The sequence below is a fragment of the Myxocyprinus asiaticus genome, chromosome 44 (assembly GCF_019703515.2).
Source record: "Myxocyprinus asiaticus isolate MX2 ecotype Aquarium Trade chromosome 44, UBuf_Myxa_2, whole genome shotgun sequence".
In the NCBI taxonomy this organism is placed as follows: domain Eukaryota; kingdom Metazoa; phylum Chordata; class Actinopteri; order Cypriniformes; family Catostomidae; genus Myxocyprinus; species Myxocyprinus asiaticus.
In genome coordinates, this window is record NC_059387.1 from 21209793 (window position 1) to 21475224 (window position 265432).

General features: G+C 42.9%; 3 protein-coding genes across 5 annotated transcripts; 1 reads left to right on the forward strand and 2 right to left on the reverse strand.

Moving 5' to 3' along the window:
- Positions 1-694: 694 nt before the first annotated feature.
- nktr (natural killer cell triggering receptor) lies at positions 695-21227 on the reverse strand. 2 transcript variants are annotated; one of them, XM_051687764.1, is made up of 17 exons: positions 21089-21227; positions 17166-17242; positions 16189-16263; positions 13885-13992; positions 13738-13782; positions 12608-12695; positions 11298-11327; positions 10623-10768; positions 9658-9883; positions 8893-9051; positions 5617-5704; positions 5092-5240; positions 2111-4849; positions 1932-2015; positions 1735-1791; positions 1523-1615; positions 695-1423 (listed from the first exon to the last, which is right to left on the reverse strand). In XM_051687764.1, the coding sequence occupies exons 2-17, from the start codon at positions 17221-17223 to the stop codon at positions 1363-1365; spliced, it is 4206 nt and encodes a 1401-aa protein (XP_051543724.1). In that variant the 5' UTR covers positions 17224-17242; positions 21089-21227; the 3' UTR covers positions 695-1362. The 2 variants fall into 2 exon arrangements, with proteins under 2 accessions (XP_051543724.1, XP_051543725.1); XM_051687765.1 differs by lacking the exons at positions 16189-16263; positions 17166-17242; positions 21089-21227 and adding an exon at positions 13392-13416 and having other exon boundaries at positions 13885-13963.
- Positions 21228-21573: 346 nt separating this feature from the next.
- Positions 21574-25776, forward strand: LOC127434796 (vesicle-trafficking protein SEC22c-like). Of its 2 annotated transcripts, XM_051687779.1 has the most exons (7): positions 21574-21753; positions 22289-22500; positions 23956-24119; positions 24320-24499; positions 24647-24765; positions 24868-24933; positions 25135-25776. In XM_051687779.1, the coding sequence occupies exons 2-7, from the start codon at positions 22319-22321 to the stop codon at positions 25333-25335; spliced, it is 912 nt and encodes a 303-aa protein (XP_051543739.1). In that variant the 5' UTR covers positions 21574-21753; positions 22289-22318; the 3' UTR covers positions 25336-25776. The 2 variants fall into 2 exon arrangements, with proteins under 2 accessions (XP_051543739.1, XP_051543740.1); XM_051687780.1 differs by lacking the exon at positions 24868-24933.
- A 55538-nt stretch (positions 25777-81314) lies between these two features.
- vipr1b (vasoactive intestinal peptide receptor 1b) lies at positions 81315-221335 on the reverse strand. The gene is made up of 13 exons (XM_051687777.1): positions 221084-221335; positions 172989-173079; positions 158873-158983; positions 138614-138714; positions 130427-130524; positions 110575-110710; positions 94909-95062; positions 94349-94409; positions 94138-94210; positions 90220-90311; positions 86822-86951; positions 84864-84905; positions 81315-83759 (listed from the first exon to the last, which is right to left on the reverse strand). Exons 1-13 carry the CDS (start codon positions 221138-221140, stop codon positions 83565-83567), a joined length of 1341 nt encoding a protein of 446 aa, XP_051543737.1. The 5' UTR covers positions 221141-221335; the 3' UTR covers positions 81315-83564.
- Between the last annotated feature and the right edge of the window lie 44097 nt (positions 221336-265432).

The window sequence follows — 265432 nt, forward strand, 5'->3', positions numbered from 1 at the left end:
ACTTCATCTCGCGGCTATATTTTATTGCCAAAAATGCCGACATCAGTTCATTTCACATACAAAAGTACGACACATCCCGGGACAAAGTATTGCAAGTTGCAACGGCCTAGCTAAGTCGTTAAAAAAATTGTGGAGATATTATATGGACATAAAATAATCGACATGTCGTTGTCTACTGTACCATTTGGTTCCGACGTATCGAAGGAGTCGGCAAAGAACACCGTTTGCGCAGGACTTCCGCTCGCCATATAAAAAGTACGTTGGATTTTTACATTTCTTCAGTTTTTCTTCCCCTCTATTTTTTCACCGTGCTAGCACCAGCATTCAGACAGACAAAAATGCAGAGGCTGCTTTTGCAGTAGGAACTGGTGATTGGAGCTCGGTGATCAGATGGGCTTTTTGTCATAAGTTTTAAAGGGCCACTGCACAGGATAAAATGTTATGCTCTGCCTGCTCTATTCTTCATCTACAGCTGAAAAAGAGTGAGTAATCAATATGAACTGCCCTTATGGAATGATGAAGCATTTGTCATGACCTTGTAGGTTTGACTGTGCTTTACTCTCAATTTCCTGTAGTCATTAAAACATGAAAATACAGGTCATGCTACAAGAACATTGCAATTACCAGAATACATATCTAAATACAGCAGTAGCAGGATTTCACAAAAAGATGTAGTGAAACTTACAAAAAACAATGGAATTGGCAGGCTTAGTTTATTATATTTCAATTCTGTAGATACATTCATCAATCATACCTTTTTGTGTATGGTGTTTTATATACAACTTAAAAAAAAGAAAAAAAAAGAAGCTTTTAGAGCAACCGTTCAAACACAAAACATTAATTTGGCCTACAACTAAAACTTTCCTCTCATGTCCTCCATTTTCATGCATTTCTTCTGAATTTAAAGAAAAAATCTTTAAAAACTGCTTAGACTTTGAAGGATGCCTGTGTCTTCTTTTAGAACTGTATTGTTAAAACCCTTCCAAACATGATTTACTGACATTTCACAAGTGCATGTACAAGGGAGTGAGGTAAGTGGCTGTTTGTATATAAACTTGGAGTTAGAGTTGGAAGGAGTTTATGCTCCTCACAAACTTTGTTAGGTATACTATACATATATATATATATAGACCAGAAAAAGTAGGTTTACTTATTTTGTTACAAAAGTACATTCAATCATAGACTTCAAGAAAAATGCAGCAGGAAAAAAAGGTGGGTGGATTACACAGTACTTAATAAATTGTACAACGACGTATATACTATACATAACTTAAACTAGGCCAACCCTTCAGAAAACTATATCAAGGACGATTAGGATGCTTAACAGGCTATAATGTCCTCTGAAACATGAACTCCACTGTATCAACTACTTCGACTCCGACTTCGCCGCCTGGAGGAACTGCGACTGTATGAGTGAAATGACCTGAATGTGAAGACATACATTAATGAACAAGCTTTAGTGATGCTTAAGGCATTTTTGATCATTATCTTGGGGTGAAACAAAGCTTCATTTATTTTGTACCTGGACCTGCGGTCAGAGCTCTCACTTCTCCTATGCCCTCGTCTCCTGCTACAACTGCGACTGCGGCTAGTGTAGCTATCATAAGAGTCAGACCTTGATTTCCAGGAACACAAAATGAAAACAAATCATATCCAAATAAAGCAAAGGAAAATAATAATAATAATAGACTCATTACAAGCAAACTGCATTAATGACATTGGCTCCATTCTCACCTTGATCTGTGATGACCTCTGTACCGACTTCTAGAGCGACTCCTACTGTATGTGCGGCTGAAACAAGATTGATCATGTCATCTTAAAATTTGTTAATTAAGAACGATTTACTCCTATTAATGAACCAAAAGGTTCTTTAAGAAGCATATTAGATTGAAGCATATCAGAGATAAAAAAAAAAACTTTCAAAAACATACCTACGATAACTTCTGTAGGTGCTACTTCTAGAACGAGAGTGGCCTTTACTGTATCTACTTCTGCTTCGACTCCTACTGTAGCTCCTGTGTGCAAAATATATTATATATATATATAAATAAAATTTCTTCATCAAGTTAGGACATATGTAACTTAATAAACAATGCCCATTATATCAGACCTGGAAGAGTAGGTGTAGCTTCTGGACCTGCTCCTGGAGCGGCTATATGAATTGGACCTGTTTCTGTGGTGGGACCCATGACTGGACACAGACCGTGACTTGTCCCGAGAATGATTATGGGACCCAACCCTTTCTCCTGTTGCTGGAAGAGAGTCCTCTTCACTTGAACTGTCCTGATTTCTGGTTCTCTGATTTAACCGAGCCGTCTTTCGTACCTCGTCAAAGAGGGATCCTGGTCGGACTCTATTCTTGCTCTTGATCTCAATCTTGAGGCCTTGGCTCTTTCCTTCAAACTGATCTTGCTGTTTGTTTATCTTAATAATCAAAGGTTTTTTAATAACAGCCTGCACCGCAGTTATGCCTGTCAAAGGTTTCCATTTATTTTCAGCTGCTAGGAGAGAAGCATCACTAGGTACAGTTTCCTCTGGCTGATTGCCATGAGTTAAAGCAGATTCAGTCATAACAGAGTTTCCTTTCTCTATTTGAGGTGGAACAAGTGCACTACCATTATTCAAAATATTTTTCAGTGGAGAAAAGCCAATTACTTTGATCCCTGGTTGCTCAGTCACTGGGACGTCCTCTAGAGTACACATCTCCACTTTATCTTGTGGTCCATTTTGGTTATTTGTCAAGTTAGTGTCTGAATGATTTGCATGGACCTCTGTATGGCTTTGAGTTTGAATTCTTTCTGTGTTGCTATTTAGGTTTGATTTTTGGTTTTCAGTCTTCTCATTTTCATCAATACCTTTTTGAGTCTCTGTTGAACATTTATCATGAGTTGACTCTCGAGTCCCTTGATCCTGATTCTCTGTGCCATGGGGCTTGTCCGATCCAGTTTTTACCCGTCTTTTTGCACCACTGTTGGCAGCATCAGGATTTGCAAAGTCTACATATTGTGCCTGAGCAACTGAATCATCCTCTTCACCTTCATCACCAAACTCTAATGGAGGCTGCCAGTGGAATGTCTCTTTTGGCTTTTGGTGCTTCTTGGATTTCTTGCTCTTGGATCTGCGAGATCCTGACCTGGAAGAGTTCCTCCTCTTGTGCTTGTGTTTTCGCTTGGCTTTCTTGTTCTTGTGCTTCATGGTTTTTGTGTCAGGGTGTTTCTCATTAATTTTTAATTCCTCAGACATTTCTGCACCTCTGTTTGATTTGTTAGAAGGCCAAAGAAGGTCTTCACACTCAGATTCTGAACTAGCCTCTCCTTCCTCTTTTTCAGACACATATTTGGCATCACCAACTGTCTTTTTATCTGGCATTTCAGAGTCACTTTCAGACTCCCAGCAGCGAGACAAAATCTGCATCTTTTTCATTTCACTAAGGCTCCCTTTATCCTTCACAAAGAGTTGGTTATGCTTGGCAGCAGTATTAATCTTACTTGAGTTCTCTCCTTCACTTTCCCATCCAGAATTACTGTTCTTGTCCACTAACAGTTCATTCCTTTGACTAGGGTTCTTGCCTTTCATTGCCACTGTCTGTACATCTGACAGAGAATCAAGCATATTTATTTGTACCAAGGAATCACTGTGTCTGTGGATAGGACTGTTTGGACTATCTGGTCCATCCTCAGAGAAGGGAGATGTATCTTTGTGGCCACTGCTATGACTTGCATTCTTTTGGCTATTTCTATGAGAACGACGTTGTTTTCTCTTCTTTTCAGTGGATCTTCTTTTGTATGAACCTGATTCTGACCTACTAAGGGAAGATCTGCTTTCATAATGGCTTAGTGATTTACTGCTGCTTCTTGACCAACTGGGTGACCTGCTCCTGGACAAACTCTTTTGCAGAAGTCTATCAGGAACAACATTGTTCCTGCTGCTGGGGACCCTTTGACTAATGGCATTGTCTGGCTTAAGAGAGGACAATGTCTCCAGAGGTGCAATTGTTAATGGGCTGATAAGTGCTTTTGAACCTGGGATTGACTTTTTATTGATCTCTTGAATGCGGAAATAGGACGGTTTCCAAGGTTTCTGGCCTGGTTTCCATCGAGAGGGTGGTGGACTGTCACTCATAGGTAATACAGAGACACTTTCGGAGGACACAGCTGGTGGGGCTTTAGGTTCTACACCTTGAACTGCTGTAGGCACTGGCTTGGCCAGTTTGTTAACAACACCCTCTGAAGGCTTTGAATTTCGAGGGGATATTACATTTCTTTTCTTGGAATGTGGTGGGGTATTTGACCTATACCTAGAATTTGATCTGGTTCTTGACCTTGTCCTGTATCTGGATCGAGAATGCGACAGTGACCTAGAATGTGTAATAGACCGCCCTGAACGACTATGACTTGACCTCAAGGAAGATCTAAACCGCCTCGCAGACCTTGTGCGACTTCTGGAATAAGATCTGCTCCTGGATCTCGAATAAGATTGTGAATCTCTAGAAGAGTGCGATGAGTATCGTCTCCTGTCTGACTCTGATCGATACGATATGTGGGAGTGACTTGAAGTAGATTGGGAGTGAGAATGAGAGCGCGACCGAGAATGTCTCTTTCCCGTATGGCTTGAGTGTTTTGACCTCTTGCCTGAGGAGCTTGACATCTCTCCCTCAGACAAGGAGGTCTCCTTGGGCTTGCTCTTTTTATGTTTCTTTGAGTGTTTTCGTTTTTTGGTTTTCTTCTTGCTTTTGGTTTTCTTCTTTTCTTTTCTTGATCGATGCCGGCTGGAGTATACTGAGGCCTCGCTTAACGAACGCTCTCCTGATCTTGATCTAGACCTTGGGGTGTCACTTCTGTTATCCCATCTGTTTAAACAACAGTCAGATCACTGTAAGTCAAAATCTTTGTTCCAACCATGTTTGTTCACCTTATAAAAATGCAGTTCTGAAAGATGTTTTTAAAAGAGTCTTAACTATGAGGAAAACCAGAAATAAACTCCCATTGTTAGCTTGTTACATGTAATCATTCTGACAAAAACCTCCAATAGTTTATTCACATAAGATTCACACTTTTATACATAACCATATTCAATTGGTGAAAAACATGCCTTTCTCCTTTACTCCATTTCTCCACACTGGGGGGCTGGTAAGCCTTTGTCCTCTGCATTTCCTCTTTCCAGTGTGGGGGAGTTTCACTGCTCCCTCTTTCACCCTCTGACTCTGATCGGGATTTTGACCGAGGGGGCGTATGATACCTCTGCATGAGAAAAAAAAAACTTCAACAGAGCCATGGTCTGTGAAACAGACTTAGATATCCATTAAGCACTTTCAGTGAACAAAAACAACAGCTTGCTTACAAGGAGACAATGTCAATTTGTCAATTAACTCTGTTTCATTACAATAAAACCTAGGCTATATTGAAGTTCAAAACAGGGCTAGTTCCACATGCATCACATATATGAGGCTGATCAAGAGGCAATGGCAATAAGAAAAAGAATTAAAACAGCTGATAAAGTTTTAAGGTTTTGAAAAACATTTATCTTGTCTGCTGTCCATGGTTTGAGGTCAATTTGACTGCTCTGTGTATTTTCTGTATATGGTATAAATGTAATTCATAGAGTCAAGAGTCATACCATAGTTCCACGACCTTTAATCTTACGTCCAGATTTTGTGACAGCTGGTTTGGGGTCATTTGGTGCCACAACTGTCTCCTGTACAGCCCTATAAGAAAAACAATAAAAAATAAAAGAATAATTTCTAGTCAACTTTTTTTTTTTTTTTTACGAAGGTTTTCAAGGAATGTTCCAGATTCAATACAAGTTAAGCTCAATCGTCAGCATTATAATGTTGATTACCACAAAAAAAAAAAAAAAAAAAAAAAAAAAAAAAAAAATTGACAACTCCCTTTTCCTAAAAAAAACAAAAAGCACAAATCGAGGTTCCAGTGAGGCGCTTACAATAAAAATGAATGGGGGGCAATTTTTTAACATTAAAATACTCACTTTTTTAAAAGATATAAACAATATGCATCGAAACAGGATTTTAGTGTGATAAAATCGCTTACTAACCTTTTCTGTTTAAAGTTATAGCCAATTTTACAACTTTGTTACATGACAATATAAAGTCAACAAACTCTAAAACCCTTAGACAAATGTAAAAATGACAATTTAAACAACTTTACAGTTCAAATAATACACAAGTTTTAATGCAAGTGGGTCAGTCCCTCTCTAGTGGTCCAATAATTGTAAAGTTGGTTGCTTGACCATTTTTAATTTTCCACATTTTTTTTTTTTGTGATTACCTCTATATACTGGTATTGCAAAACCACCAGTTTTTTATTTTACTTGGTTTAACCACGATGGCCACATTTGTGTTATGGCACATGACAAATTTTGGTTATACAGCTGTTTACGGAAACCTCAATATCTCGGCTCAGAATGGTCCTAGCTCCTTGGAACAAAAACCGATCTCTAGAGCACATTACAAGGTACATGAACATATATAAACATTTTGCACATTATTGTTCCTTAGACTTAGAAATTAAGTCCTAATGCTCAAGATTTCTCAAAGTTCCACTTTTAGGGTCAATTTATAATGGGAAGGGTTCGAGTCTCAGTCTTAATTTTTTTTTAGGGGGTACCTAGGTAAGTATAGTGTGCATGCACAACATTTCAGGTTTGAGACTTCTCTCTCTCTCTCTCTCTCTCTCTTTTTTATGGGGGCGAGAAAGTGCAATTTGGTAAAATTCCCATCAATTTTGGGTTGAATATCTCTGGTGGGGGACCAGATTGGAACCTGAAATTGTCACAGAAATAAGTTTGAGATTCCACTGGTTACAGAGCTAGGGCTAGTAGAAATCTGGGGAAAAGCCTAATTATTCATGCATTTTGAGAAATGAACAGATGTAATATAAGCATAACAAATAATAAAAATGAACAGTATTTTACAGTAATTATGTTTATGATTGACATACAATAGCTTATGCTTGACAATGAGGTCTAAAATTTTACTACTTTTGATATTGGCAACAGTGAAGCATGATCTATCACTGGGTTATACAAAAAGCATTTAGTTTTAAGTAACCTTAATGAACTGTATGTGGAGTTTAAAAATCAGCACCCAAGGTTAAAGATAGGGAGATCAAAATTTTTATGAAAACTGAGGCCAAAATGGTGTGTGCTGGCAGGAGCATCTGGAACTCACATTGTTTGTGTCTGCACACAACATCAGAACATCAAGCTGATGATTGAGTCAGCAAAGCTAAAAGTGGACTACAATAACCTGCTCGAACTTCTAGTCTGTGACATAAACGGTTATGACTTCATGCTCAACAATTGTGACCAGTGTCCAGGTATAGAGGCCTTACTGCAGATGCTTGAAGTGTCAGACAAAGACGACACACTTCCTGATAACATTACCTTTAAGCAGTGGGTTATGACTGACAGGGCAGATATGATCACTGTTGTTCTCCCTAGGGATGAATTCTCTGTTTCTCTGGCTGAGAAGATCAATGCGCTAAAGACACACCATTGGTTGAGGACATCAGCATGGAAAACTGTGATGTTTTTGTAAAATTCTTCCACCCACCTGGACCAAGAACATCATTCAAGATATCTACTGAGGACAAAGTGTGGGTTCCCATGAACAATATTCTCAGAAAATTGACACCTACCGAACTGACTACTGTCAACCGATGCTCCCACAACATTTCAGAGAGACTGAGGAAACCACATCTTCTAATAAAATATGTACATGTAAACATGTAAAATACTGTTCATTTTTGTTATTTGTTATGCTTATATTACATCTGTTCATTTCTCAAAATGCATGAATTAATAACTATTAATAACTACTATAAAGGACTTATTTCTGTGAAATTTCAGGTTCCTATCTGGTCCCCCACCAGACATATTCAACCCAAAAGTGAGAGGAATTTTTTTAAAATTGCACTCTCGTCCCCATAAAAAAAAAGAAAAAAAGAAAAAAAAGAGAAGTCTCAAACCTGAAATGTCCTGCATGCACACTATACTTAACTAGGTACCCCCTAAAAAAATTAAGACTGAGAATGGAACCCTTCCCATTATAAACTGACCCAAAAAGTGGAACTTTGAGCAATCCTGATCATTACATTAGGACATAAGTTAAGTTTAAGGAACAAGAATGTGCAAAATGTTTATTCATGTACAAGTACCATGTAATGTGCTCTAGAGATCAGCTTTTGTTCCAAGGAGCTAGGACCATCCTGAGCTGAGATATTGAGGTTTCCATTAACAGCTGTCTAACCAAAATTTGTTGTGTGCCATGACACAAAGATGGCCGTCGTGGTTAAACCAAGTAAAATAAAAATACAAAACTGGTGGTTTTGCAATACCAATACATAGAGGTAATCACTCAAAAAAATAATAATAATAAAAAATAGGAAAATTAAAAATGGTCAAGCAACCTGTATTGGACCACTTGAGATGGACTGACCCAAGTGCTTTTATAAAATTATAAGCTTCACATTTCTGTGTTTAAACCCTCCAAATATTGGCCACATTCACTTTGATTGTCCCCATTCACTTCCATTGTAAGTGCCACACTGTAACCTTGATTTTTGCTTTTTTTTAAAGAAAAGGAGGGACGAGTCTAAATTAATTTTTGTGGTAATAAACATTATGCCACAAATGCTGTCGATTGAGCTTAACTTGTATTGAACCTGGAACATTCCTTTAATTGCACTGGAAAACTGAGCCATGAATTTCAGGGATTATTCAACAAGAAAAGTTGCCAAAATATTAATTACGGTGGTTCTCCATTAACACTTTAAAATGTACCTTTCAACCAGATACTGATAATTAGAGGTAATAAAGTGTGTTTGAGTGAGATGAGGACCATCTGTTAATTAAACTATACTAAAATAGACTAACATTTGTATTGTCTCCTCCTGGGTAGGCATGTCTCTGCGAAGCAGAAAACGGTTCTCTGGCACGGGTGGGATCTCTTCTGGTCGAACCACAGGCTTCTCCCTTTTCACATTCTGCTCAATATCACCATCATCGTCCTCTGCCATCTCTCCCTCAGCATGACTGCAAATCAAGAAAAAGATTAAACAGAAAGAATATTTCTGTTTGCCAAGACAAAGACAACCCAAGAGCACTGATTCAAAATCAGCTCAGCTTTCAGAATTATTGTGTGGATAATAATAATAAATAAATAAAATACATTTTCATGGAAGATTTCAAATTGTGAAATTGTAAAATAAAAAAGTGTCAACTATAGACAGAAAATGTGTTATTGTTGAATGCTTTAGTGTGCAATTTTTGGACCTCTAGCATCACTAAACAGAATTGCAAAAATTTTAGTTTTCTAATAGATTCCCAAACACTGCCATAATCTGGTATTGGTCAGACAAACAGGTAGTTCTGCCCCAAACTCACACCATTGTTTGAGACAATGTTGCTGTGTTCAACTGTTCAGGATGCTCAAACAAAGCAAGCAATGTGCTGATAAAGCCACAATGTTGAACAGACTACAAAAGGTTTCTGCATATTAAGCTTGTATAGGAGAAAACAGTTTACCATAAAAACGTACACACTTCAGCTTTACTACTCTTCACCTGAAAATGACATAAAAATGTGGATAGATGCTTTCACTATGCCTAACAGGAAATCAAACTGGGCACACTCATTTACCTTCCATGTCCTGCTGTTTTAACAGTGTTTCTCACTTTCTTCCCTGCCTCTTTTCTTTTTCTATTTGAATGCTTGCTCTTTGAGCTTCTTTTCCTCTTTCGAGATGCATACTTTTCATCAGACTCCCCCCCAGAATCTGCTGAGGAGGAATCTCGGGATGTAGAATCTGAAGAACTCTGAGAGTCATCCTCAGAGTAGAACACTTTCCTCCTCTTGCTTCGAAGTACTAAAAGATAAAACAGGCTTAGTCAGAAAATATACTGAGGTCAAATTAAATTTTTTTATTTATGTATTATTTATCAAACAAAGTATGTAATTTATTAATTCTCACCATTTCTGATTACACTACTTATGACATGATCAGGGCAGAGTTTATGAATTTATTTTGAATTTTTGTATCAAAACCATTTTGGCTTGATACAAATTTGGAGCATGAAAAGTAGAAATACAATACTGCACAATGTGACAAATCACAGCCAATCAGAACTCTTTTCATGTTAAATATACAGCAATGTGGAGATTTTGTATCAATGAGATTCCTCAGTGGGTAGGCAAACCAGCGCGCTGCGATGAAAATAGAAACCAACAAAACATACTGTTGCACATTGCACTCGTGGCTGGTAACATGGAAAGTAGTTTTTGATGATTTATAGTGACTTATTGCTAGACACTTTGTTGTGTCATGAGTGGTTAGGACATGGATTAAGTGTGCGTATTAAGATGGGAGTCTGTAATGTTTCCGTTGTTGCCCAGAGCACAAAGCACCTGTCAAAGAGACAATTTTATGATCCTTCAAAGTTCTATTTTTAAACACCATATTTCACCACTACAATGCAGTTGATGGAAATTTAAAAACAATTTTTTTTCCCTCATTAGGTTAAAACAAGTTTATAAAGCATAGTTACACGATATGTTTGCAGTCCTAAAATTGTTAGTTTGTCTTTCATACATAGGAACAAGCTCACCATCGTTAGCAGACTTTGTAATCAGCTGTCCACAGTCAATCACTCGGACGTCAGCATAAGGTCTGCTGGCTGAGTCGGTCTTCAGCCCCTCGATTTTCTTTATCACCTCAAAGCCAGAGATGACCAGCCCAAAGACCACATGCACTCTAAATTAGACAAATAAACGTTACAGGAATTTATGGAAAGTTCTACATCCAGACATCCTACATTTTTGGTTCAACTATAAAACAAACCTGAAGCATAAACTTTAAGCAATACTGACAGTCAGAGTTCTCACCCTTTTTGACCTATGAAATCCCCTGACACTTCCAGTCATTTGTGAATACTGAATGGATACCGATTTGCAAATGATTCATTATTAATAAAATATCATTGTGAACAGTTTTGACCGATTAATTGGTCAAAAGCACTATTCGCTAAACACTAAACAAGACATCACTATAGTTTGCAAGCAAGTTTTAGTCTAAACAAGACCAATTTCTAGCTGATAAGATATTTTTAGTGCAGAGGAAAACTAGAAAAATGTATATTCACTATGATCACTTCCATGAATTTTCCAAGCCAATTTTTAAATTCCTTGATATTTCCAGGTTTTCCATTCCTGTGGGAACAATGTACTATCTTTTAATAATATGTTGCTACATTTTAAACTCCAATGGATCTTTCTGCACATACCCATCTAGATGAGGTGCTGTCTTTGTAGTTCTATTATTGGACAAATGACAAAATGGAGGCCAGGTCAGATCGTCCAACAGAGACATGTGGGGGGAAAAAAGAAAAGGGAGGAAAATTTAGGCCTGGGGTCATAAATGAAAAAAACAAGAGAAACTTAAGACTCAGTTGCAGTTTGTCATAAGGTAGAAATTCGGAACACACAACAGAAATCATTCAACATCAACATGTCCAACATCTGCCAACATCAATTAAAACCTGTTTAAACATTTTAGGGAGATATTTTAGAAATCACAGTGTGTCCATGGCAGACAATCAACAATATGGAAAATACACCCTGTACTGCTAAACTATAAATACACCAATAATTGAAAGACCTTCTCAGTTTCTCTGTGCTGGGAGAGTACCGTAAGTTGTTAATCAGGTAAAACCATTTTTAAAGATAATCATGAAGCCAGTGCTAGCTAAAAGTAACCAGAAATACACAGTCAGGAGAGAGAAGCACAGCCTTGGAGAGACACTTTACCTTGGTAGAGCAGGATGTTAGAGTTTCTGCAAATTTTACACAAAAATGGCAAGAGAAAAATTGTAATACATTTGTAGGCAAAAAAGGAAGGTTTCTTTATTAAATATTTCTAAATGCACATTGACAAGGGAAAAGGAGATGAAAATGTAGAGGGCACCTGCGTCCCATGTGAACATACAGACAATGTAAAGTATCCAAAATCAAAGAATATAAATAAACATATATGGTAAAGAAATTGACATGGTCTGGGAAAGTTAGAGAGGGTGTGAACAGCAAAAAGGCAAGCTAAGATGATCTTTTTACTCTTCTAAACAAATAAAAACAAATTAATATTCCTTTTTTGTTGGGTGAACAAACTCAAAGAATTGTGCTTTACTATTCAGAGGTGGTCTTTAAATTGTGTTGAAAGTTGATATGACAACTCAAGATATGCATGTGTCAATAAATTTGCACCTACAGCAAATGTAAGGAGTTACATTTTAAATATGAGAATATGACACCTGGGTCAAAGTTAGAAACCCAGATGCTCCTATTGATTGTCTCTCAAAACAGATGCACTATAATGCATTGCACCACAGTGCAAAGTCTATGACTGAGCCAAACCAACTCACTTCAGGAGAAATGATCTTGAATACTAGGGGAATTCGTAATCTAAACAGAGATATTTCATGTGTCATTTAATAGTGACCAATCAGTCATATTAAATGGTAAGAAGTTCTAGTGATGAATGGTTGTTTCTACATACAAACACGCTTGCTCTCTCTTGTACCAGAGTAAACATACTCACATGAAGAACTGGGACCCATTTGTGTCTTTGCCACGGTTGGCCATCGACAAGAGGAAGGCTCGGTCATGTTTGAGAGTAAAGTTCTCATCTGTAGGAGAGAGATACGGACAAAGGGAGACACTTGAGTTCTTGTCGACTGTTTCAGAAAGCTGTTGAGGAGGAGGACTGGAGCAGGCAAAGAGACATTCATTAAAGGACTAGTTCTCCCTAATATGAAAACTGTGTTATCATTTTCTCACCCTCATGTGAGAACCCCAAATTAATTTATTTGTTCCTTGGATGTTAGGCAGAATGTTAGCCTGACTTTAATAGCACCTTTTTCCACACTATGAAAGTGAATGGAAGCCGTCAGTCCCTAACATTCTGCCTATTTCACTGAAGAAAATGAGGGCGAGCAAATGACAGAATTTTCCTTTTTGGGTGAACTATCCCTATAAGACCTAACATCAGTGATGCTTCTACACTGCTGCAGACCTCAATAAATATGAGTGTTGTTCATCTTTGTTGTAAAAACAGACTTATTTATAGTTTGTCAAGTTGGGCCAAATTTCCTAAGAATAAATTATGTTCAAGAGTATTGCATGACAACCCATCCTGGAAAAATAAGAGGAAGGAAAAAAAAAAGGAGATGAAATTTGTTAACCACATCAATTTCATGGTCCACATATCCATGAGCACACTGTGCAGTGTGGACGTTTTTTGCCATGATTCACATAAGGAATTGGGAAGGGGGTATGTTTAGTCTACATTGTGTACATTGTACTGGACTGTGTACATCTCTTACCTTATTTTGCAAAAGACCACACTCTCTATAAATAAAAGAATGTTGAAAATTTTAGGCAAGAAGATTGGTTCTTTAAATAAATAAATATGCCTGTTCTCCATGCTGACTCAGAAAGAAGTCCATTATAAGGTCACAGACATAAAACAAAATCAAGATAGCATAGCGACGGCAAGATAAAACAATGGCTGACAAATTGACAATTCATGCACGAAACTGTAATGCCTATTGAACAGTCATGCACATGTTGTTACAACAGAGCAGAAAAGACAACAGAGTGAAGTTGAGGGATTTCGTTAGGGTTATTTAGTGTTTGATGATGTACTTGACATATTCGGAGATGGCTTACCTTCAAAGAAACCACCATATATAGATTCTCCTCCTCTTCCATTGCCTAGGCAAAGAAAAAAAACACATCATTCGATTTTGTGTTATGGCACTACAGATATTTTTAGCTCCATATATCCCGGTGAATTGTGAGCATAATTGTGCATACCCTCTGTGAAATCACCCCCCTGGATCATGAAGTTCTTTACCACTCTATGGAAAGTTGAGCCTTTATAGCATAATTTTTTTCCTGTAGTTTTGCCACTGCCTTTCTCACCTGAAAGCAAACCAGAGCAAGAGATCACTGATCACTGCAGATTGCTAGTTTACTGTATATCACACCTTGTATGTGCAGTTCAAGTATGTTTCTAGACTTTAAAATATCCTTATGAGTGCTCTGTGGGAAATGCCTGATGCTAGACGAGGCGCGTATGTAATGTCATTCATAGTGTGCAAGTGTCTGGAGCAGTGTCCAAATACACTAATTTTCATTCACTTTCACTGTGAATGATTCACTCCAGTGGTTAAATCCATTTCTTCTGAAGGGATAAGATGTGGGTGAGAAACAGAACAAGTCCATTTTTTACTCTAAATCTTCACTTTAACTTTCAGGTATGAAAGTGAAACTAAACAGGCACCACATGTGACTTTCAAATGTAAAAGAAAAAGTGTAGATTTAGAGTAAAAAAGGACTTAAATATTGATCTGTTTTCACCCACAACTATCATATCGCTTCTGAAGATTTAACCACTGGATTCTTATGGACTGGATTACTTTTATGTTTCCTATATGTGATTTTTGGAGCTTCAAAGGTCTGATCACCATTCACTTGCATTATATGGACCAACAGAGCAGAGAAATTCTTCTAAAAATCTTTGTTTGTGTTCAGCAGAAGAAAGTCATACACATCTGGGATGGCATGGGGGTGAGTAAAAGATGAGATAATTTTCATTTTTGTGTGAACTATCCCTTTAAACATGTAATAATTAGTATTTTTTATAATGGATTTTCATAGTTTAATATTGAAAGTCTGGGTTTGGGACAAAGTTAAAAGAGTAAAATATATACATAAAAAGTCATTTGAAAACTACCAAAAAATAAATGGCATGATACAATCTGTCAGTTTTCTTAAAAATGAACCCCTTGGACATGAAATTGCCTGAAGTTGAAAAAAATCACCCATATTATATCTGTCTGTGCTAACATCCTTTGGCTGGTGAGAAAAATTATCCCTGTTTTGACACAAACCTTTCCAGGGTTAATATATGGCCAGAAATTCTCTATGTGCTTTCTAAGACTATTGTGGCTTCTATCTTCTACGATACGGTTTACGGTTGTAAATACAGCTTTTGTTCATTTGTTAGCATTGTCAGCAATAAACTTGCAGCTGTTGTTACACATTTACGAATATCACAACTGCGGGACAGGTACAGGATGGCAACAACATCTGCCCGAGTTACACCAGGAACGCACAATCCCTCCATCAGTGCTCTGACTGTCCGCAATAGGCTGAGAGAGACTGGACTGAGGGCTTGTAGGCCTGTTATAAGGCAGGTCCTTACCAGACATCACCGGCAACAACGTCGACCTATGGGCACAAACCCACCTACGCTGGACCAGACAGGACTGCCAAAAAGTGATCTTCAGTGACGAATCACGGTTTTGTCTCACCACTGGTGATGGTCGGACTCGCGTTTATCGTCGAAGGAATGAGCGTTACACCGAGGCCTGTACTCTGGAGCGGGATCGATTTGGAGGTGGAGGGTCCATCATGTTCTGGGGCAGTGTGTCACAGCATCATCGGACTGAGCTTGTTGTCATTGCAGGCAATCTCAACGCTGTGTGTTACAAGGAAGACATCCTCCTCCCTCATGTGGTACCCATCCTGCAGGCTCATCCTGACCTGACCCTCCAGCATGACAATGCCACCAGCCATACTGCTCATTCTGTGCATGATTTCTTGCAAGACAGGAATGTCAGTGTTCTGCCATGGCCAGCGAAGACCCCGGATCTCAATTCCATTGAGCACGTCTGGGACCTGTTGGATCGGAGGGTGAGGGCTAGGGCCATTCCCCCCAGAAATGTCCGGGAACTTGCATGTGCCTTGGTGGAAGTGTGGGGTAACATCTCACAGCAAGAACTGGCAAATCTGGTGCAGTCCATGAGGAGGAAATGCACTGCAGTACTTAATGCAGCTGGTGGCCACAACAGATACTGACTGTTACTTTTGATTTTGACCCCCACCTCCTTTGTTCAGGGACACATTATTCCATTTCTGTTAGTCACATGTCTGTGAAACTTGTTCAGTTTATGTCTTAGTTGAATCTTTTTATGTTCATACAAATATTTACACATGTTAAGTTTGCTGAAAATAAAAGCAGTTGAAAATGAGAGGACATTTCTTTTTTTTGCTGAGTTTATATACAAGTAAATAAAAACAGAAATCAGGCTGATGCAAGCGGTGTATACGTACCAGTGCACAGGCAAAGAAAATTTCTGCTTGTCTTGGGACAAATATCGGAGAACAGTTGAAAGACAATTCGTCCAACTAGAAGAAAGCAAAAGGTATCATTAAACTCATAAATCAGAAGTCTTGTATCATCCATTTTTGCATGTTTTGTGTTTAGGGATTAGACTTGCTGATAAAAAGCCATTATTAAATTCTTAATTTAATTTTTGTTAATTTCCATAAATGGGCAGCATGATTTCAGGTTGACTTCAGTGTGCCAAACAGGAACACTTTCACATTCAAGTCCAAGAGTATTCAAATTGAAGTAGTTTTTGGCATTGTACTAAGTCAATAGCAAGGACTATACATTAAATTTAAATTATAAGTGATAAAATAAATATAAACAGGGTGTTTAAGCATTTTCTTTGGAAAATAATGGGTGTAAAATTACAAAATTAGACATCTAGGCTTTATGACACAGGCATTTGTTTTAAAACACATAATTAGCAGTAGACTGAGGTGAAGCCAGACGGTAGTTCATACACACAACGTCTGTGGTTAATTAAAAAAGTCCTTCAGGTCAGGGCGTGGACTGCCGAGCAGCTCCTCACACACTGGGACAGGTATTTTCACTGCCATCACCCTTGTACTTTCCAAGACATTCACACCAAATGCTTGAGTTTCAGTATTAGAAGTTTATGATTAGCTGGTTTAACCTATTTCTCCCTTAAACACACAATACATTGTCATTTCAGATCATCCAAAAATGTTAGGTTATAAATGGCATAACTCTGAACTTGAATCTTTTTACAACATTTTACCAAAAACAGACATTGGCTGCTACAAATTATTTCAGTGGCAAAAGTGTTGCATTGAAAAGCTTAGAATAACGAGGTGTGCAAAATACATTTAAATCTATTTCAGAAAAAAATTAAAGCATTTACCAATTTTTACAGAGGTCTTTTCAGAAAAGCCAAACAGCAATCATTGTCATTTCTTACCTGGTTCTCTGTTGATTTCCACATCAAAATAGCACTGAGGGCGATCTTTCACCCCCATTTTGTAAACAGTGGGCTGCCTGTAGTGAAAAATCACAGCACAATACGGTTCAAGTTTTTATTCTCAATGTCCTCTAACCAGAAAGAAATAAAATCCACTGCAGATATTTTCCAAGATACAGTTTCTCTCCAGTTTCTAATGACTTAATCAGAAGCCACACTGTAAGGGAACAGAAAAGACAGATACTGAGATTGGGGAAGTGTTTCGTTTAACCAATGAGATGCAAATCTTCATGCATGCCTCTCCACACTTTCCTTCCGCCCCCTTTTTGAGCACTGCCCTGTCTGGCTCTAGACATCAATGTCACCAGTTCTGCTGCTAGTTACCACCCTTGATGAATGACATACTGTGTGTGAATATGATATACTCTCAACCTAAACTAAGAATGTTGGTAAACCAGATGTGTGCTATCTTCGGGTTATGTTTGGAGATGGAGTTGGGCTTATGGATGGGGAGGGGGTTCTACAGTTTGTTAAAAGGACAAACCAAAGTATGCAAAAAGTCTGCAAAAATGTAAACATTTCTAAGCTTTCACACTTCATTGACTCAGTTTCCCTTGAATGTGCCAACTGACTACCACCCAAAAATATTGTATGTTGAATGGAAATAGGCCTACTAGCCATATTGAAATTCAACATCGTTCACCCAAAAAATAACTCTCTCATCATGCATTTCTTTCTTCTGTAGAACACAAACAAAAAATGTTTTCTCAGCTCTGTGGGTTCATACAATGCAAGTGAATTGTGACCAAAACTTTGAAGCTCTAAAAACCACATAAAGGTGGAAAAAAGTAATCCATATGACTCCAGTGGTTTAACCATGTCTTCTTTAGCGATCTAATTGGTTTTGGGTGAGAACACATAAAAATATAACTCCTTTGTCACTGTACACCTTCCCATTGCAATCTCCAGGCACAATCATGATTTCAAGCTTGATTACACTTACTAATGCTTGACGCATGCACTAGATGGCACTATAGTGTAATCAAGCTTGAATTCATTTTCACCTAGGCAACTGTTGATGTCAGGATTTATAGTGAAAAAGGAGTTATATTTTTTCAGTCTATTCTTCTCACAAATCGATTGGATTGCTTCAGAATGCATGGATTAAACCACTGCCGTTATGTGACTTTTGGAGCGTCATGGTTTTGGTCACCATTATCTTGCATTGTATGGGCCTACAGAGCTGAGATATTCTTCTAAAAATATTTATTTATGTTCAGCAGAAGATAGGAAGTCATACACATCTGGGATGACATGAGTAAATGATGAGAGATTTTTTTGGGAGTGAACTATTCCTTTAAAACAAAGTCATCAAATTCTGATGCAGAACTTTGATTCCTCTAAACTCAAAAGTAAGGTTAAATCACACCACATTGATTAAAATAAACATATGGTTGCTGTTTTATTCTTAAAATGAGATGGATTAACACAAATGTTAAACTGACAAGCAAGTTATTCCGGCCTCTTATCAGAGCCAAACATCAGAGACATTCCTGGACAGAGTTATATTACAAGGCCTATGTATGTAGGTTCAAAATCATACCTGACAAATATAGATGTATACATACACCGATCAGCCACAACATCAAAACCACCTGCCTAATATTGTGTAGGTCCCCCTCGTGCCGCCAAAACATCGTCAACCTGTTCTTCTCACCACAGTTGTACAGAGCGGTTATCTGAGTTACCGTAGACTTTGTCAATTCGTACCAGTCTGGCCATTCTCTGTTGACCTCTCTCATCAACAAGGCATTTCCGTCGGCAGAACTGCCATTCGCTGGATGTTTCTGGCAAAATCTGGAGTTAATTCTAGAGACTGTTGTGTGTGAAAATCTCAGAAGATCAGAAGTTACAGAAATACTCAAACCAGCCCATCTGGCACCAACAAACATCCATGAGATTATTTAATCAGCCAATCGTGTGGCAGCAGTGCATACAATCATGCAGCAGTGCATACAATCATGCAGATATGGGTCAGGAGCTTCATGTTCACATCAACCATCAGACTGGGGAAAAAATGTGATCTCAGTGATTTGGACCGTGGCATGATTGTTGGTGCCAGATGGGCTGGTCCGAGTATTTCTGTAACTGCTGATCTCCTGGGATTTTCAACAGTCTCTAGAATTTACTCCGAATTTTGCCAAAAACAAAAAACATCCGGTGAGCGGCAGTTCTGAGGATGGAAATGCCTTGTTGATGAGAGAGGTCAACGGAGAATGGCCAGACTGGTTTGAACTGACAAAGTCTACGGTAACTCAGATAACCACTCTGTACAACTGTGGTGAAAAGAATATAATCTTAGAATGCTATTCTGAGATGCGGGTTGGCACTGTTTTGGCAGCACGAGGGGGACCTACAATATTAGGCAGGTGGTTTTAACGTTGTGGCTGATCGGTGTGAATATATACGTTTTTTTCCAGGATAACCTTGTACGTGGCTTGATTCATGCGTCCTTCACAATCTGAGGGTGCTTCAGCAAGGCTGGAATCGGGCAGATTCGTCTTTGTGAGGATGCATGAATCAAGCCACGTACAAGGTTATCCTGGAAGAAAACTTGCTTCCTTCTGCTCTGACAATGTTCCCCAACTCTGAGGATTGGTTTTTCTAGCAGGACAATGCTCCATGCCACACAGCTAGGTCAATCAAGGTGTGCATGGATGACCACCGCATCAAGACCCTGTCATGGCCAGCCCAATCTCCAGAACTGAACCCCATTAAAAACCTCTGAAATGTGATCAAGACATATGAAAGCTGTGATTGAAAATCTGGGTTATTCCACCAAATATTGATTTCTGAACTCTTCCTAAGTTAAAACATTAGTATTGTGTCATTTAAAAATGAATATGAACTTGTTTTCTTTGCATTATTCGAGGTCTGAAGACACTGCATTTTTTTGTTATTTTGACCAGTTGTCATTTTCTGCAAATAAATGCTCTATATTACAATATTTTATTTGGAATTTGAGAAAAATGTTTTCAGTACTTTATAGAATAAATTTTTTTTTTATTTTACTCAATCACATAACTATAAATAGTAAATCCAGAGAAACTGATAATTTTGCAGTGGTCTCTTATTTTTTTTTTCCATTTGTTTGTAAAAACCACAGCTTTATTTAATGGAACACAAAACAGTGACAGAGAACTGACTGGCAGTTATAATACATTCTCTGTAGTTTCAGACTAAATATATATATATATATATATATATACATATATATATATATATAGGTCAACCCAAATAACAACCTCTGATGACATCACGTTTGTAGAATTATACATTTATGAACAGTCTGACTGACAACTAATTAAACATAAAAAAAATTACATTAACAATCTAATAAATCACTCAATAGTTTTCCAACTATTTTCAGTAGTTTGCCGATCAGGAGCACATGCGTCAATAAAAACGTGAGACTAACGAAACGAAAGACTACAATAATTATGATTATAAGGGCCCAAACTGGAGCACAGTCTTTCTTAAGTGTTAGGTGAAAGTGAAAGGCAACGTTAACTGAAACTGCTAGCCCAAACGACACGAGCCTGATAATGATTAGCATGGTAGGCTAACACAACGCATAATGACCAAAGTCAAACTAAAACCTAAACTCTCTGCTTAAAAACAATTTAATCAGACGGTTATGAATACTGCGACAAAATGATTTTGGCTTTGGCCAGAGTCGTTTAGTAGCTGGCAGGTTAATATTGGTTACCTTTTCAAGCTAACTGGCAATGTGTGATAGCCTCGGGAACACACTGAGGGGCATCTTTATGGTTTATTTAAACTAATACCAAAACCCACGTGACTCAGGCATACTCTTAATATGGTCCTCAGATATACTCCTCGTTTTACTGCATCACACTCACCTGTATTGGTGGTTAAAATGACAAAGTTACTGAAACAATTCAACCTCTCTCTGTCGCCTGGGCGCTGTATGCAGCTCCGAATACGTTCTACGTCGAGAACCTGCTCTGACTGCACAGCCGCCGACTATCGGAAACTCACAGCAATGACAAAAATAGGGTTTACTCTTTCTGCCCTAATAATATCGACTATTATTTGTGTTAAGTTAATATTTCTTTAAAATTTTAAGTGGTAATGCTCTGTAATATTATTTTGTAATATTCTGCGGCTGTGTGAAGTACAGCACAGGGTTAAGCTCAAGTGGTTTTATTTATAACGAGTTTATATTTTTAATTATGTATATTTTTTATGTATATTTTTTTATATGTCTATACTATATACAAATAAAACATGAACGTGCATTTTTGAGAGGGACAAAAAAAAAAAAAAAAAAAAAACTGAAAGGACTTTTATTTTGAAATAGTGAAACTCCATTGACGTTCCTGAGAAACCAACAGAAAGCTCTAGTGGCGTTATAATAATATTAAGTCATAAGTAACTCATAAAAATATCAGTTTGAGACGTTTTTACAACCCACCGTATTAATGAAAGTTGTAAGACTCCTGTGCATTTTTATTTTCTCTATAGCTTCACATTATTTGTGTTAGATGTATTGAGCTGTTGTAAGGTAAGGCATGATAAAGCGCATTTGCACCTGCTAGTAGTAAAATGATTGTATCTATGCTGCTGAAAGAACATGCACTGAATCGAGGAGATGAAATCCAGTTCACATATGATTGAGCACCATTAAAACTGATTTTCAAACTTTATATCAAATGAATGTGATTGCAAGCAATAATTAGGCTATTGGACAATTACAAGGTACAACAAAGCCTGTGGTGATTTGATTTTCACTACTAAAACACAGTTTAATGTAATAATGCAACGTGTTTGCCTTTAAAATGCTATGCAAATGTGGACATTGGGAACCATGTTTTGAAATTAGCTCTCAAATTTTATTTCAAACTAACTTGAATGCGGTTGTAATGTACTGTAGCATGTGTTGTGATGGCATGGGTCTATAGATTGCATAGGCATACATTCATTGCTACGACAATGCATTTGAAAGGAACAACATCCTTTCCTCAGACACACTTTAAAACAAGTGCTGGAATTGTTGCTTTACCAAGATCTTCTGTGTTGTCCCTCTGCTTTGTGTTCAGGATGTGTTCCCATAGAGACCCACGAGGAGCATGTCACTGATCCTGTTTGCCTTTGTGGTCCGGGTCAGGGATGCTCTCCCTCTCTCCGCCTCCACTGATTTCCTACATGACAAGGAGCTTCAGGAGAGAAAGCAACAGCTGAAAGTGATCTCTAAAGCCTTGAGCTTATTACCAGAGAGAGGGGCCGTCAAGGGCCATGAGCTCAACATTTAGTAAGTGCCCTATTGAGGACCAGTCAGTATTCCTTTGAGATGTGGGTGATGGAGCTTAGTGCAGTGGTTTTCAACCTTTTTTACTTCATCCATCAGAAGCTGATCCAATTACGATTAACTGAACTCTCTGTATCGGCCGATCCCAGTCCAATACCAGTGTTGATTTTTTCTTAATTAGTTTAATTAGTTTAGAACATCTTTGCCTCACTGTGTGGAACTGACTGGTGTACTCTTTTATATGAAAAGAACATAATCCTCAAACTACACATTATTTCAGTATAAATGTGTAGCCTATAATGCAGCTGCAAAATTATCAGTCCATTGACATGAACAGCCATGACTAACACACAATATCAGATTTGGAACGGGCACGTCAGACCGATATCTAGGTATCGGATCGGTTCATCCCTAAACATCAATGTAATTCTAATAAAGCATAATTTGATATCCATGTATTTACACTTAGGCACAAACCTACACACACACACACACACACATCTTGGAGCTATTGGTGGACATCACACATCGACTGGCTAAAATACTTTGAAATTAGTTGTATTCACTCCTTGTCTGTTGTCGCATTTCTGACAGCGATGATATTTAATATTTTAGCAATATGCTCTTCTGTAGAATTAATTTTTTCAAGCTAATTTACTATGGACATTGGATATCTTTATCATAAATGTTAAAAACTGTTCTATTCTTTTTCCTTTTTCTTTTCAAAAACGACTTATTGTGATTTATGGAGTGCGTCACTTGCATAGATCTTGAGTTTTTAGTATTTTAATTAAGTTTGATTATTTTAATATAACTTGTTTTTAATAATTCAAAGTAATCTCTTGGCTTCCTTGGGAGTTTGCTGAGGCCCCCTAGTGGTCCCCGGCTATCAGGTTGAGAATAACTGGCCTAGTGGTTAAAGTGGTAAAATTATTTTTGATACTGCTTACTCTCCAACAAGTCTTAGCGCAGATTGTCTAAATTAATTAGCTATATAAATAGATACATAAATATAAATATATAAGTAGAAAAAAAAAGACCAACATCACCAAATTAGCAAATAGTCCATGACAATGTATTTTTTGCATCATTACTAATTCATTCCTTCATTTTAGAAAGTAAATGTGAAAAACTGATTTACAAAAAACAAACAAACAAAAAAACATCAATTAGATTGTGTAATGCAAAACTCAAACAATTGCTGTCACGTAATGCCAGACTCTCCCTATACTTTGTTGCTTTGGATAAAAATCAAATAGTTAAGATGCAAGGGAATGTAGAAAGGAAACAAGTACCAATGGTGAGTTCAGATTTTGGGATATCAGATAGAGGAAACAACAAGCAATGTGCCTGCAGTCTTTTTTACCTGCATTACAGAGTCCAAACTACAGTAAGCCAGGAAATTGGTGGCCGCCCTGTGAAATCATGTTAACTAAGTGGCCTCTCTGTGTGTTGTAGCTTCCTCTCATCTGAGGGTGTGTCATACATGACCGTATGTGCGTGCAGTCTCCCTGCTGCCGTGGCCTTCTGCTTCTTGGAAGACTTGCGCTGGGAATTCACAGCATGCTTTGAGAACACTTCAGTGGCACTGGCAAACAGGCCATACCCATTTCTGGAGTTTGGTAAGATGAAAATGTGGTTGGACTAGGCATTTGATAAGTCATGGATAATGTCATTAATAGTGTATTTCATCAATTAATACACAATAGAGCTCTAAATTATGACAAGCCACAATACGACCTGCAGTGATGAGCTGATAATGTTTCTCTAACTTGCATGTGTTATGTACATCACTTTACTAATTTGCCTTTGATCATTTCAGATAGTGTCATTCAAAAATTGCAGCACCATTACAATCAGAATGGTGGTCCATCTCTTGAAGTTACCCTGGGCGAGGTACAGGAGGAGCTCAGGACCAGCCCCCCTCAGGTTCTCACCATGGAGGACGTGGCACTCACCAACGGAACAGCCAATGGGCATGTTGAACTAACATCTGCACCAGGTCTACGCTCAGAGCACTGCATTGTTTAGTGATGAATATAGTTTGCGCTTTGTATTATATAAATTAAAATGTTGGGCGTGTGTTTTTTTTTTTTTTTTTTTTTTTTTTGTTAGATGTGGCTAACATTGATATCTATTGGTTTTAAAGGTCAAGGTCAGAGGCTGGAACCAGTCTCAGCTCCAGGAATCCTTTCCCTGGTTCTTAACATCATGTGTGCTGCCCTCAACCTTATACGTGGTGTCCACCTTATTGAATACACCTTCCAGGTAACACTATGGTTCAAATGATATCAAACAGCTATATGTGTAATTGCAAAGAAGTCATGTTTGAAGTTTTAGATTTTATGGTATGATACAATTATTTTACAGGATGATTATGATGGTTTGTGGAATGTGGTGGCATTTCTTTTGGCGTTTTTCTGCTGTGTTTGCCAGGTAAATGGTCTTACAGCTATACTGTATATTATATAAATATGCTGTACTGTATATTATACACTGTCTGTGATTTTTCCAGTCTCTATTTTTTCATAAAAGGAGGTAAAGAAGTCATTTTTTTAAAACTGTTAGCACCAACAAGCATACAGTATGTCCATTTAATGAAGCACTGTAACCCAGGTCTCTGTCTTCTTCCCACAGTGTCATCTGTATTTGTTCTACACCTGCCAGAAGAAGCTGAAATCATTCACTCTTCTTATTGTCATCATCTTATGCAATGCTTTTCTCTTCGGCCTGAGGAACATCTGGCAGCTGGTCTTCCACATGTCCGTGGCCTGCCTCTCCTCCCTGCTCACCCTCCACCGCAAACTGCTGGACAGGAATTCGGACTGTGGAGTATGAGGACTCCAGTTCACTTCGAGAGATTGGACAATGGTAGGGTGAGATTACACTGGGAAGACTTATGAAAGAACAAATAAACTTGACACGGTGGCTCACATTAACTGATATTTTTGTTTTAGCTTTTGGTTTGATCTGATATTGGGATCAAGTGTTAATTTTGTATCAAATGGATAGTGAGTGCAATAGCGTTTTTATGGGGGTCTTCAATTTAATGAATGCATAACAAAATGTTTTCAATTACGTATTATGATATGAATGAAACAAGGAAAATTGATACGAAACCAGACATTAAGCAAGCATTCAGTTGCCATTGTTAATTTTATTTATTTGCTGCAACATAAGAACTTCTGGTTAATCATGCTTTGTTCTTTTTCTTTGTTTACCTTTTCAGAACGGGTTAATTTTTGGTCTGTTTAAGGGGATTGTTCACCCAAAAATAAAAATTCTCTCACCATTTACTCCCCTTCATGCCACCCCAGATGTATAAGATTTTCTTTCCTCTGCAGAACACAAACAAAGATTTTTAAAAGCATACCTCAGCTCTGTTGGTCCATACAATGCATGCCAGAATTTGAAGCTCCAAAAAGGAAATAAAGGCAGCATAAAAGTAATCCATATGACTCCAGTGGTTCAATCCATGTTTTCAGAAGTGATATGATAGGTGTGGGTTTGAAACATATCAATATTTAAGTCCTTTTTTTTAACTATAAATTCTCCTCCCAAGTAGGTGGTGATATGCACAAAGAATGCAAATCTAGAATCAAGAATGTGAAAGTGGAGATTTATATTATAGTAGACTTAAAGATTGATCTGTTTCTCACCCACACCTATCATATTGTTTCTGAAGACATGGATTTAACCACTGGAGTTGTATGGATTACTTTTATGCTGCCTTTACGTGCTTTTTGGACCTTCAAAATGTTGGTACCATTCACTTGATTATATGGATCTGCAGAGCTGAGATATTTTTCAATAAATCTTTGCTTGTGTTCTGGTGAAGAAGGAAAGTCATACACATCTGGGATGGCATGAGGGTGAGTAAATGATGAGAGAATTTTCACTTTTGGTTGAACTATCCCTTCAATTGTTATGAAAATATAAATACATATTATCATTATTACATTATGTATTTGACTGACAGTGAGCATGGCAATTGATTCTGAAAGGACATTTTATGCTCAAATATTATCCCAAGATGTTCTTTTCATTTTGGACAGTATCTTTTAGGTAGTTATAGGCTGCACCATTTTGTATTAAGAGCTACAATTTTTAAACATGGAACATTCAGGTCTTTCAGCTAGACTTATACCATTTTTACACACAGGATAAATTTGTTTAGACTACCTTTCTTTGATACTCATCCCAAAGACTATAAACCTGAAGTCATTTCAACAAGTTATTATAATACATCATTCCTTTTATCATGACAAATTTGGCAAGGATTAAGTAAAAATGAATGACAAGTGCTAAAGAATACAGCAACTTGTATGTATTGCAGTTGTCTGAAATTCACATCTATTTTCTTAACATAAAAGCTGTTTATTTACAAATGTTTATTGTTGGTCAGTATTTATCATCATTGACAGAGCTTGGTTTACAGTGCATCCGGAAAGTATTCACAGCGCTTCACTTTTTCCACATTTTGTTATGTTACAGCCTTATTCCAAAATGGATTAAATTCATTATTTTCCTCAAAATTCTACAAACAGTACCCCATAATGACAACGTGAAAGAAGTTTGTTTGAAATCTTTGCAAATTTATAAAAAAACAAAAACAAAACACATGTACATAAGTATTCACAGCCTTTGCTCAATACTTTGTTGAAGCACCAATTACAGCCTCAAGTCTTTTGGAGTATGATGCTACAAGCTTGGCACACCTATTTTTGGGCAGTTTCTCCCATTCTTCTTTGCAGGACCTCTCAAGCTCCATCAGGTTGGATGGGGAGTGTCGGTGCACAGCCATTTTCAGATCTCTCCAGAGATGTTCAATCGGGTTCAAGTCTGGGCTCTGGCTGGGCCACTCAAGGACATTCACAGAGTTGTCCCGTAGCCACTCCTTTGTTATCTTGGCTGTGTGCTTGGGGTCGTTGTCCTGCTGGAAGATGAACCTTCGCCCCTGTCTGAGGTCCAGAGTGCTCTGGAGCAGGTTTTCATCAAGGATGTCTCTGTACATTGCTGCATTCATCTTTCCCTCGATCCTGACTAGTCTCCCAGTTCCTGCCGCTGAAAAACATCCCCACAGCATGATGCTGCCACCACCATGCTTCACTGTAGGGATGGTATTGGCCAGGTGATGAGCGGTGCCTGGTTTCCTCCAGACATGACGCTTGCCATTCAGGCCAAAGAGTTCAAGCTTTGTTTCACCAGACCAGAGAATTTTGTTTCTCATGAGGAGTGGCTTCCGTCTGGCCACTCTACCATACAGGCCTGATTGGTGGAGTGCTGCAGAGATGGTTGTTCTTCTGGAAGGTTCTCCTCTCTCCACAGAGAAACGCTGGAGCTCTGTCAGAGTGACCATCGGGTTCTTGGTCACCTCCCTGACTAAGGCCCTTCTCCCCTGATCGCTCAGTTTGGCGAGGCGGCCAGCTCTAGGAAGAGTCCTGGTGGTTCCAAACTTACTCCATTTACGGATGATGGAGGCCATTGTGCTCATTGGGACCTTCAATGCTGCAGAAATTTTTCTGTACCCTTCCCCAGATCTGTGCCTCGATACAATCCTGTCTCGGAGGTCTACAGACAATTCCTTGGACTTCATGGCTTGGTTTGTGCTCTGACATGCACTGTTAACTGTGGGACCTTATATAGACAGGTGTGTGCCTTTCCAAATCATGTCCAATCAGCTGAATTTACCACAGGTGGACTCCAATAAAGTTGTAGAAACATCTTAAGGATGATCAGTGGAAATAGGATGCACCTGAGCTCAATTTTGAGTTTCATGGCAAAGGCTGTGAATACTTATGTACATGTGATTGTTTTTATTTATTTATTTTTTATAAATTTGCAAAAATTTCAAACAAACTTCTTTCACATTGTCATTATGGGGTATTGTTTGTAGAATTTTGAGGAAAATAATGAATTTAATCAATTTTGGAATAAGGCTGTAACATAACAAAATGTGGAAAAAGTGAAGTGCTGTGAATACTTTCCGGATGCACTATACATATATGTAATTATTTTATTTGCACTGAATTGTTCTTTATGAAGTAGACAAAACCACTTGTCATTTTATTGTTATTGTTGCAGCAGAAAGTATTATGATTTGACTGAGGAAACAAGTTTATCCTGAATAAATTTAAGATTAAGTTGACTATATTTATGTTAATCTTTAATCTTTCATCAATTCAGTATTTTAAATATAAAGCATGTGTCCTATGTTGTAAACTTATTTAGAATATTAAGCCATTGTAGCTTTTACACTGAGTTTCTATAAATTGCAAATGTTTTACTCTTATTCTTCAAGAAATCAACATTGACAATGCATTTGTTTTCAGATAAATAAGCATAGATATCTTTTTATGAACAATCATGTTCTTGAATTCTGAATTTTAAGAGCGAGCTGTGCTTTTTTTGGTTGGTGTAGAAATTGGATTACATGTCATTATGCTGTGTTGTAGCAACACCTTGCATGTAAAGCTTTGTTCTAATGTGTTTAGGTTAACAGTTAATGTGTGTTCCTGTCAATGCCTTATTGCACAATATGATTACAGCAATCCAAACAGTGGAGTGAGAATATATGATAATTTTAAAGTTTGTGAAATCTATACCAATGCACAGTATAGTTAATACTGTAATTCTGTATCAATAACAATAATGTACAATGTAAAAATAAGGGCTCTTTCTATTGACTGACATTTCAACATGGTACATCATATTACATAAACCATGATTTGTAAGTAATATTTCCTAATACTGTATGCAATCCTTAATTCTGGATTTTTAACTTTTTTAATTGGTGTTTGAATGAGGGTTACATAAACTTTAAGTGGATACATATTTGCTCACTCATTTAATACAAGGCATAGTGTGTTTGTTGAAACAATGGAATATATATTTTTTTATAATATTTTTTGATGTTTGTAGATACAGTATATGGAATTAATGAGTGTATTTACTCATTAGTTGCACATTAGTTGCACAAATGAAAGAATCTGTGTGTAGATTATTTGATTCTCATGCATATTTGACCCATTTTTAAATCCTCTGTGTCAGTGAACTGTAATGTTGGTGCTGGAGGTTATACTTACATAATGCACTTCACACAGTTTAATACCACTGTTGTCTTAATCTACTTGCATTTTATTTAGATGATTAATTCCAAAATGTTTTATTTCCATTTATGTTTCAATACTGAAGGACTGTGAAAGACAATTTTCCCTAAGGTCTTAAAGGGTTAGTTCACCCAAAATGTATAGATTATGTCTTCATTTACATACCCGTATGTTGATCCAACCTCATTCTTCCATGCAACACAAAAGGAGATGTTAAACAGAATGTAAGCCTCAGTCACCATTCACTTTCATTGCACATTTTTTTTTTTTCTCCATTCCATGTAAGTGAATGGTGACTGAGGTTACCATTCTGCCTAACATCTCCTTTTGTGTTCCACAGATGAAAGATGGTCACACGGGTTTGGATTGACATGAGGGTGAGAACTATTATACCTTTTAATAAATAAAATCAACATGCTTAGGACAGACAACCTTAGTTAAACAATTAAGGTTTGTTTCACTAGAGTTTAACTGCTACCAACATGAACCTCCAGCAACCAAATTAGTCTCCAAAATGGTGTTTTAAATTGACACTATTCCCATGTTAAAACTTGTTTTTCACTAAAACAGACTTATTATTATAAAAACAACAGCTGAGCATATTATAAGAACTATGTGATTTTGTTTGAATACACAATCTTGTTAGAGTATGGTTTGCTTGTGCATTTTTACATGATAGTTGTATGGAGGTTATACATGTTTATATATATTTTTTTACTAATAGAAAAGTAAGAATAAGACTTGCATTACCTTGGCTGGCTGAAATGTTTGTGATAACTAAATGTCTTGATTACATGCCGTTGAGATGATGTTCAAAAGCAGTCATGTTCATGCTGTTTTATAATGCTTTATGAATGAAGGTTAAAAGTGCCACAACCTATTAGAATGTCTTAAGTGCACATTAAAATATTTAGTACCTCATAGCCCAACTGAGCTGATTTAACTTTCTTTTAAAACTAAGGTTAGTCAGCACAAAATTATGAATTTTGCCATCCTGTTTTTCACTTTTACTGTTGAGTTTTGTAGCTATTTCATCTAGTTTTTAATTTAAATACATTTGTTTTTTGCATATATTATATTTTTTTAATTGTGGTAATAGCCTTAGTTAATCTGTTATCTGCAACGTTTTGGATACATTTTGTCCTGAAACAGTTATGCAAACAGACTAATAGGTTTTGGGATGTCACAACTTAAACATTTAGGCTTTCTTAGCATCACAAAGATTTTTTTTTACTGTATTTTCTTGCTCATTTATTTTTGTGGTCATATTACAATCGTTCCCATCTCTACAAGCTATGATTCCATCTGTTGTTTGTGGGCTTGTAGTATATGGATCAGAACATTGGGTGGCAGTCTAAAACTACAGTTTGGAAGCTGGAATTGAAAGGTTAGAGGTGACTTGCCTTCAGCTAGTATTGCAATATTGACTAAGGGAAACCCTTGAATTTTCATGTAGATGTCTTCACTATTATACCACTGCATCCAATGATGTGCAACATCTTGCAAAAGAAACTGAACATAGAGACTGATGTGGTTAAATAAGGGTTATTATTGACTTGACATGCAACACCAGATGTCTCATGTGCAGTCTTTAGCTCTTTTTGTTGTGCTGAGATTTGGGACATGTAGGAGTCTAATATCTACTTTATGACTCATCACATCTGTTGGTCCACCCTAGGGGTATAGCTTAAAAATTCTTTATGTACTGTACACAGCTTAGGAAAGTTTGTCAGTAATGCAACTTGGCAGCACGGCATAAGCGAAAAATGACACTGGCGTAGGTCACAGCATTAAAAAAAAAAAAAAAAAAAAAAACAAGCCTGGTGCTGGCACTATCCTGAGCTGTTTCCTCTTGCCTGGCAATACTTCCCTAAAACTTTGGCAGTATTTAATCACCTTCAGTCCAACAGATTATAGTAGAGGATTGACCAGGAATCAGATCACTCTACTGCACTGATCCATGTAATTTCTCTGTTAAACAAGCATGCGAGGATCAGTCACTGAGCTCTGCTCCTAGTTTTGGCACTCACAGGTCTGAATTGCAGGTATAGAGCAACATACTGTATATCTCTTTTACTTTTAAAGATTCAAAAATATATATAAACCAAAAAGTAGTAAGTGGTCAGGAACAATACATTTCTGGTTAATCTCCAGAATGAAAGACCTATGCAAGTGAAAAAGGCTACTACCACATGGGTTTTGAATCTGTCGGGAGCGAGATTACTGTTTTAAAGTAGTCTTTTGAATCAGTTCACCAAATAGATTCATTCAAAGATCCTTTCTGAAGATCTTTAGGCTCATTTGTGGTGGCAAATTAGCATTTGTGTTATGAGTGAGTCACTGAATCAGTAATTAAACTGTTTCAGAGTCATTCACGACCGAAACAATGGAAATGAATGAGAACAATTAGTTCAAATACACCGGTTTGTTCACGAATAAAATGCTACACTCAAGTGAAGCATAAAAGACAACAGAAATATAATGAACAGTAGGCTTAAATAAAATCCAGATTCATGTGCATTTTGCTAAATATGAACCATGTCCACAGTGTGTTGTATGTTCCGAGTTGCTTGTATATGACATTGAATACACACTGAATACACAATGCTTGGGTTTGAAACGTCACTTCTGACAGCTGTTAAATGGTGAACGCTTCTGTGTAGGAAAAAAAAAATGTTAAGTGTTCCATTTGGGACAATACTACACTTTGAAAATTCATACACTACATGGCTGAGTGCATAGTGTATAGTGTGTTGTTTGGGACACAGCTTTTGTCTGCACAGAATAACTACAGTATCAAAATGTGGCATGATTTTTTTTTTTTTTTAATTTTACTCAAAATATATTTAAAAATAGGCCAAAAAGATAACTGGATGCAGCTCACTTGCAACATGATGAGGTCTTGTGACAACAAAGAAGCATACTATTGTTTGAAATGTTAATTATGGTGTAATGCCTTTACTGTTTCACTTAGAATTTCTAAAGAAAAGTAGGCAGTATACAGTGTACTATTAAATATTACTATTAACATCCTTGCAGAATGATAAACGATGGTGTCCAAAGTAAAAGAGTCATATCTGTATTATTGGACATGAATCATTAATCAGAGAATTAATGAGAAGTTTGCTTAGATGGTGGGTTTCATGCAGGGAGAGATAGCAGAGCGCTTTTTCTCTTAGATATTGTTGACTTTGCTTTACAGGCTCACATAAATTGCTTTGCACTTCACCCATATAAGACACATTTCACTGACTGTGGGAAAATAATTTAGTGTGATCTTTGACTATATGTGCTGGTGTCCACTCAGACAAGTAGGTATTATCAAACTTTTGCTAAATCAAATTCAAAAAAGGCTAAATGATATTTGTGACCTCTTTTTCTCTCTCCTTCACTTACACATAAACATTGCAATCAGACTTGTGATTGTACATTAATTCACAGACATATGGACCAATCATAAAAAGGAAATGGATTTTTCATAGGTTAACTTGTGAATCCGACTCTCTGTCAAAAGAGTTTCGTCACCTGACTCATCCATGTATAATGCATTTGTTCTGGAAGCACACTTGACACTGCTCTCATCTGGACTCGGTGTTGAATTGCATAGGATCTCCACAGAATAAGCTTCTGATAATCGCCTTTTCACAATTCTCAGTGGCTGACTGTCAATTGTTATTATTCACATTGTGATTGGATCAGAGGAAGTGAGCCTGCACAGCAAACAATGATCTACTGACTATTGAACCATATACTGTATTGTATGAAGTCCCTCCTTTTCACAATAATTTTTGTCCTGATATATCATTTTGTTTTCTGTGAAAATGAAACACTATAGGGACCTTTTGTTCTGTTTTAAAAATGGGGCTGAACCAACATTCATTGAGGCAGTTCTTAGGTAGCATTATCTGAATATCTGATAAAACACACCGCTTTAATCAGATTACTGGTAACCAGTGAAGTAGTGGGGGCCATATGCACATATAGGCCGTGTGCTTACTTTTTCCCAGGGCTGTTTGTGTATAATGACTTCTAAGGATCAATATATGTGTATACCCACTTGTTTTGCTGCTTCAGAAGTCCATAATCTACTGTCATGTTAGTTTCCCTTGAACTGTATTGGATGCTGTTTTGTGAAACTGGAGATTCTTTGTTGTAACTGGTGCATTATCACTTGAATTCTACCATTCCCCACCCCTGACAACCGTTGTCGCCCCATCATCGACTGAGGGAATTTATGACAGTGAGTGGAGTGAGAGAGAGTCACCCACACGCTGAAGCAGTATCAGGTCAAATTAATTAACAAAATATGCCAAATGTTCTATAAAATAAGAAATCGTCTCGTAATTAAGGGAAAAAATTGTATTCCGTATGAAATCCATACACGATGCTATTTGTCCAGTATTTTAGCGTCACACACCCAAACTGCTGAGAATGTTTCACAAATCGAGAGAAATGGACCTGAAACACATACCTTTCATGTGAGTTGTGTGAGACATCAGATGTTGCTTTACACGGACGCTAAACTTGACAGAAATGGCTTTGGGAAATATCAGTGACAATCAGCGCATGTCTTCTGTAGTGTTTTCTTTCAGAAGCAAGAGAATTTTGTCAAAAATATATCATTTGTGTGCATGTTAATTGTTTCCCACCACTGGGAGTTTAAAACACCAGTAAACGCACACTGTAAAAAATGTCTGTAATTTTAACAGTAAAAGACTGTAAAAATGCTACAGAAATAAAACGTTAACTATTTAATGAGTATTAACTGTAAAATATACAGTAAAACATTTTAATATATTTTAAAAGACAATACAGTAGTTTTTACAAAAAAATGTTGTAAAAATAAACATTTTTAGATTGAAAAAGTATGATTTCCTGTATAATTAATGATACAAATTTTCTACATTATGTTTAACAAGAGAGTACATGTACTTTTTACAGTAAATTATTGTTAAAATTACAGTAAAAAACAGCAATCGGGCGTTCCCACAATTCCCTGCGTGACCCATTACATTTCATTATATTTTATGGGAATAGTTATGTTTCTTCTTATTTTTAATATCAGTTACGTACATTGGGGTGTTCTGTTTTATATTTGACGTAGTTTAGTAAATGTTTACTGCATTATTTAAATTTCACATGTGTTACCTTGACGGTGTTTAGTTTTTGTGTGAGTGATATTGAGCACTGTCTCTGCATGTTTATTGGTCATTGCTCCTGGAAGAGCCACTATTGGTGAACTTCATGTCATCATGTGCTCTTCTATAGTTACTACGGTGATTAACAAATACCATATAAAGTAAAAAGCAGATTTTTACAGTTTCAGAAGGCTAATATCAAGTTTATGATGTTTTTTTTTTACTGTAAATTTAACAGATTGTTTTTTTGTTTTTTGTTTTTTACAGTGCCATCGTGGTCATGTAAATGACAACAGTTTTAAACTGTAAATTGTTTTACATTTTTACTGTATTTTTTACATAATTATTCTGGCAACCACAGCTGCTAGTTTTTTTTTTGTTGTTGTAAAAACAACAGGATTTTTTTTTTTTACAGTGCACCTATTCATGACATGCCATTACATTTTATTGCATATGTCAGAGCTCGTTCTGGAAGAAAGAAAGAGGTAAGAAAAATTGCATTACTGCATGAATTCAAAATAAAAGTACAGTAGTACAGGTGTAGTTAAAACACTTAATGTAATTTTTTTATGTTTCCCTCATGATAAACACTATTTACTGCCAAAACAATGATACTAATCCAATGAGAAATACACTATTTTCATGTTAAGCCTTTTCTCTCCCTTTCTCTCTTCTTCCTGGTCATTGTATTAAAGTGTTTTTCATTTTAAATTAGGGGACGTTCACACTGAACACATTTTTGCATCCGTCCGTGCTGTTTTTCAACGCAAAGCAGCGTCTCACACAGGAACGCCTGTAAATATGGGTCATTCCTACAATTCTGTGCCATTTAAGTCCCCATTACAAGTGTGTGTGGTATTTATATTGTTTAATTTCACCCGATTACAATTTTGATAGGCTTGTTAAAAAGAATAAAGACTTTTTATAATGTTACACACTTCTGTGGGCTTAAAAGTAAAATGTTAAATAATTGAAACCCTTTTCTATTGCACTGTGTCACTTCCTCATGTCCCACGACTGCACGACAAACATCTTTGACAAAAATAAATGCTAAATCATTAGATTTTACTTTTTTCCCCACATACAGTGAGTTTAGTGTTACATTCTCTCACTAACATGTATTCATTTGTGGTAAATGTGTAATTTTAACACTGATAGTGGAGATTTTTTGTGTGTCCCTTTATTTATTACACACCCTGTTATGTCATGATACCATGACCTTTCATTGAAGATGTTAGGAAATGATATCACACACACTGGAGGTGGACATCAGCCATTCTGCAAAATTACTTTGAGTTATTTGAAGTTTATAACTCTATTGTTTTATTTGTGTTTTCCTTTATTTTGTGGTGTTAGTCATATGTGGTCAAGCATAAAATGTCCACTCTATTATGGGACTATATATGGGAAATTAATATAATTAAAAAATTTAAATATACAGTATTTATGTTAACAGAAATAAAATTATAAATATTAGTTTACAAATATGTGTCCTAGATATCAATCACAGACCATGTAGACTCCACCCTGATGCTGCCCATTTAACTGGATGGCCATCTGAATTTTTTAGTAATTTAGCTTGACCAGTATGACTAATACAATCTTTAATATGTCCCTGTAATGATAAAACATGATGAAACTTGTATGAACGGTGAGCTCTGTGCACTTAGTTTTAATACTTTTTGTGTCATAAACCGGTGAGATTCGATACACCCTGATTCTTACCTGTTCTAGGAAACAATATGTCAAAGAATTCAAAATCCTCGGGCTCTGGAGACATTAAAAGGCACTTACGTGCTCAAGCTGAAGCCCCCAAGCAGCAGGCCACAAGCCTGAGAGACGATTTGGCCGGTGAGGTGCTGACTTGGAGGAGCTTGCTGTAATACCTCGATAAATCACTGCCATGGAGATGAAATTCACTGAGATGGTTACAAACGGATCAATTATCTGGAGTCATCGGAGAGGGAATTAGCTGCTAATCAGCTAGCGACCAAGGCGGATTTGGAGCACGTCTGGAAAAGTTGGAAGATATGGAGAATCGCAACCGGCGGAATAACGTCCGATTTGTTGGAATTCCTAAGGGAGCAGAGAGACAGAATATGGTGGAATTCCTGGATGAGCTCTTTCCGAGTCTGCTCGACATAACAGGCCATAAGCTGGAAATCGAGCAAGTTCACAGATTTCTGGCTCGGCAATCCGCTGAGGGAGACAGGCCCCAATCAATTCTGGCCACATTTCTGAGATCATCCGATAAAGATCTTGTGTTATATGAGGCGAGGAGCAAAGAAAGGCTTCTTGGAAGAACCACAACATTTTCTTGTCCCCAGACTTTGCGAATTCGACAAGAGAGAAATGTGATCGATTCAAGGAATGCAAGAAACTCTTATATCAACGAAAAGTCGCTTTTGCACTGATGTTCCCGGCCAAATTGAGAATAGATGCTAAGGATGGCCGCAAAGTATTTACATGTCCCCAGCAAGCATTGTCCTTCATAAAGTCAATGGAGTAAGTTATTTTGTGGTACTCACGTTGCAGCCGAGTGGGCCTGACTCACTGAACTTTCACATGACCGTCCGAGGAAACTGGGCGCCTTTTTGTTTCTTTTTGTGCTGGTTCCGCTAGCGGCTGGAGCTTGTTTTGTGGAGGAACACACCTTCGGGACAGTTATGTGGATGAATCTACATGTTCTTTGTGTTTATCCTGCCTATTGGCTGGAGTTTGTTTTATAGATTATCTTCTTTTATGTAATTCTGTCTCACAAAATTTGTATAGAAACACCAGACTTTAGCAATCCTACGGCAAAGTTGTTGTGGGGGCTCTTGTAGACGTACACACGGACTGTTTGAGTTTAGAGGGATGGACGCCAGTTTCCACTGTCGTGTGTGGGGTTAATGCATTCGTTTTTCTTTTTTCTGTTTGTTTGGTTGGGGTTTGATTGTTGCACTAATGTTGGAATGTGATCTTTATAATTAAATTTTTGACACACAATCTATTTTTTCTAATATGTCAAAATGTTAATATGAGTGGACTGTCTCTTTCCACGTGGAATGTGAATGGGTTGGGGCACCCCATAAAAAGAAGGAAGGTTATTTCTTTTTTAAACGTAAGAAATATGATATAGTGTTTCTTCAAGAAAAGCATCTTTCCCCACAGGAAGCTGAAATATTTGGGAAGATATGGGATGGACATATTTTCTTTAGTGCTGGCTCAAGTAAGAGCAGGGGAGTCATTACATTGATAAGTAAGCATCTACAATTCAAATGTCTCAAACAGAGTAAAGATAAATTAGGAAGAGTCATTATTGTTTTAGCAGAAATTCAGGGGCAAAGGTTGATTTTGGCTAATATTTACGCACCTAAAGCTGATGATCAGAGCTTTTTTTATAGTTCTTGAAGGGAAGCTGCAAGCCACTGGCAACCCTCATGATATAATATTGGGAGGAGACTTTAATCTGTTGATGGACTCAATCCTTGATCATAGTGAAGCCCCCTAGAGCAACACTGATGCTTCACAGGTAGAAATCTTGGTCTTACAGACATTTGGAGACTTTTGAACCCACCTGGTAGGGACTATACATTCTTTTCATCAATCCATAAGATTTATTCTAGAATAGTTTTTATTTTTTATATTTTTTTTTTATCTACTGTAAGTCCCTCATTTAATCTGTTGTTGATTGCTCAATTGGAATCATCTTATTCTCAGATCACACCCTGGTGAGTTTAGAGATGTTGCCACATACGGAGAAAAATAAATCATATACAGGTGCATCTCAATAAATTAGAATGTCGTGGAAAAGTTCATTTATTTCAGTAATTCAACTCAAATTGTGAAACTCGTGTATTAAATAAATTCAATGCACACAGACTGAAATAGTTTAAGTCTTTGGTTCTTTTAATTGTGATGACTTTGGCTCACATTTAACAAAAACCCACCAATTCACTATCTCAAAAAATTAGAATACATCATAAGACCAATAAAAACTAACATTTTTAGTGAATTGTTGGCCTTCTGGAAAGTATGTTCATTTACTGTTTATGTACTCAATACTTGGTAGGGGCTCCTTTTGCTTTAATTACTGCCTCAATTCAGCGTGGCATGGAGGTGATCAGTTTGTGGCACTGCTGAGGTGGTATGGAAGCCCAGGTTTCTTTGACAGTGGCCTTCAGCTCGTCTGCATTTTTTGGTCTCTTGTTTCTCATTTTCCTCTTGACAATACCCCATAGATTCTCTATGGGGTTCAGGTCTGGTGAGTTTGCTGGCCAGTCAAGCACACCAACACCATGGTCATTTAACCAACTTTTGGTGCTTTTGGCAGTGTGGGCAGGTGCCAAATCCTGCTGGAAAATGAAATCAGCATCTTTAAAAAGCTGGTCAGCAGAAGGAAGCATGAAGTGCTCCAAAATGTCTTGGTAAACGGGTGCAGTGACTTTGGTTTTCAAAAAACACAATGGACCAACACCAGCAGATGACATTGCACCCCAAATCATCACAGACTGTAGAAACGTAACACTGGACTTCAAGCAACTTGGGCTATGAGCTTCTCCACCCTTCCTCCAGACTCTAGGACCTTGGTTTCCAAATGAAATACAAAACTTGCTCTGATCTGAAAAGAGGACTTTGGACCACTGGGCAACAGTCCAGTTCTTCTTCTCCTTAGCCCAGGTAAGACACCTCTGACGTTGTCTGTGGTTCAGGAGTGGCTTAACAAGAGGAATATGACAACTGTAGCCAAATTCCTTGACACGTCTGTGTGTGGTGGCTCTTGATGCCTTGACCCCAGCCTCAGTCCATTCCTTGTGAAGTTCACCCAAATTCTTGAATCGATTTTGCTTGACAATCCTCATAAGGCTGTGGTTGTCTCGGTTGTGCATCTTTTTCTTCCACACTTTTTCCTTCCACTCAACTTTCTGTTAACATGCTTGGATACAGCACTCTGTGAACAGCCAGCTTCTTTGGCAATGAATGTTTGTGGCTTACCCTCCTTGTGAAGGGTGTCAATGATTGTCTTCTGGACAACTGTCAGATCAGCAGTCTTCCCCATGATCGTGTAGCCTAGTAAACCAAACTGAGAGACCATTTTGAAGGCTCAGGAAACCTTTGCAGGTGTTTTGAGTTGATTAGCTGATTGGCATGTCACCATATTCTAATTTTTTGAGATAGTGAATTGGTGGGTTTTTGTTAAATGTGAGCCAAAATCATCACAATTAAAAGAACCAAAGACTTAAACTACTTCAGTCTGTGTGCATTGAATTTATTTAATACACGAGTTTCACAATTTGAGTTGAATTACTGAAATAAATGAACTTTTCCACGACATTCTAATTTATTGAGATGCACCTGTAGTTGCCGCTTTAATGTATCCCTTTTGCAAAATCCTGAATTCTAACAAATGTTAAAGGCTGAAATCAATGTTTATGTTGAGACCAACTGGTCCTCAGTATCCTCTGTGGGCGTGGCTTGGGAGGCACTTAAGGCAGTTCTTAGGGGTCAGATCATACAGTATGCCTCATTCATCAAAAAATCCAAAGCACGAGAACTCGTGGAGTTGGAAGGGAATATTAAAAGTGCAGAGGCAGAGCTGAAGCGCTAAATGTCTTCTGATGGCCTCAGAGAATCGACCCAAATGAAATACAGATATAATACTATTTTGTCACAGAAGGTGCAGTTTTGGCTATTCAGGGCAAGACAGTCATACTTTGAGTCAAGCAGGGAAGATTTTGGCTAGATATATAATGCAGAAAGAGTCTTTTTCTACCATTCCCTCAGTGAAATCTGCTGGTAGTGAAATTTTTACCTCGGCCATTAATATTAATAATGCTTTTAAAGAATTCTATCTTGATCTCTATAGCTCCACGTCTTCGTCTACTGATGAAGATATTAGAAACTTTGTGGAGCCATTAGAACACCCTAAACTGACGACTGAGCAAAAACAATTATCTTGATTCTGAGATAACCTTGGAGGAGCTTCGCAATGTAATTAAGGCCTTGCCTACAAGCAAGTTTCTGGGGCCAGATGGCTTTGCTGCTGAATTTTTTAGATCTTATGCTACAGAACTGGCTCCAATTTTGGTAGAAGTTTATACGGAATCATTAAAGAATGGAAAGCTTCCGCCAACCATGACACAAGGCCAGATCAGTCTGAAACTTAAAAAGGACAAAGATCAAAGTGAGTGTAAGAGTTACCATTCAATTTCCCTTATCCAGCTAGACATAAAAATATTGTCAAAAATTCTGGCTTACCTATTAAGTAAAGTTATGACAACTCTTATACATATAGATCAGGTGGGGTTTATTCAGGGCCGCAGCTCTTCTGATAACATTAGGCGTTTCATCAATATCATGTGGTCAGTGGCGAATGATCAGACTCCGGTTGCTGCCATCTCACTTGACACCAAAAAGGTGTTTGATATGGTAGAATGGGATTATCTTTTTAAGATTTTGGAAATATACGGGTTCAGGAATACTTTTATTGGATGGATTAATTTACTTTATAGACACCCGGTAGTGGCGATACAAACAAATAGATTCATTTCAGATTATTTTACTCTGGATAGGGGCACCCGGCAGGGTTGCCCTCTTTCCCCATTATTGTTCTGTCTTGCCCTAGAACCATTAGCAGCCGCGATAAGACAGGAAGATGATTTTCCAGGGGTGGTGGCAGGAGGTATGGTGCATAAGCTTTTGCTTTGCGCAGATGATATTTTATTATTCGTCTCCGACCCCATTAGATCTATGCCTTGCCTCCACAGAATTATTAATTATTTTCTATATTCTCAGGATGCAGAGTCAATTGGTCTAAATCCGAAGCTTTGGCTCTGACAGCGTACTGCCCAGTAACGGCTTTTCAGCTGGGCGCCTTCCAGTGGCCCAAACAGGGCATTAAGTATTTGGGCATTTTATTCCCAGCAAATTTGTCTGACTGAACAAACCGAACAAATTACTGAATTTTGACCCCTTAATAAAAAGGTTTTCAAGCAATGTGGGCAGGTGGGCTTCATTACATTTATCTTTGATTGGGAAGGTTAATGTTATTAAAATGAATTGTATTTAACTACCTGCTACAATCTCTCCCTGTAGATGTTCCCCTCTCTTATTTCAAGCAATTTGATTTGGAATGGTAAGCATCATAGATTACATTTTAATGTTACATAGGCCGACTGACAAATGTGGGCTAGGCTTACCCAAGATTTTGTTTTATTATTATGCATTCGGTCTCAGACATTTGGCTCACTGGTCGCTTCCACCTGAGAGAGCCCCTCCCTGGTTTTGTATTGAACAATAAGTTCTTGTCCCTATTTCACCATTGCAAAGCCTTTATATCAAACTAATTGGAGAAGTTACACCCCGTTATCTTGCATTTGCACTCGGTATGGACAAAAGTGTCCAGAGTGTTTAATTCAGACATTTATGTAAATGTTGCCTCAATCATATGGCTGAAACTAAATTATGTATTAATAAGTCCCCTTTCTGCTAGTCAGAGTGGATTGTGAGAGGGTTACTGCACTCGGTGACCTATATGAGAGTGAAGTGTTGAGATCTTTTGAAAATATGGTTCAACATTTTGGGATTCCCAGATCTCAGTTCTATAGGTATTTACAGCTGCGCCACCTGCACTGTACTGTTTTTGGGAGTAGCAACCCCCCCCCCACCCAAAGTAGCAGATACTCTGGGAGAGGTCATGAGGTATCAATATATTACTCCCTGCTAATTTAGAGTCTGGGGGTTGGAGTTTTAACTTCTATCAAGAGATTATGGGAGAAAGATTTAAACTTGGTATTGGAGGAGGGAGTGTGGGTTAGGATTCTAAAAACCATCAAGTCTGCATCTAGAGATGCAAGGGTGCGCCTTATGCAATTCAAGATTTTACATAGATTCTATTGGACCCCCTCTAGATTGTATAGGCTTGGTCTTAAAGACACACCCACCTGCTGGTGATGCCAATCAGAAGATGGAGACATAACCCATGTTTTTTGGTGGTGTGTTAAGATCCAAGAATTTTGGTTGAAGTTTCAGAGTTTTATATATAACGTTTTGGGCACTCAAATTTCATTTTGCCCCAGACTCTGTATTTTGGGCGATGGGGCGGTCTTCAGTTTGGGGGATAAACACATAAAAAATTGGGTTCTGACCAGTATTATGATTGGCAGGTAGATTATTTTAAGGGGATGGAAGTCGGATGCAGCACCCTCATTTCCGGATTTGTGTGCGGAGATGGGGAGGGTGGCTGCTTTTGAGGAGGTGTCAAGCAGAAGGCTGGGGTTTTGGGATTTGTTTGATAGGAAATCTGGCAATTATTTAGTGTTTTTGGGGAACTCGTAGGGGCTGTGGAGAGACAAGTTTAGTTTTAATTATATATTATTATTATATATTCTTTCTTTTTTTGTGTGTGTTTTCTTATTTGTGACCACAGGGGTGTTCGTTGGGGGTCAAGGTGGGGTTGGTGATTGGGGAGGGGTAATAGTAGGGATTAAATGTTAAATGTTGATTCAATGAATACATGTTGTGTTTTTTCTTTGTTATATGACTAGGAATCAATAAAAAAATGTTAATTGAAGAAAAAAAGTTGTATGTGGCTTGTAGGCCTCTCCAGGTCTCCGTCTAACCATTAGACGACCAGGTGGAGGATCGGTGATGATCTGGGGTTGCTTCAGCAAGGTTGGAATCGGGCAGATTCGTCTTTGTGAAGGACGCATGAATCAAGCCACATACAAGTTTATCCTGGAAGAAAACTTGCTTCCTTCTGAGGATTGTTTTTTCCAGCAGGACAATGCTCCATGCCACACAGCCAGGTCAATCAAGGTGTGGATGGAGGACCACCACATCAAGACCCTGTCATGGCCAGCCCAATCTCCAGACCTGAACCCCATTAAAAACCTCCGAAATGTGATCAAGAGGAAGATTGATGACCACAAGCCATCAAACAAATCTGAGATGCTTGAATTTTTGCGCCAGGAGTGGCATAAAGTCACCCAACAGCAATGTGAAAGACTGGTAGAGAGCATGCCAAGACGCATGAAAGCTGTGATTGAAAATCAGGGTTATTCCACCAAATATTGATTTCTGAACTCTTCCTAAGTTAAAACATTATTATTGTGTTGTTTAAAAATTAATAAGAACTTTGCATTATTCCAGATCTGAAAACTGCATCTTTTTTGTTATTTTGACCAGTTGTCATTTTCTGCAAATAAATGCTCTAAATTACAATAGTTTTATTTGGAATTTGGGAGAAATGTTGTCAGTAATTCATAGAATAAAACAAAAATGTTCATTTTACTCAAACACATACCTGTAAATAGTAAATCCAGAGAAATGTATAATTTTGCAGTGGTCTCTTAATTTTTTCCAGAGCTGTATAAAATGAAGATTGTTTGGAACATAACTTAAATATTAATATAATTATGTTTATATTTAAATACAATAATATAGCTGCAACACATGTAAATGTAATAGCCCAATTTTTAATAATTATTATTATTATTTTTTTTTAGCTTTTTACTATACCCCATGTGAGTGCCTTGGATTTGTTTTTCCTTCAGAATAAAATACTATACTACACACACACACACACACACACACACACACACACACACATACACACATAGTCATAATGTAAAACAAAGAAAAATTCAAGATTCTTTAATATATTTCTCAGCTCACTAATCAACATAACAAATACTGTCAATTCAGCTAGTCTCTCAATATAATTTGTAATGAAAATGTTCATATTAAATGACAAAAATTGAGAGAAAAAAAAGGGAAGCATTTTCACTTGTCTCCTTTGTACCTCATAGTAACAGATTATTGTACAGTTAATATTGTGAGGTTAAAAACTCCTCAAAGTGTGACCCTTCCACTGTGCACAGGTCCTATACTAACATACTATGAATAATTTATTTAATACTTCCTGAATTCTTGGGGGATGTCATATTCTGCCTTGGACATTTGGTCTAACAAGCGGCTGCTATGACCCTGAGAGACCCTGTTGATTTTAGCTGCTTAGTATCTATGAATATTTTGTACAACCATATACAGTATTTACCATTAGTATCTCTGTAAATTAGAGCAAACATTTATATTAATTATAAAATTCCAGGTCCTTATTAGACAACATACATCTTTGGTGAGTTTTGGTTTAAAGAACTTAAAAAATATATATTAAAAAAACAGTGCCTAATATTCTATTTTATATTACATTTTAAACATTGCTTTTAAAATATATTTATATTTTAGTCCACTTTAGTAAATGAGTCTTAGAAATGTAAGTTATATAATGTTCATTGTAGATAAAAGCTGTGGCGAATGAATTATAGACACTACCAATTAATTTATCAAGTGAAAAAAAAAAACTATAGACATAACCAGAAGCCCTAATCCTCCTAAAAAACAGTGGTACACTGACTGTGTAACTGAGTGATGACTTTTTGAGACATTCATATTAAAATATGTTGATAGGCTAATATTTCCCCACCACCCTTTAATTAATATGTTATATGGTTTGCATTTAAGCTTCAAATAAATAAATATAAAATTCAGTATTGGCATTTTTGGTGACATTCTCTTGTTTCATGTACAGTAAGTCATTATTCTGTTTCATACTGACTCTGTCACACATTGGATTTCATAAAATATGATTCTGTCGCATTTCTCCCCACCCCCAGTTGTTTAAGGGGCAGTTTACACAACAACATTTTCAACTAAAAACGGAAAACTTTTTATGCGTTTTGGCTGTTCGTTTACACGACAACGGCGTTTTGAAAACGGGTTTCAAAGTGCAAGTTTTTGAAAACGATGACGTCATGCGCACGCGTATTACGTGTTATATAAAGAATGATGGATTGATAGGCATCAATTTGAGATGTATAATTATCAATATGAATACTGATGTCTGAGCAAATATCAATAATCAACAATTTATTCATTTGGAGTGTTTTGTATGGAGTGTGAACATTGTACAGTAGGCAGAACCTGCCATTTGAAAATCTTGAAATTAATGTATGGATTCAGATGGGAAAAATTTATTTGTATTTTAAATGTTATTTATATATTTACTTAATTTTATCTTATGTACCTTTACCCTGCAATTCATTCACCCACCGCTTATGTATATAGCCTATAGACAGAGATGTGATGCCATGTACAGTATTCAGTGATATGCTTAGAATATGAAAATATGAGGCAGTGAAAATGCATGTTAGATCCAGTGTACACAAGACCTCTCTCTCCGTCAGATATCCATATATCAGAGTTCTGTCTGATATCCAAAACCAGTCAACATCAACAGCTTGTTATGTTAACTTACTCTCCTACCAGCCCAAGAGTCAGCAGGGGGAATACAGGCAAAACTACAGTGGCGGACTACAGGACTGTGTTTGTGCTGCTCAAGTTTTTGTGTTTATTGACGCTTCTCCAGCAAAGTAATTGTAGTAATAAAGCAACCTCATCGTCCGTCCAGAAAAAAGTGCTCGATGCTTGCGCCATCTTCATTGTTTGTATTCACCGCTCTGTGGAAGAATGTTTATGTGCGCAGGCGCGTAGTGTTTCTTTTCAAAGTGACATCGCCAACTACTGGCCTGGCATGCATAATACAGCCTTTTTAGTCATTTTCGCGGATCAGTGTGAACAGGGATCGTTTTGACAACGTTGTCGTCTGTACGCAAAACTTTTCAAAAACACAAAGGAAAAACGTTTCTGTTTTAAGTACATCGTTGTCGTGTAAACGTACCCTAAACAGTATTCAAGTAGAAAGGATCAAGTCTATTATTGAAATTACATGTGACTCAAAATTCCAGCCTCAAATTTGACAGGTCTTCATGTCCTTGTAAAAGTATCTCAAGAGAGGCTGCAAAGAGCTGTTATTTTCTCTTGTCAAAGACTTTTCTACCAGTGCTGCTGTGATTTCAAACCCTTCATTAAATGGACACTAGTCAAAAAAGAAGTCCTACTGAGATAGCTTTGCTTTGTAGTGAGCTCTGCAGAGCATTGCTCTATACTAGAATCCCGACCAGCCCAACATAGAAACATTGGCTCAAGAATTAATTTTGAGTTTAGGGAGGGATTGTCTGTTACATCGACCATTGAAAGACAGTGGAAGTGTCCAGGAAACTGGTTTGAAAACAGTAGTTAGTTTTGTAATTCTATTGTCATACTTCATGACGTCAATTTGAAGTCCAATTCGGAAGGCTAATTCGCCATGAGTTCCCTCAAGTATTTGCAACATTATCACACATTAATACACATACTGATTCCGAATGTCCATGTACCCTGAAATTGACCCCTTTCTGCTGAATTACGGACCAACAATTAAGTTGAATATGTTTACCTTTCCCTGTGGTGCTATGACAACCCATTGTGTGAGCAATCTCCGAGACACGGGTTCTGGTTCCATGGGAACCAGGAAATAATCACGTTCATTTAAACAATGATGAGTGTGATCTGGAGGTTATGCTTTTGCTCTAAAATTTAATTTTTAGGTTTAGGGTTGGGGTTTTGGAGTAGTAGTAAAATATGTATTCCTGTTGACTATATTACACCATTTACACCATTATTACATAAAAATACAACTTGCTTTGGGCGCCACCTTGTGGACATTTCGCCTCAACAACATTTCCAGCTTCGGCCACTGGGGGCAGCGGTTCGAATTTTGGTAAGCACAGACCGTTTTCAGCAGCAGAACTTTTGACCTCCTGTCACCGAATTCACAGTGTCAGTCTGGAATATCTTATGGGTTTTTAGTGTAGTGGTTTTCAATTTATGAGTTCAATAACTTGAAGAAACTACTTGAAGACACGTTCACATTTTGTTTTTTGAAACTGCTTTTTTTAACGTAAGTTACTAACAAGGTGCTAAATACAGACTACAATGGTTGTATGATTCGTGGAAGTTGTGGATCTAATTTAGCAACTTGTGTGCAACAAACTAAACAACTCTAGAGGCACAGACATAGACTTCATCTTTAATGATATTTAAAGGAGATTCATACAAATGTGCCATTTTCTCACGCATATAAGAATGTTATGGGGGAAGTATTTTGTTGATAGCAGTACAGCTCAGTCACATTTTCCTCTTAATTCAGAAAGCAATGCCAATAAACCATAAGCTATGTCTGTTTGATGTTAGAGGTCTGCTCCATTCATGTGTGAAATTCCCAACCTCTGGAAAAATCAAACACATAAACCCATTAAAACTTGTGCAAGTTGCCACAGGGTGACTCTGTACCATTGAGAGTGCATCTTCTATCCCTTGCACTTTGGGAGGAAATGTCAAGCCATCCTTAAAATGGAACAAGCTGTTCAGAAATCATTAATAATTTCACAGCTGGCACTTAGCTTGATTCTATTCACTCATTCACTCATCTCATTATGACTGGCACATTTAGATTTGGCTTAAATCAAATCGCGGAACAAGTGCGTACAGTCTGTGTTCAAAGCATCTTGAGATGTTGCACTGGGCTGTTTTAAGGGAAACCCCAAATCTTAAATTAAGAATTCTGTGTTTTAGTATGAATCATGAGGTTTAATTGCTTAAATTTGTTACCAACATTATGGTAGAGAATAATAAAGGCAGTCCTACTTTTGTTAACACTAGCTAGAATCTGTAGCTAGTGTTAACAAAAGCTGGACTGCCTTTATTAGCATGAATTGTAATTAATTGCAGTTTAACTGTGTCAAGCTTCCACGGATTAAAACTTTCTGAAAAACCAAGAAAGCAGATACCCTCTCAGTTCAATTATTATAGCTCAAAGAATCAACCCATTTTAATGTTGATGTGTTACATTCAGATAAGAATAAGTCAGATGCTATATTGCCAAAATTAATATGCATTTTACATACATGCCTACATGCTCCATCATACATATACATAATTGTATATGTAATTGTATACTGTATATATTTGAATTTCAGAAGGAGATAGTTGAGTAATTATAGGTAAACCTCCACATTGCCCTTCCTGAGCATAGACATCAGGCACAGCAGTTGCCTGCATTGCCAAGGAACCGATGAAGGGAACAGGTAAATCACTCGAACATTCAACCCACCGAACAAGACGGCTGTCACAAATAGCATGCACCACATCATCCTGAATTTCCTGACCATCAGGATGTGTCATGAGCTTTTCAGCAAACTGTAAGAAGCAATTTTGCTCTTCTTCAGAGACATTGTCAACTACGACCCTGACTTGCCCATCCTGTTCCTGATACAAAGCAGCGCCTAAGCCTGACATGCTTGCATCCATGTGAAGATGTACAGCAGTCTTGGATCAGCAAAAGCCAACACCGCCGCAGTCGTGAGTTCTTTAATGATTAATTTGAATGCTTTTTGACAAGTGCTTGTCCACCTGCCTATAAGGGATCCTTAGGATTTCTGTAAGGATCATTATTCACTACCTTATAGTTCCTTTAGTTTCTTCACATATTTTAGTTCAATATGCACGAGTAGGGGGATACCCTGAGGTTAACTCATTCAAGGGTTTTTCTTTCTTTGCGAAATCTTTGATAAAACGACGGTAGTACTCGACGAATCCGAGAAAGGAATGGAGTTCTTTCAAGTTTTTAGGAACCGGCCAGGTTTTGACCACGGCTACCTTCTCAGAATCAGTGTGAACTCCTTTGTCAGACACTATGTGTCCAAGGTATCTGACCGAAGTCTGTATGAAAATTTTTTTTCTGGAGCAAGTTTGAGGCCATACTCCTTGAGCCGGTTTAAAACTCAGAACAACTTGTCCTCATGTTCTTCCAAAGTTTTGGAAAAAACGATTATGTCGTCAATGAATACCAAGACTTCACAAAAGTTTATGTCAGTCATACACTTTTCCATTAGCCTCTGAAAAGTGCTTGGAGTGTTTGTAACTCCTTGTGGCATACAATTAAATTCGTAGAAGCCTAAAGGACACACAAGGTAGTACCCAGATTTCAAATCAAGTACGGAAAACCACTTGTACAGAGTTAAGGCCATGAACATGTCTTCAAGCTTAGGAAGTGCGTAAGCATTTTTAATTGTCTGCTGGTTTAGCTTTTGGTAGTCGATACACAACCAAATGTCACCGCTCTTCTTCCTTACCACAACTATGGTCGAGGAAAAAGGGGATTCGGATTCACGAATGACCCCAGCATCAAGTAACTCTTGGAGGTGTTTCTTTACAGCCTCTTGATCCTCAGGATGGATCGGTCAGGATCTGTGCTTGAAAGGGGTTTTGTCCGCAAGATTGATTCGGTGCTTGACTTTATCAGTGCATCCGAAATCTTAGGATCACAGAGAGAATACCTCTGGCATTTCCTGCAACTTTTTCGTAAGTCTGTTCTTCCACTCAGTTGGAATGGGTGAATTCCCAGAGTCGAATTCAAGAGCTGGACTCTCAGTAACATTTGCTTCTTTGTTACAGCTCAGCTGTTCACCAGGAAACACGGATTGTACCGCCTTTAACTCAGCAACCACATATCTGGGAGGAATTTTGACATGATGAGCTGTACGATTTACAACTACTACAGGTAAGTGACAGTTCCGAGTTTCTCCCAGAGTGACGACACACGCCTCAACCATTAAGCCGCTAGGCAAAGGAGAAAGAGACGGATGTTCAACAACTATCCACTTATCAGAGTGTGATCCACGGACATGAGCCGTACCGCAGAGAACTACGCTTTGACCAGCTGGAATTACTTGAGAGGTTCGTTCAGGCATTCGCACCAGCCCAACATTTCCTTCTACACTTTTCTTCTGGTGCAATTCCAGGGTTTTAAGAGCTTGTTTGTACCCGTAAGTAGGAGAGAAATAATGAGTTTCTTGCTGTGAGAAATCTTTGTACAACTCATCCAAAGTGTTCGTGCCAATCAGCATGGATGGCTGAAGAACAGAAGAAAACTCAGGAACAATCAGAGCTAACGTGGGTATTTGCATGTCAATTCCCATGAAATCCCTTGGGAAAGTGATGGTTACTTCCACGTAGCCAAGGTAAGGAACGTTTTGACCATTTGCTCCCTCAATTTCCAACAAGTTATCCAAAGAGTGAATTTGTTGGTCATACAAGTTCTTACTGTAGAAGGACTGCATAACTGTAGTGGCCTGTGAGCCTGTGTCAAGCAAACAGTTACATGTCACTCCTGCGATGTCTACTTACACAGTACATTTTGTTCCAATTAGCCCCTTTGGCAAAGAGGAAAGTTTCAGTTTCGTTTGTGCTTGAGCACTTTTGGAAGCTTGCATACTCTCCTTAGTTCGGAGTAAGGTCATCAGTTCTGCGAAGGATGGAGGGGAATGTTTTCTCTGTTCTAGTTGTAACTCTGAAATCAAAGATCTCTCCCAACACCCTCTACAGAACTGCCTGAGCAAGTGCTTACCTAATTCAGAACTATCCACTCTGCCTCGTCGCAGGGCAGATTGCAACGTTACATGTAGCCATTGCAGGTAAGTGGACAGCGCTTCACTTGAGTTTTGCAAGGTATTCAGAAACTTAATGAACAACTCATCACCATCCTCTATCGGTGCAAAAGCGGAATCAAGAAGTTGGAGGTAAGTGATTGGTGATGCCGTCAACCCTACTGACTTAACGATGTCAGCCGCTGGAGGCAAAAGACTCTCACAGATTCTGCGCACTCTGTGGAAGTCGGAAACCATTGGATCTAAAAGTAGTAAATCAACTTCATTGGAAGGACAAGGAACTCGGCCAGAAAACTTGTGAAGTCACAACGACGAGTTTCTGTTAACTGCCAGATCATTGTTGTGCACAAGGTGTTCCACTACAGCTTTCTGTATTGCAGGCGGGTTCAAGTTACTGATTGTAACGGATGGAACTTCTGGATTCGTGATGGTTTGCGCCAACAGAACAAACTCTTCAGAGCTGGCTGTTCTTTGTGGCTGCACAGATGTGAAATCTGCCAAAGACTGCCCAACTGCATCTGCAAGTAAAGTATCACTGACTGCAGTATCAACAGACACCGGACTTGGCGTCGGCACTACAACCCCTTTAAGACATCCTGAAAGGTTTCCTCACTGCACTTAGCTGACTGTTTTAATTCAGCGAGGTAAGTTTGAGTTGTGTCTTTTCCCAATTTCTGAATTTAAACGTTGGACAGAGCATCAACATAGTAAGAAACATCAGGGTTGCTCTCAGACAGCTGGACGTCAGGCAACATCGGCTGCAAATTTTTCACTGCCTGTCCAGAGTTAAACTCAACTATCAACGAACCTTGTGACTGCACTGGGGTTTTTGCATGGGATAATTCTGTGAATTGACCCGTATTTTTCACAAAGTTGAGTATTTCCTCGTCAGTGTCAGTTTCAGTGATTCCAGAAATTAAGATGGCATTCTGAATTTTCAAGCCTTTCTCTTCTACAACATCCATTTTGTTTTGGATTTCTCAGATTTTCTGTTAACGACGGCTAAATTGATTTGTTTACCTAGGAACGTTCTAGATTTGCGAGTATTTACATTGATTGTGTATGCCACTTTGCCTCCTGGCTGGCTCACCAAAGATTTTATGTAGTACCGGGGCGGCGCGAACGGCTGATGCTCCACTGACCTCCCCCTGGGGGGTGTCTAATTCAATTACCTCTCAGCACACCTCAAATGGGAACACCAGCAGGTGCACCGAGCCGGCAAAGATTTGGGCCAATCAGAAGATAGCTAAGGTACGTGAAGGAGGCAAAAGGTACACATACACACTCAACAACTGACTTTAGTGAAATACTGATTTGTATTGAATAACTTGAATAGAATAAACGTCACAGATAAAAACAATAGACAATACAACAATTGGATCTTAAATAAATAATACAATAAACACAATAGACTTGGTTCTGTTTCCTTTTCATGAATTAATCTCCCTTTTAGTTATTTCAATTCAATATTCTTTCCCTTCAAATTCTGTTAATCTAATCTAATTATGCCTATTTAGTTTTTGAAAGCTAATACATTTTTTTTATTATTTTAGTTCCTAATCTATTATCTAATGTAACTCTTTTGTAACTCTTATCCCCAAATAAACTCAATGAAATGTAACTAAAACCAAACAAATAAAATTAGTTACCTGTTAATTACCTATACAATTCAAATAAACAATTATGCAACTAAAAAAACAATAATCAATCAACTGAATCACCAAATGTACTAAATTCAGTGTTCTTCAAGAATAAACATTCAATAAATGTCCAGATTCACAAATATCTCGACCGTTTCGTTGTCGAATGAATTCAAAGTAGAGATGAATTGAAGATTATTCCGAAATCCACGAACAAAAGATATTCACAGTTAAGATAAGTCTCTTGGATTTGGCTCACCATTAGACTTTCCAGAAAGTCAGTGCAGAAAACATCCACGATGAAATGTTCACTATCCTCGTTGAAAACGTGGTCCAACTTGAACAAAAACATATATACACAGAAACTGGCCGATTTCCTCGATAATTAACTAAACTCGTTCTTTTCTTTCAGGATTTATCCGGATGAACAGCGAAATTGATGACTTCACTTCATCACTCGTCTTTATCGGGGTTGGACATCAGGATTCACTCTCAGGTAAGCATTTTTCTCTTTTTCTAGAGCTTTAGTTTAAGATTAAACTAATCTTTTCTATTTTTCAGACTTTAGCTGCTATAAATCCCTTATAGCACAGTTGATCAGCATCTCGTTGCTCTTTGCTTCTTCATCTGCTCTGTTCTGTCTGCGTTAATTCTAGGGTGGAGTCAGCGGCTACAGCAAGATTGGCTGATTGGATAAATCACATTTGCAGCACTGATCAAGACTCTTATTGGTCAGGTTTTATCTGCAATATTCTTTTTTACATATATTTGCAAGTATTAATAATAAATACACAATTTTGCTTATTTTTCTGACTCTTTGGTTTTCATTCTGTTTCTAGATACATTTGTTTAGTTTCTTCACATATTTTAGTTAAATATGCACTTTTTAGTTAGTTTTAAGCTTGTAACTTAGAATGCAATTTACTCTGATTTTGCATCTGGGTTACATAATACATAATGTAATTCTTGTTTTTTGGTTGTTCAAACCAAGGCTTCCTCTCCTTTAAAGACCCCTGGAAATCGCTTGACGAGAGCAGTTTTTCTTTCCTGTGTTGACTGTCATCATTTTTTTAAATAGCCAATAGATTTGAGTTATATCACAGTAATGAACCATAATTTGCTACTTGCTATTGCTAGTCAGAAGTAGGTGGTACAAGGGGAGGGACATTCTCATTCTGGAGAGTATTTTATTGGACAGTAATTTGGAGTGCAGGATGAGTCATCAATATTTTTGGTCCATTTTCCCAAAAGAGAAAGACTTTTAGGTGAAGAACACAAGAGGGTATACAGTAGCTGGCCTCAAAGCTAACAGACAGCCTGCTGTCATGAAAATGACATGGCCTGATAAAAAATGATTATGCGGTTCCTTACATGTCCTAACACAGTTCTGAAGTGAAATAAAAGCCAGTTTAAAAGAGAGTTACATTTTAGAGTTAAGTTTTAGGGTTAATGTTCTATAGATGTTTTTGATGAAGAAAACCTACATCCCTGGCCCAAACCTTAAACCAAAACCTAACTGATCTTATCATAAAAAGCAAATGTGAGATGAAAAACAGATGAGTTTTTTAAGGTTAATGCTCTATCAGGTTATATATAGACAAAACCTACCTCCCTAACCTTAACCTTAAACCTAAGCCCAACCTAAAGTGTCATAAATGCAAATGTGAGATGGGAAACACAATTGCTGAAGCAACCATGTTATTTTGTGGTGCTTCTGTAACACTTTTGGCTCAGTTGTTGACTTACATTTTCTTCGGGACTCGTACCCTGGTCCTTTAGATCAGAAGTCCAATGCTTTATTAATTGAATTACTGCACAACTTGAACAAGCTTGTAAACGCAGTATGTAATTCAAACATAAAAATAAATCTCTTACAAGTCATGCACTATAGTAAAAGTGTTAAGATGTGATGAGATAGCATTGTGTGAGGAACAGGGTGAAAAGTAAGTGTTTATGAACTGATAATCTGCCGTTTTACTAGTGATTTGTGTCAAAGGGAATAAAAGCCATTGTTGCTGTAGCGTCTCTAGTGTTAATTTTACCAGGAAACTGCTGCAATATATATAAAGGTGCACTTAAAAATAATTTTGTAAAAATAAAGTTCAAGGAAGTAACATGATTATATGAGACCTGGTTGCTAACAGACATTGATGCAAAACTCCGCTTTTGATTTAATGGGGTCTTTAAAACCTTTCTTATTTAAAAAGTTAGCATCTGTCTGTAAATAAATACCCTGGACATATTGTCAAACACATTGTCACTCTGTCTCATAATTAGGGAGTGCAAGTATCAGTACATACTGTATCTCCTTCTCACTATCCACAGCAAAGAGGAGCTTTTATATTCATTTTATTACAGACGTTTCATCGAATCCTACATGAATGTGGAGAGAGCATGCAATTAGTGTGAAATTGTCACTTCTTTGCAAACACGACATGACAGAGTTTCTATGCATGCTGTCTCTAAGAGGATCTGCAGGAAAGAATCAAAGGAACACCACAGTAAAAGCAGTTCTCCCAGTTCTGTCATGTCAAACGTCACATTGATCTAAATGCATCTTTGAGTTTAACAACTTTGAAGCTGGAGTCTTAATCATTTTCAAAACATCAAAATAAATTATTGTATAGGTGTATTGAATGTTGACTAGAATATTATCTAATATTTTACAGAATTGTGTAACACAGTTTAGGCTACAGAAAATCTCATAGCAGTGAACCCATCCAATATGGTTTCATAAAAAATACTTTAAAATTAATTTTGGCAACAAAAGGAATGGTCTGGATAATAACATGCATTGGTGTTGTTTTGCAGTAAACACATGGGTATTTATGTGTTGGACACAGAGGGGCGATATGGCAAGTTTCTGGAAATGACAATCAATGCCTTACTCTCAAATTACAATGACATTTTCACAATCTACCTACATGTAAAAACAATGCTTGAATTGAGGTAGGGCGGGGACCCCCCATAAGGCATTAGTGAACCCCCATAAGAAATGTAAAATAGACTTGGAGGGGTCCCCAAATATTTTTATTTTAGTAAAGATATTAATGACAAATACAATTTAATTTACGCAGTTAATTAATTATACAATAAATTCCGTGAATAAATGTATTTTCAGTCTATTTTCATGTCTCTTTAAAAATGTAAACGCCCCTGTCATCATCACTGCGTATACAAATAACCTGATCCATTTAGTATAGCTCACACTTACAGGGTATCCACGGGTCATTAAAACATAATAAAACATATTAAAAGGTATTAAATCAATTTGATGAAAATTAAGGCCATTAAAAAGTATTAAAAAGTATTAAATTACATTTCCCGAGGTATTTTTTTTTTTTTACATTTCCCTCCTTGGGTCATAAGTTTGAATGAAAACCTTCCACGCCTCGCAGATAGCAGCAAGACTAGGCGTGCGATTTTCACTTGTGTGTGTGCGTTCAGTGTACACATGTCATCGTGCACTGATCCTGTGAGTGCTCCGGGACTCAAGATATTCCCCATTCATTTTCTCCATTGTCATTCCAACATTAACAGACTGGGCGATAACATGAGAGAAGACACATTTCAGTAAGTTGTACCGTATCTTTCATAAAAACATCAGATGTTCATTCAAGTTTTTTTTCGTGCTATCTACCTTTTTCCTGTGGAGCATCCGAGAGACTTTCTGCATTTTTACATTTTCAATAAAACATCATGGTTACTTGTGTAACCTCCGTTCCCTGATGGAGGGAACGAGACGTTGTGTCGATGTAGTAACACTAGGGGTCACTCTTGGGAGCCCGAGACACCTCTGGTCTTTGATAAAAGGCCAATGAAAATTGGCGAGTGGTATTTGCATTCCACTCCCCCGGACATACGGTATAAAAGGAGCTGGTATGCAACCACTCATTCAGGTTTTATGCTGAGGAGCCGATATAAGGTCCGGCCATTTCAGCAGGTAGTTCAGCGTTGTGGCAGGAGGGACACAACGTCTCGTTCCCTCCATCAGGGAACGGAGGTTCCACAAGTAACCATGACGTTCCCTATCTGTCACTCACTCGATGTTGTGTCAATGTAGTGACACTAGGGGTCCTTGTACGAAACGCCACTATTGGCTGAACTGTGTTATGTGAACTGGCAGTGTGTGGTGGGCAGACTACTGTGTGCCTCATAGCCAGCACACCAAGTCGACACGTAACCTCCCCCAACATAGTTATGAGTGTCGAAAATCCCCTTTCTGGGGACAAGTTGACTACCCAAGAGATAGAAACAGGCTTAACCCAGTCGTGGCCTCTTTTCCCCTTCTCATTTTTCCACTCCCTAAAAAAGAAGGGGGATTATTCGACTGGGCCACCAGGTCTAGCTGGGGGGTGTCCCTCCCAAAGGGAAGACACAGCGGAGACCACACCTCGCCCAAAGAGAGGGGGGGATATTTAAGTGGAAGGATACAATGCATCCGGAAAGTATTCACAGCACTTCACTTTTTCCACATTTTGTTATGTTACAGCCTTATTCCAAAATGGATTAAATTCATTATTTTCCTCAAAATTCTACAAACAATACCTCATAATGACAACGTGAAATTAGTTTGTTTGAAATCTTTGCATATTTTTAAAAAATAAAAAACGAAAAAAATCACATGTACACAAGTATTCACAGCCTTTGCTCAATACTTTGTTGAAGCACCTTTGGCACCAATTACAGCCTCAAGTCTTTTTGAGTATGATGCTACAAGCTTGGCGCATCTATTTTTGGGCAGTTTCTCCCATTCTTCTTTGCAGGACCTCTCAAGCTCCATCAGGTTGGATGGGGAGCGTCGGTGCACAGCCATTTTCAGATCTCTCCAGAGATGTTCAATCACGTTGAAGTCTGTGCTCTGGCTGGGCCACTCAAGGACATTCACAGAGTTATCCTGTAGCCACTCCTTTGTTATCTTGGCTGTGTGCTTAGGGTCATTGTCCTGTTGGAAGATGAACCTTCGCCCCAGTCTGAGGTCCAGAGCGCTCTGGAGCAGGTTTGTCTCTGTACATTGCTGCATTCATCTTTCCCTCGATCCTGACTAGTCTCCAAGTTCCTGCCGCTGAAAAACATCCCCACAGCATGATGCTGCCACCACCATGCTTCACTGTAGGGATGGTATTGGCAAGGTGATGAGTGGTGCCTGGTTTCCTCCATGCATGACGCTTGCCATTCAGGCCAAAGAGTTCAATCTTTGTTTCTCATGGTCTGAGAGTCCTTCAGGTGCCTTTTGGCAAACTCCAGGCGGGCTGTCATGTGACTTTTACTGAGGAGTGGCTTCCGTCTGGCCACTCTACCATACAGGCCTGATTGGTGGAGTGCTGCAGAGATGGTTGTTCTTCTGGAAGGTTCTCCTTTCTCCATAGAGAAATGCTGGAGCTCTGTCAGAGTGACCATCGGGTTCTTGGTCACCTCCCTGACTAAGGCCCTTCTCCCCCGATCGCTCAGTTTGGCTGGGCGGCCAGCTCTAGGAAGAGTCCTGGTGGTTCCAAACTTATTCCATTTACGGATGATGGAGGCCACTGTGCTCATTGGGACCTTCAATGCTGCAGAAATTTTTCTGTACCCTTCCCCAGATCTGTGCCTCGATACAATCCTGTCTTGGAGGTCTACAGACAATTCCTTGGACTTCATAGCTTGGTTTGTGCTCTGACATGCACTGTTAACTGTGGGACCTTATATAGACAGGTGTGTGCCTTTCCAAATTATGTCCAATCAACTGAATTTACCACAGGTGGACTCTAATCAAGTTGTAGAAACATCTCAAGGATGATCAGTGGAAACAGGATGCACCTGAGCTCAATTTTGAGTGTCATGGCAAAGGCTGTGAATACTTATGTACATGTGATTTTTTTCGTTTTTTTATTTTTAATAAATTTGCAAAGATTTCAAACAAACTTCTTTCACATTGTCATTATGGGGTATTGTTTGTAAAATTTTGAGGAAAATAATAAATTTAATCCATTTTGGAATAAGGCTGTAACATAGCAAAATGTGGAAAAAGTGAAGCACTGTGAATACTTTCCGGATGCACTGTATGTCACATGGTCTTTCCAACCATGTGGAGAGTCTTCAAGGTAGATCCTGCCCAATGGGGGAGGAGTTACTACAAACATGGAGACTGGGGCAGAGGGGCTCTGCCCAAGGAAGACGCAGTTTGCCAACAGGGAAACGAATTAGTGGAAGATATATATCGCATGGTGTTAGCCTTACAGGGAACCGCCACATGCAGAGCATCTTCCCCTGAACAGGACTCTTAGTTAGCACGTGTACTGGGCCGGCAGCGAATCTCTCCGAAAACTCGACTGGCACAGGGCTCGGAGGAAGTTAACCAGGGAACAAACTTGTGAACACTACTGGGAATTAATGGCGCACGTCTTCAGCTCAAAAGGAGGTGGAAGGCGCTATGTGCAAGTGATACACCCGGCCAGCTATCCAGGGCTTATCCGCTTGTGTTGCATGCCACTATCTGGGACGAAACCGGTTCCAGAAGGTTGTAGAACCTTGCAAAGGTGTTGGGTGTTGCCCAGCCCGCTGCTCTGCAAATGTCTGTTAGAGAGGCACCCCTGGCCAGGGCCCAGGAAGCCGCTACACCCCTGGTAGAATGGGTTCGTAGCCCTACCGGGGCAGCATGTCCTGGGCGAGATATGCCATAGTTATGGCGTCAATGAGCCAGTGGGCGATCCTCTGCTTCGAGACAACGCTTCATTTCCGCTGTGCGCCAAAGCAGACAAAGAGCTGCTCAGAGATTCTAAAGCTCTACGTGCGATCCAAATAGATGCGTAAAGCGTGCACCGGACACAGCAACGACAGGGCTGGGTCTGCCTCCTCCTGGGGCAGTGCTTGCAGGTTCACCACCTGGTCCCTAAAAGGGGTGGTGGGAACCTTGGGCACATAGCCCGGTCGGGGTCTCAAGATCACGTGAGAGTAACCTGGACCGAACTCCAGGCACATTTCGCTGACAGAGAACGCTTGCAGGTCACCTACCCTCTTGATGGAAGTGAGCGCAGTCAGGAGGGCAGTCGTCAAGGAGAGTGCCTTAAGCTCGGCTGACTGCAAAGGCTCAAAGGGGGCTCTCTGTAGACCCTGAAGAATTACAGAGAGGTCCCATGAGGGAACGAGGCGCGGTCTGGAGGGATTCAGCCTCCTGGCGCCTCTTAGGAACCTGATGATCAGGTCGTGCTTCCCTAAGGACTTACCGTCGACTGCGTCATGGTGTGCTGCTATGGCGGCAACGTACACCTTCAAGGTGGAAGGGGACAGCCTCCCTTCCAAACTCTCCTGCAGGAAGGAAAGCACTGTTCTGACTGTGCATCTCTGGGGAAGAACACCACTTAGCGAACAGACGCCACTTAAAGGCATACAGGCGCCTCGTAGAGGGGGCCCTAGCCTGAGTGATCGTGTCTACCACCACCGGTGGTAGACCGCTTAGGTCTTCCACGTCCCATCCAGGGGCCAGACATGGAGATTCCAGAGGTCTGGGCGCGGGTGCCAGAGGGTGCCCCGTCCCTGAGAAAGAAGGTCCTTCCTCAGGGGAATTCGCCAGGGGGGAGCTGTCGCGAGGAGCGTGAGGTCCGAGAACTACGTCTGGGTGGGCCAGTAGGGTGCTACCAGGACGACCTGCTCCTCGTCCTCCCTGACCTTGCACAGGGTCTGTGCAAGCAGGCTTACTGGGGGAAACGCATACTTGCGCAGGCCAGGGGGTCAGCTGCGTGCCAGCACATCATGCCGAAGGGGGCCTCGGTCAGGGTGTACCAGAGCGGGCAGTGGGGAGGATTCTTGGGAGGCGAACAGGTGCACCTGTGCCTGTCGAATCGACTCCAAATCAGCTGGACCACCTGAGGGTGGAGTCTCCACTCTCCCTTGAGGGTAATGTGTCATGACAGTGCGTCCACTGTAGTGTTGCCCGGGATTTGAGTGGCTTGCAGCGACTTGAAATGCTGCTGACTCCAGAGGAGGAGACGGCGGGTGAGTTGTGACATACAACGAGAGTGCAGACTGCCTTGGCGGTTGACATATGCTACCATTGCCATGTTGTCTGTCTGAACTAACACATGCTTGCCCTGGATCAACGGCCGAAACCTCCGCAGGGCAAGTAGAATTGCCAACAACTCGAGGCAGTTGATGTGCCAATGCAGTTGTGGACTCGTCCAGAGGCCGGCGGCTGCATGCCCGTTGCAAACAGTGCCCAAGCCCGTTTTGGAGGCATCTGTCGTGACCACGACGTACCTGGAGACCAGTTCTAGAGGAACACCTGCCCGTAGAAATGAGAGTTCGGTCCAAGGGCTGAAAAGACGGTGACAGACCGGCGTGATGACCACGCAATGTGTCCTGTGGCGCTCGAGTCTGGAGCCAGTGCTGAAGCGTCCTCATATGCATCAACCCGAGCGGGGTGGCCACCGCCAAGGATGCCATATGCCCCAGGAGCCTCTGAAAATGTTTCAGTGGAACCGCTTTTTTCTGTTTGAAAGCCTTCAAACAGGCCAGCACCGACTGGGCGCGCTCGTTCGTAAGGCGGACCGTTAAGGAGACTGAGTCCAACTCCAAACCGAGAAAAGAGATGCTCTGAACCGGGAGGAGCTTGCTCTTTTCCCAGTTGACCCGAAGCCCTAGTCGGCTGAGGTGTCAGAGCACCAGGTCCCTGTGTGCGCACAACATGTCTCGAGAGTGAGCTAGGATTAGCCAGTCGTCGAGATAGTTGAGAATGCGAATGCCCACCTCCCTTAGTGGGGCAAGGGCAGCCTCTGCGACCTTCGTAAAGATGCGAGGAGACAGGGACAGGCCGAAAGGGAGGACTTTGTACTGATACGCCTGCCCTTCGAATGCAAACTGCTGGAAGGGTCTGTGTCGAAGAAGGATCGAGACGTGGAAGTACGCATCCTTCAGGTCTACCGTCGCGAACCAATCTTGATGCCGGATGCTCGCCAGCATCTTGAATGGGAGTCTGTGTTAAGCCCGATTCAGTACTCGGAGGTCCAAGATTGGCTGCAACCCACCACCTTTTTTCGGTATGATGAAGTAGGGGCTGTAAAACCCTTTTTTCATCTCGGCTGGAGGGACAGGTTCTATTGCGCCCTTCCGTAGGAGGGTAGCGATCTCCGCGCGCAAGGTGGCAGCGTTTTCGCTCTTGACCCAGGTGAAGTGAATACCGCTGAACCTGGACAGGCACCTGGCGAACTGGATCACGTAGCCGAGTCGGACAGTCCGGATCAGCCATCGCGACGGATTGGAAAGCGCAAGCCACGCGTCCAAGTTCCGCGCAAGGGGGACCAAGGGGACAACGTCATCAGACATACCGGCAGGTGGGGCCTCTCGGCGGGATGGAGCTCGAGGTGCTACACCACGTCGTGGCTGTGCTGAGTCTAGGGACATTGAAGCACTTACCTGGCTCCTTTTGACCATCCCCGGAACAGCCTGGGATGGGGGAGGAAGAGGCCTGTCCTCGTAACCCATGGAGACTGCCACATCGGGGGTGGCTGTGTACCACAGCTGGGCGCTCAGGGGCGGAAAGGCCACCGCTGGAGCACCAATCCTGCAAGAAAAAACCCGGGGACGGTAGTCGTGGTGATGACCGTACACACCGGGTATGTGACCCAGGGAGGGAGGAAGCCGCTCTTTTGCTGAATTGTTGGTTACCGCAGCCACTTGGGCATGCGGCGAAATCAAACAAAAAGGCAACAAAAGATTTTCCGCCTGGCCCTCCACCGGGGGATGGAGTGGTCGTTTTACCAGCTCCGAGTGAGTGGGTTCCTTTGTCCCTGAGTCGCCCGTCTCAGGGGCACTTTGAGGACCTCCGTGGGTTCTTAGGTGCCGGCTGTGAGATGGGTGGCATCTGCTTCCTGTGGTGGGCTCCACACCCGTGCTGGGCTGAAGGGGTGGGCTGCGGCGGAGCCGGTGCAGTCACCGCAGGGGGACGCCCTTGGTGATGAGCAGACGGGGTGCGGGATCTTGAGCCGCACCGGGGCAGGATGTGCCGGATTGCCTCCGTCTGCTGCTTCACCGCCAAGAACTTCTGGGCAAAGTCCTCGACGGTGTCACCGAATAGGCCCGCCTGGGAAATGGGGGCAGCAAGGAACCGTGTCTTGTCGGCCTCTCCCATCTTGACCAGGTTGAGCCAAAGGTGGCGCGGCGTGACCTTCATTGCTCAGAGAGCGAGGTCGGTCGCCGAGCGCAGTTCCTGCATCAAATCTGGGGCGGAACTATCCTCGTGCAGTTCTTTCAATGCCTTGGCTTGGTGGACCTGCAGGAGAGCCATGGTGTGCAGGGCAGAGGTGGCTTGTCCAGCAGTGCTGTAGGCTTTAGCCATCAGGGACAACGTGAACCTACAGGGCTTGGACGGGAGCTTAGGGTGTCCGCGCCAGGTGGCAGCACTCTGCGGGCATAGGTGCACCGCGACCGCCCCGCCATCGAGGGTAGTGAGAGCAGGGGAACTGCGGAATCGGGGCCTGGGCCGGGCAGTAAAAGTTGTCTCCCACGACTTCGTCAGCTCCACGTGCACTTCCGGGAAGAATGGCACTGGAGCGGGGCGTAGCTGCTTTGAGCGGCGCCGTGAGCCCAGGAACCAATCATCAAGCCGCGGTGTTCAGGGGAGAGTGGAGTGTTCCACTCTAACCTGACGCTCGCGGCCGCCCGGGAAAGCATGTCCATCATTTCGGCATCGGCCTGTGACTGGGCAATTGTCCCTGAAGGGGGAATCCCAGCTGAGGCTTCTGCGTCCGACTGGCCAAGCCCGCTCTCCGATGCTGCACTCGAGAGCTCATCATATTCGCGGGCTCTGAACAAGAAGCCAGCCTCGCCGTGAGACGAGCCGGCAAACTCATCCGGAAGCCCAATAGGGGCAGAAGAGCGTGCTGGGGAATGGGAGGTCCGCGGGGGGATATCCAGCAGAGACGATCCCATTGGGGTCCCCAAATCGCCCCCAGTGCTAGCCGTGCTGGCCTCATACCCGTAGGTAGAAGGACCGAGGCGGGGAGCCGTACAGTATAAAAATCATTACAAAAAATACAAATAATTAAAGATGAATTTTAATATCTGCTACATAGCTAATAGTAAAACTGTACATATCAAACACAGTCTATTTGCAATTTGGAACAAAAGACAACTATGTTTGTGATATCTGGAGAATATATACACACCGATCAGCCACAACATTAAAACCACCTGCCTAATATTGTGTAGGTCCCCCTCGTGCCGCCAAAACAGCGCCAACCCTCATCTCAGAATAGCATTCTGAGATGATTTTCTTCTCACCACAATTGTAAAGAGCGATTATCTAAGTTACCGTAGACTTTGTCAGTTCAAACCAGTCTGGCCATTCTCTGTTGACCTCTCTCATCAACAAAGCATTTCCGTCTGCTTTCCATCAGTGAGGAACAGAGAATGTGAATGACTGAGAAAGTCTTCAAAAGGGTATTAAAAAGTATTAAACTGGATATGCTGATACATGCAGATACCTTGACTTAAATATAGTGTATGGATCAATCCACAGCCTCCGCCCACCCCCCCCCCACCACCACCCAAACCCCATAATACTGGAATTAATTTGTGCACTGTGTAAAAATGCATGTTCACCGTGCCTTGTCCATGGAAGATCAAACCTATTGTGCACAGTGAATTCAATTAACAGAATGGGCAATATTTCACACACTCTACAAACATGCAGCATATCCTTTCCATACAATGAAAGTGGATGTCAACCAGGGACAACTGTGGACACCATTCACTTTCATTTATTGAAAAAGAGCAGCTTGGACATTGTGCTAGACATCTACTTTTCTGTTCCATACAAGTGAGAATGTCCTTGGGGTTGAACTATCCTTTTAATGACTCCCCTTTCTATTCACTCAAACCACTGGGACTGAGTTCACTCTGATTCTGTTCATTTTTCAAATCTTTGTGGAACTGCAACCTTGGCACTGAATACCAAAAGAAATGGATATGTAATCCCAAAAAAAGCCTTTGTGTGATTGAATGACTGAGGGAAAGTATAAGCATATTAAACTCACCGTAAAAAAAAAAAAAAAAAAAAACTTGATTCATAATATAAACAGTTCAACTACACTGTGCAATGTTCTCGCAGTTATGAAAGGAGGCTTGAAGCGTATGATTTGTCCTGCACATAGTGTACAACCAAGAAAATGCTGAAAAATAGTAGAGCCCATGTTCACAGGCTAAAGAGCAGAGGCAAGCATCCAAAGAGGTCTTACACAAGAGTCAGTAAGCTGAACAATCCTAAGGTTTCCGGTGGCTGATTGTCTTAATATGAGCCTGGGGCTCACTGTGTAATGTTTCAGGTGTCTGTGGGACTCAAATGGCTCTTATCAACACTACCCATGCAGGAAGCCTATTCACCTTATTCAGCACTGCCCCTTTTCCGTGCTTCGCTCTTCTGAGTTTTGTTTGTATTGAAGCTACTGAGAAGAGTCAATCAGAATGGATTACGTGTGGGAGCACAGAAAGTATTTTTCACCAAGAGTTGATGGTGTGAGTCTACAGCACCCCTTTACTACGTGAAAATGCTCGTCTGGTGTTCTTTTTGTCACTCTAAATGTTCGATGGTGATAAATTGGACCTAGCAGATCACATTCGGACATCTATGACACACTGCACTTTTTCATAATACAAGCATTTAATTGTTATATGTGTAATTCTGCTTAATTTTTAGTTTCATCTTGTTAATAATTTGCGTTAAAATGTGTAGTTGATATGAAATTTCCAACAGTGACAGCTCATATTATTACACATGCAAGTTCAACATAAAGAAAATTACAACTGTACGTTTTTAAATTATTTTGTCACCGTACATTTTTTTTAGAGGCTTAAATGTGAGTAAAAATGTTGTAAACAGAATATAAAATAATACACTTTCACGTGTGTATATGTGCGTATAAATAATTACACCCCTCCCCCCGTCCTGGTTTAACGCTCAAAAAACCTGCTTATCTTAACTTTAATGTGATGGGTGAATGACATGAGAAGATGGTCAGAGGTGTTGAAGGAGATATTTTAAATGACTTTGTGTTGTCTCTTGGAGTTTCATGAGCACAAAGGCATATCAGTACGTCCAGAGAGTGAAGGCAGGGTCTTGTGTATTTATGAATGAAGTACTCTTGTTTTAAAATCTCCCTACTCTGCTTCCAGTTCTTATGACATCCCCTGAACACTTTAAAATACTCACGATAGCTTTTGACAACTCTATAACCTGTAAATCCACTTCGCTAGCTAACTACACTTTGACATCAACACCATAGATATCTATATAGAACCGCTAGAACGGGAGTTCTGAGACACAATTTTCAAGATGGCTGCGCGCTAGTTTCTCTGGTGCACAAGGTGAAGAGGAAGTGAAGTGTCCTCTGATTGGATACCTTCTGACAGGCCAAGCTCCAGACGTGGTTCTCAATCATGCCAAGAGTGAAATCAGTGGCTCAAAATTGAAAGAATAGAAAATTACGGGATCACCTCCCATTTGTGCTGAAATCTCTGTAAGTCCTTTCTTACACAGTGTTATGCTTTTACTGTTTCTGGCACAGAAAACACTGATCTACTGCAAAGATTTCACTGGGTGCACAGGAGGAGGACAATTTTTCTGTAATGGAGGTTGATCCAGGATTACTATGGCACAGTTTTGGCATTCTAGAGCAGGTTTTGTCCAGCTCAAAGCTTTGGAACTTGTTGAACAGAGATGGCTTGGAATCACTGTGGGGACTTAAACACATGAATAATTAATAGTGCACATGAATTGTGAAATGTGCTCTAAGGCAAGGCACCTGTTAACAACCCTGATGTCTCACTGAAGAGCAGAAATAGAAGCATCCAAAAGAACCATAATACACGTATTTGTGGTGAAGGATAAAAATAGTCAAGCTCAGTGGAAGCTACAAATGATGAAATATATTTGGTCTCTTGGCATTTTGACAGATGTAATTTCTTTTAATGTTTTGTTAACAAAGGTTTTCAGTACAATATGACCAATGCAGATGGATGATGCCTGACTAAAACAGTGCAAAACACAAACACGTATAAGTGTTAGAATGGAGCACATCAGAAATACAAACTTGTCTTTTTGCAAATCAACGAAGCAGGTCAATGAAGCAGTTCCTATTGTTTATGCTTATTTCAACACAATTCAGCTTCAAAGAATATACATGGCATCATGTATCTTTCATGTTTCTGTTCTTTTCACATTCACTATTTTACTACTTTTTCCTACTTCATATTGTTATATATTTTGAATATACATTTGAATATACATTCATTTACTAAATACATTTTCTAAATTATATAATTGTTAATTTTTTAGCATTTGGCATGTCTCCCATTTGTTTTGATGATAGCATGCACTCAAACTGGCATGAACGCCACAAGTCTATGCAAAACCTGATGATCCATGTTATCCAGCTTGATTTTTTAAAAACCTAAAACCTTTGGTTTATTTTCAGGTTTAACTTAGATTTTGAATACCAGATTTTCAATGTGGTTTCAAATTTTTGGAATCCACTGTATATTTAATATGATGACAGAGAGTCTGTGACATTAGCAGTGAGATGTTATCACAGCCAGTCCATAACTTCATTTACCAGGAGGCAATTCATTAGGCAATTATGCCTGACTGGAACAGTGAGTGAGAGTGGCCATTAAAAGTGAAGCTGTACTGAAAGAGGATGCAGAGCAATAGAAAAACTAATAATGAGGTTTTTCCGTGGAGGCATTCCACCCCTCAAAAAAACAAAAACATTTTTAAAACAGATAAAATGACTGGAGGGCTGTACTGTAACTCATCTCTCACCATTGGTTACACAAATCTGTGTTTATGAGTGTTTTTGACTATTTGTAACCCTCACTTCCTGCTGGGTCTTTTCTAGGACAAAAGACACTGTAATAAATGTTGTTACTTCTTGTGGAAGATAAGCTGAAGATTAATTGACAATGGTTCTTTCCTGTCGAATCTCTTCTGATTTATGAATATGTCCAAATACATCCACATCATGTTGTGACTTTAATTGGATTCACTCTGGGTGACCGAAATGATCATCAAAAATAAAAAACGACATGTTATGGAACTGAGAAAAAAGCTACTGGTGATAGCTCATCTTATCCTGAATACCAAATCAACTCTAGCGTTGTGTTTATTCGCTTTGAGTGAGCTTTTGGAGAGTCTTCAAATTTACCTCCATTAATACAGTACATTATCACTTCCAAGAAGGTTAACAATGACAAAGGAATTAGAATGCTACTGACCCTAAAGCATTTCCGGTTTCATAACCGTATCCTTTAAAAAAGGTTCTGAGTTAACACATTTTCTCAAAGAACATCTGACGTTTACCTGAAGTGACTTATTCAGACGTGTGTTTGATACTGAGCGTTTATGCGAGAGAGGCGATGAAATTGTATCATAGTTTAGATGCTTACAATCACGGAAACATTGGATTGCTTCTATTATAATCAATGCAGCTGTCTGCGTGACCTGCGGACAAGGTTAGGATTTCTTTTTTAATTGTGAAAATACTTTTTTAATTAAAAAAATGACTTTTATGTGACAAAGTGCTTGTTATGTTCCTCATTTGTAAGTCGTTTTGAATTAAAGCGTCTGCTAAATGACTAAACGTAATAGTAAATGACTTGTGCAGCTTAATTAATTATAATGGGAGCGATCTATAGTCACTTTTAGAGTTCTACCTCTCAACAATTAGTTGGCATAAATATTGTTCACCTACAGTACTAGAGATAAGATGTGTGCAACAGTTGTTAGTACTGCATGTATCCAGCCATCTTGCTTCACTGCAATGTTTATGTGTCCATTTGCTGTTGCTTTTTCGGATATCCAAGCACTTTCATTTCTGTTAGTTCCAGGCATCCAGCCACCGAACAACATGGTCCACATTTTAATAATTACATTTTATTACAATCCTGTTAACATTAGTAACGTTAATCATGTTAAAGTCACTATGAATGAAGCACCTCTCGCTGTTGTTTTGAATGAGTTCGACAACTAGTAGGAAATGCTCAAAGAACAAAGTCACTTTGTTAAACTGACAAATAGTCCTTGAGATGGTCTATAGGATTACACCAGTATGACTGGAACGTATACAATTGGTCAGGTTGATTCAATTGTTCAGTTACTTTAGATGACCTTTACCACATGACATTTACATGATAGATATGATGGGATATAATGTTTATTTCCTTCAATTAGTAGAATTATACACCATTCCCTGGAGATCAGAACACCAGTTTATTAGATAAATAAAGCATAACTGTAAGCTGTTCAGGAGCCATTAGCCACATTAGTGTCAAATCCCACATTAGCTTGTTGCTAGTAGTTGATTCCTCATGTTCTTGTGGAGTGTAATTCACATTAAAACCTCAAAGTGATGAGTTGGGAGCTAAAAAATGTGGCAATGGATGCTAATGGTAGATAAGAAAACAGATCTCTTTCCTACAGGATCAAAGAGAACTGGCATTCCCTATCTGTCACTCACTCAACGTTGGTGTCGATGTAGTGACACTAGGGGTCACTCTTGGGAGCCCGAGACACCTCTGGTCTTTGATAAAAGGCCAATGAAAATTGGCGAGTGGTATTTGCATGCCACTCCCCCGAACATACTGGTATAAAAGGAGCTGGTATGCAACCACTCATTCAGATTTTCTCTTTGGAGCCGAACGGTCATGCTCATCGAGCTGAATAGCACTGTTCATTCACCTCTGCTGAATCTGACGGCACATTTCAGCGGCTTCTCCCTCCTCTGCACTGGTGCACTGCAGAGAACGCCCCTGGGTGCTTCGGCAGAAAAACTAGAGAGTACATTTTCTGAAAGAGCATTTTTCCCCTCTAAAAGAGTATATTTCTCTAAAAGAGCGCACACACGGAACGTCTTTTTAAAGACGCGTCTTTCTAAAGATGCCTTTCCGTTCGTGTGTTATACCTGGTTGCGGTCGTTTTCTCTCAACTTTGGATGGTCATGATCGCTGTCTTTCGTGTCTGGGCGCGACCCAAACGGAGGCAGCGTTTATGAATGGCTCATGTTCTCACTGCGAGAACATGACCATGGCAACGTTGCGGTCGCGGCTTGCTTTCGTAAGGAAGCAAGCCACCCCAGCGGCTCTCCGCCTTGGTCCTCCTACCTACGGGTTTGAGGTCAGCGCGGCTGGCGCTGGGGGCGATTTGGGGAACTCAATGGGATCGTCTCCGCCGGGTATCCCCCCACGGACCTCCCATTCCCCAGCACGCTCGTCTGCCTCAATCGGGCTTCCGGATGAGTTCGCCGGCTCATCGCACGGCGAGTCTGGCTTCTTGTTCGAGGCCCGTGAAGATGATGAGCTCTCAAGCGCAGCATCGGAGAGCGGGCTTGTCCAGTCAGACGCAGAAGCCTCAGCTGGGCTTCCCCCTTCAGGGACGGTCGCCCAGTTACAGGCCGACGCCAAAATGATGGACATGTTTTCCTGGGCGGCCGCGAGCGTCAGGCTAGAGTGGAACCCTCCGCTCTCCCCTGAACCCTCGCGGCTTGATGATTGGTTTCTGGGCTCGCGGCACCGCTCAGACCAGCCGTGCCCCGCTCCAGTGCCATTCTTCCCGGAGGTGCATGAGGAGCTGACGAAGTCGTGGGAGGCACCTTTTACTGCCTGACCCCGACTCCGCAGTTCCCCCGCTCTCACTACCCTCGATGGCGGGGCGGCCAGGGGCTATACGGCGATTCCCCCGGTGGATAAGGCGCTCGCAGTGCACTTATGCCCGCAGAGCGCCGCCACCTGGCGTGGACGCCCTAAGCTCCCCTCCAAGCCCTGTAGGCTCACGTCGTCCCTGATGGCCAAAGCCTACAGCGCTGCTGGACAAGCCGCCTCTGCCCTGCACGCCATGGCTCTCCTGCAGGTCCACCAAGCCAAGGCACTGAAAGAACTGCACGAGGGTAGTTCCGCCCCAGATTTGATGCAGGAACTGCGCTCGGTGACCGACCTCGCCCTCCGGGGGACGAAGTCACAGCGCGGTCTCTCGGGCGGACGATGGCCACACTAGTGGTCCAGGAGCGCCACCTGTGGCTCAACCTGGTCGAGATGGGCGAGGCCGACAAGACACGGTTCCTTGCTGCCCCCATTTCCCAGGCGGGCCTATTTGGCGACACCATTGAGGACTTTGCCCAGTAGTTCTCGACGGTAAAGCAGCAGACGGAGGCAATCTGGCACATCCTGCCCCGGCGTGGCTCAAGACCCCGCACCCCATCTGCTCGTCGCCAAGGGCGTCGCCCCTCCGGCCCGGCCCTGGCGTGGAGCCCACTGCAGGAAGCCGACGCCACCCGTCTCACAGCCGGCACCAAAGAACCCACGGAGGTCTTCGAAGCTCCCCTGAGACAGGCAACCCAGGGATGAGGGAACCCACTCACCTGGAGCTGGTAGAAAGACCACTCCATCCCCCGGTGGAGGGCCGGGTGGAAAATCTTTTGTTGCCTTTTTGTTTGATTTCGCCGCATGCCCAAGTGGCTGCGGTACCCAACAGTTCAACAAAAGAGCGGCTTCCTTCCTCCCTGGGTCACATACCCGGTGTGTACGGTCGTCACCACGACTACCGTCCACGGGCTTTGTCTTGCAGGATTGCCGCTCCAGCGGTGCCCTTTCCGCCCCTGAGCACCCAGCTGTGGCACAAATCCACCCCCGATGTGACAGCCTCCACGGGTCGTGAGGACAGGCCTCTTCCTCCCCCATCCCAGGCTGTTCCGGGGGTGGTCACAAGGAGCCAGGTAAGTGCTTCGATTTCCCTAGACTCAGCACGGCCACGACGTGCTGTGGCACCTCGCGCTCCGCCCCGCCGCGAGGCCCCACCTGCCGGTACATCCGACGACGTTGTCCCCTTGGTCCCCCTCGTACGGAATTTGGATGCATGGCTTGCGCTTCCCAATCCATCGCGGTGGTTGATCCGGACCGTCCGACTCGGCTACGCGATTCAGTTCGCCAGGCGCCCGCCCAGGTTCAGCGGTATTCACTTCACCTTCGTCAAGGGCGAAAACGCTGTTACCCTGCGCGCGGAAATCGCTACCCTCCTACGGAAGGGCGCGATAGAACCTGTCCCTCCAGCCGAGATGAAGAAAGGGTTTTACAGCCCCTACTTCATCGTGAGTACTGAACCGGGCTTTACACAGACTCCCGTTCAAGATGCTGACGCAAAGACGCATTTTAGCGAGCGTCCGGCATCAAGATTGGCTCGCGGCGGTAGACCTGAAGGACGCGTACTTTCACGTCTCGATCCTTCCTCGACACAAACCCTTCCTGCGGTTCACGTTCGAGGGTCGGGCGTATCAGTACAAAGTCCTCCCTTTTGGCCTGTCCCTGTCTCCTCGCGTCTTTACGAAGATCGCAGAGGCTGCCCTTGCCCCGTTAAGGGAGGTGGGCATTCGCATTCTCAACTATCTCGACGACTGGCTAATCTTAGCTCACTCTCGAGATGCGTTATGCGCACAAAGGGACCTGGTGCTCTCGCACCTCAGCCGACTAGGGCTTCGGGTCAACTGGGAAAAGAGCAAGCTCCTCCTGGTTCAGAGCATCTCTTTTCTCGGTTTCGAGTTGGACTCAGTCTCCCTGACGGCGTGCCTTACGAACGAGCGCACCCAGTCGGTGCTGACCTGTTTGAAGGCGTTCAAACAGAAAACAGCGGTTCCACTGAAACTTTTTCAGAGGCTCCTGGGGCATATGGCATCCTCGGCGGTGGCCACCCCGCTCGGGTTGATGCATATGAGGCCGCTTCAGCACTGGCTCCAGACTCGAGTCCCAAGACGGGCATGGCGCCATGAGACACACCGCGTGGCCATTACGCCGGTCTGTCACCGTCTTTTCAGCCCTTGGACCGACCTCTCGTTTCTACGAGCATGTGTTCCCCTAGAACTGGTCTCCAGGCGCGTCGTGGTCACGACAGATGCCTCCAAGACGGGCTGGGGCGCTGTTTGCAATGGGCACGCAGCCACCGGCCTCTGGACGGGTCCGCGGCTGCATTGGCACATCAACTGCCTCGAGTTACTGGCAATTCTGCTCGCCCTGCGGAGGTTCCGGCCGTTAATCCAGGGCAAGCATGTGCTAGTTCGGACAGACAACACGGCAGTGGTAGCATATGTCAACCGCCAAGGCGGTCTGCGCTCCCGCTGTATGTCACAACTCGCCCGCCGTCTCCTCCTCCGGAGTCAGCAGCACCTCAAGTCGCTGCGAGCCACTCATATCCCGGGCAACCTCAACGCTACAGCGGACGCGCTGTCACGGCAGGTTTCCCGCAGGGGAGAGTGGAGGCTCCACCCCCAGGTGGTCCAGCTGATTTGGAGTCGATTCAGTCAGGCTCAGGTGGACCTGTTCGCCTCCCAAGAATCCTCCCACTGCCCGCTCTGGTACGCCCTCACCGAGGCTCCTCTCGGCATAGACGCGCTGGCACACAGCTGGCCCCCTGGCATTCGCAAATACGCGTTTCCCCCAGTGAGCCTACTTGCACAGACACTGTGCAAAGTCAGGGAGGACGAGGAGCAGGTCGTCCTGGTAGCACCATACTGGCCCACCCAGACATGGTTCTCGGACCTCACGCTCCTCGTGACAGCTCCCCCCTGGCAAATTCCCCTGAGGAAGGACCTTCTTTCTCAGGGACGGGGCACCCTCTGGCACCCGCACCCAGACCTCTGGAATCTCCATGTCTGGCCCCTGGACGGGATGCAGAAGACCTAGGTGGCCTACCACCCGCGGTGGTAGACACGATCACTCAGGCTAGGGCTCCCTCTACGAGGCGCCTGTATGCCTTGAAGTGGTGTCTGTTCGCTAAGTGGTGTTCTTCTCGACACGAAGACCCCCAGAGATGCGCAGTCGGATCAGTGCTTTCCTTCCTGCAGGAGAGGTTGGAAGGGAGGCTGTCCCCTTCCACCTTGAAGGTGTACGTTGCTGCCATAGCAGCACACCACGACGCAGTTGACGGTAAGTCCTTAGGGAAGCATTACCTGATCATCAGGTTCCTAAGAGGCGCTAGGAGGCTGAATCCCTCCAGACCGCCCTTCGTTCCCTCATGGGATCTCTCCGTAGTTCTTCAGGGCCTACAGAGAGCCCCCTTTGAGCCTTTGCAGTCAGTCGAGCTTAAGGCACTCTCCCTGAAGAATGCCCTCCTGACTGCGCTCACTTCCATCAAGAGGGTAGGTGACCTGCAAGCGTTCTCTGTCAGCGAAACGTGCCTGGAGTTCGTTCCAGGCTATTCTCACGTGATCCTGAGACCCCGACCGGGCTATGTGCCCAAGGTTCCCACCACTCCTTTTAGGGACCAGGTGGTGAACCTGCAAGCGCTGCCCCAGGAGGAGGCAGACCCAGCCCTGGCGTTGCTGTGTCCGGTGCGTGCTTTGTGCATCTATTTGGATCGCATGCAGAGCTTTAGACTCTCTGAGCAGCTCTTTGTCTGCTTCGGTGCACAGCGGAAAGGAAGCGCTGTCTCCAAGCAGAGGATCGCCCACTGGCTTGTTGATGCCATATCTATGGCATATCTTGCCCAGGACATGCCGCCCCCGGTAGGGCTACGAGCCCATTCTACCCGGGGTGTAGCGGCTTCTTGGGCCCTGGCCAGAGGTGCCACTCTAACAGACATTTGTAGAGCAGCGGGCTGGGCAACACCCAACACCTTTGCAAGGTCCTACAACCTCCGGGTGGAACCGGTTTTTTCCCAGGTAGTGGCACGCAACACAAGCGGATAAGCCCAGGATAGCCGGCCGGGTGTATCGCTTGCACATAGCGCCTTCCACCTCCTTTTGAGCTGAAGACGTGCGCTGTTAATTCCCAGTAGTGTTCACAAAAGTTGTTCCCTGGTTGACCTCCTCCGAGCCCTGTGGCAGTCGAGTTTTCGGAGAGACTCACTGCCGGCCCAGTACACACGCTAGCTAAGAGCCTGGTTCTGGGGTAGGTGCTCCGCATGTGGCGGTTCCCTGTAAGGCTAACCCCATGCGATCTATATCTTCCACTAATTCGTTTCCCTGCTGGCAAACTGCGTCTTCCTTGGGCAGAGCCCCTCTGCCCCAGTCTCCATGTTGTAGTACCTCCTCCCCCATTGGGCAGGATCTACCTTGAAGGCTCTCCACATGGTTGGAAAGACCTTGTGATGTATTCTTCCACTTAAATATCCCCCCCTCTCTTGGGGCGAGGTGTGGTCTCCGTGGTGTCCTCCCCTTGGGAGGGACACCCCCCGACTAGACCTGGCGGCCCAGTCGGATAATCCCCCTTCTTTTTTAGGGAGTGGAAAAAGAGAAGGGGAAAGAGGCCACGACTGGGTTAAGCCTGTCTCTATCTCTGGGTAGTCGACTTGTCCCCAAAAAGGGCCGTTCGACACTCATAACTATGTTGGGGAGGTTACGTGTTGACCTGGTGTGCTGGCTATGAGGCACACAGCAAGTCTGCCCACCACACACCGCCAGTTCACGTAACACAGTTCAGCCTTGTGGCGTTTTGTATAGGGACCCCTAGTGTCACTACATCGACACCAACGTCGAGTGAGTGACAGATAGGGAACGTCATGGTTACTGGTGTAACCTCCGTTCCCTGATGGAGGGAACAAGACGTTGGTCCCTCCAGCCACAACGCTGAGCTACCTGCTGAAATGGCCGGACCTTATATCGGCTGCTCAGCATAAAACCTGAATGAGTGGTTGCATACCAGCTCCTTTTATACCCATATGTTCGGGAGAGTGGCATGCAAATACCACTCGCCAATTTTCATTGGCCTTTTATCAAAGACCAGAAGTGTCTCGGGTTCCCAAGAGTGACCCCTAGTGTCACTACATCGACACCAACGTCTCGTTCCCTCCATCAGGGAACGGAGGTTACACCAGTAACCATGATGATATAGAAAGCTGCATTCATCTAAACAAATTAACATAAGCCAGTTAAAGCTTACAAAATATAGTTGGTGCTAGCATTTGTTTTTATCCCTAAATTTCACTCCAAGCTTACCAGAAGGCAAAAGCAGAATGGTTCTTCTGAGGTATGTCTGGGATTTCACAGACACCAAGGATGGGAAGCTTTTTAATTGTAGTGTGATGAAATTTACACAGCATTTAAATGATTTAGCTGAATCTCTCAGGGCAAAAGGGATTGTGATTACCTAAAAGCAGAGGAAAAATAAAAAGATTTTATTTAACAGAGGTTGTCAGCTAGCGGACAACATCAAGAGGCAGTTTCTTTTGAAATGAATGTTTAGTGGCTTACCGATAATTTACCACCCTGTTCACCCCCAGCACATTATCAATTCATCCATTTGAAGTCAACATAGCGCTTGCAAAAGTGTTCTCTACATGACAAGTGCTTAGAAAGGAGGAGCTGAAAGATGAGAGGGCTTGGTGATGTCAGCTGAAAAGGACAGCTGTTTCAGAGGCTGAGCTAGATATTACATTTGAAAAAAAACAAAAAACAAAAACAATTCCTTTCAAATAATGTGCACTAATGAATCTTTCACAATAAGACCAGGATTGTGTATTTATAAAATTAATAGGCTCAATAATAATTTCCTGTTGACTTTAATAGTTATGTTATTATGAAATTGCAATTTAACTGTGTAGTTCAAGTTGTTTATTTCAAATTTTTTGATCACATGAACATTAAAACAGCAATGGAAGATGGTCCAAAATGTTGCAAAAATACATATACCATCTATCAAGCTTGTTTTAACATGGATACAAAAATATTCAGTTACTTTGTGTACACATGAATTTAAATAATTTGGGTCATGCTTTTATTGTGAATTTATTACTGTATACGTACTGTAGTATTACTTTAAATGTGTCACATACAGTATGGAATATTACTCACTTTCACAGCACAGAGACACCGAGTTCATATACGCAACATCCAGTACTTCTGCTGTGCGCAACACATTAAGCTTTACGTAAATTAATGTACACAAAACAGCATATGTACTTGTCGTCCCAAAACCTGGAGAGCCTGTACAGCAATTGGCACCTTTTCCTATCTGCACTTATACAAATATCACAAAGAACACTAATCTTTTATACCAAAAATTACAACACCATTTTATTTAATTTTAAGATTTATAAGAATATACATTCTTTGTGACAGATGAGAGGTAATATGGCTACTCACACGTTTAAAATAAAAATATAAAACATCAGACAATGTAGTCTTAGTGACATGTCCCAGCTGTAGCATTTAAATTTATTTAGAACTGTACATTCCCTTTCTATGTTCCATCAGATGTGACTGCACATAATTATTTTACACTCCATCTGCACACAAAGACATGAGAGACCACATTCCAAACTGAATATGATCTTTATGTGGCAGTGACCCAGTTCGGGTGAGTCGCTTTCCAGGACTTCCCAAAATGTTAACTGGCTGCAAGTCCATGCCTATGAGTAAAACTGTGAGACAAGAACATTGGTGTGACAGGGCACCCTGCTTTTTTCATTTCTCTTTAGCTTGTATATAAACCTCAAAATATTTTTACTTGAACGAGCACTGAAAATTATTTGCCACTGAAGAGTTTACTATTGGCTAAAGAATGATATGTTTATAAACCCACACTATTAGTATTAGAGTGCTAAATCACAGTGTTCAAATAAGACATACAATATAAGTGTAAAGTGTAGTTTAGGTAGTCACTGATTGCTTATGCAAATGCATTATTACCAGACAAGGTGAGATAATTAGTTATTAAAAATGAAAATTCTGTCATCATTTACTCACCCTTAAATCGTTCCATTCCTGTAAGAGCAGATTGGACATTCGGCTAATGTCTCATTTTGTGTTCCATGGAAGAATGTCATACAGATTTGAAATGACATGAAGATGAGTAAATGATGACAGAATTTTGAGTTTTAGGTGAATTCCCTTGAAGCACCACAATCATTTGTTAGCATGAATTTGTCCATTGATTGTATATAACATATGTGATTATACTATTCATTAGGATAAATAATTAACATCAGAGTCAATGACACTTTTAGTGCTGTCCTTGGTATTGTAATTGTTGATGTCACAATGGATTGTTTGTTCTATGCACAAAAGCATTTGACATTCGACTATAAAACCGTCATGTCACAGCAATACATTGTACAATGACACTAAAACAATCATGCACACAGAATGTTGACACTGGTTGGATGGCTGATCTGGAATGATAGTGCAGAGAAGGGCATTCAGCTTCCAAACGTGCTAATTCCTGTCACTCGCAAGTGCACACACACCAGCACACACACACACACACACACACACACATTCGGGCAAAACATAGATGGCCACATCCACACTAAACCCTTATCAGCTGAAAATTAATTGATTGATCTATGTTTGTGCCTCTCATCCACACAGGTACAGTGTTTTTCTCCACCGAAAACAAAGAATTTTGAAAATGCTTTATAGGACCGCATACTTAAGATAACAATTATATTACGAAACAGAAAACAGAGTTTTCAATCATAAATGTGTTATGTGGATGTGGCCTTAGTTTGTCATACCTTAGTCTCTTGTTTTTATTTAAAGTGAATATTATATGGATTGTAATGACTACAGACTAACCTAAGACCAAATTCTAATGCAACCGCTAAAAAAAAAAAACACTCTGCATTTTCAGAATATATATATATATATATATATATATATATATATATATATATTATTTTTTTTAATTTTTTTTCCAATGCTGCGCAACAGTTATCACCCATTTTCAGCTGTCTTGGTTCCGGAAGAATAAATTTTTTCACATAAGGATTTAATCAAATACTTAATGAAAGAGTTCCTTTCAAGGAAACATCAACGTTGCGTAATGACGCAATTGGGACTACGTCAGTGGTCTCAGGTGATCTGAAGCCTGTATACAATCACGGCAATTTATTGACTGATGGCACTTAAGCGATGCCCATAGGGAGCCACATCACAGGCTCTATATAGGTGAGTGACTGGCGCCATCTCGCCAGATTTTCTTACTTCAGTGCACAAATTTATCTAAGCCATTGTTGGTTACTAGGACTATGCTCTCCCTTTTGAGAGACAACACGTGAATTGTTGTTGGAAATTAGCAGTTTGTGTGCTGATTCAACTGCATTGTTAAACAGGCCCGATGGCGCTTTATGGAGGCTCTATCTAATCATTCAGTCTTTGAAAAGAGCCAGATGAGGCTCTGGCTCTTGTCATAAGAAGAAGGATTGAGGACGGGCACCGGACTTTTCCTTTGTGTTTCTCTCTCCCTCCGGATGGATGCACCATTCTCGCCGTCATGACATGCTCCTTTATCTGGGGAGCGAGTTTAAAAAAGTAAAATTAATGTTAATTTCTTTCCCATGTTCACACATTCTTAAACATTCTAATGCTAGGGAAGATGGGCTATCTGGCGCTCTCTGCTTTTGATACATTCAGAGTGACCCACATACCCGATTGAATTCGGCCTCTGTCCCCATAACCAAGGGTCTTGGGACAAACATAACAGACATGTACATTATGCACAAGTGCTCTTCCAGGAAAGTGAATTTTTTCTGTAAACGTACCTGCTGTAAGCACACTTCAGGACGACAGTCATTATGCCTAAATATAATAAGGCAAACATTTTTAATCAGTCACATGGATGGAGGTGTAAGGGCTTCCCTGATTGTAAGGCGGCCGCCAAAGGTAAGCCAAGAATAGAGGATCATGCATTAATTCCTCTGTCTGCCCGTGTGACTATTTGGCAGCAGTTACAAGGCTTTCTGAATGCGTTTTGTTTTACAGCATAATGTCACAAGTGCAGCCAGGGGACTGGTTTGTGACAATAGATTTAAAGGATGCTTATTTTCACATTCAAATTACGCCAAGGCACATGCATTTTCTCATGTTCGCTTTTGTGGGCAAAGCAAAACAATTTTACGTCCTTTACGGACTTGTGTTTGCACCTTGTATGTTCACAAGATACATGGATGCAGCACTGACATGCTTTTGGCTTCAGATCATCCACATTTTGAATTATCTCAACGATTGGTTGGTGTTAGCTCACTCAGACAGTTTGTCTGCCCAACACAGAGATGTTGTTCTCAGTCATTTGAACAATCAAGGGATGCGAGTCAACCTAAACAAGAGCATTTTGTTGCCAAGGCAACAGACGCTGTTTCTAGAGGTGGAGCTAGACTCGCAGATAATGCAGGTGCGCCTGTCTCCAACTCATGTTCTGTCATTCCACCAGTGTCTAGCAATGTAAAAAGTGGGACACATTCTCCCTGCGAGACCGTTTCACAGACTTTTGGGGCTTTTGATCGCAGCATCCGCTGTCATTCTCTTGGGCATGTTGCATGTGAGACCTTTTCAGTGTTGGATGAAATTCGTAAAGGGATTTCATCCACTGACGCATGCGTTTCGTCCCATCAGAGTGACACGTGGGTGCTACCAATCTCTGTTACCATAGAAACCGAATCACTTTCTGTGGATGGGTGTTCCGTTGGGACAGGTGTGTCACCGCAAGGTGATAATGACAGACACCTCCTCTCTGGGTTGGGGCATTGTGTACGAGAACCATCCTGCTCAAGGAGTATGGATGGGTCAGCGGCTAAATTGGCACATAAATTGTCTGGAGATGCTAGCGGTGCTGTTGGCTTTGAGGTTTTTCCTACCAGAAATTTGGGGCAGTCATGTCTTCATCCGATCGGACAACAGGTCGTTGGTGGCTACATCAACCGTCAAGGAGGGGTGTGGTCTCGTGCCATGCTAAGACTGGCATATCGCATTCTTCTGTGGGCACAGGACAATGTGCTGTCTCTACGAGCAGTACATGTTCCGGGCCGGTTGAATTTGGGGGCGGATCTCCTGTCCAGACAGGTTCCGATGCCTGGAGAATGGACATTACACCCGCAGATTGTTGAACAAATCTGGATGAGGTCTGACAGAGCGGAAGTGGACCTGTTTGTGTCAAGCGAGACATCACACTGTCCCCTCTGGTTTTCTCTCTTGCCCCCGGCACCGCTGGGCATCGATGCGCTGGTGCATCAGTGGCCTACAGCACGTCTTTACGTGTTTCCACTGATCAACCTGCTGCACTCGGTTCTGCAGAGGGTTTGGGAGGATCATGTTCAGCTTCTGTTAGTGGCGCCGTACTGGCCATCTCAAGTATTGGTTTTCGACTCTGGTATCTCTCCTGGAGATAATGCCTTGGGAGATTCCAGTCAGAATGTTGTCTCAGGTGCGGAGCAGCATTTGGCACCTCGGCCCGAGTTATGGAAATTGTGGGTTTGGCCCCTCAACAGGGCCCTCTTTTGAATGATGATTTATCCCCTGCTGTGGTTGATACTATCTTAAATGCTAGAACTCTGTCAATGAGAATGTTATATACGTTTAAATGGAGTATTTTCACCTCTTGGTGCGCAGTGCGGAGTGAGGATCCAGTCCACTGCCCGGTTAGTCCCTGAAAGGGAACAAGACATTGCGTAGCTGACTATACTCTCTAGTTGCTGCATAGGCTCGTGCCTTTTATAGAAAATCTGGTGAGATGGCGCCAAGCGCTCGCCTATATAGAGCCTGTGACGTGGCTCCCTATGGGGGTTGCTTATGTGCCATCAGCCAATAAATTGCCGTGATTGTATACAGGCTTCAGACCACGTGAGACCACTGACATAGACCCTATTGCATAATTATGCAACGTCTCATTTCCTTTCAGGGAACCAAGGTTACGTTCGTAACTGAGACATTTTAAGCCATGAACCAAACCAATCAGCTCTGAGGCGAATCACAACATTACACACTTTCATTTGTAGCAAAAAAGTAAGGTACAAGACTTTGCAGTTAACGTCTTTATTGAGGGAATGAACTACAATTCCATGAAGCACTGCAAATGAAGTAAGGAAAAATATTAAAATATTAAATTAAAGTTGTTGATTATAACTATTTAATCAATATATATCAAAATATTTAGATAAACAGCTGATTCTGGAGATAAGGGACAAAACCTGTTTTAAATCATTTTTTTTTTTTTTTTACTAAATTAATTTGAAATGGATATTTTTTATAGACAAAGGTCTCAGCTAACAACCCATGTAAGAGAACAGGTTTTTATAAAAACATTTTTTTTCTGAAAAGTTGACACATTGAAGCTGTGACTGCAGAGACTTAAACATTGTTTGTTTAAAGTATAAAAAAATATAAAACTTACCAGACCATGTGTCCTACTGTTGCATCCACCATGAGCAGAAAGTGGGAAAGGGCTACTCAGAGATATAGCTGACCTTGACATTGTCTGATTTATTTAGGATTATAAAAAAATCCGACAGAGTTGATGCAAAGTGAGGACACAACTTTGATAGGCAGTTTTTTATGGAAAATATAATTTAAAGCTTACTTTATGTATTGTTTGATATCATACAGATCCCTACCTTTCATTTGATATTTATATTTATGAATTTGTTGCATTTTAAATGGATTTTTGGCAGTTTAACATTGTGACCTCGTGCTGAGGACAGGTTAAGTTACTAGTGCTTCCAAGTAGAGCATGCATTTAAAAAAATTCTAAGAAAATAATATAAAAATATAAGTATTAAATGCCCAGAGTATACACATTTCTGTTAGATTAAATCTTTTCAGTATTTTTATTATCAATTTCTTGATTTTTAACATCAAGAGGGCTTTTGTATGTAAGATGTTTTGTCCCTTATCTCAAGACTCTAATTTTGAGAGTATAGGGTGCGCAACTGGGTTGCGTCATTCTTTAGCAGTGCATCATGGAAGTGAGCTGTCACTGCTGAACTCTTTTGGTATGCTTTGCCTGCCACGATTCTCTGATAGGTGGCTTTTTTCCCCTTCAGGATCATGGGCAATGTAGTTCTTCAGCAGGAAATCCACTGTTAAACATGATTTTTTTTAAAAAACACGGACTGATGGCTTCAACAAATGCATATACCATCTATTCACAACCTCAGAGCTGGTGGTATGTCTGTCTTTAAAAGGCTATAAATTATCATTAAAATTAATTCCCCTATGGAAAAAATTAATGGGGTTTTTACTTCTGAACCAGACTGTTGGACTCTATTAAGGTTGTGCCCAAACGTTCCCAAACTGAGGTTTTCGTCAGATTATCCCACTTTTGGGTGAGACAGTCACATACATGCGCACACACACACATACTGGTTTGAAAAAATAATTCAAAGAAAATTACATGAACATGTTTAGAAGAAATATCACATTTGGTCTCTACAGTGTATCTCCATATATTGGATATTCAACAGTTCACTTTTGGTTACCTTTTTGTTGTTTCTCCTTTTTTTTTTTTTTTTTTACTTACATCATAAGCAAAAATATCTCATAAAGAGCAGTCCAGGTAGAGAATCCCTTAACCTCTTTTTCCTACACTGTATCATCAGTCATTCCGGATTATGCTGTTGCATTTGTGTCCCTGCAGAGCTAAGTCTGCACTTAATGACATCAAGAGTCTACAACTGCAGTATCTCACAACTCTCCAGGAGAATATCTCTACTTTATTTACAGGTTTTATGTATCACAGAGAGGAAGGATGATCAGTGCATGTCCTGTCCAATGCTGAATTTTTCATTCAAGAACCTCAGAGCATCAAATTACAATGCGTTCAGTCACAAACTAGGTGTAGGACACACTCCTGTAAACAAGGAGCAATAGCTATAGGTAGCTCATGCCTCCTAAGGTATGTGTAGCTAAAAATGTGAAATTTGGAACTAGTTCATACCACTAAACGAATGTTCACGTTGATGGAATGATTGAATCTTTACAAGGTGACCATTTCCTGAACAAGATATTCATGACTTTCCATTTTAAGCACAGTCTCATCCTCTATGATGACATACCACAATGTACATCATTGTTCTGCAGAGTAGATGTTAAGTTAGACTGTTATGGATGACTCGTCCTGGCATACTGATGCACGGCGAGTCTTGGGGCTGCAGCGAGTCAGCATGGAGATCTGTGTGCTGAAGTTGTTGCCATTGCTGCCCATGGATGGGTGCTGGTACTTGGTGTCAGGACCAAGAAACCTTTCGAGGTGCCATCGCCTCCATTTCCTCTTGATCTCAGCTTGGACCTGAGAAACAGACAAAATAGTTGTTTTCTAAAAGGTCCTACTACTGTTATTAAAAAGTAAGTTCACCCAACAATGAAAATTCTGTCCTTATTTACTTACTCTCATATTGTTTCCAGCCCATTGAAAAAAGGACAAATTGTATAGAATGTTGACGCTGCTCAATGCAAGCAGGACTGCAGCTGTGAGTATCTAACATTGTGCCTAACATCTCCTGTTTTCCACAAAAGAAAATCATATGGGTTTGGAAAACCATGAGGGTAAGCGGATAACAGAATTTTTTTTCTTTTTTGGTGAACTATCCGTTTACATTACCTTATATACTCTTAACCCCAAAAAGCACACCTTTATATTGGTAGGCCTCTGTATGCTGCAAGTCTGTTTTTTCAACTTTACTATTCAGCTGACATCACCAAACTCTCTTATTTTTCAACCCCTTCCCTCCAACTATGTGTTATTGAGATTACTTCTCACAATCCAATAAATTACTGAGGGATAAAATAAAGTTCTGCCCTACATTTTATTTTCTTACTGAATATCCTGTTTCACTCTGAAATAAGTCACATTATGAAGGTGAAATGGATTGTGAATGCTTTTTCGTGTAGACTTTAAAATTTTGTCATTTTTTTCATACAAAAATCAGTATGGAATGCTTGTTTAACATCTTGCAATAGCTCCTATGCCTGATTTCTGGATTTAGAGTTAGCTTTCTTTTAGCTAAACTTCAACCGTGTTGCTCAAAAACATCAAATTATGAGAATGGACCTGGCACAAAGCCAGTGTCCGTGGCTCTTTTATTTAATCCGTACTAGCTAGGGGCATAGAGATGCTCTGAACATCAATGCATATATCAAAGTAATAGGCCACCCAGTATGTCTGGAGCTATTTACAGCCTGTGTGAGCTAGCAGAATCTAAGCCAATTACAGGCTTCCATGGTTTTAGCTTTAGTTAAATTGAATGAAACATAAATATAGGAAGTGCCTTATGGTAAAGTATGGGGTCTGAAGTTTTCTGTTTGAAAACCAAAACAAGATCAATTGTGGGTGCACTGAAACATTCTGTCTGTCTGTCTGTCTATCCACGCATCCATCCAGAATTTGTCTTACCTCTCCATTCAGGAAACAGTACAGTACAGCAACCACGAAACCCTGGTAAAACAAGTAAAAGCAACTTACACAGTTGACACAAGTTGGATTTACAAGCATTAATGGAAAACTTTATCTGGAGGATTACACAATTTAACTACACTTTAGTAGATTTTGCTAAGGGGGGCAAAGCCTTCCTGAATTCATGACTGGCATTCTTATGGCTCTGCTTAAGCAAGTACTATGTAAAAAAAAAAATGTGTGCAGCTTAGTTATTTCATTTTGTCAAGGCTTAATTTCACTGTGTTTAATCAATTGAAATTTGTAAAATGTAAGTTTACTTAATCCATTTGCATTGGGACTACATGAATAATTATTGTTGGACGTAAGTGGCTAGAAATTCAGACTGATACAAACATGCTGGAAATTGATTCAAGCATATTTTTTGTTAACATCATCTGTCCATGAATTTTATTTAATTTAGTAGTCTATATTTTAAATTATGATTATGGATTTCTTGTTGTGAACTATCAATAGCCAATTAGTAAAAGGCCAAACATTTAAAAAATGTATAAAAAAATGGTGCAATGTTATTATGTTATAAATTAATGTAGCAATATTTTTTATATTGTGTTGAAGAGTGACTTCATCAGGGGAGTACAAGCAGTGCATATGGTCTGTCTATGCTTAGTTGTGTACAATGTGTGCAACTGACCCAAGTTCAAATTAGTTATTTTTATTTTCATTGCACCTAATAGGCATAACTGAATCAAAAACATTTTAAAGGAATATTCGGGGTTCAATACAAGTTAAGCTCAATCGACAGCATTTGTGGCATAATTTTAATAATAATAATAAAAAAAAATATTTCAACTCTTCCCTCTTCTTTAACAAAAGCAAAAATCAAAGTTAAGTGAGGCACATGCAATGCAAGTGAATAGGGCCATTTTGGAGGGTTTAAATGCGGAAATGTGAGGCTTATAATTTTGTAAAAGCACTTACATTAATTCTTCTGTTAAAACGTATGTATTATTTGAGCTGTAAAATTGTTTAAATCTTTGTTTTTACAGTCATTTAAGGGTTTTAGGGTTTACGCTGTTCCGTTTACACAGAAAAGATTAGTTAGCGATTTTATCACCCTAAAATCATGTTAACACACTTTTTGTTTACGTCTTGTTACATCTTGAGTATTTTAACGCTTACAGATTTGCCCCATTTATTTCAATTGTAAGTGCCTCACTGTAACCTAGATTTTTGCTTTTCTTTAAAGAGAAGACATTATTTTGTTCGAAAATTATTAAGTTTGTCTTTTTTCAATTTTGGCATGCCCAATTCCCAATGCACCTTGTGCATTTAGTCCTCATAGTGGCATAGCGACTCGCCTCAATCCGGGTGGCGAAGGACGAATCTCAGTTGAGAGAACCACATTATAGCGACCACGAGGAGGTAAACCCAATGTGACTCTACCCACCCTAGCAACCAGACCAATTGGTTGCTTAGGAAGCCTGACTGGAGTCACTCAGCACTCCCTGGATTCGAACATGCGACTCCAGGTGCGGTAGTCAGAGTCTTTACTTGCTGAGATACCCAGGCACCCCCAGTCTTATTTTTAACAAAAAGTAGTTTTAATTTTATTTTTTGGAGAAATGTTCTTCAATTAAATAGTTAATTGAATGTTTGTTTTTCTTTGTTGAGTCTAATTATGACATATGAGAAGAAAAAATAAAAATAATGCAAAATAGCTGAAGTGTGCAAGACAGACATTCTCTATATTCAGGTATGCGATAGAGATATCTTCTGACTATAAGAAAGTCCTTGAGCAGTTCTACCAGACATCATTACACTTCTTCTGGTCTGAACAACAGTCCTGAGATTTGCCTGACAGCATTTCCACTGCAAACGTTAGCTCGGCGCACTTGTGGATATCAGGATCCTACTTTTTGTTTTAAAAGCTAGAATGATTAAATGCAGTGACATACCTGAAATGACCCAAGAATGAGGTCAAACACAAGCCGTAGCTCGGTTTTTATGTTCTCTGGAATGAAAGCAAATATGATGAAGTTTATCCCAAAGAGTGGAATCAACAACAAAGTGGACTTTGCCAATCTCCTAGAGGAAGAAAAAACACAAAACAAATAGCTTTAATGGGATACTTTTCTGTCATTCATAACCTGCACACAGCGTGATCAGGGCTGAGCTTTCTGTAAAAGAATGACATTATTACCAGGTAATATGGAAAAAGCATCTAACTGGAATAACAACATCAGAGATGCTGGGTAGAAAATTGCAGGTGCTTAAGAAATGAGACTGGTTTTGTGAGAACTGCATTGGAGAGAGCTACTTAAGGACAAAGGACATTAAATCATCCGAACAGGGGGGAGAGAACCAGTGACATTTTAGATGATGAGATTGCAGTGCAGTGGGCTCTCACTTGCTGCTGGAGACCAGCTAAAATGTCCTCTAATTTTATCCCTGCCTTAAAAATTACATAAGCTAAAATGTTTCTCATGTACCCCTTGAGAATGTTCTGTCCAAGAGCTTGTCCACTCGGCATACACAGAGCTCCACACAAATAGAGAAAATGGATGAAGCAAATATACTATTCCAGCTATTTCCAATTGTGGAAAATGGTTTTCCATCTGTCCTTACCCTGCTGAAAGATCAGAATAGCCGGTCTCCAGCATATTTTGTGTTTTAGATGCTGGTCCACAGCATGGGATGATGAGTAGGGGATGGCAGGTATAATTACATTATAACACTTTCGGCTTTTGCTCATTTATTCAGAAATTGTTTAGCTGATGTTTTAAAGTGCCTCAAACATTTTTGACAAGTCAGCAGTCATTACCTTTGTTATGGTTGCTCCGATACAAAAACTTTGGCTTCGGCATGATACCAGCCCTGGTACCTCCGTATCAATAGTAACTCAATACTTGGGCAACAAATTCCATGTTAAATGTTTTAAATGTTATGATCAACTTGTGTTTAATCAAATACATACTGTACAGCTTTAATTAAATGAAAATTATATAATAATTTTCAACAATATATATATATTATTTTTGGTAAAAAAAAAACAAAAAAAACAGCACTTTACAGTATTATTGACAACATTAAATGAAACAGTCTGATTATCTGAGGCAAAAGGCTGCCATGGCTAAATCACAACATGCTGATATTCAGCACACTTGCTTTTGTGATATTGCTTAATACTAATAATTTAATATTAGATTATTGTTATTATGAGTATTATTTATTATGAGTTATTATGACTACTTTGAATATTATACTTTTATACAGTAGTAATATTTTTCTGTCATAATATCTTCAATTTCACGCATCCGGTAGAATAAAGCTCTTAATTCAGTGAGACTTTTATTCTGAAAGACCTTTGTAGTTCTTCCTGTTTTTGAAGTGTTCGTTATATCAAGCTACCCGCAACTCGCGAGCTGAAATCTCTGAGATGCAACTGTGAAAACAGTCATTTAAGAGTTCACATCTGATTATACGCTAAACACACTGCTCTGCGGCTCTACAGATGGATACTGCTGGACACACTGCATGAAACTTAAGCATTAGTAGTGTGTTGTGTTTGTGTGCGCACCTGCTTGTTTGTGTGTGAAGGAGATGACAGAGCAGGATGGTGCCTCTCATTCGTTCTGTGGCACACATTTGACTGTACATTATTTCATTAAATAACATCCTTCTTTAATGATCACACTTGGCCATATCAAGACTTTTTTTATAATGTTCAAATGGTTTTTGATTTAATTTCAAAACTCTCACATTACATTACATTTTGCTAATGGCAGCATACTTTAATATGGTACCGAAAAGAACAACAAGATGATATCATACCATTTTAAATTGTTCGGTATCGCGATATTTCGTTAGTACCAGTATACTTCACAACCCTAACCCCTGTCAATTACATTTATAAAACAATTAAGTCAGATACAATTAAACTAGAAGTACATGAAGACAGATGCTACAATCATAACACCCATGCTTTATAATTGTAACAGTGGTATGTGGCAAATGTATCCGTAAATGAAAAAGCTCTATAATGTGAACAATTACAGTTTATAATATTAGCAGTGCTGTTGTAGTAACGGATTAGATGTAATCTAGATTACATAATCAGATTACAAAAGTCAAGTACATGCAATTACATTAAATTATTAAATTACAATTACTTTTTTGGATTACATGATTACATATTAATTAGGCAACCAAAGTAAATGATTCATAATATATTGATTGCCCTAATTCTTCTTTTTATCATGAGGTGATCGACCTATAAATAAACTTGTCTTGCCTTTTTTTTTTTTTATCTTTTACATTTTTCATTCTAAATTAGGCCACTAATATACATTAGACCATGGATTCTCATAGCAAATAATTATGCAAGTTTCTAAACACTGCTGATGTATAGCTGTAAAATAATATGTCTACATTGTATCCAGAGACCTTCACTAATTATTGATTTTGGAAGCCTGTACAAATATAATCCCAACCTGGAAGACAATAGTAAAAAAAAAAAAAAAAAAAGAAATCCTCTTCTAAATAAGAATAATTCACAAAAAAAATGTCTGCCATCTTGGCTGAAACAACACACAAAAATCATACAATGTCTCGTATTTTGATTCATTATTTAAGTTTTCTTAAATGCATTTAAGCAACATTAAGTCAAAATAGCATAGATTATCCTACTCAAATTTATGTGACATCAAATAAACAACAGTTCATTAATAATCAGATTAGATACCTTAAAACTTTATTCAAGATATTAATTTACTGATTGCAATATTTGGCATGTAATTTGGAACCAGTACCGGATTGCAATTCTGTAGTAATCTACCCAGCACTGAATGTTAGTCAATACACAACATTTCGAGCAGTGTTTAATCTGATTAGTTACTGTAATCAAATTACTTTTAAAGGAAAATAAGTAGTGTAACACATTACATTTTAAATTCTAGTAATCCAATTACAGTTACTAATTTTCAATAAAGTTAATTACTTTTAAGTACATTGCTTGGGTTACACATTTCTAAAATAGCCTTATTTATGTAGAATTTAAAATATGAATTATGTTCATACATATGTCTCTTTGCGTTTCTGTGACAGCTGAAGGGCCTATGCCCCCTAATAACTAATTTCAAGAGAGAAACGTGTGGTGCTAAGTGTATGACTTGCATTCAACAATGAACAAGGAGGCATTATTTTGTTTTGAATTTACTGAGCAAAACAAAAACAAAAATAACTTTTCTGTGGAAGTCTAGCTTTTGTTAAACGCAAGAATGTATTGTGTATTGGGCAGAATGCACTGAATGAACTTGAATGCAAAAGCCTGTGAATGGAGGTTACAAATACTTACGAATACTGATTTGATTCATTTCTCCCAATGTCAGGACAGTTGATCTTCTGCCGCAGTATCCGAATGATACAAATGAACAGGATGAAGTTCATCTGATGTTGGAATAAAAACACAAAACAACTGGTGCTGGTTTCCTCTAACAGCTAAATGTCATAATACAGCATAGATTACAGAAATCACAGAGGGCTCATAAGGAAAATAGACCCAAAACAGATGGTTTATTACCACTGTCTTTGAGACAGCAGGGCCTGACATCTATTAGCAAAGGCACAGAACATTACTTCATCTTAAAGCCAGCAGCGAGGCATACAATAATAACTCTAAGTAGACAAGATTGACCAAGTTACAACTGTGTACATTCTGACTAAGAAAAAAAAGCAGTGCCTGCGAAATAAGCAAATAAATGTTTGTTGGTTTTCTAAAAACAAGATGTGCGTCAGTATCCCAGCCTACCATAGCAATTCCCAGACACCATAAAATCTGCATAAACATTTGATTTGGGTGAGAGTTTACCCTCTCTTGGTCCTGTTCTTACCCACTCTCACTCTCTCTTTTTTGCCCTTAAATCTGTCAAAAGAAAAGCTCATAACTGCTTGTAAGAGTGTTTTTTTTACACCTTTCAGCCATTATTGATATTTCATGTATAATCAGTGGAGGGATATCTTCAGTTTGAGTCTTCTGGAGGCTTCTACAGTATGTTACCTAAACACTTAGCACTAAGGCAAATCATTAGATTATAAGGGTAAAAATTTGCAGAAACAAAAAAAAAAAACTCATGAAAGAGTTACACTGCTTAATAAAAACAGCTTAAATCAATCAAAGGTGGTTTACTGGTTTTAGCTGGTCTCCCAGCCTGGCCATCAATGAAAAACCTTGGAGCTCACGGTAGGTCTGTCTTTAAAGGTTTGTAAGTTATCAGTAAAAAAAATGTCTATGTCTATGTCTGATTGTGCTCTAATACAGCAGGATCAATTACAGTGATATGAAAAAGTATTTGCCCCCTTCCTGATTTATTCTATTTTTGTGTATTTTTCATACTAAATTGTTTTAGATCTTCAAACGAGATTTAACATAAAACAAAGGCAACCTGAGTAAAATACAGTTTTATATATAACTTTTTTCGCTTCAATATATATATATATATATATATATATATATATATATATATATATATATATATATTTATTGAAGCAAAAAAAGTTAACCAACACCTATATCACCCATGTGAAAACTAACTGCCCCCTTAAACTTAATAGCTGGTTGTGTCGCCTTTAACAGCAGCAACTGCAACCAAATGCTTCCAATAACTGGAGATCAGCCTTTCACAATGCTGTGGTGGAATTTTGGCCCACTCTTCTTTGCAGAACTGCTTTATTTCAGCCACATTGCCAGGATTTCGAGCTTGAATTGCTCATTTAAGGTCCTGCCACAGCATCTCAATCGTGTTCAAGTCAGGACTTTGACTAGGCCACTCCAAAAATGTAATTTAGCTTCTTTTGAGCTATTCAGAGGTGGACTTACTCCTATGCTTTGGATCATTGTTTGCTTCAAAATCAAGTTGCGCTTGAGCTTCAACTCATGGACTGATGACCTTTAGGATTTTCTGGTAGAGAGCAGAATTCATGTTTTCCTCAATTATTGCAAGTTGCCCTGGCCCTGAAGCAGCAAAGCATACCCACACCATCACACTACCACCACCATGCTTGACCGTTTGTATGATGTTCTTTATGTGGAATTCTGTGTTTGATTTACACCAGATGTAATGGGACCCCTGTCTTCCAAACAGTTCCACTTCCACTTCCACTTCCACTCATCAGTCCACAGAACATTCTCCCAAAAGGTTTGAGGATCATCAAGGTGTGTTTTGGCAAAATTCAGACGTGACTTAATGTTCTTCTGGGTTAGCAGTGGTTTTCACCTTGGCAGTTTTGCCAGTGTCTTTCTGATAGTAGAGTCATAAACAGTGACCTTTATTGATGCGAAAGAGGCCTGCAGTTGCTTGGATGTTGTCCTTGGCTTTTTGTGACTTCCTGGATGAGTCGCCGCTGTGCTCTTGGGAGGAATTTTGGATGGTTGGACACTTCTGGGAAGGTTCACTACTGTTCCAAGTTTTCTCCATTTGGAGATAATGGCTCTCACTGTGGTTCTTTTGAGTCCCAGAGCCTTTGAAATAGCTTTGTAACCCTCCCTAGACTGATGTACAGTACTGTGGAAAAGTTTTAGGCACTTGTGAAAAATTTTGCATAGTGAGGATGTCTTAAAAAATAACAACATAAATAGTTTTCATTTATCAATTAATGTCACACAAAGTCCAGTAAACATAATTAAAAAAAAAAAAAAAAAAAAAGCTAAATCAATATTCGGTGTGACAACCTTTGCCTTTAAAACAGCACCAGTTTTCCTAGGTACACCTGGACAGAGTTTTTCTTGGTTGTTGGCAGATAGGATGTTCCAAGCTTCTTGGAGAATTTGCCAGAGTTCTTCTATCTATTTAGGCTGTCTCAATTGCTTCTGTCTCTTTATGTAATCTCAGACTGACACGATGTTCAGTGTGGGGCTTTATGGGGGCCATGACATCTGTTGCAGGGCTCCCTGTTCTTCTATTCTAATCTTTTCTATTTGAAAAAGTAATGTTTGATAGTCTAACATTTATATTTCCTATTGACACACTCAAGCTGAAGATATAAATAACCATCTTAAGACAAATACTTTTGTAAAACATGTGCCTAAGTGCCTAAGGGCTGGCAGTAATCAGGCCTGGGTGTGTGTAGTCCAGCTGAACGCCATTATGAATGCAGCTTCATAGATTTGGGGATTTAGTAACTGAGGGGGCAAAAACTTTTTCACGCAGGCCCAGTTGGTATTGGATAACTTTTTTGCTTCAATAAATAACTATAATTTAAAACTGTATTTTGTGTTTACTCAGATTGCCTTTGTTTTATGTTAGATTTCGTTTGAATTCTTGAAAAAATTTAGTATGAGGTATACACAAAAACAGAAGAAATCAGGATGGGGCAAATAATTTTTCATAGCACAGTACATTGATTATGGGGACTGCTGCAATTAAGACACAGAATAAATGTCTTCTAATCTGGGAGTTTAATACATTTCTCTGAAAAAAAAAAAAAAAAAATATATATATATATATATATATATATATATATATATATATATATATATATATATATATATATATATATACACTACTGGTCAAAAGTTTTGAAACACTTACTCATTCTTTATTATAATTTTTTTTCACATTTTAGAATAATAGTAAAGTCATTAAAACTATGGAATAACATAAAAGGGAACTATGGGAATTATGTTGTGACTAAACAAAATCCAAAATAAATCAAAACTGTGTCATATTTTAGCATCTTCAAAGTAGTCACCCTTTGCCTAGAATTTGCAGACATGTACTCTTGACATTTTCTCTACCAACTTCTTGAGGTATCACCCTGGGATGCTTTTTAAACAGTATTGAAGGAGTTCACATCTATATACTGGGCACTTATTGGCTGTTTTTTTTTATTATTTGGTCCAAGTCATCAATTCAAAAACGTTTTTTTTTTAATTACATTTTTGATTTATAATGAAATAAATTAATATGGTGGCACAAATATATTTTTGTCTACAAAACTAATTTCCAACATTTAAGCATACGCCTTCAGATCAAAAGATTTTTAAGATCATGAGAAACATTTCGGTCAAGTGTTTCAAAACTTTTGACCGGTAGTGTATATACAGCTCAATTACACTCAGACTGGGCAACTGAGACAGACGTAACAGCCAACAGAGTGTCAGCTAATCTCCTTGGTGACCATGAGTGACACAGCAAACATAATGTGAAATAGCAGCTTTCTCTAATCATATTAATGCCGACATGTCGGATACTCTAGGAGAGAAAGGGCATCTCACCAGAATTGAGCCTAAAATCGGGGTCTTGATAATCCACCAGAATGGGTCGGAATTCTCAATTATATCCCAGCATCTGTACAAAAAAAAAAAAAAGGTATAAAAATGCCATGTATACATTAATGTTGGGAAAGGCTAAGTATTTTATGTTTTAATAATAACGGAATGTAACAGAATACATTATTTAAGATGCAACTAGGAGGACTTATCCTACCCGACATCATTGATGTAAGCCTTGGCAAAGCTCCAAGCCATGATGAAGATCATTGGGCCTCCTGTAGTGAGGTGAAATGAGAGTGTATTTAATCAGTGGCTGACATAAGGCTTCCGCTTTACATGGATCACTGTAATAATGATTATGTAAAAGGTTAACAAAAGGATCAATAAGGAGTATATACTTTTTTTGTATAGGAAATTTCCTATGGGTTCTTACTAAAAAGTGATTTTTCAAATGAGAAAAATAAGGTCTGTGATTAATATCACTAGTAGCCACTGTATGTTACAAGTAAAAATGTAAGTTGCTTCATAAGGACTAGGCTACAACTACCACAAGGTTGTGTGTTTAGATGTTATGCTAGACGAATCGGAAAACTGGAATCTAGACAGATTTTTTTGGTGAACTATCCCTTTCACCACAGACATTATTAAACTCATAAATCGAAAACTGCTATTCAAAAAACCCAAAGGAAATTCCTGAGGGAACCCATGTCGAATTAGCCTTCCAGGTTAGCCTACAAATTGACGTCATGAGTAGGTCTACACTATAACACCTACCCCAACCTATCAGAATGTACCACCAGAAGTACTTCCTCTCTGAGAAGAAGGAGACGGCCAATAGAGCATGAAGATAGAGACCTTCCACTAGGAGCCAGAAGAAGCTGGCCATAATGCAATACTGGAAGAAGACAATCACAGCTTTGCAGCCAACCTGAAAATCAATCAAAGAAATAGAGAAAATGACAGTGACTTTTAGGGATGTAACAGTACACAGAAGTCACGGTTCGGTATGTACCTCGGTTTTGGGGTCACGGTTCGATACGTGTTTGGTACAACAGGAAAAAGCAACAAATCCCAAATGCTAGGTTTCTTTTAATTTATTTTAAACAGACAGTAGTGCAAATTACAGTTTGTTGCACCTAGCGGCATTTAGACCCCCCTGACGTAGTTGGTACAGTACAGCCTCCTTTAGTGTATTAAGCACTAAGCAGTAAACAGAATGCACTCTTGCATAGGCCATATTTTTTTGTAGGGTTGATAAAAAACAAAAGGTATTTGGTCACAATCAGCTGCAAAACTGAAAAGCATTTCTTGTGTTATAAAAGTACAAAATAAATAGAATAATGAAAAATAAAACTTGTGCATTAGGAGAAATTAAATTAATCACTTTTATTGTCACACAGCCATATACACAAGTGCAATGGTGTGTGAAATTCTTGGGTGCAGTTCCGATCAACGTAGCAGTCGTGACAGTGATGAGACATATACCAATTTACAATAACATCAAATTAACACAGCACAATTTAAAGTCTAATATACACATAATTACACACAACAATATACAAATAATAACTGTTATTTACTGTACACTGTACAGTATACAATACACACAATATAGATACACATTATTCAATAAAAAAAAAAAAAGGCCATTCTTGTTTTGGGTTGGTGCATAGATGTTCTCTTCTTCTTCTGCTCTTTTTCCTGTTGTGGCGGTTAGGCAAACAACGTTGCATTACCGTGCGTGCCCCCTTCTGGATTGGAGTGTGGATCGCCTGTGACTGACTCGGATGTATTCTTCATCTGACTGCATGCACCGAACCGTGACGTCAGTACCATGACGGTTCGGGACGAATACATGTACCTTTACACCCCTAGTGACTTTGAAGACGTCATTCATACCCTTGAGTGTTCATCTTTTAGAAGATAGGGGCTCCTGACATTTACAACAATGATAACACCAAATTACGGAATGCCCTCTGCAGCAGCGAGACTATATGCAAATGTTGTTCACAAATATAAAAACCGTTTTGTGAATCCCACTAAAATTATAAATGGGGCAAGTGTGAGATACACAGAAATTAAGATCCAATTTCGATTAGCTACAAGAGTGATAATTTCAGTGATCTCATTCTGAACAAATCAGTTCTTCATTTAATAATTTCCAAATTATTTACTAGCTACATCATACATATCTTGAATACTACAATTGTGTGCTAAACCTTATTAGGCAAGACATATTTCTCATTCATGTTTTGGGAGTTGTCAAGTCAAGTCAAGTCAACCTTTATTTATAAAGCACATTTAAAAACAACACAAGTTGACCCAAAGTGCTTTACAGATCAAACAAGCAAAATGACAGTGATATAAAAACAGACTGATTTAAAGTTAAAGATAAAACAATAAAATAAATAAAAACATTAAATACAAACTATTCAATGATCTATTCAAAAGCTACGAATAAAAATATGTTTTAAAGAAGATTTAAAAATGGCTAGTGATGAAGCTGACCTCACATGGAAAGGGAGACTATTCCATAGATTAGGACATATCACAGAAAAGGCACGGTCACCCTTAGATCTATAGCGGCAATGAGGAACCCTCAGCAAAAGTTGATCAGAAGACTTGAGCGCTCTGTTGGGGGAGTAAGGGTGTAGAAGGTCACTGATATATTGGGGCGCAAGACCAGATAGTGCCTTGTAGACATAAATCAGAATTTTAAAGTCAACCCTGATTTTCACAGGAAACCAGTGTAGAGATGCTAAAACCGGGGAAATGTGATCCCTCTTTCTTGACTCTGTTAAAAGCCTAGCTGCCACGTCTGTAGACAGGATAATGCAGTTTGGGGCAAACCAATGGAAAATTAGTTACAATAGTCCAACCTTGATGTGATAAGTAAGTGGATCACAATTTCCAAGTCTTTATGGGAAAGAAAATGTTTTATTTTAGCAATAGATCTCAGGTGGAAAAAGCTACCCTTGACAACAACACTGATCTGCTTATTGAAAAGTAACGAGGAGTCTAAAATCACTCCAAGACTCCTCACATGATCTTGTACGTTCGACGACAGAGGACCTAACTGGGCAACCAGGCCAGGTAAGGAGGACATGGAGGAACCTAAAATCAGAGCTTCGGTTTTGCTTTCATTTAATTGTAAGAAATTACAATTACAATTTAACTTAATTACAATTTTAACTTAAGTGATTAAGTTAATATCTTGTTAATTATATCAGTTGTAATGGAGATGACCCAAAACATTAATAAATGTACTCTTTTGTGACCCATACATGGTCACAAAACAACATCCATTTTAATGGTTTAAAAAAATACTTTTATTTAATCCATAATAAAAGATTGAGGGCTCTGTTTTGTGAGTGCACAGCAGCAAAGCGCTGTGTTACGCACAAGAACCATGTGCAATGTCTCATCCAATTTTCATGAAAATGCATATTAAGTGCAATTTTCAAGCAAGCGGAAAGCACAAGTGGGCGTGGGTGGGAGTGTTTGTGTTATCTGCAGGGTTAGGGAGTAACAAAATACATGTAACAGGAATACGTTTTTAAAATACAAAATATAAGTAACTGTATTCCACTATAGTTACAATTTAAATCATTGGTAATTAGAATACAGTTACATTCAAAAAGTATTTTGATTACCTGAAGAGATTACTTTGCATTTTATTGTCATTTGTTTCATTTAATATTTAGTCCTTTCAGATGGAAAACATTTATTCATATAAATGATGTGATCCAAAGTGCATTTGAACAGCAGTGAAACACTTTCTTATGATGCGTTACATTCATACGAGCAGACAGAGAAGCAAGTTTGAAGTTTGGAACAGAAGAAATAGAAAAAAACCTTGTGTAAATTGTCAGCTTTACACTAAGCTAAAATGCTATTTCTAGCCATTTTACATGCACATGTTACCAGGCACTGTAATGCTTTTAACCGGAGATAAATGGTTTAGTCCGACAAATCACAGAGCCAAACAGCAAAAGCCTGTATACCACACATTTAATGGCAGATACACAGGCTGCATGCTCTTCTCATACATGAGAAAATTAACATACTATTAGCGTCACAAAACATAAAAGTATAATAAAGGTCAGGGAGAGCATATCTGTCATCATCCTCCTGCACCTGCACACAGACTGAGTAACTCTCTAATCACACAGCACACGCATATGCAAATGAGATGGTCAGCGTCTTAAAGATACCCTGCATTCTAATAGAATGCATGTAAATACATTGTCTTAATCGTTACAGAACGATCATATTTTTTTTATCAAGAAAATTCATGTTGGATCATAATTTCTTTTTTCTAGTATGACCTTTGATATTAGGGCAAAAATCTTATTCTTGATAATATTTTTTTTATAGTTTTCCTGTAAAAATAGATAAAAATCCTTAAAACAAGATCAATTTGATTTATCTTGTTTTATAAGCAACACTGCATAAGATATTTATGTTTTTCAGAGAATGAATTTTTAACGTGTATTTTGTCTTACTGTACTGGCAGAGTTTTAATAGTCAAAACAAGTGAAAAAATCTACCAGTGCTGAAGAAGTAATCCAAAGTATTTAGAATACATTACTGACCTTGAGTAATCTAACGGAATACGTTACAAATGACATTTTACAGCATGTATTCTGTAATCTGTAGTGGAATACATTTCAAAAGTAATCCTCCCAATCCTGGTAATCTGTGGGTGTATGCGTGCAAACGTCATGGTTACTTGTGTAACCTCCGTTCCCTGATGGAGGGAACGAGACGTTGTGTCGATGTAGTGACACTAGGGGTCACTCTTGGGAGCCCGAGACACCTCTGGTCTTTGATAAAAGGCCAATGAAAATTGGTGAGTGGTATTTGCATGCCACTCCCCCAGACATACGGGTATAAAAGGAGCTGGTATGCAACCACTCATTCAGGTTTTATGCTGAGGAGCCGATATAAGGTCCAGCCATTTCAGCGGGTAGTTCAGCGTTGTGGCAGGAGGGATACAACGTCTCGTTCCCTCCATCAGGGAACGGAGGTTACACAAGTAACCATGATGTTTCCTATCTGTCACTCACTCAACGTTGTGTCGATGTAGTGACACTAGGGGTCCCTATACAAAACGCCACAATTGGCTGAACTGTGTTATGTGAACTGGCGGTGTGTGGTGGGCAGACTACTGTGTGCCTCATAGCCAGCACACCAGGTCGACACGAAACCTCCCCCAACATAGTTATGAGTGTCGAACGGCCCTTTGGGGACAAGTCGACTACCCAAAAGATAGAGACAGGCTAAACCAGTCGTGGCCTCTTTTTCCCTTCTTTTTTTCCACTCCCTAAAAAAGAAGGGGGATTATCCAACTGGGCCGCCAGGTCTAGTCGGGGGGTGTCCCTACCAAGGGGAAGACACAGCGGAGACCACACCACGCCCAAAGAAGGGGGGGATATTTAAGTGGAAAAATACGTCACATGGTCTTTCCAACCATGTGGAGAGTCTTCAAGGTAGATCTTACCCAATGGGGGAGGAGTTACTACAAACATGGAGACAGGGGCAGAGGGGCTCTGCCCAAGAAAGACGCAGTTTGCCAACAGGGAAATGAATTAGCGGAAGATATATAATCGCATGGGGTTAGCCTTACAGGGAACCGCTACATGCGGAGCACCTAACACAGAACAGGACTCTTAGTTAGCACGTGTACTGGGCCGGCAGCGAGTCTCTCCGAAAACTCGACTGCCACAGGGCTCGGAGGAAGTCGACCAGGGAACAAAGTTTGTGAACACTACTGGGAATTAATGGCGCACGTCTTCAGCTCAAAAGGAGGTGGAAGGTGCTATGTGCAAGTGATACACCCGGCCAGCTATCCCGGCTTATCCGCTTGTATTGCGTGCCACTACCTGGCTCGTAGCCCTACCGGGGGTGGCATGTCCTGGGCGTGATATGCCATAGTTATGGCGTCAATGAGCCAGTGGGCGATCCTCTGCTTGGAGACAGCGCTTCCTTTCCGCTGTGCACCAAAGCAGACAAAGAGCTGCTCAGAGATCCTAAAGCTCTGCATGCGATCCAAACAGATGCGTAAAGCGTGCACCGGACACAGCAATGAAAGGGCTGGGTCTGCCTCCTCCTGGGGCAGCGCTTGCAGGTTCACCACCTGGTCCCTAAATGGGGTCGTGGGAACTTTGGGCACATAGCCCGGTCAGGGTCTCAGGATCACGTGAGAGTAGCCCGGACCGAACTCCAGGCACGTTCCGCTGACAGAGAACGCTTGCAGGTCTCCTACCCTCTTGATGGAAGTGAGCGCAGTCAGGAGGGCAGTCTTCAAGGAGAGTGCCTTAAGCTCAGCTGACTGCAAAGGCTCAAAGGGGGCTCTCTGTAGACCCTGAAGAACTACAGAGAGGTCCGATGAGGGAACGAGGTGTGGTCTGGGGGGATTTAGCCTCCTGGCGCCTCTTAGGAACCTGATGATCAGGTCGTGCTTCCCTAAGGACTTACCGTCGACTGCGTCGTGGTGTGCTACTATGGCGGCAACGTACACCTTCAAGATGGAAGGGGACAGCCTCCCTTCCAACCTCTCCTGCAGGAAGGAAAGCACTGATCCGACTGCACATCTCTGGGGGTGTTCCCGTCGGGAAGAACACCACTTAGTGAACAGACGCCACTTAAAGGCATACAGGCGCCTCGTAGAGGGGACAAGGAGCGTGAGGTCTGAGAACCACATCTGGGTGGGCCAGTAGGGTGCTACCAGGATGACCTGCTCCTCGTCCTCCCTGACCTTGCACAGGGTCTGTGCAAGTAGGCTCACTGGGGGAAATGCATATTTGCGCATGCCAGGGGGCCAGCTGTGTGCCAGCGCGTTTATGCTGAGGGGGGCCTCGGTCAGGGCATACCAGAGTGGGCAGTGGGGAGGATTCTTGGGAGGCGAACAGGTGCACCTGTGCCTGTCCGGATCGACTCAAAATCAGCTGGACCACCTGAGAGTGGAGTCTCCACTCTCCCCTGAGGGTAACCTGTCATGACAGCGCGTCCGCTGTAGTGTTGAGGTTGCCCGGGATGTGAGTGGCTCGCAGCGACTTGAAGTGCTGCTGACTCCAGAGGAGGAGACGATGGGCGAGTTGTGACATACAACGAGAGCGCAGACCGCCTTGGTAGTTGACATATGCTACCGTTGCCGTGTTGTCTGTCTGAACTAACACGTGCTTGCCCTGGATCAACGGCCGAAACCTCCGCAGGGCAAGCAGAATTGCCAACAACTCGAGGCAGTTGATGTGCCAATGTAGTCATGGGCCCGTCTACAAGCCGGCGGCTGCATGCCCATTGCAAACAGCGCCCCAGCCCATTTTGGAGGCGTCTGTCGTGACCACGACGTGCCTGGAGACGAGTTCTAGGGGAACACTTGCCCGTAGAAATGAGAGGTCGGTCCAAGGGCTGAAAAGACGGTGACAGACCGGCGTGATGACCATGCCATGTGTCCCACGGCCCATTGCCCATCTCGGGACTCGAGTCTGAAGCTAGTGCTGAAGCGGTCTCATATGCATCAACCTGAGCGGGGTGGCCACCGCTGAGGATGCCATATGCCCCAGGAGCCTCTGAAAAAGTTTCAGTGGAACCGCTGTTTTCTGTTTGAACGCCTTCAAACAGACCAACACCGACTGGGCGCGCTTGTTCGTGAGGCGCACTGTCAAAGAGAATGAGTCCAACTCCAAACCGAGAAAAGAGATGACTCTGAACCGGGAGGAGCTTGCTCTTTTCCCAGCTGACCCGAAGCCCCAGTCGGCTGAGGTGTGAGAGCACCAAGTCCCTGTGTGCGCACAACATGTCCCAAGAGTGAGCTAAGATTAGCCAGTCATCGAGATAGTTGAGAATGCGAATGCCCACCTCCCTTAGCGGGGCAAGGGCTGCCTCTGCGACCTTCGTGAAGATGTGAGGAGACAGGGACAGGCCGAAAGGGAGGACCTTGTACTGATATGCCTGACCCTCGAATGCAAACCGCAGGAAGGGTCTGTGTCGAGGAAGGATCGAGACGTGGAAGTACGCGTGCTTCAGGTCTACCGCCACGAACCAATCTTGATGCCGGACGCTCGCCAGAATGCGTTTTTGCAACCACATCTTGAACGGGAGTCTGTGTAGAGCCCGGTTCAGTACTCGCAGGTCCAAGATTGGCCGCAAACCACCGTCTTTTTTCGGTACGATGAAGTAGGGGCTGTAAAACCCCTTCTTCATCTCGGCCGGAAGGAAGGTTCTATCACGCCCTTCCGTAGGAGGGTAGTGATCTCCACGCAAGGTAGCAGCGTTTTTGTCCTTCACCAAGGTGAAGTGGACACCGCTGAACCTGGGCAGACACCTGGTGAACTGAATCGCGTAGCCGAGTCGAACGGTCCGGACCAGCCATTGCGATGGATTGGAAAGCGCAAGCCATGCGTCCAAGTTCCGCGCAAGGGGGACCAAAGGGACAACGTCGTCGGATGTACCAGCAGGTGGGGCCTCACGGCGGGGTGGAGCTTGAGGTGCCACACTATGTCGTGACCGTGCTGAGTCATCGAAGCACTTACCTGGCTCCTTGTGACCACCCCCGGAACAGCCTGGGATGGGGGAGGAAGAGGCCTGTCCTCGTGACCCGTGGAGACTGGTCACATCGGGGGCGGATTTGTGCCACATCTGGGCCAAAGCTGCCAAATAGAGTGGTGGACAGTGGTCGTGATGACGGCTGTGCACACCGGATACGTGACCCAGGGAACAAGGAAACTGCTCTTGCTGAACTCTTGAGGACTGCAGCCACTTGGGCATGCAGCACAATTAAATGCAAAGGTAACAAAAAGATGGAGAGGTCTGCTTACCAGCTCCAGAGCAGCGGGTTTCGTTGTCCCTGGGTCGCCCATCTCAAGGGCGCTTTGAAGCCTTTCACGGGTTCTGGGCGGCTGCGAGACGGGTGGCGTCTGCTTCCTGTGGTGGGCTCCATGCCGGGGCCAGGCTGAGGGGCGGGCTGCATCGGAGCTGGTGCAGTCACCGCAGGGGGACGCCCTTGGTGACGAGTAGACGGGGTGCAGGATCTTGAGCTGCGCCGAGGCAGGATATGCCGGATAGCCTCCGTCTACTGCTCCACCGTCGAGAACTGCTGGGCAAAGTCCTTGACGGTGTCGCCGAATAGGCCAGCCTGGGAGATGTGGACAGCAAGGAATCGTGTCCTGTCGGCCTCACCCATCTCGACCAGTTTGAGCCAAAGGTGGCGCTCCTGGACCACTAATGTGGACATCGTCCGTCCGAGAGACCACGCCGTGACCTCCGTCGCTCGGAGAGCGAGGTCGGTTGCCGAGCGCAGTTCCTGCATCAATCCCGGGGTGGAACTACCCTCGTGCAGTTCCTTTAGCGCCTTAGCGGAGGCGGCTTGTCCAGCACCATAGGCCTTGGCCGTCAGAGACAACGTATACCTACAGGCCTTGGAAGGGGGCTTTGGGCACCCGCGCCAGGTGGCGGCGCTCTGTGGGCATAGGTGCACCGTGAGTGCCTTTATCCACCGGGGGATTGCCAAATAGCCCTTGGCCGCCCTACCATCGAGGGTAGTGAGGGCAGGGAAGCTGAAAAGATCGGGATCGGTCAGTAAAAAGTGCCTCCCACGACCTTGTCAGCTCTTCATGCACTTCCGGGAAGAAAGGAACGGGGGTGGGGCATGGCTTTGAGCGGCGCCGCGAGCCCAGTAACCAATCATCGAGCCGCGAGGGTTCAGGGAACAGCGGAGGGTTCCATTCTTGCCGACACTTGCGGCTGCCCGGGAAAGCATGTCGTTATCGCTGCGTCAGCCTGTGACTGGGTAATCGTCCCCGAAGGGAGGAGCCCAGCTGAGGCTTCTGCGTCCAACTGGATGAGCCCCCTCTCCGATGCTGCGCTCGAGAGCTCATCACTTTCGCGGGCTCCGAATAAGAGGTCGAAATCGCCGTGAGACGAGCCAGCGGACTCATCCGGAAACCCGATCAGGGCAGACGAGCATGCTGGGGAATGGGAGGTCCGCGGGGGGATACCCGACAGAGGCGGTCAAATTGGGGTCCCCAAATCGCCCCCAGTGCTAGCCGCGCTGGCCTCATACCTGTGGGTAAAAGGACCAAGGCGGGGAGCCTCTGGGGTGGCTTGCTTTCTTACGGAGGCGAGCCGCGACCGCATCGTTGCCATGGACATGTCCTCGCAATGAGAACATGACCATCCACGAACGCTGTCTCCGCGTGAGCAGTGCCCAGACACGAAAGACAGTGATCGTGACTGTCAGAAGGCGAGAGATAACGAGCGCAACCAGGAATAACACACAATCGGAAAGGCATCTTTAAAAAGACGCGTCTTTTAGAGAAATATACTCTTTTGGAGAAATATACTCTTATTTCTGCCGAAGCGCCCAGGGGCATTCTCTGCAGTGCACCAGTGCAGAGGAGGGAGAAGACGCTGAAATGTGCCGTCAGATCCAGCAGAGGTGAATGAACAGTCGTGGGAATTCAGCTCAGTGAGCATGACCGTTCGGCTCCGAAGAGAAAATCTGAATGAGTGGTTGTATACCAGCTCCTTTTATACTCGTATATCCGGGGGAGTGGCATACAAATACCACTCGATAATTTTCATTGGCCTTTTATCAAAGACCAGAGGTGTCTCGGGCTCCCAAGAGTGACCCCTAATGTCACTACATCGACACAACTTCGAGTGAGTGACAGATAGGGAACTGTGGGTGTATTGTATGTTAATGAAGTGGCGCAAAGCACAATTTGCTATTTTCCTGAGAAAGACGTTTCAAAAGCAGGTCTGTTTTCAGCGTTAAGCCTGAACTAAGCTGGAGATTCCACCAGTAGGTGGTAATAAAGTTCCTGTCCAAACTCTGAATATATAGTGGAACATCAAATGATGTCCCTGACAATCACCATTTTATGAAACAAAAATGTATGAGATTTGTGTTAAACTATCTATAGGTCATGGTTTATTTTTCAATTATTATTATGTTTATATTTACAGTTGTATTTATGATCTAATTTGTAGTGGTATTTTTCCACTTGTTGCCGTAGCATGATTTTTAAGTCACCACAAAAGATGAAAGAAGTTGGAGAGGGTAAAATGTTCAGATTTGGCCAAAAAAACTATTAACGATTATATTTTCATTTAGTTTTAAATGTAATTTTAATTTAGAAATATTTTTGATTATTATTTTTTGTTTTTTAAATAAATGAATTAAAATTTTCTAAATCAAAATTGACCCGTATAAGTGAAGTGCATGCCGATACAATCACTGTTAATACTACTAGCCATGATTTATGTGTCAGTAGATGAAAAGTATGCTATTAATAATACTTCCTATATGATATTCTCTATAATTTAAGAAGGTACATCCAAATCCTGATGAGAATCACATGTTCTATGCTTATAAAAGGAGCATGTCACTCTCGTAGAAATATTTCTAGTCTTCTAATTCATTCCAACCAGTCCATTTATACTACCAACTGCTTATGAATGTGCTGTCTTTGTTTATATCACTGGTGTTTGACAGAGAATGGACTATAGGATACAGATGTTCCAATAACAAGAGAAGAAACTCAGAATTAAATTGCACTTGGCCCAGCCCATTAGCGCTTTGTGCGTAAAATTTCATCAAACCCATTTGTGCCTAGACTTAGCACATGCTTGCACGAAAATACCAACATTTCATGGCCATGCCTACTGACTTTGTGCTTATGACCTAAAGCATAGCACTGCGCTTAACGCAAACACTCTTAAAATATGGCCCATGACTTGAACCAGCCACTTGGATGTATTTGCCCCCTATAAATTATTTTGTGTTTGTTATTTCAAAATGAGATGACATCTATTTGTTTCAAATCATCAATGCATAAATGTCAAAAAGATAAGCAAATTAATTTGCTTTTACTGTATAGCTAAAAAGAGGAAATTTCCAGGGAATCTATAATAACTCTGATTTAATGAGCCTTTTGGGCAATCCAGCAAAATAGTTGCCAAACCTTTTATTTGGCCATTAAGTTTCATAGAGTGCATCAGTAGACTAATTTCACGATCCTTCAGGGCTGTATAATTAATCAAAATAACATCAAAATGGAAATATGATCATATGTATTTATTTAACTGCCAAAGGCTGTGATTAAAGATGGATAAACATGGTCTCTGTGCGCTTCAGAATGAACCGGCGATGCGCTGATCTGTGCACACACGGGTGCTCATGTTTGTAGCGCAGTTCACCTGCATTGTGAAGTATTCACTCTATTCCAAACATTAGTAACCACTATAAAGTTATTATACAAATCTACAAACGCAGCACAGTAGAGTTTGACAGCGGTTCGCAAGATGCGAAACTCATAACTGTCAAACAAACATTGTACTTCCCGTTTCATAATAAAAGCTCCTGGTGAAGGTGAAATAAACACGACTGTGTCAAAATTAAAACCCCAGTTTAGGGTGAATTAAATAGGATAGAAATATATAAATTTATTTTTAACAAATCTTACCCTGAATATAATAATGATTCAGAATTATATTATAATAATAAACTTGGCTGGGTTCCACAGTAATAATTCATCTGGTTTCCAAAAAATAAGTGAAGTAGTTTTTGCACACCTTGTTCATTCACAAAGTAAAACTGTATTTGAGTAAAAGTGGTGGGAGGTAGAGGAGTTCGTTGAGGGAAGACAGTGAGACATGGCAGGCAGACTGCAGGAGGACTATAAACAAATAACTGTGACACAAAGGCACTCCAATAAAAACAGACATTGGGTGCAGGAGGTGAAGATAAAACTGAAAAACAGAGCAGAGATACAGCATCACGTTGAAAATGCAATGCCCTCCTGCTCAAGTAATGATTTAATTAATAAAAAAACTCTGACTACTAAAGACCAAAGTCAAGTTTTCTTTCCTGTGTTGACCTATTTCCTATTGAGCAAGTTTGAGTGGGATATATTGAAGAATAGATTACATCCATTTTTTAATAATAGGCTTTAGTTATGTCACAGACATGAACCATGATTTTCTACTTGCGATCCAGTTGCAAATGTCATTAGGGGAGGGGCATTCTAGAAAGCATTTCATTGGACAATAATCTGTGTAGAGCAATGTGACTCATCAATATTTTTGGTCTATAATGGTTATATCTGATGCAGGTTAATTTAGTCAACTTCAATAAGTACACTAGCATATATATGGTTTAATACTAACAGACCTAAACTAGTCTCAAGTGATATAGTTGTGACGTAGTTGCTACAGAAAATGTGCTTTTCATTTTGCATTTTCACTATCAGTTAGGTTTTGTTCACCTTTTATTTGATTTTAGATCACTTCTGGATAGGCTTAGGTTAAAGTTTTAGGTTAGTGAGGTATGTTTTACTCATTAAAACCTCCATTTAATATTCACCTTAAAAACCTTGTCTGATTCCTACACCATTTCACTCACTTTTGTCACCCCACAGTGGACATTTCACTGGGAAACTGCAGCCAAACGTGTAATGAAGCACGTAATTGCGTTTGGCAGAACTGTTGACACTGTCATGTAATGTTCATGAGATCAGGCTAAAAGCCACATGTGATGAGGAGGAGGGCGTGGCCGGGCTGTGATGGAGCATGGCCGGCGCTGAATCAGCTGGTCAGCGAAAAAGCGAGATAAAGGGGCATCTGCCGAGAAAGGGACTCGCTGCCGTCCGCCGGGGGAGACGCGAGCTGGCGTCCGCCAGAGGGCGGAGCGGTTGAGGCCAGCTGTGGCTGTGTCTCATTTGGAAGGCTGCATGCTAGGTAGGACGCGTCCTTTGAAGGCTGCAGTATACCGAGTGTCCTCCTTTAAACAAGCCTCGTTTAAACGAGACGGCCTTCGTAGGACAAACGGAAACAGAACGTAACATGGTTGCTATGACAGCACGCCACTCTTTAACAAGCAGAAGCGCTTTGAGTGAGAAGGGAACAAAGTCCCTTTAGAAGGGAATGTATGAGGTAAAATTTAGGAGAGTTATAAAGATGTAAAGAGAAAAGAAAATAGAATTTACAGGTGTATTTTAGTCTAATAATTTATTTTAATTATATATTAATATAATTATACATATTATATACTCTGCATCCATCTACTGAGGTACTTCAACTTGGGAATTAACATTCCTTGTGTTTGAACATCATATTTACGGGCAAATTGGCATAATTTTTTTAGACATTTCCGTTGAAGCAAAGAATTGTGGGTTACGAGTGCCCACGAAGGATACACCTCATGCATCCTCCGAATTCCCGTGAAAGAAGGTCGCATTCGAAGGCTGCATTCGAAGTGTCCTACTCGCTTTTCTGAAACGAGACAGCCTCGATGACCTATGCGGCCGACAAATGCGACCTCCGGAGGACGCAGCCTTCCAAACGAGACACAGCCTGTGTCTCCGCTCGCCCTTTCCCTCTCTGACCAAACGGCCGGAAAGGCAGCGTCTGAGCTAGTCAGACTGGTGGCACCCTGGCCTGAATCGGGCAGGGGAGGAGTGTGACGAGGAGGAGGACGTGGCCTGGCCGTGATGGAGCATGGCCGGCACTGAATCAGCTGATCAGCAGGACAGCGAGATAAAGGGGCGGCCGGAGGTGCCGGTTCGAGAGAAAGACACATGCGGCCACATTTGTTTATGTTGGTTTTAAGTTTACCATTAAACTTTATGCCGGTTCCCGCCTCCTCCTTGCCCATCCTTTATGTGTTACACCACAAAACTCCAATTTTGATTTCATGGTGTCTTAAAATGTGAAAAAACAAAAAAACTATTATGCTGAAACCAGAAGATGTGGCGCTCAAAACAGTTTAAACACAGTTAACGATCTGCAGCTTCATGTCAATGAAACTGCAAAAAACAGACACTCAGACACTCTAAAAATTATTATTTAAGCTGTATGATCAGAGGATCAGAGATGCATTCACACATCTAAAACTCTGTTCCTTTCTTCAACATGAGAGCACATGCCTTACAGGCAGAGGAAAAGAATTGGGTGGATGAAGCAATCGACAGTTTATACGGCAGAAGCCACTAAATGATGCTTTCTGGTTTTGGGTGAATAAAATGAGGCAGCGCAGGATGAATGGATCAGGCTCATAGTTCTAATGCGCACAAATCATCCGAAATTACTCTGAGAGCCATAGTCTCTTGCTGAGGGCGCACACTCCCTGAAATAGAACGCTTTCACTGCCGGCGCAACCTCACAAATAGCTAACAAACACCTACCCCCTGTGCCAAACCTTTCAGCAGCCTTTTATCATGCATTTACTATGCATCATATATAAAACCACTGCAACTAATTTTGCTTTATAATGCTCTTTTCTGGCAATCAGAAAGGCAAGAAACATTAAGAAAACACCTTGACACATAACCTGGCTGCGAATATTCAGCAATTCCACATTGGATTAATATTTTACATGCAGTCAAATGTGTATTAAAAAAAGTGAAATACACAGACAGGGTTTCTTTACTGTAATTGTATACACTGAGAGACCCCAGATCAGAACATTTGACAAGTGTTATCGCAGGTCACTTGTGTTATACTCTAACAGCAGGCTCACTCCATACACTGTAATAAGAAGCCCCATGTTTTCATTTAAAAGGTTTAGGTTCTTTGTTAAGTTCCATCAATAGCCATCCAGCAGCTGAAACATCTCTGAAAACATTCTTCATCATTACTTTCAGATTGCCAATGATGATTACCAAGACAAGGTTTATAGATCCAGATTCTGAATATTGTGCCTTCTCTACAAATGGATTTGTGTCTTCTTTTAGAATACCCTGCTAAAAAGACTATTAGACCTGCATTTATTTCCACGCTGCTGATTTTCCATGTTGGTTTGTTGCTAGTCTAGATGGTAAACCAGCAAAATGTACATGGTGAGACTGGTCAACCAGCATGATCAAATGTAAATTTTGTAAGTTTAATTTTGTAATTTGTTACTGTTACTCCTGCTGCTTTCCCTGAGAAGACCGGCTAAGACCAGCATGAATTTTCAGGCTGATTTATAATAGTTATAGCTAGTCTGGCTGGTTGATCACCATGGTCTTTTTAATGAAGCTGATTTATCAAGGAAGCTTTACTGGTTAAGCTAGTTACAGTAATACACCTGGTGGGACACCAGCATACCGGCATCCAAAACACAACATCTGCTGATGACCAGCCATGCTGGTCTTTTTTTTTTTAAAGCTAGCACATAATAATGTTGTCAATGTTGTCAAAATAAATGGTGTCATTGTTTGAAAAATGACAATGTATCGCATCTTGTAATTTTATAATAGTGAATGCTGTGAAAATAAAATCTATGAAAGTGAGTTCTTACAGGGCAACAACAAAACAGTGGTGCATTTTAGAAAAGTCATGAGGGTTTTTTAAAACTAAATTAAAAAAAAACTGTGTGCATGTCACATGGTTTACTAATTGAAATTAGGCAAGGGACTTGAATGGGATTTGAATGCAGTGTCCTCTTGAACTTACAGATCCAGTGGAGCAGTTGTCAGACTCCTGAATCACATCATACAAGACCACGTCTTTGACGAAGACAGCAATGGCCTTCAAGATGAAGGACACAAACAGGTGTATGTGGATGTAGTTTCGTGTGCAGTGTAGTTTCCTGAGGGAATACAAGGAATTCAATTAGCCACACAGACTGAATCTATAATATATTAAGGTTGATTAAGAGATCCCTTACCCCCTAATTACACTCTGTCCTTGGCACTAATAGTACAAAAATTATAGGCAGCTAATTATACTACAAATTAAATCTTAATTGAGCTTTCTAGTCCATGTAAGGGTTTGTTAAACAGATAATTTCCTGTGCAGCATTTCAGACACATCTCACAGAGATTCTTTTATATACAGTATATGGAGATAACAACCTCTGCGGGTCTACAATAGGAGAGAGCATAACGGTCAACAAGCATGTTACGACAGTAAGTCACGTTTGCAGATACCATATAAATGAGTGGGGAGAGCCATAAAGTGACACCTACCTGTCGCAAAATCGTCTGTGACTACTCTTATAAAACATCAATTTTTTGTAGTAAACTCCACACATAGTTCATTTCAAAAGCATTGTTTAGTGTATAACATGTTGAAGATTAGTTGAAAGGCAAAAGTGATGAGCTGTTTCCTCACAAAAGCAGTTTATTGAGCACACTGATGCATCCCTTCCATAGGCATACATTCAAAAAGAACGGCCTCTTGTCTCCTCGCCAGTGTACCACCATAGAATGTCTATGGCCGCGTTATGCTATTTTAGGCTAAGCTTGTAGGCTCCACTTTTAGAAGAGTTCTGCATCTCAGCTTACAGTAAGCAACTGAATTCACAAAATCAGATTTAAAATTCAAGGTGGCTACCAACATGCTCATTTAAAATTATCTAACATGATATGGCAGTCGAAATAAACAATTGACTGTATCTTCTGTGGGGTCGTAATAATTTGGTATGTGTGTGTGTGTGTGCAAGGTTCTGCCTATATTGTGGAGACATGATTGAAAAACCTGAAATTTCATTGTGGAGATCAGCCAACAGTCCCTGTGAAGAAAACCGAAAACATATTAAATAATGTGTTAATGAAAATTTAAAATGGTGTCTGTGAGGGTTAGTCTAAGCGGATAGAAAATAGCATTAGCTCAGTACACAAAAAAATGGTCAATGGTAAGCCCCTTTAAAATAGGGCAAAACATGTGTGTGTTTATTATTTGTGCACCCTAATTCAGTATCATTCAGTAAGAGTGCTTAAAGGAATAGTTGACACAAAAATGAAAATTCTGTCACAATTTCCTCACCCCCTTGTCGTTCCAAACAAGTTTTTGTGTGAAATGCAAGCTGCTGTAAACGGGCTTCTCTCGTGCACTCGTGAACGTGCAATGGGCGTCAAGATTTTCACTGATGAATGACTTAAATTTCAGGTTGTTTCTCAACCAAATCTATTGCATGCCTTGAGAAGGCTTGGAATGTGATGCACAAATCACATGTACTACTTTAATGATACCTTTTTTAAGCCTTAAAGTGAGTCACTATCCGCTGCCACTGTATTGAAAAGACAGACCAAGATATTAATTAAAGCTTCTCCTTTTGTGTTCTGCATAAAAAAGTAAGTCATATGCATTTGGAACACAAGGGTGAGAAAATTACAACACAATTTTCATTTTTCGGTGAACTATTGCTATAAGAACAATACAAGAATCCCGGCTAGACCTGCCTTATCCAGAGTTTGTAATTTAGGGAGGGAATCTGATATTCCAAAACATCCTGAACATCATGTCTTTAGTTTACTTTGCCCATACCTGACACTTGAAAATCAGCTGAGACTTTGTTTAAACACAGCAATCTTTCTGTGATCTAGTCAAGTTTAATGAAAAGAAGAACAGTCTAAAATGGTAGCCTTGTTCTCAAATACTGATCTCCAAATTTGTAATGTTATTCCGATGGTTATTGTTGTTGTCAATTAAGAGTTGTTTCATTCTCAATAGCTCATTGTGCAGTCTTGTGTTTGTCTACCAATTGCATTATTGAACATTCAAAGTCTGGTTGTGCCTGGTTTTTTAAATTAGAATTGGATTTGTCTACCTTACTTGGTGATTTGTTTTTCTAATAACAGATTGTAAACCAGAACAAACTAGCTGGGACATTTGGGAAGACATATATGGAAAGTAACATGGAATTAAACACTCTTAGCCCCTATTAATGAATATCATTAATTAAATAAATCGCCAAACTTGATAACCAGTGATAGAAAGTATCCCCAGTAGTTTTGTTTGTTGGGGCTTCGTTCAGGAGCGGGTTTGGTTATTAGCAATAATTAATAATTATCAAAGATAATTATTAATTATTAAAATGAACAGAACATTGATTAGAATCAACATTAGTTGATCCTTCAAATCAACAATCATCAAAGATAACTATCCATTATCAAAATCAATAGAATATTAATAAGAATTAATATTGCCAGGGCACCACCCTGGAATCAGGGACTAATAACCAGACAGTATAGCAGTCTCGATATAGAATTGTTCTCTTAGGAAAGTCGATGTCTGGAGAACATCGACATTTACAAGGGGAACAATGAAGACTTGAATCTGAGCACTGACATCCCCTGCCAGCCCTTGGCACAGGTGCATGCAGAACAATACCAAAACACTTCTATTTAAAGTATAACAAAGTTTACTGATGCAGTAATATCAATTAATAATCAATACAATGAAGTCGATAAACTTCTGACTTACAAATACAAACTAAACAGTAACATGATTAGATATGGTAACAGATAAGCCTATAATATATGAGAGGAGTGTAGAGGTGTGTGTGTGTGAATGGGTGTATGTGTGTGTGTGTGTGTGTGTGTGTGTGTGTGTGTGTGTGTGTGTGTGTAAGGAGAGAAGGAGTGCACAAAATGGCGGGCGTGGCTCTCATGGAGAGTGCGTCACGTGAGGTTTCCGGCCAGCGAATGTGGCCGGAGAAACTGGTTAATGGCATCTATCCGTTTAACACATGTCTCCACTGGTATGATAACATAGGGACAAAGCTGGGCTCTATCGCCAAGTTATCTGTTCGCCAAATGTGTTTGTGTGGGTATGTTTGTGAGGGGTCATGTGTGTGTACGGTTAGTACGAGAGAGAGAGAACAGGGCCGAAGCCGGAGAGACGGCAACCATTAGTTTTATCACTCAGAGACACGGTGAACGGCTCATAATCCATCCGCCGCAGTCGTTGGTTCTTTAATGGATAAACTCTGTGTGCCAGTCTCACCCATGATGGTGGAAATGCACAAACAGCCCAACGTGGTTGGACGACAACACAGCAAATCTCATTTGTGGTAATAGTAAATTACAGTAATACTTTTAGTATTATTAGCAGCAATGAGCAGACTCGGCGGTCCGTAAACTGTACAAGCAATAACCTTGACACACAAGAATAACACACTATAATAATCTATCTCTGCCCAGATGTAAACCTCTTACTTGTGTTGCGTGAGGACGTGGGTAGAATGTGTGTTCGTCAGTCGTTTGATTCTGACTTGGTTCCTCGAAGCTCGGGTGATTTCCTCGCTCTGTCGGCGGGTGGTACGGCGGCTGATTCTCGGCAGGTTGGCACAGAAATCAGCGAAGTCGACTCGGTTGAAGAAGGAAGAGAAATCTTCTTTCTTCACTTCTGCAGGAAAAAGGGTGAGATGCGGAGTGCTCAGCGGTCTGCTTCGGATCCGTTAGCGTGCTCGGTGGAACATGGAGAATCTCGGCTCGTCCAGCGAGATGGAGATTGTATGGCCAAAGTTCAGGTACGTACGTTACTTCCTTGGGCAGCGAGGCTACACCTGGAAGCAGCAGGGCTGCAACTAGACATGGCGAATACTGTCACCAAAGCAAGCTTAGGAACAGTCTCTGGAGTTTTGTACTCTCTATGACATCATGGTTGAGGGACGCGAAGTTGAGAGTTCGGTCCCTCAGAATTTCACACCTAGGTGTAAAATGAGCAAGGCTTGATGGGATCTGTAGTCTGTTTGGACTCCCTTTGTTTGATTTTGGCACCATTTTTGTTTATTAGGCTTTGAGCGTTTCCTACAAGCCTCAGTCAGGCTTTATGACTGTGTGTAGGCCTGCCTTTGTCTCCTATCTGAGCACATGAGGCCCAACATGTTACAGTAGTTTTGCCTCTGTATTGCTAAGAGCAGCACTTTTATTCCATATTTAAAAAAATTAAACAAAAAAACTAAGAATAAGAGTTTCATTCTTACATGTAGTCTGGCACCTACATTAATGTTTTATTAAAGTTGAAAATAGGTTTTATTAAAGGTAATGTAATTTTTCTTCCATGTTGCAATACTTTTTCCAGTACCAGGCCTCAAGTTAAGGTGGATATACAACTATAAGTAAGCTATTTGATTTGTATGTTGAAGTGCTCACACAAAAATAACTTTTCTTATTGCAACACTGCTTGGTATCACTAGTGGTGCAGATATTACACATCTTTAAATTATAGGATTTTTACTCAAGGTAATTTAAATATGTTGCAAATTGTAAGATTTTCATGTCTTGCAATTCTCCATAACTCACTATAACTTGTAAATACTTTAGTTAAAGGTCAAATCCCTGTGTTTCCATTTACTTAGCTCTCATGTGCACGCATGATGTCTCTGGTCTGCTCATTCCACACAATGTGACCTGACACTGTCAGCATGAAACTATTAGCACAGGCCTATCCTGTGTCTCTCAATGTCTGGCCATCTGCATTCTCACCTAGACATACCACTGACAGATTTGGACACTGCAAAGAGTTTGATCTCAAACTATCAAACTTTAAATTTGCTCTTATAGGAACCATTTACTTCACAATTAATAGTAGCTGAAACACTTTTCTTCCTAGTGTTAGCACTGAGTGAAGACAACTTTAGCTCTGCCTGTGATCTCAGATCTGAGTCATTCATTTTGGCACAAGAGCAAGTGTACCGTCAGGCAATAATATCCTGAGGTGTGATCTGGTCCTCAGCCCCTGTCAGTCAGTGAAAGCCTGTATCAAACTGAATTACTCTCAGTTAAGGCAGCTTAAGCCTGCAGCTCAAGTGAAGATAGTGGTAATAGACTGGATTAAAACTGATTACATTGCTGCAGAGCTGAACAGAGCTGCTCTACCATGCTGGTGACCCACATGGACCTCAATGCAGATGGGAAAGACAGCATCTGGAGTGGTGTAGTGTAGTGGTTAAATCTCAGGGCTGGTAATGAGGAGCAAGCCATGAACTATCAGCGTTATGCCCTTGAGCAAGTTACTTAAAGGGATAGTTCAGCCAAAAAATTTAATTCTGTCATCATTTACTTAACCTTATACTGTTCCAAACCTGCATGACATTCTTTTTTCAATGGAACACAATCTGAGAGGTTTTGAAGAATGTTGACGCTGCTCTCTTCCATAAATGAAGCCAAAAGGACAAAAAAGCGCCGTGGAGTACCATAAAAGTAGCCCATTTGACTCATGCACTATATTCCCATTCTTCTGAAGCCATACTCTATGATAGCTTTGTGTAAGGAACATATTGAAATTTAAGTCGTAATTCATAGAAAATCATTCCTTGAACAGTTTGTCAGCCATGGTCAACATTCACTTTCATATTGAAAAGAGTAGCTTGGACGTACTACTATAGAAAGTAGGGGTGGGGGAAAAAAAATTCTAGCGATGCATTGCGATTCTTTCTCAAACAATTCAGAATCGATTCCCAAAAGGATCAGAATCGATTCTGAGTTCAGTTTAAACTGCAGCAGCGCAGTGACGCATGCCAAAGACCGATATAGAAACAAAGATGTGCATTAAGTGCATACACTAAAGTTTGCATACATGACAACTGGTGCCCAAATGAAACTACGATCCTGAAATTCTTTCACAAACCCACGCACACAGCAATGGGATAGTTTAGCAACAGGAGAGTTTATTCATGATCACATGCCAACAAACAACATGAACTATGAGCTCGCACCTGTTATTGCACTGATTTGCACACAACGGGGGAAAACACAGCAAAAAATATTGATGAGGCAGCGGCTCGTGAGACGTGGATGATGTTTTTATTTAATAAATGTATTTTCACAGATGCCTTTCTCTACTCCTGCCCTCTCTCCATTTCATTGGCTTTTGCTAATTGCTAGTCAGGACAGTGCACACACCTGATGATAAAGGTTTAAAATTCATCGTAGCATTTGCAACGGGGTCGTGTGATCTACTCTCAGAGAAAACAGATGGAACAGTGCATATGAGATGCTTGATAAATTTCTGAAGCAACAACCATACTGAATGTACACTATATTGCCAAAAGTATTCGCTCACCCATCCAAATAATTTAATTCAGGTGTTCCAATCACTTCCATGGCCACAGGTGTATAAAATGAAGCACCTAGGCATGCAGACTGCTTCTACAAACATTTGTGAAAGAATGGGCCGCTCTCAGGAGCTCAGTGAATTCCAGCGTGGTACTGTGATAGGATGCCACCTGTGCAACAAGTCCAGTCATGAAATTTCCTTGCTACTAAATATTCCACAGTCAACTGTCAGTGGTATTATAACAAAGTGGAAGCGATTGGGAATGACAGCAACTCAGCCACGAAGTGGTAGGCCATGTAAAATGACAGAGCGGGGTCAGCGGATGCTGAGACGCATAGTGCGCAGAGGTCGCCAACTTTCTGCAGAGTCAATCGCTACAGACCTCCAAAGTTCATGTGGCCTTCAGATTAGCTCAAGAACAGTGCGTAGAGAGCTTCATGGAATGGGTTTCCATGGCCGAGCAGCTGCATCCAAGCCATACATCACCAAGTGCAATGCAAAGCATCGGATGCAGTGGTGTAAAGCACGCCGCCACTGGACTCTAGAGCAGTGGAGACGCATTCTCTGGAGTGACGAATCACGCTTCTCCATCTGGCAATCTGATGGACGAGTCTGGATTTGGCGGTTGCCAGGAGAACGGTACTTGTCTGACTGCATTGTGCCAACTGTGAAGTTTGGTGGAGGGGGATTATGGTGTGGGGTTGTTTTTCAGGAGCTGGGCTTGGCCCCTTAGTTCCAGTGAAAGGAACTCTGAATGCTTCAGCATACCAAGAGATTTTGGACAATTCCATGCTCCCAACTTTGTGGGAACAGTTTGGGGATGGCCCCTTCCTGTTCCAACATGACTGTGCACCAGTGCACAAAGCAAGGTCCATAAAGACATGGATGAGCGAGTTTGGTGTGGAAGAACTTGACTGGCCTGCACAGAGTCCTGACCTCAACCTGACAGAGCACCTTTGGGATGAATTAGAGCGAAGACTGCGAGCCAGGCCTTCTCGTCCAACATTAGTGTCTGACCTCACAAATGCGCTTCTGGAAGAATGGTCAAATATTCCCATAAACACACTCCTAAACCTTGTGGAAAGCCTTCCCAGAAGAGTTGAAGCTGTTATAGCTGCAAAGGGTGGGCCGACATCATATTAAACCCCATGGATTAAGAATGGGATGTCACTTAAGTTCATATGCATCTAAAGGCAGATGAGCGAATACTTTTGGCAATATAGTGTATGTATTCTGTAATGTATTCTGGTCTTTGATAAAAGGCCAATGAAAATTGCCGAGTGGTATTTGCATGCCACTCCCCCGGACATACAGGTATAAAAGGAGCTGGTATGCAACCACTCATTCAGGTTTTATGCTGAGGAGCCGATATAAGGTCCGGCCATTTCAGCGGGTAGTTCAGCATTGTGGCAGGAGGGACACAACGTCTCGTTCCCTCCATCAGGGAACGGAGTTTACACAAGTAACCGTGATGTTCCCTATCTGTCACTCACTCGACGTTGTGTCAATGTAGTGACACTAGGGGTCCCTATACGAAATGCCACAATTGGCTGAACTGTGTTACGTGAACTGGTGGTGTGTGGTGGGCAGACTACTACTGGTCGACACGTAACCTCCCCCAACATAGTTATGAGTGTCGAACGGCCCTTTGGGGACACGTCGACTACTCAAGAGATAGAAACAGGCTTAACCCAGTCATGGCCTCTTTTCCCCTTCTCTTTTTCCACTCCCTAAAAAAGGAGGGGGATTATCTGACTGGGCCACCAGGTCTAGTTGGGGGGTGTCCCTCCCAAGGGGAAGATACCACGGACAGATGCCACTTAAAGGCATACAGGCATCTCGTAGAGGGGGCCCTAGCCTGAGTGATCATGTCTACCACCGCAGGAATTCGCCAGTGGGGGCTGTCACGAGGAGCGTGAGGTCCGAGAACCGCGTCTGGGTGGGACAGTAGGGTGCTACCAGGATGACCTGCTCTTCGTCCTCCCTGACCTTGCATAGGGTCTGTGCAAGTACGCTCACTGGGGGAAACGCATATTTGCGCATGCCAGGGGGCCAGCTGTGTGCCAGTGCGTTTATGCCAAGGGGGGCCTTGGTCAGGGCGTACCAGTGCGGGCAGTGGGGAGGATTCTTGGGAGGCAAACAGGTGCACCTGTGCCTGTCCGAATCGACTCCAAATCAGCTGGACCACCTGAGGGTGGAGTCTCCACTCTACCCTGAGGGTAACCTGTTGTGACAGCGCGTCTGCTGTAGTGTTGAGGTTGCCCGGGATGTGAGTGGCTCACAGCAACTTGAAGTGCTGCTGACTCCAGAGGAGGAGACGGCGGGCGAGTTGTGACATACAACGAGAGCGCAGACCGCATTGGCGGTTAACATATGCTACCGTTGCCATGTTGTCTGTCTGAACTAACATGTGCTTGCCCTGGATCAATGGCCGAAACCTCCGCAGGGCGAGCAGAATTGCCAACAACTCAAGGCAGTTGATGTGCCAAAGCCCGTCCACCAGCCGGCGGCTGCGTACCCATTGGAAACAGTGCCCCAGCCCGTTTTGGAGGCGTCCGTCGTGACCACGACGCACCTGGAGAACACCTGCCCGTAGAAACGAGAGGTCGGTCCAAGGGCTGAAAAGACGGTAACAGACCGGCGTGATGACCACGCAATGTGTCCCGTGGCGCCATGCCCATCTCGGGACTCGAGTCTGAAGCCAGTGCTGAAGCAGTCTCATATGCATCAACTCGAGCGGGGTGGCCACTGCTGAGGATGCCATATGCCCCAGGAGCCTCTGAAAAAGTTTCAGTGGAACCGCTGTTTTCTGTTTGAATGCCTTCAAACAGACCAACACCGACTGAGCACGCTCATTCGTGAGGCGCGCTGTCAAAGAGACTGAGTCCAACTCCAAACCGAGAAAAGAGATGCTCTGAACCGGGAGGAGCTTGCTCTTTTCCCAGTTGACCCAAAGCCCTAGTCGGCTGAGGTGTGAGAGCACCAAGTCCCTGTGTGCGCACAACATGTCCCGAGAGTGAGCTAAGATTAGCCAGTTGTCGAGATAGTTGAGAACACGAATGCCCACCTCCCTTAGCGGGGCAAGGGCTGCCTCTGCGACCTTCATGAAGATGCGAGGAGACAGGGACAGGCCGAAAGGGAGGACCTTGTACTGATATGCCTGACCCTCGAATGCAAACCGCAGGAAGGGTCTGTGTCGAGGAAGGATCGAGACGTGGAAGTACGCGTGCTTCAGGTCTACCGCCGCGAACCAATCTTGATGCCGGACGCTCACCAGAATGCGTTTTTGCGTCCACATCTTGAACGGGAGTCTGTGTAAAGCAGTCAGTACTCGCAGGTCCAAGATTAGCCGCAATCCACCGCCTTTTTTCGGTATGATGAAGTAGGGGCTGTAAAACCCCTTCTTCATCTCGGCCGGAGGGACAGGATCTATCGCGCCCTTCCATAGGAGGGTAGCGATCTCCACGCAAGGTAGCAGCATTTTCGTCCTTCACCAAGGTGAAGTGGACACCACTGAACCTGGGCGGATGCCTGGCGAACTGAATCACGTAGCCGTGTCGGACGGTCCGGACCAGCCATCGCGATGGATTGGAAAGCGCAAGCCATGCGTCCGAGTTCCGCACAAGGGGGACCAAAGGGACAACGTCATCGGATGTACCGGCGGGTGGGGCCTCGCGGCGGGGCGGAGCTTGAGGTGCCACACCACATCGTGGCCGTGCTGAGTCCGAGGACATCGAAGCACTTACCTGGCTCCTTGTGACCACCCCCGGAACAGCCTGGGACGGGGGAGGAAGAGGCCTGTCCTCGTGACCCATGGAGACTGTCACATTGGGGGCGGATTTGTGCCACAGCTGGGCGCTCAGGGGCGGGAGACCGCCGCTGGAGCGCCATACCTGCCAAATAGAGTGGTGGATGGTGGTCGTGTTGATGGCCGTGTACACCGGATATGTGACCCAGGTTACAAGGAAACTGCTCTTGCTGAACTCTTGAGTACTGCAGCCACTTGGGCATGCAGCGCAATTAAATGCAAAGGTAACAAAAAGATGGAAAGATCTGCTTACCAGCTCCAGAGCAGCGGGTTTCGTCGTCCCTGGGTCGCCCGTCTCAAGGGTGCTTTGAAGCCTTTCACGGGTTCTGGGCTGCCGCGAGATGGGTGGCGTCTGCTTCCTGCGGTGTGCTCCATGCCGGGGCCAGGCCGAAGGGGCGGGCTGTGGCGGAGCCGGTGCAGTCACCGCAGGGGGATGCCCTTGGCGATGAGCAGACGGGGTGCAGGATGTTGAACCGCGCCGGGGCAGGATATGTCGGATAGCCTCCGTCTACTGCTCCACCGTCGAGAACTGCTGGGCAAAGTCCTTGACAGTGTCGCTGAATAGGCCAGCCTGGGAGATGGGGGCAGCAAGGAATCGTGTCCTGTCGGCCTCACCCATCTCGACCAGGTTGAGCCAAAGGTGGTGCTCCTGGACCACTAATGTGGACATCGTCTGCCCGAGAGTCCGCGCCGTGACCTCCGTCGCTCAGAGAGCGAGGTCGGTCGCCAAGCGCAGTTCCTGCATCAATCCCGGGGTGGAACTACCCTCGTGCAGTTCCTTTAGCACCTTGGCAGTCTTGCAGGAGAGCCATGGCATGCAGGGCGGAGGCGGCTTGTCCAGCGGCACCATAGGCCTTGACCGTCAGAGACGACGTAAACCTACAGGCCTTTATCCACCAGGGGATTGCCGAATAGCCCTTGGCCGCCCCACCATCAAGGGTAGTGAGGGCGGGGGAAGCTGAAAAGATCAGGACCGGGCAGAAAAAAGTGCCTCCCACGACCTTGTCAGCTCTTCATGCACTTCCGGGAAGAAAGGAATGGGGGCAGGGCATGGCTTTGAGCGGCGCCACGAGCCCAGGAACCAATCATCGAGCTGCGAGGGTTCAGGGAAGAGCGGAGGGTTCCACTCTAGCCGACGCTCACGGCTGCCCGGGAAAGCATGTCATCATCTCCGCGTCAGCCTGTGACTGGGCAATCGTCCCCGAAGGGAGGAGCCCAGCTGAGGCTTCCACGTCCAACTGGACGAGCCCGCTCTCCGATGCTGCGCTCAAGAGCTCATCACTTTTGCGGGCTCCGAATAAGAGGTCGAACTCGCCGTGAGACGAGCCGGCGGACTCATCCGTAAGCCCGATTGGGGCAGACGAGCGTGCTGGGGAATGGGAGGTCCGCGGGGGGATACCCGGCGGAGGCGGTCCCATTGGGGTCCCCAAATCACCCCCAGTGCTAGCCGTGCTGGCCTCATACCCGTGGGTAAATGGACCGTGGCAGGGAGCCTCTAGGGTGGCTTGCTTTCTTACGAAGGTGAGCCGCAACCGCATCGTTGCCATGGACATCGCAATGAGTACATGACCATCCACGAACGATGTCTCCGCGTGAGCAGTGCCCAGACACGAAAGACAGTGATCGTGACCGTCAGAAGGCGAGAGATAATGAGCACAACCAGGAATAACACACAATCGGAAAGGCATCTTTAAAAAGACGCGTCTTTAAAAAACGTTCTGTGTGCCGCTCTTTTAGAGAAATAAACTCTTTTAGAGAAATATACTCTTTTAGAGAAATATATTCTTATTTCTGCAGAAGCGCCCAGGGGCATTCTCTGCAGTGCACCAGTGCAGAGGAGGGAGAAGTCGCTGATATGCACCATCAGATCCAGCAGAGGTGAATTAACAGTCGTGGGAATTCAGCTCAGTGAGCATGACCGTTCGGCTCTGAAGAGAAAATCTGAATGAGTGGTTGCATACCAGCTACTTTTATACCCATATGTCCGGGGGAGTGGCATGCAAATACCACTCGCCAATTTTCATTGGCCTTTTATCAAAGAGGTGTCTCGGGCTCCCAAGAGTGACCCCTAGTGTCACTACATCGACACAACGTCGAGTGAGTGACAGATAGGGAAACAGGATTTTATCAAAATTATCTAATAAAATTTTCTTTTAAAAAAATCTTTAAATAAATGTCAAGAAGGGCACACTATGGATTAAACTATCAGTCCACATTCCCAAATGAGCATGAATAACATCAGCGAGGACACCTACATTTCCTCCAAGGTAAATTAAAACTAACATCTGAACGTTAATTCATTTATGTATTGATTCATGTAATAATAAAAGTGATAGTAAATAAACAGTTCACAGCATCAAAATGAGTGTGTTATGAGACGTTATAAGCAGTTCTGTTCACTTACATTAATGTTATCAGGTGTGTAATCGCTATAAGTGATGCTTTTCTCTTTTCAAGTGACTGGGATAATAGTTTTTCTTTATTCTGATTCATAATCTCTGCAGTTTTCAATCAAATTACAGTGTAATTTAACGATTTCTGTAAAAAAAAAAAAAAAACATCAGAAAAATATGCATTACAACGTCACTCTTCATTCCAGCCCACTTAAGAATATTTTCCATTCCGTTTCTGAGAATATTTTGCAAAAATCCCCACCTTTCACAGCAATCTCTCATTCATACCTATGAGAGTTCTGCAGAGCTTGTCAGCGCCGAGCAACCGTAACCAACTGGGGCGGAGCTTAGTGAAGGGTCAGTAGAGGATCTAAATGTCACAGAACTCTTGACCTAATACAAAGAATACAAACTTCAAAGCTGCATGTTGTGCACTGTTATGAGAAAGTGGAATATACAGTATATTATGAATGTATTATTATTTGTTATTTACCATTTATTTGGAAAAACCCTAGAGTGATACCAAATCCTGTTCCCCATATTACATCTTCCAAAGTAATTTTGCATGCTTAAAGCCTAGTGTGACATTTTTGGTTTGGCTGGACTGGATTTGAATTCTGCTGAAAGGTCAATCTCCAAGAACAGTGTCTAATGTCTAATGTGAAATATAATCAGCCTAGAAAGTGTTGTACTATAGCATTTAATAGCAGGACATGTTCACTCACTCATGTTACAGTGATTATGAACAAGATACATACATAGCAGTTACTGTAATGAACATGTCATGGTAATTTGCCATTTACAAAAATGAATTATCCACTAGAACAGCATCATAAATAGCCTGTTCTCCAAATGCATGCAAAGTTTATAAATGTTTTACCAATGCTAAATAGAAATAATGCTGTTTGCACATTTGTATTGCTAGTCTCAGCCTCATATGGCACTCACAGTCAGTTCACTAACTGCCTGACACAAACTGGAAAATGAAAAGTACTTTTTTGAATCTTGATTCAAAGTTCAGGATTAGCCAAAGTTTGCCAGGTTGAGGGCATCAAATCTTACACAGAGTTTTGTTTGAGGCTCTTAATAGCAAGCAAACTACATATCCATGAGCAGAATAATTTTTTTCAGAAAACCCCCCTTCTAAACAGCATGAAAACAAAACAAAACAAACTGTAGTTGGTTGTTTTACATGTCGACCAGATGGCCTTTTCCTGTGTAAGTGGCTAGTTCTTAGCCAGAATAAGCAGCAACCAGACCTATTGCCGTTCGTTAAGTCAAACGTCAGTCTACGTGATATTAATAAAATGCCAACTTGGTGCCACCTAAAGGGTAAATATTGAAATTGTGTTCATGGTTCAGAATATAACTACTGGGCTTCTATCTAAAATGAACACTAATGTAATTTGAAATGACTCTCTGCTGGCAGAGAGTCTTGTTTGGCCTTGACGAATGTGTGTGTGGTAGGGTGTAGATGAGAGAAAGCTCTTATCTCTGTCATTAGCAGGACTTTCTGCCTCTGGTGGCCTAGATCAATCACTGTAGTGTCAAAAGGGAAGCATGGTGCTCTCCATTTAATACTTGACTGCCTCGATGATGTGACTTACTCCATGACGCCCCATGGTGAATGTACTCAATAGTGATGTGGGGTTGGCTAGAAACACACACAAGGCACTTGTTGTGTTCAAAGCCTGCTAACCATCAACTTTATCAAAATGTCATCCTTCAATGTGAAACATTAGGTGGTTTCCAGGACACAAACTGAGCCCTTTATCTGGCAACAAAATATATTAAAAGGATTGATACTATTAACAATATCAAACTTATCAAAGGTTGAGCAGCTGTGCCTGAAAACAACCTTAAAGCTGAAGTATGCAATTTCTGCGATACTAGCGCCACTGAACGGATTTGCAAAAATACACAATGTTTTTTTTTTTACAGCGTCACATACTGGCCAAAGTGCTTAAACATGGTAAAATGTTGTTCTAACTTTGAAAAGTCAAAAGTGACATTCAGTGTTCCTCATTGCGCGGCTCGACAAACTTTCTTTGGTGGCTGACGAGACTGTAATTAATAATGCAGCCAATAGAGTGAAACCAAAATAGAGGGTATGTATGCTGTTCTTCCAATAGGTGGCGCAGAGGAAATTGAATGTTAGAAGATGCAGGTCCATGTAGCTGCAAAGCAAGTTATCAAAAAATGTATCAATTTTCTTATTAAACAAAACAAACCAAGTGAAAAGAAAACAAGACTGTTTTTGTCTTTTGTCTATTTCATTGTCCCCAAATTTAGATTAGCCTCTATGGGTGCTGGGGCATTCAGTATTGCTGTTCCTAAACTTTGGAATTCACATCCTCAGAACCTTCATGAAATATCTTCCATCTCCTTTTCAAAATGCATTTGAAAACATATCTAATTTCCTTGTACTTTCCTTGTATTTTCTGTTTTTTTACTTGTTTTGTGTTGCCTGTATTTTTTATATCTTTTGTATTTGTTGATTTTGGCTTTGTGAAGCGACCTTGAGTTTTAGAAAGGCGCTATAAAAATAAAACGTATTATTATTAGACAGTGTCGGGTGTGAAGCTATTGATGACTGGAAAGAATACGACTGAAAATCAAGTTAATAAAGATTATGGAAGGGGCCTAGTGTGCAGATGGATGCATGTGGTGATGCTACTAAAAAGAGAAAGGTACAAGCCAAACAAGATAAACATAGAAAGTTTCAGGAGACGTGGACAGATGAATTTGTACTCCATGGATCCAAGTCCCTGTATTTGTTATTAAAACAATCTGCTCAGGTTTCAAACGAAACAATTTAGAACGGCACTTTCAAAGCATGCACACAAAATTCAATGGTTATTACCCCCCTGGGAGCAATCTCAGAAAAAGAAAATCATGCAGCTTTTGGTTTCACTTTTTGAGCAGCAAAAACTCTTCAGCCGAGCATTTAATTGCTGCATCTTTTAAATTACTGTGTTTCAGCATCGCGGTGGATGAAAGCACGGATGTGAGTGATGTTGCTCAGATACAGTTGTGCTCAAAAGTTTGCATACCCTGGCAGAAATTGTGAAATTTTGGCATTGATTTTGAAAATATGTCTTTTATTTAAGGATAGTGATCATATGAAGCCATTTATTATCACATAGTTGTTTGGCTCCTTTTTAAATCATAATGATAACAGAAATCACCCAAATGGCCCTGATCAAAAGTTTACATTCCCTTGAATGTTTGGCCTTATTACAGACACACAAGGTGACACACACAGGTTTAAATAGCAATTAAAGGTTAATTTCCCACACCTGTGGCTTTTAAAATTGCTATTAGTGTCTGTGTATAAATAGTCAATGAGTTTGTTAGCTCTCACGTGTATGCACTGAGCAGGCTAGATACTGAGCCATGGGGAGCAGAAAAGAACTGTCAAAAGACCTGCGTAACAAGGTAATGGAACTTTATAAAGATGGAAAAGGATATAAAAAGATATCCAAAGCCTTGAAAATGCCGGTCAGTACTGTTCAGTCACTTATTAAGAAGTGGAAAATTCAGGGATCTCTTGATACCAAGCCAAGGTCAGGTAGACCAAGAAAGATTTCAGCCAAAACTGCCAGAAGAATTGTTCAGGATACAAAGAAAAACCCACAGGTAACCTCAGGAGAAATACAGGCTGCTCTGGAAAAAGATGGTGTGGTTGTTTCAAGGAGCACAATATGACGATACTTGAACAAAAATGAGCTGCATGATCGAGTTGCCAGAAAGAAGACTTTACCAATGCCACAAAAAAGCCTGGTTACAATATGCCCGACAACACCTTGACACACCTCACAGCTACTGGCAGACTGTAATTTGGAGTGACGAGACCAAAATAGAGCTTTATGGTCACAACCATAAGCGCTATGTTTGGAGAGGGGTCAACAAGGCCTATAGTGAAAAGAATACCATCCCCACTGTGAAGCATGGTGGTGGCTCATTGATGTTTTTGGGGTGTGTGAGCTCTAAAGGCATGGGGAATCTTGTGAAAATTGATGGCAAGATGAATGCAGCATGTTATCAGAAAATACTGGCAACAATTTGCATTCTGCTGCATGAAAGCTGCGCATGGGACGCACTTAAGACTGTCCAGCATGACAATGACCCTAAGCACAAGGCCAAGTTGACCCTCCAGTGGTTACAGCAGAAAAGGTGAATGTTCTGGAGTGGCCATCACAGTCTCCTGACCTTAATATCATCGAGCCACTCTGGGGAGATTTCAAACGTGCGGTTCATGCAAGACAAATGGGCAGCTATACCACCTGCAAGAATTTGGGGCCTCATAGACAACTATTACAAAAGACTGCACGCTGTCATTGATGCTAAAGGGGGCAATACACAGTATTAAGAACTAAGGGTCTGCAGACTTTTGGGTCATTTCCCAAAATGGGAACAGGGGTAATTTCATTTTTTTCTTTGTTGCAATGTTTTGTTTTATGATTGTGCCATTCTGTTATAACCTACAGTTGATTATGAATCCCATAAGAAATAAAATAAATGTGTTTTGCCTGCTCACTCATGTTTTCTTTAAAAATGGTACATATATTACCAATTCTCCAAGGGTATGCAAACTTTTGAGCACAACTGTATGTGTTTGGGTTAGATACCCAAAAAAGAGATTCATTTACAGAAGAAATGTTGTTTACAGCCACTCCATGGCCAGACTAGAGGTGAGGACATTTCTGAATACACTGACATTTTTCAATGAGAAGAAACTTGGTCAGCTGGTCAGGTCTCACAAGTGTATGCACAGACAGAACCCCCAAAATGTGTGGGAGACTTATCGGCCTTATCTGGAAAAAAGAAGAAATGTATAATGCAACTTTTCATTGTATTATACACCAAGAGGCAATCGTATCAAAACTTAGAAGCAATGAGTTGCACAATGTGATGCAGCTGGTTGTGCGTGTGATCAATTTTACTGTTTCATAAGCACAGTCATCGACAGTTTTGACAGTTAATTGAAGAGTATGACAGAGTAGGTGACTTGGTGATGCATAGCGAGGTAAGATGGTTATCTTGCGGCAGAGTTACTGAATGCTCCTCCCTGAAATACGCAAATTCCATGAAAGCAAAGGGGAAAACTGAGCCACAATTGGAAGACCCAGAGTAGATTGTACATTTGACCCATCTGACTGACATCACATGCCACTTAAACACGTTGAACTTGGTGCTCTAAGGAAGAGATAAGCCCCTAGCTAACATATTACATGGTGTACGAGCATTCCAGAACAAAATAACAGCACTGTATACTGTATGCCTGGCAAAGAGCTCGTTCACTTCCCAAGACTGAGAGCTGTCACAACAAATGACCCAGCAGTACTGAGACACTTCAGCTGTGAATTTGTCAAAGTTCTGGTAGAGTTGAGAGGACAAATTTAATCCAGGTTCAGTGATGTCATGGAGTATGCAGAGATTTTTTAATTTCTTTGATAACCCCTTTCTTGTGTATGTAAAACTATATTAAGAAAAACATTTGCTTTTGATCCACGATAAACATATCTCATTCAGAAGTTACAAATGTTTTTGTGTTGTTTTCTGGTCTGACCTGGTCAAAATATTACAAAACGTCTGTTATGATCCCATCTGTATGAATGTAAGAGCTGCTTTCAACTCATGAAAAATACACAGAAAGCAACCGAGGCATTAGTGTATATGACTAATATGTTTACATTATAGTCTGGCGGTTTGAATAAAGTCTGTGCTTCATAATGTTATAATGTGTTGTTTACTGACTAACATTATTATACATATGAAATATATACGATATTTATACATTTATTAACATTATAGTGCTTTTTATTTATTTCAATATGTTACAATTATGACATACAGCCTGGGTGTTATGACAATTATGACATAAAATCGTCCTTTGTGCATATCCAGTTTAATTGTGTCTGACTTGATTATAAGTAGAATTGACACGTGTACAGATAACTGACATGTCTGAATAAGTGGGATAAACACTGTTTATCCGTGTTTTTCCCCTTCATTGCTGCTGACTTAGGCGAAACGAAGCAACCTATCTAGTAATTGGTCAAACATTATAAAGCGGTAATAGTAAATCTACTTCAGAGCCTTTGAACTACATTTCATTATTCACCAACAGGTGTGCTTTGACCAAACAACTCTGCTCATCCATATAATGTGCAATTGGTGTGCTTTGTCCCGTAATTGGTACTTGCGGCAATACTAGTTTAGCTCTGCTAGGTCAAAAGTTTAATCAATCATTATGCCACAAGCAGTCACTCAAAAAAATCATTTATATGTAGATTTCTGTATAAACAAATGGATGTAATTATTTCACTGTCAGTTTATTGAAAAGAACTGGTAGGTAGGCTGGGAGGCAATCTTATTGTTCTTTGGGACAACTTGATTGGATAGGACTTTAAAACTATAGTTCTCTATCTCCTGCAAACACACACACATACACATTGTAGAGATTGCACTAGTTCCGATTCATGCCTCCTAAAAAGTTGACTACCTGCCTGTTCTGCCAATATCCAACGTAATAAATTGATGATCGTAATAAAATTTAAGAATTATTAAACACCACCTTTTTTAAATGTACATTTATATCTAATATACTTTGCCAAAAAGCTTATATTTATGCTTTGATAAGAAATTACAATGATGTTCTGACAGATTTTTCCTTTAAAGATCTGTCAGGTATGCTCATGGTTATTGGTTTGTTTGTCCGTTGGGTCGTATTGCATTCTCACCACATGCAAACCGCTCCAGAGTTCATTTAAATTCGGACCGAGACTAGCTCGTCAAAGTGGTCTCGGGTTGATTGTTTTGGTGTGGATCCGAGTGCGATTGCCGTGTTCATATATCCCTAAAGGTTGGCACCAGGTTCCAAAAAAATGATTTAATAATGCCCTGAGGCTCCTTTACAGGGTGCCTAGAGGTTCTCCAGAGGATAACAACTGAACACTTTTCAATGCAGAAATACCGGTAATGCAAAAGTAACTAATGGCTAACAAAAATAATCATGACAGAACTTTTACCGTTTTTGGTGGAGGAAAGTGCAGTTTCACTGTGGAGCAATGCATTTTTAACTGAAAATTAAGAAGTGTGGACATGGCCTCAAAGAACAGAAAGGGTGTGTCTAGAAATTCTCCAAAAGGAATTAAAATCATTGGGTTTAAAACATCCCTATAAGGTCAACATAAGTACGGATAGTGTGATCAATTGACATTCAGAGAAACACCAAATTTTTGGAAAAGAACAAAAAAGAAACTACTACACCAGCAAATACATGTTAGCATTTGAGAAATGTAGAATTTCTTACCTGAATATACAAAGTATTGCAATGGCAGTAGTGAGAGAAATGAGAGAAACACTGTGGCCGATGGTGTAACCAATCTTCACCGACCTAAAGAAACTATCCTGGAAAAGTATAGAACAAAAGAATTCATGTTTACAAGTTCAAATACCTTTGAACTTCACAGTTTTGTGAACTATGTCTGCTCGAACCCTCAAATAATATATTTTTTTTATTATTATCTGCCTCTGAACGTCTTTCATAAACCTTTCCAGTAAGAAGTCTTTCTATTAAAACCAAGAAAAACACCTCTTATGTTACATGAAGCAAAATAATCTGTCACATACAGTGTGTCAGTATCGTTTTCAATGTGTAAATCTATAACTGAGCTTTTTAATAAGCATACTGCCGTCACTACCTATGACGACAGTGGGGTCAAAACACACAAACCCCAAATAAATACTACAGTATTTGACCATGACTCAATTAATTGGCTGAAAGATGCTTGAAAAGACATGATTCTGGCTCAAGGTTCTCTCTTTTTTTTTTGAGTATGTGTGGTAAGAATGGGTAATGTGCTGCCTCTCCCACGCAAAACTTTCCTAAATGGCTCACCTGCGTAGAGCTTGGCTCTGCAATGCTGTTATTCTGTTTTTGTGTTTTAAATGATCCCTTCTTTGACTAAGGCTGAGTATGAAAACATCAATATGGCAACACAGAGGAGTCAGATATTCACCGACAAGAACATAAAATCCCTTTTAAGTCCAATGCCCACTTATTCCCAAGTGGGTCTGGACCTAGCATGCTGATTACCTCTCCTGTTTTTCATTGATGGGGAAACACATGCTGGGAAAGCTTTCATCAAAGGGCAAAAGGCATGTGCTCTTCACTTAACTACACTCTGCTCAAAGATCAAGCCATTTCATTTAGTGTATCATTGGCTGCTTCGAAGATGGACTATTAGTATGTTTACAAGTGCGCAGAAAAGCTGACACTGATGTACAATGCTAAATAAAGGAGCTTTTATTCTTGGCTTGTTGGTTTGCACCCAGAGAATAAAAGACAGGCAGGAAAAGGAGGCTAAGAGGTTGACTGAAAAAGGATGAATTTTAAAGCTTGGGTTTTGGGGTAAGGAACACTCAAGGACTTTATCACATACAATTTGAAAGACTGCATTCACTCTGTGTTGGCTAAAACTTAAATAGTTCAAAAGTTCAACAGTAGAAGCATTTCAGTGCTGTAAAATGCAAGTGCAGTTGAAAACAGTAGTTGACATAACTTTGCAAATAGACATTGCATTGATGATGTTCTCTTAAAACTCCCTGCTGATCAAGACTAGAATGAATTTCTATGCTGTTTAGAGTTGGTTTGGTGCTGGTCTAGCTGGTAAACCACCACTGCCATGCAAAACTTAGCTGGTCAAACAGCATGGTCTTTCTAAAGAAGCTGTTTGACCAAGGAAGTCTTACTGGTTAAAGGGATAGTTCACCGAAAAATGAAACATCTGTCATCATTTACTCACCCTCATGTTGTTCCAAACCCGTATGACTTCCTTTCTTGCATGGAACATGAAGGGAGATGTTACAGTAGGCAGATTGTCAGGGACTAACAGCCTCAGTCACCATTCACTTTCACTGTATAGGAAATAGATGCATTATAAGTGAATGGTGACTATGGCTCACATTCTGCCAAATATCTCCATTTGTGATCCACAGAAGAAGAAAAAAAGTCATTCGGGTTTGGAACAACAGAAGACAGAATATACATTTCTGGGTGAACCCTGAGAGATGGGTAACAGAATTTAAACATTAGTTTATAGAAATTAAACAATACATTTGTTTTATTATTATTAAAAATGGTAAAAAAAATAAAATAAAAAAAAACAGCTGGCACTGTCACAACCACAGTTTCAGAACGACAAACTGCATATTGAATGTCACAGCTTGCTAAAGTCACATATAATAGTTCCCTCAAAGCAAAATGTGCTTAAAAATCGTCCTGGTTACTTGCGTAACCTCCGTTCCCTAATGGAGGGAACGAGATGTTGTGTCGATGTAGTGACACTAGGGTTCACTCTTGGGAGCCCGAAACACCTCTGGTCTTTGATAAAAGGCCAATGAAATACCACTCCCCCGAACATACGGGTATAAAAGGAGCTGGTATCCAACCATTCATTCAGGTTTTGTGCTGAGGAGCCGAGACAAGGTCCTGGCCATTTCAGCGGATAGTCCAGCGTTGTGGCTGGAGGGACACAATGTCTCATTCCCTCCATCAGGTAACCAGGACGTTCCCTATCTGTCACTCACTCAACATTGTGTCGATGTAGTGACACTAGGGGTCCCTATACAAAACGCCACAACTGGCTGAACTGTGTTACGTGAACTGGTGGTGTGTGACGAGCAGACCACTGTGTGCCTCGTAGGCAGTGCACCAGGCCGACATGTAACCTCCCCCAAGGCTGTTATGAGTGTCGATTGGCCCTTTGGGGACAAGTCAACTGCCCAAAAGATAGAGACAGGCTAGCCCAGTCATGGCCTCTTATCCTCTCTTTTTTTTTCTCTCCCCCAAAAAAAGTGAAATTTGTTAACCGACTGGGGCCACCAGGTCTACGTCGGGGGTGGGTGGTGTCACTCCCCAGGGGAAGACACCATGGAGACCACACCCCACCCAGAGAGGTCCCATGGTAGGTCCTACCCTACGGGGGAGGAGTTTCTACAAACATGGTGACTGGGGCAGAGGGGCCTCTGCCCAAGGAAGACGCAGTTTATCAACAGGGAAACGAATTAGCGGAAGATATATGTCGCATGGGGTTACCTATTGGGAACCAGCACATGCGGAGCACCTACCCCAGTACAGGGCTTAGTTAGCACATGTACTGAGCCGGCAGTGAGTTTCTCTGCAAACTCATCTGCCACAGGGCTTGGAGGAAGTCATCCAGGGAACACAGTTTGTGAACACTACTGGGAGTCAACAATGCACATCTTCAGCTCAGGGGAGGTGAAAGGTGCTATGCACAAGCGATACACCCGGCCAGCTGTCCCAAACTTACCTGCTTGTGCCTGCCACTACACGGGACGAAACCAGTTCAACCCAGAGATTGTAGAACCTCGCAAAGGTGTTGGGTGTTGCCCAGCCCGCTGCTCTGCAAATGTCTGTTAGAGAGGCGCCACTGGCCAAGGCCCAGGAGGCCACCACACTCCTGGTAGAATGGGCTCAGGGCGGCATGTCCTGAGCATGATATGCCATTGCTATGGCGTCAATGAGCCAGTGGGCGATCCTCTGCTTGGAGAGAACGCTTCCTTTCTGCTGTCCACCAAAGTAGACAAAGAGCTGCTCAGAGACTCTAAAGCTCTGCGTCCGATCCAAATTGATGTGTAAAGTGCGCACCGGACACAGCAACATCAGGGTTGGGTCTGCCTCCTCCTGGGCCAGTGCTTGCAGGTTCACCACCTGATCCCTAAAAGGGAACCTTGGGCACATAGCCCAGTCGGGGTCTCAGGATCACGTGAGAGTAGCCCAGACCGAACTCCAGGCACGTTTCACTGACAGAGAATGCTTGCAGTTCTCCTACCCTCTTGATGGAAGTGAGCGCAGTCAGGAGGGCAGTCTTCAAAGAGAGTGCCTTAAGCTCAGCTGACTGTAGGGGGCTCCCTGTATACCCTAAAGAACTACAGAGAGGTCCCATGAGGGAATGAGGTGCGGTCTGAAGGGATTCAACCTCCTGGCGCCTCTCAGTAACCTGATGATCAGGTCGTGCTTCCCTAAGGACTTACCGTCCACTGTGTCGTGGTGTGCCGCTATAGCGGCTACATACACCTTCAGGGTGGAGGGGGACAGCCGCCCTTCCAACCTCTCCTGCAGGAAGGAAAGCACCGATCCGACTGCATATCTCTGGGAGTCTTCGCGTCAGGAAGAATACCACTTAGCGAACAGACGCCACTTCAAGGCATACATGCACCTCATAGAGGGGGCCCTAGCCTGAGTGATCGTGTCCACCACTGCGGGTGGTAGGCCACTTAAGTCTTCCACATCCCGTCCAGGGGCCAGACATGGAGATTCCAGAGGTCTGGTCGTGGGTGCCAGATAGTGCCCCACCCCTGAGAAAGAAGGTCCTTCCTCAGGGGAATTCACCAGGGGGAGGCTGTCGTGAGGAGCGTGAGGTCTGAGAACCACGTCTGGGTGGGCCAGTAGGGTGCTACCAGGACGACCTGCTCCTCGTCCTCCCTGACCTTGCACAGGGCCTGTGCAAGTAGGCTCACTGGGGGAAACGCATCTTTGCGTAGTCCAGGGGGCCAGCTGTGTGCCAGCGTGTCTATACCGAGAGGTGCCTCAGTCAGGGCGTACCAGAGCGGGCAGTGGGAGGATTCTTGGGAAGCAAACAGGTCTACCTGTGCCTGCCCGAATCGACTCCAAATCAGCTGGACCACCTGAGGGTGGAGTCTCCACTCTCCCCTGAGGGTAACCTGTCATGACAGCTTGTCCGTTGCAGTGTTGAGGTCACCTGGGATGTGAGTGGAACTAACACATGTTTGCCCTGGATCAACGGCCAAAACCTCCGCAGGGTGAGCAAAACTGCCAACAACTCGAGGCAGTTGATGTGCCAACGCAGCCATGGGCCCATCCAGGAGCCAGCGGCTGCGTGCCCATTGCATACAGTGCCCCAGCCCATTTTGGAGGTGTCTGTCGTAACCACGACGCGCTTGGAGACGTGCTCTAGGGGAACGCCTGCCCATAGAAATGTGAGGTCGGTCCAAGGGCTGAAGAGGCAATGTGTCCCATGGCGCCATGCCCATCTCGGGACTCGAGTCTGGAGCCAGTGCTGAAGCGGTCTCATATGCATCAACCTGAGTGGAGTGGCCACCGCTGAGGATGCCATATGCCCCAGGAGCCTCTGAAACAGTTTCAGAGGAACCACTGTCTTCTGTCTGAACGCCTTCAAACAGGTCAATACCGACTGTGCGCGCTCGTTCGTGAGGCACGCTGTCAGAGACTGAGTCCAACTCCAAGCCGAGAAAAGAGATGCTCTGAGCCGGGAGGAGCTTGCTCTTACCCCAGTTGACCCGAAGCCCTAGTCGGCTGTGGTGCGAGAGCACCAGGTCCCTGTGTGCACACAACACATCCCAAGAGTGAGCTAGGATTAGCCAATTGTCGAGATAGTTGAGGATGCGAATACTCACTTCCCTTAACGGGGCAAGGGCTGTCTCTGCGACCTTCGTGAAGACGCGAGGGGACAAGGACAGGCTGAAAGGGAGGACCTTGTACTGATATGCCCGACCCTCGAATGCAAACCGCAGGAAGGGTCTGTGTCGAGGTAGAATCGAGACGTGGAAGTACGTGTCCTTCAGGTCTACCGCCGCGAACCAATCTTGATGCCGGACGCTCGCTAGAATGCGTTTTTACATCAGCATCTTGAACGGGAGTCTGTGTAAAGCCCAGTTCAGTACTCGCAGGTCCAAGATTGGCCGCAACCCACTGCCTTTCTTAGGTACAATGAAGTAGGGGCTGTAAAACCCCTTCTTCATCTCGGCCGGAGGAATAGGCTCTATCGCACCCTTCCGTAGGAGGGTAGCGATTTCCGCGCACAAGGTATCAGCGTTCTCGCCCTTCACCGAGGTGAAGTGGACGCCGCTGAACCTGGGCGGACGCCCGGTGAACTAAATCGCGTAGCCGAGTCGGACGGTCCGGACCAGCCATCGCGACAGGTTGGAAAGCGCAAGCCACGCGTCCAAGCTTCGGGCGAGGGGGACCAAGGGGACAATCTTGTCAGACATACCGGCGGGTGGGGCCTCGTGGCGGGGCGGAGCCTGAGGTGCCACGCCGTGTTGTGGCCGTGCTGAATTCAGGGACATCGAAGCACTTACCTGGCTCTTTATGACCACCCCGGAACAGCCTGGGATGGGGGAGGAAGAGGCCTGTCCTCGTGACCCGTGGAGACCATCACATAGGGGGCGGTTGTGCCACAGCTGGGCGCGCAGGGGCAGGGAGACCACCGCTGGAGTGCCAAACCTGTCAAAATGGAATGGTGGATGGTGGTCGTGATGACGGCCTTGTGCACCGGGTCTGTGACCCAGGGAACAAGGAAACCACTCTTTTGCTGAACTCTTGGGTACCACAGCTACTTGGGCATGCGGCGAAATTAAATGAAAAGGTAACAAAAGATTCTTCTCCCGGCCCTCCACCGTTGGATGGAGTGGTCTGCTTACCAGCTCCAGAGCAGCGGGTTTCGTCATCCCTGGGTCGCCCATCTCAGGGCGCTTTGAAGCCTTTTGTGGGTTCTTGGCGGCCGGCCGTGAGATGGATGGTGTCTGCTTCCTGCGGTGGGCTCCACGCCGGGGCCAGGCTTCAGGGGCGGGCTGCGGCGGAGCCAGTGCAGTCACCGCAGGGGGACGCCCTTGGCGACGAGCAGACAGGGTGAGGGATCTTGAGCCGCACCTGGGCAAGATGTGCTGGATAGCCTCCGTCTGCTGCTTCACCGCCGAGAACTGCTGGGCAAAGTCCTTGACTCGCCGAACAGGCCAACCTGGGAAATGGAACCGTGCCTTGTTGGCCTATCCCATCTCGACCAGTTTGAGCCAATTGTGGCGCTCCTGAACCACCAAGGTGGACATCACCTGAGAGACCGCACCTTGACCTTTGTCGACCCGGAGAGCGAGGTTGATCGCCGAGCGCAGCTCCTGCATCAATCCCGGGGTGGATCTACCCTCGTGCAGTTCCTTTAGCGCCTTGGCTTGGTGGACTTGCAGGAGAGCCATGGTGTGCAGGGCGGAGGCTTGTCCAGCGGCACCGTAGACTTTGGCCATCAGGGACAACGTAAACCTACAGGCCTTGGACAGGAGCTTTGGGCGTCCGCGCCAGGTGGCGATGCCTTATCCACCGGGGGGATCGCCGAATAGCCCTTGGCTGTCCCACCATCGAGGGTAGTGAGGGCGGGGGAGCTGAAAGATCGGGACCGGGCAGTAAAAGGTGCCTCCCACGACCTTGTCAGCTCCTCGTGCACTTCCAGGAAGAAAGGAACTGGGGCCGGGCGGGGCGTGGCTGTGAGCGGAACCAATCATCGAGCCGCGAGGGTTCAGGGGAGAGCTAGGGTTCCACTCTAGCCCGACGCTTGCGGCTGCCCGGGAAAGCATGTCCGTCATCTCCGCATCAGCCTGTGACTGGGCGACCGTACCCAAGGGGGGGAGCCCAGCTGAGGCTTCCGCGTCCGATTGGATGAGCCCGCTCTCCGATGCTGCGCTCGAGAGCTCATCACCTTCATGGGCTCCAAACAAGAGGTCGAACTCGCCATGAGACAAGCTGGTGGACTCATCTGGAAGCCAGATCGGGGCAGACAAGCGTGCTGGGGAATGGGAGGTCTGTGGGGGGATACCCAGTGGAGGTGGTCCCATTGGGGTCCCCAAATCACCCCCAGCGCTAGCCGCGCTGGCCTCATACCCGTAGGTAGAAGGACCGAGGTGGTGAGCCGCTGGGGTGGCTTGCTTTCTTACAAAGGCAAGCCGCGACCGCATCGTTGCCATGGACATGTTCTCGCAATGAGTACATGACCCATCCACGAACGCTGTCTCCGTGTGGGCAGCGGCCAGACACAAAAGACAGCGATCGTGACCATCAGAAGGCGAGAGATAACGAGCGCAACCAGGAATAACATACAAACGGAAAGGCATCTTTAAAAAGACGTTCCGTGTGTGCTGCTCTTTTAGAGAAATATACTCTTTTTTAGTATATACTCTTTTATTTCTGCCGAAGCGTCCAGGGGCGTTCTCTGCAGTGCACCAGTGCAGAGGGGGGAGAAGCCGCTGAAATGCGGCATCAGATCCAGCAGAGGTGAATGAACAGCCGTGGGAATTCAGCTCAGTGAGCATCGACCGTTTGGCTCCGAAGAGAAAATCTGAATGAGTGGTTGCATACCAGCTCCTTTTATACCCGTATGTTCGGGGGAGTGGTAAGCAAATACCACTCGCCAATTTTCATTTGCCTTTTATCAAAGACCAGAGGTGTTTCGAACTCCCAAGAGTGACTCCTAGTGTCACTACATCAACACAACGTCGAGTGAGTGACAGATAGGGAACTAGATTTTCCCATAAACTGACATTGCTTTCTGAAGTCACACAAAATTCACAAAATTCACATGCTGATGACCAGCAATGCCAGTCATTTCAGCAGGGTTTTCAGTCACTTTGGAGGTAGTAAACTACCTGATAAATAATTTAGACTTACGTCATCAACTGTGCCGTTAAGGTTATACCCACAATTCTCTGCAATCGTCATCGGGTGCATCTCAGTCCAGCCATCTGCAGTGCAAGTCTTGGAGAGGTTACCTGTGTGAGACATTTAAAGGTCATTAAAACAAACAAACACCCAAACAGTGTGCATCAGTTTTTTACTGTCCCAACTTTAACTGAAAGGCATTGAGCCCCAAGAGCTGGCTTCCTGGAGTGTGTCCACATAATTAAAGTACAATGGTTTTCTCAGCTAAAATAGAAAAATGCTGGGCCATGTCACTCCTCTTGCTGTGATGTTTCCTGACTCTTTTACCTGCACAGTACCCCACTGAATGAATAACTCTGCATTCAATCAATATGCAAAGAGCCCCCACCAGGCAAGGTGACTCAGTGCGTTGAGCTTATCGTTTTGATCTATGTATGCAGTATAAAAAGATCACACAATAAATTGAGTGCTTGGAATGCTTATAAGAGAAAAACAAAATAGTTAAATTCATTAGATTAAAACAGGGTTCCCACACTTTTTGGCTTATGAATTTCCACGACTTCGACAGAATAATTTAGACCATCATTTTTGAACCAGTTTAACAAATTCGTTGAAAAGAACTGACTCAAAAGAGTGATTCGCTCACAAATTGCATATCACTATGAAATTTTACTGAATACAATATTATTGTATTATTATATCAGCAATATCTAGCCGATTAAAATGTTCTCCCAAACAGATGAGGTTTTTACGGTTAATGTTCTGTTGAGTTTTAAATGAACAAAACAAAAAAGTGAGTAATTGTACCAAAATAACAGTGTGAGGAGAATTAGCCTTAGAGTCATAATACTACACTCAATGACCAGTTTTATATAGGAGCCATTTCGATAGGAACATCGTAGGGACATAGGGAAACATTGGAGGTCTGGGTGTGGGTATGCCACAAGTATGACTCATTCAAAGAGAACATTGTCTTCATCCAAAATGACCTGCAGAGTTTGAAAAATATGACGTATAATTCAACAGGAAGGACACTTCATTATTTCTCTGATAACTAATGCATTCATGGCAAGGTCAGTATTATAATACCATGCATTGATCAAAAACAAGGCAATCAATTTCACTTAGGCTTGAATTAAAAAGAGAGTGGGTATACTGTATGATTCAAAATTTTAGAAGTAGTATACACACATCTAGAAAAAATGCAGGTGCACAGCTACAAGTTAATTTTCACAGAAAAATGAGAGACGCTGGCACACTGCTAACCGTTCCAATTTATTGACAATGTTTCGATCCAAAATAGGTCTTCGTCAGGCCAAACAAACGAATCATCTTTGGGTTGTAACGTTGTCAATAAATTGAAACGGTTAGCAGTGTGCCAGCGTCTCTCATTTTCCTATATACATTATGATTCCCCATGTGACGTTCTAAGGGCTTTGTCTTCAACATGCTTGTTATGTTGATGCTAAATGAATGAATGAAGCTATACCATTTCATAACATGTACAAAATGTACACTGAGTAGAGGCACAGAACCTTTTCAGCCTTTACAAAGGAACATATGCCACAAGGTAGCAACAACATAAATAAGTCAAATCTACAAACAAAGACAACCCAAACTTGCCCATCAAGGTAGTGACTTCAGTCTGTATAAAAGTGATGTCCACTAGTGAATGAATGGTAATGACCTGTTTTCCAACTTGAAAAGACCATGCTGAAAAAACAAACAGCTAAAACTAGCCCAAGATGGTTATCTGTTAGCTGGTCTCCAAGCATGGTCAGTTGGCTGTTTTAAAATCTTTTTTGAGCACTTTTCAGCTGGTCAGTTTGGGAGACCAGCTTAAACCGCCTAAGCTTAACCAGCTACTACAAGCAATAAGTTGTTTTGTTTTTTCAGCAGGGTACTCATTAATCGACAAACCTTTGTGTCCATTTTCTCTCTAACTCCCCCTCCCCCCAAACCCTTAATTCAAGTTTCAAATCACAATATTCCTTCAATTCGAAGGTGGCAAAACAGTAGGGGTTCGTCAACAAGAAGTTATGGTAATACGGTCAGCTTGTTCTATCCACTTGTTAAAAATTAATTGGCCATTGTTATGTCTAGATGTGGCCCCTGGCTCACCACAGGACGTTTAGTTGCTGTAAGTATCAGGCAAACAACATATATCTGCAGGTATCATTATCATAAAAACAACACCGCTCTGCTGATCTTTCCCCCTCTTCTACATTCTGCTTCTGAACCATCAGTGCCTGTGTGAAAATTTAACTGAAGCCTGGTTCTGTGATTAGGAAACATATGCAAGACTTCTCTGTTTCGCACCACTACACACAAGTATTCATATTATGTCTTAAGACTGTCATCTTCCTTTTAATTAACCCCAGACATTGTGAATTTTTTTAATTTTATTTTTGTAATTAGGTTTGTGTTGCTCTAATAATTGTTACAATGAAAGTTTTATTGTTCCTTTACTATGTATTGACCTGTTTATTGATCACTTGGAAAATGCACCATGAAATAATGGTCAACACTAAGCTTCAGAATGTCAAGGAGATCATCTACAATACATACAGACAATGTGGTTATAAATCATAAACAGCTTGCATTACAGAAAGCATATTTCTCGCTTTTTTTAAACTCCCATAACCAAACAAAAATAATCAGACAAGCAGAAAAATTTCTGAATAATAATAAAAACAACTGGATTAAATTAGATTTTCTGACGTGTGAAGATCTGATCAGACAATCTGGACAAAAAAAAGTAAATGCTGAATGAACCTGCCTTAAACAATTTGACATCTGCCACATGCTTGAAATCCAGTTGACGTTTCACTTTATTAGGTGCTTGGCATTTTTAAAATGGTGAATCTCTTTTCCATATTTCAATAGCACACAACATCTAAGACATCTGACACGCTTTCATTAGTTATTACCTGGTAAATTAATAAACATGATATTTTTGTCAAGACTGTAATGAACTAAAATATGCACCTTTAAAGAAAGGTGCATAACATCATGTGTATCATGTAGGATTCATTTTCATTTCATATTGTTACGGGTAATCCAGCTAATCCCTGATACTACTCCCATCGCTATATTGTCGTGATTATCAGAAAGACACGGATTGAGGGTTGAAATCAGCTGTCATTTTAATACATGAAGAATTTATACAAACATCCATGTTACTTTAACAAAGGCCTGCAGCTGAAAGCTTGTGTAATTTTATTTAAGAGGATGTTTACTCTTGGCTTTCATCTGAAGCGCTGTTTGATGTGTGGGGTTGTCGGCAAGCCTCTCACATTTATCACCGTGCACAAACACCCACGCGCAATATATCCATCCTCACACATTATTCCAGTGGACCGCCGGCTTTGTCAAAAGCTCCGGAGATCCCATGAAGCCAGATCCAGAATGCAGCATTAATCCGATCTATTGAACCACGGACAGACTTTTATCATTCTACGAAACATAATCTAGGCATTCCCATTCAGAGAGAGCCTGTTTGTGTTAGTGTATTGTATTTAATATATAGATATGTGTGTGAACATGGTTTAGATGCAAATCCATCGGGAACATGTGAATAAGTCAAAGCCATGGCTCCTGAATGAGGAAGACTTGGTACAGTTGTAAAAATGAGCAATTTATTTGTGTAATTCTGCATTTCTACGATCACAAATAAACTGCAGTGATGACACTTAATCTGCCTCAGAAAAGGAGCGTTTTTCTAGATATAAAAATTATTTTTTGCAAGTCTATAATATTTCTTCTACAATCTACAGTTCTGATGTCATTGAATTCAAACTAGTATCTCTTTTATCTCTAGGTTGTTGGTTGAAATTTAACATGATTGGCAAATTGTAACTGTCGCTGGTAGCTACAAGTTTTCATCAGGGCAGTGAGGTCAGGTGTAATTGTTACACTATGAGGTGAAAATTATGTGACTGAATTGAAATATTTAATCTTTATAATGCATAGTGAGCATTTCATTAAAATATCTAGATGAATCATTTTTGACACATGAGCTGATCTGTACATTTTAGTAAAATGTATTTATTTATCACTTATTTCAGATAATTATAATCAGGGTATGAAATAAACATTTTTGCCCAGTAGCCACAGTGGCTTGTAAATGGCCAATTTTACCAGCCACCCATATTCGGTCTGTATACAGTATACAACCTGTATACTGATATACAAAATATATACAATGTGTAATATATAACATTTTAATATACTGTTATTTTGTAATATAAAGTATGATACCACAATATTATTATTATCATAATGATAATTTAGCAACATACAAATAGAGCCTAACAAGAAGGCAAGAACAGAAGTGAAACTTAGGGCCCTATTTTAAGAACGCTAGCACTAATTGTCGTAAGCGCAAAGTCAATGGACATGGCCATAATGTTTTAGAAACTTTTAGCAATGCTAATGGGCTGGGTCAAGTGCAACAAACCATCTGCGTCCTATTATATAGTCCATTCCCTCAAGCACCAGCGATATAAACAAAGACAACATGTTCATAAAGAAGGTAGTGTAAATGGACTGAATGCAATGAATTAGAAATATGGACATGTTCCTTTTTATGCTTAGACATTTTTATTCTTGTCAGGATTTGGATGTACGCTCCGTTAAATTATAAGGAATGTAAGTATTACTAATAATTTTCATCTGCTGAAACACAAATCATGGCTAGTATTAATAGTGACTGTATCTGCACGCACTTCACTTCTATACCAGTCGATTTAAATTTAGAAAAATAACATTAATTTATTGAAATATGAAGAAATGAAACCAAAAATATTTCTAAATTCAAATTTTACAAACAAAATGAAAATATAATCAAAATAACGAAATGGTCAAAAAAATCATGTACCAAATCCAAATATTTTATCCTCTCCAACTTCTTCCACCAGCCCCTTTTGCAGTGACTTAAAAATCACTATGACAACAGGTGGAAAAATATCAATACAAATTAGATCATAAATACTACTGTCAATATAAACTAGGGTTGTGCCGAAAGACAATGATCTCGGGGATCGACGATGGTCAGAGTGCTCGCCAATAGCTGATGCCTTTGACGATGTCAAGACAATATTTGGCTTGTTTTCCCACTAATGTATTAAATTATTATTATTATTATTATTATTAGGCTATTATTATTATCAAATGGGAACAAAACTAATTTATTCACACACATTATGTATTTTCCCTGACAACTAAATACCCGACCGATAGAGAATGCACAGATGAAGTAGGTTCTTTGCCAGAGATATGTTGCCCTTCACAACTGTTGTAAAGCCACCTTTCAAAAAGTTGAACAATACACATTTTAATTGCACTTACTTTTTTTTCCAGTTTCATTTGAATTTTTAGTTAAAATAAATAAAAAATAAATTTCAAAGTTTGAAATCAAGGTGTCTTGCTTTATTGTGTAGGCTTAACCCTAACTCTGCTTAACGAAAATTACCCCATAGTACCACCTAGCATCCAACCAGCAGTAATACTGGTGTTTGTTGGTTTGCACCACTTCATTAACATAAAATACACCCACAGTTTGTGCGCATACACCCACAGATAGTGCAAACACTACCTCCCAAGGCCACTTTCGCTTTGTGCTGGCAAGAAAATTGCACTTAGAATTAATGCTCTCATGAAAATTGGATAGGACTTAGCGTACGGACATTGCACGTAGCGCTACGCTTTGTGCACTTACGAAAGTAGAGCCCTTCATTTTCAAGCACCATTTCTGAGGCTGTACTGAATTATGTTGACACTCATGACAATTCACCTAATGCTGCGGCATGTCATTTGCTATGAATGGTAACGTCAGCCACAAATATTTGGAATTAAGCAATGTCAAAATAAAAGGAACCTGTAGAGTTGTGTTCACAATGCAGGTGAGACACAAACTACTCCATGGAAATAAAGCAAACTAAACTCAGAGAACCTCTATCAGCATTTCTCGCCATATGTCACTCCGAGACATCTTATAGGCCTCATGCCACAATTACCCGCAACTGCACATGAAATACCCGCATTTGCCGGGTTGGCAGGAGTTTACTTCAAACCCTGATTATAACGTAGGTCCAGATTTACCATTATAATGTAGGTACACTTTTGCTTTAAATACATATTTTTCCTGACAGCCAAAATAATTTATACCATAAAAAGTGGAAAAAAATGTTATATTAATAAATATTAATGCAATTATATTGTTACTACAATGTATATTCTTATTTGAGATACAGTGGCAATATACCATAATGGGGGTGATTGTAACACCCAGACTTTTTGTATAAAATTCGATATTACCATCATGTATTTTCATTATAAGTCTTTTAATGGCACAGTTAGTTTTGGCACACATAAATGGTTTTTTTTTTTTTTCCAAAAGATGGCAGGTAGATTTGTAATAGTCTGTAAGTTATAAAGGAAGATGTTGAAATGTTACAATAGTAGGGACTTTCCTACTCTTACACCATCAGCAAGTCTCTTGGAACTGGAAGCTGCTAATACATACACTACTCAGAACATTAAAGCTATATTTCCCACACAGGGGGCTCTAGCATGTCTATAAAACTGGGCTCAGATGGTAACTCTGTTCCCTTTTTCATTTAATTGAACATTGTTGCTAAAAAAGGCTGTATCTTCAGTATGTGTTGATCCAAAGGTGAGTGACAGTTTCAAAGAAGGTTATAACACTCCATCTAGTATAAATGTAACTGCTCAGAGCCAGTTGTGCTGAATTTGTTGAGCAAAGCAAGTTCTTTAATGGACCCTTTTCACATATCAGGGTTTGGAATGCGGAATGGAAGACCACAGCTAATTTAATTTTTCTTAACAGATGCTCCAACAGCAAAAGAAAAAACTCTCAGTTATGCAATCACAGCTTTCCAAAAGAAGAAAAAAATAGAGAGCGGTGGATTACAGCAGTCAGAAGAGAGAAACAGTCCAAAATTTCTGTCACTCACTGAGCAGCTGTATTACTGTTAAAATCTCAAAGCAGCAGTGGTAACTCTTTTTAAATAATAATAATAATAATTGCAGGGTAATATACCACAAAGTAGAATGTCATAACTTTACAGACAATGATAAAAAAAATTGCAAATATATAAAATCTTTTTCTAGATTTACGCTGCTAAATTAGACGGAAAAGCGTCATCACAGGAAATAACTCACATAAGTCAAGCTCTGTCAGTTGATTTAAAAAAAAAAAAGAAACCACGAAGGGGGCTCAGTATTTGCCTGTGGGTATAGCCACTACATTGTGTGTGCATGACTGATCTCGTTTTGGTGAAAGATCAATGAACATGATTACATTTACATTCACTGCACTCAAAAGTTCACAATGTGATGCATATGAAACAAGCGGCTCTGCTAAGATGACTGAATGACCTAATGCTTTGTGAAGTACACAACCACTGGCACTAAAAACCCTGTGGCATACTGTGCCTCATTAATCAGCCATTCATTAATTAAACATTCCAGAGAGAATTGAATGACACAACAGGAGTAAGACTAAAGGCCTGGACTTTAATTAAATGCTGAGGAATGAGCCTCCATGAATACTAAAGTATTCATGGGATACACCTCTGTTCAAGAATAGAATAGACTACAACCAATGACCTCATTTTTTCTTGTGGAAAAAGAACAGATGATAGGTGAGAGATGAGAGGGGGTGGCTAAATAATAGTAATAAAAATGAAGTATGTTAAAGTATGCACAAGTTGTTTTTGACATGTTACCGAGAGTAGTATTTGGCTGGTCATGTGATCTCCACATGTCGGCCACCATGAGTGGCGACCACACTTGTACAATAAAATATATTTTTCTAGACCACTGACCATTGAAATGACTAGAGTCCTCAACTTATGTGAGTGTACAGTGTACAGCATTTTAAACACATTTCGACATAAGTACAAATGATTTCTTAAAGGTATAGTTCACCCAATATTTAAAATTCTCTCATCATTTACTCACCCTCATGCCATCCCATGTGTATGATTTCCCTTCTTCTGCTGGACACAAACAAAGATTTTTTAGAAGAAAAACTTGCATTGTGAGGATCTGTTGGCCCTCACAATTTAAGTGAATGGTGACCAGAACTCAGAATGTAAAAAATGATATAAAGGCAGCATAAAAGTAATCCATACTTTACTTTACTCCAATCCATTAAGTATCCAATCCATATTTTACACCAGAATGTAGAAGTCACTTTCACTTTCACATTCAGCCTCCTACTGGTTGGTCAAAGGTGGAGATTTATAGGAATAAAAGTGTAGATTTATGATTAAAAAAGACTTAAATATTGATCTGTTCCTCACGCACGTCTATCATATTGCTTCTGAAGACATGGATTTAATCACTGGAGTCATACTGATTACTTTTATGCTGCCTTTATGTCCTTTTTGGACATTCTGAGTTATGGTCACCATTCACTTGCATTGTGTGGTCCTACAAATCTGAGATATTCTTCTAAAAATCTTTGTTTGTGTTTAGCAGAAGAAAGTCATACACATCTGGAATGGAATGAGGGTGAGTAAATGATGAGAGAATTTTCATTTTTGGGTGAACTATTCCTTTAAGGTGTAAAATTCTGAGATAAAAAAATACTAGCAACTAGCAAAAGTTGAACAGTTGCCATCCATTAAACAAGTCTTTGAGCATTTAATAAGCACAGAAATTATATAAATATGAAGTCTAGCTTTTTAAATTTAACAAGAAGACTTGTTTGTTTTTGTTTGTTTGTTTGTTTGTCATCATGAGAATAAAAGAACAAAACAAGAATACATTTATTTATGACATCATATTTACAGCATATTAGATCAAAAAGCATAAATAAACACCAAAAACGGCATTGCACATTTTCACCTTAATATCTTTGGACAGTAGGAATTATTAACCCATTAAATCCAGTAAATGTTTGCTCTAAAACCAGACCTTGTTCGTTTCTGTCTGTTGGTTTGCTGTCTGAGTCATAAGCATTGGCGCTTCATCTTCTCAAATCTTCCAATCACTCATTTCACCAATGATCCTTCAGCCTAGAAATGTCACCACATGAAAACTCTCACACAGCAATTTAAACATCTGTGTTAAGGGAAAGCATCTTCTATCAAGACTGTTAGCTTGGGACCAATATGACATCCCCGGTTCCAGATCAAAATTGCTGAGGGTGGTTCTGAAAATAGTGGGGGTTCTCTTTATAAAGTGGAGACATATATATATATATATATATATATATATTTTCTTTTTTTTATTTTTATTATTATCATTATTTTTTTTTTAATGTAATCATGTATATGCTACCAAAAAAACTTTATATTATACCCACAAATTATACTGCCTTCATTTAAGAAAAGGTATTTTTATAATGTGCAATCAAATATAGCAAGTGATGTCGAAGATGTTTCTGCAATCAGTGATCTACAAGCAGTTTTTCACTAACAGTTAAGGTTGGATTTGGCTTTGGGAAACTGATCCTATACCATCAGTTATGGACCTCTTTATCCCAGAGCAGAAATCGGAAGCAACATGTGAGGCGGTGAATTGATTGAGATAATTCCACTACAAATTCTCTTTGTGTGAGTGGAAGTCTTACCCTGTCAAGTGCTCACATGTATGTTGGTGGCATAAAATCAGGAATGCTGTGCCTGCAAATAAGGAAACACTGATTTGCTAGACCATACACGTTTATTAGTTTTGATGCAGGGATTTTGTATGTGTGTCTTCGCTCAGGATTCAAGAAAACGTCATGGTTACTGGTGTAACCTCCGTTCTCTGATGGAGGGAACGAGACGTTGGTGTCGATGTAGTGACACTAGGGGTCACCCTTGGGAGCCCGAGACACCTCTGGTCTTTGATAAAAGGCCAATGAAAATTGGCGAGTGGTATTTGCATGCCACTCCCCCGAACATACGGGTATAAAAGGAGCTGGTATGCAACCACTCATTCAGGTTTTACGCTGAGGAGCCGATATAAGGTCCGGCCATTTCAGCGGGTAGTTCAGCGTTGTGGCAGGAGGGACCAACGTCTCGTTCCCTCCATCAGGGAACGGAGGTTACACCAGTAACCATGACGTTCCCTATCTGTCACTCACTCGACGTTGGTGTCGATGTAGTGACACTAGGGGTCCCTATACAAAACGCCACAAGGCTGAACTGTGTTACGTGAACTGGCGGTGCGTGGTGGGCAGACTTGCTGTGTGCCTCATAGCCAGCGCACCAGGTCGACACGTAACCTCCCCCAACACAGTTATGAGTGTCAAACGGCCCTTTTTGGGGACAAGTCGACTACCCAGAAATAGAGACAGGCTTAACGCAGTCGTGGCCTCTTTCCCCTTCTCTTTTTAAACTCCCTAAAAAAGAAGGGGGATTATCCGACTGGGCCGCCAGGTCTAGTCGGGGGGTGTCCCTCCCAAGGGGAGGACACCGCGGAGACCACACCTCGCCCCAAGAGAGGGGGGGATATTTAAGTGGAAGAATACATCACATGGTCTTTCCAACCATGTGGAGAGCCTTCAAGGTAGATCCTGCCCAATGGGGGAGGAGTTACTACAACATGGAGACTGAGGGGCTCTGCCCAAGGAAGACGCAGTTTGCCAGTAGGGAAACGAACAAGCGGAAGATATAGATCGCATGGGGTTAGCCTTACAGGGAACCGCCACATGCGGAGCACCTACCCCAGAACCGGGCTCTTAGTTAGCGCGTGTACTGGGCCGGCAGCGAGTCTCTCCGAAAACTCGACTGCCACAGGGCTTGGAGGAAGTCAACCAGGGAACAACTTTTGTGAACACTACTGGGAATTAACAGCGCACGTCTTCAGCTCAAAAGGAGGTGGAAGGCGCTATGTGCAAGCGATACACCCGGCCGGCTATCCCGGGCTTATCCGCTTGTGTTGCGTGCCACTACCTGGGACGAAACCGGTTCCACCCGAAGGTTGAAGAACCTTGCAAAGGTGTTAGGTGTTGCCCAGCCCGCTGCTCTGCAATGTCTGTTAGAGAGGCACCTCTGGCCAGGGCCCAAGAAGCCGCTACACCACGGGTAGAATGGGCTCGTAGCCCTACCGGGGGCGGCATGTTTTGGGTGAGACATGCCATAGTTATGGCGTCAATGAGCCAGTGGGTGATCCTCTGCTTGGAGACAGCGCTTCCTTTCCGCTGTGCACCAAAGCAGACAAAGAGCTGCTCAGAGATTCTAAAGCTCTGCGTGCGATCCAAATAGATGCGTAAAGTGCGCACCGGACACAGCAACGACAGGGCTGGGTCTGCCTCCTCCTGGGGCAGCGCTTGCAGGTTCACCACCTGGTCCCTAAAAGGAGTGGTGGGAACCTTGGGCACATAGCCCGGTCGGGGGTCTCAGGATCACGTGAGAATAGTCCGGACCGAACTCCAGGCATGTTTCGCTGACAGAGAACGCTTGCAGGTCACCTACCCTCTTGATGGAAGTGAGCGCAGTCAGGAGGGTAGTCTTCAAGGAGAGTGCCTTAAGCCCGGCTGACTGCAAAACTAGAAGGGGGCTCTCTGTAGACCCTGAAAAACTACAGAGGTCCGATGAGGGAACAAGGCGCAGCCTGGAGGGATTCAGCCTCCTGGCGCCTCTTAGGAACATGATGATCAGATCATGCTTCCCTAAGGACTTACCGTCGACTGCGTCATGGTGTGCTGCTATGGCAGCAACGTACACCTTCAAGGTGGAAGGGGACAGCCTCCCTTCCAACCTCTCTTGCAGGAAGGAAAGCACTGATCTGACTGCGCACCTCTGGGGGTCTTCCTGATGGGAAGAACACCACTTAGCGAACAGACACCACTTAAAGGCATACAGGCGCCTCGTAGAGGGAGCCCTAGCCTGAGTGAACGTGTCTACCAGCGCAGACCGCCTTGGTGGTTGACATATGCTACCGCTGCCGTGCTGTCTGTCCGAACTAGCACGTGCTTGCCCTGGATCAACGGCCGGAACCTCCGCAGGGCGAGCAGAATTGCCAGTAACTCGAGGCAGTTGATGTGCCAACGCAGCCGCGAACCCGTCTAGAGGCCGGCGGCTGCGTGCCCGTTGCCAACAGCGCCCCAGCCCGTTTTGGAGGCGTCTGTCGTGACCACGACGCGCCTGGAGACCAGTTCTAATGGAACACCTGCTCGTGGAAACGAGAGGTCGGTCCAAGGGCTGAAAAGGCGGTGACAGACCGACGTAATGGCCACGCGGTGTGTCCCGTGGCGCCATGCCCGTCTCGGGACTCGAGTCTGGAGCCAGTGCTGAAGCGGCCTCATATGCATCAACCCGAGCGGGGTGGCCACCGCCGAGGATGCCATATGCCCCAGGAGCCTCTGAAAATGTTTCAGTGGAACCGCTGTTTTCTGTTTGAATGCCTTCAAACAGGCCAGCACCGACTGGGCGCACTCGTTCGTAAGTCCAACTCCAAACTGAGAAAAGAGATGCTCTGAACCGGGAGGAGCTTGCTCTTTTCCCAGCTGACCCAAAGCCCTAGTTGGCTGAGGTGTGAGAGCACCAGGTCCCTGTGTGCGCATAACCCGTCTCGAGAGTGAGCTAGGATTAGCCAGTCGTCGAGATAGTTGAGAATGCGACCTCCCTTAACGGGGCAAGGGCAGCCTCTGCGATCTTCATTAAGATGCGAGGAGACAGGGACAGGCCGAAAGGGAGGACTTGTACCGATACGCCTGACCCTCGAACGCGAACTGCAGGAAGGGTCTGTGTCGAGGAAGGATCGAGACGTGAAAGTACGCATCCTTCGGGTCTACCGCCGCGAACCAATCTTGATGCTGGACGCTCGCTAGAATGCATCTTTGCGTCAGCATCTTGAACGGGAGTCTGTGTAAGGCCCGGTTCAGTACTCGCAGGTCCAAGATTGGCCGCAACCCACCGCATTTTTTCGGTACAATGAAGTAGGGGCTGTAAAACCCCTTCTTCATCTCGGCTGGAGGGACAGGTTCTATCGCGTCCTTCCGTAGGAGGGTAGCGATCTCCGCGCAAGGTAGCAGCGTTTCCGTCTTTTACCAAGGTGAAGTGGACACCGCTGGACCTGGGCGGATGTCCAGCAAAGTGAATCGTGCAGCCGAGTCAGACGGTCCGGACCAGCCCTCGTGACGGACTGGAAAGCGCAAGCCATGCGTCCGAGTTCCGCACAAGGGGGACCAAAGGGACAACGTCATCGGATGTACCGGCGGGTGGGGCCTCGCGGCGGGGCGAAGCTTGAGGTGCCACACCACATCGTGGCCGTGCTGAGTCCGAGGACATCGAAGCACTTACCTGGCTCCTTGTGACCACCCCCGGAACAGCCTGGGACGGGGGAGGAAGAGGCCTGTCCTCATGACCCGTGGAGACTGTCACAAAGGGGGCGGATTTGTGCCACAGCTGGGCGCTCAGGGCGGGAGACCGCCGCTGGAGCGCCAACCTGCCAAATGGAGTGGTGGACGGTGGTCGTGATGCCAGCCGTACACACCGAATATGTGACCCAGGGAACAAGGAAACCACTCTTGCGGAGCTCTTGAGTACTGCAGCCACTTGGGCATGCAGCCCAATTAAATGCAAAAGGTAACAAAAAGATGAAGATCTGCTTACGAGCTCCAGAGCAGCGGGTTTCGTTGTCCCTGGGTCGCCCATCTCAGGGGCGCTTCGAAGACCTCCGTGGGTTCTTCGGTGCCGGCTGTGAGACGGGTGGCTTCGGCTTCCTGCGGTGGGCTCCACGCCGGGGCCGGGCCGGAGGGGCGGGCTGCGGCGGAGCCGGTGCAGTCACCGCAGGGGGACGCCCTCGGCGATGAGTAGATGGGGTGCGGGATCTTGAGCCACGCCGGGGCAGGACAAGCCGGCTAGCATCCATCTACTGCTCTACCATCGAGAACTGCTGGGCAAAGTCCTCGATGGTGTCGCCGAATAGGCCCGCCTGGGAAATGGGGGCAGCAAGGAATCGTGTCTTGTCGGCCTCACCCATCTCGACCAGGTTGAGCCAAAGGTGGCGCTCCTGGACCAATCCTGCATCAATCCCGGGGCGGAACTACCCTCGTGCAGTTCCTTTAGCGCCTTGGCGGACTTGCAGGAGAGCCATGGCGTGCAGGGCGGAGGCGGCTTGTCCAGCAGCGCCGTAGGCTTTGACCGTCAGAGATGACGTAAACCTACAGGCCTTGGACGGGGGCTTTGGGCACCCACGCCAGGTGGCGGCGCTCTGCGGGCATAGGTGCACCGCGAGCGCCTTTATCCACCGGGGGATTGCCGAATAACCCTTGGCTGCCCCACCATCGAGGGTAGTGAGAGCGGGGAAGCTGAAAAGATCGGGACCGGGCAGTAAAAGGTGCCTTCCGCGACCTTGTCAGCTCTTCATGAAAGGAAGAAAGGAACGTAGCGGGGCGTGGCTTTGATCGGCGCCGCAAGCCCAGGAACCAATCACAGAGCCGCGAGGGTTCAGGGAAGAGCGGTGAAATCCACTCTAACCGACGCTCGCGGCTGTCCGGGAAAGCATGTCGTCATCTCCGCGTCAGCCTGTGACTGGGCGATCGACCCCGAAGGGAGGAGCCCAGCTGAGGCTTCCGACTGGACGAGCCCGCTCTCCGATGCTGTGCTCGAGAGCTCATCACTTTCGCAGGCTCCGAATAAGAGGTCGAACTCGCCGTGAGACGAGCCGGCAGACTCACCCGGAAGCCCGATCGGGGCAGACGAGCGTGCTGGGGAATGGGAGGTCCGCGGGGGGATACCCGGCGGAGGCGGTCCCATTGGGGTCCCCAAATCGCCCCCAGTGCTAGCCGCGCTGGCCTCAAACCCGTGGGTAAAAGGACCGAGGCGGGAGCCTCTGGGGTTGCTCGCTTCCTTACGAAGGCGAGCCGCGACCGCAACGTTGCCATGGACACATTCTCGCAATAAGAATGTGACCATCCACGAACGCTGTCTCCGCGTGAGCAGTGCCCAGACACGAAAGACAGTGATCGTGACCGTTAGAAGGCGAGAGATAACGAGCACAACCAGGAATAACACACAATCGGAAAAGCATCTTTAAAAAGACGCGTCTTTAAAAAGACGTTCCGTGTGTGCGCTCTTTTAGAGAAATATATACTCTTTTAGAGGGGAAAAATGCTCTTTCAGAAAATATACTCTCTAGTTTTTCTGCCGAAGCGCCCAGGGGCATTCTCTGCAGTGCACCAGTGCAGAGGAGGGAGAAGCCGCTGAAATGCGCCGTCAGATCCAGCAGGTGAATGAACAGTAGTATTCAGCTCAATGAGCATGACCGTTCGGCTCCGAAGAGAATATCTGAATGAGTGGTTGCATACCAGCTCCTTTTATACCCGTATGTTCGGGGGAGTGGCATGCAAATACCACTCGCCAATTTTCATTGGCCTTTTATCAAAGACCAGAGGTGTCTCGGGCTCCCAAGAGTGACCCCTAGTGTCACTACATCGACACCAACGTCGAGTGAGTGACAGATAGGGAACCTGCTTTGCCAATATGCAATATTATTAGGATTACATATTCAAGTGTGGTCTAATGTTCGTTTGAAGGTTATTAGCACTGTCAAACACCCCTGTAGAACCGAGCCTGCCCTTTGACTGGAATTGTCCATAGTCCCATATAAACAGCTTCCGCATGAATGAGCAGTTGAGAAGAATGGAAAAGGATATTTCAAAGACATTTTTTACAGAATCTTTTTTGCAATCTCACAGCTGTTCATTCCTGAAGTGTTCTGTGTGAAAATAATTGCCTAAATCCCAGAGCTCCTCAAAGGAGATTGCTCTCAATAATTTTTTTTCCTCCAACACAGAAGCTATATTTTCAGTATATGAAATTTAGATCGGTTGTTTTGCTTTGTCTTGTAGAGTGTACCTGAATCTCTGAATCTGCATGATACATTCCACAGAAATCATTGCAAATCTAAATCTAACTACAGCATTAGAGATCACCGCATCAGCATCCAAATGGTCACCACAAATGCTCATCTTTTCAACAGTGAGGGCCTGTATAGTGTTATGTGAGAACTTGGTGGGCTGCCAGGCTTTTAATACATGAGCTGATGATTAATAGTTTCCGGTCAAATGTGGCTGAGACCCAATGAATAGATTTTCAGATAAAGAAGTGTGATCTAATGACTGTACACACACCCCTGACGGCGGCCAATCAATGGGTCTGATTTGCAGCCTGACGCATTGCACATTGCTTCCACTTGAAGCACAGCGGTTCTGCAGTCAATATGCATACAAAATTTAACCCCTCAGTCACCAGTTGTACTTTGTTATATCTGCATATACTGTATATATTATACAGATTCCATTGTCTAAAAATAGTCTATCATTGACCTGTGATGTATGAAATTTTTTCTTACCAAACTTGTTATCTTATGAATTCTACAAACATGCTATTAATTCTATTAACTACTTATGCATACATAGCGACATACCGTTTAGAAGCCGTGGAGTGCCAATTAAAAAAGAATGAAGAAATAAATTATCAATCTATTCATTTGAAAATAAAACAGTGAATAAATAAACCAATTTATAAATGGACAAATAAACAAACACATTTAAAGTTGTTTATTTAATTCATGTTTAAAAATGTAATTATATTTAATAATTAAACTATGCATTAATAAATCATGTATTTAATTCACGTTTAAAATGCAATTAAATCTAATAATAAAATAGCACATTAATAAGTCATTTTAAATGCACCATTAAAATTGCATCTTAAAAAAGCATAAGGCAATTGCTTTACTTCATCCATTTGCCACTGGCTTTTCTTTTTCGTTTTGCTTTGGCATTTCTTTTTCCATTTGCCAAATGCTTTTGAGTTTAAAAATGCCATTGGACAGTTGGCTCATGTGAGCAACCAATGAACTTTTGACTCAGTTTTAATTACCCCTCCCCCGCAGTGGTTCTCAATATGTTTTGGTCACGCTTCCCTCTGAAACAAGAAAAACCTTCACACCCCCCCCCCACCACCACCACCCCCACTGTCTTTTGACTTTATTTCACAAAAAATTACTTAAAAAACACTACGAAAACTAAATGAAAAGTTACACTTAATTGAAAAAGGATGTGAATGAATGAATGAATGAACATTTGTCACAATGACAACATTGTTCTGTAATTTTAGGCATGCTTTGTGTTACATAAATACATTAAACATATTAATTATGCCTATATACTTTCAATAAAAAAAAAAAAAAAAAAAAAAAAAGAATAAAAATTGATACTGCTGCAGGACAAACTGCTGAACAATAATTTACCCATAATTAATGATACTGGAAAAACTTTAATAACCACTGAAATAAAAACGGACCTGAGACCAAAGCGTTACATGGTGTCCCTGGGTATGTGCCTAAGCCCAAACCAAAAGGTCCACCAACTGTCCTTCTCCACACGTTATATGTTATTGAAGGGCCGATAGCGGTCGCGGAACACTCTCTCCACCAGATGATCACCCGCTCCTGCATATCTCCCCTTCATAAAATTGCTTTGCGCAAGCCATTAATTTCACTCGTGCCTTATTTTTAAATTCTTCTTAAGCCATTCGATAGTGTTGTATGAGGAACAGACTGAAATTTAAGTAGCAATTCATCTTGTCCCCCATTTGAAACTGGTGTGCGTGAGACATCTTTGTTTACATAAGTGCAGCTGTGAGCGCACCTGACACTGACTAAACGCTTTGGGCTGTGGAAAGCTCCACTTAGGAAGCACTGCGGTGTCTGGCGAAAGTTTAAACAAGGCAGGAGAAAAGGTAGAGGAGAAAAAAATCATGCACATTGGTTCTTGCGTGTACTGTCACTAATTTTGTTGAATGTGTGTAAAGTGATTTGAGAACGGGTCAGTCTAAATTTCGTGATTATTTACAATAATCAGGGCTCTACAGTGCCAGCGTTTTACTCGCATTTGCGAGAGCAAATTACTGCTTGCGAATGCAGAAAATTATTTGGATGCACCAGCGTGAGTAACAGCTAATCTAACACCCAAAGTTATGAACTTATTATTGCAGCCTACCATCTCAATTAAAGCTCCCTAATGTATCTTCTCTCATATACCAAATACTTTTAAAAGAGGCACGTTAGTTATTTTTGCATTTTTGCACTGTCCTCTCCTTCTCTCTCTTTCTTTCATGCGCACACAGAGACTGAGGGAGAGATATACCACATGAAGATGGTTTAAGCAGAGTTTCTTGCTTGAGAGGGCTTCAAGGTAAAAAGACTGGGAACCACTGGTCTGGCTCATATTTACATAGAAAAACAATAAAAAAAAACCAGCATATACAGATGCATAATTGCTTCTTTCTGGTAGTTTATGTCATGTAAAATATATTAACATTGAATAACTTTCATGAATTACCCATAAAGCATTATTGTATTATACAATGCTTAATAGACAGTTAAAATTGAAAATACATTAATGTAGTTATGAATGTCCTGAAAGTTTGATTTGAAAGATTTAAATGTTGATGAACTAGCTACTAATCTGTTAATAATTAGTCATACCTACAGTATATGTTTGTTAATGGCAAATAAAAGTATAAAGTATCATCAATATATTATTAGTTTATTAGTGGCTTAAGGAGATCCGTCAGGACTGATGTAGTTTGGTGCTGCCTGTAAGGTTAATTTAAAAAAATTATAATTTGAAAAAGGTTTATCAGAGAAGACGTCCTTTGTCATGTATGAAGAGTCTTTTGTTAATGAATTCTGTAGTAAATTCAACTGAGTACCGAGTCACTGGAGAAAGCTGTCATCTGACTTTACTGTATGACATCTCTCTCTCTGCCATTTTTGTGAACAAATCCCCTATCCTGCATTTTCATTGTGCTGTGCTGTGGGATCATCCACAACCACTGGGATTCAAACAGATTAAACTTTACAAATCTGTTTCTGTTTATAGCTTGATAAAGTGATACTGCTGTTCACTTACACAACCGGAAATGTTGTTCTTTCTTTCAATAAAAGTTATATCTTTCAAGTGACATGGCTTCATTTAACACATTTCAAACAGTAAAGGGGGAGAGCAGGGGTAAAACACTTTTTTGCTTTTTTTTTCAGAAAAGGTTTAGCCTAAAGCTTTGACATTTCACCTCAAACATCTATGACATGTTAGTTGCCATTATCTGTGTCAAGTAAATATAAAAAACAATCGAGTCTGATAGAATTCAACTGTACACAATTAAATTATGAAAATGTTAAACCCATAACACCCAGACTACAACTGTAAGAGAAGTACAGTACGTGATAAAAGTAGCAATAATTCATAAAGCACTTTAATGCCAATGTGCAGTGTGTGATTAATGTGCGTATAGCTACTGTTAAACAATAAACATCTTTATGAAGATGTGCACAACACCATATTAAGCAGCAGACTTTATTTGCGACATTATAAGCAGTCATGTACAAGGCAGGTTAATGTGGAAAATACATTATTTTTAAATTATCATTCCAAAGACATGCTTGAAAACTGAGTCAAAGGTTCATTGGTTGCTCCCATGAGCCAATTATCCAATGGCATTTTTAAACTCAATTGTCAAATGGAGAAAGAAAAGCAACTGGCAAATAGGAAAAAAATCCAAAGTAAAATGAAAAAGAAAGCCAATGGCATGTGAATGAAGAAAAGCAATTGCCAAATGCTATTTTAATACGCAATTTAAAAGGTGCATTTAAAAATGACTTATTAATGTGCTATTTTATAGTTACATTTAATTGCATTTTAACATGTTAAATACACAATTTATTAATGCACAATTTAATTGTTAATTATAATTAGATTTTTAAACATGAATTAAATAAACACGTTTAAATGGGTCTATTTATTTGTCCATTTATAAATTGGTTTATTTATCCAAGTTTTTATTTTCAAATTCATAGATTGGTCATTTATTTCTTCATTCTTTTTATTCTGCACTCATGGGCTTCCATAATACTGCTAAAGTCCTGTTTGCTAGAGGGAAACATGCTGTTTAGCTTCATGTTCAGAGAATTTAGGGATGATTTTAGAGTTTTTCCCAAGCAGACAAATTTGTCCGAAGAGGTCTAATATCAAAGTAACTTCTCTGGTGAGTATGTGGGAGTAGCAGATGAGATTCTAAACTTGAAACATGTTCAGTGACTCTTTTTTAGTTGTAAAGCTGCGTAACTGTCAATCGATTGACCTAAATTTCACACAGCCCCTAATGGGGTATACAACCAACAAACATGACCAAGGCTGGGTTTTACGAGATGACAAATTATACTTAACACTTTTCTACAAGAGCGAGTTTGTTGATTAACATCATTAGGAATTAGATGGGGATTTCATCTTACCCTCATGGTGGTCCGAGAAGTGTCTAAAGTAATATGGACAAGGAATCACCACATGTTCCCCAACTTTGGCTGCTGGCCAGCAAGCAATCATATCCCACATCCCTTGGCAACCTACCAAAAGAATGTAGAACAAATATTTAATGCAACATCATCTTAGCTTTAGTATAAGAAAAAATAAAATTAAAAAACATTCAAATTTGAGAGTAAACTAGATGTGCATTTCAATATGAAAATACCAGTACTTGTAATGCAACAGTAGAATCGTGTTAAAGTTTTAGGTAAGCTTAGGTTTTAGGCTTTGGTTCTGCATAAAAGAAATGCAGCATCAGAGCTGTTGTCATGAATTTGCCATCGTTATGACACTCAGCATGCATCTTGTTTTCAGACGATGGTCTTAAAAGAAAAAGTTTACCCAAAAATGAAAATTCTCACATCATTTACTCATCCTCATGCCATCCCAGATGTGTATCTTTTTTTCTTCTGCTGAACAAAAACCAAGATTTTTAGAAGAATATCTCAGCTCTGTAGGTCCATTTTATGCAAGTGGCTTTCTCCATTTGACAGTAATGGTAGCCAGAAATTTGAAGCTCCAAATATCATATAAAGGCAGTATAAAAATAATCTATATGACTCCAGAGGTTAAATCCATGTCTTCAGAAAATATATGATAGGTATGGGTGAGAAACAGATCAATATTTAAGTCCTTTTTTACTACAAATCTCCACTTTCACATTCTTCGTGCTACTGGACAGGGAGGAGAATTTATGATAAAAAAGGCCTTAAAAATGTATCTGTTTCACACCCACATCGATCATATCATTCAGAAAACATGGGATTTATCCACTGGAGTCTTATGGATTATTTTTTATGATGCCTTTATGTCCTTTTGGAACATTAAAGTTCTGGCCATCATTCACTTGCATTGAATGGACCTACAGAGCTGAGATATTCCTCTTAAAATCTTTGTTTGTGTTCAGCAGAAGAAAGAAAGTCATACAAATATGGGATGGCATGAGGATGAGTAAATGATGTGATAATTTTCATTTTTGGGTGAAAAAACAAATCACAATTCAGTATGCAAATAGATGTAAGAAAGAAGACCAATAGCAATTCAATATGAAAATGTTATAGGGATGTCATCGTTGTCGGCTACATTTTGAATATTCAAATTCTTCTAAAATTTCATAAGAATCTTACATTTCTTAATACATTTTAAAATTAAAAATAGATTACACATATACAGCTGAACTTTTTCACAAAACAAAGATGGAATGGAGCCTGTACATTAAGTGGTTCAGGCTGAATTAGTTGCAGAAGTGTAATATTTAGGGTAAGGGGTTTAGAACAAACCCCAACCAAAATGTTTGAGATATATCCATACAGCACTGCCTTATAAGCAATGTAATAATATAGGCTACCAAGATCCATGCCTTAGATTACTAGGACAACTAGTAAATTATATATCACTGCATTTATTCTAGAGCAGGACTCTAAAACTCACACTTTCCTCATCCCTCAATTGGACACCTGAGAACACAATAAATCGAGACATGGTATCAGCTTATTGCTATACCCATAATATTTTGAATATTTACGATGCAACTCGTGTCCCCAGAATGCATCAGTCTGATTCATGAGACAATCCGAGCTGGCCCTTGACTGTGAATGTGGAGAACTGACAAATAGTTTATCTTATTTGTACTCCCCAAGCTACAGCGGAATGTTCCAGAGGTAACTGGCCTGTTTAAAAATCCACCTCATTCTGATACTTGGTCTTTAGGTATATGGATGTGGGGGTGGGTAAGCACACTGATTCTGGATATGTACTGTATATTAAATCATCACAGCACTGCAGGTTAAATTGAAATCTGATGATTGTATGAGTATCTACTGGAAGACTTCTAGGGTTAAATACATGGACTAGGGAACTAAAAAAGGTGAAAGGCAAAAGGAGAAGCCTTACTATTTTTCAATACATTTATATAATTATATATATACATTATACAATTGTAACGATTCAAGGATGGGAAAGGAGGAAGCTTGACAAATACGTAGACATTTATTTCTTAAACATAACATAAAACAACTTCACGTGCTGCTTCCCCGCAGACACGCCGAACACACACACAGCATCTCTCTCTCCCCGTCTGCCACGGTCTCCTTGCCTTAAATATTCCTGTCGCCCCTCACTGGAACGCAAGACCGGTGTGGCACACAGGTGGAACTCATTCACCACTTATCTTCCCGGTCTCGCTCTGCCCAGACGCCGCTCGGCCCCACCCTGCTCGCCACATACACCCATTGCCAAACTCAGGCCGGGGAATTCTCCGGGCTGTGACCTACTCCTACTTCTGGGAGTGGGGACAGAATGAGGGAGAGAATCGAGAGAGAGAAAAGAAAGCAGAGAGAGGAGAGAGAGAGGAGAGAGAGACAGGCTCGCCGGCCCGGACACGCTCAGCCACTCCTCAGACCCCTGGCGGACGACAGCCGCTCCTCCTTCCCCTGGTGGACGACAGCAATTCCTCCAGCTACTGGCGGACGGCAGCAGTGACTCCATCCCCTGGCGGATGGCAACGGCTCCTCCTCCTCCTGGCGGACTGCAGCGGCTCCTCCGCTTACCGGCGGATGGCAGCGGCGAGGACTCCACGACAGCGCATCCTTCCTCTTTCCCGGGTTTTGGCACCAGTGTAACAAAGTTCTTAAGATGGGCAAGGAGGAGGCGGGAACCAGCTGAACAGTCAACGTAAAACTTTAATAACAAATTGAACTCAAACATAACATAAACTGCAAAACAAACAAAGGCGCACACACACACAGATTTGTGTGTCTCTCTCTCTCTCTGTCTGCCGCTGTCTCCTCTCCTTAAATACTCCTGCCGTCCCTTACTGGAATGCGAGACCGGTGTGGCACACAGGTAGAACTCTTTCACCACTTATCTTCCCGGCCTCACTCTGCCCAGACGCCACTCGGCCCGCCCTGCCGCCACAACAATATTTCTAAACACACACTCAATGTTTATATCTGATCCCAAATACTTAATGTTTGCATACATCTGGTGATTGGTGGAGCTTGTGAAAAGCATCTGATTGTCTCCTGGTGTGGTGCTTAAGTCCACAAATTCAGATAAATGATTGCAAATGTAAAAATATGAAGGAAGTTTTCATATTTTCATATTTCCCCCATGATGCTGATAGAGGTCTAGGCCCTCCATCAATGACAGACTCAAATATGTTTGAGTTTAACAGGTTTGATGGACAAAACCCTTCCAAAGACATTGAGACATGGTTATATTACACACAGGGTGATAATTAAAATAATAATTGAAAAAATGTGTTTGAGTTGGTTAGATTTGCGATGGAAAGTAAAAAAAAAAAAGAAAAACACACACACAAACATGGCTCCAAATGCTTCTTTAGATTTAACGTAGAATCCTTCAGAGTTGACAGGATATTAACTTCTGGAAGGCAGAGTTTACATTACACAGTGTTGTTTTTCTGTCTCTCCTTAAAAATGAAATTATCTCTAGAGATCCAGTGGTTAAATGCTGAGGTAGACCGCTCCATCTTCAACTGACTGGCTAGTAGCTGGTATCAGTCCTGAGTGCAACACACAACCCTCCCCCTCTCTTCCGAAAACACTCAAAGTCCTACCGAATGTATATCAGCAGTGTGCTGATTTAGAATGTAAAAGATTGAAAAAAAAATGATTAGGATGATCAATAAATTATTAACATTTTACTGCCATTGCCTTGTTAATATGTAATCATGTAATCTATAAAAAAGTAACTGTAATCCAATTATAAGTATTTTAAAATGTAATTAATCCGATTACAAGTACTTTATTTTTGTAATATTATTATGTAATACAGATTACATGTAATCCATCATAGCACAGCACTGATCATGTATAGTGTTTAACACCAATAGTGCATGACACCAATTTACTTCCAAAAGATGGTTGCCTGTCCCATAATAAATCACCTATCAGTACCCCCATTAGTTACAGTTGTCCTCAAAAGTTTGCATACCCTGGCAGAAATTGTGAAATTTTGGCATTGATTTTGGAAATATGACTGATCATGTCTTTTACTTAAGGATAGTGATCATATGAAGCCATTTATTATCACATAGTTGTTTGGCTCCTTTTTAAATCATAATGATAACAGAAATCACCCAAATGGCCCTGATCAAAAGTTTACATTCCCTTGAATGTTTGGCCTTATTACAGACACACAAGGTGACACACACAGGTTTAAATGGCAATTAAAGGTTAATTTCCCACACCTGTGGCTTTTTAAATTGCAATTAGTGTCTGTGTATAAATAGTCAATAAGTTTGTTAGCTCTCACGTGAAGGCACTGAGCAGGCTAGATACTGAGCCATGGAGAGCAGAAAAGAACTGTCAAAAGACCTGCGTAACAAGGTAATGGAACTTTATAAAGATGGAAAAGGATATAAAAAGATATCCAAAGCCTTGAAAATACCAGTCAGTACTGTTCAATCACTTATGAAGAAGTGGAAAATTCAGGGATCTCTTGATACCAAGCCAAGGTCAGGTAGACCAAGAAAGATTTCAGCCACAACTGCCAGAAGAATTGTTCGGGATACAAAGATAAACCCACAGGTAACCTCAGGAGAAATACAGGCTGCTCCGGAAAAAGGCAGTGTGGTTGTTTCAAGGAGCACAATACAACGATACTCGAACAAAAATGAGCTGAATGGTTGAGTTGCCAGAAAGAAGTCTTTACTGTGGCAATGCCACAAAAAAGCCCGGTTACAATATGCCCAACAACACCTTAACACGCCTCACAGCTTCTGGCACACTGTAATTTGGAGTGATGAGACCAAAATAGAGCTTTATGGTCACAACCATAAGTGCTATGTTTGGAGAGGGGTCAACAAGGCCTATAGTGAAAAGAATACCATCCCCACTGTGAAGCATGGTGGTGGCTCACTGATGTTTTGGGGGTGTGTGAGCTCTAAAGGCATGGGGAATCTTGTGAGAATTGATGGCAAGATAAATGCAGCATTTTATCAGAAAATACTGGCAGACAATTTGCATTCTTCTGTACGAAAGCTGCGCATGGGATGCTCTTGGACTTTCCAGCATGACAATGACCCTAAGCACAAGACCAAGTTGACCCTCTAGTGGTTACAGCAGAAAAAGGTGTAGGTTCTGGAGTGGCCATCACAGTCTCCTGACCTTAATATCATCGAGCCACTCTGGGGAGATCTCAAACGTGCGGTTCATGCAATACGACCAAAGACTTTGCATGACCTGGAGGCATTTTGCCAAGACGAACGGACAGCTATACCACCTGCAAGAAATTGGGGCCTCATAGACAACTATTACAAAAGACTGCACGCTGTCATTGATTCTAAAGGGGGCAATACACAGTATCAAGAACTAAAGGTATGCAGACTTTTGAACAGGGGTCATTTCATTTTTTTTTTTTTTTTATGATTGTCCATTCTGGTATAACCTTTAGTTGAATATGAATCCCATAAGAAATAAAAGAAATGTGTTTTGCCTGCTCACTCATGTTTTCTTTAAAAATGGTACATATATTACCAATTCTCCAAGGTTATGCAAACTTTTGAGCACAACTGTACCTACAGATAGGTTGTGGGTTGAAGACATTCTTTGGACAAACATAAACCTATCCAGTTGTAGATGTAGGATTCTGATCATCTGACCACCTTATTTCCAGATTCTGTTTTTTCTTGCATCAGTGTATATGTCTCTTTGCTCTGGCCTAAAGTTATCGAATGCCACCTCTGTCATAAATTCCAGCTTTCTGAGCTCACGGTGTACAATCTGTGTTGAGACTTCCAATGCAATTCAATATCATTTTTAAGTGTGTATTTTTGTGATATTTTGGTAAAAGTCTGTCTATCTCTGTTGATGTCCTCTATCCTCAGAGTTTATGAAAAAGCATTCTGATGAGATGTAGAACCCTGCTACAAAGACCACTATAGCTGGTCTCTATGTTGTATTTTGGATACTGGTCCCCAGTGTAGACTAAAATTTTCATGCTGACCAGTATTATTAATCATTATTAGCATTCATAATAATTTAGTAGCATTATTGATCATTTGTATTACATTATTAAATGTATGTCTTTATGTTATGTTGTGCATGTCTAAAGCCTGGTGCAAGTCAAGCTTGCATATGTAAGCATTTTATAGGTTGCATATGTGCTTTTACATCATGTGTCTTGTATGCATTCCTACAGCCATGTGTAAGCCTTATATAGGTTGTCTGTGTAAGCTTTATATAGGTTGTATATGAGTTGAGTGTGTTGTTCCCTATCTGTCACTCACTCGACGTTGGTGTTGATGTAGTGACACTAGGGGTCACTCTTGGGAGCCCGAGACACCTCTGGTCTTTGATAAAAGGCCAATGAAAATTTGCGAGTGGTATTTGCATGCCACTCCCCCGAACATACGGGTATAAAAGGAGCTGGTATGCAACCACTCATTCAGATTTTCTCTTCGGAGCCGAACGGTCATGCTCATTGAGCTGAATACTACTGTTCATTCACCTCTGCTGGATCTGACGGCGCATTTCAGCGGCTTCTCCCCCCTCTGCACTGGTGCACTGCAGAGAACGCCCCTGGGCGCTTCGGCAGAAAAACTAGAGAGTATATTTTCTGAAAGAGCATTTTTCCCCTCTAAAAGAGAATATATTTCTCTAAAAGAGCACACACACGGAACGTCTTTTTAAAGACGCGTCTTTTTAAAGATGCTTTTCCGATTGTGTGTTATTCCTGGTTGTGCTCGTTATCTCTCGCCTTCTAATGGTCACGATCACTGTCTTTCGTGTCTTGGCACTGCTCAAGCGGAGACAGTGTTCGTGGATGGTCATGTTCTAATTACGAGAATATGTCCATGGCAACGTTGCGGTCGCGGCTCGCCTTCGTAAGAAAGCGAGCCACCCCAGAGGCTCCCGCCTTGGTCCTTTTACCCACAGGTTTGAGGCCAGCGTGTCTAGCACTGGGGGCATTTTGGGGACCCCAATGGGACCGCCTCTGCCGGGTATCCCCCTGCGGACCTCCCATTCCCCAGCACGCTCGTCTGCCCCGATCGGGCTTCCGGGTGAGTCCGCCGGCTCGTGTCATGGCGAGTTCGACCTCTTATTCGGAGCCCGCAAAAGTGATGAGCTCTCGAGGGCAGCATCAGAGAGCGGGCTCGTCCAGTCGGAAGACTCAGCTGGGCTTCTCCCTTCGGGATCGATCGCCCAGTCACAGGCTGACGCGGAGATGATGACATGCTTTCCCGGGCAGCCGCGAGCGTCGGTTAGAGTGGATTCACCGCTCTTCCCTGAACCCTCACGGCTCGGTGATTGGTTCCTGGGCTCGCGGCGCTGCTCAAAGCCACGCCCCGCCCCCGTTCCTTTCTTCCCGGAAGTGCATGAAGAGCTGACAAGGTCGCGGGAGGCACTTTTTACTGCCCGGTCACGATCTTTTCAGCTTCCCCGCTCTCACTACCCTCGATGGTGGGGCAGCCAAGGGTTATTCGGCAATCCCCCAGTGGATAAAGGCGCTCGTGGTGCACCTATGCCCGTAGAGCGCCGCCACCTGGCGCGGGTGCCCAAAGCCCCCGTCCAAGGCCTGTAGGTTTACGTCGTCTCTGACGGCCAAGGCCTACGGTGCCGCTGGACAAGCCGCCTCCGCCCTGCACGCCATGGCTCTCCTGCAAGACCGCCAAGGTGCTAAAGGAACTGCACGAGGGTAGTTCCGCCCCGGGATTGATGCAGGAACTGCGCTCGGCGACCGACCTCGCTCTCCGAGTGACGGAGGTCACGGCGCGGTCTCTCGGGCAGACGATGGCCACACTAGTGGTCCAGGAGCGCCACCTTTGGCTCAACCTGGTCGAGATGGGTGAGGCCGACAAGACACGATTCCTTGCTGCCCCCATTTCCCAGGCGGGCCTATTCGGTGACACCGTCGAGGACTTTGCCCAGCAGTTCTCGATGGTAGAGCAGTAGATGGATGCTAGCCGGCATATCCTGCCCCGGCACGGCTTAAGATCCCACACCCCATCTACTCATCGCCAAGGGTGTCCCCCTGCGGTGACTGCACCGGCTCCGCCGCAGCCCGCCCCTTCGGCCCGGCCCCGGCGTGGAGCCCACCGCTGGAAGCAGACGCCACCCGTGAAAGGCTTCAAAGCGCCCTTGAGACGGGCGACCCAGGGACAACGAAACCCGCTGCTCTGGAGCTGGTAAGCAGATCTTCATCTTTTTGTTACCTTTTGCATTTAATTGCGCTGCATGTCCAAGTGGCTGCAGTACTCAAGAGCTAAGCAAGAGTGGTTTCCTTGTTCCCTGGGTCACGTATCCAGTGTGTACGGCTGGCATCACGACCACCGTCCACCACTCCATTTGGCAGGTTGGCGCTCCAGCGGTGGTCTCCCACCCTGAGCGCCCAGCTGTGGCACAAATTCGCCGCCGATGTGACAGTTTCCACGGGTCACGAGGACAGGCCTCTTCCTCCCCCATCCCAGGCTGTTCTGGGGGTGGTCACAAGGAGCCAGGTAAGTGCTTCGATGTCCTCGGACTCAGAACGGCCATGACGTGGTGTGGCACCTCGAGCTCCGCCCCGCCGCGAGGCCCCACCTGCCGGTACATCCGATGGCGTTGTCCCTTTGGTCCCCCTTGCGCGGAACTTGGACACATGGCTTGCGCCTTCCAATCCGTCACGAGGGCTGGTCCGGACTGTCTGACTCGGCTGCGCGATTCACTTCGCCAGGTGCCCGCCCAGGTTCAGCGGTGTCCACTTCACCTTGGTGAAAGACGAAAACGCTGCTACCTTGCGCGGAGATCGCTACCCTCCTACGGAAGGACGCGATAGAACCTGTCCCTCCAGCCGAGATGAAGAAAGGGTTTTACAGCCCCTACTTCATTGTCCCGAAAAAATGCGGTGGGTTGCGGCCAATCTTGGACCTGCGAGTACTGAACCGGGCTTTACACAGACTCCCGTTCAAGATGCTGACGCAAAGACGCATTCTATCGAGTGTCCGGAATCAAGATTGGTTCGCGGCAGTGGACCCGAAGGATGCGTACTTTCACGTCTCGATCCTTCCTCGACACAGACCCTTCCTGCGGTTCGCGTTCGAGGGTCAGGCGTATCAGTACAAGTCCTCCCTTTCGGTCTGTCCCTGTCTTTACGAAGATCGCAGAGGCTGCCCTTGCCCCTTTAAGGGAGGTGGGCATTCGCATTCTCAACTATCTCGACGACTGGCTAATCTTAGCTCACTCTCGAGATGTGTTGTGCACACACAGGGACCTGGTGCTCTCACACCTCAGCCGACTAGGGCTTCGGGTCAACTGGGAAAAGAGCAAGCTCCTCCCGGTTCAGAGCATCTCTTTTCTTGGTTTGGAGTTGGTCTCAGTCTCCTTGACGGCGTGCCTTACGAACGAGCGTGCCCAGTTGGTGCTGGCCTGTTTGAAGGCGTTCAAACAGAAAACAGCGATTCCACTGAAACTTTTTCAGAGGCTCCTGGGGCATATGGCATCCTCGGCGGTGGCCACCCCGCTCGGGTTGATGCATATGAGGCCGCTTCAGCACTGGCTCCAGACTCGAGTCCCGAGACGGGCATGGTGCCACGGGACACCGCGTGGCCGTTACGTCGGTCTGTCACCGTCTTTTCAGCCCTTGGGCCGACCTCTCGTTTCTACGAGCAGGTGTTCCCCTAGAACTGGTCTCCAGGCGCGTCGTGGTCACGACAGACATCTCCAAAACGGGCTGGGGCGCTGTTTGCGATGGGCACGCAGCCGCCAGCCTCTGGACGTGTCTGCGGCTGCGTTGGCACATCAACTGCCTCGAGTTACTGGCAATTCTGCTCGCCCTGCGGAGGTTCCGGCCGTTGATCCAGGGCAAGCACGTGCTAGTTCGGACGGACAGCACGGCAGCGGTAGCATATGTCAACCACCAAGGCGGTCTGCACTCCTGCTGTATGTCACAACTCGCCCACCGTCTCCTCCAACGGAGTCAGCAGCACCTCAAGTCGCTGCGAGCCACTCACATCCCGGGCAACCTCAACACTACGGCAGACGCGCCGTCACAACAGGTTACCCTCAAGGGAGAGTGGAGACTCCACCTTCAGGTGGTCCCAGCTGATTTGGAGTCGATTCGACAGGCACAGGTACACCTGTTCGCCTCCCAAGAATCCTCCCCACTGCCCGCCTCGGCATAGACGCGCTGGCACACAGCTGGTCCCCTGGCATTCGCAAATATGCGTTTTCCCCCAGTGAGCCTGCTTGCACAGACCCTGTGCAAGGTCAGGGAGGACGAGGAGAAGGTCGTCCTGGTAAGCACCCTACTGGCCCGCACAGACGTGGTGCTCGGACCTCACTCTCCTCGCGACAGCTCCCCCCGGGCAAATTCCCCTGAGGAAGGACCTTCTTTCTCAGGGAAGGGGCACCATCCGGCACCCACGCCCAGACCTCTGGAATCTCCATGTCTGGCCCCTGGACGGGACGTGGAAGACCTAAGCTGTCTCCCACCTGCGATGGTAGACACGTTCACTCAGGCTAGGGCTCCCTCTATGAGGCGCCTGTATGCCTTTAAGTGGCGTCTGTTCGCTAAGTGGTGTTCTTCCCGTCGGGAAGAACCCAGAGATGCGCAGTCAGATCAGGGCTTTCCTTCCTACAAGATAGGTTGGAAGGGAGGCTGTCCCCTTCCACCTTGAAGGTGTACATTGCTGCCATAGCAGCACACCATGACGCAGTCGACAGTAAGGCCTTAGGGAAGTAGGATCTGATCATCAGGTTCCTAAGAGGCGCCAGGAGGCTGAATCCCTCCAGGCCGCACCTCGTTCCCTCATCGGACCTCTGTAGTTCTTCAGGGTCTACAGAGAGCCCCCTTTGAGCTTTGCAGTCAGCCGAGCTTAAGGCACTCTCCTTGAAGACTACCCTCCTGACTGCGCTCACTTCCATCAAGAGGGTAGGTAACCTGCAAGCGTTCTCTGTCAGCGAAACGTGCCTGGAGTTCGGTCCGGGCTATTCTCACGTGATCCTGAGACCCCCGACCGGGCTATGTGCCCAAGGTTCCCACCACTCCTTTTAGGGACCAGGTGGTGAACCTGCAAGCGCTGCCCCAGGAGGAGGCAGACCCAGCCCTGTCGTTGCTGTGTCCGGTGCACGCTTTACGCATCTATTTGGATCACACGCAGAGCTTTAGAATCTCTGAGCAGCTCTTTGTCTGCTTTGGTACACAACGGAAAGGAAGCGCTGTCTCCAAGCAGAGGATCGCCCACTGGCTCATTGACGCCATAACTATGGCATATCTCGCCCAAAACATGCCGCCCCCCATAGGACTACGAGCCCATTCTACCCGTGGTGTAGCGGCTTCTTGGGCCCTGGCTAGAGGTGCCTCTCTAACAGACATTTGCAGAGCAGCGGGCTGGGCAACACCCAACACCTTTGCAAGGTTCTACAACCTCTGGGTGGAACCGGTTTCATCCCAGGTAGTGGCACGCAACACAAGCGGATAAGCCCGGGATAGCCGGCTGGGTGTATCGCTTGCACATAGCGCCTTCCACCTCCTTTTGAGCTGAAGACGTGCGCTGTTAATTCCCAGTAGTGTTCACAAAAGTTGTTCCCTGGTTGACTTCCTCCAAGCCCTGTGGCAGTCGAGTTTTCGGAGAGACTCGCTGCCGGCCCAGTATAAGCGCTAACTAAGAGCCCGGTTCTGGGGTAGGTGCTCCGCATGTGGCGGTTCCCTGTAAGGCTAACCCCATGAGATCTATATCTTCCGCTAATTAATTCCCTGCTGGCAAACTGCGTCTTCCTTGGGCAGAGCCCCTCTGCCCCAGTCTCCATGCTGTAGTAACTCCTCCCCCCATTGGGCAGGATCTACCTTGAAGGCTCTCCACATGGTTGGAAAGACCATGTGATGTATTCTTCCACTTAAATACCCCCCCCTCTCTTGGGGTGAGGTGTGGTCTCCGCGGTGTCCTCCCCTTGGGAGGGACACCCCCCGACTAGACCTGGCGGCCCAGTCGGATATTCCCCCTTCTTTTTTAGGGAGTGGAAAAAGAGAAGGGGGAAAGAGGCCACGACTGGGTTAAGCCTGTCTCTATCTTTGGGTAGTCGACTTGTCCCAAAAAGGGCCGTTCGACACTCATAATTGTGTTGGGGGAGGTTACGTGTCGACCTGGTGTGCTGGCTATGAGGCACACAGCAAGTCTGCCCACTGCACACTGCCAGTTCACATAACACCGTTCAGCCTTGTGGCGTTTTGTATAGGGACCCCTAGTGTCACTACATCGACACCAGCGTCGAGTGAGTGACAGATAGGGAATGTCATGGTTACTGGTGTAACCTCCGTTCCCTGATGGAGGGAACAAGACGTTGGTCCCTCCTGCCACAACGCTGAACTACCCGCTGAAATGGCCGGACCTTATATCGGCTCCTCAGCGTAAAACCTGAATGAGTGGTTGCATACCAGCTCCTTTTATACCCGTATGTTCGGGGGAGTGGCATGCAAACACCACTCGCCAATTTTCATTGGCCTTTTATCAAAGACCAGAGGTGTCTCGGGCTCCCAAGAGTGACCCCTAGTGTCACTACATCGACACCAACGTCTCGTTCCCTCCATCAGGGAATGGAGGTTACACCAGTAACCATGACGTTTTCCATTATGAGTGATGGGGAAGTTATTTTAAACTGCTATGTTATGCTTAAATACATCCTGCAAATGTACTCCTTCAGAGAAATACTGCTCTTCAGAAAAGACTGCTCTACAGAGAAAGATGAGAAAGACCAAGCGAGACTAAGAAAGATGAGGAAGGAGAAAAGAGAAAGATGGGAAAAGCAGGGAAAACCATAGCATAACATCATTATAACTGAATTTGCCTTTCTCTCCTATGTCTGTCAACAAAAATAATTAATACATTTGTTATTACTTGGCAAGTAACTGGTGTTTGGCTCCAATATGTCACAACGGGGAAACAGACATAAATGTAAAGTCTTCACCAGCATGGGATGCTGATGTGCAGGTGTCTCCACCAGGCTGCTTAATTAGCTTAACCAGCAAGACTACCATTCTAAACCACATTCACCAGCAAAGTTTAAGCTGATTGACCAGTGTTACCAGGTAAGTTTTTTTCTGGTGAACAGCAAGGCTGTACTGGACCAGCACTGACCAGCATAAAATATTCTGGGAACAAAACATGAATGCTTGCACGTTATTATATATTTTTTTCTACATTACACCAATAAATTTAGCTGGGTTTCATTTCAACTATTTTATATGCATTTTGAAATTGTGCATAAGAAATCCTGAATGAAAATGCTTGATATTAAAATTTGCTTAAAATTTTATGCGCTAGGCAGAAGTGGATTTGGAATGGAGTTTCACATTAGTTAAAATGGGCATTGAGGTGATGGAAACAGTAATGTTTTGCAAAACGATGGCGTGTTTTGACCATTTGTGCATGTGTTATGAGTGTGTGTTTCGAGCACAGGTACTCTCTATGAGGCTTTAACTTCAAACAGTTGCATGAAATGCTTGTGGGCATAACAGCCCCTTTCATTCATACCACTTTCTCCATGATGGGGGTCTGACTTTTACAGCTGCCTTCCACTTTCCACTTTATTTCATGCCTGATTGCCAATGCATGTTTTCGACATGAAGAATGAGTCAGCCATGTATAACCTTCTTCATACCTCAAAGGATCTTCCGAATGATCCTTGATTTCCATGCACAGTGCACTGGCTCTTAGAACCACTGCTGAAAATCCAAAATAATCAGCATGGCTGTTGAATCTTAGTGTTTTGTCAGAATGCTTGAGGACCTATCAAAATGTGCCTGATGCATTCTCATTGATGAATATGTTGATAATCAGTATTAGACAACAGTCAGACTTTTTGTATTGTTCCATGTAACTTCTGTATTATATTATCAGATCATTACCAAAACAAATTCTGTTCTACACAAACAAATTCGAGTTATATGTAAATACATCTGCCAAAGGCTTTGCTTATGGTCCTGTTGCAGCACTGACATAATGTCTCAGTGATCTGCAGCTATTTCTGCTTTTCCCCATCAATGCAAAATTGTTTGTTGTCTGTGAAAATAGCAAGTAGCAAAGTTATTTTGTGTGAAAATCACCTGATGTGACGTTTCTTGCTGTTTTATTCTCGCATCTCTCTCTTGCCAGCACAATCTCATTTACCACATCACACACCTGAACAGCACCAACCTGTTAAAAGAGATAGAGAAAGAGAGAGAGAGAGAGAGAGAGAGAGAGAGAGAGAAAGAAAGAGAAAGAGTCAGTTGTTCCGCTTCAGCTCAGCCTTCAAAGCATCCATCTTTTTCGTCTCAGTGATTCACAAAGATATTATTCTCAGTAATATATGGTCTATTATTTTAAGGTGTCAGATTTTATCCTGTAAGGCTTTCATTTCATATGCATATTTATGGATTGGAACCTAGCCTCATGGGGGCTTATTTTGGCTAAATATTATAGCAAAGATCTACTGAGAATTACATCATGCAGTGCTTCAAAAATTCACAAACTCAAACACTACATATCGAATTTTGGTAACAATTTACATTAAGGTTCCATTTGTTCACATTAGTTAAAAACATTAGTTAACATGAACTAACAATGAACAATTGTTTAACAGCATATATTAATATTTGTTAATGTTAGTTAAAACATATTACTAAAACATTTATAAAAATCAAAAGTTGTATTTGTTAACATTAGTTAATGCACTAAATAACATATACTAACAATGAACAACTGCATTTTCATTAACTAGTATATGAAAATTCTCTCATCATTTACTCACCCTTATGCTTTCCCAGATGTGTATGACTTTCTTTCATCTGCTGAACTCAAATGAAGATTTTTTTTTTAGAAGAATTACTCAGTTCTTTTGGTCCATTAAATGCAAGTGAATGGGTGCCAACATTTTGAAGCTGTTTCTCACCCACACTTATCATATAGTATGGATTAAAACACTGGTGTCATATGAATTACTTTATGATGCCTTTATGTGCTTTTTGGAGCATCAACATTTTGGCACCCATTCACTTGCATTGTATGGACCTGCAGAGCTGAAATATTCTTCTAAAAATCATTATTTGTGTTCTGCAGAAGAAAGAAAATCAAACACATCTGGGATGGCATGAAGGTGAGTACATTATGTGAGAATTATAATTTTTGGGTGAACTATCCCTTTAACAAATATTAATAATGCTGTAAAAAAATACAATGTTAATTGTTTGTTCATGATACCTAATGCATTAACTAATGTTAACAAATTGAACCTTATTGTAATTGTTACATTTTTTTTTTTGCCTTATACACAAATAGTTATGTCTTCATTTATCTAATGAAAACTAAATGAAGATGTAATGAAATAAAAACTAACATGCTTTGAAAAATGTATCTAAACTAAAATACATTTTCAAGACTGCAAAACTAAATAAAATCAAATATAATGTCCATAAATTAACAATAGTTTTAGTTTTTGATACTCAGTGTACTACAAAAACCTTTATAACCCACCTTTATTATTAAAGAGCACCTATTATGGTTTTTCAAATATTACCTTTCATGTAGTGTGTTATATAGCTGTTTGTGATAGTCTGCAAAGTTTCAAAAAATCAAAGTGCATGACAAATGGAGTTATTGACTCCCAAAAGAAAGAACCAATTCTGAACACCTGAAATGAGTCGTTAGTAATTCCAGACTTACTTCCTGTACTAACCAACATAATTTGGTAAAAAAAAAAAACACCTCTGGTCTTCATTGGCTGCTCACGAACAGCTTTGAACCGCCCTCAAACACTACACTAAGCGGTAGACCAATCACAACAGACTGGGACATCTGACCAATCAGAGCAGAATAGGCTCTCTGAAAGGAGGAGTTTAGAATGAATCCTTTAGAATGGATCATTGAACGAGTTGTTTTTGACACTGGGAAAAAAGGTAATGCTGCAATTTAAATTATGAGCAAATTAAAGTGTTTTTTGACCTTGGATGCATGTAAATCTATTGTATGAGACCTTTAAAACAAAATTAGGCACGTTTGAAAACCATAATAACTTTTTCGATATTAAAATACATTCTCCTATCCCAGCTTACTATGCAGAGACAACTATTGGCAAACCATTCATAGACTGATTTCCTCAAAAACAGTAAAAACTGTGTCTCAATAGCGCAATAAAATTGCTCTGTCTGAGAGGCCCGTCCAGCCTGACACAACAACACTGGCTCAGTCCTTGGCATGAGTTTAGAGTGGAACAATCTGTTTGTTTAATCAATGGCAGAAGGGTATGGGTTTGAAAAACGTCATGGTTACTGGTGTAACCTCCATTCCCTGATGGAGGGAACGAGACGTTGGTGTCGATGTAGTGACACTAGGGGTCACTCTTGGGAGCCCGAGACACCTCTGGTCTTTGATAAAAGGCCAATGAAAATTGGCGAGTGGTGTTTGCATGCCACTCCCCCGAACATACAGGTATAAAAGGAGCTGGTATGCAACCACTCATTCAGGTTTTACGCTGAGGAGCCGATATAAGGTCCGGCCATTTCAGCGGGTAGTTCAGCGTTGTGGCAGGAGGGACCAACGTCTCGTTCCCTCCATCAGGGAATGGAGGTTACACCAGTAACCATGACGTTCCCTATCTGTCACTCACTCGACGTTGGTGTCGATGTAGTGACACTAGGGGTCCCTATACAAAACGCCACAAGGCTGAATGGTGTTACGTGAACTGGCAGTGTGCGGTGGGCAGACTTGCTGTGTGCCTCATAGCCAGCACACCAGGTCGACACGTAACCTACCCAACACAGTTATGAGTGTCGAAAGGCCCTTTTTGGGGACAAGTCGACTACCCAAAGACAGAGACAGGCTTAACCCAGTCGTGGCCTCTTTCCCCCTTTTCTTTTTCCACTCCCTAAAAAAGAAGGGGGATTATCCGACTGGGCCGCCAGGTCTAGTCGGGGGGTGTCCCTCCCAAGGGGAGGACACCACGGAGACCACACCTCGCCCCAAGAGAGGGGGGGATATTTAAGTGGAAGAATACATCACATGGTCTTTCCAACCATGTGGAGAGCCTTCAAGGTAGATCCTGCCAAATGGGGGGAGGAGTTACTACAACATGGAGACTGGGGCAGAGGGGCTCTGCCCAAGGAAGATGCAGTTTGCCAGCAGGGAATGAATTAGCGGAAGATATAGATCGCATGGGGTTAGCCTTACAGGGAACCGCCACATGCGGAGCACCTACCCCAGAACTGGGCTCTTAGTTAGCGCGTGTACTGGGCCGGCAGCGAGTCTCTCCGAAGACTCGACTGCCACAGGGCTCGGAGGAAGTCAACCAGGGAACAACTTTTGTGAACACTACTGGGAATTAACAGCGCACGTCTTCAGCTCAAAAGGAGGTGGAAGGCGCTATGTGCAAGCGATACACCCGGCCGGCTATCCCGGGCTTATCCGCTTGTGTTGCGTTCCACTACCTGGGACGAAACCGGTTCCACCCAGAGGTTGTAGAACCTTGCAAAGGTGTTGGGTGTTGCCCAGCCCGCTGCTCTGCAAATGTCTGTTAGAGAGGCACCTCTGGCCAGGGCCCAAGAAGCCGCTACACCACAGGTAGAATGGGCTCGTAGCCCGCCTCGTAGGCGGCATGTTTTGGGCGAGATATGCCATAGTTATGGCGTCAATGAGCCAGTGGGCGATCCTCTGCTTGGAGACAGCGCTTCCTTTCCGTTGTGCACCAAAGCAGACAAAGAGCTGCTCAGATATCCTAAAGCTCTGCGTGTGATCCAAATAGATGCGTAAAGCATGCACCAGACACAGCAACGACAGGGCTGGGTCTGCCTCCTCCTGGGGCAGAGCTTGCAGGTTCACCACCTGGTCCCTAAAAGGAGTGGTGGGAACCTTGGGCACATAGCCCGGTCGGGGTCTAAGGATCACGTGAGAATAGCCCGGACCGAATTCCAGGCACGTTTCGCTGACAGAGAACGCTTGCAGGTTACCTACCCTCTTGATGGAAGTGAGCGCAGTCAGGAGGGTAGTCTTCAAGGAGAGTGCCTTAAGCTCGGCTGACTGCAAAGGTCAAAGGGGGCTCTCTGTAGACCCTGAAGAACTAAAGAGGTCCGATGAGGGAACGAGGTGCGGCCTGGAGGGATTCAGCCTCCTGGCGCCTCTTAGGAACCTGATGATCAGATCATGCTTCCCTAAGGACTTACCGTCGACTGTGTCGTGGTGTGCTGCTATGGCAGCAATGTACACCTTCAAGGTGGAAGGGGACAGCCTCCCTTCCAACCTCTCTTGCAGGAAGGAAAGCACTGATCTGACTGCGCATCTCTGGGGGTCTTCCCGACGGGAAGAACACCATTTAGCGAACACACGCCACTTAAAGGCATACAGGCGCCTCATAGAGGGAGCCCTAGCCTGAGTGAACGTGTCTACCATCGCAGGTGGGAGACAGCTTAGGTCTTCCGCATCCCATCCAGGGGCCAGACATGGAGATTCCAGAGGTCTGGGCGTGGGTGCCGGATGGTGCCCCTTCCCTGAGAAAGAAGGTCCTTCCTCAGGGGAATTTGCCCGGGGGGAGCTGTCGCGAGGAGCGTGAGGTCCGAGCACCACGTCTGGGCGGGCCAGTAGGGTGCTTACCAGGATGACCTTCTCCTCGTCCTCCCTGACCTTGCACAGGGTCTGTGCAAGCAGGCTCACTGGGGGAAAACGCATATTTGCGAATGCCAGGGGACCAGCTGTGTGCCAGCGCATCTATGCCGAGGAAGGCCTCGGTCAGGGCATACCAGAGCGGGCAGTGGGGAGGATTCTTGGGAGGCGAACAGGTGCACCTGTGCCTGTCGAATCGACTCCAAATCAGCTGGACAACCATCGTCCGCCCGAGAGACCGCGCCGTGACCTCCGTCACTCGGAGAGCGAGGTCGGTCGCCGACCGCAATTCCTGCATCAATCCCGGGGCGGAACTACCCTCGTACAGTTCCTTTAGCACCTTGGCGGACTTGCAGGAGAGCCATGGCATGCAGGGTGGAGGCGGCTTGTCCAGCGGCACCGTAAGTCTTGGACGTCAGAAACGACATAAACCTACAGGCCTTGGACGGGGGCTTTGGGCACCCGCGCCAGGTGGTGGCGCTCTGCAGGCATGCAGTGCACCGCGAGCGCCTTTATCCACCAGGGGATTGCCGAATAACCCTTGGCCACCCCACCATCGAAGGTAGTAAGAGCGGGGAAGCTGAAAGGATCGGGACCGGGCAGTAAAACGTGCCTCCCGCGACCTTGTCAGCTATTCATGCACTTCCGGGAAGAAAGGAACGGGGCGGGGCGTGACTTTGAGCGGCGCCGCGAGCCCAGGAACCAATCACCAAGCCGCGAGGGTTCAGGGAAGAGCGGTGAAATCCACTCTAACCGACGCTCGTGGCTGCCCAGGAAAGCATGTCGTCATCTCCATGTCAGCCTGTGACTGGGCGATCGACCCCGAAGGGAGGAGCCCAGCTGAGGCTTCCGACTGGACGAGCCCGCTCTCCGATGCTGCGCTCGAGAGCTCATCTCTTTCGCGGGCTCCGAATAAGAGGTCGAACTCGCCGTGAGACGAGCCGGCGGACTCACCCGGAAGCCCGATCGGGGCAGACGAGCGTGCTGGGGAATGGGAGGTCCGCGGGGGATACCTGGCGGAGGCGGTCCCATTGGGGTCCCCAAATCGCCCCCAGTGCTAGCCGCGCTGGCCTCAAACCCGTGGGTAAAAGGACCGAGGCGGGAGCCTTGACCGCAACGTTGCCATGGACATATTCTCGCAATGAGAACATGACCATCCATGAATGCTGTCTCAGCGTGAGCAGTGCCCAGACACGAAAGACAGTGATCGTGACCGTTAGAAGGCGAGAGATAACGAGCACAACCAGGAATAACACACAATCGGAAAAACATCTTTAAAAAGACGCGTCTTTAAAATACGTTCCATGTGTGCGCTCTTTTAGAGAAATATATACTCTTTTAGAGGGGAAAAATGCTCTTTCAGAAAATATACTCTCTAGTTTTTCTGCCGAAGCACCCAGGGGCGTTCTCTGCAGTGCACCAGTGCAGAGGAGGGAGAAGCCGCTGAAATGCGCCGTCAGATCCAGCAGAGGTGAATGAACAGTAGTATTCAGCTCAGTGAGCATGACCGTTCGGCTCCGAAGAGAAAATCTGAATGAGTGGTTGCATACCAGCTCCTTTAATACCCATATGTTCGGGGGAGTGGCATGCAAATACCACTCGCCAATTTTCATTGGCCTTTTATCAAAGACCAGAGGTGTCTCGGGCTCCCAAGAGTGAACCCTAGTGTCACTACATCGACACCAACGGCGAGTGAGTGACAGATAGGGAACCTTATTGAAAACAATGTTTTCTTTCACTAAATAATGATAACACTTGACAGCCTTGAGAAATTTAACACTAGCAAACATATAAAAAATAATAGGGATGTCCCGGTACCGATACTGGTATCACACTAATGCACTTGTTTTTGTGCTCATATACCAAAAACTGATACCATCTGATGTACAAATGTCATTATGTAAACATTCAGTGCACAAATTAATATCACATTATGTCCTTGTGTGATTATTAAACCGCAAAGGCTGTGATTTAATGAGGTAAATATATAGTTTGCATGTGCTGCGCACATCAAATGTGAGTGCTTGTTAATATGTGGAGCCGGTGTTGTGCCTCATACCTTTTAGAGCTCCTTGGATCATACACAGAAAACACCATAATGAGTATTGCACACACTATTTAAATCAGATGCTTGTGAGCAGAGTGCTAATTCACTTTTTAGCACGAGGCACATCCAGACTACATATTTTTTGATTAAACAGCAGCCTTTTGTGGTTTAATAATCACATTAGGTCACATAGCAACCTTCAGAATTGAGAAGCTACTGTCAAAAACACACCAAAACAGAAAGGGCTTCACTCCAAAGTAAAAGCTTAGAAAATAAAAGCTCAATTTAAATAAATAAATAAAAAAAAAAAAGATTTAATCACTACTACTGGAAATGTATTACCACTGTATAGCTGTGTAATATTCACTGTAATACTACTACTACTACTACAAATAATAATAATAATAATAATAATAATAATAAATCTATAGTAATTCTATTATATTTAAGCAATATCTCACATCTGTGATGCCCTGTTATTCAACACTTTATTAAAAAAAAAAAAAAAAAAAAAACTCCAATGTTGTATTTTGGACTGTGGTATGATATTCTGTATAAAAGCACTTCATTTGAGTAAAAAAATTCAATATTTATGTTGAAAATGATTGTTCAATTTTCATTTTATTAAAGTTTTAATTAATTAATTAATTTAGACACCATTTTGATGTATTGATATGGAATTCAGAAAAACAAAACGTGATATCAGCGAGTACCGAAAATGAAGTATCAGTCCTCGGGATATCTAAATATAGTCAAAAACTACACTAAAACTAATAGAAAACACTGAAAAAGTAACAGTCACAGAGTAAAAACTGAACTGAATAGAAAGGACCAATTAAAAAATAAATAATAATAATTTAAATAAATGAAAACTAAATTAAAAAAATAATAATAACACTGTGCTGTTTACTATTCTTACAAACTGACATACCAACGTCTGCCTGTGCGCAAGTGGCACACGGACAAAAGAGTGCAATTGGAGTGTGGAGATGATATGATCCCTGAAAGGCAGAGAAGAGCATGGGGCCAGTGAGTAATATTCAGATTGCTCACTGATGTCCACTGCTGATGACAAATTCATGCTGACAGTCAGTGGCAGACAGCATGCAGGTCAATAAGAACGTGAAAGTCCAACGAACAGCTTGAGAAGGTCAATGAAGACATGGTGCTGAGGAAGAGAGGTATAATGGACAGGGCGAACTGAATCCCTCTAGTGTTGATTTATCTGTCTGTATTTGTGTGTGTTTTTGCACTGGTCTTTGGGTTTGCACGCAATTGTTTTTATTTGTTGGCTGAAGTCTGATTGTCTGAGCGTGCGCCTATATGGCAGGTGTGTTGGCCTGCACTCGCCTGTTTGTGTGTGTGTGTGTGTGTATCTGAGCTGGGTGTGTACAGGTGTGCCAGAGCATTTAAATGAGAGTTAGGGAGAAAGAGAGAAAGAGTTACAGGAGTCAGAGAGTGGAACAAAAGCCCTTCTACAAGTGTTTTATGGTGTGGAAAATAAGCCCATCAAAGATGGCCGCAGCACAGTTTCAAGGCCCTGCATACTCACAGAGAAGTTCTTCTTCGATTTTCGATCAGAGCCAAAAAAAAGATTGAAACAGCTGAGCAATGGTATACTGTTTGTGAACATTCAGACACTGGCCACAACACTGGGGGAGGCGTTTAGAGGAGCATTTAAATGTGAAGCATAAGACTACATGTAAAAAACTAATGTGACATTAAAATGTGTTATTAATGACTTCATGTATCATGTAGAATTCACACAAGATCAGCAAAAGAAGCCCTTTTAACTACTCAATGATGATTTAAAGTAACATCTGCAGTAGATAATGTTTAATGTTTACCTTTTGCATTCATGGCGCTAATGTGCTAACATGCTATACATGGCCATAATATGCACCTGTCACACTCTGTTTTTGTAATTTATGATGACACTGATACTACTGCAAAAATGGGTGTATAAAAGAGTGTTAATGGTCAGAAAACATGCAGTACATAATAGTGCCCGACCGATATTATCGGCCGATATTAGCCTTTCACAGATATATCAGTATCGGCATATATGTTTTCCGATAAAAGCAGATATGAAAACCTTTTTTAGAATATATAATCCAGAAAACAATGCTTGGGGGGATTTAGCATTGGTGTCATAACGTTGTTTGTCCAGCATAGCGCGCTCCGACTCCATTGTTTACAGAGCTGAACTGACAGTGGTTCTGCAGACAGTGCAGAGTTAAGCGGTGTCTTCATGGTAAATTGCTAACTAGTTTGTGAAATACATACTGAAAAGTTCATAAACAATAACCCCATCATTTTCCCTTTTCAATATAACTAATATAACATTAACCCTGTCCCTGACAACCATGTCACTCATGTTTATCACATCTGTTTGCTATGTTAGCCAGCTATAGTTTGTCAGTGCAGTCAGTAACGTAGCAGATTGAAAGATAAGCATCAGAGCATCTTTTTCAGCTCAGCAGACAACGGTGTGGTTGTGGATTTTGTCTGTTGAGTGTTGATTTCACACTACGTTGTTATCTAGTTGGTGAGACACAATGCTGGAAAGTAAATAAACAATGTCCGTCTTTTACTCTCTGTGACAACGAGCTTATAGCTAATTAGCTGACCACGTAGCTACTTTCATACCTTGTCAGCTGAGTGGAAGCTAATGTGTAAACATGTATTCACCAAACCGTTTTTTTCAGGATTCACAGTTTGGTACTCCCTTCAACCAAACAATTCCAGTCACTGCATTTACAAAATGTCATATTTTAAAGTCTGGTTTTCCACCGTTGAAAGTTTACCTGAAATTGTATAGCAGAATACGGTAACACCGCTGCCGCTGTTTATCTCTTGACTTGGCAGGTGTAAATGCTTCTTTTTTTACAACCTGCCCCTAATTGACTGGCAGTATTAAAATAGCCAGCATTTGACTGATACTAAACAGTACTACTGATGTTTATTTAGCTATTTATTTTATTTTTATTTATTCTTTATTTAAATGCTCAGCCATTGACTGATACTAAATAGTACTGATGTTTATTTAGCTATTTATTTTATTTTAATGTATTCTTTATTTAAATGGTCAGCCATTGACCGATACTAAACAGTACTGATGTTTATTTAGCTATTTATTTTATTTTAATTTATTCTTTATTTAAATGGTCAGCCATTGACTGATACTAAACATACAGTACTGATTTTTATTTAGCTATCATTTTAATGTATTCTTTATTTAAATGGTCAGCAACTGACTGATACTGAACATACCGTACTGATGTTTATTTAGCTGTTTATTGTATTTTTATTTATTCTTTATTTTCTCAGAGTTCATTTCTAGAATTGGTTGACCATGTATAATAATAATGTCAAATATTCTTTGATAAAAATATTTAAGAAAGCAGCCTTCTGAGTACCTTTGCATAGTTTGTGCAAAATCTGTGCACAATCCACACAGAAAAGGTCTGTTTTCATTCCAGCTCAAAAATTAGCTATATCGGTCACCATATCGGTAATCAGTGAATTTTCCCCCTCTAAAATAGGTATCGATCTCAAAAATCCCATATCGATCGGGCTCTAGTACATAATGTGTAATTTGTCATGTTTACCTATTGCATTCATGGTGCTAATGCACTATACATGGCCATAAAATACACTGGTTACACGTTTCTTTTTTATTTTATTTTTTTATTTATGATGACACTGATACTACTGCAAAGATGGGTGTTAATGGTCAGAACACAGACAAAAGAATGATGAGAAGAGAGGCATTTCTCAATTTGGGCAAATGTGTCTTTCAGCTGCTGATGGAACATGAGTAAAGGAGTTTATCAAACAACAGAGTGAATGGGTACTTAGAGTAGGCTATTTGAGTAGATTTGATTCCACTAGTTTTAAAAAATAAATGTAAAAAAATAATTGCTTGACATGTTCTTGGAAAATGTCTCTACGCAAACTATCATACAGATCTAGATAAGTTTGTACCAGCTCGCTAATAACTCTGCATGCTAATGTGTTCATGCCACACGCAAATGTACATTTGAAGTCAGAAGTTTACATACACTTAGGTTGAACTCATTAAAACTCATCTTTTAACCACTCCACAGATTTAATATTAGCAAACTATAGTTTTGGCAAGTCGTTAAGGACATCTACTTTGTGCATGACACAAGTAATTTTTCCAACAATTGTTTACAGACACATTGTTTCACTTTTAATTGACTATATCACAATTCCAGTGGGTCAGAAGTTTACATACACTAAGTTAACTGTGCCTTTAAGCAGCTTGGAAAATTCCAGAAAATGATGTCAAGCCTTTAGACAGTTAGCCAATTAGCTTCTGAAAGGAGGTGTACTGAATTGGAGGTGTACCTGTGGATGTATTTTAAGGCCTACTTTCAAACTCATCATGGGAAAATCAAAAGAAATCAGAACAATACCTCAGAAAAAAATTGTGGACCTCCACAAGTCTGGTTCATCCTTGGGAGCAATTTCCAAATGCCTGAAGGTACCACGTTCATCTGTACAAACAATAGTACGCAAGTATAAACACCATGGGACCACACAGCCATCATACCGCTCAGGAAGGAGACACATTCTGTCTCCTAGAGATGAACATAGTTTGGTGACAAAAGTGCAAATCATTCCCAGAACAACAGCAAAGGACCTTGTGAAGATGCTGGAGGAAACAGGTAGACAAGTATCTATATCCACAGTAAAATGAGTCCTATATCGACATAACCTGAAAGGCTGCTCAGCAAGGAAGAAGCCACTGCTCCAAAACTGCCATAAAAAAGCCAGACTACAGTTTGCAAGTGCACATGGTGACAAAGATCTTACTTTTTGGAGAAATGTCCTCTGGTCTAATAAAACAAAATGTAACTGTTTGGCCATAATGACCATTGTTATTGTAAGGGGGTTTAGAGGAAAGGAGGAGGCGAGAACCGGCTTGACAACTTAAATAATAATTTATTAACCAAAAACACAACCAAAAACACACAACTAAAAACACAACACAGCTGTCTGTAATTCTCTCTCTCTCAAACTGTCATCCCCGGCCGCCTTTATCCCTCGCGTGCCCCATCAGGCTGATTGGGGACCGGGTGTGTCTCATTCCAACCCGGCCCCGCCCTCCTCAGCTCTACACTCCTCCCGGCGTTGCCTCAGGCCGGGGAGCCCCCGGCATGACGTACATCCCCCCACCCTTCCTCTCCGGGGGGGGGCGTGCCTTATGCCCCGACTGCCGGCGGGTCCTCCCCGCCTTCCTCGACCTGGGAGGAGACAGGAGGGGAAAAAAACAACAACACAAAATGGCGAGGGAAAGGCCAACACGGAGCGACAGAGAGAGAGAGAGAGAGGAGAGAGAGAAAGAAACTCACCGGTTCTCTGATGCGCCGTCGCGTGGTCCTCGATCACTACTCCACCCTCTCAGGCGGACTGCAACCGCTCCTCCCCGGGTGGACCGGAGTCAGACCTCCGACCCCCAGCGGACAGAACGCCCCTCCGCGTTCCCGGCATCCCGTGGGGACTCTCCTCCGCCCCTGGCAGCGGCCTTACCACTCCAGGTGGTCGGGGAGTCGCTTCCCTCCTCCCCCCGTGGACGGCGGTCTTCTCTTGACCCCTCCGCGTTCCCGGGGGACAGCAGGGCACTCCTCCGCCCCCGGCAGCGGCTCCCTCGCTCCAGGCGGTCGGGGAGTCCCGTCCCCACTCGCCTTGCGGACGGCGGCCATTCCCCGCGTCCGGGTGGTCGGGCTACTCCGTCCCCCGTCGGACGGCAGCGGCGCTCCCCTGGGTGGACGGCAGTGTCGAGGATCCTGCGACGGGAATCCCTCCTCCTTCCCGGGTTTCGGCACCAGTGTAAGGGGGTTTAGAGGAAAGGAGGAGGCGAGAACCGGCTTGACAACTTAAATAATAATTTATTAACCAAAAACACAACCAAAAACACAGCACAGCTGTCTGTAATTCTCTCTCTCTCGAACTGTCGTCCCCGGCCGCCTTTATCCCTCGCGCGCCCCATCAGGCTGATTGGGGACCGGGTGTGTCTCATTCCAACCCGGCCCCGCCCTCCTCGGCTCTACAGTTATGTTTGGAGGAAAAAGGGTGAGGCTTGCAAGCCGAAGAACACCATCCCAACCTTGAAGCATGGGGGTGGCAGCATCATGTTGTGGGGGGGTGCTTTGCTGCAGGAGGGACTGGTGTACTTCGCAAAATAGATGGCATCATGAGGAAGGAAAATTATGTGGATATATTGAAGCAACATCTCAAGACATCAGCCAGAAAGTTAAAGCTCGGTTGCAAATGGGTCTTCCAAATGACAATGACCCCAAGCATACCTCCAAAGTTGTGGCAGAATGGCTTAAGGACAACAAAGTCAAGGTACTGGAGTGGCAATCACAAAGCCCTGACCTCAATCCCATAGAAAATTTGTGGGCAGAACTGAAAAAGTGTGTGCAAGCAAGGAGGCCTACAAACCTGACTCAGTTTCACCAGTTCTGTCTGGATGAATGGGCCAAAATTCCAGCAACTTATTGTGAGAAGCTTTTGGAAGGCTACCCAAAATGTTTTTACCCAAGTACAAACAATTTAAAGGCAATGCTACCAAATACTAACAACATGTATGCAAACTTCTGACCCACTGGGAATTTGATTAAAGAAATATAAGCTGAAATAAATCATTCTCTCTACTATTATTCTGACATTTCACATTCTTAAAATAAAGTAGTGATCCTAACTGACCTAAGACAGGGAATGTTTTCTACGATTAAATGTCAGGAATTTAAATTTATTTGGCTAAGGTATATGTAAAATTCTGACTTCAACTGTATCTAATGTAATTATGTATTTTTCAGCTGGGCACAATTATTAATATTTCTATTCTGGTGTTATCATTGCCCTCTGCTGGGCTGATTGTTTGTCCCACTCCATTCCCAATGGATCATTTTACTCATTAATGAACAGTACTTTTTGTTCTATAAAGTTTTACAATTAATGAAAGGAACTGTTTTGCATATGTACTGAAAGTTATAATAATAATAAATATAGCTGCAAGCAGCGATGAAGGGCCCAAGCACCATGGGTCCATTTCCACTCCAAACAATGCATGATAGACACAGCAACAACTCAACATTAATCTAAACTACAATGTGTAATAGATATATGCCGCTATTCCAGTTTGACTACAACTTCATGTAATTGCACCATGACAACACTATTATAGCTATCAGGCATCCCTTCAAAATTTTCCATTAGCAGTGTCTAAACAATTTTGAAGCAATTTGGGTAAAAGTAAGAGGACTATTTCAAAGTCTGTTGTAAGTGCCACACTTCCTGCTGCCAGTTGGTGGCGCTATGACCGTGACCCACAATAGCCACATCCATGTGATTAGCCCCCCAAGAAAAAACATACAACTCTATTTTGATCTAAATCACACATTGCATGCAGAAGATTTTCCTTATTTTTGCCATTCATTTAGTGAATTGCCATGGCAACACCGTTCAATATTTAAAAATCTGTTCGTAATTTAGCATCTTCGATGTCTTGGCATAATGTTGTCTAAATGTGGTGACAGTCTCATGAATCACCATCTATCTATCTATCTATAAATTTTGCTAACTGATTAATTTGACATTTTTGCTAATAATTTAATATAATTATTTATTGAAAAAAAAATATGTAGATCTAAAGATTATATTGTAATGGAGTTATTTACCATTTGTATTTATCCGTAAACCGGCTTTAAATTAACAAATGTAATTCATGGCATTAGGTGTTTAGATAGTCTAAGTAGATTTTAATATGAGCACAGAAGTCATTTAGGCTTGTAATTTCATTGCAATTCTGTTGTTGCATTTTTTTTCTCTGTGCACTGTCAAAATAAATGAAGTACATTAAATTTGAGTCTGCATTCGTTATTCATATGCACAACTGTTTAAATAGCCTCTAAATTAATGTAGGACATACATTTGTTTAGAATACTGTACGTTTCCTTACAGAATAATTATTCAAAGCATAAATTACTAAGTGGTTACCAACAAACAACTATTTGTCATGGTTCCGGCATTTGTGCCAGCTCATACTGTTGTTTTTTTTTCTCTCTCCCTCGTGTCTCACAGGTGGAGCCAGCATGCGATCAGCATTTCCATGGAAACAGTGATCGATCTCGGGGATATGCTGATCACAGCAATGATTTACTCGCCCTTTACCATCTGCTTCACTCTTATTGCACTCCCTACTTATTCTTTGTGTGTCACCTCGTTATTTGCCCATTTATTGTTCACTGTCGTGTTAAATGTGCTCTCTTGTGTAGTTGGAGCATGCTCGTGTGTCTGTTTGTTGCCCCTCTGTAGAGGTGCAGTTACCTTCCTGCTTGCCATCACCCTTGCCAGTTCTGTGCCCAGTTCATGTGGAGGAGGATTCCTCGGTCTCTGCCCACGTCTCGGGGACAATATCATCTGGGCTTTGCTTCGCAACACACCAGTTTCAACTGACTCTCTTTGGATTGTTCCTGACTTCCACAAAGCACACACTTATCATACTAACACACCCTTCACTAGCCCATTGCGGCTCGCTGGATTTCAGCCTTCTGCAGCTGGTGGCAGGTGCGCCTTATCTTGACATTGAGAACTTTGTTAACAAAACCATTGAACCGTCATCTCTGCTTTTGGATCCTTTGTCCCCCCCGTGACACTATTGATCCACGACCTTGCCACAACGTTGTCATGATACAAATACAATTAGAGTTCATATATTGGAGTATTTATGTACACAAACATGTTACATATATGAAAATTGTCATTTTTGTCATATTATCATATTCTGTATATTGCATATATCTACTGTATATAATTTAAATTTTTATATCAGTAAAAACCTTTATGAACACTTACTTTCAGCATACAAGTGTTCAGCATATATTACCATTTTCAGATTCGTAGCCTACTGTATTAATAGCACTTCAAATTCTAATCACATTTTATTACACAACTAATGGGAATTTTAAGTGAATGTTAGGGATTCTTTGTATAAATGCGGGTTTTGTGTCTCATTCTTAGCATGCAGGGTGAAGATTAAACACGAGCTGTGATGTATGTGTGCTGTCTGCTGTCTGTGAAGGTTTAGAAGGATTTTGATAGTGCATGCACAACGTGGAGGAGACACTACACTGTTGCTATGGAGATGATACAGACATTATAACATATTCCTTTCTTTGTATTTAACAAGTATTTAAACCCCACGTAAATCACTCTCACCTGTCTTCATTATTTGTGCTCACTTCTGGTTTGTGCCGTGTTTGATATCGTTGAAGCATTAATTTTTGGCAAAGATTTAATCTTTCACCACATCATACTCAAACACATCTCTACCTGAAGTTGATTGAGAAAATGAGTAGGGATGGGCGGATCGATCCTAAAGTATCAATACTTCTGATACTGATGTTGTATCAGAAATATCAATCCTCACACAAAAATATCGATTCTAATCATTTATTTCTTTTTTAACTAGGGAAATTATTATTTGGTTACCACGAACAATAATCATAAGCTTCAAAGTGAAATAAAATTTAGGCTATATTAGCAAATACTTATGCAGGATGGGAACTGTTTCTTCTTCCACTCATCTTCATCATAAATGCTGAAAAACACAAGCAGACAAGCGCTTGCGCCATCACAAGACTCATTCAAACAAGAGGGATCAGTGCCTTGTAGAGGTAATGATAGAAAATCAGAGAAACAGCTTCTGGTCGTGTAGTCTAGGGCATACGCAGGCATACGTTGTATGCCCTCCTATCTGTTTTAGGGTTTTGCGTATGCCCACCTGAAATAAGTGATGATACGTGTGGCCGCCAGAACAAAGAGTAGGCTTTTGACCCGGAACTTTTTCAATCTAACGCAATGCTGCAGCACCGTTGAGTGAATTGTGTTTTATTATTATTATTTTTAAAAATTTACAGAGATTCTCTCTAAACACGCACGGAGATGCACTGGGGAGCACTGGCAAGACAGACAGTCGGACTAAGCTGATCCACCAATCAGAACGTTCATTTAAGATGCGATTAGATATGTGCTAACCAATCATATTTTCCGTTTTAGTAAGGGGCGGGACATTTCCAGCGTCTGATACACAAGCATCCCTGGACAAACTGTAATTTGCACTGCATATTTATTTCCCTGCTTAACGTAACTATATGTATATTCATTTAAATTTAACCTATGCAATTAAACTTTGTGAAAATACTGCATGTTATTGCACCCGTTATTGCTCTTTTTTTTTTTTTTTTTGCCTTTTACTGCTGTCAGTGGTGCCTTTTTCTCATGATATCAAATAAGTTAAATTTATATTTCTAAGTAGGAAAACAATTTCACTCTACACAGAAAAGCACATAATAGTACACAAATAATAATAAATAAAAAAACTAACCATTAATTTTTATGTAGGCTATATATGGTAATACAAGATAATGTGTTAATGTGAACATTACTACTCATATTAGCTACAATGCTTAGTTTATTGTGTATTATGAATTAGTTTATTAGTTAGAATAATTATAAAATATTAACAATTTTCATAGTATCCTAATAAAAGGAACATTAATGACACCTGTTAATTTAAATACATATTTAACATGAAGTTACCATACCATTGTTCTTAGCAGTGTACACCATGCCAGCAAGAAACTTACACTGATATACATATTGTAAGTTTATATGGGACTATAATTACAACAGTCCCAATTTTAATGGAGAAACAAAAATTCTTACACATTTTACATGAACTGTATATAAATGTAAATTAATTTTAGAGATCGGGTGCATGCGTTTTTCATAAATTCACAGTATCCCCACCTCTTCAGACACTACTACACCACTGCTTGAGTAAATTCACGCTAAAATAACAACATATAAAAAGGTGACATTTCTTATTTCTTATAATTGTGTGTAATCGTTGTTAACAAATAATTAAAAAAATAGTTAACCATGGTTCCCTATCTGTCACTCACTCGACGTTGTGTCGATGTAGTGACACTTGGGGTCACTCTTGGGAGTCCCAAACACCTCTGCTTTTTTGAAAAAAGGCCAATGGAATTTGGCGAGTGGAATTTGCATGCCACTCCCCGGATATACAGGTATAAAAGGAGCTGGAATACAACCACTCATTCAGATTTTCTCTTCGGAGCCAAGTGGTTGTATTCAGTGCACTGAATTCAATTCCCTCCAAAGACGCACCTCAAAACTGCTGGATTTACGGCGCATTTCAGCAGCTTCTCCCCCTCTGCACAGATGGAGTGCAGAGAACGCCCCTGGGCGCTTCGGCAGAGTGAAAATAAGAGAGTATATTCTAAAAGAGTATATTTTCATTCACAAAAAGAGCGGCAAACACAGAACGTCTTTTTAAAAATGCCTTTCCATTTGTGTGTTATTCCTGGTTGCGGTTGTCATCTCTCCGCTTCTGACGGCCACGATAGCTGTTTTACGTGTCTGGGCACTGCCCACGTGGAGACATCGTTCGTGGATGAGTCATGTCCTCATTGTGAGAACATGACCATGGCAACGTTGCGGTCGCGGCTTGCTTTCTACGGGTTTGAGGCCGTGTCGGTTAGCACTGGGGGCGATTTGGGGACATCAATGGGACCACCTCCGCCGGGTATCCCCCCACGGACCTCCCATTCCCCAGCACTTGTTCGGAGCTCGGGAAGACGATGAGTTATCGAGCGCAGCATTGGAGAGCGGGCTCGTCCAGTCTGACGCAGAGGCTTCGGCTGGGTTTCCTCCTTCGGGAATGGTCGCCCAGTCTCAGGCCGACGCAGAATGACGGATATGCTTTCCCGGGCAGCCGCGAGCGTTGGGCTAGAGTGGAACCCTCCACTCTCCCTTGAACCCTCGCGGCTTGACGATTGGTTCCTAGGCTCAGGGCGCCGCCCACGGCCACGCCCTGCCCCGGTCGCTTTCTTTCTGGAAGTGCAGGAGGAGCTGACAAGATCGTGGGAGGCACATTTTACTGCCCGGTTCCAGTCTTTCAGCTCCCCCGCTCTCACTACCCTCGATGGTGGAGTGGCCAGGGGGTATTCGGTGATCCCCCAGGTGGATATGGCACTCGCGGTGCACTTGTGTCCGCAGAGCGCCGCCACCTTGACAAGCCACCACTGCCCTGCACGCCATGGCTCTCCTGCAAGTACACCAAGCCAAGGCACTAAAAGAACTACACGAGGGTGGTTCTGACCTGGGATTGACACAGGAACTGTGCTCGGCGACCGACCTCACTCTCCAGGAGACGAAGGTCACGGCGTGGTCTCTCGGGCAGGCGATGTCCACCCTGGTGGTCCAGGAGCACCACCTTTGGCTCAACTTGGTCGAGATGAGAGAGGCGGACAAGGCACAGTTCCTTGACGCCCCCATTTCCCAGGTTGGCCTGTTGGCGACACCGTTGAGGACTTTTCCCAGCAGTTCTCGGTGGTGAAGAAACAGACGGAGGCCTTACAACAAATCCTGCCCCGGTGCGGCTTAAGACCCCGCACCCTGTCTGCTCGTCGCCAAGGGCGTCCTCCTGCAGCAACAACACCGGCTCTGCCGCAGCCCGCCCCCATGGCCCGGCTCCGGCGTGGAGCCCTCCGCAGGAAGCAGACGCCACCCGTCTCACGGCCGGCCACTAAGAACCCGAGGAAGGCTTCGAAGCGCCCCCGAGACGGGCGACCCGGGAGACTCGCATCTCTGGAGCTGTTCGACAGACCACTCCATCCCCCGGTGGAGGGCCGGGAGGAGAATCTTTTGTCGCTGCATGCCCAGGAGGCTGCGGCACCCAAAAGCTTGACAAAAGAATGGTTTCCTCGTCTCCTGGGTCACATGTCCGGTGCGCACGGCTGTCGTCACGACCACCGTCAACCATCCCATTTTGGCAGGTATGGCGCTCCAGCGGCGGACCCCCCGCCCCTGTGCGCCCAGCTGTGGCGCAAACATGCCCACATGGGATTGGTTCCGGTGGACTACGGGGACAAGATTCCTCCTCCCCCCTCCTCGGCCAATCTTATGGTGGGTGGCAGGAGCCAGGTAAGTGCTTCGATGTCCCCTCGACGTGGCACCTCGAGCTCCGCCCCGCCGTGAGGCCCCACCCGCTGGTACGTCCGACGTGATCATTCCCTTGGTCCCCCTCGCCCAGGGTGTTTGGGCACTGGCTCGCGCTTTCCAACCTGTCGCGATGGCTGACCCGGACCGTCCGACTCGGCTACGTGATTCAGTTCACCAGGCGTCCTCCCAGGCTCAGCGCCGTCCGCTTCACCTCGGTGAAGGGCGAGAACGCCGCTACCTTGCGTGCGGAGATCACGACCCTTCTGCGCAAGGGCGCGATAGAGCCTGTCCCTCCAGCCAAGATGAGGAAAGGGTTCTATGGCCCTTACTTCATCGTACCGAAGAAAGGCAGTGGGTTGCAACCAATCCTGGACCTGCGAGTACCGAACCTGGCTTTGCACAGACTTCCGTTCAAGATGCTGACGCAAAAACGCATTCTTGCAAGTGTCCGGCATCGAGATTGGTTCGCGGCGGTAGACTAGAAGGACACGTACTTCCACATCTCGGTGTTACCTCGACACAGACCCTTCCTGAGGTTTGCCTTTGAAGGACAGGCGTACCAGTACAAGGTCCTCCCCTTCGGCCTGTCCTTGTCCCCTCACATCTTCACGATGGTCGCAGAGGCAGCCCTTGCCCTGCTAAGGGAAGTGGGCATCTGCATTCCCAACTATCTCGAAATCTGGGTAATCGTAGCTCACTCTCGAGAGTTGCTGTGCGCACACAGGGACCTCGTGCTCCGGCACCTCAGCCGACTGGGGCTTCGGGTCAACTAGGAAAAGAGCAAGCTCTCCCTGGTTCAGAACATCTCTTTTCTCGGTTTGGAGTTGGACTCAGTCTCGATGATGGCACACCTCATGAACGAGCGTGCACAGTCAGTGCTGAACTGTCTGAAGGCGTTCAGACGGAGGACAGCGGTTCCACTGAAACTTTTTCAGAGGCTCCTGGGGCATATGGCATCCTTAGCGGCGGCCACACTGCTCGGGTTGATGCATATGAGACCGCTTCAGCACTGGCTTCAGACTGGAGTCCCGAGATGGGCATGGCACCGCGGGACACATTGCGTGGCCATCATGCCGATCTGTCGCTGCCTCTTCAATCCTTGGACCGACCTTGCAGTTCTACGGGCAGGGGTTCCCCTAGAGCAGGTCTCCAGGCACGTCATGGTTACAACAGACACCTCCAAGACGGGCTGGGACGCCGTATGCAATGGGCACACAGCCGCCGGCTCCTGGAATGGCCCGTGGCTGCATTTGGCACATCAACTGCCTAGAGTTGTTGGCAGTACTGCTCAGCCTGCGGAGGTTCCAGTCGTTGATCCAGGGCAACCACGTGTTGGTCCGGATGGACAACACAGCGATGGTAGCGTTCAACAACCGTCAAGGCGGTCTACGATCCCGTTGCATGTCACAACTCGCCCGCCGTCTCCTCCTCTGGAGTCAGCAGTGCCTCAAGTCGCTATGAGCCACACACACATTTTAAAATGTATTAGTACATGTTGTACCTAACATTAAGTTAATTAGTTCATGTTAACTAATGGTGTTAAATAATGTTATCAAATGGAACCTATTTGTAAAGTGTTACCGGAATTTTACTGTGTGGGGCATAAACATATAACTGCAGCATATAACTTGCAAAAGTGTGGCAAAGGGTACTTTTTTAAATAAACCGGTATATTTCCATATCTGTCACTCACTCGACTTTGTGTTGATGTAGTGACACTAGGGGTAACTCTTGGGAGCCCGAGACACAAAATGCCAATGAAAATTGGCGAGTGGTATTTGCATCCGCTCAAAGCAGCCATGCCCCGCTCCAGTGCCATTCTTCCCGGAAGTGCACGAGGAACTGACGAAATCGTGGGAGGCACCTTTTACTGCCCGGATCTGATTACGCAGTTCCCCTGCTCCCACTACCCTCGATGGTGGGGCGGCAAGGGTCTATACATTGATTCTCCCGGTGGATAAGGTGCTCGTGGTGCACCTATGCACGCAGAGCGCTGCTACCTGGCACAGACGCCCTAAGCTCCCGTCCAAGCCCTGTAGGCTCACGTCGTCCCTGACGGCTAAAGCCGACAGCGCTGCTGGACAAGCCGCCTCTGCCCTGCATGCCATGGCTCTCCTTCAGGTCCACCAAGCCAAGGTGTTGAAAGAACTGCACGAGGGTAGTTCCACCCCAGATTTGATGCAGGAACTGTGCTCGGTGACCGACCTCGCTCTCTGAGCGACGAAGGTCACGGCGTGTTCTCTCGGGCGGACGATGACCAGACTAGTGGTCCAGGAGAGCCACCTTTGGCTCAACCTGGTCGAGATGGGTGAGGCCGACAAGACACGGTTTCTTGCTGCCCCCATTTCCCAGGCTGGCCTATTTGGCGACACCGTCGAAGACTTTGCCCAGCATTTCTCAGCGGTGAAGCAGCAGACGGAGGCTATCTGGCACATCCTGCCCCGGCACGGCTCAAGATCCCGCACCCCGTCTGCTCGTCGCCAAGGGCGTCCCCCTGCGGTGACTGCACCGGCTCCGCCGCAGCCCACCCCTTCGGCCCACCGCAGGAAGCAAACGCCACCCATCTCACAGTCAGTGCCTAAGAACCCACGGAGGTTGTCAAAGCGCTTCTGAGACGGGCGACCCAGGGACAAAGGAACCCACTCACCTGGAGCTGGTAAGAGGACCACTCCATCCCCCGGTGGAGGGCCGGGCGGAAAATCTTTTGTTGCATTTTTGTTTGATTTCGCCGCATGCCCAAGTGGCTGCGGTACCCAACAGTTCAGCAAAAGAGTGGTTTCCTTCCTCCCTGGGTCACATACCCGGTGTGCATGGTCGTCATCATGACTACCGTCCACGGGTTTTTTCTTGCAGGATTGGCGCTCCAGCGGTGGTCTTTCCACCCCTGAGCGCCCAGCTGTGGCACACAGCTGCCCCGATGTGGCAGTCTCCACGGGTTACGAGGACAGGCCTCTTCCTCCTCCGTCCCAGGCTGTTCCGCGGGTGGTCACAAGAAGCCAGGTAAGTGCTTCGATGTCCCTACACTCAGCACAGCCACGACATATTGTGGCACCTCGAGCTCCGCCGCGCCGCGAGGCCCCACCTGCCAGTACATCTGATGACGTTGTCCCCTTGGTACCCCTTGCGAAGAACTTGGATGCGTGGCTTGCGCTTTCCAATCCGTCGCGATGGCTGATCCGGACCGTCCGACTCGGCTACGCGATTCAGTTCGCCATGCACCCGCCCAGGTTCAGTGGTATTCACTTCACCTTGGTAAGAGCGAAAAGGCTGCTACCTTGCACGCGGAGATCACTACCCTCCTACGGAAGGGCCGTCTGCTTTGCACAGACTCCCGTTCAAGATGCTGATGCAAAAACACATTCTGGCGAGCGTCCGGCATCAAGATTGGTTCGTGGCGGTAGACCTGAAGAATGCGTACTTCCACATCTCGATCCTTCCTCGACACAGACCCTTCCTGCGGTTTGCATTCGAGGGTCAGGTGTATCAGTACAAAGTCCTCCCTTTCGGCCTGTCCCTGTCTCCTCGCGTCTTCACGAAGGTTGCAGAGGCTGCCCTTGCCCCGTTAAGGGAGGTGGGCATTCACATTCTCAACTATCTCGACGACAACTGTCGACAACGGGTCAACTGGGAAAAGAGCAAGCTCCTCTCGGTTCAGAGCATCTCTTTTCTCGGTTTGGAGTTAGACTCAGTCTCCTTGACGGCGCACCATACGAATGAGCGCGCCCAGTCAGTGCTGGCCTGTTTGAAGGCGTTCAAACAGAAAACAGCGGTTCCAATGAAACTTTTTCAGAGGCTCCTGGGGCATATGGCATCCTCGGCGGTGGACACCCCGCTCGGGTTGATGCATATGAGGCCGCTTCAGTACTGGCTCCAGACTCGAGTCCCGAGATGGGCATGGCGCCACTGGACACATCGCGTGGTCATCACGCCGGTCTGTCACCGTCTTTTCAGCCCTTGGACCGACCTCTCATTTCTATGGGCAGGTGTTCCCCTAGAACTGGTCTCCAGGCGCATCGTGGTCACGACAGATGCCTCCAAAACGGGCTGGGGCACTGTTTGCAAAGGGCACGCGACTGCATTGGCACATCAACTGCCTCGAGTTGTTGGCAATTCTGCTCGCCCTGCAGAGGTTTCGGCAGTTGATCCAGGGCAAGCACTTGTTAGTTCGGACAGACAACACGGCAACGGTAGCATATGTCAACTGCCAAGGCGGTCTGCACTCTCGTTGTATGTCACAACTCACCTGCCGTCTCCTCCTCTGGAGTCAGCAGCACTTCAAGTCGCTGCGAGCCACTCACATCCCGGGCAACCTCAACACTACAGCAGACGCGCTGTCATGGCAGGTTATCCTCAGGGGAGAGTGGAGACTCCACCCTCAGGTGGTCCAGCTGATTTGGAGTCGATTCGGACGGGCACAGGTGGACCTGTTCTCCTCCCAAGAATCCTCCCACTGCCCGTTCTGGTACGCCGTCACCGAGGCTCCCCTCGGCATAGACGCACTGGCACACAGCTAGCCTATGCAAATATGCCTTTCCCCCAGTGAGCCTACTTGCACAGACCCTGTGCAAGGTCAGGGAGGACGAGGAGCAGGTCATCCTGGTAGCACCCTACTGGCCCACCGAAACGTGGTTCTCAGACCTCACGCTCCTCGCGACAGCCCCCCCCCGGCAAATTCCCCTGAGGAAGGACCTTCTTTCTCAGAGACGGGGCACCCTCTGGCACCTGTGACCAGACCTCTGGAATCTCCAAGTCTGGCCCCTGGATGGGACGCGGAAGACCTAAGCGGTCTACCACCCGCGGTGGTAGACACGATCACTCAGGCTAGGGCCCCCTCTACGAGGCACCTGTATGCCTTTAAGTGGCGTCTGTTCGCTAAGACCCCCAGAGATGCACAGTCGGATCAGTGCTTTCCTTCCTGCAGGAGAGGTTGGAAGGGAGGCTGTCCCCTTCCACCCTGAAAGTGTACCTTGCCGCCATAGCAGCACACCACGACGCAGTCGACGGTAAGTCCTTAGGGAAGCACGACCTGATCATCAGGTTCCTAAGAGGCGCCAGGAGGCTGAATCCCTCCAGACCATGCCTCGTTCCCTCATGGGACCTCTCTGTAGTTCTTCAGGGTCTACAGAGAGCCCCCTTTGAGCCTTTGCAGTCAGCCGAGCTTAAGGCACTCTCCTTGAAGACTGCCCTCCTGACTGCGCTCACTTCCATCAAGAGGGTAGGAGACCTGCAAGCGTTCTCTGTCAGCGAAACGTGCCTGGAGTTCGGTCCAGGTTACTCTCACGTGATCCTGAGACCCCGACCGGGCTATGTGCCCAAGGTTCCCACCACTCCTTTTAGGGACCAGGTGGTGAACCTGCAAGCACTGCCCCAGGAGGAGGCAGACCCAGCCCTGTCGTTGCTGTGTCCGGTGCGTGCTTTACGCATCTATTTGGATCGCATGCAGAGCTTTAGAATCTCTGAGCAGCTCTTTGTCTGCTTTGGTGCACAGTGGAAAGGAAGCACTGTCTCCAAGCAGAGGATCGCCCACTGGCTCATTGACACCATAACTATGGCATATCACACCCAGGACATGCCGCCCTCGGTAGGGCTACGAGCCCATTCTACCAGGGGTGTAGCGGCTTCCTGGGTCCTGGCCAGGGGTGCCTCTCTAACATTCATTTGCAGAGCAGTGGGCTGGGCAACACCCAACACCTTTGCAAGGTTCTACAACCTCCGGGTGGAACCGGTTTCGTCCCAGGTAGTGGCACGCAATACAAGCGGATAAGCCCGGGATAGCCGGCTGGGTGTATCGCTTGCACATAGCGCCTTCCACCTCCTTTTGAGCTGAAGATGTGCGCCATTAATTCCCAGTAGTGTTCACAAACTTTGTTCCCTGGTCGACTTCCTCCGAGCCCTGTGGCAGTCGAGTTTTCGGAGAGACTCGCTGCCGGCCCAGTACACGTGCTAACTAAGAGTCCTGTTCTGGGGTAGGTGCTCCACATGTGGCGGTTCCCTGTAAGGCTAACCCCATGCGATATATATCTTCCGCTAATTTGTTTCCCTGTTGGCGAACTGCGTCTTCCTTGGGCAGAGCCCCTCTGCCCCAGTCTCCATGTTTGTAGTAACTCCTCCCCCGTTGGGTAGGATCAACCTTGAAGACTCTCCACATGGTTGGAAAGACCATGTGACGTATTCTTCCACTTAAATATCCCCCCCTCACTTTGGGTGAGGTGTGGTCTCCGCGGTGTCTTCCCCTTGGGAGGGACACCCCCCAACTAGACCTGATGGCCCAGTCGGATAATCCCCCTTCTTTTTTAGGGAGTGGAAAAAAAGAAGGGGAAAAGAGGCCATGACTGGGTTAAGCCTGTCTCTATCTCTTGAGTAGTCGACTTGTCCCCAAAGAGCCGTTCGACACTCATAACTATGTTGGGGGAGGTTACGTGTCATCCTGGTGTGCTGGCTATGAGGCACACAGTAGTCTGCCCACCACACACCACCAGTTCACGTAACACAGTTCAGCCAATTGTGGCGTTTCGTATAGGGACCCCTATTGTCACTACATCGACACAACGTCAAGTGAGTGACAGATAGGGAATGTCATGGTTACTTGTGTAACCTCCATTCCCTGATGGAGGGAACGAGACGTTGTGTCCCTCCTGCCACAATGCTGAACTACCCACTGAAGTGGCCGGACCTTATATCGGCTCGTCAGCATAAAACCTGAATGAGTGGTTGCACACCAGCTGCTTTTATACCCGTATGTCCAGGGGAGTGGCATGCAAATACCACTCGCCAATTTTCATTGGCCTTTTATCAAAGACCAGAGGTGTCTTGGGCTCCCAAGAGTGACCCCTAGTGTCATTACATCGACACAACGTCTCGTTCCCTCCATCAGGGAATGGATGTTACACAAGTAACCATGATGTTATCGGCCGATCTTAGTGTTAAAAAATCGGAGATTGTATCGGCCTCAAAATTTTTGATCGGTGCACCACTAGTTCTGAATGTGTCAGCCTTTAACTGCTCCTTGTGATATGAACAACCAGTCAGTAATTACACAGATTTAAGTCTTGCATGCTTCAAGCAAACATAACACAGTATCAGTTCTCTGTTCATTCGTCGACATGACGAAAGTAATGAACTAATCAAGAAACGACTCAGTCAGTGAGTCAGTCATTAGACTGAATAAAACGGATCACTCATGGGTCTGATTCATTAAAAGGAATCGGTTCATGAGTGTCATTCAGTCGTGCATCAGACTACACTGGTCCCGCAGTATACCACCAGCAAGGATAATACAGTGCATCCGGAAAGTATTCACAGCGCTTCACTTTTTCCACATTTTTTTATGTTACAGTCTTATTCCAAAATGGATTAAATTCATTATTTTCCTCAAAATTCTACAAACAATACCCCATAATGACAATGTGAAAGAAGCTTGTTTGAAATCTTTGCAAATTTATTAAAAATAAAAAACGAAATAAAATCACAAGTACATAAGTATTCACAGCCTTTGCCATGACACTCAAAATTGAGCTCAGGTGCATCCTATTTCCACTGATCATCCTTGAGATGTTTCCTTGAGATCCTTGAGAGCTGGCCGCCTGGCCAAACTGAGCGATCGGGGGAGAACGGCCTTAGTCAGGGAGGTGACCAAGAACCTGATGGTCACTCTGACAGAGCTCCAGCGTTTCTCTGTGGAGAGAGGAGAACCTTCCAGAAGAACAACCATCTCTGTAGCAATCCACCAATCAGGCCTGTATGGTAGAATGGCCAGACGGAAGCCACTCCTCAGTAAAAGGCACATGACAGCCCACCTGGAGTTTGCAAAAAGGCACCTGAAGGACTCTCAGACCATGAGAAACAAAGATTGAACTCTTTGGCCTGAATGGCAAGCGTCATGCCTGGAGGAAACTAGGCACTGCTCATCACCTGGCCAATACCATCCCTACAGTGAAGCATGGTGGTGGCAGCATCATGCCGTGGGGATGTTTTTCAACGGCAGGAATTGGGAGACTAGTCAGGATCGAGGGAAAGATGAATGCAGCAATGTACAGAGACATCCTTGATGAAAACCTGCTCCAGAGCACTCTGGACCTCAGACTGCGGCGAAGGTTCATCTTCCAACAGGACAACGACCCTAAGCACACAGCCAAGATAACAAAGGAGTGGCTATGGGACAACTCTGTGAATGTCCTTGAGAGGCCCAGCCAGAGCCCAGACTTGAACCCGATTGAACATCTCTGGAGAGATCTGAAAATGGCTGTGCACCGACACTCCCCATCCAACCTGATGGAGCTTGAGAGGTCCTGCAAAGAAGAATGGGAGAAACTGCCCAAAAATAGGTGTGCCAAGCTTGTAGCATCATACTGAAAAAGACTTGAGGCTGTAATTGGTGCCAAAGGTGCTTCAACAAAGTATTGAGCAAAGGCTGTGAATACTTATGTATATGTGATTTTTTCTTTTTTTTCGTTTTTTATTTTTAATACATTTGGAAAGATTTCAAATAAACTTCTTTCACGTTGTCATTATGGGGTATTGTTTGTAGAATTTTGAGGAAAATAATGAATTTAATCCATTTTGAAATAAGGCTGTAACATAACAAAATGTGGAAAAAGTGACGTGCTGTGAATACTTTCCAGATGCACTGTACATTAGAAAGATATGTTGTCTGTTTACTGACTTTGGATAATTTAGCAGCACCTGACCGGTTCTCAGTTCCCAACCCTTCTGTAAATGTTATCTTTGTTTAATCATCATTGCCCTCTGAGTCTGAAGTACAGTGTAAGAGGTTGTATCCTCCGTGCTAACCACTGTTGGTAATATAAAAACACTTTAATGATCACTTCCTGAAACCAAATAATAAATTACAGGCAGTGTTGGGGGTAACACGATAAAAGTAATGCGTGTTACGTAATCAGATTACTTTTTCTGAGTAACGAGTAAAGAAACGCAATATATTTTATTTTAGACCATAATATCAGTTACTTTTTAAATAAAGTAACGCATTGCTTTTGTACATCTCTACTGTCCCTGTATTGAGAGAAATCAGGAGTAAAAGTGTGCAAACTACAGGGAGGAGACGTAGTGCATGATTGGCATTGTATTTCTATAGTGTGTTAGGCCAGAGACTATTTAGCAGAGAAAGACGAGTCACTTCTATTTAAATGAATGGGAGAAATAGGAACGCCCAACCAAGAACTTCTAGCATCCAACAGTCAATTAATGTAGAAAGGAAGTCCCGCCTTGCAGGTAAAAGAGCCAATCACATTTTAGATACAGACATCGCCGTCAATCAACTTGCTAATGCGCATGCGCATTTCATGTTTTTAGTGTGATAAAATGTCAGCAACATTCAGTTGAGTGAAACGTGATTGATTCTTGTGTTACTACACACTGTATTAAAAAAATCAGTTAACGCTTTTAGGCAGAGGGATTATAAGACTAGTCTTCCACTGGCCATGACATGAGGTGAAATAATCGCTCAATTCACGGAATTGTGCAGCCGATCTGCTCCGTGTTTGAGCTACTTTAACTGGGAGAATGGGATGAGAAAAGCTGAATCTGGATCAGTGACTCCAAGCAACATTCTACATGGTTTGTGTACGCAGAGAAAATGACTTAGTTTCTAAACATATTCCACATTTTTGTTTTATAATAAACGTAGTTTGATTCATGAAACAAACCGTTTTTATGACATTTTGGTAGCAATAAAAACGAAGTTGTTTCAACAAGCACCTTTGAAGGTGTGGCGTCTGTATTCACCATGGATCAACTCAAAACAAGCACCCACTGAGATGACTTAAGTGAAAAATATTCATTTATTCATCAGACTTATTCCTTGAACATGTTAGGCTGGCATTCCCCACTGAATTTTATCCTGACTTTTGAAAAACATCTTAAGTTGACTCTAGCATTGTCGATGGGCACAGCACATGATGACAGATAAGATGCAGGTTCAAGTGTTGCACTTTGCTGCTTTAGGTAAGACAGTGGTTATTCTTCATTATTCATATTGGTTGCCATGTTGATGGAAAAACAAATCATGCATATTCATGTTATTGATTCTTTATTATAAATATGATGTAAAGACCTACTTTCTAAATATCTGTTTGTTTACTCTGTTGTTTTGAGTTGTACAGTAGCTAGCATGATCTGTAATGTCTCTTGTATGCAATGCATGGCTTATTTGTATGGAATGCATAGCATAGCAGAAGTGAAATTGGCTGTGAGAAAAAAGTAATGCAAAAGTAAAGTAACACTACTTTCCATAAATAATAACTTTTTAACTAATTAAGTTACTTTTTTATGAAGTAATACAATATTCTAACAAGTTACTTTTAAAAGTTACCCAACACTGAATACAGGTTTATATTAGACAAGCTTTTATAGATCACTGATAAAATAAATCTCTATGTCTAGAGCTGTGAACAAAAGAACCATTAAAAGGCTGTTTACAGTGTTTTGCCTAAATTACAATAACGGTGTGTTCATCTGATAATAAACCTGCCACCTTCCTACCAATATATCCCCTCAGAGTTCCATCAGATAATGAAGCCACATTCCTCCATACACAATCACTCTTTTCCATTGCCGCTTCCATCAGGTGCGAGGTCCATTGCGTGTGAAAGCAACCCAGTGAAGCGGTAGGTCAAACATCGGGGTGATCACTGATGCATTCCTGACCAAGCACACACAGTCGACTTCACGCATTTGTGTTTATACTCAAATTATTTGCAGGAGTTCAGCTATGTAAGTGGATGATCAGTGTGTACTGCAAATCAGCCTTGTGTTTTTACACACAGCTTTATCATAAATGGCTCATTTCACAAGGTAGCCCATAATCTACCATTTGCTAGCCTAAAATTGGTACATCCAATTTTTATAGTGTGCACCAGACTTTTGACCAGGAGGCAGACTTCCAGTCACCAAACCCAATGAAGTTAGTCGCTGAAAGGTCTGTGAAGGTTTCTCTGCAGTCAATACTTTTCTTTAGCATTGATGAAAGTTTAGGAACTTGAATCTTGAAACAGTTTTTATGAGTGGTATTGATCTATACATTTAATGTCAACCTTGCTTTTCAGTGGCATTTGACAGAAAGAGAGAGAGAAGGTTGGGGGGGCATGTCCCTTCAACAACAACTATGCGATGACTCATAGCTAGACCTTGGCAACAGACCATCAACCACAGAGAATCACATTTACAGACCAAATAAAAAGCTCACCAGGAAAATGGTGCTGCAATCTTCTAGATCAGATTTGTTAACTCAGAGGGCTGGCTCTCTTTAGGACTTCGCCTTTGGTCTTTTAAACAAGTCCTGGTTCAATGCAGAAAACATACATGTGAATCTTCAAAGAGAAATAACTTTACTCATTTTGAATACCTGCAAATTTAAAATTGTATTAAACATTTTAAAGTGGAAAGTTAAAAGGGTGTTTAATACAAGAAGTCCTCATCCATATGCAGTTTAAATGGGAATAATTTAGCTGATATTCATTACAGTTAGAAATGCTTATTATTAAAGGAATGTTACAACCACAGATTAAAATTCTGTAAACATTTACTTCTGTGGAAGTCTTGAGGGATTTCAAAGAATGTTCATGTTGCTGACAGCATACAGTGACAGGGGACTATCAGCTCCAAAAATGACAAAAAAAAGCATGCTAAAAGTGGCCCATTCAACTTCCATATATTTCAAGACTTCTGAAGCCATACAGCAGATTTGTGTGAGGGCCAGATCGAAATTTAAGTTGGAGTCATCTTGCCGCACTAGGTTTGAATATGTACATACACAAATAAGATTTAAAAGCTATGTCAAAGGGGAATACTATTAGAGAATAACGACAATCATCTGTCTGTTTCTCACACAAAGCTATTACACGGCTCCAGAAGACTTGAAATAAAGTATACAAATTGCATGGATTACTTTTATGATTCTTTTATGTCCTTTATGGAGCATAGTAAACATTCTTCAAAACATCTCCTTTTGTGTTTCACGGAAGAAAGAAAGTTATGTGGGTTTGGAACGACAAGAGGGTAAATTATAAATTATGTAAAAGATTATAAATTATGACAATCTTCATTGTTGGGTAAACTATTCCTTTTTCGGTTACCTTTCTTAGGAACTCGAGCTGCGTATTCGCTATGGGACACTGTCTGAGTGTCATGTGGTTTGAAGCCCTTATACAATCATGCTAATTTAATGGCACTTAAGCGACGCCACTAGGGAGCTATGTCACAGGCTCCATAAAGGTGCTCGCTTTCGTGCCATCGAGTCATATTTTCTGTTCTTCAGTGCATGATTTTGTCTAAGCCCGTGTTTGTTTCTAGAGACTCACATCGAAGCGAGGATTATTAATTCTCCTTTTTGAGTGGCTAACATGTAAGGACGTCATTGATACAGTGTAAATTTCAGAGCAATTTTAATTGGGTTTTTCCAAACAATCAAGGGTCCGATGGGGACAGCGGCACATTTCGAGGCTCGCAATTTCTCACCACGAGGCGTTATCCCCACATGTTCCAGTTCCACGGCCTCCAGATTAGGAGCTGCATGTGCGGGAGCTGTTTGGGATTTCAGCTTTGTGTCTGAGAGGATTGGAGTGCGAACAGACATCGGATTCATCCTCGTGTTCACCCTCCCCCTGAGCAAAAGCACGCATCTCGTTGGACATGCTCTGAGGCCTAGCTCGGTGGCCATTTTCTGACAAACAAAGCATGCAAAAGAGATACCATGTGCGTCTTGAGCCGTCGCCATTAAAAAAACGCTGTATGAGAGAATTCGTCATTGGAAGGGAACAAATTGTCCCTATTGTCTTTTTCTGTGTCGTTCTGGGAGAATGCACATGAATAAGGCAATGGAGGAGCAGCCTCAGCCTTTCTTTCTCTACCCTCCCCTTTCAAAGTGAACTGATCACGGCAGAGGGGATCATGCATAGTCCGGTGAGCACGGCAGCAGAACAAGGGGGCTGGAATAAGAGAATATTCCCCAACGGAGTGATGGCGAACCAACGTGCGGAGTGCTTCGTCGGTGCCATTATTCTTTCGGGATTCTATCAGGAGATGCAAGGTATTTTAACTAGTTTTTTCTTTCGCCCGTTCGTGGACCACACGGGTGTTCTGGCGAGACAAGACTGCTATCTCTGCTCGATTTTTGGTGGCGGCATGGATGTCGCTCTTTTCAGTCAGCTGTTGGATCTACACAGGATGGTTTTGCAGTCCAACTAAGCGCATCGCATTAAGGAATGCCTTTGAATTAATATCGACTCCATTTGGACTTTCACTCGTTTTCCCCCCAAGTCTCGTGCTGGGGAACGAGTTGGTCAGGGCGATGCTTTTGTTCACGAGGGTGTTTCACGCTATCCGTGTACTACACGTTGTTCCCCCATTATAAGTCAGGACCGATTTTTCAGTACATAAATTTAGCTCAGTTTACTCTGTAATTTACACTGGCGAACGAGCATTTAATATTTTAAGCTTGAGTTTTGCTTCTGCCTCCATGACCAAGGGTCTCGGGGCACACGTAATATAACTCAATGTACAATAAAAATAGGTCTACACACAAGCCGACTGGCTTGCTGTGTAACAAAGGATGAGCCACCATTCAGTGAATGAAATTGGACCGTATAAACGTATCCGTTTCTTTCTTGTTTGCTCTGCGGTCAGTATCAGGATGAGTTTGCTATTGTACACACCTTGAATGTCCGTCAACCAAAATATGGTCCAGTTTTCCCCCACAGCTTGCTGGGGAGCGAACATTAAAAAACCGCTTCCCGAATTCAGCCTCTGTCCCCATGAACAAGGGTCTCGAGACATGCATAACAGAATTCAATGTTCATCAAGCACAAGTGAACACAAAACACACAGTGAACATAACCACACATTGTCCCTCCATAAAGAATGCTGGGGCCATTGTAGCTAACTTGCTTGCTCTCAATTCTCTCCATGTTCGCACATTCTTCCCCATTCTATGCTAGGGAAGATGGTTTATCTGGCGTTCTCTGCTGTAAATACATTCAGAGTGACCACTTTTTATAACTGCCTGATCAAATTCGGCCTCTGTCTCCATGACCAAATATTTAGAGACAAGCAGAACAGAATTTGATGTTGCATGGTTATGTCATTCAATTCAGGCGGCTTGCATCCCATTCTGGATTTGAGACATTTTCATTTCACTCTAATGAATTGTCAATTCAGAATGCTGACACAGAAACAAATAATGTCACAAGTGCAGCTGGGGGACTGGTTTGTGACAACAGATTTGAAGGATGCTTATAAAAAATAAAATAAAAATTCATATTTAGATTGTGCCGAAGCACAGACGTTTTCTCAGATTTGCTTTCGGGGGCAAAGTGTACCAATTTTGCATCCGTTCCGACTTGGACTTTCACAAAATGATTTTCACAAAATGCTTGGATGCAGCATTGATGCCCTTCATGCTTCAAGGCATCCGTGTTTTGAATCATCGCGACAATTGGTTGGTGTTAGCCCACGCAGAGAATTTGGCTGCCCAGCATCGAGATGTTGTTCTCAGCCATTTGAGCAATCTAGGGCTGCATGTAAACCTAGACAAGAGTGTTCTGTTGCCAGGGCAACAGACAAGTTTCTAGGAGTGGAGCTGGACTCGTGGGCGATGCAGGCATGCCTGTCTCCATCTCGCGTTTCTGTCATTATGCCAGTGTCTAGCGATGTTCAGAGTGGGTTGTGTTCACCCTGTGAGAACATTTCACAGGCTTTTGGGGCTCATGATCGTGGCTTCTGCTGTCATTCCCCTGGGCATGTTGCATGCGAGACCTTTTTAGTGCTGGATGAACTCTACAAAGGGAATTCAACCACTGAACCATGCATTCCGTCTCTTCAAAGTGACGTGTGGGTACTACCAAACTCTGTCACCATGGAAACGGACCAGACTTCTGATGTCAGGTGTTCCGTTGGGACAGGTGTGTTGCCGCAAGGTGATAACAACAGAGAGTGGACATTACATCCTCAGATTATGGAACAAATCTGGAGACAGTTCGGCAGAGCAGAAGTGGACCTGTTCACTTCGAGCAAGACATCGCACTGTCCCCTCTGGGCATCATGCACTGGCACATCAGTGGCCGACAGCGCATTTTTACGCATTTCTACCAATCAGCCTGCTGCATGGGGCAGCATTTGGCACCCTGGCCAGACTTGTGGAAGTTATAGGTACGGCCCCTCAATGGGGCGTGCTTTTAAATGATGGGTTATCCCCAGCTGTGTTCGATACCATTCTAAATGCTAGAGCTCCATCAACTAGGAGGCTTTATATGTTCAGCTGGCATATTTTTGCTTCTTGGTGTACAGCGCAAGGTGAAAATCCAGTTCACTGCCCTGTCGGTACAGTGCTGGAATTTTTGCAGGAGCGTCTCAGGGCCGGGGTTGCCCCGGCAATGCTTAAAGTCTATGATGCTATGCGGCTGAGCATGCGCTTATCAATGGAGTCTCTATCAGTAGACATTCTCTTGTCCTTCGTTTTATGCACGGGGTATGCAGGCTTAGACCTTTTCATCCCGTTTGCATTCCTTTATGGGATTTATCTGTTGTTTTAGAGGCGCTCTTGGGTGCTCTGTTCGAGCCCATGGCAACAGTCACTGATAAGTTTTTGACTCTTAAAACGGCCCTGCTAGTGGCATTGGCATCGTTTAGAAGAGTTGGTGATTTGCATGCCCCGTCGATCAATCCCTTATGTATGGATTTTGTGCCAGGGTGTTCAAGGGATTCAGACGTTTGTCATTTCGGCTATTTTCCCAAGGTTATTTCAACATCATATCGCTCACAAACTGTTAATTTCAGGCTTTCTATCCTCCCCCATTTGAGTTGGAGGAGCATGAACGGTTGCAAATGCTTTGCCCAGTTTGGGCGCTACGATTGTATGTTGAAAAAACAGAAAAGTTGTTTGTGTGCTTTGGTGGCCACAACAGGGGTGTTTCGGTGTCCAAGCAAAGACTGTCTCATTGGCTTATTGAGGCCATTTCAAGCGCTTACGAAACGCGCGGTTTACCTTCGCCTTCGGGTATTCGAGCCCATTCTACGAGGAGCATGGCATCCTCATGGGCTTTGGCTAGAGATGCCTCCTTGGAGGACATTTGTATGGCAGCAGGATGGTCCTGTCTGCATACATTTGTTAGATTTTATCATCTGGATGAGGGTTTGGCTCCTGCTTCCCAGGTTTTCTCTGTTGGAACAGGAGTAAACTCATAATTCCTTCTTTTTATTTGGATGCTTTTAAACGCAATTAAAAACTTATAATATCATATCTTATTATCTTTTTTGCCATTCAGTATTTTTTATGCTAATGAATAAGTGGACTTAATACAATCCTGATACAACCAGTTTGTGGGTATCAAAATAACACCAAAGCAGGTCTGCATAGGCTTTGATTCAACTCAAAACCACAACTAATCTTGCAAAACACACAGGGCTGATACACACACAGCTGAGTTGAATAATGAAGTCCTGAGCATCTGCTGGCTTATCAGAACATCTGTTGACCTCTGGGACGAACCTGCTACACTCATCCTGAGCCAGATAACAGCACTGCTCCACTAAAGCCAGTTAGTGTAGTGCTGACAGCAGTAGCAGATTCTGCACAGAGTGAGGAAATGGCTAGCTGGCAAACAGATGTTCCCTAAGAGCCTCTAGAGGAGTGTAATGGAGCTGACTGATGAGGAACCTTCATTCTTTTACAACTTAACTATGACAGGGATGGGGCTGATTAGAGATGTCTTGAGAGAGTAGTTACAGCCCAGAGTGCTTATAAGACTTAAAAAGCCTGTTTGAAACAAGTTCTGATGCTTAAGCTTTGGTGAGAGTTCTAACAAGCCATATGCCATCCATGTGGCAGATCTGCAGTATATAAACTGCAGCTCCGTGCATCCACTGACAATTCAGTTTATCCCTTTGCTTATAGCACATAATTCATGGCATGTTGAATCACATTAAAGTCACAACTATTTGGGTATACTCAATAGTATTTTGGCAGCAGGAATGTGCTGCCTCCCAGTGAGATATTTCTCTTTATTATGTCTGCATTTGTTAAGGAGCTCAGGAAGCATCAGATTACATTAAGACATATTGCTGTCACTTTCCAGTCTCGCATCACCACACTTTTGACTAACAGCATAAAGTAACAGCATAAGATCTGGTCCACAGACCAGAGTTCATTTTGACCAAGTACTGCACATTTAAACACCAAGAGAGAATCTGAACAACATTTTGCTTTACTTTTCATTTAAGAACAGGTCATTATGACATTGATGATCCCAAGATAATAGACCAGTACAGAAAAAATAATTCAAGCAAATGCTTGTCTAGAACAACAAAGAAATGTACAGTATGTAAACTTTGTGATCAGAACTTCTGTCCATCTAAAAGTCATAAGTACAGATTATTTCACAGATATAACTCGGAAAACAAAGCAGAATATAGCAGAATATGCAGACAGCCAGAGAACAGACTGTGGGTGGCACTTGGGCGTGCCATCTGATGCTGAAACTATTGTCTACAAAACTGCAAAGAATAGTGTCATATTTTCAAAATGTCATTTTTATATTGAAAAGACTCCTAATTTAACAACTAATGTAAGAGTCTCTATTCGTAAGTACTTAATCAAGAGAAAACTGCTCTGTTAACTTTTTGCTTCTTACAATGAGTACTTGACAGACAACAGTTGTATGATAACTATAAGAAAAAAAAGACCTGCCTACTTCTGTTCCTTCTTAATCACTACTCCTCTTGAAGGAAAAACTTTGAGGCTGGTTTGGGGTTCCACCTTTGTCCAGCAACCACTTTTGTTTGAAATAATCCAACAGGTTTGTTCCACTTAAACCCTTTTTTTGAACTTGTGATCTGCTTTCACTGTAACGTTGCTTGTTCTTCTTATTCCTATTTGACCCTTACAAGAAGAACCTTTCCATTGTCCAGATCTTTGTGCTAGTTTCTAGTGCATAGAGCAACTTCTGATGGAACAAATATCTTCAATGAACAGGAAAACCAGTGAAAAGAAAATTCCTTATAAAAAGCAACATCTTGGAAATTACTTTTGATTCCAGTTTTCTTTTATTCAGTTTCATCTTCAAGGCTAAAACATATTTCTTGCCCACACTGAGACATTTACAGTATCATAGCTAAATCAAGGACCACTGAATCAAGTCCACCCCATCAGTTTCATTATTGATTTTTCCTCTTAATTCTTAGATGATATGCCTAATGTAAATTTCACATGGTGAGCACTCCTACATGTCTTCACAGATAAAATAATTTTTATCTGTAAGCTTGCTGGCTGGTTTCTAGGTTTCCAATCTTCCGTCTCTTGCAGCAAGTGAACAAAATGGTAAAATTAATAATAATACTGTAGCATAGTACATAACGTCTACTAAAAACATACAATGGGGTCCAAAAGTCTCACACTGAAAATATTTTCAATGATCTTTACATTTGAATCTAGCAATAGAAAATAGACTCAAAAATTCAGGATTTCCAAAAATGTAAAACAAAGTAAAGTGACAAAAATTACATAAAATTAAGAAAATGTATTTACAATTCTGCACTATTTCAAGGTCACTAATCAATTATATTAACCATGTTACACCAACTCTTTTGTACTAAATTCAGATTTCCTTGCTTCCATTGAAGCACACAAGATGCTCTTTGGAACATTCTTAAATTATGCTGGCATAACATGGATCATCAGGTATTGTCCATGCCAGCTCGAGTGCATGTTGTCATTGAAACAAATTAAACTGTTATGATGATCATTTTGATATAATTTATAATAAAAAATATTCATTCAGAAAAGAATGAAAAATAAATACAATTTCACTAGTGGACTTTTGGACCCCACTATAAATACTTTGTTGAGCTATTTGTGTTATTGATATAGTGGTAGCTGCCCTACCAGTCTCTAAAACAGCAATTGACAATTGGAGAACAATGTAATGTCTACACTGGAATAATCCTAATAAATCTCACACAACCATAACTCACAAAGGAAGCCAATATCATAACCAATAACTAAGACCGGTGACATAAATGTGTTCAATAAAAACAACAGAAACACGGGTGTGGCCTTGCATCAGTGGATGGAACACAAATCAGCTTGTGTCTGTCCTTGGTGGTGCACGGTTGCACAATCACTTGAAAATCAAAGCTCAAGTCCATGGCAAATAAGTCCCCTAATGCTGGACACTAGGGAGATTCCCCCAGTTAAGCTCTCCTGCATTGTGTTCACTTGAAAATACAGTTGCTAGTCTTGAATGTGCACTGCAGGTTTCGATCAAAGTGATTGTTGTGTGTTCTCTAGTATGCTGACCAAAAACATTTGCTGTTGTCAAGATGAACAGAATTGTACACTGTTTATGGGCAAAGTGGAAAAGGGAAAGGGGGAATAAAATCAGAACAAACAGGAAATACATCTGTTGGACACACACAGTTTTGATGCAAAACCCCAAAGTTAATCACTCAGTGGCGAGTCAATTCAAAAATGACCACCCCAGAGATGAACATAAACTTCCTGCATGCACATCTGCTCCGAATCACGCCAAGAATTTGGATAAGGGATGATTTCAGGGATTTTCTGCAATTCCACATAACAGAGGAGCCTCAACCACTACTTAATAACATCTCAGGCTTTTTTATTATAAAATCTTGTACATGACAGAAGCATGACACAGATGTTCAGGAGCACAGAGCAGCTGTTTAAACGATTTCACACTAACACAACCTTTATATGCACCAAAGATATGTCAACAAAGCAGCACACACAAGACAGACCATATAGGCTGAATCACATGCAAAGAGACAGATGGACAGACAGACAGATAGATGTGCTAAAATGGTCTGTCTGTCAGTCTGTCTGGAAACCAAAATTATTTAAAGTTAAAACTGAAATATGATTCTTTTACATATGTTTACAGACAAAGTCATCACAACTAACCAAGACTACTTTGTGAACTGTGAGCATTAAAACAACCTGAGAGTGACAGAACACTTAGTGAGAGAGAAATACAAAGATGCTTTATTTCACATCTGAACACTAATACAAATACATCAGTGGGCTGTATAGAACACAGATGAAGGACGTTGTCATGGTGCTTAGGGAATAGATGTCTCATCTATTCTTCATGAGTAAGTAAAGTGGGCAGAGACACCAGACAAAAGTGCAGTACAGGGTTTGGTAGTAGGGGTGGGAGTGTTTTTGGGAGTGGGAGTACACTGATGCTTCAGTCAGAAGTCTGGATATGAGACTTCCTCTTGAGTGTCAGCACTCATTCTTATAATCTGTCTGGAAAACTTCATGCACAAAGTCTGCTGCCCTAAGCATTTGTTTCCTTCTGTGAAATTAAATAAATAAAAGTGCAAAAAAGCAACCCAACTTTTTGCAAAGAACTGCTTCAGAGAACACTTTTAGTAAAGTTTATATATATATATATATATATATATATATATATATATATATATATATATATATATATATATATATATATATATAAACCTTTAAGAGACACTACATAAGCCACTCTTAAAATAATAATGCTCCTTCCTTTCAGTGAACGAGAAGAAGACTTGCACTGAAGACATGTTTTGCATCAAGGATTTTTTTCATAGCTACAAAAGCTCATTTTCTTGACACATGTATCTCTCCAGCTGTCAGTATTTTATAAAGTATCCATTGGTCATACTTAAGTCAAATTAAAGATGTCTTCATGAAAATTGACTCAAGTAAAAGTTAAAGTAGCTCATGAGAATAATACTTAAGTAAAAGTATTAAAGTAACTGATTTTAAATGTACTTAAGTATCAAAAGTACAAGTAAATCGCATAAATTATGGAACAGCTAATTAAACCTATCGCAACTTATTTGATTGGCGGTGCTCAACATTTACTCACCCTTATACCATCCCAGATGTGTATGACTTTCTTTAATCTGCTGAACACAATTTAAGGTTTTTAGAAGAATATGGTGACCAGAGCTTTGAAGCTCAAAAAAAGAGATAAAGGCAACATTAAAGTAATCCATGTGACTCCAGTGGTTTCATCAATGTCTTCTGAAGAGATCAATTTGGTTTAGGGTGAGAACAGACCAAAATATAACTCCCTTTTCACTCTTTGCAGTCTTCAAGCACGAACATGATTTCAAGATTGATTACACTTCCTAGTGCTTGACGCATGCTCAGAGCACTAGATGGCACTGTAGGAAGTGTAATCGAGCTTGAAATCATAACTGCCAAGGAGACTGCTGTCAAGATTTATAGTGGAAAAGGAGTTTTGGCCTGTTCTCACCCAAAGCCAACTGGATCGCTTCAGAAGCCATTGATTAAACAACTGGAGTCTTATGGATTACATTTATGCACCCTTAATTTGCTTTTCTGAGCTTCAAATGTCTGGCCACCATTCACTTACATTGAAAGCACCTACAGAACAGAGATATTCTTCTAAAAAAAATGTGTGTGTGTGTGTTCTGCAGAACCAAGAAAGTCATACATACAGTATCTGGGATGGGATGAGGGTGCGAAAATGATGAGAGAATTTTCATTTTTGAGTGAACTATCCCTTAAAAGAAGCATTCAAGTCATGTCAGAAGGATATTATTTATGAGATTAGTGTACATGAACACCACCACAAAGTCGTAAATCCAGTGAGATTGTCTTGGAGTGGGGACATGTCAACATGGGGACATGTCAATTTAAGAAATATGGCAAGAATCAAGCAAACTGGTGACTGTGCAATTTAGATTGAATGCATTTTTTGTCCTATTGATGAAGAATAAATCTTGCCAGACAATAAGACTCATTTAGCTAATTTATATAAGGTGGCAGGCTTGTGCAACAAAATAACATTTACATTGTTAACATTGTTGGACATTTTAGTCGGAGGAGCTGCAGTGCTGCACAAGTGCACTAAAAGATGCAAACAAGGGAAGCGAGCAGGCACACTGGTCAAACTGCGTCAACGCAGCTTTTGAACCGTGCTGCCAAGCATACATCTAGCAAATTTCCGCTCTCTTCCTAACAAAATGGACAAACTATTTAACCTAAACCATACAAATAAGGACTCTGCTGCTCTGTGCTTCACAGAAACCTGGCTGAGTGAACCCATTCCGGACAGCGCATTACATCTGCCGGGCTTTCAGCTGTTCAGAGCGGATCGCATCACGGAGTTATCGGGAAAACGAGAGGCAGTGGAACATGCTTTTACATCAATGCAAGTTGGTGTACAGATGTAACAGCATTGAAGAAGATGTGCAGCCCTAATTTAGAAGCACTCTTCCTCAACTGTAAGCCTTTCTACTCGCCACGGGAGTTTTTCTAATTTATTCTGGTGAGTGTTTTCATTCCTTCACAAGCGTGCGTGAACGCAGCGCTGCAACAGCTAGCTAATCACAGCACAGACACGGAGCAACAACACCCGGACTCACTTATAATTATTCGTGGGGATTTTAATAAAGCAAACCTCATACGTGAACTGCCCAAATACAAACAGCACAATACATGCCCAACCAGAGACAGAAATATACTGGATCACTGTTACACTACATTAAAGGATCCATATCGCTCTGTCCCTAGAGCAGCTTTGGGGCTCTCTGATCACTGTCTGGTTCCTCTTCTTCCAACCTACAGACAGAAACTAAAATCAGCTAAGCATGTACTTAAGACTGTAAAGAGATGGACCAATGAAGAAGAGCTAGAACTATAAGCCTGTTTTGACTGTACTGATTGGAGTGTTTTTGAAGCTGCAGCCACTGACCTAGATGAGCTCACAGATACTGTGACATCATATATCAGTTTCTGTGAGGACATGTGCATTCCTACTTGGATTTATTTAACATACAGCAATGACAAACCATGGTTTACAGCAAAACTCAGGCAGCTTCATCAGGCCAAAGAGGATGCTTACAGAAGTGGGGATAAAATCTTGTATAATCAGGCCAAAAACACACTGAAAAAGGAGATTAGTGCGGATAAAAGAAGCTACTCTGAAAAGCTGGAAAACAAGTTTTCCGCTAACAACCCTGCATCAGTTTGGAGTGGCCTGAAAGACATTACCAACAACAAGACACCATCCCCCAACACTGTAGGGAATCAACAACTGGCTAATGACCTGAATGTGTTTTACTGTAGATTTGAAAAGCCCAGTCTCACACCCCACACCCACTCTGACCTTCACTTCACACAAACACCAACCTCCTGCAACCCCCTCCTGCTACTCAACCTGCAATTAAGATCTGTGAAGAGATGTGTGCCGGGTAATCCGGAAACAGAAGAAAAGGAAAGCACAGTGCCCTGACGGTGTTTCACACACTTGTCTAAAAGCCTGTGCTAACCAACTGGCCCCCATCTTCACACATCACTGGAGCACAGTGAATTACCCAGCTGCTTCAAACTCTCCACCATCATCCCTGTCCCAAAGAAACCCAAGATTGCAGGACTCAATGACTACAGGCCTGTCGCCCTGGCGTCTGTGGTCATGAAGTCATTTGAGAGACTGGTGTTGGCCCACCTGATGGACATCACTGGACCCTTTCTGGATCCCCTGCAGTTTGCCTATTAAGCTAACAGGTCGGTGGATGATGCAGTCAATATGGGACTGCATTACATACTGCAACATCTAGACAGACCAGGGACTTATGCAAGGATTCTATTTGTGGACTTCAGTTCGGCTTTCAACATCATCATCCCTGCTCTCCTATGGAACAAATTAACCCAGCTCTCGGTTCCCACCTCTATCTGTCAGTGGATCACCAGCATTCTGACAGATAGGCAGCAGTTAGTGAGACTGGGGAAATTCACTTCCCGCAACTGTACAATCAGCACTGGTGCCCCCCAGAGATGTGTGCTCTCCCCACTACTCTTCTCCCTGTACACCAATGACTGCACTGTCAAGGACCCCTCTGTCAAACTCCTGAAGTTTGCAGACGACACTACAGTCATCGGCCTCATCCAAGATGACAACGAGTCTGCTTACAGAAGGGAGGTTGAACGGCTGGCTCATTGGTGCAGTCAAAACAACCTGAAGCTAAACACGCTCAAAACAGTGGAGATGATAGTGGACTTTAGGAGGAACACCCCAGCATCGACCCCGCTAACCATTCTAAACAGCACTGTGGCAGCAGCGGAGTCATTCAGGTTCCTGGGCACTACCATCACATGGGACCTGAAGTGGGAAACCCAAACTGACTCCATTGTGGAAAAGTCCCAGCAGAGGTTGTACTTCCTTCACCAGCTGAGGAAGTTCAACCTGCCACAGGTGCTGCTGATCCAGTTCTACTCAGCAGTCACTGAGTCTGTCCTCTGCACTTCTATAACTGGCTGGTTTGGTTCAGCTACCAAGTCAGACATCGGAAGACTTCAGAGGATAGTCCAGACTGCTGAACAGATTATTGGTTCTCACCTTCCCACCCTCCAAGAACTGTACACCTCCAGAGTAAGGAAAAGGGCTGGAAAAATCGCTTCAGACCACATTCACCCAGCACACTACCTTTTTGAACTGTTTCTCTCTGGCTGGCGCTACAGAGCACTGAGCACCAGAACAGTCAGGCACAAGAACAGTTTCTTCCCTCGGCCATTTACCATATGAACAGTTAAAACTGTCCCCAACACTCTCCACTGTGGCAATACAATAATGTGCATATTCAACTATTCATTCATATTTATATTCCATATATATTTATTTGACATATCCTACCTCTTCTGCACAATACATTAAATCACCTTGCAAATAACTGTATATCTGTATATAACATATTTGAACAACATTATTGCCCTACTGTAGTTTCCTCTATATATTTATCTATTGTATCTTATTTTTCATTCTTATTTCACTGTTTATGTATATATGTTTATTTCAAATGTTTGTATGTACTGTATATGTTGTATATGTATATTTTTTGTATTCTCTTTGCACTGGAAGCTTCTGTCACCATGACAAATTCCTTGTGTGTGTAAGCATATTTGACAATAAAGCTCATTCTGATTCTAATTCTAATATGCAGTGTGTATGTGAATACATGTACATGTCATTGCATTGTTGCTGAAAAAGTTTCCTGCTTTTTCAGAAAGTGAAAAAGTTGCTTTTTCAGAAAGTCTGTCCACCTAAAATCACTTGAACACTCATTACATCGAAATGACAACTTCTGAACTTGTAAGTATATGTACAAAATTGTAACATTGAAGGAGGGACCTGAGCCATTTTTAGTGACCAGGGTACGGTTGCACCAGCTGTGCGTAAGGTCTCACATAAGTTGGGACGTAAAGTTCACACTAAGGGCTTAGTAACTACTAGTTAGTTTGTAACTAAGACAGTGCTTAATTTGGTTGCAACACCTGTCCTTAAGGCAGGACAGGAAAGTAATGTGTAGTTGCATAATATGATGTTTACCTGAATTGATCCAATAAACAGCTTTCATATTTGTACACAGAAGTGTTAAAAAGCCGTGAATTTCATTTTGATCTTTTTACGGTTGATGTTCAAACCTTGTTTGCTCACATAACTGTCAGCTGTAATAAATTATAACCCCATTAAAATATGATATGTAATAAAAGTAGATTTGATAAATAGTATATTTGCCCTGTGTATATAAATATATATAGGAACTGTATCTAAAATAAAAAGGGGTGATAAATACTAATACAACAGGCTGGAAAAATAGACATTTATCCATTGTAATATCCTATATATATTTTGAATGTATTGACACTTGACACCTGGCAACGCACCCTAAAAACTGCACCGTTTGAACAGTTTCATGCTGAAGAGCCGCTTAAAAGTACGTTTTTTTTCTCTCTCATAAATGTAAACGAGTGTAAACATCAACATCATAATGTATGTCAAAATGATTGATGCCTGTCACACAAAACATGAGCTCATTGGTGTCATAAAATATCAGTCTGATTTATTATACCATCTGTTACTCCTGGTCGGAGACTTCCATAAATATTTAGTGTATATGTAGGGTTACGTCCTACCTAAGTTTAATGGTGCAACACTCAAATATTTAGTAGTGCATAAATTGTGACTTAGCGCCCAATTAAACCACAACTAGGCTAAGTTGTAAAGAGTGTGCAAAGAGACTTGTGGAGTGGACTCTTTTTATTTGATCCAATAAGCAACCAAACAGAACATCCTAGCAACTGCATAGCAATGTTCTAAAAAACAGTTAAAACAACTTAACAGCATAGCAACAACCTGACAACCTCTTAGACACCCTAGCAACTGCAGAGTAATGTGCTACAAACACAGAAAACAACTTAACAAAAGCATAGTAACAACCTGGCAACCATATACTTTAGCATTGCTCTAAAACATAAAGCTGATTGGGGGCCTGGGTAGCTCAGCAAGTATTGACACTTACTTCCACCCCTGGAGTCGCAAGTTCAAATCCAGGGTGTGCTGAGTGACTCCAGCCAGGTCTCCTAAGCAACCAAATTGGCCCGGTTGCTAGGGAGGGTAGAGTCACAAGGGTTAACCTTCTCATGGTTTTTGCTCTCAATGGGGCATGTGGTAAGTTGTGCATGCATCACAGAGAGTAACATGAGTCTCCGCAGTGTCATGCACAACAAGCCACGTGATAAGATGCATGGATGACTGTCTCAGAAGCAGAGGCAACTGAGACTTGTACTCCACCACCCGAATTGAGGTGAGTAACTGCGCCACCATGAGGACCAGCTAAGGAGTGGGAATTGGGTATTCCAAATTGGGAGAAATGGGGATACAAATATTATTATTATTTTTTTTTTTAAAACACAGCAGATCACCTTGACATCTGTATAGCATGCCCCAGCAACCATCCAGAACACCCTAGTAAACATATACTGTAGCATCAATGTGCTAAAAAGCAAAAATAGCACTTTAGCAACCACCCAGAACCCCTTAGTTAATAAAAATAAATATTGTTAGACATTTTCATGAGCGCTGGTAATTATTTATACACATCGCTCTTTGGTTAAATGTAAAATGTAAACACGTTTGATTGACTTTTATATGAACATATTTCCTGGTAAGGCAGGAGACTGATCGCACACAATTTTATCATTATTTCACAGCTTTCATAATGTTTAAGCCTAAATTTAAATCGTCAAAAACAAATTTAAACTAACATGAGCAATTTCTAGAGAAATTTCATTTTTGGGTGAACTATTCCTTTAAACGCAGACCAGACAAATCCTCAGCTTAAAATATCATACAGATCAATTTCATGCTGTTACTGTAATGTGTCAAACATATTTTGAAGTGCACTTAACACTGATACACATCTTTAACACAACAACCTGCTGCTCTCTATCCAGTGTGCCCACTTTGCACCATTTTGAAACACTCTTGTGGCTCCTCTAACATGCAAACCAGCATGAACTCTCAATTTGTTTTATAAAATAAAAATGTATATAAATAAATAGCTGCAGGCAAGTTGTGTAAAGGATGCTTTTAGCTGACATTTGGTACATAAGATTCCAGAGTCAGTGACAAAATGTCTTTTCATTCAGCTTGTGACATCTAGTGACAATGAGAGAGGCAGGCCTCTGCAGCCATTTCAGTGATGATAAAATAGGGTAAAGTGTGCAGGTAATGCAGTTAAAAGGCTTTTGTGAACACTCAAGAGTTCTATTTACACTGGAGACGAATGCTTCTGTTACAAATTTCCATCTGCATCACAACTAAATCAGAAGTGTACTCAACTTTATAAACGGACGGACGGACGGACGGACGGACGGAAGGACAGGAAGGAAGGAAGGAAGGAAGGAAGGAAGGAAGGAAGGAAGGAAGAAAGAAAGAAAGAAAGAAAGAAAGAAAGAAAGACCCTAATAAAAAATCCCAGTTTCTGTTAAGATTCCCAGCAAAAACTTGTGTGAAACCCTATTCAATGGTGTAATTAATAACCCAATATTTCCTGAAATTACTGAATTAATGAGAAGACGAGCAAGTTAAAAAGTCAATGAAATATGAGCAATGAAAGAGGTGAAACCCAGATAAATGGTGAGAAACAAGCACCAATAGATGTACAGATAATTTTCAATTCACTTCAAAGATGATTCAGTGTCCTAGCTACACCTCCAACACCTTTATTTACTTAAAGAAATAAACATTATTAACGTATTATTATGTAACAGACAACAGAGAAGAGTTGCTAAAGTCCACATTATCATGCATTACGTAAAGTAAATGACATTTCGCCTTCACTCTCGCCATGCGAGCGCGCTATTGCGCATTTGGTCTCTTCCGTCGGTATCCAACTTCTCCGCTGGCTCGAGAGGCTTTTCTTGTAAGATTTATAGTTTTTATAAATTTTTTATACGAGGTAAGTAATGACATATTCCTCCATAAACGAGATAATGCCCAGTGAAGTTATTTCAAATCAATTAAAAATATTCATAATTTAACAACGGTGCCTCTCTGACTGAAATTAAACACAATGTGTAGTCTTACAAGATATCTTGTTTAAAAAAAATGCCATAACACAAGAACAAATACTTACAGCAGAAAACATGAAGCTCAGTGCTGTAACAAACAGAACCAATTTCGAGGCATCCATCGCACGTCGCTTTTCTTCCGTAAATGTTCGTTACCACGAAAAAAAAAAAAAAAGTTTCTCCTGCGGCTTTCTTAAAAGTAAGCTCAGTCAAACGTTAGCTGTCTCATCGGGAAAATTGTTGGCAGATGAGTAAAACATCATTTGAAATGAGAGTACATCATAACTATCCTCCGGGTGAGGTGGCTCGTGTACTTGCTAGAGCTGCTGGCAGTTCAGGGACCAATGAGCGAGTCACAGTCAGAGGCACACAGCTCCACACACTACTTGCGACATATTGACAGTGCACTAAAGATTGAATCACTCTTATTCGTCATCCACTCACGGCTGTCTTTATTATCCTAGTAAGAAAGCAAAGGATTAATTTATCTCAAGGTCTATGCTACTTGTGAGTGCCAGGCTGAAAGAAAATTAACTCCAGTGTGCAGCTCTAGTCTCAAATTTACTTAGATAACGTGTACTTAGGTCTAAAAGACCACCTATGTATGAAATTAAAAGGTTATCACCTGGACTTTAGCTGTTTTGAGTGGTCAAAGACATCTGTATGAATAAATGTCAGTGAGGATAAGCCAAAACAAAAGAGCTACTTCTTATTTTTGCTAGGCTGTTCTTTGACTTCAGAATTCAAACCTTAGCCTATGTCTCAAATATTTGTCTGCAAATCGCATTCAGCAAATATTTGAATTGAAGATTATGCAAATCAGGCTGACTCATGCTTTCTTTGTCATTTAGCAGGCGCATCTTATCCAGAGTAACTTGTAACAATAAATAGTAAAATAATTGCTTGAGCAACCTAGGGTTACATGCTATGCTCGAGGCAAGGGCACAGTGTTGATTTGGTAGGATTGTCAACAGGGGAATATTCAGTGACGGAATAATTTAATTAAGCACAGTTATACTCAATTATTTTGAATGCAAATTTATTATGTAAGTGCCAAGATTAATATGTTGTTATATGCCATTACATACAGTGATTCATCACAATAATAATTTATATTGCCACCATGCTTTCAAATCAAAATTTGCTGGAATGCAATTAGTTTGAGAGAGCGTTTCAACAGACACAATAACAAATTAGCTAATATTAACTTCTGCTTTATCCACCTATATTTCTTGCCACCGTGTGAGTCTAATTACTCTGTTTCATCTTGATAACTGGTTTCTCTGCAATACTATAATATTTCCATGTACAAATGCTTATACATTGAACACACTTAGAGCTGGGGGGGGGGGTAGGGGCAGTACTCTTGGTCTGTTGCTTTTCAGCTGCAATTAGGAATGCTTCCATAAACCTGTCTATATAAATTTATATACTGTATGTTGAAAGCACTGACCTTTGTGCTGAGTGTCTTTACCCTTGCTCTAACAAACAAAGGGAAACATTTGCAGTTATTTGCACTCTCAAATCTTTAAGGAATCTATCTGGCAATGGTCAAGAGCTCCTTAATTAAATTAGGCTGCGATAAGAATCAACTAAATGCAAGTAGATCTGTGAGGCTCAGTGCAGCATGGCTTGTGATAAATAAGCTAATTTCTGTGCATCAGCGCTCATTCTAATCATTTTCTATTTAAACAAAATCATTTTAGTGGAAAAATGCTCACAGTAATATCTGCGTTGACACGTCAGTGGGTCAACCGCCTCACTTCTGATTGTTCTATGATTGATATGCTCTCTCCCATGCAAATGTTGAGAAATGGCCATTCTGAGCATGCAGAACTCAAATAGTTTTTATTTAATCCTATTATGAACATGTGCCATCTCATCAAACAGAATCTGTGAATCTTTTTCCTTGAAATGTATGTATAAATGCTCATTTATTGAAAAACGTACAGTTAATGTGTCTGAGATCACATTGCAATTTCTTTGTCTATTAATACTCAATCACAACCAACTCTCCTAAGGAAGTTAATGCTTGAAAATCATTCATGTTTGAAACACACTGATGTATAGCATCATGGACAGTACATGATTGATGAATTTACACAGCAATTTTATTCACTGAATTTGAAAAGGTACATGTTTTTTAACAGGAGTGATTAACCACAAATTACCCTGGTTATTGCATCGTACAACAGTGTCACGCTCCATGCTTGGTATTGAACATCATGTATTCCATGGATCAGACCAACAGCTTTACATTTTGCATTTACATTTTGCAAAACAGCACAAAAGACAAAACATGGACATGGCACAGAGTTATGTGCATGATACATATACAGTACATTCTAAGATGTTAAGGTCAATGATCATGAAACTGAAAAGCAAAGGAGAACCTTAATTGCATATGTCCCATTCTGTCACATTCAAGTAAGTGAGGGCAAGAGTATTTCCATGCAGATTTTTACCTTTGGGTACCATTGTACTTATTCATTGTACTTATTCAACTGTCTTGGGAGAGATCACGGTGCTTAAAATAGAGAACCAGTTTTAGAGCATAATTTTCCCTTCCTATTGAAATTATTCACATTGGCCTTTTCAGGACATGCAAATATTTTTGGTCGTGACGGTCTCTTGGCAGTTCCCTTTTTCTTTCTTTTGTGTCTTTCAGGAGAAGATCTTCTGAAAGCGCTAGTTTGCCGTAAGCTCTCCCTCACTTTGCAAATATTGACAAATTAAAACTAACTGGCTCCATGCAAAAGATAGGTGAGTTAGCCTTCTACACCCCTGCATCAGTTTCCCAGAGCTCAGACTTAATGGTCCAACAAGCCTAAAAAAACGATTCATCACTCATTACTTTGCGCTCAGGGCTCATACGTTTTAAAACCAAGACTTCATATTCTGATTGGCACATTTTGGTCAAGATCATGAAAGGGATCTTGACCAAAATGTGGGAACAAGATGATTTTTGCATCGTTCCCTCTTGCCTCCTTCCAAAAACCAGACAATGAAAACTGTCAAGATAAAGTTTCTTAGTGCCTGAGGAAAGTGTAGGTAATTTTAAGGTGTAATACTTTTTTTTTCCAATTCATCTTTTATTCACTAGAAAGTTTCCTTGGAGAGTGAGTCATCAGAAGAATAACACAGAAAGTTATTCTCTGATAGATTTGTTTAATAGCGTCATAAGTGAGAATCTTTCAAGGCTCCAGGAGAGAGCAGCAGGCTTGTTATGCAAGTTCTCACATACGTATGTTTCTACTGGTGTCTATGTGAAAGAAAGTGTGCTAGTTTTTAATTGGCAAAGGTTGTTGTGTGCTGGCAGAACATCATTACTCATTGCTATGTTTAAAATCACTTACTGAGACTTATAAATGGCACTTAATTTGCTGCTGACTGCAACAAGCTGCTTGGTTTTAACAATCACTTAATTGTTTAAGATTATTATGTGTCTGCCCTGTGATAATGGTGGCAGTGATTAGTAATAACAGACATAAACTCTTTCACCAATGTGTAAACACTCAGGGGTCTATTTGGAGAAAAGCAGGGAAATATTACTCACATACTGTCTTTTTAAACAAATGCTTGTAATTTACAGTATTCAATTAAACTGAAGCATAGTGGATTCTGTCTTTTCAAGAACTTCACAGTAATGTTTTCATTTCACAGTCCTTTCATAGTACATTATTATCTGTAAAAAGTCAAGAGTAAGCATTGATTAGAAACTGTGTATAACAGGAGTCAGCTGGTACGTTTAGCTGTGCGGTATGTGTAAACCCCCCTTCCCTGGTCTCAAGAGGCACACTAGCAACTGACGTTAGGGGCTGTTGCCTTTAGGCTCCTCGTTAGCCCGCCCGCTTCCCATGCCGGCTGACGCCGGTTCGAATCTCACTCAGAACAGGTAAAACAGGACCTTTTATAGGCACGCTCACATTTTCATGGGAAAACTTCTTGTGTGAACATGCAAGCATTTGTGCGTCAAGCACAGAGACACTGAACAAGCTTCTCTCATGAACCTGCATATGAGAGCTGGGCGGAAGTGAAGTGTTTTGGAGAATAATGAATGAATTCTTGCTTTGTTCTCACCTAGAGGGATTGTATTGACTCAGAAGACATGAATTAAACCACTCGGGTCATATGGATTACTTTTATGCTGCCTTTACAACCTTTTTAGAGCTTGAACATTTTGGACCCCTTGACTTGCATTGTATAGACAAAAAGACGTCATACATCCTTCAAAAAATGTAACTAGTGTCTATAAATACAACTTCAAAATTATTTATTCTCTTTCGCTCTCTATAGATAGATAGATAGATTGATAGGTTTTAATCTGGGTAAAATTATCCATGTTTTTACTATAGTACTATTATTGTAACCATGTTTTTGGCAGAAACCATAGTTTTAATGCAATTAACCATGGTGTTACTACAGTAATATGGTGTTAATATAGTAACCATGTTTAATTGTGTGGTTAGTGTTAATAAGATTTTACTACAAAATACCATGGTGAAACGGTTTACTGTAGAAAAAACATGGTCAATTTTTGTAACGGAAGGTTATGGTTAGGTTTAGGGGTAGAGGTCAGTGTAGGTTGTTTGTGGCACTCTAAATAAACACAATAAACACACTGCTGTGATACCCCTATACTATATTTTAGTATTTAATTAGGGGTGTAAATAGTACCTGTCACTGCTTCTAAAAATATTTGCACTTAGTGCAAAGAAGATGCTTTTGGTTGCCATTTACACTTAGCGTAAATAGCATCTGCCATATATAATTTCTGCTTTGTAGGCTACTTCCAGCACACTGCATGTTTATTTGTGACACAGGAATGTGAGTTGTTGCAAAGCAAGAACATTTGTCAAACAATACCCAGAATGACCACAAAACTTCTATCACACACAATTCACACCTTTAAACAAAATTAGGCAAGAAACACAAACAAGCACAAAACACACCCACAAATATACACAGTTACCATAATGAGAGCACTAGCAGTGAGTAATTGTACCTACCGCAAACTGCTGTATATTGTTTTACCCCTCAAAAAACATACATCATGTCTATTTATAGCAGTCATTTTATATGTAGGAGAAGCTTAGTGGGCAATCAAGTATCCATAATAAATTATGTTTGATTACACATCGGGCAGAGGAATGAGGGGCCGCACAGGAGACATTGTAAACCATGTAAAACAGGGTGCTTTGGAGAAAACCTTGCACTTCATGGTGCCACAGCTTGTGATGGTAAATAGCTTTGACTGCTTAATAAACATTCAGAGGTAAACAGACATTTTTAGATCCGGCCAAAAGCCAAGTTTGCCTTTAGAAGTGAGTGTCGCATAGCTGGAATATTAAGACTGTGAATCCATGAGATATTTGTAATATATTAGGTCATTTTATTGAGGCCACTTGTGGAGAAGTATGCTTTTAATTCCGCATTCTCTTCTCATTTGTTTTTCTTTAGCCTTGTCTCCGATATGAGAAAAGTAACACATTATGAATAAAATATTTTAGACTAATAAGTCAATAGGAAACGTCCTGGTTACTTTCGTAACCTCCATTCCCTGATGGAGGGAACGAGACATTGTGTTGATGTAGTGACACTAGGGATCACTCTTGGGAGCCCCAAACACCTCTGCTTTTTTGAAAAAAGGCCAATAACAATTGGCGAGTGGAATTTGCATGCCATTCCCCCAGACATACGGGTATAAAAGGAGCTGGTATGCAACCACTCATTCAGGTTTTGTGCTGAGGAGCCGAGACCAGGTCCCGGCCATTTCAGCGGGTAGTTCAGTGTTGTGGCAAGAGGGACACAATGTCTCGTTCCCTCCATCAGGGAACGGAGGTTACGAAAGTAACCATGACGTTCCCTATCTGTCATTCACTCGATGTTGTGTCAATGTAGTGACACTAGGGGTCCCTATACAAAACGCCACAACTATCTGAACTGTGTTACGTGAACTGGTAGTGAGTGACAGGCAGATCACTGTGTGCCTCGTAGCCAGCACACCAGGCCGTCACGTAACTTCCCCCAACGCTCTTATGAGCGTTGAACGGTCCATCAGGAACAAGTCGACAGCCCAACTATAGGGACAGGCTAGCCCAGCAGAGGTCTCTTTCCCTCTCTTTTCTCCCCAAAAAGAGTGGATTTGTTAACTGACTGGGAGCCATAAGTGTCTGCGTCGGGGGGTGTCCCAAAAAGGGGGGGGGGTATTTTGAGTGGAATACGTCACATGGTCTTACCGAGTCTTGTCGGAAGTATGTCATGTGGAGAGGTCCTATGGTAGGTCCTACACGAAGGGGGAGGAGTTTCTACAGAGCATGGTGACCAGGGGCAGAGGGGCCTCACATGGGGTCGCCTTCGGGGAACCAGCACATGTGGAGCACCTACCTCAGTACAGGGTCTCATTAGTACACGTACTGGGCCGGCAGCGAGTTTCTCCGCAAACTCAACTGCCAGAGGGCTAAGGAGGAAAGTAATCCAGGGATCACAGTCTGTGAACACGACTGGGAGTCAAGAGTGCACGTCTTCACCTCAAGGGAGGGGAAAGGTGCTATGCGCAAGCGGTACACCCGGCCAGCTGTCCCGGAACTTACCTGCTCGTGCCTGACAATACACGGGACGAGACCGGCTCAACCCGGAGATTGTAGAACCTCGCAAAGGTGTTGGGTGTTGCCCAGCCTGCTGCTCTGCAGATGTCTGCCAAAGAGGCGCCACTGGCCAGGGCCCAGGAGGCCACCACACTCCTGGTAGAGTGGGCTCGTAACCCCGCACGGGGTGGTTTTGTCCTGAGCCTGATATGCCATCGCGATGGCGTCAATGACCCAGTGGGCGATCCTCTGTTTGGAGACAGCACTTCCTTTCCGCTGTCCACCAAAGCAGACAAAGAGCTGCTCGGAGCTTCTAAGGCTCTGCGTGCGATCCAAATATATGCGTAAAGCTCGCACCGGACACAGCAACGGCAAGGCTGGGGCAGCGCTTGCAGGTTCACCAACTGATCCCTAAATGGGGTCGTGGGAACCTTGGGCACATAGCCCGGTCGGGGTCTCAGGATCACGTGAGAGTAACCCGGACCGAACTCCAGGCACGATTCACTGACAGAGAACGCCTGCAGGTCCCCTACCCTTTTGATGGAAGTGAGTGCATTCAGGAGGGCAGTCTTCAAAGAGAGTGCCTTAAGCTCAGCTGACTCCAAGGGCTCAAAAGGAGCTCCCTGTAGATGCCGAAGGACTACAGAGAGGTCCCACAAGGGGACGAGGCACGGTCTGGAGGGATTCAACCTACTAGCGCCTCTCAGGAACCTGATGATCAAGTCCTGCTTCTCCAAATACTTACCATCTACTGCATCGTGATGAGCCGAAACAGCAGCTACATACACCTTCAAGGTGGAGGGGGACAGCCGCCCCTCCAGCCTCTCCTGTAGGAAGGGAATCACCGATCTGACTGTGCATCTCTGGGGGTCTTTGCGTCGGGAAGAACACCACTTAGTGAACAGACGCCACTTCAAGACATACAGGCGCCTCGTGGAAGGGAGCCCTAGCCTGAGTGATTGTGTCTACCACCGCGGGTTGTAGGCTACTTAGGTCTTCCGTGTTCCGTCCAGGGGCCAGATGTGGAGATTCTGGAGGTCTGGTCACGGGTGCCAGATGGTGCCCAGTCCCTGAGAAAGAAGGTCCTTCCTCAGGGGAATTCATCGGGGGGGGGGGGGGGGCTGTCGTGAGGAGCATGAGATCCGAGAACCACGTCTGTGTGGGCCAGTAGGTTGCTACTAGGACGACCTGCTCCTCGTCCTCCCTGACCTTGCACAGGGTCTGTGCAAGTAGGCTCACTGGGGGAAAAGCATATTTGCATAGTCCAATGGGGCCAGCTGTGTGCCAGCGCATCTATAACGAGGGGTGCCTCGGTCGGGGCATACCAAAGCGGGCAGTGGGAGGATTCCCGGGAAGCAAACAGGTCTACCTGTGCTCAACCGAATCGACTCCAAATCAGCTGGACCACCTGAGGGTGGAGTCTCCACTCTCCCCTGAGGGTAACCTGACATGACAGCGCGTCCGCTGCGGTGTTGAGGTTGCCCGGGATGTGAGTGGCTTGTAGCGACTTGAGGCACTGCTGACTCCAGAGGAGGAGACGGCGGGCGAGTTGTGACATGCAATGGGAGTGTAGACCACCTTGGCAGTTGATGTACACTACCGTCACATGCTTGCCCTGGATCAATGGCCGGAACCTCCGCAGGGCGAGCAATACTACCAACAACTCTAGGCAGTTTATATGCCAACGCAGCCGCGGGCCAGTCCAGGAGCCGGTGGCTGTGTGCCCATTGCATACGGCACCCCAGCCCGTCTTGGAGGCATCTTTGTAACCACGACACACCTGGAGACATGATCTAGGGGAACCCCTGCCTGTAGAAATGCAAGGTCGGTCCAAGGACTGAAGAGGCAGCGACAGATCAGCGTGATGGCCACGCAATGTGTCCCGTGGCGCCATGCCCATCTCGGGACTCGAGTCTGAAGCTAGTGCTGAAGCGGTCTCGTATGCATCAAACTGAGCGGTGTGGCCACCGCTGAGGATACCATGTGCCCCAGGCGACTCTGAGCCTCAAGTTTCAGTGGAACCACTGTCCTCCGTCTGAATGCCTTCAGACAGTTCAGCACCGACTGCACACGCTCATTCGTGAGGCGTGATGTCATTGAGACTGAGTCCAACTCCAAACTGAGAAAAGAGATGCTCTGAACCGGGGAGAGCTTGCTCTTTTCCCAGTTGACCCAAAGCCCCAGTCGGCTGAGGTGCCGGAGCATGAGGTCCCTGTGTGTGCACAGCAACTCTCGAGAGTGAGCTAGGATTAGCCAGTCGTCGAGATAGTTGAGGATGCGGATGCACACTTCCCTTAGCGGGGCAAGGGCTGTGTTGGGCCTCATGTATTCAGATAGAAGACAAAGGCAGGCCTAATACAGTCGTAAAAACCTAACTCAAGCCCCCACCTTCCAAGTCGTAAATCTTACTGATAAAAATCATGCCAAAATCAAACAAAGGGAGTCCAAAACAGACTACAAATCCATGAAGCCTTGCTCACTAAAGGATCAAACTCTCAACTCCTATTGGATGAGGCACACAACAGAACGTCCCTCAAACATGACATCATCAGGAGTTGAAATACCTCTGAAGTGAGTTGCTTCCAGCGACTTTGTTCACCGAATATAGACGTAGCTCTTTTCTGCTCTCAGGTGCAACCTCGTGGCACAAGTAACGTCCAACTTGAAACTGTGGCCATACAATCTCCATCTCGCTGGACGAGTTGAGATTACTCTGTGTTCAACCGAACACTCTAACGGATCCGAAGGAGACCGCCAAGCAATTCTCATCTTCATCCGTTTGCCTGCAGAAGTGAAGAGATTAAAGAATTCTCTTCCATCTTCAATCAAGTCGATATTTCTGAGTTCTCTGCCAGCCCGCTGAGAATCAACAGCCGTACCGCCCGCCGACAGAGCGAGGGAACGGTCTCCCGTCATCACCCGAGCCTCAAGGAACCGGGTCAGAGTTAAAGGACGGAGGAAAACACATTCTACCTGTGTCCTCATGCGATTCAAGTAAGAGGTTTACGTCTGTTTGAATGATCAATAAGCTAGTATTAATTTTAATTAATGTTTCATCGATGTTAACAATTAACCAACTGTTTAATCGCACCCTGGGTCGCCCGTCTCAGGGGCGCTTCGAAGCCTTCCTCGGGTTCTTAGCGGCCGGCCGCGAGACGGGTGGCATCAGCTTCCTGCGGAGGGCTCCACGCTGGAGCCGGGCCACGGCAGAGCCGGTGTTGTTGCTGCAGGAGGACGCCCCGGCGACGAGCAGACAGGGTGTGGGGTCTTAAGCCACGCCGGGGCAAGATATGCTGTAAGGCCTCCGTCTGCTTCTTCACCGCCGAGGACTGCTGGGCAAAGTCCTTGACGCCGTCGCCAAACAGGACAACCTGGGAAATGGGGGTGTCAAGGAACCATGTCTTGTCTGCCTCTCCCATCTTGACCAAGTTGAGCCAAACGTGGTGCTCCTGGACCACCAGCGTGGACATCGCCTGCCCGAGAGACCGCGCCGTGACCTTCATCGCCCGGAGAGCGAGGTCGGGTCAGAACTACCCTCGTGCAGTTCTTTTAGCACCTTGGCTTGGTGTACTTGCAGGAGAGCCATGGCGTGCAGGGCAGAGGCGGCTTGTCCAGTGGCACCGCAGGCCACAGTCGTCAAGGACGACGTAAACCTACAGGCCCTGGACTGGAGCCTCGGGCACCCATGCCAGTTGGCGGCGCTCTGCGGACACAAGTGCACCGCGAGCACCTTATCCACCTGGGGGATCACCGAATACCCCCTGGCCGCTCCACCATCGAGGTTAGTGAGAGCGGGGGAGCTGAAAGACCGGGATGTAAAAGGTGCCACCCACGATCTTGTCAGCTTCTCATGCACTTCCAGGAAGAAAGGAACGGGGGTGGGGCATGGCCGTGGGCGGCACCCTGAGCCCAGGAACCAATCGTCGAGCCGCGAGGGTTCAGGGGAGAGTGGAGGGTTCCACACTAGCCCGATGCTCGTGGCCGCCCGGGAAAGCATGTCCGTCATTTCCGTGTCGCCGTTAGACTGGGCGACCGTTCCCGAAGGAGGAAGCCCAGCCGAAGCTTCTGAGTCAGACTGGACGAGCCAGCTCTCCAATGCTACGCTCAATAACTCATCGTCTTTCCGAGCTCCGAACGAGAAGTCGAACTCGCCGGCGGTCTCGTGCAAGTGGGCAAGCGAACGTGCTGGGGAATGGGAGGTCCGTGGGGGGATACCCGGCGGAGGTGGTCCCATTGATGTCCCCAAATCACCCCCAGTGCTAACCGACGCGGCCTCAAACCCATAGGTAGAAGGACCGGTGCAGGGAGCCGCTGGGGTGGCTTGCTTTCTTATGAAAAGCAAGCCACAACCGCAACGTTGCCATGGTCATGTTCTCGCAATGAGGAGATGACTCATCCATGAACGATGTCTCCACGTGGGCAGTGCCCAGACACGTAAGACAGCGATCGTGGCCGTCAGAAGTGGAGAGATAAGGACCACAACCAGGAATAATACACAAATGGAAAGGCATCTTTAAAAAGACGTTCCGTGTGTGTGCAGCTCTTTTTGTGATTGAAAATATACTCTTTTAAAATATACTTTCTTATTTTCGCTCTGCCGAAGCGCCCAGTGGCGTTCTCTGCACTCCACGGGTGTAGAGGGGGAGAAGCCGCTGAAATGCGCCATAAATCCAACAGTTTTGAGGTGCATCTTTGGAGGGAATTGAATTCAGTGCACTGAATACAACCGCTCAGCTCCGAAGAGAAAATCTGAATGAGTGGTTGCATACCAGCTCCTTTTATACCCGTATGTCCGGGGGAGTGGCATGCAAATTCCACTCGCCAATTCTCATTGGCCTTTTTAAAAAAAAACAGAGGTGATTGGGGCTCCCAAGAGTGACCCCTAGTGTCACTACATCGACACAACGTCGAGTGAGTGACAGATAGGGAACGGTGTTCGCAACCCATTTTAGTTCCATAATCTGAAATATTTCAGAGTGAAACAGGCTGTTCAACATGAAAGAAAATGTAGGGCTGGACTTGATTTCATCCATCAGTAATTAATAAAATATGCGCCTACTGACCAACTGCCATTGAGATGAATGGGAATGCTAATGATAGCTCTCTCCAGGTATTATAGACTTCCTTAATGTCATATGAAAAAGGAAGTCTTTTTAAAGGCTGGTTATTAATTTCAGAGTGCAAGTTATTACATTTAGCTGAAAGATTATGAAGACAAACATTTTAATTGGAATAATCTGCACTGATGAATCATAGTCAACATGTATTTAATAAATAAGAACATGCATTAGGTAAACAGGGTCAATTTGGATTTCATGTCTACTTTAGACAAGATGGCAGGTCTAGCCATATTCATTCTCTTTGTTACTGTGACACCTTCAGCGTCTGCTATCTCTCCAGAACGCCGCCAGAGGTCTCCATCTCCTTTCCCTTCACGAACTACATTTCACATAATCCCCAGCTCAGACTGATTACTCACTCACCTGTTTCATATTATCCCAGACTATTTAAATTCTCTGTTTACCTGCATTCAGTGCGATGTCTTGTTCTGCCTAGTTGGCAATTCTGAGCGTTATTACCATTTCTGTTCTTCCTGTGTTTTTGACTCCTGCCTGTTTATCATATTTCCCTGCCTGCTTGTGAGTTTTTGGACCTTTTGCCTGTTTATTGGATTACCCCTCTGTCTCTCGGGTTTACTTGGTTTACGTTTCTTGGTCTGTCTCCTGTGTACCGGACCCTTGCCTGTTTTGTCGTTTATCCTTTTATTTGCTACTTTGCTGTACTGTTCATATGTTTATTAAACTGCACATGGATCTTAACACAACTGCCCCGGGGTCTTCGCTACAGTTACAACCTTTCCATCATATTGTATCCGTATTAAACAGAGGTCCAAACACTGGAGACTTCAGAATCTTGTTTGATATTTGATAGCAGTCTGAAACAGATGCATGGGTTGTCTCATGCAAGGATAGTGATGTAGAATGGATTTGCTCCTAGTCTGAGGTCATCTAATAACACTTCTATCCTTTTTTCAGTGACAGATGAGGTCAGAAGTGAGAATGATTTTATTCCATGTTGAAGCTGTGACACTGAGGGAAGGCTGACATAGTGTTAGCAGTCTCTCACACCTTTCCCTGGAAATGGCTTGTAAAGGTGTGATCTTGGTTGAGAAAGTTCAGTTGCTTGAAGTGCATTCATTACGTCTTTTTACTTGAAAAAATTTACAAAGATGAACAAAATATGTTCAAACTGTTGTTTGACAGTATGGATTTGTCTCAACATTGACACCAGGCTTTTACTGTAAGCTACAATAAGCCATGTTAAATAATATGTTGTTGACTGCAGTCATTTTGTCTCCATTAATCTCTTCCCAGCTCTATGTTAGAGGCATTTACCAAGAATACGGTACAAAATAGGGCCTTAAATTTTACAAATTAATTACTTTTATTTTTCAACTAATGGTCAGCGAAAGAGGGTGGATAACCTTCAGAAAAATGTTGAGGAACTGTAAACTTCAGGAGTTCAAACTAAATATTATATTCGCTGTTTTACATTATTTTCTATTCATTTCATATGCGATTTGCAATTTTGGAAAACCTGCTACCAAATGTTGTTATTTTCTAGCAATTCACATGAAATAAATGTTAAATAGATGCATTTAATAAAAAGAGACAGACAGACAGATAGATAGATAGACTGGCATACTGCAATTTATTGAGCTTTTGAAGGGTACAGGGACAGTGTGGACAGTGTGGTGCACTCCCAAAGAGCCTATTTATATGACTCTAATTAAACCATGAAGCGCTGAAGCAGGAGTATGTTCCTCAGACCTTTAGAGATCGTTCCTTTTCGCTTCTCTGTGTGTAACAGTGTGAGGGGTTGGAGGGCCTATGTCAAAGACCCACCGCCCTTAATATTCAACCACCTGGAGTTGAGATCCCACAGCACCTACACATGATACAGTCCACTCTTGGTACACCATTTTGGTTGGGCTACATAGGCAAAGATTTGTTATTTACGGTAGGGACCACCGATCATAGCTGTGGCAGAATATAATACAAAAGTATAGTATGTTTCTTCGTCCTGTTTTCACTTTTAAAGAGATGATTCACTCTAAATAAGAAACTTTTTTCTTTTTTTCTTTCTCACCCTCATGTTGTAGTTTGATTTACTTTAAAATGTTACTTCCAATGTTTACATTAAACCTCCACTTGCTATTACATGGGCATATACGCTTTTCCTGTTCACAGAGTGTGAATTTGACAGGAAACAACTGTGATAAATACAAATTGTTTGCCAACAGGCTCCTAGAAACCTGATCACTGCAGCACTTTTAAAGGTATGTTCGTGTTCAATACACGTTAAGCTCAATTGACAGCATTTGTGACAATGCTGATTACCATAAAAATTAATTTTGACTCATCCCTCTTTTTCATTAAAAATTTTAGTTACAATGAGGCAGTTATAAATAGGGGCCAATCCATAAAACTATAGCCACAAGACATAAACAATATGCGTGTGTAACAAGCGGGTTAAAATGGGAAAGGAGGAGGCGGGAACCGGATGAAGCATCAAAGTAATATTTTAATGAAAGCTTAAACAAAAGACAGAAACATAAATACACACACTGCAGCTACTCACTCTCTCTCTCTCTCTCTCTCTCTCTCTCTCTCTCTCACTCGAACTGCCGCATCCGGCTCGTCTTTATCCCTCTCCTCGGCTGATTAGCCCGATTGGGGGCTGGGCGTGCACAGCGTGTTAACATGATTTTGGTGAGATCAAATCACTTACTGACCCTTTCTGTGTAAAGTTATATCCAATTTTATAATGTCGTTGCCATGAACCCTAAAGTAACCATAAAAACCATGATTTAAACAACTTTACAGCTCCAATAATACACAAGTTTTAACAGAAGAATTTATGTAAATGCTTTTGTAAAATTATAAGAATCACATTTCTGTCTTTAAATTCTCCAGAAATTGGCCCCATTCATTTCCATTGTAAATGCCTCAGTGTAACTGAATTTTTGCTCTAAAAACATTATTTTATTTTTTTTAAATGTTTTGTGGTAATCAACAAGTCACAAATGCTGTCAATTGATCTTATCTTGCATTAAACCCGGAATATTCCTTTAAGCATTTCCATCACCTAAAAATGCACCACAATGTGTACTGATGTTCATTTTACCCTACTTTGGCTACTATTGACTCACACAAAAACATCCTCTGTGAATCATTGAAAAATCCATAGAATCTAACTGGCAAAGCTAAGTTTAGTACAGCACAATATGCTGAAAATCTAATGGGCCACTTTAGTAAAGAACCGTACAGTGCTGGCCAGAAAGTCTGCGCTCTTAGAACTGAGAAAGTGTCAGTGTAATGCTGCTGTACTGGCAGCAGGATTTAAAAGATTTACTCAGTCCCAATATACTGTATCTCAAAAGCCTTCAATCCTGGAAAGTCTGCAGTCGACAGAGTGACTTGCCCAAGGTGACAGGCAGTAGTTTTTGAGAAATTTTAGTTTTGATAACTTGTTGGCCTCTTGATGCCAAATGGCAATGCTCTTTAAAAAGCTTTCTTGGCACGAGTTCACACACTTGCAGTTAAACATTTTTACATCCCACCATAATCATAGAGCTTTATTTGTGGATTAACCATAAAGTGTACTGTATGTATTGATACCTTAACCTCAATCAAAGTTTAATGTTTAAGATATATGCCAGGTGTAATAAGAGCTAAAATTAAACAATACAGTCTCATAACAACTCGTAATAATTAGTGCGAAATTATATGACTTGGCTTATACGAAAAACAACAAATTTTATTTCCTAAGACACCAACCAAAACAGCCATCAAATTTTAGATAGCCTCCTATCCAACACTTTACTTTAAGATAGGAAAAGTTAGGGAACAAATTTGGTTACTCATTACATATTTCTTTATGCAATTCAAATGACTGATGTATGTTGTGTGTAACTTGTTATACACTTCCCTCGTCTTGTTCAACACCTCAATGTTTTCTTTCTTCCAAGGTACAAAAAAGCTTTTTCCTATTAAAATCATGGTTAGGTTAAGGGGTAAGAGGTTACAATTTATGGTTAGGTTTGGGGTTAAACTTGGGGAAAGTCCTAATGGCACTGTATGTCATCCAGCCTGGTCTCAGGAAATTTACATGAACATGACAACAGTTTTGCAATTCTAAATGTAGATGCTGTATATCACGTTTGGCTGCAGGTTTCCAGTGAAATGTCCAGCTGGGGGCGCCAAAAGCGAGTAAAATGGTGTGGTATTCAGACGAGGTTTTAAGATGAATTTTAGATCAATTTTTTTAAACATACCTCCCTAACCTAAATCTTTTGCCTGAACCTAACCAATAGTGTTTTAAAATATAAAAGATATGTTTAAAAAATACATCCTTACCAAATCAACGCCTAAACTTTACCATTTGTGTTGTATAAAGTATCCAAAAAATGCTCCCTTAAAGATATTAATGAAATAAGTGTACTGAGATATCTCACTGGTCTCTGTGACAGCTGTAGACTTTATAAACAGCAAAAAAAATGTGTCCACAGACTGCTGACATTGAGGCTTTTCACCTGTAAATCATTTTGCTCGTTCTCATTTGAAGGGGCTGGAGACTATGATTCATAATTTTTGTCAGTTGAGGGCGCTATTGTGCCACTGTTGAATTTAACAGACACAGGAACAAACAATGCTGCTCTTTTGCTCAATTTTGGTCTCAAAATTATCTTCGGAGGGCGGGGTTTTGAAATGAGTGGGCGTGGCTAATCCAATGGCTCAGTTACGTGAAAGCTTCAGAACACTAAAATCACTTACAGCACCTTTAAAAAAGACATCCTTACCTTATCAATGCCTAAATCTAACCATTAGTGTTTTAACATTAAAACTAAAAAAATTAAGAAATTAAAAAGCACATTATCTGAAGCAACCACCTCATTTTGTCCTGCTTCTATGACTCTGTAATGTCACGTGTCAACTTTAGTTCATGGTTGGATTTGAACCGCGGTCCTCCGACTCAGGGCGATTTCCAGTTGAAGTGATCATCCCCATGCCATGCCTTACTCCCTTTGAAGGACAGATCTCTTGATGTGGGCACTCTAAATGGAGCATGAAAGTACTATATGAATGTACCCTTTACTAATAGTCTTGAAAAAGGGCTATTTGTGAAAAAAATGTTTTCTTACTTTTGTTTGGAATGAACTTTCAAGTGGCGTCCCCTTCCCGCAATGCCCATCAAGGGGGCAAATCTGGCGTATGGAAAATGGCCTAAATCCAACACACTATTAGGTGAGCTACCACGCAAGCTATTCATATAATAATAAGTGTATATAGGTGAGTCTGTAATACAAGCATTAAAATGTATAGTATTTCAAAAGATGTGTTAGAGTAAAAGTGTGTTGATATCATAAAAAGCAGGGTCTGAGTAATAAAGAGAAAAATAAGTATTTATAAAGTCATAATCAGTCATTAAAGTCAAGATTTGAGTGAAACTGATTAAAACAAACAGTTGTTGTAGCACCTCTTATGTTCTTTTATCCTGGAAGCTGCGGGGAATTTTACCTGGAGACACATATAACAAGTTTTGCAAAAATGTATATAGACTCACGTTTTCCCTATGAGACCAGCCCAGCCGTCAGTCAGCCCACACAATTTCTAACAGTTTCACCATCTCGTAATATTACGACATCTCATGAGAACAGGTTGAAACAAACTGTGTTGTTCTCAATGACTCAGTATTTTTAAGTACTTTCAATTGGCTCTTTTCTTTTTACTTGAGTGAGATTTGAATATACTAGACTTTTGTCAACTTATAATCTTCCTCTATAGTGGAATTGCTTGTTAGAATTTGAATTGTAAAATTAGGGTTAAAATTTAAATGGTCAATTTTCTGTCAATTCTGTAGATCTATAAGAAAGTGATAATTATGGCACTAAAATTTCCTGGTACAATTTATGCAAATATATTTATAACCACTACTTTCCAATCTAATAAGTACTTTTCTTATTACCAATTTCTAACACTTTTTTTTAGAGGGGCAAGTACATTCCCTTTTAGTAATAAGCAAGAGTTTGTCTCAAAACTTCATTCTAACTTTGTGAGCCTTTGTGAGATTTACAACTGCAATGAGAAAAAAACATTTTGAACTATTCAGCTCAAGTATTTTTAATAGATACTGTAAGAGCATGCTTTCCTATGCCTGTAACAAATCAAATGCATAGAATATGAGATGTAAATGCTCTAATGATGAGCAGAATAAATTGATCTAATTGAACATGAACATATTTGTTGATACTACTCATTTATGTTAGGAATTTCAGAAAATATGCTGAAGGCGCCTCCCTGACTGGACGAGACAGCTAATTAGTTTGCTTCAATGGCTAATTGTAGTAAAAACTCTAGAGAGGAATACAGAATTCAGAATTTTTTATTATTTTAATTTTTGATTTCTTGTCATTAACAAATACTGTATATAATATAGTAAACGTGAACAAATGGGTTATGTCTGCTGTACTGTTTTTGTTTTATTTATTTTGTTTTTATAGCTGTAAAATTTCAGCAGTCTGGTTTGTCTATGCACTGTTTGACTTCTCAGACATTGTGTGTGAGTGTGTGTGTGTGTTTCAAGCGCAATTGTAAACAGACTTGGCTGTGTGCATCGGATAGTCGCGCTCGATCAGCATGTTTCCACTGTGAGTGTACGAGTTCCCTATCTGTCAATCACTTGATGTTGTGTCGATGTAGTGACACTAGGGGTCACTCTTGGGAGCCCGAGACACCTCTGGTCTTTGATAAAAGGCCAATGAAAATTGGCAAGTGGTATTTGCATGCCACTCCCCCGGACATACGGGTATAAAAGGAGCTGGTATGCAACCACACATTCAGATTTTCTCTTCGGAGCCAAACGGTCATGCTCATTGAGCTAAATTCCCACAACTGTTCATTCACCTCTGCTGGATCTGATGGCGCATTTCAGCAGCTTGTCCCCCCTCTGCACTGGTGCACTGCAGAGAATGCCCTGGGTGCTTCGGCAGAAATAAAAGAGTATATTTCTCTAAAAGAGCGGCACACACGGAACGTCTTTTTAAAGATGCCTTTCCGATTGTGTGTTATTCCTGGTTGCGTTCGTTATCTCTCGCCTTCTGACGGTCACGATCACTGTCTTTTGTGTCTGGGCACTGCTCACGCGGAGACAGCGTTCGTGGATGGTCATGTTGTCATTGCGAGGACGTGTCCATGGCAACGATGTGGTCGCGGCTCGCCTTCGTAAGAAAGCAAGCCACCCCAGAGGCTCCCCGCCTCGGTCCTTTTACCCACGGGTATGAGGCCAGCGCGGCTAGCACTGGGGGCGATTTGGGGACCCCAATGGGACCGCCTCCGCCAGGTATCCCCCCGCGGACCTCCCATTCCCCAGCATGCTCGTCTGCCCCGATCGGGCTTCCAGATGAGTCCGCCGGCTCGTCTCGCGGCAAGGTCGACCTCTTATTCGGAGCCCGCGAAAGTGATGAGCTCTCAAGCGCAGCATTGGACACGGAAGCCACAGCTGGGCTCCTCCCTTCGGGGACGATTGCCCAGTCACAGGCTGACGCGGAGATGACAACATGCTTTCCCGGACAGCTGCGAGTGTCGGCTAGAGTGGAACCCTCCGCTCTTCCCTGAACCCTCGCGGCTCGATGATTGTTCCTGGGCTCGCGGCGCCGCTCAAAGCCATGCCCCGCCCCCGTTCCTTTCTTCCTGGAAGTGCATGAAGAGCTGACAAGGTCATGGGAGGAACTTTTTTACTGCCCGGTCCCGATCTTTTCAGTTTCCCCACCCTCACTACCCTCGATGGTGGGGCAGCCAAGGGCTATTCAGCAATCCCCCGGTGGATAAAGGCGCTCGTGGTGCACCTATGCCCACAGAGTGCTGCCACCTGGCGTGGGTGCCCAAAGCCCCTGTCCAAGGCCTGTAGGTTTGCATCGTCTCTGACGGCCAAGGCCTACGGTGCCGCTGGACAAGCCGCCTCCGCCCTGCACGTCATGGCTCTCCTGCAAGTCCACCAAGGCGCTAAGAGAACTGCACGAGGGTAGTTCCGCCCCGGGATTGATGCAGGAGCTGCGCTCGGCGACCGACCTCGCTCTCCGAGCAACGGAGGTCATGGCATGGTCTCTCGGGTGGACGATGGTGGTCTAGGAGCGCCACCTTTGACTCAACCTGGTCGAGATGGGTGAGGCCGACAGTACATGATTCCTTGCTCCCAGGCTGGCCTATTCGGCAACACCGTCTAGGACTTTGCCCAGCAGTTCTCGACGGTGGAACAGTAGACGGAGGCTATCTGGCATATCCTGCCCTGGCGTGGCTCAAGATCCCACACCCCATCTGTTCGTCGCCAAGGGTGTCCCCCTGCGGTGTCTGCACCGGTTCTGCCACAGCCCGCCCCTTCGGCCCGGCCCCGGCGTGGAGCCCACCGTAGGAAGCAGACGCCACCCATCTCGCGGCCGCCCAGAACCCGTGAAAGGCTTCAAAGCACCCTTGAGACGGGCGACCCAGGGACGACGAAACCTGCTGCTCTGGAGCTGGTAAGCAGACCTCTCCATCTTTTTGTTACCTTTGCATTTAATTGTGCTGCATGCCCCAGTGGCTGCAGTACTCAAGAGTTCAGCAAGAGCGGTTTCCTTGTTCCCTGGGTCACGTATCCGGTGTGCACGGCCGTCATCACGACCACCGTCCACCACTCTATTTGGCAGGTTTGGCGCTCCAGCGGCGGCCTCCCGCCCCTGAGCACCCAGCTGTGGCACAAATCTGCCCCCAATGTGACAGTCTCCACGGGTCACGAGAACAGGCCTCTTCCTCCCCCGTCCCAGGCTGTTCCGGGGGTGGTCATAAGGAGCCAGGTAAGTGCTTCGATGTCCTTAGACTTAGCACGGCCGTGACATGGTGTGGCACCTCAAGCTCCACCTCGCCACGAGGCCCCACCTGCCGGTACGTCCGACGACGTTGTCCCTTTGGTCCCCCTTGCACGGAACTTGGACACATGGCTTGCGCTTTCTAATCCTTCGCGATGGCTGGTCTGGAGCGTCCAACTCGGCTACGCGATTCAGTTTGCCGGGCATCCGCCCAGGTTCAGCGGTGTCCACTTCACCTTGGTGAAGGACGAAAACGCTTATACCTTGCGTGGAGATCACTACCCCCCTACGGAAGGGCGCGATAGAACCTGTCCCTCCAGCCGAGATGAAGAAGGGGTTTTTCAGCCCCTACTTCTTCATACCAAAATAGGCGGTGGGTTGCGGCCAATCTTGGACCTGTGAGTACTGAACTGGGCTTTACACAGACTCCCGTTCAAGATGCGGATGCAAAAACGCATGGTTCTACATCCTCCAGGTGGAACCAGTTTTGTCCCAGGTAGTGGCACGCAACACAAGCAGATAAGCCCGGGATAGCCGGCCGGGTGTATCGCTTGCACATAGTGCCTTCCACCTCATTTTGAGCTGAAGATGTGCGCCATTAATTCCCAGTAGTGTTCACAAGTTTGTTCCCTGGTTGACTTCCTCCGAGCCCTGTGGCAGTCGAGTTTTCAGAGAGACTCGCTGCCGGCCCAGTACACGTGCAAACTAAGAGCCCTGTTCTGGGGTAGGTGCTCTGCATGTGGCGGTTCCCTGTAAGGCTAACCCCATGCGATATATATCTTCCGCTAATTCGTTTCCCTGTTGGCAAACTGCTTCTTCCTTGGGCAGAGCCCCTCTGCCCCAGTCTCCATGTTTGTAGTAACTCCTCTCCCATTGGGTAGGATCTACCTTGAAGACTCTCCACATGGTCAGAAAGACCATGTGACGTATTCTTCTACTTAAATATCCTCCCCTCTCTTTGGGCGAGGTGTGGTCTCCGCGGTGTCTTCCCCTTGGGAGGGACACCCCCCGACTAGACCTGGTGGCCCAGTCGGATAATCCCCCTTCTTTTTTAGGGAGTGGAAAAAGAGAAGGGGAAAAGAGGCCATGACTGGGTTAAGCCTGTCTCTATCTCTTGAGTAGTCGACTTGTCCCCAAAGGGCCGTTTGACACTCATAACTATGTTGGGGGAGGTTACGTGTCGACCTGGTGTGCTGGCTATGTGGCACACAGTAGTCTGCCCACCACACACCGCCAGTTCACGTAACACGGTTCAGTCAATTGTGGCATTTCGTATAGGGACCCCTAGTGTCACTATATCAACACAACGTCGAGTGAGTGACAGACAGGGAACGTCATGGTTACTTGTGTAACCTCCGTTCCCTGATGGACGGAACAAGACATTGTGTTCCTCCTGCCACAATGCTGAACTACCCGCTGAAATGGCCAGACCTTTTATCGGCTCCTCAGCATAAAACCTGAATGAGTGGTTGCATACCAGCTCCTTTTATACCCATATGTCCGGGGGAGTGGCATGCAGATACCACTTGCCAATTTTCATTGGCCTTTTATCAAAGACCAGAAGTGTCTCGGGCTCCCAAGAGTGACCCCTAGTGTCACTACATCGACACAACGTCTCGTTCCCTCCATCAGGGAACGGAGGTTACACAAGTAACCATGACGTTTTAACTGTTATTGTGGTACTTTTGTGATAGTTTGGCAGAAAACAAACGTATTATATGCCTGCAAAGACTGTTTGAGTTGCTGTTTGTGAATGAAAACCGCATCTGCACCTGAGCAGACGTGGCTGCGTGCATGGGAAGATCGCATTTCGATATGATGGCTGCGCATATACAAGCTGTTATCGTGGTACTTTGGTGACAATTTAGCTTTGTTACATAAAATAAACATATTATGCGCTTGAAAAGACTCTTTGAGTAGTTGTTTGTTTGACGAATGACAACCGCTACTAATGTAAACAAATGGCAGCACACATCAGAGGAAGATTGCGTTTGATGTATTGACTGCGTATAAGAGCTGTAAACTTTTTATCGTGGTACTTTGGTGACAAGTTGGATGTGTGTATAAAATAATAAAATTAACTTATTCTGTGGTTTAAAAGACTGTATGAATAACTGTTTGAGCTAATATAAATAACAGATGCTTAACCAGCGCATCCTGTGTTGGCGCGAAAGCCGATTTGAATCTGGCAGCTTGTAACGTAACTGGCTGTTGCAGAAAAACATATGTGAGATGCTACTCTGCGGGGCCCAGTTATTGATACATATGAAAGGGTTAATTAACCTGAGTAAGAACACAGATCTTTCTCTTGACAAAACAGCTTTTTTCTGTTTCATCGTATGGTATAAGAGGATGTTTTCACACAGGCGATTGCATAGAATTTATTTAGATAAGAGGAGGTGTTTACTGGATAAATGAATGATGAAGCAATTTGACTCATTCTGCAAAATACATTTCTACTAAGAGCTCCATTTGATTGCAGCAGACAATAGCTTTATACCCATTCCAGCTCAGACTTATGAACCGTTAGACCCTCCAGGCTTAACAAATTCAGTGCGCCCACACCCTAATCAGTCATTTACTGCAGTAAAATGAAAACCCAGTTGTCTGTGCAAATGAGATACTTGACTGGGGGAGAGATTTCACAGGCCTTTTGACAATTAGATCAACTCTGAAAACTCTATTTGAGCCTCTTCAATGGCATAGGGACACAGAGCCATTTGGCTGGTGACTTTTGCTGATTGTTCTAAACATCCAAACAAATGCATAGTTCAGGTTGATGGCATTCAAAGCACAATCAACTGAAGTTACTTTGTATCATGTGACATCACTTTGCAACAAGTGTTGTGAGATAGTTTACCCAAAAAGAAAATCTGTCATCATTTGCTAACTTTCACTTTTGTTCCAAACCAATATGACTTTCTTCCGAAGGAGACAAAAGGAAATAGCCTCAGTTACTATTTACTTTCATTGTATGGAAAAAGATGCAATGAAAGCCAATGGTGACTGAGACAAACAGTGCTTAACATCATCTATTGTATTCCACGGAAGAAAGGAAGTCATACGGGTCAACATGAGGGTGAGTAAGTGATTTTATTTTTGGGTGAACTATTCCTTTAAGGTTAAAGTAGGTCTTTGATAATGTCTTTGATATTAGTATTTTAGGCATGCGTTTTGCAATGTGTGGCAGTGTTTGTGGCCATGTATGATTTCATTTCAGTATAGTGACATTTGCAATATTTTTTCATGACATTCCCATCATTTTCTTCATAAATAAATATTAAAAGTTTCATTATAATTTCCTATCCAATGAAATGCAGTTTACTCAATTTAGCCATCATATGATAAAAGTAGTAACACAATTTGGCATTATAGCAATCTTTATGAATTATTTCAACTAATTTCCATATTTTCCATAACTCTATAACATTCACTCTGGGCTAGAATAGTGATTTAACAAAAATGTAAACACTTGAAAAGTGTGTATATTTAAGCTTTAAAGTTATATTGTTGTTGCTCAAAACCAATCAATTAATTTTTATCTCCAGTTGCAGGACTGGAGAGTAATTTGAATAAATTTTCACATATACTCTGGGCAGAAATCAACATATAAATGAAAGAGGGATCAGAAGGTTGAACATCAACAACATGGATGCGTCATAATAACTGGCATGAAATAGGCACCTGATTCTGCCATGCATTCAGTAGATATGGGTGAATACATTCCTTTGAATTTTGATGCCTAAAAATGTCTCGTCTCCCCATTTCCTTTGACCCAACTCAACCTCAAATTTTGATTCAGATAGAAAATGTACATTAAATATGACTCATACTGTTATCTTTGGCCAGGAGAAGCATTTAAAAATATTAGAGATTTTTTTTAGGGTACAATGAACTCCATCAAGCTGTCAGGATTTTCTCCAGTTGTATTAAACACTTTTATTAGGGCAAGCAGACTCTGGATTTATTGATACAATGTGACACCATATGCACACAATAATCCAAATTAGCTTTGTGATATTTGCCAGGACACTTTAATCTTACTCCCAGAAAGAACAGCATTTAAGTGTCCTTGTGTCTGTCTTTGCTTAGTATTATCAGTGATTGTGCCTCCAAAAATTACTAGTCACTCAGTATATTTGCAAAGCATTTAAAGGGATGATTCATGCCAGGGTCCAGGGGTGTGTCCAGGATTTTTTGCCCAGGGTGGCAAAGGGGTGGTTTGAGTTGAGTACGGGGTGGCATCCAATGAAGGGGGGTGAGTGGTGGCGGCGGCAGAGGAACGTTAGTAAGGACCATGCGTGACATGGACGAGTTAAGCTGTTGCAGACTGTCTCCAGCACACGAGCAGGGTCCGACTTGGGGTGGCAAGTGGGGTGTCAGAGCTAATTTTTAGGGTGGAAGCTGCCACCCCATGCACCCCTTCTGGCCCCGCCCCTGCCAGGGTCAGTCATCAGTTGTCTTAAAGCACACTTTGTACATCTTTAATTTTGAAGTAAACACGGAATAGATAGTTTGCTGTGGTAGGGGTTCTCATAATCAGCCTAATATAATGTTCAACATATGACCATAATGTGGTGATTTGAAAAGTATGTTACTTTTACTGTTTAATTTTTGTGTCGACCCCAGGAAGACTAGGCACCATTTCTGGGAGCTAATGAGGATCCGAATAAAGAGTAAAGAATTGTAGTATTTTCAAATAGATTTAACCACATAAAATGACTGCATTGGTATGCTCGGCATTGTGCAAGTAAGTTTTCCAGGGTTTCTGCAGCTGTTTATCAGACTATTTAAGGCAGTATATCTTAAGTCATTGCGGGGACAGTGCAGCCTCATAAACAGAGCAACGGGAAGGATGAGACAGGCTTTATGTGCTCTCTCCTGAAGCTGGCTAATGTTCCCTGCAGCTATGCAAAAAAACTACAGAGCATGGTGATTTGGGACGATTCATGAGCATGTATGCACGTGAGTCATCTGTTTGAAGGTCACATTTATCCTGTGCTTGTGTTCAGTAAACAGCACTGTCTGGGTTGCTTGCCCTCCATTTGAATCATGCATGCGGCCCTATGGAGAGAGTGTCTTGAATGTCAATTGTGTGCTTTTCCATTGGCATGTGTATAAGCGCAGCTGATCAGTCTTCAGGGAAGCCCCTCCGAAATGTATTGATGCGATACATCAAAACAGCACAGTGTCAATTAAAGCATCATGGTCTTTCTGATCTTACTGTGAATGATTTATCCGTGCATGTTATTCCAAAGAAAAAGTCTGTCTTCATAATCTTTCAAATAAAATAACTTGCTCTTCCTCTTAAACAACCTGGCAGGCTGTTTGGGCTATTGGATAATGCTAACCAATTGGCAAAACTATTTACATTAGGCGTTGTTTTAGAAAACTTACATTGAGGTCTGGCTTCATTCTGGTATGTAACACCATTTTTAACGATTCAATCATGATCCAATGGATAAAATCAAGTCTCTCTCTTCATGTTTACTCCAATATCCTGTTTCACACAGAAATATATCACATTACAGAAGTAAACTGGGTTGCGAATGGCAATTCACATTGACTTTAAACAGAAAGGGTAAGTGAACAAATAAATGAATAAAAATTCTGTCACCATATTAGGGCCACAGTGAGTATGTTTACATGGGCAATTATAATCGAGCTACCACAGGGTTTTGCATAGTCAGGCTACAGTCTTCATCTCTTTGTCCAACTTTTATGACAACAGGTGTAATAAAAAAGCTGATGAAAGGACATCAGCTGACGAAGTGATGGACACCGTCATTTAGTGTCACATAGTGTGCTTCTCAACAGCGAGATGCACACAACAGGCAAAACAATATGGAACTTTAAAGCCATGTGAACTTGTTACACTCTTTATGCTTTGATTTGGTGCAGATCAGGTAATGGTTATGTCTGCAGGCAGAAGACAATGCAATTTGTTCCTGGATTGTTTGACTATACTATGTTAAACTGAGCTTGCTTTGACTTAGCGCCTTCAATTTATAAGGACATTATCCTTATAAACTCTGCGTAAAGAGTAATAATAACATTTAGACTGAGAAGAGATATCATGAATAAATAGATGATTAAGAAAATATATAGTTTGTCTATATTTTCCTAGATCACTGGCATTTTTATAGGTTTGTTGTCTGTGTACTTAAACAGTGCTGTATCTGTAGGATACCTGTTATTTGTTTCAGGCTGCTTATTCAATAAATATCATGCTTTCTGCCTCGTTTTATGAATGTAATCCACATGAGATCAGTAAAAGAAACAGTTATAAACACTCGTGATAATTGAAAGTAAGATATATGCAGTACTGTGTAATTAGTAATGTTGACATTATACATTCATGGCACAAATGCTAATGCTAGCATGCTAATCTTGGCCATAATATGCATCTGCTACCCTCTTTTATTGTATGTTCCCTATCTGTCACTCACTCGACGTTGTGTCGATGTAGTGACACTAGGGGTCACTCTTGGGAGCCCGAGACACCTCTGGTCTTTGATAAAAGGCCAATGAAAATTGGCGAGTGGTATTTGCATGCCACTCCCCCAGACATACTGGTAGAAAAGGAGCTGGCATGCAACCACTCATTCAGATTTTCTCTTCGGAGCCGAATGGTCGATGTTTACTGAGCTGACTGTTCATTCACCTCTGCTGGATCTGATGGCGCATTTCAGCGGCTTCTCCCTCCTCTGCACTGGTGCACTGCAGAGAACGCCCCTGGGTGCTTTGGCAGAAAAAAGAGAGTATATTTTTCTTAAAGAGTATATTTTCTAAAAGAGCGGCATACACGGAACGTCTTTTTAAAGCTGCATCTTTTTAAAGATGCCTTTCCGTTTGTGTGTTATTCCTGGTTGCGGTCGTTACTTCTCAACTTCAGACGGTCACGATTGCTGTCTTTCATGTCTGGGCGCGACCCATGCGGAGACAGCGTTCGTGGATGGATCATGTACTCACTACGAGAACATGACCATGGCAATGTTGCAATTGTGGCTTGCTTTCGTACGAAAGCAAGTCACCCCAGCGGCTCCCCAACCTCGGTCCTTCTACCTACGGGTATGAGGCCAGCGCAGCTAGCACTGGGGGCGATTTGGGGACCCCAATGGGACCACCTCCGCCGGGTATTTCCCCACAGACCTCCCATTCCCCAGCAAACTCGTCTGCCCCGATTGGGCATCCGGACGAGTCCGCCGGCTCGTCTCACGGCGAGTTCGACCTCTTGTTCGGAACCCGCGAAGCTGATGAGCTCTCGAGTACAGCATCGGAGAGTGGGCTCGTCCAATCGGACGCAGAAGCCTCAGCTGAGCTCCCCCCCTCGGGGACAGTCGCCCAGTCAAAGGCTGATGCGGAAATGACGGACATAATTTCCCGTGAACCCTCCGCTCTCCCCTGAACCCTCGCAGCTCGATGATTGGTTCCTGGGCTCGCGGCGCCTCTCAAAGCAGCCACGCCCCGCTCCAGTACCTTTCTTCCCGGAAGTGCACGAGGAGCTGACAGAATCATGGGAGGTACCTTTTACTGCCCGGTCCCAATCTTTCAGCTCCCCCACCCTCACTACCCTCGATGGCGGGGCGGCCAGGGGCTATTCGGCGATTCCCCTGGTGGATAAGGTGCTCGAGGTGCACCTATGCCCGCAGAGCGCCGCCACCTGGCGCGGACTCCCAAAGCTCCCGTCCAAGGCCTGTAGGTTCACATCGTCCCTGACGGCCAAAGCCTACAGTGCTGCTGGACAACCTGCCTCTGCCCTGCACGCCATGGCTCTCCTGCAAGTCCACCAAGCCAAGGCGCTAAAAGAACTGCACGAGGTCTGTCCTTGTCCCCTCGTGTCTTCACGAAGGTCGCAGAGGCAGCTCTTGCCCCATTAAGGGAGGCAGGCATTCGCATTCTTAACTATCTCGATGATTGGCTAATCCTAGCTCACTCTCGGGACATGTTGTGTGCACACAGGGACCTGGTGCTCTCGCACCTCAGCTGATTAGGGCTTCGGGTCAACTGGGAAAAGAGCAAGCTCCTCCCGGTTCAGAGCATCTCTTTTCTCGGTTTGGAGTTGGACTCATTCTCGTTGACAGCACGCCTCACGAACGAGCGCGCACAGTCAGTGCTGACCTGTTTGAAGGCGTTCAAATAGAAAACAGTGGTTCCACTGAAACTCTTTCAGAGGCTCCTGGGGCATATGGCATCCTCAGCGGTGGCCACTCCGCTCGGGTTGATGCATATGAGACCGCTTCAGTGTTGGCTTTAGACTCGAGTCCCAAGATGGGCATGGCTCCATGGGACACATCGCATGGTCATCACGCCAGTCTGTCACCGCCTCTTCAGCCCTTGGACCGACTTCATGTTTCTACGGGCAGGCGTTCCCCTAGAGCAGGTCTCCAGGTGCATCATGGTCACAACAGATGCCTCCAAGACGGGCTGGGGCACCATTTGCAATGGGCACGCAGCTGCCGGCTTGTGGACGGGCCAGCGGCTGCTTTGGCACATCAACTGCCTCGAGTTGCTGGCAATTCTGCTCGCCCTGCGGAGGTTCCGGCCGTTGATCCAGAGCAAGCACGTGTTAGTTCGGACAGACAACACGGCAACAGTAGCATATGTCAACCGCCAAGGCAGTCTGCACTCCCGTTGTATGTCACAACTCGCCTGCCGTCTCCTCCTCTGGAGTCAGCAGCACCTCAAGTCGTCAAGACCTGTTCGCCTCCCAAGAATCCTCCCACTGCCCACTCTGGTATGCCCTGACCGAGGCACCTCTAGGTATAGAAGTGCTGGCACACAGCTGGCCCCCTGGACTGCGCAAATATGCATTTCCCCCAGTGAGCCTGCTTGCACAGACCCTGTGTAAGGTCAGTGAGGATGAGGAGCAGGTCATCCTGGTATCACTCTACTGGCCCACCCAGACGTGGTTCTCAGACCTCACGCTCCTCGCGACAGCCCCCCCGGCGAATTCCCCTGAAGAAGAACCTTCTTTCTCAGGGACGGGGCACTATCTGGCACCCGCGACCAGACCTCTGGAATCTCCATGTCTGGCCCCTGGATGGGACATGGAAGACCTAAGCGGTCTACCACCCACGGTGGTAGACACGATCACTCAGGCTAGGGCTCCCTCTACGAGGCGCCTGTATGCCTTTAAGTGGCGTCTGTTCGCTAAGTGGTGTTCTTCCCGATGGGAAGACCCCCAGAGATGCGCAGTCAGATCAGTGCTTTCCTTCCTGCAGGAGAGGTTGGAAAGGCGGTTGTCCCCTTCCACCTTGAAGGTATACGTAGCCGCTATAGCAGCACACCACGACACAGTGGACGGTAAGTCCTTAGGGAAGCATGACCTGATCATCAGGTTCCTGAGAGGCGCCAGCAGGCTGAACCCCTCCCCTCGTTCCCTCATGGGACCTCTCTGTCCCCTTTGAGCCTTTGCAGTCAGCTGAGCTTAAGGCACTCTGCTTGAAGACTGCCCTCCTGACTGCGCTCACTTCCATCAAGAGGGTAGGAGACCTGCAAGCGTTCTCTGTCAACGAAATGTGCCTGGAGTTCAGTCCGGGCTACTCTCACGTGATCCTGAGACCCCGACCGGGCTATGTGCCCAAGGTTCCCGTGACCCCTTTTAGGGACCAGGTGGTGAACCCGCGAACGCTGCCCCAGGAGGAGGCAGACCCAGCCCTGACATTGCTTTGTTCGGTGCGCGCTTTACACATCTATTTGGATCACACGCAGAGCTTTAGAATCTCTGAGCAGCTCTTCGTCTGCTTTGGCGGACAGCAGAAAGGAAGCACTGTCTTCAAGCAGAGGATCGCCCACTGGCTCATTGACACCATAACTATGGCATATCATGCCCAGGATGTGCCACCCCCGGTAGGGCTACGAGCCCATTCTACCAGGGGTCTAGCGGCCTCCTGGGCCCTGGCCAGGGGCGCCTCTCTAACAGACATTTGCAGGGCAGCGGGCTGGGCAACACCCAACACCTTTGGGAGGTTCTACAATCTCCGGGTGGAACCGGTTTCATCCCGTGTAGTGGCACGCAATACAAGCAGGTAAGTGGTGGAGTGGTGTAGTGGACTAAAGCACTGAACTGGTAAGCGGAAGGTTGCATAAATGTAAATGTAAATGTAAGTCCGGGACAGCCGGCTGGGTGTATCGCTTGCACATAGCGCCTTTCAACTCCCCTGAGCTGAAGACATGCGCCATTAACTCCCAGTAGTGTTCACAAACTGTGTTTGTGCCCCGAGCCCTGTGACAGTCGAGTTTTCGGAGAGACTCACTGCCAGCCCAGTACATGTGCTAACTAAAGCCCTGTACTGGGGTAGGTGCTCATGTGGCGGTTCCCCGTAGGTAACCCCATGCAATGTATATCTTCCGCTAATTTGTTTCCGTGTTGGCAAACTGCGTCTTCCTTGGGCAGAGGCCCCTCTGCCCCAGTTTCCATGTTTTTAGTAACTCCTCCCCCATTGGGTAGGACCTACCATGAGACTTCTCCACATGACATACTTCCGACATAGCTCGGCAAGACCATGTGACGTATTTCCACTTAAATACCCCCCCTCTCTCTGGGTGAGGTGTGGTCTCTGTGGTGTCCTCCCCTTGGGAGGGACATCCCCCGACTAGACCTGGTCGGCCCAGTCAGATAATCCCCCTTTTTTTTAGGCAATGGAAAAATGAAGGGGAAAAGAGGCCACAACTGGGCTAGCCTGTCTCTATCTTTTGGGTAGTCAACTTGTCCCAAAGGGCTGTTAGACACTCATAACAGTGTTGGGGCAGGTTACGTGTTTGCCTGGTGCACTGGCTACGAGGCACACAGTGGTCTGCCCGTCACACACCGCCAGTTCACGAAGATCATGAAAAAGTTTTTTTATTAAAGGTTTTTAAAGAAAGACATTTGATGCTACTGCAAAGATACATGTTGTGTGATGTGGGTGTTACTATGGCACACTTCTGGTTTGTGTGTTGCTATTAGATTGCCCTCTGTAGCGATTTCTCATATTGTGTGACCGTCATATGTGTACTCCTGCAACAGTTTTTCATCGTTAAAATGGTCAAAACTGGGTTCTCCCCATCACAATTTTTTTTTCCTCGGCACACGATACTCTTCAATTGGTTGTATAAACGTATTTATTTCTTTATTTATAGAAACATTGAAATGCTTAACCTATACTTAAGGTGAAGTTTTCCTAACCTCCCAAAATACTTAGGAAAATGGCAGTTAAGCAGCATTATGCAACACTTAACCTTTTTAAGGGCACATTTAAGTAAAAAATAAATACTTAAGGGAAATCGGAAGGGATTGTGACGTTTTACCTATAAATTATTTCCTTCAACACCCTTAAGTTTAAGGGAAACTATAGGGTGATCTTAAGGTGAAATTACAGTTAATGTGCTTCATGAAACCGGGCACAGACTTTTAAAGTTCATGTAAATGCACTCAGTGAGGAGCTGTCCTAACAGTATATAACTGAGTGAAGTTCTGTATATTTTCTAGCACATTGGCTCTTTGTAAACTAGAAGTTTCACACAATTCAAACAAAGTTCACCGAAAGAACATTAAGTGTACTGCATTCTTTGGTGAAGCAGGCAAACTGATCAAGTTCAAAAGGCATTTAAGGGAAAGGAGAGGGTGATCTCTCTATATTTAAAGGTAATAATTATATAACCCAAATTCTGCCATGAACAATGCGCTTTGATAAGTGACACTAATGGCGGGAAAAAGAAATTAGGAGTTCATGATGCCAAAAAGTGTAAAAACTGCAGAGCATTTAAATTTCATGTCATTTCAATCTAGAGGTAGATGGATGGATGGATGGATGGATGGATGGACAGGATATGAACAGGATATAATCTTTTAGTGATTGAGTCCTACTGTTGTTCATACATATGTTATATTCATATTGAATATAGTTCATATTAATTTCAAACCATTTGTAGCTGGTAGGTTGCAAAGAAACAACACAGGATACAAAAATATCTTTTGGGGATTTATTCTGATGGCTGTTTATTAAAAAGGACGATGTGACAACGGTCGATGTGGCCATATTATATAAAAATGGAAAAGGATTTAAAGAAAATTAAAAAATGAATTACAAAAAATTAAACACAGGAATGAAATACAGTAGAGACTAATGTCAAAAGAAAATACAAACAGGGCATTAGCCTATCCATATGCTTCAGCATACATCACCTTAATACATGCTTATATCATTCACAGCACCCTGTGCACCTAAGTACTTGCTCAAACCACTCAAAGCATCTTATGTATTTAACACATGCTTAAATCACTCAATGCATTTTATGCATTTCTAGCCAGGCTTTACGGACATATATAACAGTTCAAAACAATACAATTCTCATTACATATGTTCAATTAAATGGAAAACACTCTGGGCAATAAATTATTAAATGTGATATGATTAATACTAAATTTACATACCCAGTCCTGCATGTGCAAAAATGTGGTCAAAATCCAGACATGCAATCCATATGCATCCTTCAAAAATAACCCATAATAACGTCATGGTTACTTGTGTAACCTCCGTTCCCTGATGGAGGGAATGAGACGTTGTGTTGATGTAGTGACACTAGGGGCCACCTCTGGTCTTTGATAAAAGGCCAATGAAAACTGGCGAGTGGTATTTGCATGCCACTCCCCCGGACATACGGGTATAAAAGGAGCTGGTATGCAACCACTCATTCAGGTTTTATGCTGAGGAGCCGATATAAGGTCCGGCCATTTCAGCGGGTAGTTCAGCATTGTGGCAGGAGGGACACAACGTCTCGTTCCCTCCATCAGGGAACGGAGATTACACAAGTAACCATGACGTTCCCTATCTGTCACTCACTCGATGTTGTGTCGATGTGGTGACACTAGGGTTCCCTATACGAAATGCCACAATTGGCTGAACTGTGTTACGTGAACAGGCGGTGTGTGGTGTGCAGACTACTGTGTGCCACATAGCCAGCACACCAGGTCGACATGTAACCTCCCCCAACATAGTTATGAGTGTCAAACGGCCCTTTGGGGACAAGTCGACTACTCAAGAGATAGAGACAGGCCTAACCCAGTCGTGGCCTCTTTTCGCCTTCTCTTTTTTCACTCCCTAAAAAGAAGGGGGATTATCTGACTGGACTGCCAGGTCTAGTCGGGGGGTGTCCCTCCCAAGGGGAAGACACCCTGGAGACCACACCTCGCCCAAAGAGAGGGGGGGATATTTAAGTGGAAGAATACATCACATGGTCTTTCCGACCATGTGGAGAGTCTTCAAGGTAGATCCTACCCAACAGGGGAGGAGTTACTACAAACATGGAGACTGGGACAGAGGGGCTCTGCCCAAGGAAGATGCAGTTTGCCAACAGGGAAACGAATTAGCGGAAGATATATATCGCATGGGGTTAACCTTACAGGGAACCGCCACATGCAGAGCACCTACCCCAGAACAGGACTCTTAGTTAGCACATGTACTGGGCCAGCAGCAAGTCTCTCCGAAAACTCGACTGCCACAGGGCTCGGAGGAAGTCAACCAGGGATCAAAGTTTGTGAACACTACTGGGAATTAATGGCCCACGTCTTCAGCTCAAAAGGAGGTGGAAGGCACTATGTGCAAGTGATATACCCGGCCGGCTATCCCGGGCTTATCCGCTTGTATTGCGTGCCACTACCTGGGATGAAACCAGTTCCACCCAGAGGTTGTAGAACTTTTCAAAGGTGTTGGGTGTTGCCCAGCCTGCTGCTCTGCAAATGTCTGTTAGAGAGGCACCCCTGGCCAGGGCCCAGGAAGCCGCTACACCCCTGGTAGAATGGGCTCGTAGCCCTACCATGGGCGGCATGTCTTGGGCGTGATATGCCATAGTTATGGCGTCAATGAGCCAGTCAGCGATCCTCTGCTTGGAGACAGCGCTTCCTTTCTGCTGTGCACCAAAGCAGACAAAGAGCTGCTCAGAGATCCTAAAGCTCTGCGTGCGATCCAAATAGATGCCTAAAACCCACACTGGACACAGCAATGACAGGGCTGGGTCTGCCTCCTCCTGGGGCAGTGCTTGCAGGTTCACCACCTGGTCCCTAAAAGAAGTAATGGAAGTGAGCGCAGTCAGGAGGGCAGTCTTCAAGGAGAGTGCCTTACGCTCGTTCGTAAGGCGCGCCGTCCAGCTCCAAACCGAGAAATGAGATGCTCTGAACCGGGAGAAGCTTGCTCTTTTCCCAGTTGACCCGAAGCCCTAGTCGGCTGAGGTGTGAGAGCACCAAGTCCCTGTGTGCGCACAACATGTCTTGAGAGTGAGCTAGGATTAGCCAGTCATCGAGATAGTTGAGAATGCGAATGCCCACCTCCCTTAACGGGGCAAGGGCAGCCTCTGCGACCTTCGTGAAGATGCGAGGAGACAGGGACAGGCCGAAAGGGAGGACTTTGTACTGATACACCTGACCCTCGAATGCAAACCACAGGAAGGGTCTGTGTCGAGGAAGGATCGAGACGTGGAAGTACGCGTCCTTCAGGTCTACCACCGCAAACCAATCTTGATGCCGGACGCCCGCCAGGATGTGTTTTTGCGTCAGCATCTTGAACGGGAGTCTGTGTAAGGCCCAATTCAGTACTCGCAGGTCCAAGATTGGCCGCAACCCACCGCCTTTTTTCGGTACGATGAAGTAGGGGCTGTAAAACCCCTTCTTTATCTCGGCTGGAGGGACAGGTTCTATCACGCCCTTCTGTAGGATGGTAGCGATCTCCGCACGCAAGGTAGCAGCGTTTTTGTTCTTGACCAAGGTGAAGTGAATACTGCTGAACTTGGGCAGGCGCCTGGTGAACTGAATCGCATAGCTGAGTCGGACGGTCCAGATCAGCCATCGCGACGGATTGGAAAGCGCAAGCCACGCATCCAAGTTCTGCGCAAGGGGGACCAAGGGGACAACGTCGTCGGACGTACGGGCAGGTGGGGCCTCGCGGCGGGGCGGAGCTCGAGGTGCCACACCATGTCGTGGCCGTGCTGAGTCTAGGGACATCGAAGCACTTACCTGGCTCCTTGTGACCACCCCCGGAACAGCCTGGGACGGGGGAAGAAAAGGCCTGTCCTCGTAACCCATGGAGACTGCCACATCGGGGGTGGCTGTGTGCCACAGCTGGGCGCTCAGGGGTGGAAAGACCACTGCTGGAGCACCAATCCTGCAAGGAAAAACCCGTGGACGGTGGTCATGATGACAACCGTGCACACCGGGTATGTGACTCAGGGAGGATGGAAACTGCTCTTTTGCTGAACTGTTGGGTACTGCAGCCACTTGGGCATGTGGCGTAATCAAACAAAAAGGCAACAAAAGATTTTCCACCCGGCCCTCCACCAGGGGATGGAATGGTCTTCTTACCAGCTCCAGGTGAGTGGGTTCCTTCGTCCTTGGGTCACCCATCTCAGGGGCACTTTGATGACCTCCATGGGTTCTTAGGTGTCGACTGTGAGACGGGTGGCGTCTGCTTCCTGCGGTGGGCTCCACACCAGGGCCAGGCCATATGGGCGGGCTGTGGCGGAGCTGGTGCAGTCACCGCAGGGGGACGCCCTTGGTGACGAGCAGACAGGGTGTGGGATCTTGAGCCGCGCCGGGGCAGGATGTGACGGATAGCCTCCATCTGCTGCTTCACCGCCGAGAACTGCTGGGCAAAGTCCTCGACGGTGTCGCCGAATAGGCCAGCCTGGGAAATGGGGGCAGCAAGAAACTGTGTCTTGTCGGCCTCACCCATCTCAACCAGGTTGAGCCAAAGGTGGTGCTCCTGGACCACTAATGTAGCCATCATCCGCCCGAGAGACCTTGTCTGAAGTCTGTCGCCGAGTGCAGTTCCTGCATCAAATCTGGGGCAGAACTACCCTCGTGCAGTTCTTTCAACGCCTTGGCTTGGTGGACCTGCAGGAGAGCCATGGCGTGCAGGGCAGAGGCGGCTTGTCCAGCAGTGCTATAGGCTTTAGCCATCAGGGACCACATGAGCCTACAGGACTTGGACGGGAGCTTAGGGCGTCTGCGGGCATAGGTGCACCGCGAGCACCTTATCCACCAGGGGAATCGCCGTATAGCCCCTGGCCGCCCCGCCATCGAGGGTAGTGAGAGCGGGGGAACTGCGGAATCGGGGCCGGGCAGTAAAAGGTGCCTCCCACGATTTCGTCAGCTCCTCGTGCACTTTCGGGAAGAAAGGCACTGGAGCGGGGCGTGGCTGCTTTGAGCGGCGCCGCGAGCCCAGGAACCAATCATCAAGCCTCAAGGGTTCAGGGGAGAGTGGAGGGTTCCACTCTAACCCAACACTCGCGGCCGCCCGGGAAAGCATGTCCGTCATTTCGGCATCAGCCTGTGACTGGGCAATCGTCCCCGAGGGGGGGAGCCCAGCTGAGGCTTCTGCGTCCGACTGGACAAGCCTGCTCTCCGATGCTGTGCTCGAGAGCTCATCATCTTCGCGGGCTCCGAACAAGAAGCCAGCCGGCGAACCCATCCGGAAGCCTGACTGGGGCAGACGAGCGTGCTGGGAAATGGGAGGTCTGCGGGGGGATACCCGGTGGAGGCGGGTCACCATTGGGGTCCCCAAATCGCCCCCAGTGCTAGCCGCGCTGGCCTCATACCTGTAGGTAGAAGAACCGAGGCGGGGAGCCACTGGGGTGGCGCAACCGCAACATTGCCATGGTCATGTTCTCGCAATGAGAACATGAACCATCCACAAACGCTGCCTCCGTGTGGGTCCCGCCCAGACACGAAAGACACGATCATGACCATCCGAAGTTGAGAGATAACGACCGCAACCAGGAATAACACACAATCGGAAAGGCATCTTTAAAAAGACGTGTCTTTAAAAAGACGTTCCGTGTGTGCCGCTCTTTTAGAGAAATATACTCTTTTAGAGGAAAAAGCTCTTTCAGAAAATATACTCTCTTTGTTTTCTGCCGAAGCGCCCAGGGGCGTTCTCTGCAGTGCACCAGTGCAGAGGAGGGAGAAGCCACTGAAATGCGCCGTCAGATCCAGCAGAGGTGAATGAACAGTAGAATTCAGTTCAATGAGCATGACCGTTCGGCTCCGAAGAGAAAATCTGAATGAGTGGTTGCATACCAGCTCCTTTTATACCCGTATGTCTGGGGGAGTGGCATGCAAATACCACTCGCCAATTTTCATTGGCCTTTTATCAAAGACCAGAGGTGTCTCGGGCTCCCAAGAGTGACCCCTAGTGTCATTACATCGACACAACGTCAAGTGATTGACATTGTCAGGGAACAAACACTCAATTTTAACACAACTCATCTGAATACATATTTAATGCAATTTATAAGCATTTTGTGTAAAATTTGATATTTACCCAAAGAACACTCAAACGATGAACAAAACCGGATGCTCTCTTGCACAACTATGTTTTCACGTCACTAACACAAGAGAGTGCCGGAAAGCAGGTGCCGCAAAAATCTTATTAAAGGGGCCACGTCCAATTTATGACTAGAGTTAAATTACATGAAATTTCTCCACTTGGCTACATTTATAATGGCTTGTTGTACAAATGACAAAACAAAATACAAAAGTAGCATCTAATCAATACATAATTTTCATCTTCACAAATTCTCATCCAAAATATTGGTCCATTTCCAAAACAGAGAATAGTTTCTAATCACAAGGCATTTTCTTAATTTACTGTGGTCTTGCCAATGCACACACAAAATGTTTGAGATAACAAGAGGACTTTCAGAGAGCGAAGAATTATATATGGTTGAGGGAGAAACATGTGTGCTAGAGCACAGTACCTGAGCCAAACCCCAGGTCAAGGCAGCTGCTCAAGTTAGCTGTCAAAGTGATTAAAAGATGAAGAGAGATGTAAACCTGATTCTGCAGTCCTGGCTGTCTGCACCTGATACGAGATCAGAGTGATGTGTGCCATCTGGAGGTTTGGCTGGGTAGATTCAGTGTTTAGTCCCTGCTGGAAGATGCTGTTACTACCCCATTATGTAACAGCCTTACAAAAGTAGCCTTGTATTGTGGAGGAATATATATATATATATATATATATATATATATATATATATATATATATATATATATATATATATATATTTTTTTTTTTTTTTTTTTTTTTTTTGCAAGTAACATATAAATCATATGAAAAATTGCATTATATTAGATGTTTCACCAGTGACCAATTTTGGGAGGGCTCTTTAAAGTACGAAATAGACAGCATTTATGGCTCAGGTGAAAAGTATCCGTAACAGAGGGCCCATGAAGCAAAGTTGCCAGCCTTCCAGGTCTGAATGCGCCAGCCAAGCAACTGCCACTGAGATGAATATGAATGCTAACAAATAGCTCTCACCAGGTTTAATAGACCTCATTAGATTCAGTTATTATTTTTAAAGAATACAATTCTGAATGACAACCATGTAAACTGTCTGAATCCATCATTAATCAATCTGGCAAGAAACATCTACACCTTCAATTAAAATTATTCAGCATGTTTTGCCATTTAAAATGAGTTCCAAAAGACAAAAAAATATTTTGAGAGACTTCTCGCTATTTTTGTGGGTATCTTTTCTGCATTAGTTGAGTGCTTAAATCTCAACTCTCCTTTCATTTTGAATCTCATGACATCACAGATGTCATCACAGACATGTCATGATATCATAACAATTTCAGTGCAGATGCAATGCAAGGGTCTGTCTGAGAGGGATGTATGGAGATATCACTGACTTACACTGACATCTGCAGCAACTGAAATTACTCTACTCATGAAAAATGGTTTTATATTTATAGCTTCAGTCTCCTTCCGCATGTGCCGCCTCCCGATGAACTAATGTGCAACTCTCAACGGTGATGAAACCAACCTGCGCAATAAGCAGTGATGAGCATGTGTAATTAATTTTAATGTATCTCAGGTGCACTATGAACTACTTGCTTAAAAAATAAATAAATAAAATAAAATAGGTTAAGGTGATCCCATATCGGGACATGGTTTATCTCTTTGGCCTTAATAAGACAAAAGAGAGCCTGGAATTTTCTGGCACCTCCAACAAAATGCTGACTCCAGTTCAAAACACTGGCATTGTAACTATGATCAACTTGTTGTCTAGTATGCTATGTTTAGTAGTCATAACATATGGCCATATATAGAAAAGAAACCAGAATGCATACTGTATTTAGGAAAGTGATCACACTGAGAAAAAAAAAAAAGAAAAAAAGCTACATAAATAAATAAATCTCTTTAAATATTTTGTCCTGTAAAAATATGTAAACATGCTTTAAGATCAAGATAAATGTACTTGAGGAGCAACACTGCATATTAAGACTTTGTTTTGAAAGAGTGAATCAAAGTTTTGTGAAGTTATGCTTAATACAAGATAAAACTATTTGCCAACTAAAACTATTTGAAAACTATTTGTTTATTGTAATACACAAATTTGTTTCTCAAGTAACACTATCTTTTTATTGTTTTAGGGATGTTTAGATATTTTTACTGGAAAATAACACAAAAATTCTGATTAAAAACACTGAAAAAATGTTGTTGTTTTTTCACAGTGAAAAAGCTTTCCAGATTTTCAATGCAACAAGTACTCTTTCTTACAGTAATATTTTCAGTACTTTGCATTTACTGTAATTGATATTGAGTAAACTATAACATTACACACAAAACAGTAGTAAACAGCCACCTGAGGCCAGACCGCCATATGGAATAGACAGTTAATTTTATTACTTTAAAAAATGGCGCTTGTCCAACACTATAATGGTCCCTGTGCCACACACCAGTGGAAAGTGTCACTGTCTTGTTGATGATATCCCAGAAGCTTTTACATTAATTGGCTAGTTTATGGCACTAGTGGGGGGGGGGGGTGGATGGGTCGAAGGACATTCTGTCCAGAAGTCTGGAGAGCTCCCGGATCGAACATTGCATTAAAACAAGGCGCTCAGCCAAGGATTCCAGTTTAACAGCTTTGACAATGAAAGTCAGACATTTTTGCCCAAAAAGTAGTACATCCTCAAAAAAATAAAATGTATATATATTTGCACAGTACTGTGTATATACTGTATGTACAGTATATACATACAGTACATACACAGTACTGTGCAAATATCTATATATATATATCACTATATAACAAAAAAGAGTTAGTTGTCCGATTTAGAGTGACAAAAAATAACTTGTTAATGAGAATGGGTATATGCTGAAAGAGATATAAAAATGTTGGCAAAATTGTCATTTTAACCAAGTTAATATGGCCAATTAACGATATTGGAAGAGAGGACCACCTCTCTATATCTGCCTTATAAATATCAATTAAAGAATTACATTTTTTTCTAAAGATAGCTGTGACTGACTTAGTGATAAATACACCTAGATATCTGAATCCTTCCTGAGCCCACTTAAAGGGGAAAGGATGTTGGGAAAGCATCTCAGCTGCTAAATTGATAAGGAACAATTCGCTCTTTTGAAGATTCAGTTTGTAACCAGAGAATTTGCCAAATGATTCAAAAATCTTGAGGATTGGCGGTAATGATGAAATGGGGTTAGCTATATATAAAAGAAGGTCGTCTGCATAAAGGCACAGTTTATAAGAGGTTCTAAACTGGATAATGCCCTCAAACTTTTCCTCACTTCACAACCAAATAGCCAGTGGCTCAATAGCCAAGGCAAATAATAGAGGTGAAAGGGGGCAACCTTGGCGTGTGCCTCGGTGAAGGGGGAAAAAAACAAATAAAATAAAAAACAAATACTCCCACTCGACCCTGTCAAATGCCTTCTTGGCATCAAGGGACAGTACAACTTCGACAGTGTCAGAGCTTGGAGAAAGGATGGTATTAAAAAGTCTTCTGGTATTATAAAAAGAGTGTCTCCCAAACATGAAACCTGTCTGGTCAGGGGAAATAACAGCAGACAACGCTTGCTGAAGGCGAAGGGCAAGAACCTTAGATAGAATTTTAAAGTCCACATTTAACAATGAAATTGGCCTGTAGCTACTGCAAAGCAGTGGATCTTTATCTTTCTTAAGCAACAATGAAATGGATGCCTCAAACATGGTTGTTGGGAGCCGGCCTGAAAGAAAGGCCTCATTATATACTCTTTATAGAACTGGGGCTAGAACGGAGGAGAAAGTCTTATAAAATTCGATAGTAAAGCCATCAGGGCCAGGAGATTTGCCATTCTGAAGTGAATTTATTGCCTCTTGTACTTCTGTGGTAGACACAGGCCTGCCCAAATCATTTGCGGAGCCATCGTTAACGCAAGGGAATATTAGTTGATCAAAGGGGTTTGGGCCATTCCAAATTTTTGAGTTACATTCTGAGTAATAAAGATACGAATAGTATTTTGAAAAAATTGAATTAATTTCCTCCGGGTCAGAAACTATGTCACCCTTAGAAAATTTTATTTTAGGGATCAGTCTAGATGCGCGAATAGTTCGAGATTGAAATGCAAGTGATTTGCCAGCTTTTTCACCAATTCAAAAAAAATACTGCCTAGCACTCAACAATTGCATTTCAGCTTTGTGAGTTAGAAGTAAGTTATACTCTGAATGAAGTTGAAGATGTTTTTTATAAATTGTGGGTGTAGGGGTCAGAGAATATTGGAGGACCAGTTTAGAAAGTTCGTCAGACATTTCTGCCATCCTGGCATTCTCAAATCTTCTCATCTGACAGACATATGCAATTATTTGTCCAGGCATGTAGGCTTTGAATGCCTCCCACAGTGTGTTGCTGCTAATAGAAATATTGTCATTTATTTCAAAATAAAGATTTATATGAGATGTGAGGAAATCTTTGAATTTGTTATCAGAAAGTAAATGTGAACTAAATCGCCATTGTTTAGAATAAGTTCTGGCTTGTGGAAACCTTAAATCCAAAGAGGTGGGGGCATGATCAGAGATGACTGTACTATGATAGTCGCAGGAATTGACAGAGTGCATCATTCTATCATCCAAAAGAAAAAAATCGATCCGCGAGTATGAACGGTGAACATGTGAAAAGAAAGAGAAGACTTTACTAGTTGGAAAACTTGACCTACAGGGATCTGACAGGCCAATCTGTTTAGTATAGGACTCTAGAAGTCTGGCAGAGTTGGACAATGTGGTATGTTTTGAAGAAGACCTGTCCAATATTGTATTTTGAACCAAATTAAAATCTCCCCATATAATTATGTGATGACTATCAAGATTAGGGAGTACAGAAAAAAATTAACAAAAAATGAGTTGTTGTCTCAATTGGGGCCATATATGCATGCTAAAACAACTGGGACTGTTTGTAAAATTCCAGACACAATCACATAACGACCATTTGGATCTGAGACCAACGTTCTTATGTATAAGAATCGCTGCCCCTCTTGCCTTCACAGCCAATTTGGAGTGAAAACAGTGACCAACCCATGTATACTTAATGTGAGAAACATCCGAGGTGCGAAGATGAGTTTCTTGTAAAAAAAATAATGTCTCCTCTGAGGAACTGTAAATGTGAAAGAACTTTTTTGGTCTTAACGAAATTATTCAAACCCTTAAAATTCCAAGAGATAAAACAAATATTTTTATTTGATCTTGTTATGCTACCAGCCATTTGAATCATGTATAACTATTGCAGTACCCTGATCCATGAAATGTCCTGAACAAATACAAAAAAGAGATAAAGAAGAGAAAAAAAACTGAGAAAACAAGATCCATAAAAAGACCAACAACAGTCAGCTACCCCTTACCCTTTATACCCACCCCTGCTCTCCCTTTAAACTAACAACCAAGAACTTACGTATCTCTCCGGATACCTTGTCTTCCTTTTTTACTCTTATTCAAACTGCAAACCTTATATTTCCCCAACAACACATTATAACCCCCAACCACGAGAATATTGGAATAAGAATTATTACTGCAAGGCATATAATTAAAATTTAAAATTCCTTAAATGACTAAATGTATTTTTAACAGCACCTCGAATGAAACTTGTTCAGTCACAAATATAGTTTACAATAACTGTTCAACTTATATTGCAGTCCAAGGACACTAGGGCCTGTTTAAACAGAACAGGTGCATAAATAACTTTGGTTTAGCAAACAGCAGGAAAGTGCATTGCTGAACAAATAACCATAATCTGTATTCGATAACTACAGTCTTCCTAGTTTTATATTCTCAAAACAAAAAACTCAAACTCAAAACAGAGTTAAATATCGACCCACATATGATGATGAGAAAACAATCAAATCACTCCCAACTTACATAGCTCCAGTAATACAGGTGTCAGTCAGCATTGGGTTGCTAAGAGATGTCGCGCTGAGAATCCTACTACCGCTTGCCCTCCTCGGCTGAAATAAACCATCTCTTGCTTCATAATTCCAGTGGCACAAATGTCATTCAACGTCAGGTTGCTAAGAACTGCCGCACTGAATATTCTAATACCGCTTGCCCTCCTCTGCCGAAGTGAACCACTTGTTGCTCCCTTCTCTGGTCGTTATACGAAGTCTAGTCAGATACAAAATAGCCAGTTTGAATCCCTGTCTGTACATTTCAGCCATGACTTCATGATTCCGAGCCCGCTGCTCCATTACCTTGGGGCTGTAATCTTCATAGATGGCGATTGGTTTCCCTTGAAACTGTAGTTCCTCTAGTTTTTAATATGCCTCACGAATGATTGTATCTTTTAATTGGTAATGATGAAAATGGACCACAACTGCTCTTGGTCTCTCCCCTGGTTTGGATTTAGCAGTGAGAGATCTGTGTGCCCGATCCAGCTCTGGGGTGGAGGACAGTACTTGGTTACCAAAAACTTCAAAAAGCAACTCTGAGAAAAATGTCGTTGGCCGTGGACCCTCGATCGACTCGGGTATGCCGATGATCCTTATGTTGTTCCGTCTGCTCCGGGCCTCTAGATCTGCGGTCTTGGCTTTAAGCTTCGCGTTGCTCTCCGTTAAGGCTGCGAGGGAGGTTTCTAGATGTTCCACCTGCTCATCTAGCGACTCCGCATGGGACTCAAGCGTGGT

What these genes read in the sequence shown, in the direction of transcription:
- nktr (XM_051687764.1), bottom strand. Translation starts at nt 17,223, where the DNA reads ATGGGGGTGAAAGATCGCCCTCAGTGCTATTTTGATGTGGAAATCAAC. An exon ending in TACAAAGTCTGCTAACGATG is followed by an intron (nt 9,884 to 10,622) that starts GTGAGCTTGTTC and finishes TTTATCTTTTAG; the next exon opens with TACTTCGAAGCAAGAGGAGG. An exon ending in AGAGGTCATCACAGATCAAG is followed by an intron (nt 1,616 to 1,734) that starts GTGAGAATGGAG and finishes CTGGAAATCAAG; the next exon opens with GTCTGACTCTTATGATAGCT.
- LOC127434796 (XM_051687779.1), top strand. Translation starts at nt 22,319, where the DNA reads ATGTCACTGATCCTGTTTGCCTTTGTGGTCCGGGTCAGGGATGCTCTC. An exon ending in ATACCCATTTCTGGAGTTTG is followed by an intron (nt 24,120 to 24,319) that starts GTAAGATGAAAA and finishes TGATCATTTCAG; the next exon opens with ATAGTGTCATTCAAAAATTG. An exon ending in TTATTGAATACACCTTCCAG is followed by an intron (nt 24,766 to 24,867) that starts GTAACACTATGG and finishes ATTATTTTACAG; the next exon opens with GATGATTATGATGGTTTGTG.
- vipr1b (XM_051687777.1), bottom strand. Translation starts at nt 221,140, where the DNA reads ATGGATGCCTCGAAATTGGTTCTGTTTGTTACAGCACTGAGCTTCATG. An exon ending in TGAGCTTCATGTTTTCTGCT is followed by an intron (nt 173,080 to 221,083) that starts GTAAGTATTTGT and finishes CTCTTTTAACAG; the next exon opens with GTTGGTGCTGTTCAGGTGTG. An exon ending in GCAATACTTTGTATATTCAG is followed by an intron (nt 110,711 to 130,426) that starts GTAAGAAATTCT and finishes GTATTCCCTCAG; the next exon opens with GAAACTACACTGCACACGAA.